This window comes from Tiliqua scincoides, chromosome 3, assembly GCF_035046505.1.
Source record: "Tiliqua scincoides isolate rTilSci1 chromosome 3, rTilSci1.hap2, whole genome shotgun sequence".
Taxonomy (NCBI): Eukaryota; Metazoa; Chordata; class Lepidosauria; order Squamata; family Scincidae; genus Tiliqua; species Tiliqua scincoides.
Window position 1 is genome coordinate 179,022,542 of NC_089823.1, and position 246,884 is coordinate 179,269,425.

At 43.7% G+C, this 246,884-nt stretch overlaps 1 protein-coding gene across 2 annotated transcripts; it reads left to right on the plus strand.

Moving 5' to 3' along the window:
* The first annotated feature begins 14,912 nt into the window (after positions 1–14,912).
* On the plus strand, positions 14,913–243,352 carry GFRA1 (GDNF family receptor alpha 1). 2 transcript variants are annotated; one of them, XM_066620276.1, is made up of 10 exons: positions 14,913–15,740; positions 16,999–17,301; positions 18,903–18,986; positions 55,965–56,051; positions 161,374–161,719; positions 192,302–192,411; positions 202,237–202,371; positions 208,272–208,447; positions 238,597–238,650; positions 242,054–243,352. In XM_066620276.1, the coding sequence occupies exons 1-10, from the start codon at positions 15,701–15,703 to the stop codon at positions 242,210–242,212; spliced, it is 1,494 nt and encodes a 497-aa protein (XP_066476373.1). In that variant the 5' UTR covers positions 14,913–15,700; the 3' UTR covers positions 242,213–243,352. The 2 variants fall into 2 exon arrangements, with proteins under 2 accessions (XP_066476373.1, XP_066476374.1); XM_066620277.1 differs by lacking the exon at positions 55,965–56,051.
* The last annotated feature ends 3,532 nt before the right edge of the window (positions 243,353–246,884 follow it).

Below are 246,884 nucleotides of genomic sequence, written 5' to 3' on the forward strand. Positions count from 1 at the left end.
TAATAAGAATATAATTGCAAACTTCTAAAACTTCGAATTGCAATTCTTTAGCAAAAGAGCAGCTGAAATGAGACTGAGGCTGAGCCAGCAAAAACAGTTGCACTGACTCCACGGTATTTTTAAGCAAAGCAGGCAAGCAGGCATTGGTCCCTGGTGATTTTGGTATATTGCCTCTGTCACTTAAAGGAGAAGAGCCTTCACTAGCATCATTTTCCAAAGACATTGACAGTTCTGACATGAACAGTTCAGCCTGGGATTTAATTTGTGCCTAGGCTGAGTCCTGGAAGACAGAAAGTGAGACAATGATGCACCTGCATCTCTATCTCCTGTGAAAGGACAACTGCCAGAGCCTTGAGAGCACCTGCTAAGGGGCAGTCCTTTCAAGTTAAGAGTGTGTAGCTTCAAGCCATGCCCCTGCCTTGTGCCTCTTTTTGCTTAATCAATACTGACTCAGCTTCAACCTCATTTCATTCACCCTTCCCCCCCTCTTGGCTTATTTATTTGCCGTTTCCAGCTTCTTTGGCCTGTATTTTCAGCACTTTCATTCCTGTTAAATCCGCGAAAAGGATCTCTGCAAGATGTGGCAATTGTGTTTCATGCTTGCTGGACATGGTCCAATTGCTCTAATAATTCAGCACTACCTGTCAGTTTAACCTTACATTGTCTTTCCGTAAGAATAGCTCCTGTCGGTGGAGGTCACCAGCAAAGCAGTCCTCTCTCTAAGGGACTACACAAGGCACTGTGCTTTTGATTCTTTCTCTTTTTATTTATGTACTTGTTTCTGTATACTTTTATATACTTTTGCTTCCAAGCTGAATCTCCAAAGGCAACAACAATGCTTTACCAAAAGCAAACTGCTCGTGCTCTTGTTGCTTGAACTGTGCTTTCCCCCATTCCTCACAAATGGCCACCGAAACACGAACTGCCCTAAAAGAAGCAAGCAAAGCATATTCCCCCCACCACCGTTCCCCCATTCAACTTTTTTTCTGTTGTAATAATTCTCCTTTGTTTGATTTTCTGTAAGCTGTTATGGGAGCCTTGTTGGCTGAAGGACAGGGTACAAGCACAAATAGATGAACAACAGCCTGATCCTGGCTGAGCATTTACGACAGTGGAACACCGTTCTGTGTTGTAAATGGCTATATGGCAGAGCACACAGTACATCATGGCACACTGCCATACTGAAGCTCCACCACAAATGGCAGTGGTACTGAAGGTTCACTTCCAGACCCAGCAACCTCTGCCACCAAAGGTAAGCTGGTGGCGGGGGGAGGGGCTGTGTAGGCAGAACACAGTGGAGATAGAGGCCTCCAGAGGGGTGGCTGCAGCGGGCAGAGGAAAGATACCAGTGGCGATGGCTCCACTGTTATCCTCGACTCCCACCTGGCCTCAACACAGCCCTTTGGTTCTACTTGGACTTGTACCAACTACAACTAGATCCATAGCGGAGCATCACATGGCTGAGTAAGGTAATTTAAACATTATTTTAATTAACTGTCCACCTCGATATGGTCCCTGCCTGGCCACAGGATGCAGCAGAGCTTATGCTAGCACTGCTGTACCATGCAGGCAGGCACTAGTTAGGACTGGGCTGTAAGTGGCCAACAATTATTTGTTAAACTAAGCGATCTGCCCCAGGAATGTGTCATTTCAACACCTGCTGTCTGAAGGCACAATGTATGCAGTTTAGCTGAACCAAGAGGGCTAATTGACTTTGAAGTCAACATTATTGTTTATCATTATGTATATCGTGTCATCAATGTTCATGGCCCTTGACAAGAGAAGGGAAGGCAAGACACTGCTCTTAGGGGCCCACAATCTAAAAGAGATAAAAGGGAGACAATAGAGGAAGAGGAGGGGAACAGTGGCAGGGATGGTGTGGAAGAATCTTGATACGATTGAGTTATCTGTGCGAGTATCACAGTGGGCCTGGGCATGCACAGATATCACAGCACCACTGTAAGTAAAAGGTGAGTAGAGAGGAGAGGAAAGCAGTGCCATGAGATCAATTAAGGCAGTAGAAGTCAAGGAGAATATAATACCTCCCCCAACCTGGCCCACTATGATATCACAGCAGACCAGTCAATGGTAGCAAAAGAGGACAAGATTTTCAGCCCAGTTCTAACCCCCTCCCCTGCTAGTGTAACTAGTGTTGCACCAGTGGCGGCTGTTTTATGGCAGTCTCAAAGCAGCCTCCAGTGGGGTACACTACAGACCCTCTGGAAGGGAGACTGGAGTGGCCCCAGATGCGCTGATGGATCCACAAAGATCCACTGGCAGATCTACAAAAACCTGCCAGCAGATCCACCAAGACCCGCCTGGGCAGGTAATTGGAGGGAGGGGATTGGAAGGGAGGGGTTGAATGGGATGGGTTTGGAGGAACGGGGCGGTGATGAGGGCGGCAGGGAACTCAGATCAGGCCAGGGATGGGGGCAGGATCGGTGGCAGCTTATGTCGAATCCTGACTCCCCTTCTGGGCCAGATCCATCTTTCTGAGTCAATGAGTACTTGTGCTAGCAATCAAGCTGGCGCAAGTCTGAGTTGGCCCAGCCAGCTCCTGGGGATTACCCTTGGGTAAGAGGAAAAATGTCCCCTTACCGCAAGGAGCCAAAAATATGACACGGGATACAGCAGTAGCCCTGCCAGCCCCTTTGCATTGCCATATAGGGATTTAGATTGGATTGAGCCATTTGTTACAGAACCAAATGAAATGTATCACCTTGAAATAATCCTTCTCTATTCACAGTAACAAATACAGTTCAGATTCTTCCCCAAGCAAAAATAGTGGAATATAATAGTATTTGTATACTCTCTCCCCCCCCCCCCCCGCATATGCAACTGAATATGACAGGATGGGTAAAGTGTGAGAAAGAATAACTAGTTAGTACTGAGTGACCCTGAGAACAAACCTTACATTTCTCAGCAGCACTCTTTTGCACATTTTAAGCATCTTTTGTCATTTTTAAAACAGTTCTTTGAGTAATGCCTGGGAGGCAATTGGTGCTATTATCACAGTATAGTACTCTTAAATTGTACACTGTTGACAAAGATGCGTTCTATTTGTGACGGGAATAATTGAAAATTATGTCCCACTTGCCTCAGAGATTGGGAAGGGCATGGGTTGACTATAAGAAGAGTGAATAGAGGGAAGAGGAAGGCACTGTGTAGGATCAGGAGCTATGCAGAGCTCCTCCAACTCTCGCCAGTGCCACAGAAGATTCCAGCTTGACCGTCTAGTGCTTCAAGTCTTTCAAGGCTAGCCCATGACACACATCCTACCACCATGGTGCCTGGCACAGCACAGTGAAGCGTCAAATTCCCCCATGCAGCACCTTGCAAATACCACCTGGAGGCACACAGCTGCTCCGCTCACCTGATGATGCGTGACTCTTCCCTTTCCTGGTGTCCCACTAGTAGCTTTACCACCATGACTTTTGCTGTTCATCCTACTCTCAAGTCTCACTTCCTGGATTTTAAAGGGGGAAGGGCACATGAAGCAGTGGAAGAGAGAGTAGAGCAGGGTGGTGGGCTACAGTGTCTCCACCCTAGCCCACCACCCTCTTCTTCTCCACACCTCTGCAAAATTTCCCTCTTTAGTAACAATGGTGTTAGTGACTGGTGAGCTACTGGTGTGCTTCCAGGTAAGGTGGGTGCCAGATTGATTGCACCAAACTTCTCCCAGAGATGACCATCTCAAATAATTTCATTGGTGGAGTAGGCCAGAAGCCTTTAGGAAAACCTGACTGTATGTTTACTTAACCAATATGAAAGCTAGAAACAAAATCTTTTAACTATGGAAGACATGCTTGTTAGGACTGTGCAGAAATATTCAGGTTCAGTGCTAAAGGCAGAGTCTGTGATCTACTCTGTGATTGTTGCTGTACTAATACACAAGCTCCTTGTTACCAATTGTCACTCATGCTGACGGCCGTAACCAAAGGTTACAGGCAATCCTATCCCTTGCCAGTTCATAGCATGCAATATCACCAGTGGTGTGCTGCATGCTATGGTGGTGGCAGAAGTGAAGCTAGGAAGGGGTGGAGTGGTAAGTACAGCATGTGCAGCAACACGCCATGTAAGTGCCCCTCCTCCTCAGTATTGGAGCTATTCAGGGTAGTGATGGTATTTTTCCATTGCTGCCCTGAATGGCTCAGATGCTGAGGGGGAAGGGTGCTCAGACAGCACATTGTGGAGCATGTCATACTTACTGAGCCACCCCCCCAGCTCTGCCTATGGGTGGTGGTGGGGGTAATCAAAATAAAGGTTACTTCCCAGCACATCACCAGTGGATCTCCTCAAACATACACCCACTATTGTGCATTTGTTAGTCCAAGGAGGGAGGGGGTGAGGGTCCAGGCCAGGAAAGGAGAATAGGTTGCTGCCAAGATCCACCCTATCCCACCCCCTGCTCATCCCACTCCCCGCCCTGACCTACTCCTGATCAGCCCATGAACTGCCCCCTTTGCCACCTTATCTGCACTAGCAGAGCATCAGGGTGACTGGCACATGCACGTGGTACAACACTTGTGCTGCCATAAGTGGCCCCTAAATTGCCAGGGGTATATGCACTTTCACTTCATTTTAATGTCCAAAGTATTGTCCAAAATATGGCTCAAGGATTCAGTTGCCTTTAGATGTGTTCATTCCATGCCAGTATACTGCACTGTCAGTAACCAGACATCTTGTGCATAGACTGTCAATTTTCCTTTGCTTATTTTAAGCTTATTCTCTATATAGTGGAAACATACATAGTCCATACATAACTTTGTATGGAGTATTATTTAAACAATACTAAAAAGAAATGACAGACACTTTATTACAGGAAGTCTGCATACCCTGAGTGCATTTTGTGGCAGGAGGCCAAAATGCAAAAGACTTTAAAAGAAATAAGCATCCCATATATATATATATATATTATTGCACCTGCATTGTATCCAAAAAATAGACAGGTAGATCCGAGGGTCCCACAGCTGCTACACTGTCAGTGTAACTTAATTGTGATGTTGTGCACACACAATTGCAAAGTCAGAACCATCACTCAAGCTACAAAAACAGGCACCAACACAGCAAAAACTGGCACATACAGTAGTTCCACAAGATTTTGGATAGCTCAATTTCCAGTCACAGTCCTGAGGTCACGTGTGTCACTACCACGTTAGTCATGCAGGGAAAGTACCAATCAATTCACACTGATCGTCAAATGATCCCATGATATCACCCAACCTTGTAAATTTGCACAGCATACCATCAGGGAGACAGAAAGAGGCTTGCATCATCTTCACCAAGGCAGATCACTATGGTTGCTGAGGACAGGAGGACAAAAACTGACAACCAAAGCCACAAGCTTCAAGACTTCAAACTGGCAGGGGCATAGCCCTCTGCCGGCACAACAGGGGGCTACAAGTATCCCAGCCAGGTGGTAGGGAAGCTTTTCCGGGCAGGGGAAGGGAGAAAGTGGGGAGACGGCAAAATACATATCCCATGAGAGTCCTCAGACTTATACCAGTTAAATAGCCGGCATAGGACTGAAGAGACCCATTGGCAGCCTGGTGGCTTATGGGAAGGTAAGTAAAAATGATTTTTACTTATATCTCCTGGGGCCATCTGGTCACACCTCCCCCCCCCCCCCACCATTGCATGCAGTGTGTGCTCCATAGGCTCAGGATGGAGGGGGATAGGATTGGGTTGTTCTAGAATGAATTGATTCAATTACAAAGGCAATGTGGTCCCACCTTGTGATTCTCAGAGGCAGGCTGCCTCTGATTGCCAGATGCAGGGGAGGGCACTGGGACGCAGATTGTGTCAGTTATCTTGTGTGCTCCCTGGGGCATTTGGTGGGCCACTGTGAGATACAGGAAGCTGGACTAGATGGGCCTTTGGCCCCAGCAGGGCTCTTCTTATGTTCTTAACTAAGGAACTCTGGAATGTCTCTCTTCACAAATTTAGTTTCAAGTTTTTATTTATGGCAATGAACTGCAGTCCAGGCTGGGGGGTGGCCCTGAGCCTTGGTAATGTGTATCCATTTTCTACCCATCATTCATGCTTGAACCCCAGTGGAAGGGTTTCACCATCCTCCTGCTAGTGCAAAGGTATCACTACACTGGCATAATTTTTTTCCTGCCATTTAAGTGTTGTACTCATGGTATAATGGGCTTTAAGAGCAGTTCCGCATATCTTGAGGATACGATTGATGGAAAAGTTGGAAGAAAAAAATATAGACATAGTGTTTGAGAAGTACATCAACAAGAAGGGGAAAAAATCTAGATACACCTGTCACCAAAGTCACTTCCTACCCAGCAGGATAAGAATAACATAGAATTTCTTGTTGTTTGCAGAGAGCTTTTTTAGCTTTAATGTGCCATGAAGCTGCATAGCAAAGGGATTAGCTATGTATGTCATGAGGTTTGCATGTAATTCTTGACCTGTGGCTTGACTGGATTTTTTTTCTTTTTCAATAAAACACACAATTGGCTTCTAAGGTCTGTTTGTAAGAATTGTGTATAAATCATTTAGTCTGCCTCTGCTGAGCATCAGCTTTCAACTGCTCTATATCATATTTCATAGTAACGTGCTTCTCTGTAACATTCTTTTATATTTTACAAATAGTGATTCTTCATACATGGCTAGCATACCCTGGTGGAGTTATTACTGATCTATAGTGAAGAGAGAAAAAGATATTTATCCTGTGTCTTTCAAACCTGTTATATATATGGAGGTAGATATATTTTCATCTGTTAAAAAAAAAAAAAAGTGTGACTGGCCATTCCACGCAGCCAGGCCGTTGCTGCAAACAGCAAGTGGCCACGGCTGTGAGCCAGTGTTTCCAGAGAAGCCTTGGAACCAGTAAGTCTGCATGAAGGGTAGGCAGTAGGCAGGGGATGGGTGGGAAGAACAGGGAGGAGAGTGAGAGAAATGGCGTGGGTAACAGCGTGGGGAGCAGAAGCAGAGCTAGGGGGCGATGTGGTAAATATGACACGCTCTGCAATGAGCCATGTAAGTGGCCCTTCCCCCTCGATGTTGGAGCCATTTGGGGCAGTGACAAGCAATGTACTATCACTGCTCTGAATGGCTCAGATGCCACGGGGGAAGGACCGCTTACACGGTGCAGTGTGGAGCATGCAGTACTTATCGTGCTGCCCCCCCCAGCTCCTCTTCTAGTGGGGAGGCGGATGTCTCATGGCAAGGCAGGGAGGTATTGTGGCAGTAGCATCACACCTCAATCCACCTACCTAGGTCCACTCAGACTCAGGTCAGCAAATTAGCTGGTGCAGATCTGAGTAGACCCATTGGGGCAATGGAAGCTTGCCCTAGGGCAAGGAAACAAATGTTCTCTTATCTTGATGAGGCATCCAGGATCTGGGATGAAGCATGCACCGCATTGGCAGGGCCGACATCCATAAGGCACAGTGGCTAAGGCCCGTGATACTTTTAGAGGCCCACAAAAATGCTTTTATTTCTTTCAGCATCAGAAGAAAAAACAAAAGAACTTCTAGGGTTGAAGAAAATGTTTTTTTTCCTCACATCTGAAAAAAATGAAACTTTTAGGGCTCATTAAAATCTCTTAAATTTTGCCTAAAACAGAAGAAAATGTTTTTAATATTGATATTATTATGGTGGGAGGAGCTCACAAAGGCAAAAGGGCATAGGGCCCAAGGAAGTCATAATGTGGCCCTGCCCACCGGTGTGGCTTCATCAGCGGAATTGGGGGGAAGACTTAGGTTTTATCAGACTGGCAGCCCAATCCTATCTACACTTTCCTGGGAGTAAGCCCCTTTGACTCTAATGGGACTTACTTCTGAGCAGAAATGCATAGGATTGGGCTGTGGATGGTTTGAGGTTACATTTAATTAATAGTTCAGAAGACTTGAATTCATTTATCTGCTAAGACTGCTTAAGTAACTGCAGTCCTGCAGCCTGTTACATCTCTGTACTGACGATATTGTCACAGTGTGATCGCGGATTCTCCCGCCAAACCATATACCACATTGTGTCTGGCTGCAAACCGAGTGCATATACTGGCCCATGGTCTGACTTTTCAATGAAGATAACTCTGTCCTTGAATGGCTGGACGAACTGGACATTGACATTTGATCTAGTCTAATTGATATATAAGTCCATGTATTATCTGCCATACGCTAAATAAATAAATAAACTGACGATGGCACAGAAAAGTAAGTTCCATGGATTATACTTGGATTTTTAAATAGTATGTTAGTGTAGAAGTCCCTTTAAGGATAGTGGGCTTAAGTAATTTCTGCTCAGTGTTGCATATATGCAACAGGCACCAAATGTGTATACCTGTGGGCCAGGCAAAAATGAGTTAAGCAGTTATAACTACTTAATATATGTAGTTGGATGGACACAATTGAATGGACACAATCCAATGAGCAATATCCTTTAATCCTGTTGAAATAAATGGGATTTAAGCTTTAGTATTGTACTCCAAGCCAGTGTGATTTACTGGAGAGAGTGTTGGGCTTTGACTACTCTTCCTTCATTCCCAGCTCAGTCATGAATCTCAAAGCGTGGACTTGATTGTCACTAACTCATAGCCTCACTCATACCCTACATTACAGGTTTATGGTGAGGATAATATAGGATAACCCCATGTATGTAGTACATGACACTCATGCAACTGTCTCCAACTTTGCTGAGATTGGTGAAGCAATAAAAAAACAGTTCCAAGCTATTAGCTGCCATGTTGCAACAACTCTGTGTGACTGTACCTGTTGTATCCATTTTCTGTTTGCATTCAGTTATATATGCTGCACTGTAAAATGGTTGCCTGCAGAAAAAACATATTCTTCTAACTTTCAGTTCAGCTCTAGGCAGAATAATAGGTCAGCCTAGGAAACAGAAATCAAAAGAAACTGTTGGAAAAGTTAAAAAAAAAAAGGTTTTGGGGAAATGGTAAACTAAATCCACTACTTTGGGAGAGTGAAACTTAGAACTACGTGACCGGATAAAATTTGAGAGGAAAAGTCAGTGTTTTCCTCTATAAGTGGAGTTGAGCTACAGCTTGAGAGACCTGGGGGCAGAGGTGGGGAGCCAGAGAGATCTACCACTCTTACAAAGGAAGAACCAAGACAAGGAACTGGACTGAAAAGCTAAATATTGTATGAATATTGTTTTAATTGGGAAATTTAATTTGGAAGAAGTCTAGTTACACTTAGCTAGATGCATCCATACAGTCAGTTATCTTTATATGCAAATTCGCTATGTGAGAATTTGCTTATCTTCGAGGGGCAGAATTGTCACCTGCTCTTTATCAGTGACTCTGTTCTTATTATCCACTAATACTATCTGGATTGGGTCAATTTTCTGCATCAGATAGGCATTGGTATTGGCCATGGAGAATGGTCAGAAACATTTGTGTCAGCCTCAAGACTTGCCCCACCATCTTGGGGACCCCAGCTGAACCTCACTGCCCTGATGATGATAAGAGGTCTCTTGAAGCATGCTGAGGGCAACCTGAGGGCTGCTCTGAGGCTGGGGCAAGCCCAGGGAAGGAGTCAAGAGACAGGTGGTGGAGGAAGATGATGGGTGAAGCAACCCCCTTCCTACGGCTGTACTCTGAGGCCTTTTTGTTGGGCCAGCAACTTTTAATGAGTCAAGGGATAGCCAGCATAGAAAAATCACCACCACCACAACCATCAAGGGATATCCAGCACAGAGGAGAAGAATCAGATGTTGGAGATGTTGATGAGCCCTTGCTATCTCTCAGCCCCATAAAGTTAAGATACTGGTTCATAAAGTTCAAACTTCTTTAAGACTGCATTTCCTGTTATATATGTTTACTGAAACCATTTTCAAAATCTAAAAAATCAATTCTTATTGTCTTTCTAATGGCCCAATCCTATCCAACTTTCCAGAGCCGATGCAGCTGCAGTGCAGCCCCAAGGTAAGGGAGCAAACACTCCCTTACCTTGAGGAGGCCTCCATGACTGTCCCCCACACTGCAGGATGCAGTGCACGTCTCAATGGCATGGCTGCATTGGTGATGGAAAGTTTGGTTTGCATTGTTACTTAGTGATGGAAAGTTAGGTTTGCATTGGTGATGGAAAGTTGGATAGGATTGGGCCCTTACTTTCTGAGGGCTTTTGTTTTCCTCACACTATTCCTAATGGACAACTCAACTCCACCTAGTACAAGTACCTAGTACAAGTACAAGGTAAAGAGGGTCCAATCTCTCCAGAGTGCATGGAAGTTGTTTAAAACAACAGTAATAGAAGCCCAGCAGAAGTGTATACCACAAAGAAAGAAGGGCTTGACTAAGTCCTGGAGGGTGCCCGCATGGCTAACCAGCCAAGTTCAGAGGCTGTAAAGAGCAAGGAAGCTTCCTGCCGTAAATTGAAGTCTTGCCCTATTGAGGAGAATAAAAAGGAACATGGCAAAAGAAATGTAAGAAGGTGATATGGGAGGCCAAGAGAGACTATGAGGAACACATGGCTAGCAACATTAAGGGCAGGGCCTATGAGAGGAATTTTATCAGGGGGTTCAAAGTTTCTTTTGGGCCCCTTTGCAAATAGGGAGGGGTGAAACAGAGCAGGGTAGGGTGGTGACGGGCAAGCAGAATAGGGGCAGGGAGGGGCAAAACAGGGTAGGGGGAGGGTAGAGACAGCTGGAAAAGTCTTTGGAGCCCAGGTCTACTAACCCATTGGGCATCAGTAGTGTCCCCAGCATCCCATGCAGGCAACATGTCTGAGCAGATAGGAAAACATAACATCCCAGGAAATTTCTGGGCCCCCTTCATTGGGTCCTGGGTCCCCCTTTGGACCCTGGGCCCAGTTACAAATTACCCCCTTTACCCCCCTCTCCTAGGCCCTGATTAAGGGGAATAATAAAAACTTCTTCAAATATGTTAGAAGCATGAAACCTGGCAGAGAAGGGGTTGGCCCTCTGGATGGAGGGAAAGGGGAGATAAAAGGAGACTTAGAGATGGGAGAGAAATTAAATGAGTTCTTTGCATCTGTCTTCATGGCAGAAGACCTCAGGCAGATACCGCTGCCCGAACGGCCCCTCCTGACTAAGAAATTAAGTCAGATAGAGGTTAAAAGAGAAGATGTTTCAGACCTAACTGACAAATTAAAGATGAATAAGTCACCCGACCCTGATGGCATCTACCCAAGAGTTATTAAGGAACTGAAGAATGAAGTTGACTAAAATATGCAACTTGTTCCTTGAAATGGCCATGGAGCCTGAAGATTGGAGGATAGCAAATGTCACACCAATCTTTAAAAAGGGAGGGAGAGGGGACCTAGGTAATTATAGGCCGGTCAGCCTAACATCTATACTGGGTAAGATGGTGGAATGCCTCATCAAAGATAAAATCTTAAAACACATAGACGAACAAGCCTTTCTGAGGGAAAATCAGAATGCCTTCTGTAAGGGTAAGTCTTGCCTCACAAACCTTTTAGAATTCTTTGAAAAGGTCAACAGGCATGTGGATGCGGGAGAACCCGTAGACATTATATATCTGGACTTTCAGAAGGCATTCGACATGGTCCCTCACCAAAGGCTACTGAAAAAACTCCACAGTCAGGGAATTAGAGGGCAGGTCCTTTCCTGGATTAGGAACTGGTTGCGATCCAGGAAGCAGAAAGTGGATGTCAATGGGCAATTTTCAGTGGAGAGAGATGGAAAGTGGAGTGCCCCAAGGATCTGTCCTGGGACCGGTGCTTTTCAACCTGTTCATAAATAACCTGGAGCCAGGGCTAAGCAGCATGTTACTAAAAAAGCCTGGTTTAGTTGTTTAGGGGAATTCTTACACCTGGTCTATTGGAACACCGGGATCTTAAGACTGGATGCAAACCAGTGTCCTGCAGAAATTCCTTGTACTTAAAGAAGAGACTGAGAAAAATATTCCAATAAATGATTACAGTTTTATTAAAAGGGACACAAAATAGATATCTAAGGGTGCAATCCTAACCCCTTATGTCAGTACTTTCCACTGAAGAGATTGTGAAGAGCTCCAGAAGGATCTCTCCAAGGTTGTATCTGTTGCCTGTGTACTCCCTGGGGCATTTGGTGGGCCACTGTGAGATACAGGAAGCTGGACTAGATGGGCCTTTGGCCTAATCCAGCGGGGTTCTTCTTATGTTCTTAAGTGAAGTGGCTGGCACTAGGAGTAAGGACTTCCCCAGATTGTCTTTGGTGAAGGCAGCTTTAAAATAAACTTCCATTTGGGGGCAGCATGGAAGACTACAGGAAGGAAGGTATCAGAAAGAACTTACACAACTTGTGTTTGCTTGTCCTCCCTCACAGCACAAGTGACTACTGCCCCTGGACTGTGATATGGGTTTGTTTGCACTTAGCTGCCTGTATTGGCACTGGAGGGAGTTGCATCAGTGTGAATGTTTGGTTCCAGTCGTGACCTAAGCATTTTTTCTGCTCTGAAGTTAGGCTCCACGTTGAAGTCACCAATAAGACGTCACGTGACAAAAAGTCAATGTTTTGTTGCTTGATGCACTCTTGCTTCACTTCAAAATCTCATTGCTTGAATCTGTGGTTCTGAAGAGTGTCAAAGGTCCTTCCCCCTTTGCCATTTCGACAACATTGACTTCTCTTTTTCCATTCATCTCCTTGGCCTTCTGCATTCATTATGAATTAAACCAGCACTAATCCTCTTGAAGACAAAGAGGTACCACCTGCAAATGAGAAATTTTGGTTCCTTTGCCTGTAATATTTGTGAAAATCTGACACTTTCCTCTCCTGCTTCTTTGCAAATGTCAAAACATCTGTAAATATTGAGAAATAGAGTCAGGTTCTGCCGTATGTGTACAAGGGATAAACTCTGGAGTTTTAGCCCAATTTGCATTTTTTGGTTAGACTCTTTGAGCTCTCCATAAGTAGTGACTGTGTGAAAACTCACAATTCTTTGCTTGAACCATCTGTCAAGAAGTTGTGACATATGCTTGCTTTGTTTATTCAGGAGGCAAGTGTAAATTGATACACCGATCTAGTACTTTGTTCAAATGAAGGCATATCTGAATGTATGTCACAACCACATGCCCGTGCACATATATATCTCTAAGCCTCATGAAATTTGCAAGAGTTCTGCTGTTAACAGAAGGGCACATTTTTACATAGATTTCTGCCTCCAAGTGAAACACACAATAAGACTGATTTTTGCTGTATCCTTCACAGGGTGTTTTTTTTTCCCCACTTAAAAAAAGTGTCTTTCAATAAAGAAGCTGCAAATGGTACCTAACCTCAGAGCTTGTTAACTAGCTAGTTTTATTAAAAGACAAACAATCGATCCAACATCAGTCTTTTTCTCCACAGCATGAATTGGTGCCCTCTGATCTCTTGTTCTGACTCTTTTGCAGAGAACCAAAATGGGGCTATAAAAACAGTGCTTTTAATACAACAGAATTTGGAAAAAAGAAGAGTGCCTTCATGCTTCTCTTGATTCACGATCAGGGTGACCAGATGTCATAACTACAAAAGAGGACAAGGCACTCCAAAATGTAGGACATCAAAGAAAAATGTAGGATATGACAAAAGCTAAAAACATTTGTATATTGATTTAATGTGGTTAATTTAGACACTATATTACTTATTATTAAATTTAAAACTATACAGTTTTACATATAATTTATTAATTACAAGAAGGCTAAGTGCTGCTGCTGGCAGGAGCCTACTCACAGGGAAAAGGAGGACATTTCTGCACTTTCCCAAGACATGAGGGTAATAAAGAGGACATGTCCTGGAAAAAGAGGACAACTGGTCATTATCATCATCAGTATTTATATACCGCTTTTCAACAAAAAGTTCACAAACCAGTTTACAGACAAAGGGCACAATCCTAACCAGGTCCACTCAGAAGTAAATTCTATTTTGTTCGATGGGGCTTTCTCTCAGGAAAGTGTGGTTAGGATTGCAGCCAAAGTCAAATAACTAAATGGCTCCCTGACCCAAAAGGGCTCACAATCTAAAAAGATGCAGGCCACTAGAAGAGACACTGTGCTGGGGAAGGACAGTTACTCTCCGCTGCTAAATATAAGAGGAACACCACTTGAAAAAGCGTCCCTTGCCCCGCTGGCAGGGATGACAGAGAAAAGTGTCTCTTGCCCCATCAGAGGATCACCCTGTCCAGGATGAGCTCCACGGATGGGCTGAAACCGCTTAGTCCGGAGAAGAGTAGCCGAAGCTGGACATGGGAGCTGGTGTGAACAGCTTCTCCTTGAAAGGCGCCCAAGGTACGAGCTTGCAAGCAAAGCATTCATTGGAGCATGTCTGCCTGGGGGCTCAGTGCGGGTCATTTCCTGCCAGCCCAGGGCTGCCACCCAGCTCCCCTTTCGATGGCTTCTTCCGATCTGGAAATGAGCAGAGCTCATTCTTCCGATGCCAGCTGTTTGGAGCCCCCACCCCCACCCCCACCCCCAGCAGCGCCTACAGGGACGAGGAACAGAGCGGGGCGGGGTTGATGGTGCATGCGGGGGGGTCACCAAAACTTTCTCGAACGGGTTTCTCCCCTGGATTTGTTGCTGTCCCCAAACCCCTCAGATCCCCCGCAGGCTGTGATCGGAAGCAGATCCAATGGGTTGGAAATAGATCCCAAGGACTGGGTCAGTCCTACCCTCCCTCCCCCCGTGAAAGGTCGCATCCCCCCGCCTCAATTTGGATGCCAAGAGTGCTGCTTGCAGTTTGCAATCAGGTTTTTTTTTTTTGGGGGGGGGGAGAGAAAGATCCAGCTTTTTTGGTCCTTGTGGGAAGGGGGCCAGTTGTAGCCAGGGGGGCTGGCCTTGCTTTAGCTGGGAGAAAGGTGGCAGCTGCTGGCCACGCGCTGCACCTGCCGGAGCCTTCCCGGTCCGCGCGCGGGATCAATAGCAGCGTCTGCTCGCTGCGTGCGCCCGGCTCTCCAACAGAGGGGGCACCACCAGAGAGAGAGACACACGCACAGAGGGAGAGATCCCGGCAGCCGCCGCCGCACAAAAGGCATCTCGGAGGGTTCACCAGGCTCAGCCTCTTCTCCTCCTCTTCCTCCTCCTCCCCCCTTCCCGTTAGCCACTGCGCCCCCCCTTTTCCATTGAGCGAGGATGGACAAAGCGAACTAGAAACAAATCAGGAAAGCCTGCGGACTTGGGGAGGCGCAAACTCCGCTTGGGGGGGGCGCGATCGGGCTTGCCCAGCCAGAGCTGTGCGTAGGCAGCGCGATGCTGACTTGAAGGCGGCTGGCGAGGAGGAGGACAGCGGGCGTTGCTTTCCTGGAGCAGCCTTGGGTGGCTGCGGGACTGGGGACAAGCGCCTCTGGATCCGGGTTGCTGCGCTTCTTCTTTGGAGTCCCTCTTTCTTGGAGTCCCTCCCCGGGAAGAAGAAGGAGAAAGTGCTCCTCACCCAGAGAGGCAGGAGAAGCTCCTGCTGGGGGTCACACTCACTCCCATTGAGAAATCCGCGCGCCTGTTTTCCAGAATGATGCTGGGATGTGAGATCTAAGTGAGAAACCTTCCACTGCCTGTCTGTGTCTCTCTCTGTTTTGTTTTGTTTTTTTTTCTCCTTCCAGAGCAGCTGCTCTTGCTGGTACTCTCAGTGGACGGAAGAGAGAAGGCGGGTGGGCTGGGGATTTTTCTGGGGAATTCCATGGATATGAACTTGGGGGCTTCGGAACCTCTCCCAGTTGGAATATCTCAGTGCTGATCGCCTTTTGGAGTGGCACGAAGGAGCTCACTTTGGGGGGAACGACCTGCGGCACAGCAAGATGTCCCTGGCCAGCTTATACTTCGTTTTGCCCTTATTGGGTAAGTGTCTAGCTCTAGATGCGGTTCAGTATTGGGTTGGGACACACACACACACAGCCCAGTACACGCTGGTTGCCATTAAGCTGGTCTGCTCTCTGAAAACCCGGAAGTTTTCTGTAGTTCGCAACCAGCACTTTGATTTGCCTGTTCCCTTTAATTTGGCACTTCTGTGCAGGTGAAGCTCACTGGAGATGAAAAAAAGATACTGACTCCTTAGTTAAAGACCCAACAAGCAGCAAGTTGGTAGGGAAACTTTCCCACCATCTCCTCTCGTCTTCAGCATCTTAACGAGAGGCAAAGTCGAGATTGGCATCTTTAAGATAAACAATCGCACCCTTTCTTTCCTACATTGTGAGTCTCCAAGATGATTTATGTCTGAAATCTGGACTGCTTTCACAATAGGCATGCAACATTTCTCTCTGTGTGTGTATACACGTGTGTGTGTGAGTTGCATGTTCCCATAAGCAAGAAAAGGAATTCAGCCTCGTAACCAGGATGAGTTTAATTTGCCTTCCCTGCTGCAGTTTTCTTGGTCGAGGAACAAAAACGGTCCATTTTTCCCTTTCCGCTGGAAAGGTAAAAGGCTATTCTAAGTGCAGCCTTTGAAAAGAGTCTGAAGATGCTAAGTGTCCCTGTCAATCAGTGGGAAGACCTCTCTCATCTGGCTGTTTCTGAATGCAATTGAAATCACAGCACAGCCCTTGTAAAAACTGAGAGCAAGTGTTTTAACCCCCCATTGTTGCTCTAGGTGCATGAAGTGTCTATAACCCAAGCAAGAGGGTCTTAATCTGCAAGTTCACCCATGGGGTATTTTTGAGTCTTAAGTCATCTGGGACTGAAGAATATACACTTTTCTGGGAATTCCTAAGGAAACCAGGATTATGTGAAGAAAAGCTCAGTTGAACTCTTTGACTGGGGGAAGTGGCTGTGCTATGGGGCTGGCAAACCGTGTGGTGGAGGGGTGGTGGTGGAGAGGTTTGGCTTTATAATTTACTAATGGGGCATTCATTTGGTAAGAAGATCACTTGAAGCCCTTTATTTATCAGGGGAAGAGGCTGGCTACCTCCTTGTTGACTTAAGGCAGTTCCTTTTTCAGGAACTCCTTATCCTTGATAAAAGGAGTGATAACAGAGCCTTGCCTTGTACTATAATTTCCTTGCACTCAGGCTTTCTGGGTCAGCACCTTTGTCCTCGCAGCCTCAAAGGGACTTACAGGGCATTTCCTTGTGCTCTTTCTGTGTGTTTTTTTTTAATGTAGAAGTGCTCTTGTCTGCAGAAGTGAGCGGGCTGCTTGGAGGGGACCGTCTGGATTGCGTGAAAGCCAGTGACCAGTGTATCAAGGAGCAGAGCTGCAGCACTAAATTCAGGACGCTGAGGCAGTGTGTGGCTGGCAAAGAGAGCAACTTCAGTCGGCCGACAGGCCTGGAGGCAAAGGATGAGTGCAAAAGTGCCATGGAGGCTCTCAAGCAGAAATCGCTGTACAACTGCCGCTGCAAGAGGGGCATGAAGAAGGAAAAGAACTGCCTGCGCATTTACTGGAGCATGTACCAAAGCTTGCAGGGTACGTTGTAACATGCAGAAGCCCTTTTGACTTTCCCTTGATGAACATGGGATTTCCCAGTGCCTCTGATTTGTCTTGAGTTGACTTCCTAATCCTCATTGTGTTCTTCCACTGCAAACTGGGGACCTTTCATACCACCCAGCCAGAGCAGCTGTTGCTGGCTGCTGCAGCAGTCCCCTGGTGTTGGGAAATGCAGAATAAAGATTTCCTCCAGGGGGACTAAGCTGACCTTTGTAAACCGAAGTCAAAAGATTAGGGTATTAGCAAGCACACAATCTACAAGAGAATTGGTTAGGTTCTTTGCTTCCTTACCCACTTCCTCCCCCAAAGGATCTTAAACACTTGTTAATGAGATCTAACCTCACAAGATCACAGGGGTCACTCCTCACCCCTGTGTCAAAGGGGAATTAATTGTTTCCTCCCTGACCTGCAGAGTTGCTCATGTTCTGTGTTTAAAAGCAGCCTTCTTTGAACTGGTGTCTATATCAGCTTAGCAGGAGGTGGATACATCAGGAAAGGGGGATTCTGTATTTTGTGTAACATTAAGGGATCAAGTGAGGATAGAATACTGATAGTTCAGTGTTAGAGTGATGAACTTGACAAAACAACCATTGATTCCTGATTTGACAGGACTTTTAATGTAGTTGTATTGGCATCTGACCCTTGCTTGATTGGGAAGTTGAGGCCCAGTTCTGTTGTCCTTGTGATCTTGCTGTGTCTTATAATGTCTACTCTGATGCTTTCACACCTGTAGTGCTTAATTGAAATCAATACTTTAGTCAGCGACAACACTGAAATATTTAATGACTTTGGATTTATTTGCTCTTGCTTTCGCATTAAATTATAGTTATTACTGGATAGTCTTCACCATATGCTAACACTCCCTCACTTTTAAAATAGAGTGGTTACTGTCAGATGATTCTGTTTTCACTGGATGTCCTTTGTCCAAGAAAGGATTATTATAGCTAAATGCAAAAATAAGTCAGAACTATAGAGCTATATGGGGAATTCTTCTTTAGTCTCCCCAACCCCCCATTGTTCTTGAAGTCAAATTTATTAGAGGTAGCCATTTCACATGTTGGAGTCTGAGGAAGAGTTGTTGACAAGGTGCTTCTCCCTATAAAAAGCTTCCAAGTGCTCTCAAAGTCTGAATTTTGAGGATAGCAACAATTACAATGAGTGAATCATAACATAGAAGGAAACTTATTTAATCATCTCCTTTACTCTAAAGGAGTGCCAATATGTAAATGGAAAAGGGTAATAAGTCTGAGTAATAATTCTGGAGTGGCCAAGCTTGAGAGTTGTTGTGCATTTGAAGTTTTCCCTTTCTCCTCTTACCTCACTTTTGAGAGTGGAAAGGCTTCTGCTGAAACTATTTGTAATATCCCCAGCCTAAAGGTAAAGGGTTTGAGGTGATGAAAGATGGTTTGAATTTTGGAGAGAAAATGCTGGCAGGAAGACTATGGCCACATTGGGGAAGAAGTGGTCCTTGTTTGGATGGGTATATTCGTGGAGGGTGATGGGTTGGAGCTCTGTGTCATATTCAGATTTCTAAAAGTAGTAAAGTATGAAAGAAAAACCAAGACTTTTATTGTCTATAGGAAACGACTTGCTGGAAGAGTCACCTTATGAACCAGTTAACAGCAGGTTATCGGACATATTCAGGCTAGCACCAATTGTATCAGGTAAATGAATTTACAATTCTTCTACTAAATGGGAACATTCACCGAAGGCTTTCTTAAAGATGTGGAATAATGCTTTTCCTGCTGCTTAAAAAAATCAGCGCAAGTCATCAGAAAATGGAAATAGGGTTCCAGAGGAAATACTGTACGGGTCTCCTGCACCATAGATTCTATGTATGCTAAATGTGTTGTACTGAATGTTGTTTTGTATAAATGCTTAGCTCCATAACCTTCAAGCTAGGTTGAGGTTGGACATGTCTGATGTTCACTGGATGACTGCAGCATCTCAAGTGGTGACTTGCACATGTGAAAGAGTCATTGCAGGCCAAGCATCTCATAGATGGAGCATTCTTGTGAGCTGACACCACAATAGATAGAATGCTCTTCTTTTGATTTGTTTCACACATTCAGCTCTGAGTCATCAGATTCTGAGACATCCAGTGGTTTGCACATTTGTGTGAATAAAGCCTATGTCGTTGGTATTTATGGGACATGATACATTTTTTTTAGTCCATAAAAGCAGTTGGTGTCAGAGAGCATGTAGAGCATAAGTGGAGTATATTGTACTATTAAGCCAGAAAGATACTTCCTATAATGTTCCAGTTTTCATCTTTGTGCATCCAGTTCCTGGGAAAAAAAGGGATAAATGCACCTGTAGGTGGCAATCTGATTCTCTGCCTTTAGAATTTACAATTTAACACCAGGCTGTTGATGCGGCCTGTGTAGATTGCCCAACTTTTTGACACAAAGGCATATGAGATGAGTCTGTTTACGCTCTTGGAGAGAAGGATATGAATGTGTGCCTCCTCTTGAATTAAGCATTTTCCTGTTTGCTTGAATTCTTCGTGTATTTGTGGCAGTTTTGCTTTTGAAAGCCTCTCTTTTTGTATGATTTTCTTGAGCTAGTCTTGCAGTACTGTTGCAGAATGGAACTGGTGCTATACTGTTTGTGCTATAATAACTTAAAAATTACATTTCTTTTGGATCAGAAATAGGTTCTGACACTATAGATGTTAGCCTTCATTAGCATTTTACTGTCTAAGGTTAATATTTAACTCCAGAATTCATGGCCAGATTATATTTCTAAAGTAAATCAGTGATATAAGCCACTGTAGGTGCCTATACTTGCACTTAACTGCTTAATTTCTTGTTGAGGACAGCAGCTTTTTTTGGCTAAACTATGCAAGAAAAAAAGAACCCCCAAACACCAGAACAACAAAGTGCCAGGATAAATGGTGTAGAGCGGAAATGGTTTCTTGAAGGCTGTCCAAATAAGTAATATATGTCAATTTTGTTTGAACAAACCACTGCAAACCTCGCAAACTGAACTCTTAATGTCCCTTTAAATCTATTTAAGATCCATTTTTTAATCCACTTTTTAAAATTAACTTGATCTGAATGTAAGCACTTATTCTCTATCTATTCTGATTTCTTCCTTTTTCACATGCTTTTCTTTTGTTTGTGACAGGATTTGTTTGTGTAAAGTGCCAAATCCATAAGTATCTGCAGCAGTGATTGTAACTGATACATGTGATTCACTTATGCTGACTGGGTCTGTCCTTCCACCTGATATCCACAAGCATCAATGGAAAGTACATATGTGCAGGTTTTGTTTCAGGGATGGGTATATGATGTAGATCAGCCATTTTCAACCACTGTGCCGTGGCACACTGGTGTGCTGTGGATGATCTACAGGTTTGCCATGGGAGTTTGGGAGAGGATCATTTGTTAGTAGGGCTGCTGGGGGAATGTGAGCCCCTGCTGTCATTGTGGTGTGCCTTGTCAATTGTCAAAAAACGGATGGTGTGCGTTAACAATTTTAGTGCCTTGTCAGTGTGTCATGAGATGAAAAAGGTTGAGAATCACTAATGTAGATACTTCATTAGGGCTACAAACTTATCCATATTTACCTGGGAGTCAACCCCATTGACTATAATGGGATTTACCTCTGAGTAGACATGCCTAGGCTTGGGCTGTACGTGAGATTGTACTGCATATAGTAAGGAGGATTCCAGTGTTTGGAAAGTGTTGGTGCCATCAGCAACAGATACCTCTTTACTGTCTCTTTACGGTGTAGCAGTGTCAATTTATTGAAACTGCCTGTTTCACTCTTCTGCCTGTATAACCAAAGCACCAGAGTTTATACTGTATTCTTGGATTTTGCTTATTGCTGATTTGATTAGCAAAAGTTGCTTAAGGCAAGGTTTCTATCTGCTGTACTGCCAAACCTGGTCAGTGTTTCGTTTATATATTAAGCTACCAAAGACAACATTTTCCCTTACCAGGGTTATGCGAGCATAATAGAGGTCAGTTGTTGGTCTGTGTAAGACCGCCGTTTTGTGTGATGTTCTGTGTCGCTTTTCCTTGCTTCGATCTGAGCAGGCTCCTTAATATTTTATTAGATGCAATTTGGGAAATCTCCATAACTGTCTTTAAGAATGACTGTGGAATGAAGAGTGGGTTGTTTAAAATGAATTGTTCACTCTCCTTATTTGGCACGTGTTTCTTCACTAAATGTAGACTATGATTTCCCGGTGTCACATAACAGATGAACTCAGCAGTTCCTGCACTTGCATTTATGCATTTTTTTAAAATGAACATATTAACAGAATAAGTCTGTGTTGTTGTCTTAGCTGCAGACATACAAGCTTCTACTGGTGAAATACGGACAAAGTCATGCAACTTAACTACTGCATGATATGTGAGGGCAAGTGAGATAAAACCATCCTTTTGTCCCTTAAAGCGCAATCCAGATGCATTCTGTGCCGGTGCAAATCCCTTGTGCTGGCCTGGAGGTGTCACAAAAGTGCCATGAGGCACTTTTGCGCCGCCTCAGGAGTTGGGAGGCCAGCACACAGATGTGTGCTGGACTCTGGAGGCTGAATCAGGCACCACTGTCCCAGCAGAATGGTGAGTTTGCACTGGCTGAGTCAGGTCTGTGTAGGGGTCTGAAGAGGGCGGGGGAGGGCGTTCTGGGGGGCAGGAGAGGGCAGGCAGAGGGTGGGCCAGTGGGAGGACCAGGCCTGGGAGGGGGTGGAGCCAGGATCCGGCACTTATGCTGGATCCTAACCCCCCTCCTGGATGGCCTGACCTTATACGAGGCTGCTTGGATCTGTGCTACCTCATTACGTGATATAACCCTATAGGGGCAGCTGCCATGCAACATGAGGTAAGGGGAACGCATTCCCCTTACTCCCAGTTGTGCTGCAACCTGGCCCAGCCCTGTTCTGGATGCAGTGCAGGCCAGCCAGCCTACCTGCTCCAGGGCAGATTAGGATTGGACTACTAGATCGTTGTGTGCATCAGCATCTCATATGGGTAGAGGCTTTTAACGAGGAATGCTTGTCCAGCACAGCACTGCAAATAATAGTGGTTGCACTAGCCTGAAGGATATGGAACATGTCCCATGCAGGCTGTCTCTCTCCACTAGTTCTGAGATTCACACCTTTTCAAATACATTGTGCTGCATTTTTGCATTTAAATCCATTACATTGCAGAAGGTGGAGAAGTATATCTAACAAAACTGTTGATTTGGAGATACGGTATCATTTAGTTCACTTTGTTCTCTATGTCTAGTCTTAGTTCCTTTCCCCATCTACTTGAAATCTAACATCTGCAGTTAGTTCTAGTTTTGAAACGAGACTTGTACTCCATCCTGCAAGAGTCCCACCTTCTTGTGTCTAGCTCACATATCTTCAGCATTAAGTACTTCTAAGCCACTGAATTCTTAATATTGGCTTGAAGCAAAGGATATTTTGTGCCAGAAGCTGAAGAGGCTTTTACCTAGGTACGACTTGATTCAAAATAATACCTATGGTTCATATTTACCAGGAGGACCATATATGAAATTTTCTATTTGGTCATATTTGTGCACCTCTGTTGGCATGGGAGCCACTGGACATGGTATAATCCTGTTCTACTGGGTATTTTATATGTGCAAATGAAGCAATCATGTGGGCCTCCCTGCTCATGTGTCTTGTTCATAGCACCAAGGTGAAGGGGGCTGTGCCCTTCTGCCCAGATGAATGAGGGGAGGCTTTAAATCTACTTCTTTTCCCACCCTGTTCCATCCTGATGCACTAGTTTCACTGCTCAGGATCCAGTAATGTTGCTCACAAGATTCCCATAAATTAAAAAAAGCAAGTGGATTCATGTAGGCAATGTCAGCCAGAAATATGTATTAAGTGTGAGCATGCTAGGTGTTTTAAAAGCTCAAACTGTTCTTGTATATAATGTCTGCTGCTGGTGATTATCTTGGCCTGTTTTGCTGGATCCCACATGAGGGTAGCAGAAGCAGAAGTACACATTACAGACTCCTACATACTCCTGTTGCACATAATTGAACCACCAGTCTGGCTCTTTTAAGATTTAATTGCTTGCTCCAGCAGTCCAAGGTCATTTAGCCCTTGTCATGAGAATAATACCAGTTAGGCTCTTTAGAGGAACAGAAGAGTGGACTGTGGTTTCGCTACAGTTTTTTTTATCTCATGGATGTTGAATAACAGTGAAAAGGCTCTTTCCTCTGCCAAAGGAGTTTCTGTGTGTGTAATTCTCAAGATCAGAACCAGCGTCTGCTGCAGCATGAAAGTTAAAAAGCCACAGCATGAAGGAGCATCTCTTTCTGCACACATTTCTGGTTAGAACTGATGTCCAATGGATCAATGCGCATTGCCTGCTATGATGGTGAAAGAAATCGTCCATCAGAGATATAGAACTGGGTTCTAGGTCAATCTGTGAATTAAAATTAACTACAGTATATGCATGTCTGCTGTTGTATTGCTTTTGTACCTAGGCTAGAGCATTGTTGCTATTGAACGAGAGTGTTGTGCAATGGCGCTTTGGAATGTGCAAGTCTGAGTTGGAGGGGAGATGTGCATATGTTTTTCTTTGTCAAAAAATTATTCCAGAGTTGGAAATTGCTCTTTATAATGCTGCTAAATTGGCACACAGACAAAATGCAGCTTTTAACAGTAGCTTGCTTGTGACTTTATAGGCACTTCTAAAAATAAAAACAATTCAGGAAATATAGAATACCAAAACCATTATTGAAACATTAAAAACACCAGGGTCTTTTCAGTAGCAAAGAGTATAAAGGTTACATCTTTGATTTGCATTTTGAGTGAGTGATGAGTAAAAAACTAAAATCCTATTGGTAGCAGCATATCCTGGTGTCAAATAACATTTTAGAAAGCAACGGATTGTGAAAGGGTGCTAGAATTTGACAATCAATTACCGTATTTTTCGCTCTATAAGACGCACTTTTTCCCCCCCAAAAAGTGGGGGAAAAAGTGTGTGCGTCTTATGGAGCGAATACTGAAAAAAAAAAAAAACTCCGCCCCTGGCCCCGCCCCCTCTGCTCGGCTCCGCTTCCCAGGAAAGCGTGGGTGGGGTGGCAGTCTTGCTGAGCAAGCCTGCGTGTCTACTCAGAAGTAAGTCTTAGAGTCACTGGGGCTCACTCCCAGGAAAGCGTGGGTGGGATGGCAGGCAGGGGTGCTCATTATGTCGATCCTCGAGCTACCAGTCCATCTCCAGGCGAAATGAGTCAATCACGGGCTTCTCTCCTGTCCACGCATCCCTAGGAGTGAGCCCCTGGCAGGCTTGTGAGCCCAGGGAGCGAGCCTAGGGAGTGAGTCCAGGGAGCCCAGGGACTGAGACGGGCTCCTCCCTGGGAGAGGAGGCGCTGGCAGGCTTTTCTCCCGTCCACTCATCCCTGGGAGTGAGCCCCATTGGCTCTACTGGGGCTGACTTACCTTTCCCCTGCTTTTGCACTGGTATGTATGGAGATCTGCTGGCCCCCCTCCACTTCCATCTGTTGGTTCTGTGTGCAAGGGGTTTTGCAATGGTCTTGCTGTGATGTCTATACAGAGATCTTACCTGCCCCACGCTTTTCCCCTGCTTTTGCACTGGTATGTATGGAGATCTGCACACCCCCCCCCCTTCCATCTGTTGGTTCTGTGTGCAAGGGGTTTTGCAATGGTCTTGCTGTGATGTCTATACAGAGATCTTGCCTGCCCCACACTTTCCCCCTGCTTTTGCACTGCTATGTATGGAGATCTGCTGGCCCCCCCCCCACTTCCATCTGTTGGTTCTGTGTGCAAGGGGTTTTGCAATGGTCTTGCTGTGATGTCTATACAGAGATCTTACCTGCCCCACGCTTTTCCCCTGCTTTTGCACTGGTATGTATGGAGATCTGCACACCCCCCCCCTTCCATCTGTTGGTTCTGTGTGCAAGGGGTTCTGCACTGGTCTTGCTGTGATGCTTATACAGAGATCTTACCTGCCCCACGCTTTTCCCCTGCTTTTGCACTGCTGTGTATGGAGATCTGCACACCCCCCCCCACTTCCTTCTGTTGGTTCTGTGTGCAAGGGGTTCTGCACTGGTCTTGCTGTGATGCCTATACAGAGATCTTACCTGCCCCACACTTTTCCCCTGCTTTTGCACTGGCGTGTATGGAGATCTGCACCCCCCCCCTTCCATCTGTTGGTTCTGTGTGCAAGGGGTTTTGCACTGGTCTTGCTGTGATGCCTATACAAAGATCTTACCTCCCCCACACCTTTCCCCTGTTTTTGCACTGGTCTGTATAGAGATCTGCTCCCCCCCCCTTATATTGGAATCCAGGAAGATCTGGTGAGGAGGTAGATGTGGTGTCAGCAGTGGCCCCTTTAAGGGTAAGGCCTGGGCATCCAGCAGAGAGTGCTGCACAGCTGCAGCCACTGGAAGGCAATAGGGCCCTCAGGGATATAAGGAGTACCAGAGGCAGAAAGAGTTTGTGGGTTTTGAAGGAGTGCAGGTTGGAGGTAGGGGAGGAGACTGACTGGGTTTATTGAATTTGGAATCTGACTGTGGATTGTGACTGGACTTGGATACCCTGATGGATTTAACTGACCTACCTGGAACCTGACCTTGGACTGTAATTTGGCTTATTGGCTCTGGACTCTGATTTGGTAACTCTGAATGATGGGACTGATTTACTTGGCATCTGTGGACTGGAACTGGACTCATTTTTGCTTGCTGCACTGGTGAATTGCACAAGGGGGACTGATCAGCCTTAAGCGGGCACGAGGCCCAGTGGATTGGAATTTGGCAGAACATCATTGTAGCAGAAAGATAATGTGATCCCCTATTTGTGTGCACCTACTTTTGTGAGCTTCATAAATTCTGACTCTAGCGATGATGAGTTCTTGGGGTTTCCAGAAAACTAGAGTGCTCAAACCTTTAAGTCTCTCCATTTGTTAATGACAGTGATAATGGTTCTTAATGCCACTGTTGACTGCTGTTCACTTTACATGGTTCAAATGTTATTCTGTTATAGTTTATTAAATATTTTATTACACTATTTGGTTCAGAATATTTTTTTCCTTGTTTTTCTCCTCTAAAAACTAGGTGCGTCTTATGGTCAGGTGCGTCTTATGGAGCGAAAAATACGGTAGATATGCATATCAGTGAGTAAATTGGTATTATGTACATTTACCGTTTGTTCATTATCCTTTTAAGAACCCAGTCCTAAAAGCATCACTTTAGTTCACTGGGACAGCACCATATGCTTGGTGATTCAGGCAGAGCCCTAAGTCCCCCCTAAATTATTGTACCATTAGTACTATAAAATTTGGTGTTACATTGTTGTGGTGCCTAGGATCCAGAGATGCTGTGATGGTCTTCAGAATCTCATGCAAATGACTGTTGGCAACCTTTCCTGATTTACTACCTTTGCCTCATGTCAAAGTTGTCTGCAAGGACTGGAAGATAAGTGTAGCTTCCCAAGGGAATCTCTCTTTCCAAAAGAGTAATCAGGCCCATACCTTTGTCTGTAAATCCCTGCTAGGATTTGCCTGCGAATCCCTTTCTCGGATTTTGCCATAGCCTGTCCACATAATTTGTAAAACCGACTTCCAAATATACCTGTAGGTTTTGGTACTGACTCACAAGTTACCTGCTGAGATGCTTATAAAGCTTCACTGATGTTCTCCTGCCACTTTTCTGAGACTTCTCAGCAAGCATCTTGTGAGTCAGTATATGGAATTTACAGAATATTTTGGAGTCATTCTTGCAAACCTCTGTGCTCAGGTTTACAGTATTGTGAATTATTTCAGTGCTGTGTAATATTCACGAGCATTTACAAATTACATTACATTCTCCCTGCTACAGAAATTTGAGGTCATAGAATATCCACAGCAATTCAGCTTAGTGAGCTAAACTGAAAAGGGATTGTGGCTGAGAAAAATATTAGTTTTAGGGACAGTAAAAGCTGCTTGGATAAGGTAGTGGAAAGTGTTTCCTGGAGAGAAAGGAGGTCTGAGAGCCGGAAAGGCTAAATGAGAAAGTAGTGAGAAGCAAAATAAACTGAAAACACAGAAACGGTTGATAGTGGAGACACGGACATGAACAAAGAAGTGTCCAGGAAGACATGAGGGACTGGACCAAAACCTTACATAAAGCTCAAGGACAGGTAAAGCTTTGAACTGATGCCAGGAAGGAAGCAGAAATGGCAGTAGAAGATGGAGAAATTGGAATGGCGGGTGAGAGTAGTGAAACCAAGTTTTGTTTTGCTTGCTTCCTCCCATGGTAGCAGCAGCCTGGCATTTGGAGAAGCTCACCTGCTATCACTACTGAACATGGCTGCTGAAGTGAAGAGTAGCCTAGGCATCACCACCTTCCTTGAAGCTATAACCTCAAGCTAGGCTGCATGCTGATAATAATTACCTTACCTCAGATTTGGCTTTTGTGCCCGTATGGATCACACAGTACCTCCTTCGCCTCAGTTCTGCATCTCCTGTGACTTGATAAGCGCTGAGGCTGCAATGAACTGTATGCTATGGTGCTTTTCTGTGGCTGTTGAAAAAGGGGGGGGGATTCACAGGAGAGTGGTATATAAGAAGAGAATTCCAGGGTGACTACATGATTGTAACCTTTCGTGCCTGATGAGTTCTCACAGTCTCTTGAACCCCACTTGAAGCACACTTTAAACATAATAACAGCAGAGTGCGTGACTGCGAGAAGAGCTTCTGAGAGGAGTATTTTGCTTGCAGTGCTTCATTGGAAGACTTCCTAGAGAGGCTACCATAACAAGAGGCCAGGATTAGAAGCTGTCTATGGTGAACAGATACTATGGTGCAACTATTTAAAAATATTAAGGAAGAAAGAGAGACATCTTTAGGAATGACAGAAGAGTGGTGTACATTGTTCCGGAAGAGGGACAGCTTCCAGACCAGAACAGGAAAGAATTTGTACTTCTTTTATAAAGTACAAACTTTTAGGTACAAGACCTAAAAGCAATGTTTCTCAGACTGTGGATCAGGACCCACTAGGTGGACCACAAACCAATTTCAGGTGGGTCGACATTCATGTCAATATTTTATTTTAATATATTAGACTTGATGCTACCGTGGTATGTGACTGCATTTGGGGAAATGTTAAAAACTCTGTACTTTAACAACCTACTATGCATATGCTTTTAACAATGACAGTCAATGGGGCTTACTCCTGGGTATGTGTGGGTAGGATTGCAGCCTAGTATTGTGAAAAATTTTCCTGCTTGATGATGTCACTTTCGGTCATGACATCACTTCTGGTGAGTCCTGGCAGATTGTCATTCTAAAAAGTGGGTCCCGGTGCTAAAAGTTTGAGAACCACTGTCTAAGAGATAATAGTTGTACTGGATCATGCGTTCGTAATTACCAAAAGAGCTACAATATGCATTGACCTCAGTAGGACATTTTGCCATGTGAACCGTTCCATCATTTTCCAGATAGTTTTACATAAGACTCTGATATGAATATATAGAACTGTTTGTGCCCATTGACATTTCTGACTGCAGATTCTTGTTGCAGAGGCAGCCAAATTTGCTTCCAGGCAGACAGCAATTAGCATCAGTGTGCATGGATACTAGTAGCTGATTCCTACTTCTGCTTTTTTTTTTCCAAATCAGATTGGACCCTGCACAGAAGGAAATCACTTTGCTAACAGCTTTAGCAGCTTCCTGTTTGCATTCTTGGGAACATAATTCATTTCATGAAATATTGTGAGATGTTGGACCTCTGACCTTTCTTGAAAGGCTTTATGAGAAGTGGGGTCCTCAATCCTGTGATTTCTCATGCAGCTTTTAGCATGTCCTCTATTGCCATTTGTTGCCACAGTTCCTCTTTCCATCTCGTAGCTTCCTCTTTTGATGAAAGGGATGCTGTCCTGTCAGTGACATGTTGAGTTTCAATACCCTACTTAAATGAATTCCAGATTATGAGTTGTGGGAACCTTCTGGGTGGATTGCCTGGCTGCTTGGAATTGTATGCAAATTATAGTGCCGCATAGAAGAATAATGGAGGAAGGTGGTGCATGAATCGGATCAGCAGCTGAATCCTGAACAAACACTACACCTCTCTAGTGAAAAGTTTGAGAATCACAGCTTGTAGATTGCTGTATATTTCCAGTTAATAAATTTTTGCATGGATCACGTACTCTAATATTTAAGTGTTTCTGTCTTGTATGTTATTTATTTATTCATCTCTGAAAAGTATTGACATAATTTGGTGTGATCATAGAATTCATTCACTGTTGGCACTATGTTTAAAAAAACTATTACTGTACCAGACACAAAGATTTCATGTTTTAATATGAAAAAATAAGATTTCTTGTATTCTAGGAGACAGAGTAAGCAAGGAGAAGATAGACTGTGCTAGGATTAATCTCATTTAAGCTTTGAGAAAGAATGTGCTTTGCAACTGCATCTACATTTTAAAAGCATGATCTGATGGACAGTTTTTGGTTTGCTACCGAGCAATTTTCCAGTGTAAACTTGGCAATTTTGTTTTTTTACATTAGCATTTTGCTAACATTTTAAAATAAGCAATGTGGCAGTTTTCTGTAGCTAAAGCTCATGCAATTACTTGGAATCATTGCTATTGAAATAAGTCATTAACACAATTTCTGTTATTTACTTGCTCAGAAGCACTTTAATGTCAGAGTCGAGTGAATGAAAGGCAATTTTTGCAAATGTCAAGTTATTGTCCTGTGTAGACTGCTCTCCTGTTACAAATGTAACATGAGAGATAACCAGCACAAAATAAGTGTAATGGCAGAAAAATAGCCCATTTGGGCTTTAGAAATGTGTAGAATAACTGACAGGTTTTTGAGAGAGCTGATGATATCAGACAATTTGAGCAGTGGAGATGAATCTTTCCCCTCACAGTCTATGTGAATCTTATTACACTGCTTGGTGTCAAAAAATTACATTTTTCCATTAAAGTTTTGACATGCAATGGATGAAGTGCAGAAGATGTTCTTGTATTTTTTTTTAAAGTCTGTACGTAATCCTAGAGTTAAAACGTAAGTAACAAACAGCATTTACCATGTTCTCCCAATCAAGTGCTCTATTCACTTATCTCCATAAGAGATAATTCCACCCCATTCCTTCTAGTTTATTCAGCACTCTTTTTAATCCAGATTTAGCAAAATCCTATCTGTTCTTTTGCAATACCCCAATCTAATTACTTCTGATCAATTGTTATTTGTGCTTCTGGTAATGTGTCTTTCTGGTGACCAGGCACACAGTAGTCCAGTTTGGATTATACTGTCTTAGCTGTACCCTCTCCTCTATCCATTGGTTAAAGAGGAGCAGATCTTATACTCCTGCCCCTCCAGATGTGTTGTTCCCTTTCTTATAATTGCATTGGGAGGTGGTTTATCTGAATCACACCTTACAAACTCTGTAAATACTACTTTAAGTATTAGATTACATACAAATGGGCAATGTGGATAAACTTTTTTTTGATGCAATTAAGAGGGACAGTCCTGGGGAGTGGGGATAGTGGGGAGTGTGCCCATAATCACATGGGGAAGAGTAATCTTATGTAAACTAGCTCTAAATAATAGTGGAATTTCTGATAACTGTATCTATTCTATATACTGACCAATTGTACCTATTTTACAGCTATAGATTTGTCTTTTATGATATAATACTATTTGTCCCCTCTTTTCTGGGAGTCAGCATTGACCCTTTGGTACTGCTGCTCCTTGGTGGCGAAAAACCCATATTACATAGTACAGGAGAACTGTACAAGAAGTCATTGTGGGCAAGGAGATGGGATGTCCTCTTATAAAATCTAAATGCTATATACAGTGTTCCACATATGTGGTACTAGTGTAAACTTGCACCAGCAAAATGTTCAAGACAATAGCAACAGAGGGCAGTTTAGGGGCAAATAGGGTAACTGATAATCTTGACCAATGGTTCCCAAACTATGAGCTGTGGCTCCCCAGGTAGCTGCAGAAACCAACCAGGGGAGCCATGGAATCCTTGTAAAAAACCTGCCTCCCTAAACAATATATAGGATTGTAGCCTAATGGAGAGCTGCACCAATGGCCTGGTAGGTCAAGGGAGTCGCCAGGCAAAAAGTTTGGGAACCACTGGTCTTGACTATTGACTTGTTATAGGATGGTTTCCAGTTGTTCTCACTCCTGCATATGTTATGTGTCACATTCGCTGTATTCCTCAGCCACAACCTTGATTACAATCATGGGTGCTCCAGTTCCCTTGAATTTATGAGATCCAGCAAACATATCTGTGCAGAATTTCTGTTCTAGTACTGTGTCCAAATGGACTGTGTTGGCTGGTAGAACACCATCTCGTATGCTTAGTTAATTTGTCATGAATGGCATCATGTTTGATTACAGGTAGTAACATAGCTGTCATGTGATTAAAAAAATGAGCCAATTCATTATAAACATTTTAATTACTAGATCAGTTTGCATACATTTGTATACTGAAAAACAATACTACTGAAGAAAGAGCAGTTTCTTTTGTTTTCAGATGACGCGTGCGTGTTTCACAGCATATTAGCTACCGTATGAGACAGAGCAAGAGATGACTCCTCTAAGATGGTGCCTTCGAATTGTGGTTTTTGGAAGCAGTTCTAAAAATAATGTTTTTGTTTTATTCCTGCTGCATTAATTGGGAACCCTAATGGATTAAAAAGGGTTTTAAACAATCTAACTGATTAACCAACTCAGCTTTGCATCCGTAGTAGTAAGTGGTGACAAGGACTTCTTTTCATGGCATATATATGTGCAGTAACAAAAAATAATGGCCAGCCCCATAGTGTTCACAAGAACGGAGCAGTTGTGGGCTCCATTGCAGCACTCTTATTATCTAATTATGTCAAGGGAGAGCTCCATAGTTAGATAAGGTCTGTGAGTGTGCTGATTATACCCATCTTTGAGATCCTTGTAGTTCTACCCCCACTCTACTTGTGGAAAGATGGCACGGAGCAGTAAGCACATCAGTGGTGCAGACATGGCTTGTTTTCTTCCTCCTGGTTCAATAATGTCTGAAGAGGGCTACTGATTAATGAAAAAATTAATAAATAATGGGAGATTACTGAAAAATTAAATAGAATCATAGGTGGTATCTTGTTCAGAGCAAGATAGGTGGCAGAGATTCATGGTTTTTTTTCTTAGATTGTAAGGAACATGCACATATTTGTAGTGACGTTTCCATTTGTATTCCTTAACACGTTAAAACTTTTTGCATATTGCTAACTTTACAATAATGATAATTTTTAACCTGCAAACATATCAATCCTTTCTTTAGTTTGGTATGAACCTCAGCATGTTTTTGGGAGAACCAGTCATTTGACGTATTTCTGTGTGATGTTTATATTTTTCAAGGACAAAGTCACTAAAGGTTTTACCTGCCCTTTGGCATTTAAGTCCAAGGTATTCTTGTCTAAAAATGTAGAATTCAACGAACTGAATGTGCTTTATGGTAGCAGCTTTGCATTAGTAAGGTTTTAGAATTCCTGTCAAAATGACTTTAGAATTCCTGTCAAAAATGATAATTTTCTGTAGAAATAATATTGTTTATTAATAATTATAGATACTATTTTTGAGCAGATGAAATGCTATGCCATTCGTTTTTTGAACTGTCATGTGTATAGCTGTAGTTGGACATGTCATGTGTATAGCATGTAGTTGGACATGTAGTTGGACGCTGGTTAGCAACCTTCAGTCTTGAAAGACTATGGTAGAAGCCTACAGCACCCGGTATTCCCAGGCGGTCTCCCATCCAAGTACTAACCAGGCCTGACCCTGCTTAGCTTCCTAGATCAGACGAGATCGGGCATGTGCAGTTGGACCCTAGATACTTGCCTATGGGGCGATAAATTTGTCCCAACAGATAGCTCCTGAATCTACCCTTGGCCTTATCTGCGGGGCCACTCGGGGTCAGGGCTATTTCAGGCACACTGTGGAGCAGCTGGGGTGCTGCTGGGGAGGGTGATGTGCCACCCACTCCCCAACGCGCGGGAAGCCTGACGGAGCTGCTTGCCTCACCTGCTGCTCCCTCCTTCCCACCTCACGTGGGGAGCCCGATGGAGCTGCTCCGCTCGCCTGCCTCGCCTGCCTCCCTCCTTGTTGCTGCTCCTGGGCATTGCAGTCCTGCCTGCTCAGGCTGCCTGGTTTCCTTGGCTCTGACTTCCTCCTTCTCTGCCCCTGCTCGTCATGGCAAGGACAGGAAAGAGGAGCAGGAGCCTGGAGCGCCTCCCATGCTTGTCATCAGTGGGGCTTACTCCCAGGAAAGTGCGCATAGGATGGCAGCCTTTGAGCCCAAGCCTGTGCATGCCTACTCAGAAGTAAATTCCATTATTGTCAATGGGGCTTACTCCCAGGAAAGTGCACATAGGATGGCAGCCTTTGAGCCCAAGCCAGTGCATGCCTACTCAGAAGTTCCATTATTGTCAATGGGGCTTACTCCCAGGAAAAGATTGTAGCTTGAAGATGCTGCTTCTTCATGCAGAGTCTACAGCTCTGCATCTGCTTCTTCCGAGCAAGAGGGAGGAGGGGAGCCCTCCCACACAGCCTCCCTCCCGCCTGCCCACCCATCCCCACTCCTGCAGTGCCTGCTTCTTTCTGCCCTTCAGCCCCAGCTTCTCTCTTCCTTCCACCAGCCTTCATTCTGTTGTACTGTTTTCTCCCCCTTCTCGTCTCCTTTCCCCACTGTCCCTCTTTCTCTGCCCCCTATTTACAAGCCATGCAATCAGGGAAACTGACCAGGAAACCCCCTGACAGCCTTGATCCTGCTGTAAATCAAGAGGAGGAAACAGCCCTCAGACCAGGTGAGTGTGGGCTTGTTGCAGCTGCAGGATGCACCTTCCCTGAAATTGGAAACACTCCCAACAAATGTCTCACAAACTACAATTCAGAGCACCATTACTTAGGAATAACACCCAGGGAAATCAATGGGTCTGCTTCTGAGTAAATAGGGTTTCAGCTATGTGCAGCTGCACTTGGTCACAGCCATTTGCTGTTGCTTGTCTCTGCTGTGAATTGAATTGCACACTCCCAGTTGTGCTCTAAGTTGTATGTTATATGTAGAGCTTCTGGCTTAAGAGCAGAAGACTCTGCCTTTGCACTGTTTTGCATCAGAAGTGTCCTGAGAAATTCTGATAGATCACTTTTTTATGTTTTTTTCCTGTGCTGGTCTTCAATCACTGGTTCATACATGAATTGATCACCAAAAATTAGCTATTGGTGGGGCTTTCACAGTCAGCTAGCTACCTCCCTTCCTGCCTTGCTGGCCCTGCAAGGCATTCTGGAGCACTGCCATTATTTCATTCTTTTTCAAGTACCCCTAAAGGTCCTGTTGAGTGTCCCTGGGGGTACATGAACCCTAGGTTGGGAACCACTGTTCTATTAGTATGTTGTTTACAGTGCAGTTACTCTTTGATAGTGTTTACAAAAAGATGGTGAAGACCAGAATTTAAAAGTTTATGAATAAAAATGAATCTTATGATCTTTTACTATATTTTTAATAAATTAGAGACTGTCAGTTCTTAGGTAACAATTACTGGTAGGTTATTTTTCAGGATCTGGCCTAGGGTAAAATCAGACAAAACTATAATCAAACACTCCCCAAGTTTATGACCCCGACTTATCCGAGGGTCATAGAAAATTCTATGATTCCTTCAAAACCTGCCCTCAACTTATCTGTGAGATCAACTTATAGGCGAGTATCTGCAGTACTTCATTGTCATTGACAGCTCAATAATGCTTTGCTGAAACGGGTGGAATTTTGTAAACACTTTCGCCTCCTGCAAAATTTGACATCTTTTCAGTCATTTTTTGCTCAGATATGGTGGAGAAGGAGGATGATGGTTCCACTGTCCAGACAAGGAAGCTGATGCCCCCTTTTGAATTGTGTGCAGTTGTCTAGTTGAGGCAGAATATGGATGGAGAGGCAGACTGAAATGTATTTTCACAGAATATTAGACTTGGAAGAGACTTGGGGGTCATTATTCGATCCCCTGGCTCAGTGGCAGGCAACTTCAGCATCCCTGACAGGTGACCACCCAACCTCTGCTTGAAAACCTTCAGAGAGGGAGACTCCACAACTGCATGAGGCAGTCAGTTCCATTGCCAGACAACTGTTACCCTCAAGAACTCTTCCACCTGTTCAGCCTACATCTATTTCCCTGTAGTTTCAATCATGAAGAGCTACAAAGACAAAAATCTCCCCTTCTTTTGCATGATGGTCCTTTGCATACTTGAAGATAGTGAATGTATCTCCCCTTAAGGCCCAGTGCTGGGTGTTGCAAACATGCCATAAGGTATGTCTACAGCATCGAGAGAGGAGGGGCCACTGGCGCTGGGCCAGAGCCAGTCATCATTGAGCCTCAGCACCACTTGGAGGACCAGCTGTTATCAGGATGGGGAGTGGGTGGAATGGGGTGGGGGAGGGTGGGGCAGGCAGAGGAACCAGGATGGAGGAAGGGATGGGACCAGCAGAGCTCTGCTCCACCAGATCCTGAACTCAGTGTTGGGCCAAAACACCCAACACGGAGTCTCTCAACTCTGTGCTGGTAAAGTAGCCAGCACAGACTTGAGAAGCCCCATTGCAGGTCTTGGGGCTTTCCCCAGGGAAAGGTGATGAAAGTTCCCTTCCCCGACGAGACCTCTGGCAGCTGCTGTGGTACTGCAGGATGCAGCAGTAGCCACTTTGGCGCTGCTGCACCCAGCGACACGGCCGCCTTTAGGACTGGGCTGTTAGTCTTCCCTTTTTCAGGCAAAATGTACCCAGCTCTTTAACCATTCCTCTAAGGCAGGGGCGTCCAAAGTTTTTGGCAGGAGGTCCACATCATCTCTCTGACACTGTGTCAGGGGCGGGGGAAAAAGAATTAATTTGCATTTCAAATTTGAATAAATTTACATATGTTTACATAAATGAATATATTAAAGATGAACTTATATGAATGAAATGAAGGTCTTGCAATAGTTCAAGGCCTAAAAAGACCTTGCACAAAGCAAGGCTGGCCTTTCCTTTGCTGCTACTACTGCATCACAGACGTGATACAGCAAGTAGTGGAGGAAGCCTCATCCCACAGCTCACACGAGAGGTCAAACAGTCGCCCTCATGCTGAGAGCAGCTGTGTCAGGCCAGTGCGGGCTCCAACAAATTTCCAGAGGGCCAGAGGCTCATTGGAGACTGGGGGCTCCCTGAGGGCAGCATGTGGCCCCAGGGCCAGGGTTTGGGCACCCCTGCTCTAAGGGCTTGGTTTCCAGAACTCTCAGCATCTGAGTTGCTCCCCCCCGAACCTGTTCTAGCCTCTCAAAGTTTTTCTTAAAAAGTAGTGCCCAGAACTGGATATAGTATTCCAAGTGAGGTTCAAGTAGTGAAGAGTAGAGTGGATATATTACTTCTGGTGATCTGGGGTTAATGAAGTCCAGCATTACATTAGCTGTTAATTGCAACTATATCACACTTCTGGTTCATGGTCAGCTTGATCAGACTGCATTTTTCTCACGTGTATTGTTGCCAAGACAGGTCTCCACCATCCCATACTTGTGCCTCTGTTTTTTTGTACCTACATGCAGCATACATTTCTTGTGATTGAACCTCATCTTGTTGGGCCTAGTGTTCAAGCCTGTCAAGTTCATTTTGAATCTTGATTTGGTTTTTGAAATGGCAGCTATTCCTTGAGCTCTGTGTCATCTTTAGATTTGATAAGTATTCCTTCTATCCCCTCATCCAGGTAATTTATGAAGTGTTGAAGAGCACAGGGCTAAAACCAGAATCTTTTAACGCTCCAGTTGATGCTTGTGTCCAGGTTGATGTGGAGCCATTTTACACTGTAAAACATTCACTGGGAAATGTTGTTCAATCAGCTTTGAATTCACCTAATGGCAATGGTGTCTAGCCAACATTTTACCATTACCTTTTATTCACAAAGTTATCATAGGAGACTTTGTCAAAATGCTTTGCAGAACTTTAGGAATGCATGTTCACGGTGTTCCAGTGGCCTGCGAGAAGGATAGTCTCGCAGACTATGCAAATGCATAGTGCTTATGAATGACATTCATATCTGGGAGAGCATCCAGATGCATTTTTCTGTCTATGGGAATGTTCTATGTTCCTTTAGAGTGAATGTTGTATGAGAGTTGATCATGTAGCTGAGACATTGCTGATCATGTGGCAGCGGCAGACTCGAGGTGAAGGGCAACCCAAATCTGCTGCCATCTCACCCCCTTGCAATCTGCCACTGATGCAGTCCTAATGGATGGGCTATCCCTTACCTAATAGATGGGCTATCCCTGCCAAAAGCTGTTCATTTTGTCGATACAGTTAAGATTGAAGTGAGGGCTCAACATTTTCATTATAAATTCAGAAATTATTTTAAGGAACAGAGTAGATATTTCTCATTATTTCTTTAAAAAATCATGAACATTAGGTGTACTGGAACATTAATTCATGTAGAGAAAATGTGGCTTTTGGGGGGAAGCAGAGAGCAGTCATTTCATTTTGAGCTCACTCCTATGGTTTTCCATGCCATTGCATGCAGATGTGCTAAAATGGGCTGTACTGCATGCTGTGGTGGTAGTGGTGGGGAGAGATTTTCCCTTACTTCTCTGTAAGCCTTCCATTTGCCAGTGGCTTTCCTGAAACCTCCGCCAGCTTTTTTAAATGGTGCAAGTTCAAGGAGACAAAGGGGGTGTGCTGGCTGCTACTGTAGTGGATAGCATCTGGCACGTCACCCGTGACTGGTGCCACCCCCTCCCACCTCTGTCATGCCCTCAGCCCATCTCCTGTTTCGTGCCGTTCTACCCTCCCCCCCCATCTTGTTCTGCCCCTCTGCCAACTCATGTTTATCAGCGTTCTTTCCTCGCTAAGTGCGAGGCCACTCTGGCTTCTATGGTGGCATTCTGGATCGTTGATGAGCACCATTTGCGACAACCATAAAGCAGCGATAAAGGCATTGGGTTGTTAATTTTAGTTTTCTTACAAGTACAGGAGAGATTGGAGTACATGAAATGTTCAGATAGTTGATGAAATAAACTACTTTGATGCCTTGAGAGGTCAAATTGTATGTGTTTCTAAGCAAGCATTCCCCAAGGCGGGTGATGTGTGAGATGTCTCTTCCTGTTGTTAATGTTCCATCTTCACAGAAGTAAATTAAAGAGGATACTGTGAAGATGACGAGGACTATGGATTTAATCTTCTCTGTAATTTTGATCATGAAATTGTTGGCAGTTTGGGTGTAGTTGGAGAAGTAGGGTGGATTTACAGCTTTGTAGAAACCCCTCTCAAAGTCAAGGCTTCATTTGATCAACAAGGTTTATGGAAGGAGGAGGAGAAGGAGCAAAAAGCAATTATTTTAGAAAATTTTCTGTGACTAAGCAGACATTTTTGTAGTTTTTTATTTGAAATGGCATATGATGTTTGTTCCCCTTTTAAGTAAAAAAAAAAAATAGAATGAAAATGAAATATTTCCATTTCAGCCGTGAGAAGAGGACACCTGAGCAGTGTGTATTTTAGAACTTGCAAGCAGTCTTGTTCATTACTGTGCTCCTTATTAAGGAAGCCTCTTCAAGATAGCTCTGACAACAGTGTAAATGGGAATGCAAAAATTGAGGTATCCAGTTTCCCTTTGCATTAAAAAAAATTGGTTCTGATGTCTGTGGCTAAAGAGGGCAGGAAACAAGTTTCTCCTCCCCCTACATGTATTTCTCTGTGTTAGATGCCACTGTCTGTGCTTTTAGTCTTTCTTAGTCCTGCAAGCAGCCACAAGAGAAAGGGTTTTCAGTTCAGATTTACAGGTAGACTTCAGCCCTGTATCAGGAAGTGAAGGAAGGAACTGACTGTAGAAAGGAGTGGTGGTGGTAGGAAGACCCAAATACGCTAATATGAGCAGGAACTTTCCTACGCCTGGTGGGGATGTTTCTCTCTCTTTCTTTCCAAACTGGCTCCTAGAAAATCACTGCATGCTATGGCTGTGTGTGTGTGTGTGAACAGACTTTCCTTGCTTATGTAAGGAAAATTCCTTCCTTCCTTCCATATGCAAGATTTTCTTTACTTATGTCCCTGGAGGTTACCTGGCCTCCATTGGGTCTCCTTGGACTGATACCAGCTATTTAGCTGGTGTAAGTCCAAGAGGATCTAGCGAATGGGTATTCAAGGGGGAACAGAAACTTGGCATGTCTGGCCGTGCCAGGATTCTCCCCCTCCCACCCATGGTGCAGACCACTCCCTGCCCTGTTCCTCCCTGATTCTTTTCCAGATTTACCTGCTCCAGCAGAGGACTGGGGAGCTTCTGCGGGCTAGTGGCTTCTGCATACAGTCTCTAGCCATTTGTATTGGCATGTCAAGCCCACAGAATGATGAAGTGATGTTTATGTCATCATTGTGAGATTTATGATGGTGGATTGCAAGATCTGCCACTGTAAGGTCTTGATAGAATTGGGCTGCAAATTTAAAAAAAAAAAAAAACACCTTAAAATATGGTTATGGCTTTGTCCAGAGGTTCCCAAACTGGGGTGTTGCAATGCTTCAGCCAGGGCAGCCCACTTCTTACCCCCAGAAGGGGCAGGGTGATGGTAGCGACACAATCACCATGTCGCGCCGCTGCTGGGGATAATAATAATAATAATAACAACTTTATTTTTACCCCGCCTTTCTCCCCGAAGGGACTCAAGGCGGCTTACAACATATTAAAAACAATTTAAACAACAAATAAAAACATATTAACACATCATAAAAAACAGCAGTCAGAGTAAAAAAATAGGTAAAAAGAGCATAGAGCAGCAGCAAGTCATAAAAGAATCAGGCCTGTAAAAAATATTAAAAGTTGTTAAAAAGATGTTAAAAGGCCGAGAACTCAGAAGGCCTGTTTAAACAGAAGGGTCTTCAGGCCTTGCCGAAAGGTCTCAAGAGAGGGAGCCATTCTTAAGTCAAGGGGAAGGGAGTTCCATAGCGTTGGTGCCACTACTGAGAAGGCCCTGTTTCTTGCAGCTGCCCCACGTACCTCCCTAGGTGGCGGCACTTGTAAAAAGGCCTTCTCTGATGACCTGAGAGGGCGAGCCGGATTGTACGGGAGCAGGCGATCTCTAAGATACCCTGGTCCAGAGCAGTATAGGGCTTTAAAGGTCAATACCAGCACCTTGAATTGGGCCCGGAAACGAATGGGCAGCCAGTGCAGCCGCTGGAGAAGCGGACTGACAGAGTCAAACCGTCTACCTCCAGTAACCACGCGGGCCGCCACATTCTGCACTAGTTGCAGTTTCCGAACCGTCTTCAAGGGCAGCCCCACACAGAGCGCGTTACAGTAATCTAATCTCGATGTCACCAAGGCATGGATCACCGTGGCCAGGTCTGCACGATCCAAGTACGGCCGCAGCTGGCGCACCAGCTGAAGCTGAGCGAAGGCCCCCCTAGCCACAGCCGCCACCTGGGAATCCAGGAGCAGCTGCGAGTCCAGGTGGACCCCCAAGCTGCGGACCTGCTCCTTCAGAGGGAGTGCAACCCCATTCAGCACAAGCCGATAGTCCAGCACCTGCATCGAGGATTTCCGAACCAGGAGAGCCTCTGTCTTATCCAGATTTAACTTCAGCTTGTTAGCCCCCATCCAGATCCTCACTGCCTCCAGACAGCGCTCCAGGCCCTCAACCGCCACCCTGGAGTCTGGAGGAAAGGAGAGATAGAGCTGGGTGTCATCAGCATATTGATGGCACCCCACTCCAAACCCCCGGATGACCTCTCCCAGCGGTTTCATGTAGATGTTAAATAGCATGGGGGACAGAATTGAGCCCTGTGGCACCCCGCATCTCAAGGGCCAGGGTGTCGAACAGGCATCCCCCAGCACCACCATCTGGGACTGACCCTCCAAGTAGGAGCGGAACCACCGCAAAACAGTGCCTCCAGCTCCCAACTTGGCCAATCGGCCCAGAAGGATACCATGGTCGATGGTATCGAAAGCCGCTGAGAGATCCAGCAGGACCAACAGGGACGCACTCCCCCTGTCCAGTCCCCGGCGTAGGTCATCCACCAAGGCGACCAAGGCGGTTTCCATCCCAAAGCCCGGCCTGAAGCCAGATTGAAAAGGATCCAGATAATCCGCTTCATCCAAGACCCTCTGGAGTTGGGACACCACCACCCGCTCAATTACCTTGCCCAGAAACGGGATGTTGGAGACTGGCCGGTAGTTATCCAACACAGTGGAATCCAGGGAGGGCTTCTTCAGGAGGGGGCGAACCACCGCCCGTTTCAAAGCGAGTGGTAACGTCCCCTCCATCAAGGAAGAGTTGACCACCCTCCCTGTCCACTCAGCCAGCCCACCCCGGGCAGCTCTTATCAACCAAGCTGGGCAAGGGTCGAGCAGGCAGATGGCCTCACACTCCAAAGGAGTCTGTCCACATCCTCAGGCTGTACAAGCTGAAAAGAATCCCACAACACAGGACAAGCAGTTGCCAAGGGGACATCGTCAGACACTGTCAATGTGGCATCCAAGTTGTGACGATGAGATGAGGTTTTTTTAACCATTTTTGCCCAACCCACAGGTGTACACATTTGGTCCCTGTGTATATGCAACATTGGGCAGAAATGGCTTAAACTTGCCCCTGGCAGTGCTGGCCCTCTGGATGCGGGGAGCCTGTGAACCTCTCTGTAGGGCTTTCCAAGCCTCAGAACAGCTAAAAAAAAGCTATCATAATCCACTTCCCGTTTTGCAATAGCAAACCAGGAGTGCGTTGCTGTCACTTTTTTAAAGCTGTTTTGAGACTTGTGGAGCCCTTCAGAGGGGTCTGTGGGCTCCCTGCACCCTTCAGAGGGCTGGTACTGTGAGGGACAAGTAAAAAAAAATCCCTTTGTCTACAGCAGAAGTGCAATCATGGCAATTGCGTCACCACCATAGTCCCTTCCTCATGAGCTCTTACAGCGGCCCTAATTCTCCCAGAGAGTTTGGAAACCAGTGGCTTAGTCTGTCCAAATGCTCATTGAAAATCTTGTCCCGTAAGCAAGGACACTTGTTTACACTTCCTCCTGATCTGCGTATTTTCGTGCCACATTACAGGCCAGTTTTGATTCATGCTTATATGCTGAGATGATGCATTTGAGGCTTCCAACTTAACTGTCATTAATATTATCAAATGGCCCTGAAGTTAAACGTTGCCCATACTGAGACATATCCCTCGATAATGTGGAGGCGCATCCTTATGAAACATAGTCCTAGGATAACATATTCTATTTAGAATGACCCTTTGAGAGTGGCAGCCCAATCCAATCTAAATCCCCATGCATGGTGACAGCGCAGGCTACACTGCATCCCAAGGGGAATTTTTGGCTGCCAAATGTCCCTTGGTGTAAGGAGATATTGTCCCCTTGCCCCGGGGTAAGCCCCAGCAGCTGCAGTGGGTCAGCATGGATCTGCGCCATCAATATCGCTGGCTCAAGTCCGCATTGATACATGCAAACGGATCAGGCCCAGGCAGAACCTTGGAATTTGGCATGTGTTGGTGCTGCTGATCCCTAACCCCTCCTAGGCCAGATCCACCCAGCTCTGCCCCATCTCCCTGTTCTGCCCTCCCCTGCCCTGTTCAGCCCTCACCCCACTTTCCCCCTGCCTCTGTGCTAGACTTACCTGTTCTTCTGCCTCCTTCCAAGTTCCCTCTTCTCATCTTATATTGGTACAGAATACCTGTGATGCTGCGTAACATATTTATTCCAAATGATCCTGACAGCAGACCTCCAAGCTCTCCTGGAAGGTGATAGTTCACTTTACAAGTTTGCACAGACCGTGTACTTGGTTCATTTCAAAGCTGTCCTGTTGTCTCATGAATTGTTAATGATGCAGAAACATTTCACATAATGACACCTCAATTTCCTTGGGTTTTCTTGCTCATGTGTATGTATGAAATCTTCTGGGAAAAGGAAATATGTCCTATATTCTGGGGCTGGCAACAACGATCATCATAATATATGCTTCTGTGGTCAGGTAATATTTCTGCTAGGAATGGGGCACCCAGGTGCAATTTACTGTCCCTAAATTGCTTATCATTTGCAGGACACATCATTCCAGTCACTGCGACCTGACCACTTGGAGACCATTTTTCAACATACATAACAGATTTTCAACTCAAACTTCTGGGGTGACAGACCTGCCTGTGCTACCTTTGCAGAGGTGATTGGGAAAGTTTAGTGGAAGGGGCTTACTGATAGGAGACAAGGACCTCATACAGCTGATTGCTACTAACTTGATTCTGCTCTTGAAAGCTGGCTTGAGGATCTGGTGTCCTTGGTGTTCTGTTAGCCTCTGCAACCATTTGCTCTGGAGCATCCACAAAATTAGAGAATGCTGTATTACCTTATGGCAAGGGTGTCCAAACATTTTGGCAGGAGGGCCACATCATCTCTCTGACACTGTGTTGGGGGCCAGGAAAAAAAGAATTAATTCACATTTCAAATTTGAATAAATTTACATAAATGAATATATTAGAGATGGAACTTATATGAATGAATGAAGGTCTTGCAATAGTTTAAGGCCTATAAAAGACCTTGTGCAAAGCAAGGCCGGCCTTTCCTTTGCTGCTCCAGCTGCTTCACAGATGTGAAACAGCAAACAGCAGAGGGAGTCCTTGGCCCGCAGCTCGCGCAAGAGTTCAAACAGTTGGCCCTCATGCTGAGAGTAGTCATGTCGGCTCAACACAGGCTCTAGCAAGTCTCTGGAGGGCCAGAGGGTCATTGGAGACTGGGGGCTCCAAGCAGGCCAGATTGGGGGTCCCTGAGGGCTGCAAATGGCTCCCAGGCCAGGGTTTGTGCACACCTGCCTTATGGGAAGGAAGTACCGGCTCTTGTACCACACAAAACCCAATGCACAAATGCAGTCATTTTTGTGGAATCTCTAACTGAAAAAAAGAAAATCTATCTCACATATGATTTTATCAGAATGAACTGATGCCCCGTTGTAATATCCTTACATTTTTGCAAAAATTGGTCTTTTATGGTACCTGTTTAAGTCAACTGCAATTGTGGTGGTCTCTTAAAAGAGTTTTAATTAGGCATTTCATAGTTAATTTATAACAGACCAAAATTGGTCACAGCTGGCTGGATAACTTTGGTTTATATCCTCCAGTGACTCTGTCACAGCTTCACAGTATGTAGGTAACTTTCATTAATGCTAATAGAGCTTAGGCTTGTAAATTCTTCATGGTATCAATAGGCAAGTAGATTGCTTTTTATTTCATTTATAGAAAACCCTAAAAGTAATGGGCTGTGGAACTACTTTTATAAATCAATGCTTCTTTGAGGCCAACAAAATAGTAATAAACTATTGTTCCTTTTCGGCTTGTTTCAAAATTAAGCTGCAGTCCCCAGCATATTTACTTGGAAGGGAGTCCCAGTGGAGTTGATGGGCCTTCCAAGTATACATGTTTCAGATGAGAGTAAATCTGCAGTGCTCCAGCATGAGCTATAATTTACTATTCAGTGCTTTAAATGAACAGGAGATTTAAATGTATGCATGTAGCCCCAGACAGAAGAAAACAAAACAAAAGGCATATCAAAAAGCTAATCAATAAGTAACTATACCCAGGACAGTGACTTGAGGCAAAAGAAATTGATTTGGTAAATAGCAATCTTTTTCCTAAACTAAACTCAGTGGGATTTTTTTTAAAGAAAACAATTGGAAAGACTGTAATGCAGGCAGTAATCAGTGTCTTGGCCAAAGTACTGTAAACAGAAGAAAATTAAGATGCTGTCATTTAAAAGAAGGCTCTGATTTACAAGTTGCTGAAATTATTTTCCACACACCAAACAGGACAAATGGTTTTCTCTCCTTTAAACAATAAAGTGCACTAATTTAATAGCTTGGGATTTCATTGTGGGAATTGATATGAGGTAGAGTGCTTTGCTTCTAGGCACACGACTGAAATCACAATGACACCACAATTCAGGAGTTTGCAGCGTAACTGCAGCACCACTCAGGCTAGGGCAGTGATGGCAAACCTTTTAGAGACCGAGTGCCCAAACTGCAACCCAAAACCCACTTTTTTATTGCAAACAGTTCAAACAGCAATTTAACCTGAATACTGAGGTTTTAGATTAGAAAAAACAACTCATACATTAACATCTTTTACCTACTATTTCTTGTAACCCATAATGAACTTTTCCTCTAGAAATTTGTCCAATCCCTTCTTAAAGGTATCTAGGCAAGTTGTTATCACTGCTTCCTGTGGCAAAGAGTTCCACAGACTAATTACATGCTGGGTAAATAAATATTGGCAGGGAAGGGGTGGCTGCAAGACCTTGCCACTGCTCATTTTCTCAAACAATAATATATATATATTTTTAAAACCCCACCCACAGAAGTGGGCTCTAAGGCTGCAATCCCAGCCACTCTTTCCTGGGAATAAGCCTCATTTACTCTAATGGGGCTTACTTCTGAGTAGACACGCACAGGAGCAGGCTCCAAGGCTGCAATCCCAGCCACTCTTTCCCGGGGGTAAGCCTCATCCACTGTAATGTGGCTTACTTCTGAGTAGACATGGACAGCAGCAGGCTCTAATCCCAGTCACTCTTTCCTGGGAGTAAGCCTCATCCACTGTAATGGGGCTCACTTCTGAGTAGACATGCAGGATTTGTCTCTGGCTGCGCTGCTCACCCCCAGCTGCGCCTGTGCTGTGGAGGAAAAGCCTCTCCTGGTGCTGAGTGGGGAGCTGCTCATGGAAAGGCGGGCTGCAAAGGCTCGCAATGGCTGAGGAGGAGGGCGGCTCAGGATTGGCTGGGGGGCAGCCAGTGAAGGGCCCTGAGCCATTCCAACAGAAAAAGCCAGGAGCCTGCTGGATCGGATTGTAGCCTGAGAAGTGGAAGTGTGGATCGGATTGTAGCCTGAGAGCCCAGTCCTATGCCTGCCTACTCAGAAGTAAGTCCCATTCTAGTCAATGGGGCTTACTCCCAGGAAAGTGTTGTAGTCTAAATCTCATGCTTTGGCTTGTTGGGAAGACTTGCTTGCTGGGCTGTTTTGTCTGTGTAGATTGAAGCACAGAGAGCCTGCACCTTCTCAGTTTGAGGGGGGGAATTGGGAAACACTCCCTGGGTTTTTTAAAGCAATACCCTCTGTTGCTACCACACCTGCCGGTGAGTGAGTGAGTGAGAGCACACTCTACCTTGCTGCACATGTTCTGGCTACAGAGGTTCCCCCCTTTCCCTCTTCAGCCTCTTTGCTGCCTCAGGGTCTCCAGGAGTCTTACTGTTCCTTCGAAAGGGGAACCTCTTCCATGGCTCCAGTGCTATTTCCCTGGAGCAAACCAGCGAAGGGCAAAGGAGTGTGCAACTTTGAATTCCCCCACCTGAGCTGAGACACTCCTATGATATGAGCTGTTGGCAATTGTGACCAGTGCTTATATCTGCCAAGATCACCACACGAAGCCATTTACCATGGCAGCCCTGGACATATGGCATATAGAAAGAACTATGCAAATGGTTGGGGAAAAAATCTGCTGCTTTTGTAGCTGTCTTTATTCTTAATAGCTGAGTACAGCAATTCAGACCAATCCTCTAACTATGTGCTGTTTGTTTGACAATGGTCCAAGCCTCAATTTTACACTTTGAGAACTGAACCTGAATAAGACTTGCCATGTTCAAACCAATACAATTAATGGCAAGGAAAGGATACACATGAGGCTATTGCAAACCTGCAGAAAACTAAGAGAGCCTCCTGCTTCAAGAATACTTAAGACAGAAAAGTCAGAGGCCTGTTTTCAGAATGTAGATTTTATAAACATATGGCAGGGTGGGGATCAGGTGCTAAGCAAATGGGTTGTTGTACTCAAACCTGCTTCTTGTTCAAACCTGATTAGCATCTTGTTTATTTTAAATGAGCATATGACAAAATTGGTTCTTGCTCCAAGTTTGAGTTTAAAAACAATTGCAGGGCATGTTATACTGGATTAAGTTGTTTTAGGAATTTTTTTTAAATTAAAAAATACGTAGATGGATAAATAGATCAAGCAAGCAAGCAAGCAAGCAAGCAAGCTCTCTAGTTTTGCATTAATTGAGCATTGCTGGACCACAGGTAGGTATCCAAGACTTGACTGTAACATGGGATGCAACCATTCTTACACATAGCAGCACAATCTCATTCAGTTTAACATGTTGAAAGACTTAACCATGTGACCACAACAGAAATATTTGAATTTATGGGATAACTAAAAAATAAAACAAAGCAGTTGTTTAATTCTAGAAAAAATTATTTCTTTGGCCCACCGTACACTACTCCTGCTTGAATGAGCCAGTGTTTGTATTTGTTCCAATGAAAGAGACAGTTTCAGCATAGCAAAATCTGAAGTTACAGAAAGAGTCAATTGCATCTGTGGTTTTTGTCCAGGGCCATGCAGCCCTTCCCCTTCTTAATTTGTGTGCAACGTCTGCTTCCTAGCAAAGGCTTGCTTGTCAAGTACCAAGTGGCTGCAAATTCAGCTGGAACAAGCTTCTAGACAAGCTGTCAGGTAGCAATTGTTGCGTGCAGAAGTTCAAATAAAAAGAGGTAGCTTCTGGTTCACGAGTATGCAGTGAAATCTGCCATGGAAAGCTTTGTCAGTGGTATTTTTGACTTCCACATTTTGTTCCTTTTTGGAACAGTGCACTGCAGGATGTCGATTTTTAGATGTAGCACTGCTAGCTGATGGTCAAAGCAAGAAGATTTTTTCCCCCTTTTTGGAGGGAGGGGAATTGTTCACTTGTAGATCATCAGTTGTATCCTGACCCAGGTTTTATGTAAAAAAAATGCTCAGAATGTGGCATTGTTCCAGGAAACGCTTCTTTCTCAAATCAATAGTGGTGCTAGAAATTGCAGTGGGGATAGAAAAGACCCTCATTCTGACATTGTTGAGTTCTTCAGCATCTTTATCTCTTATGCTGGAACTCACTTAGGTGAGATGTTTTATCTGTCCTCGTTTCCATAGTTCTTGTTGAAGGGGTAGTAGAAAACCTTCACCTCTACTCTTCTCCATAGCTAGAGCTCCAGCCTATCAATATTTCATGGAGAGGGTTGACGGCAACACAATCCAGTGTAACTCTTCCCTGGCAAGGCACCAATGAGGTGTGTGCTGCACCCCAGAGGAGGGTTTTAAGCCCCGGCGACCTCCTTGAGTTAAGACAACGTTTGTTCCCTTGCCATGTGGCAAGTCTCCACTGCCCGGATGGGTCTCCTTTGATCTACGTCAGCTATTTTCCTGGTGCAAGTCCAAGTGGACCCAGGTAGGTGGATCAAGGCTGGGGAAGGGGGATAGTATATTGTTGGAACCGATGCCACTAGTACTGCCTCCATCCCACCCTTGGCACCCCTGATCCCCACCCTGGTCCCTTCCCTGTTCCACCTGCCCCCTGCACCAACTTAGCAGCGTTGGGATACCTGCAGAGGCTGCTGTTGCCTGGCTGCTGCCACTCACTTTGCAGCGGTGGCCAGGCTGCTCTCTACGGCATGAAGCATTTTGCTATGGCCATAGAACATGCTGTGCCAACAGAACACAAGTTCCTGCGAAGCGGCAGGCCCATGGGATTGTGCCATTTAAAATCTTTGATTTGAATGAGATGCAGGTAAGGGCTTTGCCCTCAGAATAGATTCTATTAACTTGGATGTTTGCAAATACCTTGGCTCTACAAGAGGAAAAATAAGGGAAGCTGGCAACACTTCAGGAACGTAGTTAAGCTTTCAGTGGGCTGTTTTCAGATATGACACCAAGTTGTGTACTTCTAAATAAGGAGACAGGCAAGAGCTGTCATTTTGTTGTGCTTTTCTTTACTTCTCAAGCTGTTCTAGTTCATGCTTAGCATAGCACGTTGTGTATTACGTTACCAGCAGTTTCGCACTGGAGGAATTTACCAGCACTTTTATTTGCACTTTGAAGTACAGGTAGTCTGAAATCATTCTCTAAACAGAAATGATATTCCCTGACAGACTCCATTGCTGATCCTGCTCCTGCACTGTGAACACCCTGCTCCCTGCCCTGATACCACAATGTAATGCAGGTTTATAATGCTCTTTCTTCTAGTTGCCCAGGGCAGCATGCATGTTTGCTCCCTGAATTTTGTGACTGCAGTGCAAAGAGAAGCAAGCTGGATTGGGGGCATGGCACACAGGCCACACAGCAAGGCTGAATGAATTCACCTTGAAGATGATCTGATGTGAATCTCAGTATCTGATTCTGGGCAAATATTGTATTTTCTAAAAAGCATACTCAAATAAGTCATCTTCTCCAGGTATAGAAATAGAAGATTCCATGCCATGAACTGAGGCTACAATCCTATGTACACTTACCTGGGAGTAAGTCCTATTTAATTCAGTAGGGCTTACTTCTGAGTAGACATGCCTAGGATTGAGCTGTTATGTCAGTGCTTTATCCCAGTATTCCTTGATAATTACTTGGAGGTTTCCAAAAAGTTCAAAACTTCAGAATTTCTTTTGAATTTGAACTTTGGCATGTTTTCAGAAATCTGCACTTTTATTATAATAAAGTAAAAAAAAAATCAGCCCTTGGCTGCCTAAGGTTGAGAATAGTCACCTGTGTAATGGAATGGTTGCAATATACAGGAGTGTGTCGTTTAACAATCGTTAGCTTAACAACGGATCACATATATGATGGTGGTCAAAGCACAATAAAGATGCTCTTAATGAGGCAATTGCGTTTCCCATAGCCTGCAGCAGTGTCTGTTTTCACAAGGGAGAGACTCTTAATCCAAAGAAGAAGCAATCTATCTCCAGTAGCCTCTGCTGCCAGCTAGTGTCTGGCAGGGAGTGTCTGTTTACACAACAAAGGCAATAGATTGGACTGAATGTTCACTTAATTAACCAATTGCATAAGAAGTTGGGATAGGATAATGTATCCCCATTGTTAAGTGGCACACACCTGTAGTTTTGAGATGTGAGAACATGCTTTGTCTGGTTTTGGGGATGTCAGCTGTATGCCTGAGTTTTGAAATACTGTACTTAAGAAACACAGATAGGATTTGTAGGCTGGGAGTGCTGCCCTTGGGTTGCTTAGATGCCTGTTGATCAAGAAAATCAGCCTTTCTAGAGAGTGTCACAAAGTCAGTTCAAGGCATCACTGAAATACTGGCATCATCTAGTCCACAATAAACCATTCCTAATTGTCAATTGATCCAAACAGCAGGGCTCAGCAGAATCCCAGCATTCAATGAACCAAAGTTATCTCCGTCAGCAACCTTTACTTAAATCTTCAAGAGACATTTTATTCAAACTGTACTGTCTCTCATTGCAGTTCTGAAATGTATCCTAGGATGTCTGTCATGCTTCATTACGTTTTATACTATAGTTAAAATTTAAACAAGCATTTTTTTCAGGATTTTTTCCTCTGCTGGAGATTAGAAAATGTAGAGATCAATTCAAGTAAATATGAAAGATGTCATTTTTATGTTTTGGATGGGTGGGCAATAGAATAAAAGAAGGTGACATTTGATAGTGTACATAAATGAAAAAAAAATGACAAACCTGGGAGAGAAAGCACCCTGTATGTCATTCTATCTATTACACTTTTAAAAAATCACAGCATTTAATGTTGCAGTGTACAGTTGATGAGAATTTGATTCCTTTAGAAGCATGTATAGAGTTTGAATTAGATCCTAAAGAATGAATGGAAGTTAGCTTTTCAGGCATACTAATCAGTGAAAAATACTTACAAAAAACAGCTTGGCATATATCCTTCAAATAACCTTGCTTGGTTGTTAGCTATGCTTTTCCAACTGTAAAATATTCACAAAGTTGATTCTGACAGAGCTAAGAAAATTATAACTGATCATCTTAAATCTTTTGCTACACTGAAAGGATAGAAGTTGTTTAGGAAGTGAAGGAAATTGAATTCATGCATTTCATGTATATAGGCTAGGATGCAATAAGCAGAGAGAGAAAATGTCTCTGTTCTATTCTGTTGCACAAGCACCAGTGCCAGCACCAGAACAAATATTGGGGGCACAAAAGAGGCAGAGCTCATTGTAGGAAGTGCTGTTATGGACTGTTAGATTTTTGAAAGAGAAATCATAGAATGGGGTACAGCCATTGTTTCATTGGTAGAGCTTTGCATGCAGTTGGTCCCACGTGCAATCCTTGGCATCTCCAACTGGAACTGGGAAAGACCCCTACCTGAAACCCTGGAGAGTCACTGCTAGTTAGAGTAGAGACACTGACCTAGATAGACCAAGGTTCTGATTCATTGTTAGACAGCTTCCTACGGCAATTATAATTGCAATGTATGACAATTTTTAGGACCCAGGGCTGTAGCTTGGTGAAAGACCACACTTTTGGCTTGTAGAAGATTCCTGGTTCAATCTCAGTTATCCCCAGACAAAGCAGTTTAAGACCCTGCTCAGAAGCCTTGGGGGGTTACTTCCATTCACTGTCAACAACATGGACTAACAGTGTAACTCATGATGAGGCAGATTCTGAGGATATGTTTCATATCAACACTTTCATCCTGAACGTATTTCCTCTGAAGCCACAGTCTATCAGGGCTTGCATTACAGTATAAGAAGTATAGTACATAAGGAAAATACAAGTGAAAATATAGTACATAAGGAAAATCACTCGTACAAGTGATCAGCTATAGACTCTAAATGGGCCATTAAACATTTTTGAAAAGAGCTTGTACAAAGCCTCGCACAAAAGCCTGCGCAAGCTCTGGATATGGGAACATTTTTCTGCCTAAGTTGGAGACAAGAGTAAAAGAGGCTGCTCACTACTGAAAGGGCATCCTTGGATCCAAACCATTATGTATGTACAGTGTTGCAAGAAGATAGGCCTTTGGTAAACATACATTCTCCTTGTCTGTGGAACCACAATTCTACAAGCATATGTCCTGCAAAAATTAAAACTGCAAATAGGACTGCAGCATGTGGGGACAAAAGTATCTAACACCTCTTCTCCCACACAAGAGTGCCTATGAAGCTGATGGTTGCCTGGGGATCAATGTTCCCAAGAGTTCAGAGGGGAGGATTTTCACTGTAACTATCATGAAGTCAAACGGTTTAATACCCCTCCCCATGTACTGGTTGAGTTTCCTATTTCTTTTTTTTTTTAAAGACTGAAGAGCTAACAATTAATTTAGCTCCATGCATAGTTTGGTGCTCAGTCAGTAAATCCCAGCTTTTTCATTTAGGCTTGCAACAACTTCACAACAATACTTAATTTCCATTCAATTCATTGGACCAACTCTTGGGTAGGGAGTCTTGTTCAAAAAAGAACTTGGAATAAGAATTATAAGGGTGGAAAGGTATGTTTTAAAGTGAAATGGTTTGAGTACACATTGACTACATTCTGGTGCATTTGGTTTCAGGGGAAAAGATGTGTATTGAAACCACCTTCATTCACATTGAGAATGTCTGTCATTACCTTGAGATATTTCACCCTGAGAACTGCCTTTAGTATGCTTGTTGAAAAATGAACATACTCATTAAGTAAAATTACTTTCAATAATAGGCATCTCTCTGAATGTTAAGCTATACCCTAAACTATTATTAAAGGTTCAAAATAAATACTTTGCTTTTCTTGATTTCAAATTCTGAAACTTGATTCTAAAGCTGAACTTGTAATCGTTGTTTTAAAATAGTCGTCATAAAGTTTTCATCATTTTCAAATATTTATCCTAAATTATGTAGTTCGGTTGCCTTTCTAAGCCAAGCTGGTATGGAAAAAAGTGTCCTTTCACAAGATGCCATGCACCAATATTTAAAGGCCATGTGTTATCTGGGAGAACTCCTACCGAGAATCAGCATCTCTAACCATAGGAATTAATAAGCATCGTACTGCAAACAAGGGACCTTTTGAACCTCTTCATGCAAAACAGCATGAGTTTTATAGCTGCTGAGTGTACTTCGGAGTTAATTAACATTTAAAGTCTAAATAAAATAATTCTCCAGGGGAAAAGGGGGGGAATGAACCAAATTCAAGTGGCTGATGCCATTGTTTTGTGCTTTATCAACACCGAACTGAAATAATGCTTAGTAGCCATGTTTGAGTTGCTTGCTATGGAATGTTTAATCTATATAGTGAAATGAGATAAAAGTCATGTTGAGGGAGGATGCAACTTACCTGCCTGACACCCTAAAAGCATTTTAGAGAGCAGCTGTTGGTGCAATCTTCTGCATCTAATACTCAGTTATTTCTGAAGGGGACAATACTACCAGGAAGCATAGATTTTTCCTACTTGTTAGTCATAGAATTATTGCTGATAGGGACTTCGTTGCTGATAGGTTATCTAGTCTAGTCTGCTCAGTGCAGGCCACTGCTACAAAATCCCTAAAGGGGCTAACCAGCCTCTGATTGAACACCTCCAATGAGGGAGAGCCCGGTACTGCACAAGACAGACATTATATAGCCCTTACGCAGCAGCAGACCTGGCACTTTGCAAACAGGCAGATGCCCCGGGCTCTGAGTCTGCACACTTCTAGGACCACGCAGGAAGTCTTTCTGAGGCTCCTGCCGCGTTCAGAAACTGTACTTCTAATAATAATAATAATAACTAGGTATTTATATACCACATTTCTGGTCATCGGATTATTCCTCTGACTTTATTCAAGGCGGTTTACATAGGCAGGCATTTCTAAATCCCTCAAGGGGATTTTTACAATCATAGAGGTTCTCTCTTTCAAGAACCAACAACATTTCAGAATGGATCTTCCTGGTTTGGTCTCACTTCTGGCCTCCAGTTCTCCCGTGCAGGCTGACAAGCAGCTCCATCTCTCACATTGAGGGCAGCCAAGACGCTTCTTGCTCACACCAAGAGCAGGTGGAATCACTCAGCTGGGCTTGTCAGCTGCTTCAAGGTCTCGCCATTCTCAGCCATTCAGGGAGCTGCCGGTGTCCTTGAACTGGCAACCTTCTGATGTTATCTTTGGGCTAATGGAGGCTCTTCCCTCTAGACCAGACCTCCTGCCCAGTTCTAGTTTTCTGGAAGTATAGTTTAAGACGGCGGGGAAGCCTCAGAACGCTTCCCTGGTTGATCCTGGAGTTGTGCGAGGCTTCATTTCACTGCAGTGAGTGGGGGGGGGGTGGCTTTGCGCTGGGGAGGTGGCATCTTGTGGGGGTGGCATCACTAACCTTTACCCCAGGCGCAGGGCTGGGTAAGTTCGCCACTGCCCTTACGGTTAGAAAGTCCTTCCTCATGTCTAACCTAAATCGTCCTCCGTGTAGCTTCAGCTCATTGAACATAAGAACATAATAATAGCCCCACTGGATCAGGCCATAGGCCCATCTAGTCCAGCTTCCTGTATCTCACAGCAGCCCACCAAATGCCCCAGGGAGTACACAGATAACAAGAGACCTGTATTCTGGTGCCCTCCCTTGCATCTGGCATTCTGACATAGCCCATTTCTAAAATCAGGAGATTCCACGTACACATCATGGCTTGTAACCCATAATGGATTTTTCCTCCAGAAACTTGTCCAATCCCCTTTTAAAGGCATCCAGGCCAGATGCCGTCACCACATCCTGTGGCAAGGAGTTCCACAGACCAATCACACGCTGAGTAAATAAATATTTTCTTTTGTCTGTCCTAACCCTCCCAACACTTAATTTTAGTGGATGTCCTCTGGTACTGGTGTTATGTGAGAGTGTAAAGAGCATCTCTCTCTCCACTTTATCCTTCCCATGCATAGTTTTGTATGTCTCAATCATGTCCCTCCTGAGGCGCCTTTTTTCCATACTGAAGAGGCCCAAATGCCGTAGCCTCTCCTCATAAGGAAGGTGCCCCAGCCCAGTAATCATTATAGTTGCTGTCTTTTGCACTTTTTCCATTTCCACTATGTCCTTTTTGAGATTGGTTTGTGCTCTACCCTCAGGAGCCACTGAGAGTGAGCTCTCCCTTTTCCCTGGGAGATAGCCCTTCAGATACTTGAGGATGCCCATCGTATCTTCCCCCTTAGGCTTTTTTTCTCCAAGCTAAACAAAGAAACCCCTTGGGCTTCTTTTCTCCAAGCTCCTTCAGCTGTTTCTTGTAGGACTTGGTTTCCAGGCCCCTCACCATCCCCCTTTCCCCCTTTTTCAAATATAGGAACAGCATTTGCTTGTTTCCAGTGCACCTCACTGCTTCTCCAGGAGTTTTCAAAGATTACAGACAGTGGCTCCAAGACCACACTACTTTTCTGTACACTGGTGTGTAATTAATTCAGTCCAGAAGACTCATATTCATTTGAAGTAACTAGATGTTCCCTTGCCATCTCTTTACCTATCTTGAGCCATGATCCCTCCCATTAGTGTAGCTGTTCTTAGCTGTAACACCTTTTCCTAATTGGACCATCTTTCCCTTATGCAAAATAAGAATTGAGTGGGTCTGCCTTCTTTCTGTTGTCTGTTACCACGTCACCATCTTCTCAATGCCACAGGCCTACTGCTTCCTTGATCTTCCTCTTTTGACCCCCCCCCCCCCCACAATTTTTTTGTATCCCTTGCAAGCCTCAGCTTATTCTGTGCTTTAGCCTTCCTAATACCATTCTGCAGGTGCAAACAGTATTTGTGCACTTTTCCTTTGTCCCTCTTTCCACATTGTTGTACATGATCTTCTCGTATCTTGGCTTCTCAGAAAGCTCTTTGATGCTGCCACCCTGGTTTCCTGAGATGTCTCCCAATTTTTCTTCTCATGGAAAGAAATTGCCATTGTGCCTTCGGTAGCCAGCTTTTCAGAATATCTCGTTCCTCATGGGATTCTTTTTTTTCCTTTAGAAGCTCTAGCCATGGAATATGACTTACGGCCCAATCCTGTTGGGCCTCGCCGCCAGCGGAATGCTGAGGCACGATATGCTGAAGCAGGTAAGATGGTGGACAAGGTGGGCAGGGGATGGCAGAACGGGGATAGGGAGGGGTGAAACTTGACCAAGGGGAAGGAATGAGGGCAGGGACGGGTGGATCTGGCAGTGATAGTGCTTGCCAGATCCTACTCCCTTGAGCAGCGGCCTTCCTGCCCCTTTTCTCAGACTTGTGCCAACAAAAACAGTAGCACAGGTCCAGGGAGACCTATTGTGGGGCAGGAGCCTTATGGAGGGGAATGGGGATTTAACCCTTTCCCTTCCAGAGTCTCCTGCTCCACCTCCACTTCCGCTGGATACCAGATGATCACAAGGTTTTTTCTGACCTCTGGAGGGGAAGCCCTCAAAGGGAAACCCGTATCCCTTTTGGTGTGCAAGTGCTGCTGGGATACTTGCAGAGACAAGAAGTCTTGATTGGCAGCACAGGAGGGGGGACTAGCATGACTATTGTCACAAAGAAATTCCTCGATGGCATTGAATGTGTGGTCACAAATCCTCTGTGAGGTGACTCTCACAGAGGTCACTCATGGATCCTTTTTGCCACAGAATCACTGCATGTTTGTTTTGGGTTTTATATTGTGTTAATGCCTGCTGGTCTGCCTCAGATTTTCAGTTTTCTCATTCTGCCTTCTCTTTTATGTTCCAAAATATGTTAAAGAAATGAAAATAGTGACCCAGTTAAGAAAAGATGTGCTGTTTTCTCTTTCTGCTTTTTGTATCTGAACTTCAGAAGTCAGTTGGGGGCGTTCTGTGGCTCTAAATTTGGTATTACCATACTTCTTCCTGCAAGTGTTTGGCTTAATTTTTAGGTCAGCCAGTGGTATATTCCTCACCATTTGAAGTCATGAAATTAAAAGTGCTAGTGTCAAAAAGCACATTTTTAGAACTAAGCTCTTGAGAGGGGAGGCCTTAGAAAATATTTACTGGTCTCAGCAACAAAGAGTATTCTGTCATGCAATGGTTTCAGCATGAACATATTTTTCCCCACTTTCCTTTGAGGAAAATAGCAGGTGCCTATTAGTGATTGATGTTTGTGTGTTTGGGGCTGAAGCATCGTTTGAGAGAAGAAACTGGATGATTATTTTTGTTGCTGTATTCTTCGCTTTTTAGAACTTTATTTTCATTTTGGATCATCCACAAGCTTTTGCGGTATGGCAGAATATGCATATAAATACAGATTTCCCCCCTTTACTGAGACTGTGGACATGCAGTGAGCTCACAGGATAAACAACAGTGGGGGACCATCTGTGTGATGCCCTGCTTGTGGATTTCTGGAAGTATCTATCCAACTGCTGTTAGAAACAGCTGGACTAATTGGACCTCTGCCATCAAGGCACTTCTTCTTCTCTAGTGTTCTTAAATGTAATTTTTTTTGGATGGTAGCCATGATCGTAGCAACAAATGTGTTGTTTCTTAGCACAGAATTAACATGCTTACAGGAGTAATGAGGTAGTGGTGCTTATGCATTAGGACAGATTATCCAATGTTGATTATTTAATTTGGTACGTAAAAGACTCTTTTTAATTTCATTGGGTGTTGAGTATTTATTTCTACAAAACTTGTGATATGGAATGCTGTATGCCAGTCTATCAATCCCACTTGAGCTGGTGGGGTTTATATCAAAAGGACTGATATTTGTATAATTGCTAGGTATAAATATGGATGTAGTTAGAGATGAAAAATAATAGACTGATCGTATTTTAGAGTATGGTTGGGTGGAGGTACAGAGTTTGGGGGACAGTCATCTTATAAAAGTTTAGGGTGACCATCTGTATAGATGTAATCATAGGTCGTTCATTTTTTATACTAGCTTTAGAAGCCGTTGAGAACTAAAGAACGTCCCATAGAATTTCTTAGGAATCAGTCTGGTCAGCAATAAGGATCTGTCTCAGGGCAGAAGTTTTTTTAATTATTGCAGGCATACAGAGGCTCTCTGGCTAGACACTGCTTTTGAACCAAGCTCTCGGTGTAATGGCTATTGACATTTTTATATATTATTTTTAAATTGCAAGTTGAAATAAAAGCCTAACCAGAGAGTTATACGTTATGCAGTCAGGTTCAGCAGATGTTTGCATTTGGGTTTACTAGCTGTTAGCATTCAATAAGATCTGTAATATACCCTATGAGCGCTCCGTGGGGAATATATAAGTTTATGATTAAATTAGCCAGTGGACTCATAAATACAACTCAAAGAGCATTTATCTGGGGAAGTCTGAAAATATTGATTTGCAAAGTAGGAGACATGACTTTAAAAGCAGTTTGAGACACATTTGCTGATGCAGAGGGAGGGGAATACTTTCATAAACTTCTGATAACAGTTTTAGTATGGAGATTGGTGTTTCTCTTTAATTATAATGGGAACTGAAAAGGAAATGAATTCTACTAAGTTTTGTCATGCTTATGGTGTGATAAATTGTTGATAGTGTGGTGTGGTTAAAGGATGCTTAATGAGTCTTGGTAGAAAGACAGCAGCTCATTACTAGGACCTGGTAGATCTGTACAATCTGGGACTTGTAGATCTGTTGCATTGGGGAGGAGGGTTTGGAATAGGAAAGGGTTAGGGAAAGATTGGTGAGTGCATAAGGTGTGAAGCTGTGCTAACAATAACTTGGTCTCAGTCCAAATGTTAACTTCTGTGATGTGGCTGTTAGTCCTCCTCTTTTTGGCTCCCACTTCACTGGAGGGAGTCACTTGAGTCGCCGTCATGTCTCCTCCATCAGGTATGAAATGTGCATCTCCCGCATGGAAGATGTAATATGCAGTGACTACAGCAGTGTGGTCTAATAGGACTGCCTTTGAAGATTGTCCAGAAACTACATCTGCTGCAAAATGCAGGAGCTAGATTGCTAACTGGCTCAAGCATTAGAGAACATGTTTTGCCAATTCTTAAAGAAGTACCTTGCCAGTTTTCTCCTAAGCACAATTATTGCACAGTCACATGGCACCAAGCACATGTCATTGACAGCCATTTTACAACAGTGGAAGTTGCTTCGACTGTTCTATTATAACCTTTTAAAGTGGTGGCTCACATGCACGATCTCGTCTGATCTCAGAAGCTAAGCAGAGTCAGGCCTGGTTAGTACTTGGATGGGAGACTACCTGGCAATACCGGGTGCTGTAGTCTTTTGAGACTGAAGGTTGCCAACCATTTTAATATGATCTGCTCAGCAGCCCAATCCTCCATCAGATAGCCCAGTGGTTCTCAAACTGGGGTGTTGCAATGCCCCAGCCAGAGAACCCTGGCCTCTGTCCCCTTAAGGAGCGGGAAGGGGGGAAGGCAGCGATGCAATCACCAGAATCACATCACTGTTGAGGGGCACAGGGGCTTGCTTTGATTTACCAGAGCCAACAGCAGGCTCCTGGGTGTGTGGGGACCCCTGTGCGAGCCTCCGCAGGGCTCCCCAACATGTGGAGACACTCAAAATAACAATCACTTCTGGTTTTGCGATCGTGTCCCCAGGAGCTTGCTGCAAGCTCTGGCAAGTCAAAGCAAGTCCCTGTGCCCCTTGAAAGCGACATGATTCTGGTAATCGCGTTGCTGCCTTCCCCCTCCCCCACAAGAACCTACAGTGGAGCTCAAACTCCCTGAGAGTTTGAGAACCACTGGGATAGACTGCCCGTAGCCTAGAAGTATGTGTTTCATCTTTTTTTTAATCATAGCTTTATTGACATAATAGACATACAATAGACATATAAAATCCAATGAACAGTTTAAAAAACGAAAAACAAAACATTATCCTTCCTTTGCAATTGCAGTTTGCCGCCTCCTTCTCTTAATAATTAGATTTAATAGAGATGCTATTTTCAGGGATAGATATTCATTATCCCTGAAAGGATAAGCTGATTTTTTTCTGAGTCAACCCAACCCATTCTTCTATAAATAAGACCTTCAAGAAAAACTGAACGGAGGTCCTCATAAAGGGGAAAATATAGAATCATATGTTGTAAGGATTCAACCACACCTAAAGAGCAAGCACCTAGTCTCATGTCCAGAGGGATTCCTCTGAATCTGCCATATAGCATCTCAGAGGGCATAGTGTTACTTCTTGCAAGCTCTATACTTGTTAGGGCATTTTAAAAAGTAAAAATATTTAGCCATATAACAAGGACCTGCAGATGTAAGGGCGAACAAATCTTTTGTGTTTGTTCCCAGTGAGTAAGATAAACTGCAATCCTGGGTTTTACTGACACAGTGGGCTTACTTCTGAGTAAAATAAGTAGCACTGTTTTCAAACACCTCTATATAGCTTGTAGCACAACCCAGGGCTCCCCAATGTTCCCCACACCGTGACACATCTTGTGATGCTGGGGGAGGCCCCAGGGTGGCAACACTCTGTGGACCTCGGTAGGCATCAGAATGACCTGCAGAAGCCTCTGAAAGCCACTTCTAGTTTTTGGAAGCAAAGGAGAAATAGCTTTCCGGAAGTGGCTTTCACAGGCTTCTGCAGGCCATTCTAAGGACTTGCAGAGGCCTGTAGAGTGGGTTGCCAGCCCAGCACGACCCGGAGGCGGCCTTACCGGCCTCCAAGTAAGTCATTTTTGTTTCTGGAATGGCTTCTATTTGGAGCCATTTGGACGCAAGGGTGCAGGGGGAGGGCACCCTGTGACCCACCTCACATGGGTTTGCGACCCACACTTTGGGAACCACTGCCATAGCCCATAGGATTGGACTGTCATAGTCATTCCATATGTGTTCTAAGACACTGGCTAACCATACACCTACTGGTCTTTGTCCAGTTAGCCTTGTTGTGATACTCTTACCACACCTATGAACTTTGGCTTGGGCACAGTCCCCAGTTGCACGCTAATCCAGATGCACCTTGTCCACCATCCTATGTCTGTTTGTGCAGAGCTGTTGGTTACAATCTTTCTATTGTTAATGTTTAATGGTTTTTCCCCTACAAAATTCTCTTCTGACACAGCATTTCCGGCCTTGGTTATCTCTGCCACTGAACTCTTTACCTCTTGCTTCAGCCTTTCTGTCAAGCTAAGCAAATAAGCAAAAAGTCATTCATGCACAATCATCCCCCAAATGCATTCTGCTGATCTATGTTATTTTTACCATAGATTTATACTCAGTACTGACACCATGTACTGTTGTCACAGTAATCTGCCTGAATATTCAGACTGTGTTCAGTGGCAAAATTCAAACTGTCTCAACCTTCTGAAGTTGATGGATAGTAACAGGAACATGGTCACCTTGGTTGTGGCAACGTGCCTCTGAAATGTTTTTCCTCTTTTCATTGATAGTCTTCATCTCTACTGTACATGCTTCCCCCATCAGGTTTGATTAAAAAGCGGACGATATAAATATTTATAAGTAAATCCAGGAACAGAGATAGGAACCAGGCTGCCAAGGTGGTGCTTGAACTGAGCCTTAGAGTACAGCAGTTGGAGAGGTGGAGTATTTGGAAGTTTCCAGGAAAGCAGAGCCACAGCCAGATATGAAATGCTGCTGTCATTGCATCAGTGCAGATGATGTTGCAGCTGCTCACAGGAGCAGTGATGTGGGTTTTCTGGGGGGAAAAAATTGAATGAAAAAATACAGTGTCCAAAATGAGTTGGGATTCTGTCTCATTTGTACAGTTTGTGCTTAATATGGTAGGTAACATTAACATCTCAACAGTTTTTCAATAGCCAAAAGTTTTTGAATTGAAGACATTGATTAGGAAAAAAAAAATTCAATAAAGGGGTGGTTTAACTGTTATTTTCGAACAAATTCAAAGCCTTCCTTGAAATTATTTTTGCGTGAGTACTTGTAAATATTTTGAGACATGACAGCCTAATTGCATACACTTCCCTACAGTGTTTAAATATTAAGAAAAAAAAATGAAGATACTGAAAACTCTTATCATAAGGATTTCAGTGCATTCATTTATTTTTGTTGCCTGTGCATGTGGGATTCCTAGGGATAGTCATCTGAAGAAGATTGGTGATGACTTTGAAATTGCATCCATTCATTTTGCTCCTAATTTATTTCATAAAACAATGAACTTTGGAGAAATGGAACGTGTTCTGCAGAATATGTTCCACCCTGTATCACTGGACAAGAGTAGACTGGCATGTTATAATCTAAATGATCTGTTATTTCATTGTGCAGTCCACCATGTGATCATGGCATTGTTTAAGGAAGACCATTAACATATGGTACTAGTGGAGTGCACTGCCTGCCTGATCACCATACCATATGTCACTGTTGTGCCCTCCCCCCACCTCATCCCAAGGGGGAAGATCCATATCAAGGGGGCATTGGTATGACATAAGGGGCAGACAGTGGAACAGATACTTGATCTCTTGCGGAAGTTGATTGCGGAGATAGCAGAGAGTTTAAGAGGGAAAGACCTTAACTCAACAGGGTTATTCCACTGAAATCCCACAGTCTCTGATGGGCAGCCCAGTCCTGAGCTATGGAGCGCCCAGGCTTAGCAGCACCTAAAAGGGCTGCTGCCGAATCCTGCGCCTCCCGCGCTACTGTGAGAGACTCCTTGGGAGAAAGGGATGTTTGTCCCCTTCCCCCAAGTAAGGTAAGCAGCCCCGCAATGGGGCTACTCACACTCACAAGTAAAGGCGCTTGTGTAGGGTGCGCAGCCCTGCACAAGCGCCCTGGATCCTCCTCCCAACCGCCCCTTGGCACGCCTCCCACCCGCCCCCACTGGCCTTCCCCTTCCCTGGAACACCTCCCCCCGTCCATGCCCCCGCCTCCTGTTCCGCAGCCCGGCGGTCTCAGAGACCGCAGAGCCGTGGAACTTGGGCCACCACCCGGCACTAGCCCAGCACGGCTGACGCTGGGCTAGCACTGGCGGGCCCCCAGCGGTGAGCCACGCAAACGTGCCTTACGGCACGTTTGCAACTGTGGCCGCAGCACGGAGCCGTGCCACTGACCACAGGATTGGGCTCTCAATCTGTAGTTGCACCACACTAGGCTTCTCCCCCTTTGCTGCTCTATGTGGGTGCTCTGCACCTCTAAGTCCATGGGAGTAAATGAGGACACAAGAGGGTCCAGATGATGTGGCAACTCAGTCGAGTTCCCAAGTGTGTCTTTGCTGAGTCTGTAGAGCCTCTGGGAGTCTATGTCCCTGAGGAAGGAATGATGAAGGAATGTCCCCAGGTACTTAGGGCCATATATCTCTGTTTGGAAGTATTTGAAGGGATCACCACTTTTTGAGGTTCTATAAGAGTACCAGAGGTCAGGCATCCACTGGGTCACTCCCCCATGCCCTGTTCTTCCCCTTACCAGTAACAAATATAGTAGAACAGGGTTTCTCAAACTGTGGGTTGCGACCCACTTGCTAGGTCACAACCTGATGTCTGATGGGTCTGAGTTGGGCCCTCCTACCAAATTGGTGCCCTTCAGATGCAATTGGGGGCAGCACTGGGCCTCTGCAGGTCTCTAGAAGCAGCCAGAAAGTCACTTCCAGTTTACTTCTGGGTTTGTGAAAGTGATTTCCAGTTGCTTCAGAGGCCTGCGGAGGCTTTTGTTGTTGGAAAAGAAGGTGGGTCGCAGCACCCTCCAGCACAACCCCTGTAGTAGAAGATGGCAAGTAAGGACTTGCCCCTTCATAGAAAGTGTAAGGAAGCCAGTGGCTGAAGGAATAGTAAAACAGCTCCAAACATGTTTCTCAACAAAAAATCAGTGTAGCTAAAGTAGAACAGTACTGTCACACTTGCTTTCTATTAGACTGGCAAAGAGTAGATCGGAAAATCTAAAAAAATTGTTCTTTTCTGCCGAAAGCCTTCAGTGTCACCAAAGTTACAGAAGGCTGTCTTCAGGAAAACTTTTTTTTTTTTTTTTGAAAACATGGAACATTGCAGATACTCACTTTGAGAAAAATCATATAGAACAAGCTATGGCTGGTTCACACATTTAAAAGTCGGTTCCCATTCCTCCCATTGTCCTTGTTTTTTTGTTCCCTAGTATATACACCTGTATTATTGCTTTTTTCCCCAACTCTTAACTGAAAGTTTCATTTCTGCATTTAAAAGTCATTTCATTTTGCAAGAAGTAAAGGTTGCAAGCAATCAAATACATTTAGAATAGTATAGTTTATCCTAGACATAGTTTTAGGTGAACTCTCGGAGGATTCTAACCATTTCTTTTCCCAGATGTGAATCATTTGAGCTTGCCTAAATGACAGTTATCCATTGTTTTTATTCAAAGTGCTTTCCTGAATTAGTTTTAGGGACTTCTACTTAATCAATCTCACTCACGGTAATGTTTGTCACAGAAATGAGTTTTCTTTATCTTGTATGCCTACAACATAATAGGAGGTTTTTACATATTCATTTATTATTTCAAAAGGTGTATACCAGTTTTCAACGTATCCTCAAAGCTGCAGTCCTCCATAGTCTTAACATGTTTCCTTCAAAAGTGGGTACTACTGTTCTAGAAGTACTCAGCTCTGTATAACCTTTTTGTGATCTGAGAGATTATATTCCACCATTATGCAATGTTGGAATTTAGAGCAGCATACATAGAGCTCTCTTGTACAGTGGGCCGTCCTTATCCCTGAGTTCAGCACCTATGGATTTGATTCAGCGCAGCACATAACCTCCTGGATGCGACTGGAAGCTTCCTGGAGGCATCCAGAATATATATTATTTGGCAGAGATATTAGTTGGTAAGATAAAATCTATGTGATTTCATCTTCTCTGTTTCGGATGATAATCCTGGAGAGTGAATATGAAGGCTACTATCATCATCATCATCATCAAAGACTACAATAATAATAGCAGTCTTCGTATTCACCTCCAGGATGAAAATGGTTTGATTTTTTCACAGATTTAGTGATTTGAAAAAAATGAAAAGACAGAAAGCAATGTTACATATTTTTATTCCAAGTTCTCATTTTTATTAATTTTAAACCTTTAAAAGTGTACTAAGTAGGTGATATAGTATCAGTAGATGCAGCCACAGTATTGTTTCCAACTGGAAAAGTAATCTCTTTTCATTTCTGGATAATATCTTAAACACAAAAATGCGGTCTTTTGTATTTTTATTCAAATACTTTAAACACAATGTGCAGTATTTTGTGTTTTTAACAAAACACCTCTACATAAAGTTTCCTTATATTGAGTTGGATCATTGATCCAGCTAGCTGACTATTGGCTACACTCAACAACAGCAGTTCTCCAGAGTTTCAGATAGTCTTTCCAAGCTCTTTTTAGAGATACCAGGTAGTGATCCTGACAAGTTCTGCAGAGACCATTAGAACATCACATCATAATACTGGGAGATAATAGAATACATAATATTCAACATCTCTTGGACACTCGGGCTATAAAATTGGTCCCACTGGCTCCGTGGAGAGACCAGGGTTATCCTCCATTCCATTCTTGGTCTCCGGAAAAAAGGGGACAGGAGTGTGGTGCTAGTCTAAATGGCTCAGCAAATTTCTACACAAGAAAAGCTTTTGAATGGAGACTCTGTGGTCAGGATGGGGATAACCAAGGACACCACTTGGTTCAGCTGGGGAGCCCATTCCAGGAACCAGCTAGCTCAAGTTATCTGGCTCCTGCAGAAGGCATAGAGGCATATCAATTAGCTTGAGAAATAAGGTAACAAACTGGTACTGCTGGCCTTCAAATAGATTACCAGAATGCATGTTCTCATCTGGACAGACAATATGCTAGCAAAGCATACATCAACAGACAAGAGGGACTCATTCCTTCTTGTTGCAAAAAGAGGCATGTGCACTGCTCTGGAGGGCAGTCTTACCTTCTGTGAGTGACAGATCTGGGAGAGTGGGGTAGCCTTGCTCCCTAGAGAAGATAATATAAGTCTTGGACCTTGCCTACTGTTCCATGAGAATGAACTAGCTCTAAGGTTCTGGAATGCCCTCTGGAAGATGATGAGAATGAAAATTCACTCCAAGAAAAGTTGCTCTCTTTAGCTTTAAATAATCCAGTGATTTAATGTGAAGTCAAGCAACATTTTCTATAAACAAACATCTTCATTCTATACAGAGGAAACCAAAATTCCCTGATCAGCAAAGATGAGCAAATCTAGCACCGCTTGACTCAAGTCGAGTCTCTGCCCACCGTGACTCAACTCAAAAACAAGTCCTAACGTGCGAACTTTCTGAGTCACCCAGAGCGTTTTGGTGACCTGGAAAGACTCAAGTCATGAGTCTTTCCCTTTAAAAAGCCAGATGTGACTGCTAAGAAAAAATTGACACTGCTGCCTGGGGGTGTGTGTGTGGGAGTTCTCTTTAAACATTCCCGTGAGGGGAGGGGGTGACACAGACTGCATGAGAGTGGGACAGAAGTGGCAAGAGGGAGGAGGGTCACATGCAGCAGCTGGGAGGCTTACCAGTATGAAACAGTCCTTTGCAGCTCTATGCAGCAGACCCATTTGCGCCTGTTCAATGAAGCTTCCTCCTTCCAAGTAACAACAGAGCCCAAAGGAGCCATGCAGTTGGAAAGTGTGATCGCTACAAACTGCCTCCCTCAGCTTCCCTGCCCACTTTCTCCCCCTCTCCTCAGTTCTCCAGCCAATTCTAAGGCAAGAACCCCTTGAGCACCTTCTTCTATCCTACTTCATCCAAAGAAAAAAAAGACAGATTCGCCCATCCTTTGTCCAATGATCATCAGTTCCTCCAGAAACAGAAAAGAGAGCCCGCTCCCACTTCCCTCCCCCCGCCTCCTGCTTGATGCAAATGAAAAACATTAATCCTTCCCTGCCTCCTGGCTTAAACTTCCCTGCTGCTTGCCCAGTCAGAATGATGGCCCCATAAGGTCATTCACACTGCAAAAAAAGTAAGCAAGCACACCCAGACACAGACAGACTCGAATCTGCGTGCATGAAGACTGAGTGTCAAGTCAGTAGCCTCAGGCAAGAGTCAGTGCCAGAGTTATTGATGCAGGTGACTAGAGTGTACGTACGTGTCAGCAAAATGTGTTTTTGTGACTCGGACTCACCTGACTGGAGTTCCCATTCCTGCTGATCAGAATTGTGCAAATTTGCAGAAAGGTATACCGTTTCTGGTGTATTACTTTGGAGAAATTTTCCCCTCAAAGTTGGAATGAAATGTTTTATGTACAAATGGTCAGGCAAGGAATGAAGGAAGGTGAGGGACAGATAGAATTATACAAGTGTTGGAAGTGACAGTAAGCTAAGTGACACTTGAGAAAAACTTGACACTTGAGTAGTGATTAGTGTTTGGGCAACTGCTAATGGTTGGCTTTTATGATAATTGACAGAAAAGAAAAGAACTGTTCTAGCCCATTTCTAAGAAGTAATGTACATTTCTCTTATTTCTGATACTTCCTTCGCCAAGAGTTTCTACGCATTTAGGAGGAAGATATTAGCTTTATTAGTAAGTAAAGAACAAAGGGATTGTGGGTAATTGTATAAAATATAACGGCTCTTTACACATTAAACTGTCCCTTGTTACATTGATGTACCTGGCTACAATATTTGTTACAGCCCAATCCTGAACTGCCCGGAGCTGCGGGACCCAGCGGCTCCACAAAGGGCTCCCGCCGAATCCAGAGCCTCCCGTGCTACCGCAATGGGACTACTCACTTTAGCGGTGACTGTTTGGTCACCACTAAAGTGAAGGCGCTCGTGTAGGGCGAGCAGCCCTGTCCGAGTGCCCTGGATCTTGCGGACCTTGGCTCTGCGGACCCGCCTCCCCCTGCCCCCGGGAACGCCCCCGACCACGCCTCCCCCCTTCCCAGAACACCTCCCCCACGCCCCCGAGAACACCCCCATTCCTCAGCCTGGCGGTCGCAGGCACCGCTGAGCTGCGGAATGCGGGCACCTGCCAAGTGGTGGCGCCAGCCGGAGCTGAGCCACCTCCAGCGGGGGGCCTGGTGGTAAGCCCCGCAAACGTGCCTTACGGCACATTTGTGACTGTGGTCTGCGCTGTGGAGGCGCAGTGCAGACCATAGGATTGGGCCCCTAGTCTGTACCGGAGTGCAGTTACTTGCACATTTTGTTCAATACAAGTTGAAGTAAATGGGTGCATAAACACTGGGCCTTATGACTTAGCAAGCGTGGCAATTGCAAGCACACTTGCTCCTCTGCCCAGAGCATACTCTGAGCAGGCCTTGATCACGGGCTGAGGCATGAGACCCAGTAAACAAGTGTGAGATGGCATATTAGAAAAAAGAAGCGTTAAGACCTTAGGAATGTTGTTATCTAGGAATGTTATTATCAACAACCTGTATTGTGCAGGGGAGAGAAGGGAGTAAAAGCAAGGCTGCTAGCTCATAAAGGAAACTTCGCTCCCTGCCTAAACCCTGAAACCTGACTCCATCTCTTGATTGCCTCTCTGACTCCTCATTGCTTCACAGGTAGAATTTGTGTACAGTCTGCATAGTTTGTTGATCTGTAGAAATGAACCCAAATTTAGGCAAGTTAGGTAGGATTGGGCTACTTAATGCATACATGATGCTATTTGTGAGTAGCAGACAGAAAAAAAAAGTTCACTGTCTTGGTATGAGACACAGAGAGTTTATTTCAGTTTTAAGCCTTGTTCATTGCTATGCATGTGTAATGAAAATGCGCAAGATCCCTTGAGGAGAAAGTGTGTGGTGTCAACAGTGGCCCTTTGCTCTGGCAGGCAAGCACAGTCTCTAACTAGCAGTGGGTATTTTGCACAGCTGCAGCCACTAGAGGCAACCAGGTCATTAAGGGATAAAAGAGCACCTGAAGACGGGAGAGTTTGGTTGGTGTGGAAGAAGGGAGCTTGGAGACATTGAGAGAGTAGAAGGAAGGAGCTTGGAGGAGAGAGAACTGATGGATTAATGGACTGAGGAACTAACGAACTGGCTGATGAAATACTGGACCTGCTGAGTGTCCGATAGACTAACTGTCTAATGGACAGATGGGTGAATGAACTTCTGAGGATTGCTGAAATAGAGACTGCTGAAGACACTGGAGATTGGTGTGTGGCTGCCAGTTCGAAGACCTGCTGAGGACCAAGTTGTTGCTGTGGTGACTGGAAAAGCTGTTGGCAGGAGAGGGGAGGAAGGAGGACCTCTGCAGGTTGAACAGGCAAGCTACCCTTGTGATGGGGCCCAGCAGTGCTGCAGTGCAAAACTAGTGCCATTGTTGAGGAACACAGGGGAGCTAATTAGCTTAAAGCGGACATACGTTCTCTAGGCAAAGCTTGGACTGGGAATTTGTCAAAACAGCATAAGGTTAAGGCCTTTCATGGCGAATGCTGACCCTGAGACAAAATTCTCAGACTCTTATACACGATCTGTTTGTGATTTTTAAATTGTTTTTATCATTGTTTTAAAATGATTACAAGATTTCTTAAGTGCCATATTGGGAGAAAGGTGGGGTAAACATACATTAAATAAAATAAATACGTTGTACCTACAATGGGTGCTGCACTTTTAAGCTTCTTTTCAAAAAAGCATGATAGCTAGAACCTACAAACTTGCAATAAAAAATGTGACTGGAAAATTCTAAACTAATTTGTGGGAAAACAAAATGAACCAAGGGAACTGTGGTGCCTGTCAGGGGTGGTATAAAAGGGTGACAAAGTTGGACACCAGACAAAGACCCATGCCACTTCAGCTGAATTCTTTGACTTCCCAATACTGGTTAGTCACCATAGAGTCCTCCATTCACCAAAGGGAAAAGTGGGTGGAGCTACTGCCCTCTGGGGTCACCCATTGCAAACAAACTGGGGGTGGAGGGGATGACCGACTTTGCTGCTGGGTCTCAAGTAACCTAACTCTGGCACTTGATACCTGTTAATAATTCACATCTTAAAAAATAAGAGTGGTGACTACTTTAGAAAACTGCTGATCTTCGTATGCTCTGCGATACTTGAAGGGGCTGCTGTTGCCACTTATTGGCTGCATAAAGGAAATGAGATCTGTATAAAAAAAAATGGTAGCAACTGCTCTAGGTTATATTATCAGTGCAAAGAAACTGTATTGAAGAACACAGAACAGCGTGTAATAAATGGGAAAGCACCCCTTTCTGCAGTGTTTAGATGATATCTGGGTTCCTTTTCACAGGGATAACTTTCTTTTCTGAGTCTCTCCCAACTGATGCTGCACAAAAGACAAAAGTGATTTTGAGCTGTCATCAAACCTCAGTGCCACTTTCTCTAATGGTGCTGAATCTCTGCAAGTTATTTCCAAGAAGAGTTGAGGGAGCCTAAGGGGTGCCTCGGTGATTGACAGCTATTGTCAGCAAAATGTCATTTGCCTGTGTCAATAGGGCTGGGTGGCTGTTCTTTCTCATGAAACACCAATTTGAAATATGTCCCCCAGACGATGCTTGCTGAAATTATATAAAACAGATCTTGCATTAGACAAGAATTCTGATTAATTTCTACTTTCTGTTTAGTAAAAAAAAACCTAGAAAGTCATTGTGATCTCAAAGCAAAATTGCTTTCATTGTCATGATCCTTGCTGTGATGCATTAAGTACTTTTTAACTTTATTGTTAACTATGTCCTGAAAGGCTTTTTTTGCTGTTCAACAACCAGTTCATTTTGCAACCATGACTTCATCGCAATGATGTAAAGTTTTCTTGTTTCTTAGCTACACAGCTGGGAAAATGTGTTTTTCTGTATCCATAAAACATTTCTGGCAGACTATGGGTGAAAATGAAATCTAATCATATGCTTTTGTGAAACTGTCAGTAGGTTTGTGCAGCAAATGAAAACCTCTATTTTAGGTGTGCAAATTCTGTTTTTTATACCTTGCTGTCTGTGTTCCCTTCTGAACATGTGGTGGCATTTTAAGAAGTTGCTTGTCACCCCACAGAAGCCAGTAGGAATGCAAGAAATGTCAGCCTAATTTATTCTCATTGACCTATAATATTGTTTAAATTAAAAACAGAGGGCACGGTCTCAATCTCTCTTTCAAAGAGAGCATGTTAGCTAATCAGTGGGACTTCCAGGGACTTCACTTTGACCTGGATCATGCTTCCTTTACAAAGTCAAGCTATGTAACAATTGGTCTCATTTGATGGTTATAATTCTATTTTTTTTCCTCCTTCCCCTTTCCCTCCTCCTTTTGGAAGAGGGAATAATGTTGATGCTTCAGTATCAGGAATGTGGCATTGGCCATGTTTAATAATCCTATGAGACTGTTCTTGATAGAGAGATCTAAACACAGGTTTTGTGTCCTGTTTATGAGAGATCCATCCAAGAGAAGATCTTGTGACCAGCCACCAGAATTAGTTACAGCTAGAGGAAACATTAACTGCAGGCAAGGAAAACCAAGTTTAACTTTACAAGCCTTCTCATCATACTTCTGCACGTAGTACAATATCTGCCTGCTCAATCTATCCCTGCAGCACCCATGTTGGTTTTGGCATGGCATTTAGTCCAAAAATATGTCTCAGACATCATTACAGCACAAGGAAGAACAGCCCCTTAGTACATCCCCCAGTAATTGACATGGACGTGCTTGTTGCTCAGATTGGCTTTTGACACGGCAGCGACGTTATCTCAACTCCTTGACAGAATATTCCTTTCTCTCTCTACTGACTATTCCTCTGACTGATACTCCGCTGCACTGGAGTGATGAAAAACAGTTAAGGCTTCAACCTGATCCAGTGATAGACCAGTGGTTTTCAAACTTTTAGCACAGGGAGCCACATTTTAGAATGAGAATCTGTCAGGACCCACTGGAAGTAATGTCATGACTGGAAATGACATCATCAAGCAGGAAATTTTTAACAATTCTAGGCTGCAATCCTCACCCACACTTAACCAGGAGTAAGTCCCATTGACCATCATTGTTAAAAGCATATAGACAGTGTCCTGTTCAAAGTACAGATCTGTAATACGAGGGTCGCCCAGAAAGTAATGCACCACATTTTTTTTCTCAGCCTAAAGTAATGGTACGAATGCGAAACTTTAGATATACATTATTTGAATTTTCAGGAGTGCGCACACAAATTTTTGGTTTCTTCAGACAGATAGCGTAGCTGCAGCATTGTTTCGAAATGGCGTCTGTAAGTGATGTACGTTACAAGCAGCGTGTTGTCATTGAATTTCTCACTGCGGAGAAAGAAACTGTTGGGAACATTCACAAACGTTTGTGTACAGTTTATGGAGAATCTGCAGTCGACAGAAGTATGGTTAGTCGCTGGACACAGAGGGTTGAGGCCATTAGAAGGCGGTTCGGCAGAGCTCCAAGATTTGCAGCGTTCGGGGCGGCCATCCACGGCTGTCACACCTGTCACACGTAGCTTGCTGATGTGCTCATTCGTGAGGACCGACGCAAAACGACTAGGCAGTTGGCGCTGAAGCTGTCAATCAGCAAAGGAAGTGTGGATGCAATCATCTGTGCTCTTGATTACTCAAAAGTGTGTGCATGATGGGTTCCGCGCTGTCTTACGGTGGACCACAAATCTCTCAGAAAAAACATTTCTTCTGAGTTGCTGAAACGTTTTGAAGATGAGGGGGAAGCGTTCTTGTCCAGGATTGTGACAGGTGATGAAACCTGGGTTCACCATTTTGAGCCCGAAAAAAACGACAGTCGATGGAATGGCGTCATCCTCAATCTCCGCAGAAGAAAAAATTCAAAGCAACTGCTTCCGCCGGTAAGGTCATGATCACTGTGTTTTGGGACTGTGAGGGCGTCATACTCATTGATGTGATGCCAAGAGGCAGCACCATTAATTCTGAAGCTTATGTGAAGACATTAACCAAACTCAAGAAGCGCTACCAGCGACTTCGGTGCCATAACAACCCAGGTGAATGTTTGAGTCAACATGATAACGCTTGGCCTCACACAAGTTTGAGGACTTCGGAACACATCACTAAACAGGGTTGGACTGTGTTACCCCATCCACCCTACAGCCCTGACCTAGCTCCCTCAGACTTCCACTTGTTTGGGCCATTAAAGGATGCCATTTGTGGAAGACATTTTGAGGATGACGAAGAGGTGATTCGCACAGTGCAGAAATGGCTTCGTGACCAGAACAAGGAGTGGTACCGACAGGGCATACATGCCCTTGTGTCTCGCTGGAGGAAGGCCATAGAACTGGACGGAGATTACGTGGAAAAATAGGGAGTGTAGAAGAAACATCATTCTTTCTTGTTTGTAAGTTTCATTGTGTTCAATAAATAGTTGTTGAAGAAAAAAAATGTGGTGCATTACTTTCTGGGCGACCCTCGTATTTCCCCAAATGCAGTCACATACCACAGTAGCATCAAGTCAACTATATTAAAAATAAAATATTGAAATGAATGGGCACCCACCTGAAACTGGCTTGCGACCCACCTAATGCATCCCAAACCACAGTTTGAGAAACACTGCTCTAGATAAGTCTTCTGTTGAGGACTGTTTCTTCACAGGAGTAAGCTCTGTGATGGTATCTAGGATTGTATTTTTGTATTTACCATATCAGGAAAGATGCCGAGTGAGGGGGTGAGCAGCCCAATCCTATCACTGGTGGCTCCATTGGGTGCAGTAGCACCAAAATGGCTACCGCTGCATCCAGCAGCACTGCTGGGGCTGCCAGAGGCCTCCTTGGGGGAAGGGGACTTTCCTCTCCTTCCACCAAGTAAGGGTGCAGGAGGCGCAATGGGTCTCCTCCATTCTGCACTGGCTATTTTGCTGGCGCAGACTGGAGGAGCTCTGTTTTGGGCTTTACAGCCTGACATGGAGCATAGGACCTGGCAGAGCAGGGCTCTGATGATCCCATCCCATCCTGTACCACCCTGGTTCCTCCCCCTGCCCCACCCTTCCCTGCCCTCCAGGCCCTCACCACTGCATGGAGGTCCTACTATGCTCCAGCACTGACCTCTGTGCTGACTGATGCTGGGCTGCACAGGCACTGACTCCTCTCAGGGTGTCACGGACATGCCTTATGGCATGTTTGCAACACCAAGCACCAGCACTGGAACTCAGCACCATCGGTGAGGTATGTTAGGATTGGACCCTTAATCATCACAAGTAGCTCTCAAAGAAATGGGGCTTCCCAGGAACAAGAAAGGAGTACCATGCCAGAATAAAGACGACTTGTTCAGAGCTTGTATTGGAATCATGAGTTGTGGTTGGTCAACAGAAATCAGGATACAGAAGGCACGTTAAGCAGAAATAGGATTTTAAGGGCAGAGGAATTTGAGAAGACACCAAAACCCTGGAAGCTCGGCAGACACAGAAAGCAAATGCCTTTACACAGTGTATACGCGCTCTTTGGCAATGATGATATTTTGATAGAGATCCAACCAGCGACGCCCCAGCCTGAGGGCCCTGGTCTCTGCCCCCTTAAGGGGTGGGGGCAGCCTAGAGGCAGGGGGAAGGCAGTGGCGTGACCCCCAGGATTGTGCTGCTCAGGGGGCTGCAGGGGCTTGGGTGCACTTACCCAAGGCTCCTGCAGCCTCCCTGGGGTGCGGGGAGCCCAGCGCGACTTCTGGCAGGGCTCCCTGCAGCAGGGAAAGTGGATGCGGAGCGATCGCGCTCCACTTCTGCTTTAGCGAGGGCTGGGCACAATCGCTCCGCATCCACTTTCCCTGCTGCGGGGAGCCCTGCCAGAAGTTGCGCTGGGCTCCCCGCACCCCAGGGAGGCTGCAGGAGGCTTGGGTAAGTGCACCGAAGCCCCTGCAGCCCCCTGAATGGCACGATCCTGGGGATTGCACCACTGCCTTCCCCCCCGCCCCCGCTGCCTCCTCCCCCTGCAAAGACTTACTGGCTCTCAGACTCTCCCAGAGAGTTTGAGAACCACTGAGTTAGGTGGATAGAGGATGGATGATGCCTTGACCAGCACCTCCAATATGCCGAACTGGAGAGGGATTAAGCAAAACAAATTTTAGGAGTTGTTGTTTAAGCAGTGTGCTTCATGATTGTTGGGGTTCTGTCTGCAGGAACGTGTGAAGGGAGAATTCCACTGGATGAAGAATGGGCAGGTTCAAAAGGTATCCCCAAGGCCACTAATATTTCAAAATGGAAAAGAAGTTACTGTTTTATGACTACCATCCCAACTTAGGCCCAAATCCCATTGGGCCTTGAGTCAGAACTAGTGTTCCAGCAACACAAGCGCTTTATGGTAGTACAAATACTGGTCCACCATTGTGCATATCTGGGCCACTGCTGCGAACAGGCAGTGGCAGGTGCAACAGTGGCTCCAGAAGCCTCCGTTTGCACAGTTAAGTTGGTGGTGGAGGTGTGTTGTGGGTGCTGGGGGAGGGCAGGGGGTGTTCTGTGGTGGATCGGGGAGGGCAGGGGCAGAGAGTGGGAGGGGCAGATCTCGGTGACACTAGCATGTGCCAGATCCTATCCCCTCTTTCCCTGGCTGCCCCAGCCCTTTTCTCTCCTTGAATCTATGCCAGCAAAATAGATGGCATATGTCCAAGGAAACTGCAGGCAATAGAGCAGCCTCCTGGGGGATAAGTAAGAAATAGTTTTACTTGCCACCTGCTGGCTGTCCTAGCACCCCTGACCACCATTGGATGCAGTGCATGCTCTTCCAATGCAGCTGCATCAGTACCAGTGGGAAGTGATGGGACTGGGCAGCTAATTTGCCTTGTCTCTGCAGCTTCCAAGAACCAATTTTTGAGTTTTCCACTGCTACTGAAGTCCGTTTTCCACAATAGCTTTGCTCGCTGTAATGAGGTTGGTGGCTTCCAGGAGAACAGTCAATACTCTATGAACCAATGAAAGCTGTTTTTGACAGATTATTCTGCAGTGATTATTCTGGATGTTCTGTATGTGTGTGAGCATTTATCTGTTTTGGCTGGTGAAAATCCTCCTATGTGCTTTTGTTTCCTATACACCACCAACCCCTTTCCAGCTGCTTTTGCCAACACAGTTTTCACCCCCTGGCCAGTGTGCGTAATGTGCAGCTTCTGTAGCTGCAAGTAATATCTGTCAGTTACTCAGCCAAGAGATAGGGCACATGCACAGAGATGTTGGCATCATCATTTCTGTTCCCTGGTTAGCCGGCATACGCCACCTGCTACCCATTGGCTTAAGTTCTTCTCTCTGATCTTCGGTGTAGCAATGGGTTCAAGAAGTTCTGCTTGGGTCACATTTAATGGTGGCATGCCAGTACTAGTTTGGCACTGTCATCTCTCTCTCTCTCTCTTTCTCTCACCCCCCCTTGAAAAGCACAACACTGAATTACTATGTTATGTGGTTTCATGAGCATTTTATGTGATGTAGATTTTTGTGCTAGCATGAAAAATCTGCAGTTCCATGAATTTTAAGCCCTTTCTCTTTCCGATGGCATCCATGTGTGGAAGGTGGTTCACATATTTCTCTGTCCTCTCTTCTGTGCTGCTCCAGAATGAATAGGTTATACTGCCAGCCCAGGATATGAGACAGATATGTAAAAAAGGCCCACATCTAGGAGTGCTCTGCCCTTTCTTCACAGCTCAATCCTATCTGGATGCCATGCTGGCATTGCATGGATACCAGTGTAACATTCATCATACCTTAAGCCCATACTGGCAATGCCAAACCAGCAGTGCCCTGGTGCTGACATAACAAGGGCCAGTGCCAGGCTTATTCTGGCAAAGCAACATTGGCACAGACCTTACCAGTAATACTCCCTGGCATCCATGGAAACTCTGACACAGGCTGTTATTCATAGAGAGGCATCCCAATGTTAGCACATCATCACCATGACACTGACACATCACATATGTGACTTCTTTGTGCCATTGCCATGATGTCCAAGGAGCCACTCACTGCATCCAATCAACCTCAACACTGACAACGAGAGCAGTGCTGCCAGGGGGAACTGAGCTGGGGGTGGGGGTTGTGAGGTGGGCTTCAGTGAAACTCTGCAGAAGACTAACCACCTGCAGTAAGGGTGCAGTCAGGTGATTGTTTAACCACCAGTAGCAATGGCTGGAGTCCCTGGCATTTCCCACGAGAGAGCAGACACTACCTGTTTTTAGCTGTTGCAAAAGGAAGGGATGCTTAGGCAACGCAGTTGGTAGCACAGAAACTTGATAATCCTGAAAGGCCAGGAAGTATACATGAGACTCTGTCATGAGAAAGAGCATGAATGTGTGGCATCATGGAATTCCCTCCCCCGCTTTACTTACCTGTGTATGATGCATTGTGCTCAGCTCCCCTGTTGGAATGGTGGTTCCAGTTAGTTGTTTGTACATGGAGTCCTCCTGGGACAGAATATCTACAATAAGAGTTCTGAGAAAACGAGTGTTAACACAATATCTTGCCATACAAGTTGTGACAAGAAAATGTTTATGCAAAGTGTTCCTCTTGTGCGCCAAGTGCCCTTTTACCGTGGTTCCTATCGCCAGAGTTCTCCTTTGAGCAACCAGAGAAGTACAGCCTCATGCTATGCACCTGATAATTTGAGCTGTAATCTCCTTGGTAGGGGCTTTAGTAGTGGGGCTGGAGTGCTGTGATTGGCTGCCAAATGTCTGTATCTTTCATTGTAGGAAAGTGGGTGGGGCACAATGGTGCTAGGAGATGCAGTTTATCATCATCTTTGGAGTCATGTGTCCTGCAGTCCCACAAGCTGCTCAGGGCTGCCCTCCTATGGTTTGATCTAGGATTAGGGTTCCTAGTAGCATCGATGGAGCCCTTCGTAAATACTACTGTATGTGCTAGGGTAAGGTGTTTGGATGAAGGTTTTTGGAAGGTGTTTAAGTATTTGGATGAAAGTGCATAGCTTGGGGTGGGGAGAAGGGGAAGTGGAGTTTCCTCTGCCGATCTACACATGTTCAGTATTCATATGATCTGAACAGTACTAAGCTATGGTTTGGTGTTACATGTGAACCAAGCCAAGGTCTATGAAAATCAGAAGGGGTCGTGAAACATAGTAGGATTTCTAATTTATAAGCACTTTTTAACATTGACCTTTTTAAAGTCAGTGTTTACTGGAATCTGCATTTGAAAGAGGAGGAGGTTGCATGGAAAATTCTGACCAAAGAATTGTTTCAGGTCATTTGGTACAGTATATATTCCTCCACAAATTTTTGCATCAGGTGCAGTTAATTAGTAATGGGAATCTCATATGTATTATTATTTTGTTTTTTCTAGACTAGGGTCACAGAGTTGGAAGGGAGCCCATTAGTCATGGGCTCCCAGAACTAGATGGCCTGCTATAAAAAAAAAAAGGGACCATAAATCTTGATGCACCATGACAGCTTTTCCTGCAAACTTTCCTTGACAGCTTCCAAGGAAAGGGATTGTCCAACTTCCATAGGCAGTTTGTTCCATTATTAATAGTGAGTTTTTTCTAAGTTTTAATTTAGTAGTCTTTTCAGTGCGCCACAGGGGGAACAATTACAAATTATTTTTCTCTCTTTATTCTGAATTCTATAATCATGTAAGAATGGGAGCTCACCATCAGCATTTTCAGAAGTGCAGACCTCAGGCTACATTATTAAAGAACATACGCTTGCTGTTTGTCTGTTGTAGGTAAGCTTATGTTCTTTAATCAAACCGAAACAATCAAGACCATATTAAATGTATATCACTCAAGATTGAGTCCTCTGAGTCTATTATGGATGTTGTCCCCAAACTAATGAAAAGGGGAAGCATCTAGAGTTTTTATTTACTGGTAGGTTTACTTAGTTTGACAGGAAATGTAGGGGCTCTTACAGATTTTTACCATCATTGCTGCTTTTCTTCCATGAGATGGTATGGAACTCGCATGTGCCCATCCTTAAAGGTACACATGCCCATTAGAACTATTGCTTGGTCCATAATTAACTACTATGTACTATTGTCACCCTGTTGTCTTGAAAAAGTGCCATATTTATTAAGATCCTTCCATGGCACGTACTAGGATATACATGTATGGTTGACCTATACAGTAGCCCAGTACATACAGGCATATTCCATTACTGGGAAGGAAAGTGATGGCTACAGTGCCTATATGATCCAGTTCAGGAACAGCCATATGTGGTGAAAATTCTTGATGTTTCCCTATTATTTTTTGCCTGCTTTGGACATTCAGATGTCCCCAAAAGTTCTTGTATGGGAATCACCTTCCAGAAGGAGCTGCTGAATCATTTGAATGCAGTAGCCCTGTTTCTATTGCTCTTGTCTTTTTGCCTTTCTTCCCCCAACTGACCAGTAAACCAAGAACCTGACTTTGAAGCAGATCATTGATCTGTGAAGCCCACCTGATTCCCCAGTGTGGGAAATTTAAGGAACTCATGTGGCCTCAATTGATCCATATCACAACTGGGTTAATGTCTACAGGTTATAAAAAGAGAAGTCATTCACCTTCCATTCTGATCTCTCATCAAGTGCGTTGAATGCAGTGTGTTAGATCACCGACCTGCCAATCCTTTGTCTTAGTCTACCCTTCACCTTTCTGTGATTCTTCAAGTTATAATCTCTCTCTTTTTTCCTTTAACCTTTTGCTGTTTTGGTGTTTTTATCCTTTTACTGTAACTATTTTAACCTGCCAACTCTCAGTTCATTCAGGAATTGGTTGCCCTGCCATCCCAGACCTTCAGGCTTTGCTACAGTTTGGCTATTAAGAGGATCCCCAGGGATTTGGAGATGTTTGTCAACCTTGGAGGGGGGCCTTCTTCAAGATGACCTTCTTTTGTCTGAATTTCCCTGGACTTGGGTGATGGAAAAAATCTAGCATCCCAGTTAAACTCAGTTTTGGAATGAGATGGACTTTAAGTGGATGCCAGCTGCACTGACCACCTACCACACTAGGCGTAAAGGCCAATTAATACATTATCAGATCTGTGTGACAGCAAAGGAAACTACCTTCCACTGGGTCAAATCACTGGTTCATCTCGTTCAGCATTGCTTTTACCAGTTGATAGTAGCTCTCCAAGATTTCAAGTAGAAGGCTTTTCCTGCTGTACCTGGAGAGCCCAGGGATTGAACCTGAGACCTTTTGTGTACACAAAGCAAGTGCTGTACCACAGAGGTGTGACCCTTACTTAATTGCTTCTACTTCTGCTACTACTGTAATTGCTTTGAATTACAGTGCTTGCTTCTGCTTCTCTTGCAAATACAACCAGCTCTGGGCTGATTCATAAATTACAAAAGCATTGTGAGAGCCAATGTGGATGCCACATTGCTTTTCTTAGGGAGCAATCACTTGAGTTGGGCAATGCATGTGGTTACTTCCTACACCCACAAGGGAAGGGCAACAGCAACGCTATCAGAGTTGTAGCAGGACCCTGTGAGATTTGATTCTCAATGAAAATTGGTCTTTTTTTCCTATCTTTTCTCTTTATTGAGACTTTTGAGTCTTCATATACTAATATTTGGAGTAACACGTACCACATTTTCCTTCTCTTGTGTCTGGCATTATGTATGAATGTTGATAAGGGGCAACATATTACAAACTCTTAGAGTACATATCAACTAGCTACATTATAGGCAGTGTTTGCAAAAGCCATAGAGTATCATAAGGGGTACAGGGGAGATAAAGGTGTGAACAAACCCTGAGATGTGTGTGTGAGAACCAAGTGTATAGACGCAGCTAGAGAACAATGTACCTTTTGTTTGACGTTCTCATTGTCCTGCCTGCACCTGTGTCCTGTTGTGGCAAAGAAAAACAAAATTGCGAAAATTATGCCTTTATTATTACAACCACAGAACCATTTTTAGAGCCATGCAGTCATCCATGAATATGGTGTACCAAGTAAGACTCTCAAAATGAGAGACATCCTGTGGAGAGCTGACTGTCTGAAGTGCTAGAAAGGTTAATTTTGCTAGAATTAAAGCAAACCCAGTTTCCAGAATATATATATATATATAGTTGAATATATATAACCACGGTTGAATATATATATATAGTTGAATATATATATTCAACCATATATAGTTGAATATATTAAATTGACCTGTATTAAATATATTAAATTGACCTGTATTAAATTGACCTGGGTATTTTGAATTTTTCAGATTTTTAAGAGCAGATGCAAACTGGAAGCAGTATCACGTTGTGAGCAAAAAGTAGACTTATAAGGCCATGTAATAGAGTAACCTTTACAATTGTAGATCCCTCAGCATGAGTTCTCTTGCTGCTCAAAGATCTAGCAAAATAAATTCTTCAGCTGCTAACTGATAAAATTGTGTATCCATATTGCAAACATCATCACCGATCATGATTAAATGGTGCACTGGTTGAAAAATATAAAGTCAGAATGTTTGGAATAGTTAGAAATTAATGTCATCTGTTGATAGTATTATATAAAAATCAATCAATGTCCTGTTGGTTTCCAAAGAATTGTGTAAGTGACCTTCAGCAAATTTAAATGAGTGGCATAAGAAGCCATCTGTACAATTGGAAATTGACTGGTGAGTCCTTTTGTTCTTTTTTATTTCTTTCCGATTACTTTAAAATGTTTCCATGTATTAGGGGACAGATGTATATAATGCAGTTAAAACATTACAATTTAGCTGCTGTAATGCACGTTGCCATTTCCTACAGAGTAAAAGGGCATAGTTAGAAATATGTTAGTTTAGTTGATTTTGCTGAATATAAGGCTCCTGGCTCATTCACATTATGATGCCTGAAAACTTTATTACCTGTTGTCAACAAATGTCATTTTAATTTAATTTCTGAAACTGGAATTTAAATCTTAGGCACGTACTTCCTTTATAATTATATGTACTCATTTGAGCAGCATATGGTGAAAATGTATAAAGCTTATCAGAGTTAAAGAATAGGAACAAGAAAATGAGGCTTTTATGGTGATTGCACCTGTATGGGGGCTTTAGAAGCTTATGATCTGAATCATTTATAGATGCACACTCAACATGGCTCGAACATAACTAGTACTGTGTGCTTTTATGCTGACTAAATGATAGGCAAAGCAGTTTGCAACCTATGTCTCCCAGTAGGCTGTCATCACAGAAGCCTTGTAATATTGCTTTTTAACCTTCGCACTGGCAGCTATCCAGAAATTATTACGTTGATACCAAAGCGCTTTGCACCAGCCTTCTGTGCTTTGGGCCATATGGGAACAAATGAATTTTTAAGTTTATCTCTCCCTGCACCTCTTATGTTTTATATGCTGAAAACATCTTTCAGCCTATTTGTTTTGCTCCATCCTTGGTAGCATGAAAGGAAAAAACTTACCTATTCTAGGCAATCTTTTTCTTTCTTTTCTTTTTTTTTAAGGGTGGGGGCTCATATGAGTTTTGCTATCAGAGGATAAACTTTGCTTGATAATATTCAACCTGAATGTTGTTCATTGTCATTGATTTAATTGGTTTAAAAACCCTGACTTAAATTGTAGTATGGGTAATTCAAATAGCGCTGCAGTGATATTTCTGTACTTAAAAACTCTTTTATTCTGTTTCTATATGTTTATGAATATATTCACTTAATATTCATTAAAGCATTATATTACTGGAGGGTATGAAACTTCTGAAGCTATTAAACTGATATGATACAAGGAGACAAGTTTTGGATTCAGTTTATGTATTTAAGCTATGTTTTAGGGTCTGGCTCTCAGGAGCTGTCTACAGTCTAGTTCTGAAGAAGCAGCAGTGTCTAGCGGACAGGCTTCTAAATTAGGATCCAGGAAGTTTAGGTTCTATTCCAACTCTGACACTCTCCTACTTCATGACCTTGGGAAAAACACCACGGACTTTCAAAGACCATTTGGGGCCCCCTCCAGCTCTCTTTGCATTTAATGGACAATTGACCTTTAAGCAGAATCTTCATTTTGAGTTTGAAAATCCAGTCTTTAAGCCTTTTGTGGTGGTTTTGTGGCATTTTTACTGTGTAAGATGATGCTATATGTGAAGTTGCTAGTCTCAGAGATGCCTCTAAGGGTTCCCAGAAATAATTTTCCCCAGGGATAACATTCCAAAAGGTAATTTTTATTTATCCTCATACAAAGGTGGAGAAGGTTGCATTGCTCAACTTTTTTTGTGCCTGGGCTAAGCATCCTCAATTGGAGGCCTTATCAGTTTCAGCTTTCAATCTACGCTCTTTATCTTCTGCACTAACACACACCCCAAGCCCCTAGTGGTCCCCAGTCCTTTTTTTCCCTCTAGTATCTGGGGTGTGCAGACTTGGATTTGCATTGATATTGGCTTTTCAGATATTGCCAGTTGACTGCCTTATGTGACTGCAGTCAAATATTCCATGAAGCCAAGAATGGCACTTTGTAGATGGCAACATATTTTTTTAAAATTTAATTGTGTCATTTGTTATCAAGGACATATTGAGGACTGCTTGTTCCCTCAGCCTTCTCTGATTAAGGATGTCAAACCTAGCAGCATAGCAAAGCTTCTCCTGTTGGCCACCTGCTACACTTCAGGCATCTCCAAACACGAATGGAAGCACAAACAGTCAGCAGTGGCAAAAGTTTAAGTCTGGAACTGCCCATCACTCCATCTCATTTGTTGTAAGAATCAGGGAGAACCCTCTTCATGTTTTTAAAAGTCATTTTTTAAAAAAATTTTGAAAACAGGTCCAGCCTATTTATACACGGATTTTTTATACACGGATTTGACTCAACACGAATGGCCCCCTGCAAATGAGAAGGAATGTGCTGATCCCTGGAGAAGGGCAAAAATGCATCCCTTTAGAATCAGTTTAAAAAACTGAACAGTCCTTTAGCAATAGCCTCATTAATGAGAGAGACAGAGGGCAGCTGGCTGACAATCCATCAATCCTCCTCTCTCCAGGTGACCCCTCCCTTCCCATGTGCATTGGTGAAGGGAGGGACTGAGTAAAGCGCTTGGGGGATGACTGATTGATGGATTGTCTTCTTAATGACTCTTAACTTACATACAAAGGTCAGCAAGGCTGTTTTTAAATCATAGGAGCAAAGAAACTTTGTTTTTTTAATTGATTTGCTATAGTGTGTTTTTTGCCAGCCAGGTGAGCGCTTGGAACAGAACCCACGCAAATAATGAGGTTCAACCTGTAATTTGTTTGTGTGAGCATAAGTATCACAGTTCTTGATGATTAAAGAATCTGTTTTATTGTTCAAATAAAGTTAATGCTTTGAAAATACTGGACCATTATGTGGATATTTGGTCAATATTTGATGAATCAACTGACCAAATCATTTTTGACAGGTCATATGACAATCTCTAGTTTGGATGTTCTTCATTCTCTGCCAACCTGTGTTTTTGGAAATTTATTCTCCTTTTTTCAGTGCTCAGCATGTAGCCTGCTAATCTCTTCATTGCTTCCTATCAGTATGACTTGCCCATATTTCCAGATGGTTTCTCTCCTGAACTCTCTGGAAATCCACAGAGCACCTAGTAAGCTTCCTCACATGATAGCATTTGAAGAACTTTTATGTGAGCAGATGAATAACACATCAGCCCAATCCTATGGTTGGGCTGCTCTGCTGTAACTTGTATTATGGCAGTGAAGTCTTACTTATGGTGTCACAAAATGTGACACTCCACATTGCACTTCCAAAGTGCTTTCAGAAACTGTAAATTGTGCTGCCCACACAGTAGCAGCCTTTCTGAAGCCTATGGTACTGGTAAGTCAGTGGTGGGGCAGATCTTGGGTGGGCAGTGGGAGGGGGAGGTTCAGAGCATTTTGTGGAAGGAACCAGGAGGTGGGGAGGAGACAAGAGGGGGTGGATCAGTTGTAATGGCACACACAGGATCCTATTCCCTATTTTTTAAACCTCTCTCCCCTTTTCCCTCCTTGGACATACATCACCAAAAGAGGTGGTGTATGTCTGAGGAGACCCATAGGCAGTCACAGGGCTTACACGGAGGTAAGTAAAACTAACTTTTTTTTCCTGTTTGCCCTCTGGTTGTTCTCTGTCATTGGATGCAACATGTGCTATATTGGTGCTGGTGGCGGGGGATAGGATTGGGACATGTATGTATGTATAGTATTTTTATCCTATCTTTCTCCCACATCAAGACTGCTCAAGATTCAAGACTGCTAACAATAAATTAATTATTAGTAACTAATAGTTACTAGTAGTAACTACTAGTAATTAGTTGTTAGTAATAACTACTAAGAGTGTAGTAGTTATTCACTGCTATATCAGTCCTGTTGAACATCACTAGATATATAGGCTGGTGATAATGGTATTTTCACTCCTTATGAGCATGAGGTATATTTCCCCCCCCCCCCACCCTCTTTTCTTTCATGCTCTGGGATTCTTGTCCACCAGCCAGACATAATCCACTGTATAAAGATGTCAGCCAGATTCCATTAATATATTTATTGGAGTCTCACAAAGCCAAACTCTCCCAACCCTCTTTGCACTTGCAGGAAGAACAGTTTAGCTCATGAATAAGTAGGCTGTCAGATCTGAAGGTTTTATTGCTTATCTCCTTTTTTTTTCTTTTACACCTACTTGAGCTGTTGCTGAGCTGTTGCTGAGCACATGAATACCTGTGCCATTTTAGTCACCTAGGAATGGACAAAGAACCACTCTTTAATATAACAGGGTTCGGTCTTCCTGTTGGGTGCTGTGTCTGTGGGCCTTGGCAGAAAGGACAGAGGCAAGCTATTGTGAAGACTTGGTCAAGTGAAATATCAAAATTATACTGTCTCAGCCCAATTTGGCACAACTCCCCCAGCATCGATGCAGCTGCACCAATTTGTTCCCTTGTACTGGGGTAAGCCTTCAGAGCCCTGCTTGGTCTACTCAGGTCTGCGCCAGCTATTTTGTTGGCACAAGTCCAAGTGGAACCAGGTAGGTAGATGAAGGCCGAGAAGGAGGACAGAATATTGGTGAACTTTCTACTGACAATACCATTCCCTTCCTGGCATCAACACGCCCATCCTCCTCGCCCTGGTCTCTGCTCTATTCTTCCCCTCCTCATTCCTCTCATCCCTGCCCAGCCCTTGTGATAACTTACCAGCTTTGGAGCTTCTCCAGAGGCCACTGGTGTACAGCTGAGCCTGCTTGTTGTCGGCAGAGGCGGTCTGGCTGTGCAGAATGGTGGGTCATGTTTTGTAATGGCCGTAAAGCACACTGCTCCACTGGAACGCAGGTTCTGGAGTCCAGTGGCTCAATAGAATTGGGGTCTTAGTCTGTGGGTAAGAGGGCAAGGCATTGTTTGGCAAGGCAGACTAAATCAGGCAGGTCAACAGGCACCAGAGCCAGAATATGAAGATGATCGGTCGCAACAATTGCACAGGAGCAGTGAAGTGCTTTCCTAGGGATGTTTGAAGCATGTCTTTTTATTTCCATGAAGGCTTACCCCAAGGCAAGGGAACAAATGTTGCTACCTAAATAGCAATTGCTGGCACAACTCTGAGAGGACCCAGGAGGGCAGTATGAGGCGGGGAAGGGGGATAGGATATTGGTGCCGCTGATCCAGCCCTTTCCCAGCCTCAACACACCCCCTCCCCGCCCCATTCTCAGCCCTAGTCATCCTCCTCCCTGTCCTCCCACCCGCACTTGCCCCCCACGCTGACTTGCCAGAAATGGGACTTTTCTTGGGGCTGCTGGTGCATAGCCCTTACAAATGGTGTTTGAGACTGCTCTAAAGGTGGTTGAGCTACTGGAATGTAAATTCCAACAGTGCAGCGTGCCCATAGGATTGAATAATGAGGCTGCAATGCTATACATGCTTACCTGAGAGTCAGTCCCATTTAACTCCATGGGACTTACTTCTAAGTAGGCATGCCTATGATTGTGCTATTTTAGTAGAAGACTGAGTAGTAGTAGAAGAGTACTTCTGAGTACTAAGTAATTAGAAGACTGATTCCCAGTTTGTATCCTGCGGTGTGTGGACTGAACTACACATTATGCGGGACAATCATAATTGAGCACCTGACTTTAAAAAACAAAACATAAATGTTTCCAGGGGGTGAGATGTTCCATTTTTTACTGGACAGTGATTCGGGTGATAATGTATTAAATATTTACTTCTTTTTTTTTTTCCCATTTGAGGCCATGTGAGGCTTTGAAGGCCCCATTGCTCTTTCCCTTCAGGTGAGCCTACAAGGGGCCTCTAAGACCCAGCTGACTCAGTTTACTGAGTCAGGCTGCCAACTGAGGGGTGTGGGGCAGAGCCTGCACCTTGGGACCACCTGTGCTGGAAAGCAGCAGCAGCTCTGAGGGCCCCATTGCTCTTTCCCTTCAGGTGAGCCTACAAGGGGCCTCTAGCTTGCCAGAGGCGCGAGCCGAAGGGCAAGAGCCCAAGGGCTCTTTGCCCCTGGCTCTTTGCCTAGTGGATCGAGACCTAGGAGCCTGGAAGATTCATTGCTGTGGACTGCGACCTCAGACCGCTTAATGCTCCAGATCAGCAGTGACAGCCCGACATCCTTTCCCCTTGTGTAGTGTCTAGCTGCACAAGTGTGAGGCATCGCTGAGGGGATGTTAGAAGACATCGGGTTAGCATTAAGTTTGAGAGTGGAACTGCAAGCTGCCCAGTGCTGAATAGAGCAGCAGTAATATCTCCCCTCCTCCTATGTGACCGTCTGCTGGGGATGATAGAATAACATCGTAGGCGACAGTAAGAGACACTATAGCAGCCTGATTGAAGAACCACGGTGGGTGCAGCTCGCATTCTATTACTTGCGTCCAGTGTTGCCCTGTTCTTGGCCTGGTCTGCACCTTTCGGGGAAAGTTATGGGTTGGTGCCCCCTCCTCCCTTGTCTTATATTCAAGTCCTGATGCAGGAGTAAGAGATGAGTAGGGCTGTCCCTGTGAGAGAGGGAAGGTGGGTGAGATTGCACCTCTGTGAGAGAGGGGCGGGGAATGATTTGGTGCACTGATATCAGGACTGGATTAGACAAGGGAGGTGGTTTGGGAGTGGATTGTTGGACCTTGCAGACCTCCCTGCCTTTCCTCACACCCCTTCCCCCAAATCTCTGGCTTTTAACTGTGGGTGTGGACTTTTCTAGTGTCAAATTTTTAATCTGAGCAGGTGCATTGTTATAGTGGCATTTAGGGCGGGCCTCGCTGGTAAGTTATGTGTTTATCTTCTGAGGGGAGCTGTGGGGAGGGGAATAGTGCCACCATCAACAGAGTGATGGGCCATGGAAAATATGGTGGTGGGGTGAGGGCTGGCCGTTCTAGGGTAGGGAGGGTCCATCGTAGACAGATCGTCCCTCTTTCCAGCCTTCCCTCCAGCTCTCTGATGACCGGGGGGCTTTGGCAGTAGTGCCCTGGGTCTGAAACTGCTGCTCTTAAATGCCAGATCAGTCAACAATAAAACCTGTCTCATCCAGGATTTAATCCTAGGTGAGGGTGCTGATCTGGCTTGTATTACAGAGACCTGGTAGGATGAAGTGGGAGGAGTGAATCTTTCCCTGCTTTGTCCTCCAGGTTTCTGCATAGCGCAGCAGCCACAACTGCGGGGACAGGGAGGGTGGGTTGCGATAGTCTATCGGGATTCCATCTCCCTTGCCAGGAGCCTTGTCCAGCAATTCACTGGGTTTGAGTGTCTGTATGTCTCGCTGGAAGGGCGGGACAGGATTGGGATTCTGTTGGTGTACCGCCCGCCTTGCTGCCCAACAGTCTTCCTGCCTGAGCTGACTGGGTTGATCTCGGACGTTGCATTGGAGGCCCCCCGCCTATTGGTGATGGGGGACTTCAGTGTGCATGCCGAGGCCCCAGAGGTAGGCGCAGCTCAGGATTTCATGGCCGCCATGGCAACCATGGGCCTGTCACAAAAGATCTCTACCCCAACCCATGAGTCTGGACACATGCTAGACCTGGTGTTTTTGTCTGGGCAAAGGGATGGTGATCTGGATGTGGAGGAGATCAACATCACTCCATTGTCATGGACAGATCACTTCCTGGTAAGGCTTAGACTTGTTGCGGCCTCCTGTCTCCGCACAGGCGGAGGACCTTATTGAATGTTTCGCCCCAGTAGACTGATGGATCCGAATGGTTTCCTGAGGGCTCTGGGGGATTTTCCTGCTGCTAAGGCCGTGACTCATCTGAGGCTCTGGTTGATCTCTGGAACACGGAGATGGCCAGAGCTGTGGATGAGATTGCTCCTGAGCGGCGCCTCCCAACCAGCAGAGTCAAAGTGGCTCCTTGGTTTACCGAGGAGCTTCAAATGATGAAGTGCCAGGGTAGGCGTCTTGAGCGATGGTGGAGGAAGACTCATGACAGATCTGACCGGACACAGGCTAAGGCCCACTACAGGGCCTACTCTGTGGCAGTAGTAGCAGTGAAGCGCTCCTTCTCTGCCACTATCGCATCTGCACATGGCCAGCCAGTTCCATGTGGTGCAGGTTCTCCTCCATCAGACTCCATCAGTGGATCAGGAGGACCACATGGAGGTCCGCTGTAACACTTTGCCAGGCACTTTGCGGATAAAATCGCTCGGATTCGCCATGACTTGGACTCCATGTTGACAATGTCTAGTGATGTCCCCATGGCACCTGTCAATCCTGTTTTGTGGGATTTTTCAGCTTGTAGAACCTGAGGATGTGGACAGGATCCTTTGGAGTGTGAGGCCATCCGCCTGCCTGCTGGATCCATGCCCAGCATAGCTGGTTAGATCTGCCGGGGAGGACTGGCCGGGTGGACAGAGAGGGTAGTAAATTCATCTTTGAGGGAGGGGGTGATGCCTCTGGCATTAAAGCAAGCAGTGGTTCGCCCCTTCCTGAAAAATCCCTCTCTGGACCCCTCTATGTTGGATAATTTTCGGCCAGTCTCAAACCTCCCATTTCTGGGCAAAGTGATCGAGCGGGTGGTGGTGTCTCAGCTCCAGAAGATCCTGGATGAAGCAGATTATCTGGATCCCTTTCAATCTGGCTTCAGACCTGACTTTGGGACGGAGACGGCCTTGGTGGATGACCTATGCCGAGGGCTGGACAGAGGGACCTTTTGCTAGTCCTTTTGGACCTCTCAGCAGCTTTTGACATCATTGACTATGGTGTCCTTCTGGGATGGTTGGCCGAGGTGGGGATCGGGGGCACTGTTTTGCAGTGGTTCTGGTCCTTCTTGGCCGACAGGTCCCAAATGGTGGTATTGGGGGACTCCTGTTTGGCACCCTGGCCCTTGAGGTATGGGGTGCCACAGGATTCTATATTGTCCCCCATGTTGTTTAACATCTACATGAAACCACTGGGAGAGGTCATCCGGGGATTTGGAGTTGGGTGCCATCAGTATGCTGATGACACTCAGCTCTATCTCTCCTTTCCACCTGACTCCAGGGTGGCTGTCTCTATATTGGAGCATTGCCTGGAGGCAGTTGGGATCTGGATGAGGGCGAACAAGCTGAGAGTAAATCTGGACAAGGCATAGGTCCTCCTGGTGCAGAAATCCACGATGCGGATGCTAGACTATTGCCCTGCTCTGAAAGGGGTTGCACTCCCCTTGAAAGAGCAGGTTCACAGCTTGGGGGTTCTCCTGGACTCGCAGCTCGTCCTGGATGTCCAGGTGTCGACTGTGGCCAGGGGTGCCTTTGCCCAGCTTCGGCTGGTGCACCAGCTGTGGCCATACCTGTCTCAGGCGGATCTGGCCACGGTGGTCCATGCCATAGTGACATCAAGATTAGATTATTGTAACGCGCTCTGAAGATGGTCCGGAAGCTACAACTAGTGCAGAATGCGGCGGCTCGTGTAGTTGCTGGGATCGGCGGTTTGACTCTGTCACCCTGCTACTCCGGCGACTGCAGTGGCTGCCCATTCGTTTCCAGGCTGAATTCAAGGTTATGACCTTTAAAGCCCTAAACGGCTTGGGACCAGCGTATTTGAGAGACCGCCTTCTTCCGTATAATCCAGTCCGTTCTCTAAGGTCATCAGACGGGGCCCTGTTGGTTGTGCCGTCATTGAGAGTGGTGAAGGGAATGGCGGCCAGAAACAGGGCCTTTTCAGTGGTGGCACCTGCACTATGGAATTCCCTCCCCTTTGAACTGAGAGCAGCTTCCTCATTATTAACGTTCCTGTGGGGCCTGAAGAGTTTTTTATTCAGGAGAGCCTTCGAGGCACTATAAGGCTGTTTTTATCAATTTATAAATTATGTCTTTTACTGCGTGCTTTTAATCTGCTGCTATGTATTTTGTCTTGTTTTAATTGTTTTTAAGTGTTTTGTATTTTTAATGTTTATCTGTTTCCTTGTTTCCTTGTATTTTAACTTGACTGTTAGCCAGCTTGGGTGCCCTTCGGAGAGAAAGGCGGAATACAAATCTAATAAATAAATAAATAAATAAATTGTTGCAGGGGAAGTGGTTTTGATCAGGGTAACAGTAGGGGAGGAATGGATTACATGCTCTCTCCCAGAGTGCTGCTGCTGTGAGCAAATTTGCAGTCTACCATGACTGCACTCCAGTAAACAAAGGAATGGATGATAAATCATGTATTCCCTGTGTAGTGTGCAGTTTGATCCCGACTCTTTCTTGCTTCATCTGATAGAAACTCAACCAAACTTGAGCCATAAGGTCTGCATTTGTCAACATCAGATTAACCCATAAGTTAAACTACAGAGAGTCTGGTTACGACGAAGGGGAAAGCGAAAACAATGTGGTCCCATATAGTACATAATGCTGAATTTGCTCCCCTAGAGGGAGCTCCTATCTTCTCCAGGTTGGCCTTTAAAAACATTCTTTTCTTTGTACCAAAAGCTCTGTTGGATCCTAAACATTTTTATTTTTCTACTGTAAGGAGCACTGTTGTGATGGTAAAAGGAATAGCAAGTCTTTAAAAAATGGAATTTGTAAATATGTTTACATAGCAATGTATGTGAATTATTCAGTGGATTCCCAAAGCTCCAGAAACATGAATGCTGGGGCTGCTGTTTCCTGTTTGCTACATCCCAGAGCAGTAATACAAACTTCCACGTGGAGGAATATAAACAGACCCAGGTTGCCTGGTACTATGCAGCTGGTGACCCAAGTGCTTCTGCAACCATTTTCTTCCGTTTTGTTTGCAAAGAGCCTGCTTCTTATAAGGCTATCCATTTGCTAAAAATGTGTTGTTGTTTTTTCCTTCATGCTTTGTATGCCTCTGAAGTGCTAGTGGAAGTTTGCTTACAATTAATTATGATGATGATAGATGGCACCTTAATATGAGCATTCAGCATCTTTTTCATTTGCAGGGAGAATTCCGAGGATAATTGGATGGGAAACAATATGGCTTTGTAATGCCACTGTTTTTTGTGGCGCATGCCCCCTCCCACAGATAAAGAGACATCAGTCTCCTAGAATTACAGAATATCATAACGTACAAGTAAAACTAATCAGATATGCCACATGCCCTCATTTTGTAAGTGCAATAACTCATTTGGCTGTTAGCAAAGCTTTGCTTAGTGATGCATCAATAATTGGAAACTGTCACAGTCTATATATGAAATAACACTTTTTTCTTCCGTTTGCTGTTTTGTTCTGCGAAGAACAGGTTGAAATCACTGGCTTAGGTCTGACTCCATCTTGTAAGCCTGCAGCCATTTTGCAGCAGCTGTGGGAGAAGAGCTAGTTGGAGGGCTGAGAAGAAGTGCCTTATCTGGGCAGCCCAATCCTAACCAAATTCTTTGCGCTGATGCAGCGGCACTGGTGCAGGCAATGCTGCATCCATAAGGGAATGTTGGCTGCTGGAGGCCTTCTCGGGATAAGGAGACATTTGTCTCCTTGCCCTGGGGTAAGCCCCAAGAGCCTCAACTTGTCAACTTAGACCTGTGTCAGCAATGTCGCTGGTGCAAGTCCTTGTTGATCTGTGCCGGCAGATAAGACCCAGGAAGGGGAAGGGGATACGGCGCAAACTGGTGCCTCTAATCCCACTCCCCTCCCAGGCCCCATATGCCCACCCCTGCTTCCATTGCGCCAGCGCGCCTCTTAGTTAGGATTCGGGATTGAAGCTCACTTTGGCTGAGATGAGAAATAGGGAGCACCATGCCTGCGTGAATCAGCTCTAATTCTGAGAATTGCAAGGACTCACCAGTGGCTCTTTAATCATTGAGATGACCGAATAAGACATAATGAACAGTTGCAATCTCCAATAGTTGGACAAAACGTGTGCTTCTTTTTCTAATTTTATGGGTTTATATTCCATTTTTCCTATTAAAAAGAACCCAAAGTGGCTAACAGTAAAGCAAGTACAAACCATAAGAAGGAAGGGGCATAAATAGGAGGTGGCTGTGGTGTGACTCGGAGTAAGGGGTATTTGTCTCCTTACCCTGAGTAACGCCCCATCCACCGCATGGGGCTATGTAGATCTGTGCAGTCAAAATTGCTGGTACAAATCTGAGCAGACCAGTATAACACTGGGTGGGTGAGCTGGGAGGGGGTTTATGAACTGGCCTAAGTCACCGAGGCCGGGCCCACTCCCATCCCAGACCCGGTCTGCCCCACTGGTCCTTGTGGTCCTTGCATGTCCTTGTGCAAGATGTGTGTCCTTGCAGCGGTCTTCCTGACTCCGGAGTAATTGGGACCTACGCTGGTCCATCTTGCCCTTAGGATTGTGCTCTAAAAAGTATGTTTGACAGTTGCTTGTATATGACTGCCGTTGCTTGCGGGAAAAGTTCCTATCTCTGGTTCCTGTCTCTGCCAAATGGAAAGAAACCCGCCCCCTTTTTTTCCTTACTGCTCTGTGTTATGCAGAAATCTGTTTTCTACTGTGTCACCGTTCAAGAAGTGATTTTACCTTATCAGTACTGTATACAATAATTGATATGCACTTTGGAGTCCTGCAATGGCTTGAAAAATCCAGGTGATTCAGGAACAAAACTCCCTCAAGCTATGTGCTAGTGGATAATCAATCATGGCAGTACTAAAATAGTTCACACGGATGACTTTATTAATCATATTTTAACGCTTCTCTTTTAAAAACATTCTCCAAACTCAATGTGAAGTTCTCGCAATAGTAACTTTTAAAAAATTGTACCTTTTTTTTTTTTTTTGCTGTCGGCAGGTTCTGTTCCTGAAATAGTCTGTTTTGTCTGTGCAAAAGTGAGCAGTTCTCAAGTGATACCATCAACTGGAAAAATCACACTTCTGTCTGAAAATGTGTTACTAATGCTACTTGTAACACCTGAAATAACTATAATTGAAAGTGATCTGAGGCAAAACAATTTCTCTGCTTTATTCAGTTTGTTTGCCTTGTATGTTTTGATGGTTCTTTAGTACATAGATATTTTCACCATTTCCCAAGCCATTCAACCTTTCACCAGCAGCAATGGGTAGAAAATAAGTATCTTCGAGGAAAAGAAGTATGATCGTAAAACAAGAACCAGATATTATCTGGGGACAAGAATGATATCTGAAAGCACTGGCAGGCATTTAAAATGGCATTTTACAAGACTCTGGCTCTTAACCAACTTTTAACCAAATATGATTTTGATAGGCTCATCTCCTGCATAACCATCTTTATCTTCTTGTGGTCAATGTGTGAGAAAAAAGGATGAAAGGATTTTAGCATGAACTTTGCTGGCTAAATACAGTCTGGAATGGATGCCATGTTTCCAGATCTCTTAACCTTGGTTAACAGTTTGAAACTGTTTTCACATACTGCAATTAATGCTGGAAAGGAAAGATGGGGAACATTTCCATCAGAAGCAGGGAGAAGGTAAGGGATCAGGAAACAGTGCATTTACACTGGACTGTTCTGTACTGAAACACGAAATGATAAAATTAATCTGGGCTCCAAATTCCAGGTCTACTCGCCCAGCAAACCTTGGACACAGAGGCCAAAGTTCAACCAGGAGCCCAGGTCTACCTGCCTGATTGACCTGGACTCTGGAGTTGTGCTCATGTCCCCTGGAAACACAAACACTGGGTCCATCCTTGACTCAGTGACATACTGCCTCTACATCTGGAGGTTCAATGTAAACATCACAGTTAATAACCAGTGATAGACCATAGTCCACCATGAATGTTTAGAATCCACTTTAAAAGCGTCTAAACCAGTAACCAACAACACTCAACCTTTCAGTGGCATCACTAGAATTGGTGTCACTGAGTCTGGTAACTCATGGTGTCACCCCCATTTATTTATTTTACTATATAAAAACATATGTTACCCAAAAAATCAGTTACCAACAAATAACCAGTGGCCAACTTAATGACAGTCATACAACTGAATAGAAGTTTGAGTATTAGCTCTGATACATGGAAAAGGGAACTGACTCATAATAACATCTTATTGGTTCTATGCTGTATCATAATAACACCTTGTTAGCTCTCATAACGCTCAGGCTCATTGATCAGTTCCCTGCTGGAGGCAGGGGCATTCCAGTTTTAAGGAAAACTACCTTTTTGTGACATAAGGCAATTGTTTCCTTTTCAGGTTATTTGGTTATAGCTTTTGATATACTCCCCCCCCCCGGGTGTCACCTTACTAACACCTTATTGGTTCCATGCTGTGTCGTAATTACACCTCATTGGCTCTTAGTATAATCAGTCTCGTTGGTCCGTTTTGAGTTAGGAAAATCTATTTTTTGTTACATAAGACAGTTGCATTTTTGTTTTCTGGTTTTTGGGACCATACCTTCTGAAAGAATCTGGTTTTGAAAGAATCTGGAGTGAAATAATTTTCACTGTGGTTTGTTTCATTGCATTCTACTGTAAATGATGCATCAAATGGTATATAGCATGATGGTATTATTCCTAATAACCACGATTTTAGTGATTTTGGTCACTAGTGGAGTCGCCTACCCCCTGCCCCCCTAGCTATGCCACTGCTTCTCGGTAAGCCATTTGGTATCTACTATTGTTATTCTAGTGACATAATGCCCTAGTATAAATCAGCTGAATTGGCTGGTACGTCCTCTTTGCTCGTCTGGACAACATCAAAGCATGAATGCTAAATACATTATTGATATAAAAAGTAGAGGTGATTGCTGCTGTCTGAGAGATATTACAAAGTGTATTGAATTGGATCAGAATTCTTCACAGTAGGCATGCAGACAATTGAAAGAAGCTTTTAAGAATTGTGATTGTGTCTGGAGTCTTAAAGGGCAACTGTTGCCAAAAGCTTGTATTTATTTCATTTTCTGAGATAATGTGGTTGGAACAATTTTCTTTTGTTGTTGATTGTTCTTGCCAATGTGACTTTATTATTGTAGTCCATGTCACATGTGGTAGTCCTTAAATGGCACTTTTTAAGCTAGAGGTTGTAGGCAGAGCTGGCCCAAGATGGCCTGATGCAGCATGCCATATTCCCCCCCCTCCCCATTTCCCAGTGATGTGCTAGAATCTAGCTATGCTGCCCGGGAGCAGGGCTATATAACATTGCCGCCCACCACAGAGGAGAAGACTGCCACCCTGTCTCATCTGAAAGGCCTTCAAACGGTTTGTCAGAAAACCAGAAGTGAGGTAAATGCCCTCCAGAGACCTTAGAAGGCCTTCAGAGGATCAGGGAGGTTGCAGGCGTCCTCCTGGCCCTCCGAAAGCCTCTAGAAAGGGGTGAGGAAGGTGGCGGTGGAGCGAGGAAGGTGGTGGTGTGTGAGGAAGGTGCCGCTGCCCCCACAGGTATGGCACCCCAGGGCTTTTGACCTCCCCTTATGTACACCAGTCTCCAATGTTCTAGCTCAGCACTCTTGTTCCTTCTTAACGTCTGTCCTCTTCTTCCCTTTCCAATCCAAGGAGTGGGAGGAAGAGCAGGAGGACTGCAGTCAAGTGCGTGGACCGAGATGGGCACTTCCACCTGTCCACTGCCTTTGGCAACCACTTCAGTTGGCCTCATGGATGGGCCAACATTGGTAGGACAACAGAATGCAGCTGCCAGCCTGTTTCATGGAACTAGCTTGGGGGTCTATATTATACCAATTCTCTGAGGAGTCCATGGTCTGCCTTATTCATTTTTGTACCATTGTACCACTGTGGAAGTTTAGTTTCCACCTGGAGCAGTACTGCTTGTCATACATAGAATGAAATGTCTGGAGACTATACAATTTACAGCCGGCTAGAAACGAACACTAAAATATTTATTATATGATTTTATTATGTAAATTAGCTGGCATGCTAACTACTAACAATGGAAAAAAGCATGCTGCTTTCCTGAAGAAGTAATATGGCATTGGAAAGCAAATCCAGCACAGTGGGTAGCACTGAAGTGTTTAACGTGGTGGTTCTCAAACTTTTAGCACTGGGACCCACTTTCTAGAATGAAAATCTGTCGGGACCCACTGGAAGTGATGTCATGGCCGGAAATGACATCATCAAAGAGGGAAATTTTTAACAATCCTAGGCTGCAATCCTACCCACACTTACAAAGAGTAAGTTCCACTTACTATCATTGTTAAAAGCCTATAAAGAGGAGACTGTTAAAAGTACAGATCTGTAACATTTCCCCAAACGCAGTCACATACCTTGGTAGTATCAAGTCTAAAAGGTTAAAGATAAAATATTGAAATGAATGGGAACCCACCTGAAATTGGCTCTCGACCCACCTAGTGGGTCCTGAACCACAGTTTGAGAAACACTGGTTTAACACAAAGAGCTTAGAAATATGTGGCTACTACAAAAGGTTTAGAGGTAGGTAACCTGAAGAGTTGCAGCTTCAAGGATTTGTGTTGGATCCCATTCCATTCAATATTTTGTGAATTAACAATTTGTAGAAAACACTACTGGATGTATAATCTTATTGCTTAGAGATACCGGAGATCTGAAAGAGCAGATCTGCTTGGGCATAACAGTGAAAGGTTTTCTGTTGCTCGATCCTCATCATATGGTATGAATTGAGTTTGGGGAAGCTAAATATATAATATATCCTTTCTGTTCATACGAAAGTCCCAGGCTCTCCCTTTTAACTTAAGTGAGGACCTTTACTTGCCAGTTTATAGAGTCACTATTCCATGGGAAGCTGCCTTATGCCATTGGTCAGGCCATTGGTCTACAGTGCTTCCCAAACTCCTGCAAGGGATTTGGGAGTACTGTAAGTGTGTGTGGGGGAGGGGGGAAGGCAATAATGTGATGCTACTGCTGGGAATGGGAGGGGATTTTTTTACTTACCTGCAGCCAACTCTGCAGTCCTAAGGGGGTTCTGGGCAGCCCTCCATAGGGCTCCCTTGGCATGCAAAAGTCTTTAAAGAGGGGGCACTTCTGGTTTTATTGTGAAAATTTTTTCACAATAAAACCAGAAGTGCCTGTTTTTTCCCCCTCTTTTTTTTAGATTTTTGCAGGCAGGGGGAGCTCTGTGGAGGATTGGAGCCCTGGCTGCAGGTAAGTAAAAAACAAAAACAACCCTCCCATCCCCAGCAGCAACAAAATCTTGGGAATTGCTTGCTGCCTTCCCCCTTCCCACCCCTTAAAGGGGCAGGGACAAGTGCTTCCCTGGCTGGTGGATCACAGCTTAGCATTGTCAACACTGATTGTTAGTGGTTCTTGAGGACTACAGACAGAAATCTTTCCTCTGCTCTAACTGGAGGTGCTGGAAATTAAAATCTGGGACCAGCTACAGTGGAAAGCATGTGCCCTACCACTTGAAACCCTACCACCCTGTGAAATCAGACCTCCAAAGAGTCAGACTTTGGCATCTGCGTAGGCTTATTCATTGTCTGTTTAAGGGGCCACAAGTGAGTATGACAGTTCAGGATAGATACTGATCAAGTTACAGAAGTAGCTGTTGAATAGCAAAGAGGGCAAAGGCAGGTAATGAATCCAGGATAGGCAAGATATCGAGTTGTTGAGGTGGCAACCAATTGTCTGATTGACCAGAGACAGGTGATGCCATCCCGAATGGGCAAGAGGTCAGGCAGAGAGGTAAGCAGGTTTTCAAACACAGCAGTACATGCAATGGAAGCAGCAGTGGAACAAGCTGAAATCTGAGTGGTTTGCATCGACTGAAGAGCAGATTCTGAGGCTGGGTATGTATGGGCCTTGGCAGACTGGCCCTTGGAATCGTCTTAATGCATATTCAGTAATGGGATATGTTTGTACTGCAGCTTAGGTAGTGCTGTTGAATTGCAGAACTCAGTCTGTGAGCCTTGAGGTTGACACACAGTGGCACAGTAGGTGAGGAGCCAGGGCCTGGTTGCTAGAAGCCCTTTGTGGCTCCTCCTGGACCTTACAGACTGCCACTCAGAGTTGACAGTACTGTGCTAGATGGACAAATGGTAGTTGAGCTGTTCACACATTAGGCTGCTTCCAGAATGTTTGTACCTGGGTGTACATTTCCATGTGAGAGACCGTACCTGCGTTCATCTTTACCTATAAACAATCGATGTACAGTGTAAAGATTGAATCTTCATTGAATGGAATGTGTGAATAATTGTACCCAGGCACTGAACATAAGAACAGCCCCGCCGGATCAGGCCATAGGCCCATCTAGTCCAGCTTCCTGCATCTCACAGTGGCCCACCAAATGCCCCTGGGAGCGCACAAGACAACAAGAGACCTGCATCATGGTACCCTCCCTTGCATTTGGCATTCCGACATAGTCCATTTCTAAAACCAGGAGGTTGCACATACACATCATGGCTTGTAACCTGTGATGGACTTTTCCTCCAGGGTGTATACTGTGATTGTACTGGGCACGCAGACATTCCTAGGTACAGTTTGACATGTGAACAGCCCTAGCATAAAGTTCAACTTTTTAAGTCTTTTGCAGGCATTCTGTCCCTTGTAAGGTGTAGCTTCACACATAGCTTCTGATCTTGTTACTTGTCAACAGCTGAAGCTACAGCATGCAGTACCACAAACCTTTTACATTACTGCAAGCTGTTTGTAGGAAGTTCAAGGCTCTGATAGATTTGGGCCACTGCTTGATGTGGCCTAGAAATTCTTGTCCCAAATCTGTGTTTAAACACGCTAGCCCTATGGAAATGACTGATTAAAACGTTCAGAGAGCACAATTAACACAAATTTTTTATTGTACTTCCCTTAAAAAAATATTATTCTACTTTAGTGCTTTAAGGGTTGTTGGCTTCTAACAAAGATCTTTGGACTAAAACATTTGTAATGCTGGAACTTCTAAGGATTTACCATGAAAGCAGAGAAAGGGGGGAAATCTTGACTGCCTTCTAGAAGGGCAATAGAAATGTTCCATTGTTATCTATTTCCTTTCCTTTTTTTTAGCAAATAGGATTACCGTCATTCACATCAAATTTATGGTGAAATGTCTTTGAATGATTACAAAAGAATAAATTGAGCTGTGATATTTTTCTTTAGGAAATGCAGTGGCTTTTCCTGAATGCTCACACCCCTCCTGTACCTGTAAAGGCTTTGGGTCAAGATGTTATTGCCTGAATACTGTAGATTAGATCTTTGATCAGAAAGAATTACTGAATAGATAAAATTGATTATAATAACTGAGCATGCATTGCCTCCTGTCCAACAAAAAGACAGCTCTGTATTCTACCTTTTAGCATCTAAAAGTTTGTAAGAAACTGTGATTGTATCACAAATGATTGACACTGCATGAAGAGATCCATAGTTGTCATATATCTTCAATTCCCGTTTTCCTTCAAGTGTTTGATGTCATCATTTCTGGGTGTATGACAGAGGGAGACCAACTAACTGGTGGTGACCTAAGGATAAATTTGTGAGAAAACAATTGGAGAAAACAGTTCAAGAATCCAGCATTCACAGTGGTGTTGTACCAGTCCAAAATGTCAAGTGGCAAGTCCATTATCATTGGTCTGTAATAGTTTAGCAGTTTAGCTAAATAGTTTAGCTAAACTAAATACTAAACTAAACTTGCTAAATAGTTTAGCAAGAACATGAAAGGCACTGTTGTCTTCGATGGCTCCACGTCAGACCCCTTTGACACCCGTAGCGGAGTGAAGCAGGGCTGTGTTCTTGCGCCAACCTTGTATGGGATTTTCTTCGCTGTCCTGCTGAAGCAGGCCTTAGGAACTGCAACAGAAGGCATCTATCTCTGGACCAGATCAGACGGAAAGCTCTTCAACCTCTCCAGACTGAGAGCAAAGTCCAGCTGAAATGTCTGCGTGACTTCCTCTTTGACGACGAATCAGTTGTCACTACCCACTCTGCCAAAGATCTCCAGCAGCTCATGGATCATTTTAACAAGGCCTGCCAAGATTTTGGACTGACGATCAGCCTTAAGAAAACACAGGTCATGGTTCAGGATGTGGACTCACCTCCCTGCATTACAATCTCTGCGCATGAACTGGAGGTTGTCCATGACTTTGTGTACCTTGGCTCAACGATCTCCGACACTCTTTCTCTCGATACCGAGCTAAACAAACGCATCGGTAAAGCAGCTACCACGTTTTCCAGACTCACAAAGAGAGTCTGGTCCAACAAGAAGCTGATGGAACATACCAAGATCCAGGTCTACAGAGCTTGCGTCCTGATTATACTTCTGTACTGCAGCGAGTCATGGACTCTTCGCTCACAACAGGAGAGGAAACTGAACGGATTCAACATGCGCTGCCTCCGACGCATCCTTGGCATCACCTGGCAGGACAAAGTTCCAAACAACACAGTCCTGGAATGAGCTGGAATCCCTAGCATGTATGCACTGCTGAAACAGAGACGCCTGCATTGGCTCGGTCATGTCATGAGAATGGATGATGGCCGGATCCCAAAGGATCTCCTCTATAGAGAACTCGTGCAAGGAAAGCGCCCTACAGGTAGACCACAGCTGCGATACAAGGACATCTGCAAGAGGGATCTGAAGGCCTTAGGAGTGAACCTCAACAGGTGGGAAACCCTCGTCTCTGAGCGGCCCGCTTGGAGGCAGGCTGTGCAGCATGGCCTTTCCCAGTTTGAAGAGACACTTGGCCAACAGTCTGAGGCAAAGAGGCAAAGAAGGAAGGCCCACAGCCAGGGAGACAGACCAGGGACACACTACACTTGCTGCCAGTGTGGAAGGGATTGTCACTCCCGAATTGGCCTTTTCAGCCACACTAGATGCTGTGCCAGAACCACCATCCAGAGCGCGATACTATAGTCTTCCAGGACTGAAGACTCGCAGTGTGGTCAGGTCTAATGCATAGATAGATTAAAGTAGAAACATTACTGAGAACTGCCTGGTCATGCACACTAGGGTTAAGTGCTAGATATGAGGTCTGATACTGCAGGATAGTCAGAGATAAATGTATGAAATGCTGTCTTCTTCAAGACATTCCAGTTTGCCAGTGGACCTCCTCCTCCCACCATTGAAATCCCATCAGGGGTATTGACTGGATTCCTATCCTTGCTGCACCACTTCTTTCCCATCTACTCTAGTACATTAACAGAATATACGCTAACCCTATCCCTTCTGCCCTCTAAAAGCAGTGAATTTATGCCACTGAATTTATGCTATTCAGCCATGCATCGTAGGCACCATCTTTATTCATCACTATTTTCTTTAACAAAGGTTATGCTTTATAATCCGATTGCTTTTTGTGGCCCTTCTATTTTATGACACATTGTATCACATTTATCAGGCTGTATACATGCATAAGTGTAATTCAGCTATGAGTCCAGGAGGCAAGAAGAGTGTAAAGTTGCCCCTCGTCTTAAGTGTAGTTGATTTGCATGAATTCAACTTCATATGGTTGGCAAACAGAAAGAAAAGAAAAACAGCAGTTTAAATATTGCAGGCAATTCTGTCTCCTATTCCACTCACTAAATACATGCCCCAGAGTGAGCCTGATCTAGGAGAATGATGCTGCTGTTTTCTCTGCTTACAGACCTCTTGTAACTTTTAAAGAGACCATGTGCATTTTCCAGATGTCAAGGCTTTTCAAGGTAATTTTGATTGTACACCATTATAGCTTTATGCGCTGACTGTGGAATATAACCCTTGCCTAAGATAAGGGGTGACTTTAGATGCAGATGGAAAATGAACCCTCCTTCCTGTTTCCTCTTCATTTTCCCCTAAATTGTCTTGTTTATGTTTGAACTGTCAGCCTATGGTCAGGTCCTGTTTTGATTTTGATTTTTGTATAACACCTAGTCATTTGGAACATTTTTAATACTATAATAAATAATAATGAATTGAAGGTTGGTCTAGGCACCCTAAAATTCGGGAAGAGTAGATTTACTAGCAAAGTGTGTTGTGATCTGCATTGAAGCAACTGAGCTCCATCACACAGTCTTCAGAACTGGAAAAAAATGTATAGGATCCCCAGTACATTATGATTGAATATGCAGGAATGATGACTGATATTGAATCCATAATCTTGATGTAAAAACATTCATAAATGCATTGTTTTCACTTGATTGACAGAATAATTAAATGTTGAGTGAATGTGTCAATAGTTAGGTTTTTCCGAAATTCTAAAATTAATCTACCACAAGACTTTAAAGATGTATGATCATAAGTTTTTCTAATTTTAATAATATTATTTTTAGTTTTAAGTATTTGCAGATAAATCATTTTTAAAAGCTTATTAAAATGTTACATGAATATTTTTCAAGTATAATTTATGTTATCACTGGTGCATAACCTTTCAAATGAATAATTTACAGCTCTGAGTAGTCACATTTGATCATCTTTCATAGTATATTATGCTGGCGTTCTACTGAGAGATTAACACTTATTGGCCAAGTAATAGAACTAAAAAAAATTAATAATAATCCATTTGTTTGCCTATTCTCAGCCACCGACATTCCCTTAAAAACCAAAACCTATTAGCCTGATTTTAGAATGCTGAAACTAAATCTGTTTCAGCTCATTTTGGAGTCTTAAAAAGCAAGAAAATGGTGCATAATATATTGCAGACTCAAAAATAAGACACTGAAGAATATTTCTCAAAAGATTAAAATGCAGTGTTTTAGAATGATTTGAAAAGGTTGGTTGGGTGATGCAGGGCATTAATTAATTCTTGGCTTTCAATAAGTTGTATGATTCCCATTTTCAGAAAAGCTCTGAAACTTAGCAATGCCACTCTCAGTATTGCTGGTGTGGTCCTCCAACAGCCACACTAGCACACCAGCCCCACTAATCCTACTCGGGCTACCCGCACTGCAATACAGCATCTCCAAAACAGCTGCTATTGTGTCCTGCTTGGGCAGGGAGGCAGCTGCAGATCACCTAAAGGTAAGGAAAACTTTTGTTCCAGTAGCCAGTGTTTGGGCCCCAACAGCCACTACAGATCTACTTAGATTTGCGCCATCTCAATTGCTGGCGCAGAACCAAGTGGCCCCATGTAGGGCTTTCTGGATCAGGAGGAGGGTTAGGATGCAATAGCAGAGGTCTCCACCATCCCTTCCCCTCCTGGGCCTGAACCGTTCTCCTCTCCACCCTCACCCCACCCCAGAACAGCTCCACCTCGCCCGATACTGCCCTTCTCCACCTCCCCACAATTCTGGCATTCTGCTTACCCCAATCAGCTTGCTCAGGCCTTTCCACCAGCGGCACTGGCCTCCATATGGCCACAACATAATTTACAGCATATTTGCAACCACACATGTGCCCATTCCATTGGCGGGAGCCAGCATAGGATTGGACTGCTTAGTCACACTGGTACAGACTTTCCTAGCAAAGCCAGCAGAACCCATGGAAACCCTGACATAGCCACTCTTGGAGGCACCCTGGGAGCAGCATCCTGGCATTTGTTAGCTTGACGCAAGTGTGTCATCAGTGTAACGTCTGTGCATCATTGATGTTGCATCCATGTGTCATCAGCATGATGTCCAAGGAGCAGTCCAGCTGACCTAAATTCTGGTGTGGTGATGTAGTAGCTGGTCTGCCAGGGAAAGTGTTAGACCACCAGCAGAAGTGATGATCTGCCAATAGGTCAGCACTTAGTGAAAGAAGAGAGTCTGCCGGTAGAATTGCTGGTGGCCGCGTATTCTCACAGGTGTCAAGTACCCATACTTCAGAGCCTGTAAGGCAGTGGAGGGCTGTGTGTGTGTATAACAGGGTGGGGGTAAAAAGATCAGGGCAGAGATTGGGGCCTTGGAGTGTCATGACAGGGGCAGGTGGAGAGCGTGTATTGATGTAGCTGCTAATCGCTCCGTTTTGGCCCCAACATGCCTCTTTGCTTCTACTTGAACCTGTGCCAGCTAAAGAGCTGGTACAGGTCCATGTAGATCCATGGGACCCATGCGGGAGCAGAATCAGACTAGTAAAAGAAGTGGTAAGCTAGCGCTGCTGTGCCTCGTGGGCAGCCTTTAGTCAGGATTGGACCTTTAAGGTAAGCACTAGCAGATGCAATAGGTCAACTCTGACGTGCACCAGAGATATTGCTGCTGCAAAACTGTGTTAATCTGTGCAGGTGATTCAGGCCTGGAAAGGGGGTTTGAATATGGCATGCACTGGCGCCACCAGTTCTTCCCCCTCCTGTGACTGATCCACCCACCCAGCCCCCGTTTCCACCCCGTCTTGCCCTCCTCCATCTCATTCAACCTCCTGCCCTCCCCTGCTCCTGTGCTGTACTCTGTCACCCAGCCTCTGCACATGGAAAGACTCCAGCCTTCCTTTTGGCACACCTGGGCCTTACGCTGTTGCAAAGTGCTCAGTATGATAGGGCAGACAGTCCCTTCCTCTTTCTGTGATGAATAGGTATAACAAAGGCAAAATCAAATTCTTCCCTATTTCATAAGTTTAGAATGTGCCTTTAGTTGCTATAATGTGGCTGCTGAAGTGCTTTAGGATTGGGCTTTTAGTCTTACATTAGGCTGCTATGATCTAACTTTGCTATAAGCATTTTATTTTGCATAATGCAAAGCAATTTGTAATACCAAATAAAATTCAAAAGCCTTGATTAAGAATTGGAGTTTTCTGATATTTCCAAATCACTCAAAGTGAGAGCTTTGTGCCTCCCCCACCCCTTAAAGTCAACTAGATCTTTTGATTTAATCATGGTAACGTATTTAAGAGAACAATGTTTTATTGTGCAAGTTATTACTTTAATAATAAGCAACTAAAGGAAAACCAATATCTTAGATCCAACTTGGCAGCCACACACAGATACTGGAGCTATTGTTAGAGATAGTGGGAGAAAGCCTGGTTAGTTCAAGGTGTACACAAAAATAACAAAACAAAAACCTGAAATGATGGTTAAATTGCATTATAACTCAAAATTAAGTTAATTGCTGTTGCTTGTCTTGTTGCTGCCTGGTTCTTTCTTCATAGCTGTTATTTCCTAGGAAAAAAAATTGTTCAAATTCTTAAAGTGGAATCTTAACATTTTCTTTTGAAGCAATATTTTCAGAGTTGATTTGCAAAAGTAGGCTAACATGCACGAATCAGAAATAAATGTATAATTAACCCCTTTTCATGAGAAATTAACATTCATTTTCTTTGGATTAGGAGGAAAAAGCATAATACAGGGCAGGTTTGGCATTCTCTGTCACTGTCTCTGGGGACCTTTAACACTCTTACAGGATTAGTTCCGGCAGTGATTCATCTGGTTACCATGCATACAGAAGTAGTGCACAGCTTCTGACCATCAAAGAGGCTTTCCTAATTATCAGCTTTTACAAGTGAACACAGAAAGATTAGAATATAAATATTGTCGAAATATGGCTTTAGGGCTCTTGAGGGAACAAGATAAAATGTGCTCTCTCCTCCAGGGAATAGTAAGATGTTTTTGAATGAAACTTTGCTGTATTGTTTATGACATGCCAGTATTTGGAAGATACTGAAGGGGTCTGAGGATGCTTCCTGAGTGTGGATGGTGTGTCCCTTTTTACAAGGACATTGCATCCATCTCTCCTCTCACTTCAAGGATGTATCTCCTCAAACAGACGCCAGATTTTTCAGTAATATAAAAGAAATGCACTGGTGATGAATTTAAAGAGAACTACAGCCCAATCCTATTGAGTACTTATGGTGGTGGATTTCCCAATCCACCACCATAAGTGTGGTACGGCATGGCAAAAGGTGCACTGCTTTGTGCATCGGGAGACCATAGGTGGTGCCAGACTGTGCCAAAACAGGTAAGATGGTAGCAGGGGCAGGTCCTAGGCAGATTGAGGGGGGGGGGAATGCAGGCCTGGCAGGGGGTGGTTCAGGGGTTTTTTGGGGGTGGATCTCAGCGGCAGCAGTGCATGCTGGGATCCTATCCCTCTTTCCTGCCCCAGACCCATCTCCTGAGGCTCCTTGGACTTACCAGCTAAATGTAGGTCTGAGGAGACCCATTGGCGGCCAGACAGTCTACCAGGAGGTAAGTTTAAAATAATTTTATTTACCTCTTCCAAGCCATCTGGTCACCTCCTCACCGTAGGATGCAGTTTGTTGCCGTCGCTGCATCGCGTAAACTGGTGGGGGATAGGATTGTGGCCCAAAAGTCTTTCAGGAGCAGGACATGGATCTGTGAAAAATAACTACAATTTATACCTCCTCTGGTGTTGGACAGGTCCCAGTATCATTTCCCCACTGGCAATGATAGGGAAAGCCAATATAGGTGCTACTTATATTGATCAATATCCAGGTTACTTACAGTCCAATCCTAGGCATATCTACTCAGACATAAGTCCCATTGAATGCAGTAGACTTTACTCCCAGGTAAGTTTAGGGGACGCTGTGGCTCTAGGGTTGCTGTGGCTCAGTGGGTTAAACTACTTGGCAGTTTGAATCCACGCAGTGGGGTGAACTCCCGTTGCTTGTCCAGCTCCTGCCAAACTAGCAAGTTCGAAAGCATGTCACACTGCGAGTAGATAAATAGGTACCACCTTGGTGGGAAGGTAACGGTATTCCATGTGCTTAGGAGTTTAATCATGCCGGCCACATGACCACAGAAACTGTCTATGAACAACACTGGTTCTTAGGCTTAGAAACAGAGATGAGCAGCACCCCTGGAGTTGGAAACAACTAGGCTTAATGCCAGGGGGAACCTTTACTGAAGTTTATTTAGGATTGCAGCCTAAGTTAAGCATGTAATTGGGCTGGCCGGCCAGGGAAGCCTTATCCCAAAGGGAACTGAACATAAATGGTCATAGTCTATTCACAAAAGTTGGACACAATAACAGTATGAAAAGATGAAAAGATAGACTCCTATTGTACTTCTCCTGTTCCTGTCTAACAGGACATGACGTATCATCCAGATGGCAAGAAGTCAGCATGAGAGGCATTGCTAGCTGTGGTTGGGACAGTCAAACTCTAATTTGAGTTAGGATTCACTGAGAATCTCTAGAACCTATCTCTGATTTCCAAGCTCAGCCTTGGAACTTGTGGAAAACATGATAGTATCACTACTTCTCCCCTGCCACTGAGTAACCTCCTGGCTGTCATCAGCAGAACTATGAACCCACAGTCAGTGAGTATAGATGCTAATTCCAGGTTATGTTTGAGCTCCAGCTCTTCTCATTTTAGATATTAAACACGGAGAGTGGCTGACCTGGATTTTAACTGAGCAGGCATTTACATACTGAAAACTGGGCCACTCATTATCAAATTTCTTCAAACACTACAGTGTCAGTTGCAACACATTTGATCATTACGAGGCATTTGAGAGAATATGAGTACGACATGAACATGGTGATAAATTGGTTAATGGCTTAAATTGCCCCCCCTCCTGCCTCTTACTGAAATCATTTAATGCAACACTCTGGCCTGCTGTTTTTCATTCCTCTGCTCATGTTTCATCAATTAACTTCAGTTAGTATATTTTGGTACAGTCACTCTAAAAGCTGTTTCACATGTTACATTTCCCTGCTCACATTTTAAAGATAGATGCAGGGAATTGGTTGGCAAATAGCTCAAACCTTCATGTCTTGTCATATGTGACTAATGAAATGTTATATGTCCCTAATATGCTTGTAGGAGATCTCAATTTTGCTCCATCCAGATAGACTCCATCCACTGCATTGCTGCTTATTTCAGTATATTTTAAGAATGGAAGTAGGAAAAGGGGGAGGGGGGAAAAAAAAAAAACATTGCCTGTAATCTACATTTTACTTATTCTGCCTGGAATGATTTTGGTGTTCCGAGTCTAAGAAGTGTTTTGAGAATTTTGTTTTCTTTGTTACTTAACAAAAGTAAATTTAGCAGTTGAAGCTTTTCCCTATCAATACATCTACAGGCAGAAGGGTTCTGAGTAGCACCCTGGTGACTGTGTATGTCTCTAACGGTTCTTATTCATGGATCCTGTGCTGTCCCTCATATGGGGTCCTGGTTAAGGTAGATAAAATCAAGAGGATGAGGTTCCTCCTCACTAAGAACAGAGTGGCTTTGGTATCAACGTATCCTTTTCTTCCATAGATCCAGTATGGAGCTGTTGTGCAAGATGTTTGGCCTACGAGGACTTGGAGCAGTGATTTTGAACGTTTTTCTCCTAACAGCACTCTGAACTCTAGCTTTCTCTGTGATCTTCAGTTCTTGTGATGTCACTTTTGGCTTCTGGGAGACTGTATGATTACTGTCATACATTAATGATTACTGTATGAATAAGAGTACTGTCAGATTACTACAGATTACTGTCTGTAGTAATGAATTGTCTTTCCCTCTCCCTCTGCTGTCAGAGGAAGATGGGCATGGAAAACCTTTACTACAGTCAGTTGCCCTAGAAGCAGAGCTGCAGGACCCTGCAGAGTTCTTTAGCAATTTTCAGCTGCTGTGCTCCAAACTCCAGGGCATTCCTGCAGACCTTTTATAGCATATCAGTGTGGTGCAGCACTCTGGTTGAAATTAAAAAAAAAAAAATCATTTCTAAATGTTTAAAATTCCATTAAAATATTAATTTTGTCCACTTTTATAATGGTGTTCATGCACTGCCTGCAAATTAGTTTGATGTCCTAAAAAAATGCTGACTTACCTTTCTGTTTTTGGCTGCCTTTGGGTAATGGGTCAGAGAGCATTTGTGGCAATATGAGGAAATCAGTGGTGTGTGAAAAAATTGCCAGTATCAGAAGGGCTCTTTTGAATCCTGTTTCTGGCAAGGATGGCATCATTGGTTAGGAGACAACATATTTTATTTTACTTTCCCATTCTTTTACTTTCTTCCTTATCCTCCTCTTTCTCTTTACTCCTGAGCAGTCTGGAAAATTAAATACTTAAAATCAAGCTGCAAAATGGAAATAAATCTCCACAGTAGAAAAATAAATAGAAAATCTGACAAAAAAAAAATAGGAATACACATTTCAAAGCAACTTTGTGTTGTGTGTGTGTGTGTGTGTGTGTGTGTGTGTGTGTGTGTGTGTGTGTGTGTGTGTGTGTCAGATATTTGAGAGGTTTATTAGTGTGTGGCCATAGCAGCAGTGATCTTCCAGGCAGTGCTAACTGGTAGCCACATTTTGTTTTGCTGCCTTTTCAGCAATGATGGAACTCCCATGGCAGTCACTGACCAGCCACCACCATTTTTTTCTGCTAGTTGCCTCCAGAATTATGCGACAACATTGCATAATGCTTAGTTGGGTTCTGGGAATGGGAAATGGCATCCACCAGGAGGAATACAACCTCCTGATTTTAGAAATGGGCTATGTCAGAAGGCCAGATGCAAGGGAGGGCACCAGGATGAGGTCTCTTGTTATCAGGTGTGCTCCCTGGGGCATTTGGTGGCCCGCTGTGAGATACAGGAAGCTGGACTAGATGGGCCTATGGCCTGATCCCGTGGGGCTGTTCTTATGCTCTTAATACCATTACTCAAAAAAGGGTACAAAAAGTTATACAGTGAAAGAAGGGCAACGATGAACTAGTGATTGCTTAAAAGATTGGCACTGCCATTAATCCCCTGACCTATAGGGTAGTCATCAACATTCTCCCCAGTTTCACCCCTTCATTGGGCCCCATCTTCCATACTTTTGACTCATGTCTAGTTAAAATACTATTCACCTTTGAAAGCAAATGACTCAAGATGTGATAGTACTATTGATGGTTTTAAAATTTGTGAACCTTGTGTTTCTAAAGTTTAGCCTGTCCTATCGGGAGTGAAGAGAACCAAAAAAAAAAATCCAAAAAAACCCCTCCACCATTTCCATTTTGCTGCACTAAATATCTCTTTCATACTTTGCCTAACAAACCTACCTATATCCATTTAAAGGTTAATTTTCAGAGCCACAACATCAATTGAGTGTTAAAAATGATTCGGCTGAGTTCTGAAGCTTGTTGAAATTCAATTTATTTTGAAAGTATAATTATTAGTCTGAATGTGATTGTTTCCTAAAGGTCTGTTGCCCAAACACATGAGTGCTTTAAGAAGTGTGTGTGCGCATGAGAGAAAGACAGTGCAAGTACATTCAGATTATTGTATGTATTGGAAAAGCTATTGAAAATATGCTGCTTTTAAATATTGTTATAGGCTACAATTGTAAAATAAATGGGCTGTCGGCACCACCTGAACTTCACACAAGTGCTTTACTGATAGTGATTTTGCAGTCTTAACTTAGGGGCCTAGAGTACCAGCTTCATGTATTTTCTGAATTTGTCCTCTCTCAGTTACTTCACATGACAGCACATGTGTTTGTTGCCATGTACAGTATACATGCAGCAGGGAGTCATTGTCCATCCCAGTTTTCTGTCACATTCACCCTTTTAATGTATATTGCCAGTAACTGCTTCTTGCATGCATGCATAGGCCCGTATCCAATCTCACTAAGGATACTCCTTGGCGGGAGAAGGGTCGGGGGTTTCTTGTAGTGGGTGATTTGATTGTCAGGAATATAGAGGGGTGTGTGTGTCTGTGACAGATGTGAGGACTGCATGGCAACTTGCCTGCCTGGTGTGAATATTTCGGATGTCACATCTTGTCTAGATAGGCTGGTAGAGAGTGCTAGGGAGGAGGTAGTTGTTATGGTGCATGTCGGCACCAATGACGTGGGGAAATGTAGCAGGGAGGTCCTGGAAGCCAAATTTAGCCAGCTAGGTAGGAGGCTTAAAGCCAGGACCCCAAAGGTAGTATTCTCAGAAGTGCTACCTGTTCCATGCGCAGGCCAACTAGGTGGGCAAAGCTCAGGAATCTCAATGCATGGATGAGACATCCGAATTGGCCGTGGATTTCACCTACCCCAGATTGGGGAGGGAGGGAAGGTTTGTTCAGTAGATTTCGTGTGTTAATAATAATAATAATAATAATAATAATAATAATTAATAACAGGTATTTATATACCGCCTTTCTTGGTCCTTATTCAAGACTTTATTCAAGGCGGTTTACATAGGCAGGCTTTATTAAATCCCTATTAAATAGGGATTTTTACAATTTCAAAGAAGGTTCTTTCTTCCAAGAACGACTACATTCAAGGTGTTTCATTCTGATCTGGCTTCACATTCTGGCCTCCATCCTCCCACGCTCAGAGCAGATGGAATTGCTCGGCTTCAGCTTGTCAGCTGCTCCAAGGTCGCACGGTGCCGGTGGCCTCGAACTGGCGACCTTGTGGATGTTATCTTCAGGCAGACGGAGGCTCTACCCTCTAGACCAGACCTCCTGCCCACTTGTGTTTTAATAAAGTGGCCCAAGTTAAACCCAAATGCAGTCTGGTGCCTTTGTTGGAGGGTGCGAGGGTAAATAGAATGCCAGATACAGGCGAGTGGCAGTGAAATGCAAGTATCTTGTGGTCTTATGTGCTCCCTGAAGCTTCTGGTGGGCCACTGTGAGATACAGGAAGCTGGACTAGATGGGCCCTGGGCCTGATCCAGCAGGGCTCTTCTTATGTTCTTGTTTTATGGATGCATATAAAATATTTTGCCTCTTTCCCTGATGTCTCAACAGTTCTGCATATGAAGTAAGCTAGGAAACATATGCCTATGTACAAATCAGATAATAATTTTTGAATGTAGGCCTTGCGTTTCTGGGATAAACATTTTGCAATATTTGTTCATTTCAGAATGCTGTATTGTCGCTGTACAACTCGTATAAACCATGAAAAGCCAGTAGTATTGTACAGAACTTAGGAGAAATGGATGCGTATGTGCATGAAAATTCACAGTGCCTTTAGATCATCTTTTCCTTTGCAGAGAAATGGCTCACAACAACTTTACCCTTAGATGGATTGTTAATGCCATGCTAGATTGGCATCTCACTTTGGACATGATGTACCTGATCTAACAAACTGCAACAACAAGTATTAATGACTGCAATTATCAGATTGTCACTGTTTCTGCAACTTGTAAAGATACATAATTCAAGCTGACAAGTACAAAGATTTTATTGGAGTGACCTATGATACCCTAACTCCTCATTAATACATAGACGAATGCACAATATCAATTAAGTGTAAGATATAGCCTCAGGGCTCCTTACCATTAGTAACAGTTAAAGATTAATCGTTGTTTGATTGTTCCCCCTCAATACTGAAATTTAAAAGCTTTTATTTTATAAAACCGCTTTTTAAAATAGTGGCCTGTGTCTATGTTCATGTTTTAAATTATTATCTCCATTTGTGTGTGTTTTTAATATTATACATTGGTATGGAGGCAAAGTGAATAGCCTTTAAAATGAAGCTATTGTTTATTCACAAATCAAATAAGCTACCGACAGCTGCCCTAGTGGCTTCCTCATTCAGTTTAATTAATGCCTAAGGCCTCAGGGTGAATAGTCTTCTGGGGTGAATGTGGGCATTTATTTTTGATTCCCATTCAGTGTTGGGTCTTTTAATGCCAAATCCTATTTATTGTGCTCATGTTGTGTTGAACTGTGTGCAAATTTATACTATGGGCCATTTGACAGAATTCATACTGTTAAAGTCACATACAATTTGCACTTGAAAAATAAGGTCTTCTCTTCGAAGCAAGCAGTGCACACTTTTGTTTTTACTTTCGCTCAAGCTCTGGAAAAATTCAGAGAAAAATGTCTCTGACAGAATACAGTGTACTTATAAACTAATTTATAAAAACTGCCCAGTTGTTCAAGACTTCCTGAGCATTTAAATGCACAGATGCAGCATCCCATAATGGTGGCAGAGTAGGGCCAACAGGAATTATCATCAGGATGAGCTGGAAGAGATTGGAGAAACTTTTTCCCTGTTAACATACTACAAGCTGCTTTCTTTTTGAGATGCCCCCTGCCCCTATCAGGTATATGATGTCAGGTTTGAACTGGGAGCTCCCTGTTAACACCTGATCATTTGGAGCAGGGGTGCTCAATAGGTGGATTGCGATCTACCAGTAGATCGCGAGGCAAAATGAGTAGATCGCGGAGCCCTGTCTCTCCAAACTGTTAATATGTCAGTTTCGTCTAGTGACTAGACGAAACTGACATATTTAGCTAAACTGACACTGAAACTGACACTTTAGCTGCTCTTCAGGCATGCAGCAACAAAACTGATGAAACTGACTAGACTCCAGCAGGGGCTCCATACATTAAAGGGGGTGTCTGTCAGACGCTTCCTTCCCCCCTGGTAGATCTCCGGGCCTTGCTGGGTTTCAAAGTAGCTCTCGAGCCAAAAAAGTGTGAGCACCCCTGATTTGGAGGCTTCTGTCATGTGATTCCCCCCCCCCGTTTGTTTTTGTTTTGCTTTTGAAGGAACAGAAATTTTGCCCATATATATTAGGTTTCTGCCTTTTTTTGGTTTCAAAGAATGTGATGTTAATTCCTTCAGAGTAGTGTCTTCTTTGCAGAAGTTCACACCTGAACATCTGAAACCATCTTATATTGAGAAAGACCACTGGTCTGTCTATCTTGGTAGTATCTACACCAGGCTGGCAGTGGCTCACGTCTCAGAAAACAGCCTTTCTAGTTCTCCCTGGAGATGACGGAGATTGGATCTGGGATTCTTATGCATGCAAGCTGTGTGTCCTAATGTTGAACAGTGGCCACTTTGCTTCCCCTTTCTCCATGAAAAACTAATCATGCCTCTTTCTTCTGCAAAATGAAACTAATCCCAGCCCCTCTTGCACCCTGTGTCATGACTCACTACAAACCCCTGCTTGACTGTGTCATGCAGAGGTCTTGCTTCAGGGGCAGAATCTAGTTTCACCTCCTACTTGACTTTGGAGAAGACAAGAAGAGGTGCAGGTCCCTATTGCCCCCAGTGTGTCCACAGTTTTAGTAGCAGAGACAAGAAGGAATTGCTCCAGTACTTGCCTTTTTAAAAGCTCTACCCCAGAAGAAACAAAGCCCTGCTCTTCTCCCAAGTGCTCTGTATATGCCAGAGAATTCTGGGGTTGTGTTGTTGTCTTGTTTTATTTTGCTTATGGCTTTCGCAGAAGGCAGAGACATTGTGAGTATCTCGTGCTGCTTCTGCCTTCTGCAAATGCGAGATCCATCCCATCCTCACTAGTTTCCTGGCATCTGCAGGTGACTCCGGGGGAGGGAGGGGTTTGTAGTGATCACAAATAATGGCTGTCTAGTAATTGAAGCCCTAATTCATGAACCCTTTATTGTGTGTAAGAACTTTATCATGTGTGCCTTTATCATGTGTTACAAGGAATCAAGTACCACCTTGGAAAAACTTGCTGTAGCTTTTGCATCCCTGTTTGAATGGACAGAATCATATGATTTTGCTGCCTTTCCTTTTTGGCAAGGATATTTACCTTCCTATTGTTTTGCCTGTCTTTGTTGTTCACCTGTTCAAACATTTCACTGAACTGCTTCCTTAGCACAGAAATTCTTGTCATATGTTTAATTAAACCCCTCTGGCAGACTGAGACACAGTTCTTGCATACATTTCCCCTAACCAGTTGGGTTTTGGCTTTTTTGTTTTTCTCCTTCTCCAAGATCTAAGCAATGCTTTACTTGGGCATAAATTCAATTAGCATTTCAATCTTGGCCTCACATGAATAGTTCAGTCATACATTTAAAGGAGGACAAGTCATACGTTTAAACAAGGACAATTCAAATAGAGAATTTTAAAAGTCTAACATGCCCTAACCATATCAAGTGAAATTGAAATGGGGAGAGATTAGCCATAGCTATCGCCAGGGCTAATGCCAGGCTGTTTTGCACCTTAGGCATGGCTAACTACTTGCACTGACCTATTTTTTGAATAAGCCTTTGTAATTAATTATATTCCATAGCACTGTTGTGGTATTTATCTTAAAATAAAAAAAAATATATAAATTGTCAGTTGTATTTTTTAGATGGATTAAAAAAAAACTAATCTGTATAAGACTGTGTCCCTCAAGGGTCAATACTGCGCTCCTCTGAGGTCTGTGCCCTAGGCAGCTGCCTAGTTGGCAACCTTCAGTCTCAAAAGACTATGGTATCACGCTCTGAATTGTGGTTCTAGAATAGTGTGGCTGAAAAGGCTGATTTGGGAGTGACAATCCTTTCCACACTGGGAGCAAGTGCAGTCTGTCTCTGGTTTTTCTCCCTGGCTATGGGCCTTCCTTCTTTGCCTCTTTGCCTCAGTCTGTTGGCCAAGTGTCTCTTCAAACTGGGAAAGGGTCGCTCAGAGGCCAGGGTTTTCCACCTGTTGAGGTCCATTCCTAAGGCCTTCAGATCCCTCTTGCAGATGTCCTTGTATCGCAGCTGTGGTCTACCTGTAGGGCGCTTTCCTTGCACAAGTTCTCTATAGAGGAGATCCTTTGGGATCCGGCCATCATCCATTCTCACGACATGGCCAAGCCAACACAGGCGTCTCTGTTTCAGTAGTGCATACATGCTAGGGATTCCAGCTCGTTCCAGGACTGTGTTGTTTGGAACTTTGTTCTGCCAGGTGATGCCAAGGATGCATCGGAGGCAGCGCATGTGGAAAGAGTTCAGTTTCCTCTCCTGTTGTGAGTGAAGAGTCCATGACTTGCTGCAGTACAGAAGTGTACTCAGGACACAAGCTCTGTAGACCTGGATCTTGGTATGTTCCATCAGCTTCTTGTTGGACCAGACTCTCTTTATGAGTCTGGAAAATGTGGTAGCTGCTTTACCGATGCGCTTGTTTAGCTCGGTATCAAGAGAAAGAGTGTCGGAGATCGTTGAGCCAAGGTACACAAAGTCATGGAGAACCTCCAGTTCATGCGCAGAGATTGTAATGCAGGGAGGTGAGTTCACATCCTGAACCATGACCTGTGTTTTCTTCAGGCTGATCGTCAGTCCAAAATCTTGGCAGGCCTTGCTAAAACGATCCATGAGCTGCTGGAGATCTTTGGCAGAGTGTGTAGTGACAGCTGCATCGTCGGCAAAGAGGAAGTCACGCAGACATTTCAGCTGGACTTTGGACTTTGCTCTCAGTCTGGAGAGGTTGAAGAGCTTTTCGTCTGATCTGGTCCGGAGATAGATGCCTTCTGTTGCTGTTCCAAAGGCCTGCTTCAGCAGGACAGCGAAGAAAATCCCAAACAAGGTTGGTGCAAGAAAACAGCCCTGCTTCACGCCGCTTCGGATGTCAAAGGGGTCTGATGTGGAGCCATCGAAGACATCAGTGCCCTTCATGTCCTTGTGGAAAGATCTGATGATGCTGAGGAGCCTGGGTGGACATCCGATCTTGGGGAGAATCTTGAAGAGGCCATCCCTGCTGACCAGGTCGAAAGCCTTTGTGACATCTATGAAGGCTATAAAGAGTGGCTGTCGTTGTTCCCTGCATTTCTCCTGCAGTTGTCTAAGGGAGAATACCATATCAGTGGTGGACCTGTTGGCTCGGAATCCGCACTGTGATTCTGGATAGACGCTCTCTGCAAGTACCTGGAGCCTCTTTAGTGCAACTCTGGCAAACAACTTTCCTACAACGCTAAGGAGAGAGATGCTGTGGTAGTTTTTGCAGTCACCCCTGTCGCCTTTGTTCTTGTATAGCATGATGATGTTTGCATCCCTCATGTCTTGAGGTACTCCACCTTCTCTCCAGCAGAGACGGAGGATTTCATGCAGCTCAGTGACAATAGCACCAGCCCTGGTTATCCCATTTACATTAATTTTTCCAGCAAGCCTTTTAAGTCAGTGGTTCTCAAACCTTTTAGCACCAGGACCCACTTTTTAGAATGACTTTTTATGATGTCGGGTTCCCCCCCCCCCAAGTGGTATCATGGCCAGAGGTGACAACATCAAGCAGGAAAATTGTTAACACCCCCATACGACAAAATCAAATCAAGTACGTAAATTAAAAGTTTACAATAAGTATCAATTTAAACATTTATTTAAAATAAAGAAGAATTCTCCTAATCCTTCCAAGCGGTTGCTGATTTGTTTTTGAAAAGTTCCCCAAACATCCCAAAGGCTGCAATCCTATTCACACTTACCCAGGAGTAAGCCCCATTGAGTGTCATGATTAAAACCATATACGTAGTAGCCTGTTAAAAGTACAGATCTGTAACATTTCCCCAAATACAGTCACATACCATAGTAGCATCAAGTTTAATATATCAGAAATAAAATACACCTTGAAATGAATGGGAACCCATCTGAAATTGTTCCAACCCACAGTTTGAGAAACACTTCTTTAAGTAATTTATCTGCTTCTTGCAGATCAGAAACTAGTAGCTTTTATAGCAAGGGTGGCCAAATTTGCTTAATGTAAGAGTCACATACAATAAACTTTAGGTGTTTGAGAATTGCAAGAGAGATGTTTGAGAGCCACAGTATTTAAGAAGCTTTAAAATTCTTAACTATATTTACTGTCCATGAACATTAAACTTATGTTTTCATCCAGTGGACTCTCAGTTTATATCTGGTAAATAATTATAAAGCTAGAAACGTTCTTATTTACTTTTTATGTTAATTGTGAGGCAAACAGGAGCTCAGCCAACATATTTCCGCAAGCCGCACATTAGCTGTGAAAGAGCCGCATGTAGCTCTCTTGCTGCGGTTTGGCCACCCAAATATTCTAGAAATGATGTGCTGTGCAAGAAAGAACCAAATCCCTCTTGCATGTATTGTACAACAAACCATACCATTCTGTGTGTATGCCACATGCACGCTTTTTTGTAGCCAGTTCCAGCAACTCTCCCAAATGCCTGAGTGGTTTCACTCTGTAAAATAAGAGTGTCAGAGTTCTGTGGTACAGTAAATAATTTACTCATAAAGGGGGCCTTTTGCTGGCTAAATGGTTTTCACTCATCATATTATTTTGTCCTAGTCACTCCCTTTGGTGATGCATTCCAGGGGCAGGATTCACAATTCAGCACTACAGTAGGGCATGGTTAGTGATAGAAGGAGCCCTGTGAAAGGAATACTTTGAAATGTTAACAAGCAACTCTTTGGCAATTGTTTTACTGACAGCTCTGGAGTTGGGCACTGAATCTTTCATGCGCTTTGCCTCATGTAAGGCGGCTTTGTTCTTGTGAACATCCCTTCTGTCTGAGGCAAGGGATCCTCGAAGCCATCCAATATGCAGTTTATCTGCATACCAGATTTTCTTTCAAAGATTTTTTTTAAACCCCTCTCCTACCTCTTAGCTCTGTAAACAGTCTTCTTGTGATTTCAGAGCACTTCAGTTTATATCCTCTCTTTGAAAACAAACCCCCTGAATGATATTTGAACATGAGTTCCAGATGTGACAGCTATGAAGACTTCCCATGGGACTTCACCAGTAGTTACATTTGCCCAGGACTCTTTATTACAGCAGTCTTTGCATTCCCCATTAATTTATTCCCCCCCCCCCACACACACGCACACATATGCTGTTTATTCCTAGCAACCATTATGGGATCATGTTCACCATCTAACAAAGTAATGCAAACAACAGCATTAGTCAGAGGCGGCAATGTACATGTACATTAAGTACAATGTCCTTAAATCTCCGTGGCAATGTACAGGTGTCACAGTTCTACTTTATCTAAAAAAAAAAAATAGTACCCAAGGATATTCATTGGCCTGGCCCTAGATTTAAAAACACTTCTCCCCCTCCCCCCAAAAAAGGGGGGGAGAAAAATTTATTTAGATACGTTTTTTAAGTTTAGAAAATAAATAACAGCAGTAAGTGAATTTCCTCCCAAACTGGATATGCACTGGGTACAAACAGATAGAATAGTTGCAGTTATGGAGTATTTTATATATTCAAAGTATGTGCTATACTTAATAATAATGCTTAGCATTGGTATGATAGTATTTGAGCCTGCGAAACATTTCCTATGTGTTGTTTGGATGTCATCCTTGCAACAAGGATGCAAGAATGTAAGGCAAGGGTTCCCAAACTTACCTGGGTCAAAATACCCCTCAGTTTCTTCTTCCCAGCTCAGTTTGGTGCCGCTATCTTAGATCTCGCAAAATCTTGCTGGACCCAAGATGGCAGTGCCCATATCTCGCAAGATTTCATGAGATCCAAGATTATGGCGCCCAAATCAAACAGAGGTTTGGCCGTCACCATCTTGGATCTCGTGAGATTTCATGAGGTCCAAGATGGCAGTGCCTGGGGAGTAGGTAGGAAAGGGCACTGGGGTCGACTTTTAGTGCTGTTGTGACTAGCTTTGTGTCGTCACAATTCAGGCTTTGTGAACCCCTGCTGTAGGGTAAGTAGATATTATGATCCCCATACTGTAACTGGGGAGCTGAGACTGGGAAGGTATGATAACCACAGAACTAGGGTCAATTCAGCCGTTCTGCCCCCATGCGACTGTGCAGGAGTGGGGCTCAGAAGACCTTCCTGCTTGTCTTTGCACAAGGTCCAAGTATATGATTGGAAATGAAACCTCCTCTTTCCCAGCATGACCCACTTTATGAGTCAAAGACTGCAATTCTAACCACACTTTCCTGAGAGTAAGCCCCTTTGAACAAAATAGGACTTACTTCTGAGTAGACCGGGTTAGGATTGTGCCCAAAGTGTGTGATGCTTTCTATGTAGTAGGGTTAGGTCTTCTCCATCAGCTTCTGCTTGCTTATCATGATTCAAGGTTGCATTTGGGACTTTCCAGAACTCATGTTCTGACTCAGTGGTTAAAGTAGTGTAGACAGGTGTGACACTAGCTACACTAGTGAAACGACATAGTCCAGGAAGTCAGATTCACATTTTAATGCAATTTTAATTTTGTCTTAAACACTTGTATTCTACACTTCCTGCTCAGAATCTTGCTATAAGCTTCCTACATGCCCTTAAGTAAGCCAGTTTTTCCCTCACCCCCCCCCCCATCAGTGATGGCTGTCATATGAGTACAATGACATCGCTTACAGGAATGTTGTAGTGAGCTAATTTATGCAAAATGTTTAAAATACTCTGAAATGCTTCTTAGTGATGATATTATGGAGAAGTTACCAGGAAGTGGCTGCAAATATCTGTGGTTTAAGGTACAAAGGTCATATGTAAATTATATGACGGTGCCCTCACAGAATGACTTTGTTTCAGATCATGATTGTGGATAATAGACAGGACAACACAGTCACTTTAAACTGACCCAAAATTCATTACAATCTGCCTGTTAGATATGATGTATCTGAAGGATGTGTGTTGTCTTGTCCTTCTGGACAGACATGGCTTTAAAGATACCCAGTATTTGCCACTTGTCACCATTCTTGTTATAGAGATCTTAATGTCTTGATTCTTCTCTTCCGGGTGTTCCCTATGTAAGGATAGTGGGTAGTATTTCTACAGCGACCAAGTTGATGTTTGAATGTACAGATTCATGTACATCTTTTAGCAGCTTCAGTGAGAGTGGCCTGTAACATGTCTCTAACAGAGCTCCAAGAGGCTTCCTTGCCATTCATACCAATCAAATGTGCACTTGACCATTAATACTTTACAACAGTGTTTCTCAATGTTTGTCTAACACCATACTACGTACTTCACATGACCCACCTATTCGAAGTACCACGAAAAGTTACTGACAATGACATAATTGCCAGTTACTTCTGGTAGGGAGGCCAGATGTGATGCAACAAACACCAGTAGGAAGCTCAAGGTGAACGGGAGGGCTTTTTCGAGTGCAGAAAAGCATGCTTTGGAGCCTCCTACAGCCATTTGTTGTATCACATTCCTGGTCTCACTGCTGGGTGGCAGGTGTCTAGGGGTCCCGTGAGTACCACCAGACACCACTGGTGACCACTCAAGTAACACTGGTTGAGAAACACTGCTTTACAAGGGTGTCCATTCCCCCATGTGTTTTCAGAAAGTGAGTGGGGGAAAGAACGCATTGGCACCAATCCTCATTCATGTTCATTCTACAGCACCTTGTAAAAACGTGCCTAAGGGCGCAATCTTATCCTGTACTGGAACAGGCAAGCCAAGAGGATATGCGTAACCACACAGTATAGGGGCCAAAATTGGCTCAACCAGAGGCAAGGGGAAACTTTTTCCTTTACCCCTGGGCAAGGCACCCTGGCCCCTGTTGGTCTCCTTGTACCCACGTCGCCTCCAGAGGTGACACAAGTCCAAGGAGAGCTGAGCGCCGTTAAGCCCCCTGGGAGCAGAGGTTGGGATCTGGCATAACTGCAGGATCCCAGCCCTGCCTCCTGCTTCCCCCTGCCCACCCCCAGGGCTACCCACCACCCGCCCAGGAACTCCTCCCTCCCGCCTCCTCCCTGCCCACCGCAGAGCCTTGCATCAGCTCTTGCTGTGCAAGCCGCCACGGAGGCTGCATTCAGCCTCCATGTGCTGGCTCACCTCCGTGCACCGGTGCAGCTTGCTTATGAGGAGGTGCAAATGTGCTTTACGGCACGTTTGCTACCCTCCTGGACTGTGCAAGGGACTTGCGGCAGCCCAAGTGCAGTTTAGGATTGCTCTGTAACTTTTCTGTCAGTGTCATTTGCCCACTTTCTTTGTTCTCTTTAACCATTTTATTGTCACTAATTTTGTCTCATTCTGCTGTTCTTCCTGTGTGCCTTTTCGTGTGTGTGCAGCCAGAATAGCTGCCTTCTCTTCATCTACCAGATGCCCTCTGCTCTCTTTCCGGCTTTTCCTTTAATCCCAGTTTCTTGTTTTTTGTTTTCCTCAGCAAATGCTCTTTCCTTTGTCTTTGAGCAATACATTTGGCTTCTCTGGTTGAAACTGCAGTGACGTGCCATGTATTTGTTTTTGTGTAACAATTTATTTGAAGGTTGAAACCTGTGTTCCAAATGTTGAACAAACTCAAAGAGCTACACAATTGCCTCTGAATAATAATATTGATCTTAAAATGATGAAAGCAATAGTAATTATGGTTGCTTATATACAGGTTCACATTTTCTTTCTTATCAGATGTTTAAAGACTGACAGAACATGCCTCATTTATGTCAGCCAAAACGTTATTCAACTCTGAGGCAAGAAGAATGCTTTGAATTGTAAAATGAATCATTAGAATATATGTGAAACAAAATAACCAATTCTTTAGAGAAGGAAGAAAATCATTCATACTACTAATACAATTTGAATTTACTCTTAATGACCTGTAATTTCCTTTTTTTCTGAAATGTGCTCCTATTACATTAATCAAATTGACATTGGCGTGATGGATGACTCTCATTTAGCATTTCCATATCTAAACAATCCTGACCAGTGGCAATGCCATGTCCGTATAACACATTCTAGTTACAGTGAGCCACAAGAATACTCTTAATAGAATTTTGTACTGCTAGGTTTAGCCATGTCGCATCAGTGACCAAACTCATGAAAAAGACAAACTATAACCTCATAGATTTTGTTTTAGTAAATGGGGAATAAATGAAAGATACATTTCCTTGATTTTCTGAGGATGGTTTTCACTCCTGAAATGCGGGAAGATAATCTGGAAAAAGTAGTTTCCTTCTTTCTGTTGGCCAAATTCATAAACCAAAGCCAATCTTTATTACTGTTTGTTTTCAGCAGGTCAATAAAGCGCAATAGAGCTGACCCAGAGTACAGCTGGAGTATGTTTCCAGCATGATTATGTCATTGCATGTTAGAAGTGGCATTTTATCATGGCGTCAAGCTTTATATATTCACTAGGCATTAGAAGCTGCTGAATCCAGAGCATTTAAATCATGCATTATATTTGGTGCTTAGGATTTTTGTCTAGAATTGTCCCTTTATTTATCATGTAATACTAAAACAAGAAACCCTAGAAATACTAGAAACCCTAAGGCCACAATCCTGCATTCACTTACCTGAGCATAAACCTCATTGAACTCAGACCCCAGCCCTACTGGGGCCTTGTGCTGCTGGAATTAGTGTTACAGCCGTTTGTGGTCCTTTACTGCTGCATAAAAACCAGGGCATTGCCGTAAATGGCAAGAGACATCACATACACAGGAGTGGCCCCGGGAGTTTCCATGGGCACCAGGAAGTTGGAGGTGGGCTGTGGCCTGGGAGGGGAAGTAAAAGGGCATTTCAGGGAAGGAGGGAGGTGGATCTGGCAGCAATTGTGCATGCCTGTTCATATCTTCCATTTTTTTGCCTGCTCGGTCCCCTGGCTCTCCTGAGACTTTCCCCAGCTAAATAGCTGGTGTGGGTCCAAGGAGGCCCACGGGGATCAGGCTGCCTACCACGGGTAAGAAAAGAATACCTTCTGCAGGCTGTCCAGTTCTCCCTGGCCCATAGCATGCAGTACAACCTCCATTGCTGTGACTGCCTGCTGTAACATGGCAGAGGATGAGATTAGACAATTAGTGGGGCTTTCTTCTGAGCAGATGCGCATATTATTAAGCTGTTAGCGTACTATGACAAACAACACAAAGTTAGGACAAAGTTCCAAACAACACAGTCCTGGAACGAGCTGGAATCCCTAGCGTGTATGCACTGCTGAAACAGAGACACCTGTGTTGGCTCGGTCATGTCGTGAGAATGGATGATGGCCGGATCCCAAAGGATCTCCTCTATGGAGAACTTGTGCAAGGAAAGCGCCCTACAGGTAGACCACAGCTGCGATACAAGGACATCTGCAAGAGGGCTCTGAAGGCCTTAGGAGTGGACCTCAACAAGTGGGAAACCCTGGCCTCTGAGCGACCCGCTTGGAGGCAGGCTGTGCAGCATGGCCTTTCCCAGTTTGAAGAGACACTTGACCAACAGTCTGAGGCTAAGAGACAAAGAAGGAAGGCCCATAGCCAGGGAGACAGACCAGGGACAGACTGCACTTGCTCCCGGTGTGGAAGGGTTTGTCACTCCCAAATCGGCCTTTTCAACCACACTAGACGCTGTTCCAGAACTACCATTCAGAGCGCGATACCACAGTCTTTCAAGACTGAAGGTTGCCAACAACAAAGTGTACTATGTGTGGAAGACTAACCAAAGATTAGTCGATCCTCCTGTGTTATCAAGACTGATACTTTTTCAAGTCCATTTATGAGAAGTATATAATCCATTGTGTAAAGCAGGGGTCTCCAAACTTTTTGGCCAGAGGGCCGCATCAAATATCTGGCATGGTGTGGATGGCCGGGAAAAAAAATTTAAATATAAAATTTAAATAAATAAATTAGAGATGGAACTTAGATGAGTGAATAAATGAATGAATGGGCTCATTCATTCAACCTCTCTGGCCCTCAGAACACCCTCCAGACACAATCAGAACACAGTTCTGGTCATGTTTAGCTGAGTAGGCCAGAGGCTTTCAGGGGACAAGAGGCTGGCCATGGGCCAAAAAGAGGCTTGCTGCGGGCTGCATCTGGCCCCTGGGGTTTGGAGACCCCTGGTGTAAAGGAAAACTCAGAATAATTGAACTACTATTTGTCATACCTGTTTTTTAGGCTATGATGATGCTTCCCTGTTCTGCCATAATGATGGGCTGGTAGTCATTGAGTTGGGGCAGTGTACTAATTTAGTACATATCTTCTCATTTAAGTTCCATTGAATTCAATGACAGTGAATTAAGGACATGCTTAGCTCTTTCATTGAGATAAATGGGTTTTTAAAAAAAAATGCTTAACTTAAACTGGATCATGTTCTATCTTTGTAGTGCTCCACACTGTTACTTCTGCATGAGAAACAGGCATGGTTTTGTCGTGGTGGTGGTGTATATCTGTGTCTCTGGAACACAGTGTGTTCCAGAGTGCCTATGGAACAATATGATCAGATCACCTTTTGTGTTTCCAGCCTTAATGAATTGATACACGTTTGAAGGGACCATTCAGTGTATGATTTTGGGAAAGTTCAAACTGGCAACCTCCAGGGCTATATAATTATGTTTATATGATCAGGTTGCTTGGTGCAATCATGTTGCTGGAGTGAGATGTGGCAGTCAGGTAAAGGGGGTTAGAAACCCACCATTTATCTACTCAGGATAGTCTTTTCCAGAACCTCGAAGCTTTTGTGAGACATGCAGACATGTGACCTGAAGCTCTACCTTAGGGAAAGTGTTCAGTAGCACATGCTTGCTAGGTTCTAGGCCCAACCTTTTGCATCTCCTGGGAAAGAATCTTGAGTATATGCTTCTAAAGGCCTATTCTTATAATTCCTACAAAGCAATCACAAGCACCTGTTATCCTGTCTTGATATCACTGTGCACACTGGTGCTCCTTTTTAAAAACAAAACCATTCTCTTCTATTGCACAGAAAGATATTAAAATGGTTCTTCTGTTAATGGAAAACTGGGTTTTCTATTTAACATCCACAGTAAATATGTTTAATCAAGAAAAATACATGGGGGATGCGAAGACAAGCGTGGTTGATGTTGATAGATATCTTATTTGGGAAAATCATTCATGAGCAGCTCATCCGTGTGAAAGTAAGATTCTTGTAAGACTGCCAAGGTCAGTGAGGCCTGCAGTGATCTGATGAGTAAGTGCTGGTTATGCCTGGAGGTAGCATTAGCTTCTGAACCTAATTCCTCACAATATTTTTAAAATATTTGTACAGAAAGAATACTTGTCATTTAACCCACCCAGCCGCTGCCTCCTCCTTCAGTTTTCAGGCTGTGAAGTGCCTTGACTACATAGAATAGTTATTTATGTTGCTTTAATAGTTAATAAGTAAATAAAAGAGAGGTGTTGTAGTTCGGTGGTAGAGCACATGTTGCACATGCAGAAAGGCCAGTTACTGGTATCACCAGATGATTCTGGGAAGCATTCCCAAATCTGAAACCCTAGAGAGATACTGTTAATCTATTGTTGGCATCCTTCAGTCTCGGAAGACTATGGTGTCATGCTCTGAATGGTGGTTCTGGAACAGAGTGTCCTCTCCAGTGCGCAAAGCCTGGGTAAAATAGGTATGGAGGATAGGCTGTTACCCATGCAGCAAATCCCCCCTCTCCACGTCGCTGAAATGGTCCAATGGAAAGGCAGAGGCCAATACAGTAGCATAGCTACAAGGGGGGTGGTAAGTATTGCAGGTGCTGCAACATGCTGTTAAGCAGCCCCTCCCACTAGCTGTCGGAGCCATATTTACTGCATCGCTACCCCTGTAACTTCACTACCACATTTAGGGTAGGCAACACTAAGCTAGATGAACCAATATATTTAAGACAGCTATATATGTTCAACATGTATAGAGTGCAAACTGTTTGGCAGTGGATACATAGAATGCAGAAGTGTTGTGGTTCCTGCCCAAGGAGTTTACAGGCCTACCAAGATATGAGGGGAAAAGATATAGGGCCTGCAGATATAGGGCTAGAATAACAGATCACAGAGAGTGTAGTAGACTTATAAAAGAGAAGGGGGATAGGGAGCAAAACAAAACCGTGCAAGACTTTGCAAGTTATGTCAATAAGCGATGATAAGCAATCATCCATGTTCACCTTCTGTGACTTCCCTGCCAAGAACAAGCAGAAGCACTTAAGACACCTGCCAGGTCCCAGTGCCAAGCCAGTAACACCTCATGGGCAGCAGTACCAAAATCTAGGGTACAATAGCCTTGTCAGTCAATCCGCATGGCTCCAACTGATGTCTTAATAACATCTCTAGATGAGACTTCTCTCATGACTTTCACCTCTAGATCAGCATTTCTAAGTGTTTGTCCTCCGCTGTACCACTTCATATGGTCCACCTATTCAAAGTACCACCAGAAGCAACAATCCTGTCAAGGGCCCAATCCTATCAAGGGCCTATGGCAGCAGATCTCGTAATCTGCTGCTGTAGGCCCCATTGCAGCAGTGCAGAAGTCATGCTGCTTCGGCGCTGCTGGTGCAGACAGCTGGAGGCTCCACAGGTGTGCCAGAAATGCCTGGATGCTGTGCAGGTGCAGGTTAAGTGTTGGAGGGGGCAGTTCATGGGAGGATCGGGGTGGGGATTGGGCTGGTCTGGGTGTATGTTGAGGGCAGATCTTGGCAGCAGCATCAATATCCTTTGCCCCTGGTCCAGGCCACACACACCCTGTTGAACTACTTGGATTTACACTAGTACAAGAGCTGGTGTAGATCTGAGTAGCCCGATTGGGGACCAGGGAGTGGTGGCATCGGTAAGTATGTAAGTATAACAGTTTCTTACCTCTCCACCACTGCCTAGTCCCTAGCCGACCTGTAGCATGTGATGGAAGTTGTGTCAGCACCACTGCACACTCTGGGCAGCCCCAGGATAGGACCGGGCTATTAATACATATCATCCTCTTGTTGTTGGTCCTTCTCTACTGTCAGCCTTAATCACAGTAAAGATGAGTGAAATCTAGAACAATTCAGCATGTTATTGCCCTGCTTGTCTGAGCAAATCAGAGATGCAGTCTAAAGGGGAGTCAGGTCAATGCTTCTGTTGCTACTGCTACTTAACATTTGTTTAATGTCAGCAGTATATATTGGACACTGTACTGAATATGAAAGCGGTACAGAGCGTGTCCAAAGAATTTAACAGAAGATGTACAAGGCAGGGATGGTGGGAGAGGATAGGGAAAGGCAGTACTTATCAGAATGCAAGTGTGCTTTTCCTTGTTAAACAAACCTTTTCTTGTGAAAATGTGCATATTTAACACAGGTAATCATCCAAAAGAATTCTGCTTTTTTAAAAAATTCAAATGAATGCAGACTCTAGCCAACAGAACCTGATTTAATAGAACATTTGACAGGCCTTTTGGTGTCTGTGTGGTCAGGAGAGCTAAAACTACATGTGACTGCAATAGATCCATGTGTATAAACCCAAATTCATGTAGGGCACTGGAATATATGGAGCAGTGGACTACTGCACTGTAACCTGTTCTCCTGTGCTGTTTTTCTCCCCTTAGCTGGTCTCTGACAGTAAACTTGAACGTGACTGAGAGAGAAAGTGCTAGGAGCCAATAGTGGACCAACAAGGTGGCCAGGGAAGCCGTAGGCCCTAGGTGAAAGGCTGTCAGGGGTGCTAGTGCATAGGCTGGCAGGTCCAGTGCTCGCTGGTTGCAAACCTGCCATCCGCTGAAAGGGGAAAATGCCCTGGGTGTGGAGCCTTGTGCGCCTCTAAGATTGTGTGGAAGCCTCATTGAGTTTCCCGACACTGTTGGAAACTGTGCTTCTGGTTTGCTGGAAACACAGTTTAAGAGCATGGGGAAACTCAGATGGCTTCCCTGTTTTGTTCTGGGGTCGCACAAGACTCCGTGCATGCTCCAGGTGAATAAGGGGGCGGATTTACACGTGGAGGGGTGATGGCATCTTGCAGGGTGGCCATTGCTGACCTTTGCCCCGGGCGCGAGGCTGGGGAAGTCCGCCACTGGTGCTCATTGCTCAGGGTGATAAGTGCTTCAAGTTGGGCCACCTTTCCTCTTTTTTCTATCATGGCTCAGAAACCTGAACCATTCTGGAAGCAGGGAGGGTGTCATGGCAGGCGCGGGGTTACGCAAGGGGCTGGCATCACCCAGCCTGGGTGCCAGGAGGCCCGAGTTCACCACTGCTGGGAGCATTTTATTCCCTTATTATACCACTTTAACTAGCTATCTGCTCATTTCCAAATGCAATTCGACATGCATATCGTTGAAAAGCCTAAACGGTTTTGGAACAGCTTACCTAAAAGGTCATTTTTCCCCATATAAGGCTGCTTGCTCATTATGATAGATTGGAGAGAGTCTTCAGAATTCCACTGCGATGACCCAGTAGGGATGTGGTGACCCCTCAGAGGGGCGATGACCACACAGAGGGCCTTGTCCATGGCAGAATGCCCTGCCCCAGGAGAGTGTTTCTGCTCCCAGTCTGTCATCCTTTTGATGTTTAGTAAAGATCTGGCCATCAAGTCTTTCTTGTTGTTTTTTTTTTGGCACGCTCTTGGTGGCTGCTTCTTGTATTTTGTTTTACTGCTCTTCATATTCACTTTGTTGTGGTCTAATTTGTTTTGTTGTAGCTTTCATTTTGTTTGATTGTATCTGTGCCCCCTTGAGCCTTCTTGTGATTGAAAAGGTGGAATAAAAAAACAATCCAAATAAACATATAAATAAGCATGTTGGGAAAAAGTTCCAGGAGGTAAGCAGCAGGTGGGTAAAGGGTTCCACTCTCCTCACCCACACATTGCATTACTCTTTAAATTAGACCCAGCCACGACTTGTGACGGGATTGGAGCATGCAGTTTGAGCCTCTATTACAACGTGCTCTCTAACATTGTCAGTCTTGTTTTAGTACAGTTGTTTGTCTTAATTCCCGACTACATGGTGAAGCATGCATTTGTAACACAGTGCTGCACTCCTTCAGCGTTCCAGTTCTTTGAAGCCCTTGCTTATTAAAAAATGCAAATCTAAATTGTATCTTATTAATGCATTTCTTTGTGTTTAAAGCTATGGGGGGGTTAAAGTCCCAGTTCTCCCAATGCATTTGGATTTTTAATGTGCACGGTGCAATGAGAGCTAGACTTTCTGCAGGCCGTATTTACTAATCAACTGTTATGAAAGCGTTTTGAAAAAAAAGTATTATTATTGTGTTTCTACTCCTTGTGCTCACAGAATGCATGGATATTAAAAGAGTAATGAATCTCATTGTTATACAAAAGCTACTCTAGCCGCAAGTAGAAAGCATTATTAGCTTGTTGAAATTTTGCAAATTGATAATGAAAAAAATAAATAAATCACACACAGGCACTCTATCCTTCTCCCCCACTACATGTTACTGTCAGTGTCAGAAACTGGTGATTGCTGACAATTGTATGTCCATAAACTTCAGCTGTGAGGCTCACAAGGGCTTTATAGCAGATTTGTCTTTCCCCAGTTCATATATAGCAGCTTTTAGCTGGAGTCCACTCCTTTTGGCTGTCTGGGGGAATCAGTGGGAGATGAAGCTTTTTAAATATACTGATGCAGTTAAGGCCATTAAGCCGCTCTTGACATTCTTGTATTACTCAACATGACTGCTGTAACTCTACCTACCTCTCTGGTCAGTAAAAGCTTTCTCTGCGTGCTTAATGTTTCTTCTTATCTTTACAGATTATTTTCTGGGTGTTTTTTTCCCCCTTTTGCATAGATCCACTTAAGCCATTAAGAATTTAGGTGGATCTTCCTGACTTAGTTTTTGTGACACAGAAGTACAGCACTTGTGAAGTCAGAGAAAATGTATGTCGAACCGAAAGTTTACTGACTTAGTACGAAACTGGTTATTTTTCCCTTTTCTTTTCAGAATCCACTCTGCACGCTCACAAGTTTGGTTCATTTTCTTTAAAGCAGTGGTTCCCAAACTGGTGAGTCGCGACTCACCAGGGGAACTGGAAAAGGGCAATTCTCCTTTAAGGGGAATGGCCCAGAAATCGGCAGCAACACAATTGGGATGTTTGTGCTACCACCGGGCAGAGAGAGGTTTTTTCCATTTATTTGGGGGTCACTATGGCTTTCTAGAGAGGGTCTGGGGAGACTGCAGCCCCCCCTGCAGCCCTCCCCAAGGCTTCAAAATGTAGAAAGAAGGGGGGAAATCTATTTCCGTGTTTCATCCCCAAACAGGATGAGTTTTTTTCTCTTTTTTCTATGTTTTCAAACCTTGTGGAGGGCTGCAGAGGGGGTTGCAGGCTTCCCAGACCCTTGGGAGAGCCATAGCGGTTCCAAATAAGTGGAAAATCCCCCAATGTGTCTGGCAGCAGCACAATCATCCCAGTTGCTTTGCTACCCTCCCCCCACCCCACGCAAAGACTTCCAGGGTTCCCAAAGTAGGAACCCAAGTCTGAGTAGGACTTTGGGAACCACTACTTAAAAGCTTTTGAGAGCTGGAGCTTTGACAAATACTTTGCACAAGAATTGTGCCGCTAACTAAAATTAATCTTCAGGGCCTTTTTCATAATCTTCAGGAAGGAGATCTGTACATTCAGGGAATAGTTGCTAGATTGATCCTAGAGAATGAGTGAGGCCATAGGGTAAGGGGATACCTTTTCAACAGAAGGTAATGCAATAACATCCATCCCTATATCTACTTTCTCTTTCTCCCTCTCTCTCATGGAATAAATCGAATTGGGAAAATGTAATTAAAACAAAAATCTATGCTGAAGATTGATATTGACGTTTGTGCCTGCTACAGTGGACCTAGTGCAGCTTTAGTTGCAGAATGTGTAGGCCTTTTCTGCAGTTTTGAGGCATCTTGTGTTTTGGGAACACACACATTAAATAAAACTATTAGTAAAAAGGTGGCATCCAGGTTTGAGCAGGTTGGGCACTGACCAAGGGCCCATGCTGTCACAGGGTCCATCTGGCTGTGTTGATACTTGAATGACCATAACTCAAGCAGAAGAGGCCGTGCTCTGCATGCAAAATGACCCCAGATTCAATCCTTGGCATCTTCAGAGCAGGCTAGGAAGGATCCCTTTCTGAAATTCTGGAGAGCTTCTTCCACTCAGTGAACATAGCACTGAGCTATGTGGACCGGTAGTCTGACTCAGTCCTTAGCAGCATCATGTTTGAGAACTCTCAGTAGTAGTACCACCCAGTGTACTTCAGAGAGGCTTCCCTGACACACCCCTGGGTTGTGCAAGGCTCTGTGAGCCTCAGGGTGAATTTTTGCACGGGGGGGGGGCGGTAGCCCACGGGGGGCACCATCGTCAACCTTTGTCCCAGGCTTGGGAGGTCTGTCACTGCACTGCAAGCCATAAGAATCCCATGGTGGCTAATGATGAGGCTGATGGGGTGGAGGCTAAGGCTAAAAGGTGACATGGCCCATAGAGGTAAGGCAACCAGACCTACCCACCACCACAGAAGAAGGCAGGGGTATGGCTGTAACCCCATCCCTTTGCATAATCTGAGGCCCTGCAAAAGGGGGGAGACAAAGGCCAACTTTGTGCCCAGCAACTGAAGAGGTCCACTCGGGGCGTGATGGTGGGAGTCCCTACTACCCCATGTGATACCCCCCTTGCATAATCTTGCCTGACCGCAGATTCAAGGATTTGCTGCTGATGCTTCTTCACATTCTTTGTTTGCAAGGACTCATACCAATTTAGACAATACGAATCTAAAAAATAATTTAAATCCTATCTCTGCATCTGATGCTTCCAGCTAGTGGCAACAACTGCTGGCGCTGATAACCCTGAGGATCCAAATCTAGCTTTCTGGTATATAAAATTTGGAGCTTCTTCGTGAGGCTGAGATGTGACAATGTAACTTGCTTCCCTTTGGTTAGCCTTCCAAACTGTCTACCATCACTTTTTGAAGGTGATCTTTGAACCCACAAAAGCCAGAAGCCTTTCTCTGTTTTTCTCATAAGGAAGACTGGTGTTTTCAGGGTCCTGCATACTGGAAAAATAAAAGCATGCCTCTTAGTTAATGTGTAGCCCTTGGGCTGTTTGTTGCTGATCCCAGTTCCGGAGGCAGGCAGGTGGGAGAAGTAGGACAGCTAGAGTGCAAGTAGCAAAGCAATTCCCTGAATGTTCCTGAAGCAAACAAGAAGTCTGCTTATTCTCAGGCAAATGCCCTTGTGTGACAACAATCATGTTGTTGCGGTCCAGTATGGATAAGCAATTTTGTTAAAGGTGTAGCTCTCTAAAAATGCCCATGCTTGCAAAAGGCTTTGCGGTTCCTTGATTCGAGCTTCTTCCAAAGACCTAAGGACTGAACAGGTCATCAGACATAAAGTACGACCCAGTAACGTTTGTCTTCATTAAAGTCTGAACCAGATTAACCTGCATTGCCCCAGTTGCCTTGTGCTTCAAACACTGTAGGACAAAACCCAATTTAACAGCCCAATTAATCTGGGTTTTTGTTAGCTGTATTCACTGAAACGGCACTTGTCTTTTGCAGGCAAATAGATCTTTCCGTGCCCTTCTGTAGTGTCCTTTTCTGTCAAAGGAATCAAAGGTTGTAATCAACATGCTTCTTAATCTGGAGTGAATGTTCTTTGCTGCCACCAACACTGAGAAAAGGAAGTCACCATTTCTCTGATGTACGTGCCATTGCTTCTGCCTGTAAACAGATTTTAAGTTGTCAGTTGACTAGTATTCCGTTCAGTAGACCATGGGGGATACCTGGACCACCCCATTGGCTGCCAAACTAAATGTTGGGCATTTGGCAACTTAAAGTCTAGACACTTGTAAAAGAAATTAGGAACCAAGGTTTAAAGAAATTTGCTGTATCACTAAGCTTTTACCTTTTATTTTTACTTTTACCTTAAGTCATTATGGGTGCAATCCTAGCCCCTTATGTCAGTGCTTTAAAGCACTGGCAGATTGGTGCCAAAGGGACATGTGCTGCATCCTGCAGTTGAACGGCACTCACGGAGACCTCCTCAAAGTAAAGGAATGTTTGTTCCCTTACCTCAGAGCTGCATTGCCCTTATGTCAGTGCTGGAAAGCACTGACATAAGAGGTTAGGATTGTGCCTATGTCTAAGTAAGTCACACCGGAGTGTTGCATGGATAAAATAAGATCTGAAATGACACTGTGGTCTTTCAGATTGAAATAGTCTTTCTCTGCACTTGCCCAATGTAACTCAGAATACGATAAAATTATATGTAATGTGGCAGCTTACCATGTCATACACTGGTACGCATCATGTACCCTGTAAATGTGTGTGACACAGCAGAGCAGTTGCTGTTGCAGGTATACAATGTGTATTCCCAGATTAATGAATTGAGGGAAAACACCATGTCGTTTAAGTCCTTTTGTGTCTTCATTGCAGACTAATCCGACAATCCTAAAGAGCAAATATAGCTTCATAATTCCTAGCCCCAATGAGAACCAGCTTACAGAGTGCCAGTCGCAATGTGCACATACAGATTAGATGGACACATAGTTTACATATTACAAGCAACACGTCTTTCACTGGCAGGGAAAATCAGTAATCACTGCTAGGAAAGCTGCTGTTGTAATCAGGGGAAGGGAGCGTTGTTTATATCCTGCAATCTTCCACATGAATGTGCCCCTGAAGACAGGATGCTTACACTTTTTCAATGTGTGAGCTCATCTGCAGGGCACCAAAGCACTTCAGGAACTATATGTGACTAACATGCAGTGCTTTAGAGCAGCGTTTCTCAGTGCTTGCCCCTGCCATACCACTTTACATGGTCCATCTATTGGAGGTACCACTGGAAGTAACTGTCAACAATGTCATAGCCAGTTATTTCCAGATTGGGAGGCCAAATGCAGCATAACAAGCATTCAAGTAAGAGGCTCAGGGTGGACAGGAGGGCTTTTTTGAACATACAAAAAGCGCGCACTGGAGCTCTGCCTGCCAACCCAAGCCTCCTACAACTGCTTGTTGGGTTGCATTGCTAGTCTCAATGCCAGGTGGTGAGCATCTGGACATCCCACATGTACAACCAGACATGATCTCAAGTACCACCAGTGATACAAGTACCACTAGCTGAGAAATACTGCTTTACAGCATGAGTTTGTATAGCCTATGCCAGTGGTTTTCAAACTGGGGTGTCGCGACGCCCCGGTCTGAAGGTCCTGGTTTCTTTCCCCTTAAGGAGCAGCAGCAGGGGGGAGGCAGGGAGGAGGCAGCGATGCGATCCCCAGGATCACGCTGCTCAGGAGGGCTGCAGGGACTGGGATGCACTCACCAGTTCCTGCGGCAGCTGTCCTGGAGTGTGGGGAGCCCTGCGCGAGCGTCTGCAGGACTCCCCAACTCGTTAAAGGTGAAAGTGGAGTGATCACGCTCCAGATTGCATTTCCGGTTTTGCGGAAATGGTGTGCGATTGCCCCACTTTCATTTCTAACGAGTTGGGGAGCCTGCAGACACTTGTGCAGGGCTGCCCGCACCCCAGGACAGCTACTTCAGGGACTAGTGAGTGCATCCCAGTCTCTGCAGCCCTCTTGAGAGGTGCGATTTTGGGAATCACGTTGCTGCCTTCTCCCTGCTGCCTCCCCCAGCCCCCGCAAGGACTTATAGCAGTGCAAACTCTCCTAGAGAGTTTGAAAACTCCTGGCCTATGCTATAAATGGATGTACAGCTGTATAAGCTGATGTAGACTCAGATACCTGCGTATCTACCTGGTGGGTAGTTGGGGCAAGGTGGTCCAACCACAGTATGTCTGTGAGATGTATGTTAGAGCAAGGTGGTGATTGGGCAAAGTAATGTGAAATGGAACACACCCTGCAGCTGTAAAACAGTTTACATTTGGAGCTTAGGGACCTTCCTACAGGTATCACCCGGTTCCACACATTACTCTTTCTTGTTCCATGCATGTCTACTCAGAAGTCAGTCCCATTATAATCAATGTGGCTTACTTCATGTTAAGTATGGATAGGATTACAATGCAACCTGTATTGTCTAAACTGGTCTTCCGTGTGAAAGCATTCAGGGAGATATTGCAAGCAACATGGAAGATTGAATCAGGCTAGATCTGTACATGAAAAATATCTGTAAAGCCAAGTGAAACTCAATGTTCCTGTGTTCAGCTTGGATGTGAGCTACAGGCTTCTCTCTGTGCAGGGCTTTAGATGTAATTTCTTGGGTAATGACACTGTAAATCCAACCACATAGAGTTTCATACAGGCATAAAGTGTTATTGGAATATAGTTGAGTATTGCTTCTCCATGAAAGAGCACTAGCAACACGTGTGTTTTTCAGAATGGGTTTCTGGACAGTTAGGTGGTATACACGTTCCATTTCTGCCTTGCATAAAGAATAAGGAGGAAACTTTGTAGAATTCTCCAGATTCCCTAGTAGCATCACCATTTTTGGTATCTTTGAATCTGCTTTATGGTATATTTGAATATTTTGAATATATTTGTGCAGATGAGACAGTGCAGTGACTGTACTGATGTTGCATCAGTGTGCTTGTGGAACATGCAGTTATTCCTGAAATTCGGTAACACAATTGTTTGGGAAGGAGCAGCATACAAGTGAAGTATTTATTTAGTAGTACAGGTGGGGCCTCCATATCCGTGGATACTGTAATCATGGAGCTGGATCAGCGCGGGTCCAAAGGTGACCAAAGGGCTTTCCCAGGCCTCAGAATGCCTTGAAAGGCATAAAAATGTCACTTGGGAAACAGGAAGTGACTTTCTCGTCTCTATGGGCCTTTCTGAAGCTCACAGTGGCTGTGGGTAGACGCATGTGTTCTCTGAGGGCTTCAGAAAAACCTCCAGAGGTGACCAGAGCATAGCTCCAGTCCCCTTTGGAGGACATAAGGGAGTGAAAATTGCACATCTACTTATCTGCTATTTTCTATATCTGGGGGGGGGGGGCTCTGAGAATGGATCCCCCGCAGACACCAAGGCCCCACTTATATACCATGTAAAACAGTATTCCTGCTTTAAAGTACACATATAGATCTGGTAAGGTGAAAGAAGAAATTATCAAGTTTTGTCAAAATAGGGCCGAAAATGACAAAAACCATTTTTTTTTTTAAATAAAGAGCTTGACTTAAAAAAAGCAATGCTGTGCATTAAAACAATGTGAAATTGTGCTAAACTTAGTTGGATATCCAGATGGAGGTGCACCTGCTTCGAGATAGCCCACTATTGGTCTTCCAAAACACATTTCAGAAATGGTCACCCAGAGATCTTCCGCTGTGTCTATGCAAGCTATCTGCCTCTGCACTTTTTGCTTGGGACTCTTTATGAGCAATGCATGAAAGCCTTGCCGAGTCAGACTGCTGGGATTGGCCCATTCTGTCAGATGTAGAGACTGCTTTGCCATGCAGAACTCGGTGCCAAACTTCTGGTTTCCAGTATTCATTAATGCCTGAGTACCCGACACTCCTGTCCCACATTTAAGAGCAATTTCGTTTCATTTTCATCTGCAGCCACGATAGCGCTAAAATATATGAAATGCTGTCATCAGGTAAAGCATTACAGTTATTAGCGTGTCAAAAGTATAAGCAAGCCAGCGCATACGCTTTATGTCATCTGTTCTTCGGCTCCACTAGGGCGAGAAGACATGAATTGCAGGCAGTCATTTTATGCAATTGACAAATAAGACCAAGTTTCGCTTTCATCTACTTTACTATTTGTTGTCAGGTTTCTCTTGTAAAGGAATGAATGGATGCACCCCATTTGGCTTAAAGCAGGAGATCTATATACAGTTAATTTGTGAATAAATATGGGTTTCTACTATTGATGTTTCTCAGTTCCCCACAAAGTGGTTATATTAATACGGAAACGTTATTAATCAATAAGTAGCTCTTTAAAAATACATCAGTAAGACTAGCCAATTGCCTTTAAGTACATATCAAAGGCCACAGAGCAATTTGATGTACACTCATGGTCCATTAGAGAATATCAGGCATCTTAATTATAATTCTTTTTTTTTTTTTTTTTAAGCAGCAATGAACCTAACAAAGCAATTTAAATTTCCTTCTTTTGGTATCAAGAATTTGCAAGCCTAGTTGCCTCTCAAACACAAGACCTAGTTCTGAGCAGCATTTAGCCACATGATCAACTCTGTCTCATTTTCCTGAATCGAAGACATACACATTTAGATTATAGAGATGAAGGGCCAGGCCCAAGCAATAAAGTTAGAATAGCTCCAGTGAAGCTTACAGAGATGCTTTGCTTTCATAGCCCTATAATTGACTGCCAATAGTTTCAGAAAAGGTATTCTATATTCACTCTACTATAGCACGCCAGAATAAGACCTATCTTGTACACAGAAAGGCAGCCTTAATTTTGACAGGCATTTGGCTGCAATCAACAAACCACTTACTATGAAGCAATCTTGTGTAACAATGGCTTACTCTGGAGTAAGTGCTTTTGTGGATTGAAGCATTTGAATTGCACGCGTTAGAGGGTTGTTTTCTGACAGGCCTCTATTCATGTACGGTATTGATGGAAATTGTATTGTGGTCATCCAGAAAGAGCTGGAGTTCGGAAGAAACAATGATTACTGGACACAAAAGGGGAGAATAATGATAAGTTAGCTTCTGTGTATAGAATGTTGTACAAGCAGATGTGGCAAATCTGTAATTACTGGAGAAGTAGTTTACGGCCAAATCTTGTATCTCACTTATCTGCCCCATCTTCCATCTGGTGACTCCCCAAGTCAGTAGACATGTAATGGCCACATTTCATTATTTTTATTCTTGGATTTGCAATCTTTAAATCAGTCAATAGGTTTTATGAGAAAGGCAGTGGAACAACACTCTCTAGTCATTCTTCACACTGTCTAGTGTGAAGCTAAGCACTTATCTGGCACTCTGTGATTTTCTTTCCTGGCAGGCCTTCTTGTGCAACAGACAAGGAGAAACTAGTTGAACACAGGTCCTTGCAGGGTGGTTTTTGGGGGGCTCTATCTACTCACTGGTGCAGTCTGGCCTGTTAGACTGTGACAGCCTGATCCGAACTATTTATGACTGCAGAACACAGTTCTGCTGTTGTAAATGGCCATACTGTGGCAGCATTGTTGGTGACCTGCTGCCCCTACTGGCTGCTTGTGGGAGTTCAGGTAAACCAGCAGGGTCTGAATTTTGTGTTGTTCTCATGGTGACAGTCAGCAGACAGAAGCATGCAGGTATGAGCCCATATTCAGCTGTGACTCTCCCTGACCTCACACGCGTGTCAGATGAACTCCAAAAGCAGCAATATGTCTGAGTGTCTTCAACACTCAGAGTAGCAGCAGAGAGAGCCCCTTTCCTGTTCCAGGTTCAGAAGAAGTGTGGAGAATCTGAGACTCATTGAGGTTTCATATGAAACACTGGTGTTTGCCAGTGGCCAAGGCTCTAATAAAATTAGCACTTTAGTCCCAATCTCCAAGAGGCCAAAAGCAAAACACTTTTTCTCAATTAAGGGACTGTCTGTTGCATTTACATAGATGAAAAGTATGAAGGTCAAAACTGGAGGTTTAACTGGATCTATAGGCTACATATCAGCCAGATGGGTTTACTGAGAAACTTGGCAAGAGTTTTAAAAAAGCATGATGCTTGAGCAAAACACACGTAACCATTAAAAGAATATTATAGTGCTTGAACACTGGTGGAGAATTCTTTTTAATAAATACTGGTAGAAGTGGTGCAATGTCCATACATGTAGTTGCTCGATCCAGCAAGCGAGATACAGATGCAGAGACGAAATAATATCTGTATTGTGCACAGACCCACATAGTAAAGTGGAAACAAAGACTCCACACATTGCTGGTCCATCTACAGTTGAATCTGTATAAGGACAGACCAGGAGGAACTGCAGGAGGAACTATCCTAACTAACTCCCCCAGTGCCAATGCAGCTGCACCAATGAGTTGCATGTTGCATTCTTTGAGGGGGGGAGCAGGCATGGAAGCCTTCTCAGGTTTGTTCCCTTATCTTAGGGTAAGCATCTGCTTCCCCAGTGGGTCTCTTTGGGCCTACACCAGCTGTTTTACTGGTGTAGGTCCAAGGGAAGTAAGTAAGAGGGAACAGGGATAGGATCCCAGTGCAAGTCACTGCCACCCTGATCCACCCCCTTCCTTCCCCATTCCACCTCCTGTTCTCCCCACCCAGAATTTTCCCCATTCCTCCCACTTCCTGCTTCCCTTACTGGTTTTTACCTGCACTCCCACAGAGAGCCAGTAGTGGCAGCAGACCACCAACACCGCTGCCACGAATAGTGACAATTCCCAAAAAATGGAAAACGCTCAGACCTGCTGAGGGACTCCTGAAGGATTCACCTAAGGGATTCAGGTGAGGGAAGTTTTTCCCTGTCCAGGTTGACTGTGAAGAAAAATGAGGTGGTTTCTCTTTTCCTCTGGCTAGCTGTTTGCAGAAGAGCACAGATTCCTTCCTTTCCTCTGAATATATACTCCTGATTTTTGCAGCTCGCATCTAGCAGCAGTGAAAAGAATGTTTTCACTGGCCAGGGAAGCCATTAGGTTGGTCAGATCCTGGTTTTTGTTACTGTCGGTTGTTTGTTTGTACAAACCTCAATTTTAGCTATGCACCTAGGCTTTTTCTGCAGTACCCTTAATGTGATAAGATTGCAGTTGGTCTATCCATTGTGCAAAACCTCACATGTTTTGCTCTCATTTACAGCTGAACAACAATGCTTATATTTTATTTCAAAGAATCAACAGTATATTTCAAACATGTTCTTTCTGGGCTTCCATGTTTAAATAGATTTTCCTTTCTCGGCTGTTCCATCCATAGTCCATTATTGTACACAAATAATCTGCTGAGAATAGTGTGAGGTGTAACTGATCGTCATCCAATGCAAGTAAAATCGTTAGGTGAACGTTAGTCACTGTTTTAGACATGCTAGCTTGAAGTGGAAGCAGTCAATTATAGACTAGAGGTTTTATGGCTACATTATTACTATCATACTATTAGGTTTTCAGTAGCAGCGGTCTGTTTGATCGATCTGTGCCCGGGACGTTGATGGATAGCTTTGTTCTTTAAATGTCAAATATGTGAGACTTCTACGCTTATATATTTACTGACCTACTAATCTACTCTGCATACTTTTCCTCTCCATAGTGTTTTGCTTTAGTAGGTAATCATTATTCATAATGTTTAAAGTCTCTGCCACATTTAATAGTATTCTTAATCATGCCATGTCTTTGAGGGCAGTTGTACAAACTTCAGTTTCTTTGCTGTTTTTCCTTCTTCCGACTGTGTATGCGTGTGTATGCACAGAGACTCTCCTAGGGTCAGATGTGCATTCAACCCCAGGAATCCCTACACAGTAGATCTTCAGCTTGCCATGGGTTCTCTTCATTTTCACATATTCATACTTATACTACAGGCAAGCAGTTCCCAAATTTACCATGGTCACTGCACCCTTTCTCCACAGTGTCCTGTTGCAGAGGCACCGTATTCGAGGGTCATGCGAGATCTCAACCTGGCCAAGATGGGGGCGCTTGGGACAGCTGGCAAAAAGAGACCACTGGGGACATCCTGTGGCACTGGGATGAGTAATCGTGGAACCCAGTTTGGGAACTGCTGCTATAGATAGTGGTACTGTATGGAGCCAACACTGGTAGTCCAGCATGAACAACTAAGGAAGCAATCCTAGGAGCACCATGGACTGGTGCAAGTCCCTTGCACCTCCCTTGCGCCTCCTTGTGAACCAGCCTCCGTGCCGACTTCATGGGGAAGGGCAGAGAGGAGGCAGGAAGGAGGCGTTCTGGGGTGGGGGAAGGGCAGTCCCGGAGGTGGGTGGGTGGGGAGTGGGAGGTGGGGCTGGGACCCAACAGATATGCCGGATCCTAGCTCCTATTCCCGAGCAGCATGGAGCGGCTGGAAGGAGAGCCATTGGGGCTGTGGTGGCTTACCCGGGAGTAAGGGGAAGAGTTTCCTCTTACTCTGGCTGAGCCACTTTGGGCCCCTATCTTGTGCTGGATACAGCACAGGCCTCCTGGCTTGCCTGTTCCAGCGTAAGACAGGATTGCACGGCACGAGATTTTTTATTTCGAAAACCCTCCCCATGCTTCTGGTCATGCTTCTGGTTTAACAGTACAGTGTTGTACTAGGAAAAGGGAAATGTATCTTGAAAATGTTCCCTAAGAAAGCAATATACAATAGTACGCTAATAGTACGTTAATAGTACGTTAATCCCTTGTGAGAAAGTGTTTTTCCCTACTCTTTTCTTGCCAGCTGCAAAAAAATACACAACCACAATGTGAGTCTCTGAAAACCCTGTCAACTATTACTGTTCTAGACAAACAAATACAAAGGCAGCAGATTTTCAAAGAGGAATGTACGGAGACTGTGTCATGATGTATTTGGAAAATATCATTTTAATGATGGGCTTCTGCTGTCAAAGGCAGTCTATTAATAGGAAAACATACATCTCATGTGCTACTAATCTTACAGCTAAGAATAACAAGAAGAAGGCTTAGTAAGACATGAGGAGAAAAGTGACTGCTCCCTCCCTTGTATCCTGCAGGTCAGTGATATCACTCTCCCTGCAGTGGTATTACTTATTAAAGTAATTGCAGTGGTATTACTTATTAAAATTTTCCCAAATGAAGAATGGATGGAAAGGAGGAAGGCTGTGTATGTCGCTGTTGTAGCCACGTGATGATCACTAGATATCTTTTCCAAATCTTTAATGGACACTTGGAAATACACTTGTATTTTTAACCTGCCTCTCTTCCATCATGGAGCTCAGGGCAGCATACATGTGTTTCCAAAGTCATCACCCATCCAGGCATTGAACAGAGCCAGAGATTTGCTTAGTTTCAGTGGCTGTTGTCTTAGCTATAACATGTTCTGTATAACATTGACTACTACAAATTGAACATACTGGGATATTTTAAGTGACCCCCTCCCCCCACCCCCCATCAAGGCTTGAATATTGAAGGAAAATATGGCAATTCTCCAAATTTGGCAGCGGTGTTTCTTGAGTTGGTATTGAACAAATGCCACGGCATAGAGGGAACACACTAGTATGGTTTAAGCAAGGCATGGGAATAGCATGTTTGGAAAATGTACAGAACTATTTGAGGTTCAGAAGTACTTTTTCCACCTGAATGAAATATTACTACAGGACAAATTTTAACTGGAGAAATTGCATTATGGTAATGAGAATACTTTTTCTAGAATCTCTTTATTAGTTTTGCAGTTGAACTTTCCAGTTGTTAGCCATGCTGTATTTCAAAGGAAGCTGCATTTCAGTGGTACGTGAACTGGATGGCAAAAATCATAGATCTGATTCCCTCTTTTCAATAGATTTTGAAATCTTCACACCTTTAGGGCTTTACACCTTTCTGTGCCTATACTTTGAAATAATTGTCAGTTTTGTTGCTGTGTCTTAGTTTGGTAGAATCCATTATTTTACAGGGCTCTGAGTTTGATGGGGGGAGAAGGTCTGGTTTTAACTAATCAGCATCAGTGGTATGCAGCCCTTGGTATTTTATAGATAGAACGGTGAAATGGAGGGTTTATAGAATAAAGCCTTGATCCAATATGTGTTTTCAGTGAGACTTGACAACCTCTTTAAGCCCTTTGTTGAATTAGGGCCATAGGTATTGATACTGTTTCACTGAAGTGAATCAGGATCTTTGCTTTTATTTTCGCTAACAGGATTTAGGGTCGTGTCTAAATGGACATTTATGGATCAAATGTGAAGGAAAGCGTAAAACACTCCAGCGGGTGCTGAGCAACAAAGTAAGCCTTGAGAAATTCCCTGATTTTTTCCTTTGCTTCTCATAAGCTGACCATTTTATTGATTCTTTATTGAAATGAGGACTCTGGTTCATCATTTGTTTTGGTTGAGTGTGGGATCTCTGGAACCGGTCTGCCTTCATGAGATACTAAAGGGATGAACGAAGAGACGTCAGATGGTCACCCCAATCCAAGACAGCCTCTGTATTACACATTTTTTGCAGGCCACGAGGCTTTTAATTGTCCTCTTCAAACACCAACCTTTCACCAAATGCATGTCGCAGACTGCTGATGAAACTTGCAGTGAGCATACATGGTGGCTTGGGGTGGTGCTACTGCTGCTCAGGGATAGAAATGAACAGCCCTGCTTTGTGTAAGGCCCTCCCCCTTCCATCCCATGCCCACTTCTCTGAGACGAGGCTCCATACTGGGATGGCAAACCAAGTGCCCACAGCCAACGTCTCTCTCTGTATCTTATGCTCCAGCATGGAATCTTCCATGCCATGGAATCACGAGTGCATGGTGTGCAGAGCATTGTGACTGGACAGCCTGCCCTCCCACCCCGGTTGGCTTGAAATACCCCCCCCCCGGAAGCAATTGGCAGTGATGCTGCTGCTGGATGCCTCGCCACTGCTGCTCATCCTGGTGACTATGAGATCCCTGTGGGGGTGTGGTCCTTGCAAAAATGTTTTGTGCTAGGCCCCACTGCTCCTAAGGCCAGCCCTAAGAACATAAGAACAGCCCCACTGGATCAGGCCATAGGCCCATCTAGTCCAGCTTCCTGTATCTCACAGCGGCCCACCAAATGCCCCAGGGAGCACAACAGATAACAAGAGCCCTGCATCCTGGTGCCTATCCCTTGCATCTGGCAAGGAGTTCCACAGACCAACCACACGCTGAGTAAAGAAATATTTTCTTTTGTCTGTCCTAACCCTCCCCACACTCAATTTGAGTGGATGTCCCCTGGTTCTGGTGTTATGTGAGAGTGTAAAGAGCATCTCTATCCATTTATCCTTCCCATGCATAATTTTGTATGTCTCAATCATGTCCCCCCTCAGGTGTCTTTTCTAGGCTGAAAAGGCCCAAACGCCATAGCCTTTCCTGACCTTTCCATAGCCCTGATCATGACCATGCCTGCTATAGCTTTCTCTCATGCAGTGCAGCTACAGTTTGTGGCTGTAGAGTATGAAGTTACAAACCCACCAGCAGAGGCCACTCACAAGTACAGAGGAAGTTTTTCTTGTCTCCCTGTCTGTATTTGTGTATGTTGCTTTTCCCCCTTCCCTCTAAGATGCAGTAGATTTGCATTAATTCAAATGGGTGCAAGTGTACAACAGTCAGTAGCAGCTTAGACATGTGTTTTTCAAAAAACAGAATGGATCATTTACCCATCTCCTTGACTCCACCTCTGCTTATTTCTGTTAGCAGGAGAAAGGAAGGTGATGGTGCCTTCAACAGTTGTTAACATACCTGCTGCTATTTCTGTCCTGTGCTTGTTGCACTCTCACAGTTGTAATCAGGTTAGACTTCATCCCACGTTTGTGGCTGTTGTCATTTACCCCATCTATATTAATGCTGTTTGGGACAGGACCTTTTCAGATTTCATTCTTACTTTTAGCAGTGCTCCTGCTGTAGTGCATCAATAACCTGCTTTTTACAGAGAAGTGTGGAGGCCATTATCTGCTCAGGGCTGGCCCTCCTATGCAATTTGGGATAGTTTCAACATTCATGAGTCACAAGTAGCCTGGCAACCACCCTGCTATCTACCTGCCTCCTCTCAGGAGATACTTGGGGAGCCGCTAGGCATTTTGCTAGTTCTTCTCTCTCTCCCTTTCCAGACCTGTCAGAACATCTGGCCATAGCTGAAGCATTTCAGTGTGGTGATCAGATTCCCAGGTGTTAGTGAGGGGAAAAGAGTTGCTGTGGATTCAGAATGAGAGAATTACAAGCCAAAAGGATGGGGGTAGTTTTTTCTTGCAGAGATCACCGAAAATATATCGGCAAATCTCTGTGAGTCAATGCACCAGCCTCTTAAAGAAGGGAATGATGCTGGTGAGCACCTAATTGAATGCATTACATTAACAGTCAGATTCATTTTTATTACCTGTCTATGCTTATGGCACAAATGTCAATTTCAATATTGCCAATCACCTGTAGAATCTCTCTAGATGTCTTTCCAGGTGACAGGACAGGTGTTCACAATATCATAGGAGCAGAAGAAAAACTGCATGCGGGGAGAGAATGAACCTTCCCTTCCCTGCACAACTGACCAAGACTGCTGGCCCACATAGCTGTTGTAAAGGAAAAAGGAGGCACTTCTTCATGGACGCATGCCCCAGGAGGGCACATATGCACACTTGTGTAGTTTGGCCTTGTGTCACCATCCAGGGCACATATGCACACTTGTGTAGTTTGGCCTTGTGTCACCATCCAGGGCACATAAGCACACTTGTGTAGTCTGGCCTTGCGTCACCGTCCAGGGCACATAAGCACACTTGTGTAGTCTGGCCTTGCGTCACCGTCCAGGGCACATAAGCACACTTGTGTAGTCTGGCCTTGAGTCACCGTCCAGGGCACATAAGCACACTTGTGTAGTCTGGCCTTGTGTCACTGTCCAGGGCACATAAGCACACTTGTGTAGTCTGGCCTTGTGTCACCATCCAGTCTGATCCATGCAAACATTCCATTATGACTTTTATGTGGTGATGTTTCTCCAACGCTGCGGCACCAATGCCTCAACTCCCTTTCCCCCTCCCATTTGTGCACAAAAGGGATATCTTGTAGTCTCATCCTAATTAAGGCTATGCAGCCCTTTATGACAGTGGAACACAGTTCCACTGTTGTAAATGGCAATACAGCGGTGTACTGTGTGCACTGCCAGCAGCCATGTTGGGGCCATTGCTGCAAATGATGGCAGTACCTGAGGTCCACTGCTGTAGATGGCTAACTCTGGCAGTGAAGATAAGGAAGCAGTGGGGGTGGGCAGAATAGGGTGGGGAGGGGAGAAACAAGGAGTTTCTGGGTAGGAACGGAGGTGGAACAGGGCAGGTGGGAGGTGGAAGGTGTGGGGTGGATCCAAGAGGCACCAGCAGGATCCAAGAGGCACCAGCCACGTGCCAGGATCATAAACCTATTAATTCTCCCCTTCTGTCTCCCTTACTCTCCTCAAACTTGCACCAGCAAAACATCTGGTGCAGATTCAGAGACTCATTGGGGCAGCACAGACCTGCCTCAGGGTAAGGGAACAAATGTTTTCTTATCTCAAGGATTGCCCCTCCCCAGCTTGCCCCTGCAGATTGTCTGCAGATTGCCCCTCCCCAGCTTACAGTGCATGGTCTGTTGGCCCGGCTGCATTGGTGGGGGGGGGGAGAGGTCGGATTGGGCTGCTAGTTTAACTAACTACTGTTGGATCCACTGAGACTCATCTTATAACTTAAATTATTATTATTCTCTTTGCATGACTCCTTACAAGAATTAGAGGACAGGTCTGAATCCCAAGGAATTCACAATCACAGTGAGAAATAAAAATTCCACAGTTCCACATCGTGTGTGTGTGTGTGTGTGTGTGTGTGTGTGTGTGTGTGTGTGTGTGTGTGATTAGTGAAATGTTCCAGGCCATGTTGGGTTTTTGTGGAGTCATTTCAGTTTTATGCCGTCCACATTCAAGGCATATTTGGCCCCCTGCATTTTCATATCTGGCACTACTGTGTCCATAAAGCACTTGTTAGCATCTAATGAGAGGCTTCGGAATTTCCTGTGCTTCTTCTGGGTGAATTCAAATGCTAGGTTAAATAATGCATGAACCTAAGATTTGTATAATTGATCATTGTGTGATTTATACAGTGTAATTATAATTAGGTTGAGAGAGAAATTTTGAAAAGCCAGCTTCCTGGTAGCCAGAGCCATTAACTAACAGTAAGCTGCCAAAACAAAAATTAGGTGGGAACAAAGCCACAGAGTTCAAAATCTTCAGCCTAGATCTGTTAACAGCCCTTTCTTCCGAAACGTGTACATTGCCTTCTAATTTGTAAGTAGCAAGGGTTATTTTACAAATTGGAGAGACAATTTTTCATTTGATTGTTTTAACCTAATCAAATGCAAAACAACTGCAAAACTGCAGAGAGCTAATGTATAACAAAAGGAGAAGGCGCAGAAGGTTGAAGAGGTTAATTAAAAATGTAATGATTGCATTTGCTGAGACAGCACTATTAATCACCTTACATCAGTGATCATATGACTTGCAAACCATTGATTACACTCAAGTATTTCATTTTTAATGGTGTGCAACATTCCTTCTATTCAGGGACACTTCACTTCAAGTCAGGAAGGAAAAATAACTCAAAAAGTTTTGCTAGAAGGAAGGCCAAATTCTGCCCATTCAGCATAGACAGAATAAATTATCACAATCGCACAAATCATAGCACAGATGCTACTGATGAGTGAGCCATTGATCTACAGATCACTCCCAGCCTTTTGTACCATCTGCTAGATTGTGTAGGAATGTAACAACCCTACCCTTCTGCCTCACAGGTCCTTAGCCAAAATGTACTACAGGAGCTGAATACACTACGGAGACTGCATTCCTTATTATTCTGGTCTTGGGGGTTGCAGCACAATGACAGGAAAAGAATGAGGAAGCTAAGGGTGGTTGGTCATGCCAAGTCTGACAAATTGGTGGCCAGAAGATCCAAAAGGAGTTGCCTGAATAATACATTTGAAGCAAATCAGTGTGAAGCTCTTTATTTTGGCTATAGAAAATGGGATTGTTGTTTATTAACAACAGGAATAACAAAATGAACAGAGGCATGTGATTTCTGAGAAACTGATGGTCAGGAGGGCTGTAGGAAGGAATGGGACTGGGTTCCATAGGGACATCCAAGTGTAGAACAAAAGGAACTTATTATGTTCTGGTGATTGGTCACCCATTCCTCATTTTTCACTTTTCAGTTTCAATCCATAGTGCAATCCTTTTTTGTTTGTTTGTTTTGTTTGTTTTAAAGAGAAACTAAGATTTAAATCTTCATAAAGCTGGAATTTCTTCTTTCATAAAATGCACCAAGTCCAGTTTCTTCAGCCTCACATTATCCAACTACAGTGTGCCACAGCCTCATTCTACAAGAGAAGACAAGCGTAGCCAAATGGGTCAAACAGGGTCAGTGGGCAATGGGAGATAAGGGGACAATTCCTTTCCAAGCTCAGATGAATCAGTCATTATAGTTCTATTCAGGTGTTATAATACTGGATACACTGTACACAGTAAATGGGAAACTAGAGCGCGCCAGTTAGCTACACCCCCTTCCACACCACTCAATGCTTGTTTATCTCTGCTTTCTGGAAACTTAAGTATATAGCATTCCAGATGGCAGAAAGAAAGTCTTCCCGTATTCTGTGCTGGCTTCTGCAGGCAAGTGCTGAGTGTGGGGAAAACAAGAACTTAGAGTGTGTCAGTGTGGGGGAGCATGGCTAGGTGGTGCATTCCCATGTCCTCTCTGCCTGGATAGACTGTACTCTGTCTGATACTGCCTGACTTGAAACTGTATCTGAACCAGAAGTGAAACTCATTCTGATTGTCTTCAGAATAAATGTAATGGTTTGAAATATATTTGATTGCATCTGTATATTCCCTTCCTCTGATGGACCCTTTCTCTGGAGTATCTACAAGAGGAAGTCCTTCTACAAACTGATGTTCCTGAACCACTTTGAGGCATGCTTCATGTCCCCCATTCTGAATAATGCACACATTTCAGATTTTTCTAGGACTCTGGGTATCTTGGACTACAATTCTAATTTTCAGTTTTCTGGATGATGTAGTACTTAAAGTACTTAAGGCAGCATGATCCAAAACATGGCTTGCAAGGCTTATTCTGGTGGTCCTTTGGTGGCCCCCCCATTCCCCTCCCAATTCTTGCAGCCTCCCATTCCCTTCCCATTTCTTTCCAGCATTCTTACCTGGCTCTAGCAGACTAGTGTGAATGCGCTGCAAAGCACCATGCTCATCAGCTGGGATGGGGTGGGACATACTGGGGGGAGCTCTTGTGAGGCTGACCAACCTAGCGAGAGTTCCCTCCTCCAGCATGCCCCACTCCAATCCAGCTGATGAGCATTTCGCGCTCTACCACGTCTTCACACTCATCAGCTGAAGTGCCGTGGGCATGCTGGCAGCTTTTTGGTCTCCCTGCTGCACCATTCCAGCCTCTCCCCTGGGGAAGAAGCCGGTATGGTGTGGCAGAGAGATTGGAAAACCTCACCTCCATTTTGAGCCCGCCAAATGACTTTGGCAGCTCAGAACACAGAAGTAATTGGCAATGATAGCATCATGTCACCACCAATTACTTCTGGGTCAACCTGCGTTGGCTCAGTTGGGGGTCACGCAAAGGTCATGAGCCGCCCTCCTGGCTGCCCAAAGGTGGATCGCCTTAACTTTAGGGCATGCCTCTTGTCCCACATATTTTGTGGGGAGGCGCTTTTCTATTTTCAGAATCTGAAATAATACAAATATATTGGGCTAAGGATGCATGAAATATTAAGTATATTTGATATCTTCTCATTTGAGACAGATACATATATGTCCACTTTTCAGATTCATCCTGCGAGAAGGATTTCTTGGAGTGAGTGTGGAGTTCAGCTTTTTGAATCACGTGGAAATAACCTAACTTTTTGATACCCCCATGGGTTAAGTAGTCCCAAGCTGTTTTATGTATACATCACCATAATAAACTATTGTGAATCTTTCAGAGTATGGCATTGTGGCTTACAGAAGTCCCACTGTTCCCTATGTGGTATACTTGATATTCTCATTGCTCAGAAGAAAAAAATGAATTCACAAATCCACCTTTCAAGCCTCAAAAGTAAGAGTTATTCCTAGTATCCCGACTAGTAAAACAGAGCTGATGATTTGTTTTCCCCTGCAATGTAGCCATAAGGGAGGGCTGAAGGAATGATGCTTCTGTTTGCAGGTAAAGACTAGAGTCCTTCCCTTTCATTGTTGTTAAAGGAACTACAAGGGGTTTACTGAAGAAATGCCACTGCAAAGTTACAAGAGGAAACTGCTTAACAAAGACACACACAAATGTGACCTGGGCAGCCTGACCCTTATGTAACAACAATGGTGATCTCAGTGCTAACTTAGAAGGAGATTGGGCTTTTAAAAAGTCTTCTCAATGTGTAATTCTACACTAGAGTTAGAAGTAAATTATGTATTAGAAAAAACTTTCCATGCAATAAATCTATCCAGCAAAGAGAGATCTATTGCCATTTCATATATGAAATCAATGAACTGTGTAGAATTGGAGAATGATTTGGTGATTTGGTCTGAATCAGCACAGCAAGGCTTTAACTGAACTTCATTAAATTAATTCCACTTAGAAAATGCAATATGGCAACATATTCAGACATATGTCTCCTAGTCATACCGTTTACTGAGGATACAGCCTAGTCAAATACTAAGCCTACAATCCTATTTTCCAGCACGAGGAACTATGATGAAATGCTATCAGTGGTACTTAGGGCTGATTTACATAGGACACAGGCTATGGGTAAAACCCTTATCTGCGTTCAAGGTACACCTGACCAGTTCTGGTATAGCAGAGTCCACAGACAGGATACAAGAGGATCCATGTTCAGCAAACAGTCTAAGCTGGATGGAGAGAACATAACAATATCAGGGAGGTGCCCAGGATCATATCAAGAGTCCAGAAAACAAGAGCTGCCAGAGCCGTCTTTTTCAGTACCCTGGACAGGTCAGAGGGTGCAGATAACCTACTCTGAAATTCTTGGTTTCAGCTGAGCCCTTGTATACAGGCGTGCCCAGTATCCACAGGTACTGGGCACATCCTTTACAAAGATAGGGAATGTGAAGCAGAAGGCGAAAAATAGTTCCATTTACCTTAGTGCATTGCAAATGCTGGGTTTTTCAGGGCTTGAGGCAGCCTATTGAACTGCCTGCAGCCTCTTCCTGGTTGCTCCGAGGCTTATCCTTTCCCTTAATATCACCTCAGAATGTATCGCAACCAGAAAGAGAATGCATCACATCACAACGCATTCTGGGGCTGCACTGAAGGAAAAGAGGAGCCTCAGAGCAACCAAGAAGAGACTGCAAGCAGCTTGGAAGGCTGCTTCAAACCCTGAAAACTCAATAGTTGCACTGTACTCAGGAACTATTTTCCCCCTTCTGCTTCACTTTATTTTTTAAAAGAGTGTCCCTGATATCCATGGAACAGTGGATAACTGAAACCATGAATACGAAAGCCGCAGGTATAGGGTTGCATCTGTATTTTCTGGAGCTGACTCCTTGTCCTAAGTTGTGTCCCTTACCGGAAGAGTAGTCAACTTTAAAGTGGCAGTCCTCTCTCCTAGAGCTCCATTGCCTTTCTGATTCTTTTCTGTGAGCACGTTGCCTATACTGGTGAGCATTGGGGAGGATGGCACAATGATGCCAGCTACCCAGGAGTTGACAACCTCTGGAGGTCCTTGGGAACCCCTGGTCACAGGACTCTGGTTCAGGGGGTTGCTGATGGTTGGGCTGAGCCTCAGGATCCAAGTACAGTACCTCAAGCAACTGCACCACTTGCTCTCCTGATTTGACTGGCCCTGCTCATGGCAAAGATCATGACAACTCGTTGTATTGTTCAATACACTTACCGCATGGCTTATTTGCATGTCATGTAAATATGCCCATAGAATGCCCATCCAAGACACTGATTGCTGGCATGATAATGTTACAATATATGCAAATGGTCTGTGCACATAGCATTTGTGTTTAAACATGAATGGGCAGACACAAAATAGTAATTATGTCAGTAACAGCTTTATTTCTGTCCTGTAAATATCAGACTTTATTGCCAAGCGAATCTGGCAAGGATTAGAGGTAAAGTATTAAAGTCAATAGAGTAAGACAAGAGAAGGACACACAGTAATTGGGGAGAAGGAAGTGAAAATCTGGGTTTCTATAGATTGAAATCCTGATCCAAGATTGGCAGCTGAGACTAGACATTCCCAATGGTGTGGGGCAAGACAGGTGGGAACAAGCATCCTAATCCATGTGGTACGATGAATGTACATCCACATCCACTATTTGAGAATGTATATCCACATGGGTGTTCATATATAAAACCTGTGTTTATCATCCCTAATCAAATAACGGACTCCATATGTAAAAACAGGCTTATGCATGCAGATTGCTCTTGCTGGGTTGGGGTGTCAGAAGGAGAGCTGATTTAGTGCCCACAAAATTCGAAAGACACAGTGAGGGACTGTTTACCAACCCCTTGCCAATTTACAGAGTATCATTCAGTATTCCTTTTTATTACTACAGAAGTCAATTCGCAACTTGTTTCCTCTTTCCTTCCAACTTGATTAATTACCATGTTAGCATAACTACTGTTCTCTTTCTTATAAATGATCTCTCTCTAAAGTGCTGCCCCTGCAAAATAAAGCAGAAAAAAGCTTCCAGCTCCTTACTTTAGTATTGAAGACCAGCGTAATCTTGCTATTTTTCAAATTTATGTTCCTTTCCAACAAAGCTTGTGTGAATATTATAGCAAATCAGATAATATAAAGGGGATAGTTCTGGTAACTGATCCTTTCAGGTCCTCTTTTTTTTTTTTTCTTGCTTTCCCCCACTGGCTTTGCAAATATTACATTTAAATGTACTTGTTGACATTTGAGAACTCAATTTGTTGATCATGTACACTGTTTCAAAGAGATTGCATTACTTACTGATTAATTTCTACTCCCTGGATGTTTTTCCCCCCATGTCCAAAACCACATTAAGCATTAATCTGTAAGAAAGCCTCCCCTTGGGCAACATTTTAAGGGTATAATAACCAAGTGGCAAACAGTGTGCTCTTTACTCGAAGCTGTCGTTCATTTCAGTGAGAATTTTGTTGAAGGTATAACAGTAGAAGAACCAATATGCACTGGGCTAAATTCTTCCTAATGTTTTTAAAATATGCACCTTAGCCAGATAAAATAATATTTATCAGTGTCATTCCTGTTACTGCATATTGTTTAGAAAGTGCAAACAGGAAGAGGGTAGCAAGACCTGCACTACTGTGAATGGAGAATGAATAGCGGTATATTGGTTCTGGAATAGAATCTGTTATATGTGAAGTTACACTATACAGAGCCAGATCATTGGTACATCAGGTCTTAGGATATTTAGAGCCCAATTCTGAGCTCCGTGCGCCAGCAAACTGCTGGTGCTCACTGTGGCAAACATTTGCAAGCCCTAATGCTGGGCGAGTGCTGGTGCTAGCCCAGCGCTGGATAGCACTGGGTAGGCACCCAGCCTTCACTGCTAGGCGATTGCATGAACCGCTGAGCAGCGGAGTGGAAAGCGGAGGCGGAGAGGAGGTGTTCCGGGGAGGCGGGTGGAGGGTGGGGAGGGGACAGGGAGGAGGCATGACGGGGAGAGGGCAGGGGGAGGGCAGGGGGAGGCATGCTGGGGGAGGGAGCAGGGAGAGAGGGAGGCAGGACCAGTGAAGCAATGCTCCACTGGATCCAAAGCCTCCATGTTGGGCTCACTGCCCAACACAAAGGCTTTTACCTCACCACCGACCTTTTGGGCAATGATGAATCCAGTAGCCCCATTGCGGGGCTACTCCCTTCACCCAGGGGAAGGGGACGAAAGTCCCCTTCTCCCAAGGTGCCACTGGCGGCTGCCTTGGGCACGCAGGATGCAACGGCAGCCATTTTCTGTGTCGCTGCAGTCGCACGGCCTGGGCAGCTCAGGATTGGGCAGTTACTCCAGCTGGGAGTGCTTCTCCAGAGTCTGAAGCTGAAGTTTTTCCTAACCCTGAGATACTTTAATTGTGGAGATGCCAGGACTGAACTTTGGGTTTTCTGCATGCAAAGCATATGATTTATCACTGACCTGTGGCTCCTTCCTATTGCACTGTCAAGTTGTGGGCTCTGAAGTGGTCATGAATAAATTTACAATGGAAAACAAAAGAACTGTTCTGGCTATCAGAAGTTTACAGTTCTGCAACAGTCTCCTTAGCGCAAGCATCCCCAAACATTGTGAATTGCATAAAAGGGTAGGATACATTTAGACAGAAAAGTTTACAGTTCTTATTCTTTTGCTATAGATATAGTGGTCCATTGTGAGCACGAGAAGTTTCTGTTCCACCTGACACTCTTCATCATTCCCCTCTTTATCTGGACAAGCAGCAGGAGATAAATACAGAAAGGGGAGCCCATCCAAATATTTCTTCACGAACTAGTAAGCTAACATTTAGTACACTCATACTCTAAATGACATTGATAAAGAGAAGCATACAAGTTGAACTGTAAAAACTGGACAGGAAGTTTACCTCAAAGTAGAGAAAAGCCTCCAACACAGCAAGTGGACTGTAATGTTTGGGTCTTCTCCCTTCGCCATGTAAGTCAAGATTGACTGGGGAATGCGGAACATACGTCTACACTTGCAGAATGCAAACTTTACTTGCGGTTAAGTCTAGGGAATTAGATTGGAATTGGCCCTTTTACTTCAAGTAATCTGATCCAGGACTTTGGCAAATAGTGAGTTGGGGTGGGGGAAGTTAATATTTTTCCCCTGCACTGTTTTAACACTAAAAGTCACCCTGCCCTAGAAAATAACTATTTGTTCCCTAACTATTTGTTCCTTCTGTTTAAAATAACCGCTCAATTTTCAGCACAAAAACGGTATGGGAAATGCATATTTTTAACAAAAAACCTTGCCATGCGCCATAGTTGCAGGCCTGATCATGCTTCCTAGCTGTAGATTTTTGAACAGAGAAGGATTGCTTCCAGTTCATTTCTTTGTTAAGTCCATCAATCAGTTATACGTTTAACATCATATGTAATTTGACCATAATACAGTACATATTACAAATGCCTAAAATCATTAGGCAGATTAGGATTACACTAGATGACCTTTTAGTTCCCTTCAAACTGATTCTAATTAAGGTCAGGCTTAAAAGAAACCCAAGAATATAACAGTTTGGATGTGCATAGCCTGGCTTCATCTTTCTTAACTCCACGTCTTAAAGAGAGTTAACGCAAATGGCGCTGGATTACTTAAAGTACAATCTACCCAAAAGTGAACACACCGAAATCCCATTGAACTCACACTTAACATTCCAATTGAAAGCAATGGGATTTCAAAGTGCTTGTCTATAATTTGTTTATTTTTAAAGTGTTCTTGAGTTATCAACATTAAGAAGATCACTCAGAAACAAACACATCTATTTTGCACTGGTCCTTAATGTGCTAACTCTGTAAACAATTAACAGACTTATCTGTGAATCCTCATAAGGTTACATCTTTAGTCAGGATAACAGGTGTAACTGGGAAGATTCATAGATTTCCATAAACACTGAGTATGAACATCTGCTTCAGTGAAAAATTCATCTCATTTATGGAGAAAATAGGATATAAATCACCTAATAACTGTCAGCCAGGTCCTCCAAAGTATTCTGTAGGCATGCTCCAAGAGGAAGTTAATAGGACTTGCATCTGTAAAGTGCTCTGAAAATTAAGGGGTGTGACTGCTCTGAACATTAAATACTTTCATGTTTTGTAAGATTCCAGTTGCTACTCATAATAAATTTGCATACAGCAAAACAAAACCTCCCTTAGGGGATTGCAATACAAGCAGTAATACTTCCAGCATTTGGGTACTTGGCATTAGTGTGAGAAATGATCCCAGTAGATTTTTGCAAGGTACCAAATGCAGTGTCAATTTGCTGTCTAGCAGATCTGAAAGAAAAGCTGCCATTTCCAGTAATTGTATTATATTCCTCTAGATATTTGGGACATTCTTTGCTACACTTGCTTCTTTCAGAGTAGAGTGTAGAACACTTCCCAGTGACAATACTGTCAAATAGGAAGGGAAGAAGTTCCTCTAAGAAGAAGTAACCAGTTTGGTGCTACACTGTAAAATCTTATGCATGTATGCTCAGAAATAAGTTCAACTGAGCACACACATTCTAAGCATGCTTGGAATTGCAGTGAGAGTCACTTCCTCCCTTTTTTCACACCACCTGTGTGAAATTCCTATGCTACCAGCATTACTGCTTTGGAATGGACACTCTAATTCACCATACCTCCCATTGACAAAAGCCTTTTATTCCATACCTTTGGAACGCATTGTGCCTATAAAACATTTCCATGGTGAGCACCAGTGAATTGGATACAGTGGTTACCTGCAACATGTTACCAGCAGTACTTTTTTAAAATGCACATCACATGTGCACACAAGAGGGGAAGCAATTGTGTGCAGGGATCTTGTGTCGAAGCTAACAGCACATCTTTGTTTAAAAAAAATGGCTGCAGCAAAAGTTAAGGTGAATCACAGTCTACTTATAAAGTTCATAAGCACCAAAACAGGGAGTTTGAACTGGGACTCATTATGCTAACATGCGCAGGGTCCAGTCCTAATAGGTCTTGCGTTCCACCAGCTCAGTAGTCTTTCTTGCAAAATGCAACATGGTTCTTCTACATGCCTTGATTCAGACAGAAATAAACAGGGAAAAAAAATTGACTATGTAACAAACAATGACAGTCCCATGGTGGAATCAGCGTGGGCCTCATAGTTATAGAAGCTCAGTACCCCACAGGTTTCTTGCAACCAACTTACTTTCTCTAGGCCACTGCCATACCTACAAGCCCTGTCTCCATAACAGGATATCCTATCCATTTGTATTACATTGTTGTGATTACTATATTACTGTTGTCTCCACTGATTTTAGTTTAATGCTGAACACAAAAGAACCAAAAGCACTTGCTTTAAAAATATCAAAGTTGAAGATCTAGTTGCACAAGCCAGAAGGTAAATGCTCAGGGGGCTCTAGGACAGGCTCTTTCTCAAACTTTGAGTCGCAACCCATTTGGTGGGTCATGTCCTGATTGTTGTTCAGTCGTCAAGCTTTAACTGATAAGCTGATAGTGGAGAAGGTAAATGCATGGAGCCCAATGGAAAGTGAAACTGAGCCATATCATGGGTTTACTCGCAAACTTGCCATAGTCCATTGGAAAGGACAGGCTAAGAGGAATTCAACAACATCAGAATGGTCTCGATGTGATGAAGGCAGCCCCCAAAAAACTCTCGAGAAGGAAGTTCCTGCCTCCAAGCTAACGAATGTTAGCTCTATGGAAAGTGAAACTAAGCTAAACATTTACATTTACTTGTGAGTCAGCAAACATGCATTGGCCCGAGTTCAGGTCAGGCAAAGATTAATGCAAGATCACCTGAATGGTCCCAATCTAATGAAAGTGCAGCTCAACAAATGCTCCAGAAGGCAGCCCCCCCACCCCCCCATAAAAAGAATAAAACAGAGGCTTGAGCTGATAAGGTGACTTTTTTTGGGGGGACTTGTAGAGCTTGGTGGGTCCTGATAGTAATATGATTTAATATAAGATCTTAAATTGAACTGGGCATTGGGTAGGACATACATATATACATTTGAGAATAATACATAATGAGAGTAATACATTTTAAAATAATACATTTTAATTTCATACATCATTGTAAAACAAAAAACTTGCAACACTCAAAAACCTAAGGGAGGTAACTGAAATGATGGGCAGAACCATCTCAGCACACATGTTGGTTGAGCTGCATATCCCTTAGAGCGCAATCTACAGTGCTGTTTGGGCCAGCACAAGCTCCTTTCTCCAAAGTTGTGCTTCATCGGCCTTCAGCCCAGCATTGGCTACAGCTGCCCTGTTCCAGTACAGATTAGGGATTGAGCTGTTAGTCAATTAGGGGCGCAAGCCTACCCTGCGCTGGAAAAGGCAAGCCAAGAGGCTTACACTGTATCCAGCACAGGATAGGGGCCCAAGGCAGCTCAGCCAGAGGCAAGGGGAAACTTTTCCCCTTACCTCAGGGTAAGGCACCTTTGCCCCAATGGGTCTCCTCAGACTTGCAGCACCTCTTGAGACTTCACGCTGCTCCAAACTCCCTGGGAACGAGGGTTGGGATGAAGCATAAGTGCTGGATCCCAACCCTACCTCCTGCTTCCCCCCACCTGCCCCCAGAGCTGCCCACCGCCTGCTCTCTCCCTGCCCAGGAACGCCTCTCTCCTGCCACCTCCCTGCCTCTTCCCTGCCTCCTCCCCGCCCATCCCAGAGGCTTGCGTCAGCCCAGTCGGGCTTGGTCTAAGTAATTCATCAACTGCATCAAGCAATTGCTTCTGTGTATACCATATGCAGTATATGTGTGAATAATAGTATTATAGTAGTATATGTATGAATTAAAACATAATAAATTTGACACTATAAAGTGTGTGTACATTTTCTTGAAACTCCTGTATAATTATACAAACTGAGAAGTTTTCAATTTTCAATTTTCCACTCTTTAATAGTATACCCTGGTTACAGATGTGGATTTTTGTCACAGAAATTCAGTATTCTTGAGTATTGTTGCCCTTTGGGTTGTGTGTGTATCTGTGTTTGTAAAATTCATGTGTGTTTATGGAGTTCATTATAAAATTAAATTATAGGAAATGCAAATCTAATTTAAAAGTTCAATTCCGTTACTACAGTAAATGTCATATTGGGGCTTAAATACTAGAGGGCCTATTTGATATCCCTGCTAAGCCATGGAACTCTAGGAGTAGGCATATTTTTACAGTCTATCTAGAAGGTTTTCATTATGAAAACCAGAAGTGGGTTTTTCCCCTTTTCACAGGACTTTGGAGGCACAGGGAGGGCTGCAGGGGAGCCACAGGGGAGAGTCATAGCAAACCCCAGTTAATTTTTTTTTTTTAAACCCTTTCCTACCTGGCAGTAGCATGATAGTGGCGATTGCGCTGCTGCCCCCTCTCCCGCAAATACTTACCAGTTCTCAAATGCTCCCTGAGAGTTTGAGACCTGCTGGTCTATATCATATGGTCAAAAATAGGACAGTGTCTGATTTTCAGGGTTTTGATCTTCTTATTAATAGCCACTTGATGGAGTAAACGTTCTTGTTATATTTCCCAAGTTGCCATTTTCAATAAATAAAGAAATAATACTTGGATTAAAATAGAGATGAAAGAAAACTGTGACCACAAGTGAAATTTAAAAGTTGAGTTGGAAGATGCTGGTTTGAGGAAGCTTGATTGTTATGCCCTGTTATATATGTCTCTCAGGTACCCTTGAACTTCTTAAGGTCTAATCTTCAGAACTTGTAAGAGACCGTCATAAGAGAACCAGGAAACAGTACCGAAAGAATATCCAGTTCATTGAATTTTAGCCCTTTTTTTTACTTTTGAAAACAGGAGAGAAAGGAAAAACTTGGCTCTTGAGTTATTCCGCTTTGGCTTGACTTTTCTTCAGTTCTGTCCTCTGAGAGGCTTAGATGCCACTGTTGCTCAACGAGAATAGCAAGGAGGAGAGGAACCTAGACCTGGCCTTACTTTCCTGCTTAATCTCCCTCCCTAGGCTGCAGTTTCCTGTCATGGTCCTTAGACCTCTAGTTGTTTTAGAAGCTAGATCTCTGTTTTGACATGTGATAAATCAGAATCCATCCTGAGTGTGGATTCTTGGTAACTGCTCATTGAAAGAAGCCTAGTTTAAGCCATTCTGCATAACATTTGCCTTCCAGAAACAAATAGGCATGTAATTACTCTGTAATCACATAGTAATTAGTGTCTACTATGCCTATATTGCATAATTATATGCCCTGCAAATTACATGGAAATTATACTTGGATTTAGTATGCGGTTCTGCACACTGTGTTTGAGACAAAATAAACTTGGGGTTTAATATATAATTAGAACTGCAGTAATGTTGAAATTCTCGAGAATGGCACAGCTATCTTTTGCCAATTACAGGTTTTTGCTAAGATTTGGGGGCTGCAATCGTCAAAGCACTTCTACTAGAACAGTCCCATATTGGTACTGCAAGCTATTTAAGCATGCTACTGACTACAGTAGTAAGATGGCTGGTGCACACATGGGCTAGGCATGTAAGAATATACTTGTGGAAGCCCATATACTTGTCGAGGCCCCAAGAGTGAGACTTGGGTCCCAATCCTATCCCCTGCCAGTAATGCCAATACAGCACTGTATCAGGCATGTGTTGCATCCGGAGGTGGTGGTGGGTGACCCGAGGGCAAATGGGAAGTAAGTAAAAAAAGTTATACTTACCTCCGCATAAGCCCTGAGGCCGCCTATGGATCTTCTCAGGCATATGCCAACTCTTTTGGTGTCATATGTTCGAGGACAGAAAAGGGGTGGGGAGGTTGAAATGGAGGGGATAAGATCTGGCACACACCACTGCCGCCGGATCCGTCCTCTCCCGCCTCTTCCCCTCACCCCCTTCTTCTCCTTCCCCTGTTCCTCTTCCTCTCTTCCCCAATTCCTCTCCCTCCCCTGCCCAGTTACACCCCCAGTCCTTCTACTCACTCCTCTTTCCCATCTACCACCTGCCCCCAGTGCTGTGGCAGTGCCACCTCTTACAGCAATGCTTGCAGAATGGCTGCCAACAGAGCGCTATGGCACTATTGGCAGCCATTTTATGACAGTGAAAGACTCTAGTTAGGATTGGGCTGTTTGCTTTCACCTGCTTCCTGCTTGAGTGGTGGATGGATCATGAAAGGGGGTATATCCACATGAGATTTCTGTGCATAGGACCTGGTTTGCCTTGAAGCACAGCAGGGATGGCATGTGAGCCTTCATCTCCTGCATAAACTATATGCCAGTTTTATGTACAGACTGGCTCTTCTTGGACAGAATAGAAGTTTGGCATGTAACTCTCAAATACCATCTCCTGTCTTATCATTTTGTGCTGTTACAGTAAATTTATGGTAGCAAGTGTTTCTATACCAATATGAATGTTGAAGTACAATAATAATCCTGTTTCATTCCCCCCCCCCCTTTTCCATGCAGCGGAGCCTGTGATTTCAAAGGGGAACAACTGTTTGGATGCAGCAAAAGCCTGTAACCTAAATGATACCTGCAAGAAATTCCGATCAGCTTACATAACACCCTGTACCAGCAGTGTGTCTAATGAAGTCTGCAATAAGCGGAAGTGTCATAAGGCCCTGAGGCAATTTTTCGACAAAGTTCCCCCGAAGTACAGTTATGGGATGCTCTTCTGCTCCTGCCGAGACATTGCATGTACAGAGAGGAGACGGCAAACGATTGTTCCAGCATGTTCATATGAGGACAGGGAGAAGGAGAAACCAAACTGCCTGAATTTACAAGCTACTTGCAAGACGAATTACATCTGCAGGTAAGATAGCAGTTGGCAGTGGGGTGATTAATGAGGTATCAGAGGGAACCTTTGAAGCTGGTGAAATTGCCAAGGCTGGAAGTTGCATTTTCTCCAGGGAATGGAAAGGAAACCTGACATCTTTAACAGAATAATCAGAGCATCTTGTTATACCTGCATATTATTAAAATATCTGTTTCTCTAGGAAAACCCAGGGAAATATATATATATATATATATATATATATATATATATATATATATATATATATATATATATATATAGTTGATAAGTAAGAACTTTTTTTCCCCCAGAAAGAATTTTTCAGACAAACTTTTCTTGGCAGCTAATCATAAAACAAAAACTAAAAATATTTGTCAGGGTGAAAGAACTTGTCCTGTTGATGGATACATTTGTGGATTTTATAATTGTAAAAAAGTTTCTGAACACGATATAACTGTTTATGGATTCGCACCTTAGTTTGGACCCCGTCTTGCCCCCAGCCCTGATGATGAGGGCAGTGTGAAACAGTGAATGAGCTGGTGCAGTGCATGCTAAGAGGCAGAGCTGCAAATCAGGGCTTCCCAGTTTGGATCTTGCCTCTGCTATGAATTCATTCAGTTGCCTTTGGCAAGCCATTCCTTCCCACCTGCTGTATGGAGATAATAATACTGATCGCACATGGCTGTTGTATGGACAACATCAAGATAATACATATGAAGCACTTTGCACATTTAGAAAGCACTGTGCAAATGTTAAGTGTCATTATAACAAAGGAGATTAATTCTAGCAAAGTTGTTGAATGGGCTCACTGAATATTAGGTATAGTTTAAGAGGGTAAGGAATTTTGCTGTTTCAAGAAACTGGACTTGAACTTGTGAAGATCCTTTGGGCTCCAAGATTTACATTTCTCCAGCTGTTGACTTTTTACTGCTGTCACCGAACTATGCCACATCAATTCATCTTTATCTTAAAATCCATAAGCACACAGGTGCAGTAGGACCTTACCTGAGTCTACCCTTCTGGGCCTGGCTGGCCTATGTGTCTGACTGAGAATGCTCAGTTATGTATGGAACCCCTAACTATAGACCCACTAAGGCCATAGTTCATCTATGTCCAGTAGCAAATACTTAACAATATGGTTGCCAACACTGCTTCTACAGACATGTGCACATGCACACATATCTACCACTGCATATGTAAACACTCTCTCTGGCCAAAGTTTTTCAAGCCCAGAATTAAGGCCAGGCTGTATAACTTTGCATCCTGAGGGGAAAAAAGGAAAAACAACTACCAAAATTGTGCTGTTTGGTGGGCAGGGAAGACAGTTCCTCTGGAGATGAGGGCAACTACTGCACCTTCAAGCTTTCCAATGAAGAAAACCCTTCCTGAAACAGAAATAGTCTGAAATAGTCTCTCTATTGGAGATAGACTACCAAAATGGGCAGCATGGATGCTCTTGGTGGAGAAGAAAATGAAAAAGTCAAACTTCTGCTTTCAGGATAGTTAGAGGGATCTGGATAAAGATTATAAAGACATTCTGGGACAAATAATGGAACCTTTTCTGAGTGAACAGCCAGGAATTTCCTGGGCTTGACTAACTTAAGGTATCCTTCTAGAAGGGCACAAAGACTGGATTGCACACCAACTGAGGAGGTTCTTGAAGGGTGAAAAAGGGAAGCATCCATGCTTGGGTCATTGGTTGGAGAGACATTCCAAACAGTAGGTTTGAAAAGATTACCCAGGTGCCCTGGTCAATGGATTGTTAAACTTAGGGCGCAATCCTAACTGCACTCTGGGTCGGCGCAAGTCCCTCACGCTGACCTGGGAGGGTTGCAAACATGCTGTAAAGCACGTTTGTCCCCACTCAGGAGTCAGCTGGACTGATGCAAGGACATGCACCAACTCACGGAGGCTGCATCCAGCCTCTGCTGCGCCGAAACCTGGTAAGTTCGCGCTGGCCAAGCTTGGCCAGTGCGGGGGTCTGGGGGCATAGGGAGGGCGGGAAGGAGGCGTTCCAGAGTGGGGGACAGGAGGACCCATGGGTGGGGAATGGTAGGCGGGACCAGGACTCAGCACTTACGCCAGATCCTAGCCCCATTTCCGGGTGGCGCAGAGTGGCTCCAGGCTGCTCTGTTCTGCTTGGATCTACACCACCTTTTTAGGTGGTGCAGATCCAAGTAGACCCATTGGGGCCACTGCAGCTCTCCCCAGGGTAAGGGGAACTTTTTTCCCCTTGCCTCAGGCCAAGTCTCAGCCAGCCCCAAACTGCACTGGATACAGCACAAGTTAGGATTGCACGGCCCATTTGTTTTTCAGTAAGATGTGTGCTTGCAAACAGGATTGTGCCAAAGTGAGGTGCCCAAATTTTTAAATTTGTGTTCAGCCTTAATTGTTCTGAAATCCTGCGTATTCACTCTTGCTTTGTAAATGAAGAACATGTAAGTGAGGAGCAAAGCTTTTTAAAAAAACTATAACCTCTGTGGTCCATCTGTATGTCTATTTTTGACAACAAAAGACAAGTCATTTCTGTCATGGAGCATGCTCAGTCCTAGGAGCTCTGTTGAGGCTTCTCATCAATCATGTGCAAAGAAAATATTCACAGTGACAATTTGGATGTCTTTATTCTGTGCTATTATTCTGGCATGAAGAATTATATCTGTAATTATAAGAATTATAAATATATCTATAATATATCTATAATTCTGTTGTGTGCACTGAGGCCAAAGTATCAGCAAAACGTGTTTTCCTAGTATAAGCAAGCTTGTTTAGACTTGAAGCACAGCTGTAGTGAATGGGTTAAGGCCCCTGACAACTACTGCCGGAATCCCTACTGCCCTTAATCACTCTCTATTATTTAGACTGCAGTTCTATAACATTTACCTGAAAGTAAGTCCCACTGAACTCATTGGAACTTACTGCAGAGTAGACGTGCCCAGGACTTGGGCAGGTAGTCACACAGATGCAGCAAGCTTTCCTTACTACATAAATAACTTGCAAGAGTTGCATTTGTCTAAGTACACTTCTGCTGATTTCCGCGGAATAAAAATGACTTCTTCTTGCCTTCCATTCTTGTTACTACTCGAATAGCAGCATTTTGGCTGGAATATCTGCTGGAGTTCCAATTCATGCCATGCCTGTGGGAAAGGAACCAGCTGATTAAGATTATCCTCGTGTTGAAATCTGCAGCATGAAGTATTTCCTTTAAGTGCCGTCATTACTTCTTCTGCTGTCTTCATTCATTTGAGCATGCAAGTTGCTTAATGCCATTTCATTTTCTCACTTTTCTCTCATCTTCCCTGACTTGACGCCTTTCGTTCTCCATCATTGCACAATCCAAGCTTCTTGGTCAAAAATGTTATTACTGTTTTTTGAAAGTGGTGGGAGTATGAAAATGGATTTCTTCACAGATTACCAAATGCAGTTCTCTCTCCATTCAAACTTGTTCAGCATGTCAGATTTCTACAAGCCTGGCTGTTTGAGATACTTGTCTGAAGGCTGTTCACACATGTGTGTTCATCACTTACCGCAAACACACAAGCGTATTTGCCTTACTGTTAAACGATATCTTGTGTGTGATATCTTCCTGTACATGCAAATGGATGTTCATCTTTTTTTCTTAAAGAAAATGTTTCTAGCCCTTCCGTGTTCAGTATTGTATGAGTCATCTCATGTCAAATGCCAAAGATGGAATGTTAACATTGCTGTTAAAATACTATTTATTTCAGTGGAATCTGTTCACGTATTCAGCAACTACGTGAATTAATTAAAATATTGGCTCAAGTGATGAGGAGTCAAATAAGCTCCTTAAATAAGCTCCATAAGCTCGTGTGAATCAACCTTTAGCGCCCAGTTTTGTTGGAAGCCCTGTAGTTAGGTGGGATGCTACTAGTAGCACTTTGGAAAAATTCTCTAGGACTGTAGAGAATTTTCCTTGCATTGCACTGCCCCTCTTCTTGCCCTATGCCAATCAAGTATCTGCAAATCCAGGAAGTTGTGTGGCTCCCTCAGTTACTAAAACATGTTTTTCTCACTATGTTTATGAGATTAGATTTCCATGCTAAAAAAGTGAGTTCATTGTTCATTTTCTGTTAATTTACTGCATTTGCTAGGACTAAAGTGAGACCTAGAATCTGGTAAGTGGAGCTGCATTATCAGGTTCCTGGACAATCTCATGACCTCAGAATTCTGGCATGAGACCAGATGTCTTGTCTCTGCAACTCTAGTAGGCTTGAATGGCCAATGATGTGGGGTGCAATAGGCTTGGGAGAGAAAGGTTATCTGTACCGTTCTAAGGTACAGGGGAAGCCATGCTGCAGCAGTATTAATATTTTGTCTGTACCACTGTTGAATCTTGAGCACAAGGGCTAACTTGAAGGCATGCTTTGGTTCCTCATGCCAGTGCTGAGTCCCAGCCTTATGATATATAGTACTCATGTAGCAGCATACAGCTGTTGAAAGTGAGAACTTATCACAAGGAGCGAATTCAGGTCATAGCTGTTTTCTAACAGCCTGATCGTATTTATCAACTCTAATGTTAGTAACATGTATCATGGATCCCATCACCATGTTTAAAATGGGATCCAATTCCTGAGACATGGAGTAGAGCTCTCTACCTGACTGCCAGGCAGAGCCTTCAGAGCAGGATCTTACAAGAGAGAACTGGCACAGCGCAGGATTATACCAGCATCCATGGATTCTTTAGGCCTCTTATGATGCTATGTTTAGTGACCCACAGGGGACTCTACTATTCCCAAGCCCTTTCCAAAGCTGCATAATTCTTCTCTATCTCTGCGTTGCCAAGTACTAACTAATGATGGGCACAACTTACTTATTTGAATTTGGACTTTTTTTGTTTTTCTGAGGGAGAGAGATTTTCAGAGAAATCAGCACCAAGGGAGCTCCAACTAATGGTCTTTTCAACCAAGTTTCTTCCTGCTCTCTCCTTTCCTATGCTTTCCCAATTTTGCCATTTGAAGAGGAAGGGGAGAAGAGAAAATTGCAGACTAGAAGTCTTCCAAAAGCCAAGGTGTCTCCCTAAGTTTCCAGTTCTCTTCAATGAAAGCTTCTGAGCATTCTTGGATCCTCCACAGTGATAGGAACTCAAGAAGTTGTTTATTCTTCCTTATAAATGAGCCATGTAGTATTAAAAAATATACACTTCCCCAGTCAGTGACATAGTCAACTTTGAGTATGCTCAGAAATGTTCATTCCAGAGTGAGGATTCTTAGAAATAGCCTTAGGTGGGAAACTAGTTTAAAAAAAAAAACAAAACCTTTTGCATTTTCAGAGTTCCAACTGGCAGGACCTGCTTAAGAGCATCTTTTCATGACAGCCTAGCTAGCTGCTCTTACCCCTCCTGTCTCGTCCCCCCTCACAACATGGTTAGTTTGTCAAAGTTTGGGCAAGGGAAGGAGAGATGTTGACAGATAAAAGGACTGGCACTGAAGCAAAGGCAAAATGTTTTAAGGGTGTGGAGCCAATGATACAATACGCAGCAGTAGCAACTCCTGCCCAATTTGTCCTGCTGTCTTTTTGCACCCTTTTCTCTAATGCCTTCTATAACAAGCTGCATCAGACAGCAGGTGGGCCAACGTACTTTCGGAGCAGCTTTGCTGTACGCTGCCTTATTTCCACTGAACAAGCAGGGAGAGTCCCCATTTTTACAGCTGTCATGCAGCAAGAAGAAAGGATAGCAACACTGGAGGGTATTGCTGTACTACTATCACACAAAGCTTAATCCTCAAGTGCACAAAGGCACCATTTCTACCCTTTGGGCGATATTGAGACTGGTAAAAAAATGAAATTAGGCCTCACAACCAGAAAACTTGACACTGTCATGGGTGCTCTTCATTTCAGCAGATTAGCCCCAGAGAAAATACCTGTCCCTGAGGTGGAACGCCATGCTTTGATAGACATTTAACCACTGTGCTCACCTTCTCATATTTAGATATGCTTACCTGCCCCTCTGAGCACCAGCCACTGCTTTGAAATGGGGTATTCTTCATCTGTAATATATATTCTTTATGAGCTTCTCTTGTTAACCTCGAAGCATCCTGAGACTTGACCCCTTGACTCTCCCTTTCAAGGCCCTTTTAATGAATTCCCAAAGTTTTGGAATGTGGGTGAGAAAACATATAATGTGACAACATCACATGACATCAGTAGGTTTGCCTAAATGCTACAGGGAAAAAGGCAAAAACTGGACATGAGGCTGACATTTTAGAACATCTAGTTTCTCCCTTAGTTGCTCCATCAGTAGGGATTGATGTTTGTATGCTAAACTTCCCTTCTTACCATTTTTTTTTCCATTGTCAGTTCTAGCCAGTCCTTGTCACTGCATCAACCTTTATCAAATCCCTTTGTTAGAGGGGTGTGTGTGTGTGTGTGTGTGTGTGTGTGTGTGTGTGTGTGTCTATCTATCTGCAGGAAGGCTGAAAGGAAGTTTCCAGTGTCCCAGTGCTGTGATCTAAAAATGCTAAGCCTGTTTAGTAGTTGAGGAGACTAAATGAAAATAATTATATGCAGCAGCCTCTAGACACTTCTTTTGGACACTGAGAGTTTTGTTTAATTTTGTTTTCAAATTGGAAGAAATAAATCAAGAGAACAACACTTAAAAATGTGTTTGGTAACTACTGTGATCCCCGGTCTTTTGGGAAGGTCATTATCTTGTTATGTACCACACATATTAAAACAATAAATAGAGCCGTTTGCTCTCCGGATATTTAGAAGTCCATTCCTAATGCCCTGCAGCTCAGGCGCCCTGTGTACTTCCATTATCTATTAAAAGAGAATGGACTTGCTGGGATGAGAACAGTATGCTAGATTGTTCTTCTTTAAGATTGGGTGGCCAGTGGCACTAATTCCTTAGGTGTACATATCTTTAAAGCTACAATGTTATGCACTTTTGCCTGGGAAAAAGTTCCATTAAATTTAATGGGCCTTACTTCTGAGAAGCTATGCATGGGATTGTTGTGTAGGACTGTCTTTTTAAAAGACCAATTATAAAGGAACAACTCTCAGCAGGACTGGCCCAAGACATTCTGGTGCCCAAAATGGCATACCAAATACTGCTTCCGCCTTACCTAGTGGCACACCGGGCATCACTTCTGCTACTGCTGCCCCTCCTCCTACTTCCTACATTCAGAAAAGGAAACAGAGTAGGAGGAACATTATATATATGGTTCAACAACATTACATCTTTTAACACATCCTGAGCACCACTTAGCATTAAGTCCAGGGTCACCTACCCTAGTGGGTTCCATGACTTACCTGTTCTACAACAAAGCCATTTATCATATTGAGAGATTTTAGTCTCTCTGTCATGATTTGAACATAACTTTACCCAGTCAGCAAGAAGATAGCTGGATTTACCCGTTATTGCAACATTTTCTTATTTCGCTGCCTACCTGATTGCATTCTTTGTATCAAGATCACCCTCAGCATTTGGGTTAGTTTTGGGCAATAGTTTATACCTAGTACTTTTTTTTAGTTTTGGAGCCTGGCATTTCTTTCCACTGTGATTTTACAGAGGAGTTTATTTCCCTTAAGTTTTCTTAATCCCCACTGCCTAACAAATCTAAATAATTCCTCCCTTCAGAACCCTCTTATCAATACATTGAGACTCTGCTGCAGTGTTACTTATAGCGCTGCATGTGAAGCAGATGGCCACTCTGAAAATGGTACTTGGAAGCCTGGACTCTGATACCTTGCATAGAATGTTTTCTTCCAGAACCTCACATTTCTCAATATCATTGGTGCTGATGTGACATACAACTACTAATTTCTTTCCTGTGTGTTCTACCTGCCCCTCTTCAAGTACACACTGTAGGCAGAGCATGCTAGGAGCAAGCCAAGCCCTCTTCTGCTCCCAGCTTCCATGGTGTGCTGAGGGGAGGGAAGGGGAATAAATGCCCCTCCCAAATGCTGGGAGGCAGCACCGCACTGCCATCCACACCCCCACAGCACCCCCCCTCCAGAGGCATTCTGAGGGCCAGGAAAGCAGCACACTGTCTCCTTAATCCTCTGACAGCCTTAAAAGGGCCTTGGAAGGCTGAAAAACATCACTTCCACAGAGGAAACCGGAAGTGATGTTTCTAAGCCCCCCGAAGGCCTTCTGAAGGTTGGGGAGGTTTCCCCAGCCCTCAGAATGCTTCATAGGGCATTAAAACATCATTTCCGTTTTCCTCCATGAAACCAGAAGTGATGTTTTTTCCCTCTGAGACATTTACAAGGCCTTCAGAGGGTTGGAGAGGGTGTGCACTGTCTCTCTGGGCCTCTGGCTGGGAGGCAGGGGGTGGTAGCTGCCTGTGCGGGGGGGAGGGGATGGCAGTAGCCTGCAGTCTTGGCCCTATGTAGTACCGGGGTCAGGATCACCACTGCCCAGCATGCTCCATCCATCCTGTGTGTTTGAAGAGGTGGAGCAGGAACCTGTAGGCAGCAGAGCTGAAGAGAAGAAAAGCACTCCTTAGTCCTGACTTCCTATTCCACCCATCCACATGCCGTGGTAGTGGTTACAGTGGTAGTGCTGGAGAAAGAAGAAAGCCGAGAGTGAGCAAGACGGGATGAGAACCAGCAGGTAGCAGAGTTCAAGATACCAGCTTAAAATGTTAGGTGAGCAAGAAAGAAGCAGGGGTGACGATAGCAATAAGAAGTGGGCAGAAAAATTGGGTAAACCTTCAACTTGGGCTGCACCTAAGGGCAGGACTCATTGATCCCACATGGCAATCCTAGCATGATTTGATTGTAGCTTCTATTTTTATTTTTTGATGAAGACGGAGAGAGGTGATTCATAATATCATTCCCTTTACAGTTCTTGGTGCCTGAAGGCTTGGTTTCTAGTTCAGTAAGAATTTTAGTGAAAATGTTTTGTTACTTGACTGTTTAGTTTCTTTATGTTTGCCTTACCTTAGACCCCCTCATAAATTGTTAATAAGGTTAAAGAAAATTACACATGGAACACACACCTAATTATTAAGAAGCAGAAGAAGAGCTTGATATTAAACCATTTGTGCAGTGTAATAAAGATTTGAGGAGAATGGGGAACAGACTAGAACAAAATGACTCAATATCTCTTAAAATGAAATGTAATTAAAGCATATTCACATCTTGTCCTCCACAGCTGCTGTACACATAATGGCCAAAGGAAACAGCTTGGCTGGTGTTTAGTTAGAGATAGCCAAAAATATATTTTTCTTGGCTTGTTTTAGAATCCAGATGTGTTTTATACTCAGATAAATAAAACATCGTTCCTAAAGATGAGCCTCTGCAGGTACTGCGGCTCAGGACATCGTGACAACCCATTTTATGCTGCAAATGCTACCCTACCCCCATTTGCAAAGCAACAACCAAAATGTAATACATGGATTTAGAATTTCAAAAAATACGTGCAGCACGCTTCATGGAACTGCTTCAAGACTGTGTGCAGATTTTCTTTCTAGATATTGTTGGTGTGGGTCTGCCTCTAAAACAAAAAACAAGCAGGTGTGCAGTTTAGATTTGAAAATCTCCCACAAAAAGCACAGAAGAGAACTATATCCAAGTGAACAATAGACAACTTACTCCCCAGTGCAGGCACTTGTAAACTGATAAATATTGATGTTTCGCCATTTTTAAAATGCACGAGCTTTTCAGTTGGTAACTGTCTTTAAGGTACCTATCATCTTACAAATCTTTCCCTTAAAATAAATCGACTACCTATGCAAAACGCAATATCCTTCCATCAAGAATTCTGTAAAAGCTGTGATTTGAACATTGAAATGTCATGCAAAGTTTTTCGATTAACATCATTCCTGTGAGAACTCCACAAAGAGAGGTGCCGCTTTAATGCAGATAGTACATCTGTATCAAAGGGTACATCTCTGATGCAGATGTACAGTAACTCCTGGATGCATTAGGCACAACCATGACACAGTGAACCATATACACAGCCAGTTTCCATGATTGGCAGAAGGCAAAGAACCATGAGTGAGATTCTGTCTGTATTCAATAATAGACAACTCTGATGTGACATGGAATGCTGCTTCTCTTGATATTAACATATTTGCTTGTGGCCATGCTGTGATTTATGTGCTTAGGTGCAATAAATAAAGGTTTCCTGCCCCAAAAGGGCTCACAATCTAATGAAAGATGCATGAAGAAACAACACAAACAGCCACCAGATCAGCCATTTTCAACCACTGTGCCGTGGCACACTGGTGTGTTGCAAGTGATCCACAGGTGTCCCACTGGAATTTGGGGGAAGGTCATTTATTAGTAGGGCCAATGGGGATGTGAGCCCCCCACTAGCAGCATGGTGTGCCTTGTGAATTGTAAAAAACCTGATGCTGTGCCTTGACAATTTTAGTACCTTGTCAGTGTGCCATGAGATGAAAAAGGTTGAAAATCACTGCACTAGATGTTAAGCTTGGATGAGTAAGAACAGTTTTTTACCCTGCTAAATATAAGAGGGTCACTATTTTAAAAGATGCTTCTTTGCCTCATTAGCAGAGAGGATATGCATTTGCACACGGAATTGAAAACCACGTATTTAGCCAGTATAACCCAGTTTCCTGAATGCTGGTTTTGTATCTGGGTTCAAACCCTAGCTCTGATAAGTCAATCTAATCTTAAACTCACTTCCTTATAAAATTACAGTGACCTACCACATAACATGCAAGGACAAGCAGTATAAAGACTTTAGAGCACTTTGAACATTATAAGTACTATATAAATGATTAATAGGTTACATCAAAGAAGAGATTATTGAAGCATGATACGGCTTATACCGACTATAATATTCATGTATATTTTGAAACATTTTAAAAACATACATTATTTATTCAGTATAGAGCCTATTACATTTTATGCCACAATTTATGAATAAATCTACAAATGTGTACTGCAGGTTCCTTATTGAAAATGTGAGCTTTCATGTGTGAAGTCTTTCATTACCTATATTTCAGATCCTCACATTTTCAAGTTACTGGAGCATTTAGAGTGTGCAAGGAATGCAGGGTCAGGCCAAGAGGTTTTCCTGTGGAACACTGTCTTTCATGTACTTACATTTGATCTCAGTGATTTGTTAGGTTCTCTGGGCTTTTTAATGTGTGGTGCATAGGGGCAGGTATTTAGTGACTGCTTCTTATATTCAGCTCCTGAGCAAGCAGAGCACATGCTGGGGAAAAAACTGTATCTAAGATACTTTTTAATGAGAACTGGTCAAGTACAGACACTGACAAGTTAGAGGGGGGAAAAAGAGTTCTCCAGAAGATACCATGAAGCTTTTCTCTTGGGCTGTACAGCTACCTTTTTTTCCATGAGACTTCCTCTGGAGAACTTTCCAACGGTCTGTGCTCCATGGTTCTCCTTCCAGCTTTAGCCAGGGATCATTGTAACATTGATCATTGTAATACACAAAATTGCTTTAACCAGGAATCATTGTAAGATTAGTATGAGCTCTGCACATCTCCTGGCCGGCTTGCTACTGTGAATGCACAGATGTCCGGTGGGGGTGTGTGAACATCTGCTTATTTCCAAGGAAACTTCTGTTCCAAGCAGTGTGTTTTGGGATTGTACAAAGTCTGTCACACTTTTATATATGGAAGTTATGCAGGTGGTCCATCTAGCTAGCAGCCCAATCCTGATTAGTGCTGGTATAGCAGGGCAACACTGTATCCAGCACTTGCCAGGAGCAGACTGGAGGTCTCCTTGTGGTAAGGGGATATGTTTCCCCTTACGCTGAGTAACACCCCAGCTTGCCCTATGGGGCTATTTGGATTTGTGCCTGATAACTCAAGTCTTGACTTGAGTCTATTCAAGTCTTTGCATTTTTAGGCTAAAACCCTTGAGTCGCTTTTGGGTTCAAAAACAAGAGTCAGAAAGAGTCGCGAAAAATGCATGTTTTTGCAACTTGAGTCTGTGTCATCTGAGTCTTGGCCCATCCCTGCTGTTTGTTCTCTGTACCAGTGGCGTCACTAGGATTCGTGTCACCCAGTGTGGGAGGCCTGTGTGTCACCCCATGTAGTGGGCGGGGCAACGCCCCAGGTGGGCGTGGTGATGTACCATTGCCCCGGCCCCACCGTTTTTTTGGCTGTACCTTTTGTTATAACGCAGATATTTCAATGTGGTTTGTTTCATTGCATTGCAATGCATTCTGCATGAAAGTACGCATTGATTGATATATGACATGATGGTCTTATTCCTCCAAACTCTGATTTTAGTGATTTTGAAAACTTGTAGAGTCTCACACACACACACCCGTGTCAACTTACTAACACCTTATTGCAGCAGTTCTCAAACTTTTAGCACTGGGACCCACTTTTTAGAATGACAATCTGTCCAGGACCCATTGGAAGTGATGTCATGGCCAGAAGTGACATCATCAAGCAAATTAAAATAAATAATTATAAATAATTAAATTAAAATAAAATAATTAAATAAGGGTGAGCCAGTCCTGTTCCACCAAGTGAATCTAATCTGAAGTAAGTCCCATAGTGGTCAATGGGGTTTACTCTCAGGAAAGTGTGGATAGGATTGCAGCCTGTGAGCCCAATCCTATGCATGTCTACGCTGAAGTAAGTCCCATAGTGGTAAATGCGGCTTACTCTCAGGAAAGCGTGGGTAGGATTGCAGCCTGTGAGCCCAATCCTATGCATGTCTACTCTGAAGTAAGTCCCATAGTGGTCAATGGAGCTTACTCTGGAGTCTGCCTGCAATAACAACACCCCAAAAAGAATCGGTGAGCTCTTCAGCCCTCCCAGTGCCCAGTTTAAAGTTCTTCTATTTCAGGCACATCAGAATAAAGACCCACCTGGCTTCACAAGTGCAAAATAGAAAACTTTCCCCTTACCATTCAAGCCTCTTTTTGGTGGGGGGGGGGGGAGGCTGCCTTCTGGAGCAGCTCCATCAGATCAGGACCCTTCTGGTGTCCTCACATTCTCCTTTGCCAAGACCAAGGCTTGTCTGCCTACTCGCGAGTAAACGCAACTGTGAGGCTGCTTTGCTTTCAATAGGGCTCCATAGACTGGGAGGGAGGCAGCTGGGAGGGAGGAACCTCCTTCTCTGATGTTTTTGGGGACTGCACTCATTGGATGAGGACCATTCTGATGTCCTTGGAGTCTCAGCCTGCCTCAACTAAGGCAAGTCCACCTACTCGTGAGTAAACGTGACCACGTGACTTCGTTTCAGGCTCAGCCTCGGAGCTGGGAGGGGGGAGCTTCTCGGGTGTTTTTGGGGGGCTGCATTCATTGGATCGGGACCATTCTGGTGTTGTTGGATTCCTCTCAGCCTGTTCTTTTCAATCGACTATGGCAAGTATGCCTACTCACGAGTAAACGCGCAATAGGCTCACTTTCACTTTCCATAGGGCTCCATGCATTTTTTCTTCCTGTTTTCTGGCCATAACTTTTGAATGAAAGGAGCTATTTCAATTCCGTTTTTTTCACTGCACTCCACTGGCCATTCCGCATCCAACAGTGTATGGCATGGTGCAGTAGCCCCTAACCCTGCGATGTTAGCACGTCCTCCCCCAGGGCACGTCACCCCCCCAGAGCGTCACCTGGTGCGGCCGGCACCCCTCACATCCCCCTAGCGATGCCAGTGCTCTGTACCCATGCTTTACTCACATCCAGTTAGCCTGCGGCATTCTCCCTTTCCACATTCATTGCCATGTTATCACAGTATTGCTGTGAAAATAACTTTATCATAGGTACGTATGTAAACAAAAAGCAACATATATACAGTTTGTTACTATCTGCTTTTTGAGGCATCCATAGTTGGTCTTTGAAATATCATCCATGGATATGAAGGAACAACTAACAGTCCAAACCTATCCTCACGGAGACTGCCAAAACTCTCCCCGGGGGAAGGGGACTTTTGTTCCTTTCACCCCAGTAAGGGCTCAGGTCCCACAATGGGGCTACTTGAGTCTGCCGGTGCTTCTGTTTACTCAAGTTTACTGTTTTGCGCTTGAGTCTACTGCTTTGCTGGCATAGACTGTCATGCTTTGCAGCCCAACACAGAGGATAGGCTCTGGCGGGGCAGGGCTCTGCCGGTCCCATCCCCTCCCTGGCCAGTTCCTCCCCCATCCTCTCTCTGCCCTGGAATGCCTCCCTTCCACCCCGAAAACCTGCACCGCCACTTGGTGGTGCAATGTACCATTGGGTGCTCCTGCAGCATCCTCCATCCGGCGCTGACCTGGTGCTGGCACTCAGAGGTTGCCATAAATGTGCTTTATGGCACATTTACAACACCTGCGCAGGAGCTCAGTGCTGGTGCTACACCTAGCTTGGATTGGGTCCTAAATGCTCTTAATTATGATGATATAACTTTTCAGGGAGGTGAAAATATTTGTGAAAATAATTGTGGGTGATTCACACATCCCTGGTCAGGACCCCCAGTTGAACACTTCTGAATGCTAAAATGAATGCAAGTTGTGTCGTCGAATCAATCTCCAGTGTAATCCCTCAGTGCCTTTGCTGGCTTCCACAAATTGACACCAAGGTAGATTTGGCTCCTTGTTTACTGCAGTGCCCATCTGCGGGCAGTGTTAAGGAAAGAATGTCAGCTAATTCCTCCATTACACTGTGCTGGGTTTTCCAAAGGTTATTTATATCAGTCTGCATTAGAACGCAGTATGAGAATATTTCTTTTGGCAGTTTATATATCATAACAGCTCACTGAAAATCCAAGCAGTGAAACTAAAAATAGAGTATGATGTTATGCTTCTCAGCAGAGGAATGAGATTCATGTTTGCATAAATGGGAAAGTTAAAATACCTTAATATTCATTTTGCATTTCATTTTAAATATATTACCATATTTCTGTGCGCACTAAAAGAGGCAAGTTTGCTCCTTCACATTTTGTAATGGAAGGTCACTGTGTTTAAAGAATCTGTATTGCAAAACTACCCTCTGATTCCCCCGGGCTTTAAAGCAAGTGACATAAAAAAGTTTCATGGTGCATGCTTAGTGTAGATATCCTAAATTGGCTGTCGCTGGCCATTAAGAGATGATCTTATGTTCATATATATATGCTTGGGCTACATTTGTTAAAGTGCAGGTTGTAAACCTTTCAGACATGCACATTCTTCTCAAATACAGATGAATTGCGTGCCTTCTTAACAACATCAGTTGGCTATTGCCCGACAGGTCTTCTTTTCTTCATGTTCAGGAGCTCTCTGAAATTAAACCTGTCCCGTTCCTCACCCTGCCATTTTTAATCAGTCATAAGGAAATGTCACCCTCCATTTTCAGTACAGGCCACCAGGAACATGTTTATAACATTGCATTTCTATGGGTCTCAGACCTGCTCATTGTCTTGCCAAGAAGACCGTACCGATTTTTTCAGAGGGTTGGGTCATCTGAAAATGTGGGCATTTGAGAAGCAATTATTTTTAGTGTAAATTAACGTAGGCTGGAAAACAGATGGTTTTTGACCCTGAGAATATGTCTCAAATCTCTCAGAGTGTTGTATCAATGCTCTCTCTTAACCTATTCTTCTGTATTTTGGAACTGTCCCCGCATTACTTGAGGGGTTGCTGGCACGTAGGCCAGCATTAATTGTGATACATTAATGTAGTAATGCCACCTGCACACTCAAGACTGAAATCCTGTTCTAATTAAAATCAATGATAACTTTTCATTCACTTTACATTTCATCCTGAGTTTAAATCCCAGTCGATTGGCACACAGCCTGATCATATTGGGTATTAAACCCCTGCTAATTGGGTAAGAGGCACTTTTTCAAGTGGGTGCTCCTTTTTTTAGCAGGGGAAGAGTAACTGGCCCACCTCACCCCAGCAGTGTCTGTTCTAGTGGCTGACTGCTGGTATTCATTTGCATCTTTTTAGATTGTGAGCCCTTTTGGGACAGGGAGCCATTTAGTTATTTGATTTTTCTCTGTAAACCGCTTTGTGAACTTTTAGTTGGAAAGCGGTATATAAATACTGTTAATGTTAATGTTAATGTATTTATGACAGAGAATCTAGCAGTGGAGGGGGGGTGTTGCACTGGAGATTGATTCTCTTGCATTCACACACACTTGCATTCACACTCTACATGGGGCTGCCCTTGAATATGTGCCAGAAACTGCAACGGAAATACAGCAGCCCATGTAGTTGCGGGAGCTCAACAGTATGACTCTGTTGGATCATTGCTCTGGCACCTACATTGGTTTCTGGTTTGTTTCTGGGCCCAGTTCAAGGTGTTGCCTTTAATCTTTATAGGAGCCAGGGTATCTAAAGGACTGCTTTGCCCCATATAGACCGACTCATCCCCTGAGATCCTCAGAGGAGAAACTTCTTTGTTTGCCTTCCTTCACTGAAGCAAGGGGACAGCATGATAGGAAGAGCCTTCTCGATGGTGGCTCCCCAAATGTGGGATTCTGTCCCAGGTCCCTCCCTGGACACTTTCAGATGGGGCTTAAAGACCTTTTTCTTTCAAATAACTCTTGGGGGATGTTTCTGACTGTTGAGGATTTTGGGGGACCAGCTGAACTTTTTAACTGCCTTTTTTCTGACGTGTTCTCTACTGTTTGTTTGATATTTTAATCTGCTGTTTTTGGTCACTCTGATTTTTAAATCAGAGTTTTTATTGATGTTTTTAAGCTTCTTGTAAACTGCCTTGAATGCCAGGCTTTAAGTCTGGGGAAAAGTGATATATAAATCTTATAAACAAACAAACAAATGCCTCTGTGGTGCTGAAAATGATGTGTTGCTGTTGTGCGCAATGGTGCTGCCAGCACTACAGATAAACCCAGCCTGTGCCAGAATAGGTAAGGTGAAGTCAGGGGTGGCTAATAGAATAGCCTGTGCCAGAATAGGTAAGGTGAAGTCAGGGGTGAAGTCAGGTGGATCCCAGTGGCAGCAGTGCATGCTGGGATGTTATCCCCGTTTTCCTGCCCTGTCATGCCTCCTACCTGCCCTTGGACTTACATCAGCAAAAGAGCTGGTATAGGTTCTACAAGACACATTAATGACCAGGCACCCTATGGAGAGGTAAGTAAAAAATATATTTACCTCCCCCAGGCTATCTGATTGCTCCCCACCACCACAGGCAGCCTGTGCTCTGTCAGCATGGCTGCATGGTGAAAGATGATGGGGAGGGGGTAGGATTGGGGGCAAAAGGTTGATAGCAACTTCAGATATCAAAGCACCTGCAGCCACCTGATTGCACACTTGCCTCATATGTCTGTTCATAGCACTGCTGCACATTCAGCCTGCAATAATGTCCTGCGCAAGTTTGTCTTTGGACAGGAATAGCAGAGTCATAGTTGCATGGATTATTTGTATCCAAGTGGCACTAAATTCTATGAAGCCTTTCTGAGAACAGGAGAAGAATGAGTGTGATCAGCAACCCAAAAGAATCCCATTGATGGATCCTCTGAGGAGAAACTACTATTTAAGTATTGTTAGAACAGACAGTCCATTACTATAGTAGTCAGTTACTAACAGGATGACTGGTAGGAACATATGTGTAATAATAATCTTGTATTAAAATTTAAGGAAACTATACTGAGCCTATTAGGCACTTGGGTTAATTTCAGCAGGCAGGGATCACCAGAACATAGCCCCAGAAATCCATTTTTTAAAACCAATGCTTAACACAGAAATATCTGTAATACAGATTTTAAAATCTGTAATGCAGAAAAAAAAAACTTGTGAAAAGTGCCTTTTCCTCTTCAAAGCAATTACAGTTACAGACATCTAGATTTAGATGTTGGCTTTCTGCTAACAAATCATGACTTGTAGACAGTCTTAAGTTATAGATCTGTTTAGTTTTTTGAAGAAGCATTTTCTAATCTCTAAGTGGTTAAGAGAAGGGCGAAAAAAATCCTTTTAACTGACAGCAACCATTCAGACCCCTGTTTCGTTCAGTTTTTGTTGTTGTGTTTATTATGTTACATTTCTAGTCTGTTCTATAAACAACACTTTCAGAGCAGTTCAACATTACAAGATTAAAACAAGGCAACAATAAAAACAGAAGCTTCTCAGACCAGTGTTTTCATCTGGAAAGGCAGAATCGCATTATAAATGTTTAAAGTCAATGCAAGGAAGCAGAACCCCACAAAACATATTTAATATAGGGTTATTTCCTGTGGAATGCTTTCCAGATGTTCTCTCACAGCACTTTCTAGAAAATATGGTCTGAGATAATTTTTTTTGAAAGAAGAAAGAGAAAATGCTGGTTTGTGTCACAGCTTCAGAAAATCGCTGTTCTCCTGCTTTATTAAATTATCCCATGTTCATGAATTGCCCCATATTTTTTCAAAATTGTTTTCATTCTTGTAAAGGTTAATGTGATGAAGACGCATTTGACAATGTTCATTCTAGATTATGTTGATTTAGATCTGCTTCTGAGGTAGCCTGTTCTCTGTGGTTTCATTGTAGACAGTAGACTAATACCTGAATCTGTGGATTTTAATGCCTGACATTGTTTGGCGTGTTCTTCAGCCTCACAGTGCCAGACTTATATCCATATGTGGTGAAGAGTGGATATATCTCAGCTAAACAGTGCTTAAAAAAAATCCAGGATAAAAATAATGATGGAGAAAGGGGGAGTTGTTTGTTCGGCATTTTTAACCACCTTTCACAACTCTCAAGAGGAATTGCAAAGTGGTGCAAATGACATAGAATACAATACAAATTCATTATCAAATGTAAAACCTCTGTCAGGGGTTGAACCTTTGGCCGACCCCCTCCTTACCTGACTGTGGGCCAGGGACAGAACTGCCTGGCCACAGAACCATCGCCACCTTGCCAGCTGACCAGGCGAGATGCAGGGTAGCTGGGTGGGAGAGACAGTCCCCCCAGAGATCACCTGACCGGAACAGTAGAGGAGGGAAGCAGGCTAGGGTCAGGGCCCCTTTAAGCCTAGAGAGGGTGGAAGCCGAGGGTGTGGCTGGGGAGATTAAAAGCAGGGAAGCCTGTGATGACAGGCAGTTCTGAAGAGGGAAGGCAGGAGCTGGAACCCCTGCCTGAAGATCAAGGGCCTCAGATCCTGCCTCCAGGGAAGAGGATATGAACCCCCTCCCCCTGACTTGGGTCTGAGGCTCCCCCTGCAGGGAACCCCGGGGAGGTGGACACACCCACCCAGGGGTCCCAAGAGACTACCCAGCCGACCCTCGGCACCCTGCTGGGTGACCCCCAGAGACACCCTTCACAGGGTACCCCTCGCAACCTCAATAAAATACAAAAAGGTAGATTAACAGCCCAGTCCAATGGTGAATTTGGCTGCCAGATGGAGCATTGTCTCCCTTGCCAGCCATTCTGTGAGTATTTTTTATTTATTTCACATTTTTATACCGCCCTTCCTCCGAAGAGCTCAGTGCAGTGTACACAGTTGCTCTCCTGCTTTTGTCCTCACAACAACCCTGTGAGGTAGGTGAGGCTAAGAGAAAGTGACTGACCCAAGGTCACCCAGGAAGTTTTATCTTCCCAAGTTTTCACCCAGGAAAGGAGGGGGGGTTTGAACCTGGATCTTCCAGGTCTAAGCCCACCTCCCAGACTGGTAGACCAGGTAAAGCAGTGGTGGGAAAGGGAGCAAACTGGGGGCTTGTGGCAATGGCATGCATCGGATCCTAACCCCTCTGTAGAGGAGCTCATCACCCCTTTTCTCTCTGGACATATGCCATCAAAAGTGGTAACATATGTCCAAGGAGAGCCATAGGCAGCTCCAGGGCTCACACAGAGGTATGTATAATTATTTTACACTTCCCCCCCCCATTTGCCCACAGGTTGCCCCCTGTTTACTCAGAAGTAAACCCCATTAGGTTCAGTGGGTCTTACTCCAACATAAGTGAGTGTAGGACTGCAGGTTAAGTCAGCATGACACACATAAAACGACACATAAAAGCCACATTAACAATCTTAAGTACCAGTCAAAAGCTGGTGTGAAGAGGATGTACTTTACTCTGCAAGAAGGCAATGGTGGAGACAGGCAGTGTTGCTAGGTGAGTTCCATAGTTAGAGTGCCACCACAGGGGAGCCTAACATCTGAAAGCCAAGCACTGGGGGGGGGGGGGTCCACAGATGGTAACCTCAGAAGTATCATCTGCAGCTGTGCCCCTTTTCAGACATCAACACCACAATCCCATGCAAGTCTCCTCAGAAGTAAGTCCCATTGTGTTACACCTCTCAGGAAGGTGTGGATAGGATTGCAGCCAAAAGCACCAATCTTATGGGTGCCTTGCCCTGCTAGAGAAAGCATTCCAGCAGCACACAGTCCTTCACAGTGGCACAAAAATCAGGCCACTGACGCATGCTGCTGGGCTGCTACTGCAAACCGTAAGAGGCATGTGCAGTGGTGGCACAAGGGGACTCTGCAGACACTTTGTGGTTGGTGGCAGGGTTGGGGATGGAGAGGTTCAGGGGCATTTCATGTCAGGGCAGGGAGTGGGGAACAGGCTGGAAGTGAAGAATATCAGCTACATTCTGGGTCTTAACCCACATTTTTCATGTTGCCCACTCCGTTTCTGGCCTTGGACTTATGCCAGCTATGTAGGCTCTGATCCAGCTGTTTTGCTGGTGCAGGTCCAAGGAGAGGGGAGAAGAGGGAATGGGGTTAGGATTCAGCATGCACGAGTGCCGCACTACTGCCTCCTATCTGCCCCCCTCCCCACCTAGAAACTGCCCCATTCCCTCCCTGCCCCTGTTCTGCCCACTCCCCACTACTGGTTTACCTTTGCTGCTGGAGGTAGCAGACAGCGACAATGCACCCACCATCATATGGCCACATACAACAGCAGATTTGTGTTCGACTCTCGTAGGCAACAGCACAGCCCTGGGTTGGACTGGACTGTTAGGAGAATCCTCCCTCAGTTCTGTTGGAAATACCAGATAGTCTTTTTCTGCACAGTACTGTGATTCTGCATGTGATTGTATTCTGTTGTGGCTTTTCAAAATGTTTCGAATGACCTTACGTGTTGGCTCATGTACTTAAATCTGAAATTGTTCTTCCTCAAACTTCTTTTCCCCCCAGTTTTGATGCGGCATTCTCTTTATGTAAATGTACTCTGCTTGCCAAATGGTGTCTAGACGCTAAAGCAGATTTGACTAATTATTGCAGTCACCCCAGTGGCTTGACTTCACACCCTTCGGTACTTGTCACTGAATCAGAAATGGGAAATGTGGAGATAAGAGCAAGTAGTCGCATAAGTCCAAAAGGATCACGTTAGGATGTACAAATATAGCTTTGCTGTTCTTACCTAGGGACTATTTTCTATCATTTTAGTAACAAATACCGCATGATCCCTAGTCACCAGTCTTTTTTTTTACTCTATAAATTAACTATGTACTGTCTTAAAGGATGCCTACTTTGTATAAGGTTTGTTGTGTTTGGATATGCTCCTTGATGCCTCGAAAGGTTTTGAGCAGTCATACATCCTGTTCCTGACTAACGGCACGCCAATAGAACATCTGTTCTGCCAGTGTGCCAGGCCTTCATGCTGTTGCAAAAGCACCAGGAAGTGCTTTGTGACTGCGTAGGCCCCAGCAGTGGATGCAGGAAGGTTGGAGCCTCTTTGCTGATTTCAGGATGCCCGCAGAGCACGTGAGTCCAGCATAGGGGCAGGGGGATGACAGGAACAGGGTGGAATGGGGCAGGGGAGGGAAACGATGGGGCAGATTGGGTGGATTGGGCCCAGGAGGGGGTGGGATCGGTAGCACCAGCACATGCCGTATCCTATCTCCCTCCCCAGGCCTGATCCACTTACACGGATTAATGTGGACTTGTACCAGCTATAGAGCTGGTGCAGGTCCAAGCTGACCCGTTGCTGTGGCTGGAGCTTTCCCCAGGTAAAGGGGACAAATGTCCCCTTACACCAGTGGTTCTCAAATTCTCTGGGAGAGTTTGAGCCGGTAAGTCTTTGCAGGGGTGGAGGGAGGAGGTAGCCGGGGCGGGGGGGGGAAAGCAATGGCGCGATCCCCAGGATTGCGCCGCTCAGGGGGCTGCAGGGGCTTGGGTGCACTTACCCAAGCCTCCTGCAGCCTCCCTGGGGTGCGGGGAGCCCGGTGCGACTTCTGGCAGGGCTCCCCGCAGCAGGGAAAGTGGATACGGAGCGATTGCGCCCTGCCCCCACTAAAGCGGAAGTGGAGCGCGATCGCTCCGCATCCACTTTCCCTGCTGCAGGGAGCCCTGCCAGAAGTCGCGCCAGGCTCCCCACACCCTGGGGAGGCTGCAGGAGGCTTGGGTAAGTGCACCCAAGCCCCTGCAGCTGCCTGAGCCTTCCCCCTGCCTCTAGGCTGCTCTCGCCCCTTAAGGGGGCAGAGACCAGGGCCCTCAGGCTGGAGCGTCGAATAGCACTGCCTTACACTGAAGAGACCTCCAGCAGCCAAGAATCCCCCATGGGATATGACAAAGCCTGTGCCAGAGCCGCTGCATCACCACGCAGGTAGGATTGGGCGGATAATGTCTCTCAGATAACATACAGCTTTGGCTGTAGGAGAAAACTAGTCCCCTCATGGATTTGAATATCACAGTGAACATGGAAGCAATTGTGATATATACATTTCAGTTTGATCATCTTCTGCCTTTCTTTTCACTCTATGTCCCTCTCCTTCTGAACTCCTAGCTGTTAATTTTATCTTCTTGGCTGCATTACACAAAAACTGGGATGACTGCAAGTTAACCAGTTTATACCTTATATGTGGCAGTCCAAGACCTTTGTAGCAGTCTAAGAAAAGCCTCTTATTGCTTCAGTGTTTTTGAATGGGACAGGATGAGGAACAAGGGTGGTGTCAGAGGTTAGTCAAGTCAGGGAGTGGCCAGAGGCCCATGCCCATCTGAGGTCCCACCTGGTCAGCCCAACCCCACTTTAGTACTGGTAGCAGTATGTATAGAATCCTTTACTGGCATATAAAACAAATTAATCTACAACTATATACATTTGGTCAGCCAGATAGCAAATCAACTTCTCGATTGCGCAGGTCAATGAGCTGATATAGGAAAGTTGCCACAGTATCTGTTATTTCCGCATATAGCAGGGGTAGCAGTGGTAGTGCCCTATGCACGTGGAGATGGTCGACCACAGGAGACCTAGTGTAGCCAGGGCATCTCGCAACACGGCATTGTCTTGGCAGTGACAAGGGGAGAAGCTTCTGTGAGTTATTCAACAAGGATCCTACAATATCTTCTTCTCCTTGACTGTCCTTTGTCTAAAACCAAGAACCAGTTTGGCTCAGTGGATTCTCGCCATCCCAGAAAAGTTGTTCATATCCCAAAAGCATAGGCTGGGATCTAATCTTCTGTTAGTAGGTTCTGTCAGCTGATGTATAGTCAACTCCCTGTATTTGTGGGGGTTCCATTCCTTTCCCCCTGGATATGGGGGGACCCTTTATAAATAGCAACCCCCCTCGTGCGCCCAATACAATACCTTTGTTTTACTATAGTAGCATTTGCAGTACAGGTGTTTCTTGGTTAACATTCTTACTTAACTGAAGAACTGAACATGCAGGCCCCTATCCTGCACACTACAGAAAGGAGACTTACTGAATGTTAAAAGAAAGCGGTTTCTGTCAACATTCAGTTAGTCATGCAGGCTGGTTGCCTGCACATTTGGTCCAGTTAAGCAAGAATGTTAAACAAGAAGCACCCGCATGGCAAACACTACTACGGTGAAACAAAGGTACTTCAGTGGGCATATGGGGGCATCGGACCTCAACAAGTGGGAGACCCTGGCCTCTGAGCGGCCCGCTTGGAGGCAGGCTGTGCAGCATGGCCTTTCCCAGTTTGAAGAGACACTTTGCCAACAGTCTGAAGCTAAGAGGCAAAGAAGGAAGGCCCATAGCCAGGGAGACAGACCAGGGACAGACTGCACTTGCTCCCGGTGTGGAAGGGATTGTCACTCCCGGATTGGCCTTTTCAGCCACACTAGACGCTGTGCCAGAACCACCTTTCAGAGCGCGATACCATAGTCTTTCGAGACTGAAGGTTGCCAATAATGTAAATGGTGAGTCCCCCAGATCCACTGATAAGTGAAACCAGGATACTGGGGGACACCTGTATATGCTCTCTACTACCATGTCTGCAGCTAGGAAGAGTATCTGATCCTGTTTGGCTTTCAAGAGCTTTTTTTGCTTGCACCTTCAGTGAACCTTGCAGATAGATCTATCCACTGACCTAGTCTTCAATTTTTTTCATGGGGTTCTACTTGTCATAAGTATAGCTGTAGCCATGTACTATGATGCAACTGAGTTCAAAAAGTCTTCTATTATTGCTGAAACCATCAGTGGGTCAAACTAGGTATGGGCCAGTATCAAGAAGAGATCATGTTCATCAGAATTTTACACAATTCACTGAACAGAGACCTTGCTCTTTTTCCAGTGTATAATGTGTGCATTACCAATAGCACACACCATGTTTGCCACAGTTCAGTTAAGCAGCCATTAAAAAGGGCACCGTGATAATTGCTTCAGATAATTTCCAAACAGCAGACAGCTTTTCAACAATTGTGTATAAAAGAAAGGTTTAAAGGTCTCCACTTTTTGCTTACAGCAGCACCATATTGCAGTACATTTTCATGTGTGTCCAGAAATATAAGGATTGTTTTCTTTTAAAATGTGCAGTTCAAAGCCTCTTAATGGTTCCTATGGAATATTAAGATAATAGAGTGGATCTCTATTTCCATCCTTAGTTGCTTTCTGCTAAAACATATAAATATCTATTGTAAATGTATCCTTTATTCTTGATATTTGCAAGTGTGAATGAAGAATAGAGAGCAGATTTCCCCCCTTTCAAAAGACAGATGTCTCTTTGAAATGTAGTTATCAGATTTTCAAAGGAGATGTTCATGTATTAATGATTATTTCACCCATTCTTCTTATGAATGGTGGAAGCAGACTCTCCCCCCCCCTTCTACTGGATAGTATGAGTAGCTGTGGATAGAAGACAATGTCCAGCAATTCATATTCAGAGATCACATTTTATTTTTCACTTTTGTTGTAAGTTCTAGACTGGCTTTTTGCCAACCACCTATCATGATTAGTTCTGTTTTATCTCTGAGTCATGCCTTTTGGTCATCTGCTTCTTTGCCCCATCATCATCATCATCATCATCATCATCATCATCATCATTCACCTTTATTGGCATATGAGACATGCAAACAGACAAAAAGTAGGAATAAATAGTACAAAAGATTACATGAGCATTACGCCCATTTTAACATTGATTGGAGGTCAGAAGGTCAAAGAATAAAATTTTTATGATGGTCAGAGACATCATCATGAGTTAGTATTATCTATGTTAATAGCTCTTACTGGACTTACATTAGTTTATACCAACTGATTAAATGGAGGGAGAGCTCTGCGGAGCTGTATTACCAATTTTATAAAGGTTGCTAATTGGGTAATAAGAGATTCTTTGCCCCATCACTGACATTCCTGGGGGGGCACATGAACTCCAGGGTAAAGCGGCCCCTCCCCTTCACCTGCAGAGCCAGTTGGCTGAGAAAGCTTGCAACCTTGGCTGGCTCTGCAGACAAGGGGGAGGGGCCACTTTACACCAGAGTTTACTCACCTGTAAAAGTTAGTGTTTCCATTCCCCCCTTCCCAAATGTCAGTGTGCTCCATTTCTTTTATTTTGCCTCATTTTTTCAAGCCTTTTGATAAACTGCTTTTTACTGTATGTGCCTAGTCTCTGCCCATATGTCATGCTACCCAAATGACTCAGTTCTTGCAACTGTTTGTTTTGGCTTTTGAAACAGTGAGAATTCCCTGGATTTGGGGAACCCCTGTTCAGATCAGAGAGAGGCATTTTCCAAGGCAGTCTCTCTCCGTCTGGTTTTTAGCCTTGGTGGCAGCAGCAGAGATCTACCAATTCCCCATATATCCCCTGACCAACCAGTGGAGAGGGAAGGGGGAGAACAAGGGCAGGAAGCTGGCTGTTCACCATTAGGTGTTGTGCCTGTTTTACCCTTTACTGTATCTGCGATTCCTATGATTTCACACTGCTCCTACAAGAATAATAGAGCTATATATGCATTACAATAAGCTAAGCCTTTGAACTTTTGCAAGCTTGCCCATCCATCTCTACTTCCAATCCACTCAATAAAGCACATTAGTTCTCTTTACAAGGATAGATCAAATGATAATAGCAAACAAAATTAATTAGTCTCCAGAGGCCTTCCCTTTCTAAAAATGTTGCAAGAAACCTACATAATTCCTTTCTTGTTTTTCCCCCCTTATTAAATTGAATGCGCAAGAAAACTACATAACATGACAGCTGATTGAGGCGAGAAAGTATTCAAGTTTGCAGATTCTTTGCTTCACAACACTTGGCCAGAATAACATCAGGATCCAGCAAAGGGTTCTCAAGTCCCATAAAAAGAATAGCAGGTTGCATGGAAACGTGGTATTCCATACTGAATGGGACCCCTAAACTTCAAATAACACTTTGGAGATGCAAGATAGGAGTTCTATTCCAGTATCATGGCAAAGAAAGTTGAGGCTAAGAGATTAAACTGTTTTTCATATAATACCATAGGTGGCCACAAAGTAAAACCACAGTCCTGAGCTAAGGGAATCTAAATAATTAAAATAACGATAGGTCAAGGTTAACAATAGAGCAACACGTTCATTGTTTACCCACATCTTTGGAGTGGGTTGATGATATAGAGATCATATTTTATTTACAGCTATGAAATTATTGCTCTCACCCTTGGGAAGAGGGCATAGCTCTGTGATATAATGCATGGTTTGTCGACCTAACATTCCTGGCACTACCAGTTAAAAGGATCTCAAGCATTCTGACCAAGATCAGAGAGTGGCTGCCAATCTGAGCTGACGCTATTGGACAGGACGGGCCAGTGGTCTGCCTCAGTCTCTGCTCTGCGTTCCTCTGCCTTCCAAAGTATGATGGGGTCTAAAAACATAAGAACATAAGAAGAGCCCCGCTGGATCAGGCCATAGGCTCATGTAGTCCAGCTTCCTGTGTCTCACAGTGGCGCACCATGGATAACATGGATAGAGTCTCCTCTACAGGGGCACTGAAGCTAACTCCCTCCCATGGGTAGTATGTTCTACCCCTTCACTGTTGGCTTTCCAGCAGATGATCCATCTCCACAGATGAAGTCTGTGTTGTTTGAGAGGGCACTGGATGCTCCTGAGTGCACTCTCTCCCTTACATGTTAGGCTGAACCTCTCCTGGTTTTTCCTTTGATGTTCATTTGATTATTTTAGTTTGCTGTTCTAAATTGTTTTAATTGCTGTCGTTTATTACAATTTTGTTAGTCGCCGTTGGGTGCAGAAAGCAGAATATAAATGTATTAATAAAGATAAAGTAGCTTCAGGTGATTAAGCAAGCAGGGCTTGTAACTTGAATGAGAAAAAGGAAGCTAGAGTCACATGTGGTTCATGCATTTGCTGCTAAATGAAATGTTTCTCTTCTCAATACTTAGTCTAAACGTATGTTCAGAAATTAGGTTTGGGTTCTTGTGTTTGGATTTTTGTTTTAACGTACGCATTTAAGAATATTATGCAAGTCTGTCAAATGTTTGCCTTTTATTTCATATTCTAACAACAGAGCAGAAATGATGATCTTGTGCCATTCAGTGAGAAATCTGCTAGCAGAGCTATGGTTTTTATGGATTCTTGTCAGTGGTATTGCTGGGGGATGTGGGGGGTGTGGGCTGCATTGGGTGATGCATATGGGGGGATGATTATTTTTGAATAATAGCACCATATTATATAGCATCTGAGATGTACTTCCATGAAGAATGCAATGAAACAAACCACATTGAAATATCTCTATTCTATTAAAAATTATAGACAAAAAACCAGTGGTAGAAGGGCAATGGTACATCACCATGCCCACCACCTGGGGCATTGCCCTGCCCACTGCGTGGGAGGAGGCCCTTCATGGGGGTTACATGCTGGCCTCCTGCACCAGGTGATGCAAATCCTAGTGACGCCAGTTATTCTCATCTTTGTACACCTCTGAACTGCACCTTTGGTGACAGGGAAAGACTGTTGTTTGCCTGCCAAGAAAAACATATCATTTTGTCCATTGCAGCACTCTCTCACGGTATGGTTGGCAACCTTCGGTCTCGAAAGACTGTGATATAAGCCTGCAGTACCTGGTATTCCCAAGCGGTCTCCTATCCAAGTACTAACCAGGCCTGAACCTGCTTAGCTTCTAAGATCAGACAAGATCAGGCATGTGCAGGGTAACAGTTGCTGTATATATACTTTTGGAATGTAATCCAGAGTGTTCGTTCAGGTAGCACAGGTCCCCTGGGCCCGCCCAGGACTATCACGAATGTGCCATAAAGCACATTCCTGACTACTATCAAACTAGCTAGGGTGGTGTGAGGACATGCGTTGGCCTACCAGTGCCAAATCCCCTCCTTGACAGAGTAAATTTGCACCAGCCCAGGCATGTTGGCACGGGGGGCAGGAGAAGGTGGCGGAAGAGCAGAATAAAAGGGGGGTATTTGGGGACAGGGGAAGGCAAATTGGGCTCAGGAGAGGGGTGGGATCGACCGCGACAGTACAAGCCAAATCTTAGCCCCCACATTCTGGCCTACAGCCTTATATGGGCTGCTCGGATTTGCATCAGTGAATTCACTTGCACAGATCCCACTAGCCCTGTGGGGTGACTGAAGCACAGAATGTGATAAAAGGAAAAATATTCCTTTATCCGGAGTTGCCCTACGGTTAGCACCTGCCTTGCCATGGATACAGCGCAGGCCACTCGGCCTGCCTCTTCCAGCACAAGTAAGGACTGGGCTATCCGCTATTCATTTCACTAATACTATGAGCCCAGCAAGTCACAGGTTTGGGTGTAAGCATGGTGTATAATTCTGATAATAAAACTAAATTCTGTGCCAAGGAAAACTGAATTATCTACTGAAGAAGTTATTTGCCATGCATATATTAAGCAAATGTGTGCAGGGCCAGTTGTGGACCTGACCCCTGTGCTGCCCCAGGGCATAGGACTGCAACATCCCCCCTCCCCAGAGAGGAAACTCACTGTAGTTCCAGAGCCTTGTGCGGCATTCCTAGACACTCTGAAAGCCTTCTGGGTCCCTTTCAGGGAGAAGGGCGGGATACAAATAAAGTTTATTATTATATTAGTTTATTATTCTGAGAACTCTGGAGTGCCTTTAAACAGTATTTCCAGTTTTTTGAAGGTTTTAGGAGCACCTGGGAATGCAGAGCAGGGCCTCCCTAGCCCACGAAATGGCTCCAGAGGGTGGACAGAGATGGCAGCAGTGGGCACAGTGGTGCCACCCCCACTCGTCTGGCACCTGGGACATTTGCCTCTCGATCCCCCCAGGGCCACCACTCTGCAGGGCCAACCCAAGACTTCTTAGCATTGGAAGTGGTGCACAAAATATTGCTCCTCCTTTCTTAGCATAATACCATTGCTTGGATTTAAAAAGGAAGAAAGGAATAGAGCAGAAGAGGAAGTGTGGAGGAGAAGCAAGTGGTGGGCTGGAGTATCTCCAACACCCTACTCCAACACTCTCTTCAATCCTCTCTCCATTTTTTCAGAATTCCTACAATGGCAGCACTAGGATGCCATATACTTTTTGCACCCTTCTGGATTACATGGTGCCCCTACAGTATTTGCCGCATTTTTATCCCATTCTGCCACCAGGCAGTTGAGGGTAGTGCACACAGTTCTTCTAACCCTACTCCCACTTTGCCATCCCAGCAGGCCTCTGAGCCGATTAGAGACTGAAAGAGTGACTAACCTAAGGTTACCCAGTGTGACTGTGGGTCCCTTTCAGGGAGAAGGGCGGGATACAAATGAAGTTTATTATTATTATTATTATTATTATTATTATTATTATTATTATTATTATTATTATTATTAATTTTGAGCCCAAGTCGATTCAGTTATAGCCAAACAATATAATCACTACACCTCACTTAAGGCTTCCTTCCTTGGCTCCAAACATTGCCATAGTGGCTATTGTCCATGCTGCTGTTCCCATACAATTGGGAACGGATGACGTAACCTAGGTCTGGGGCAGACCAGGGGTTGAACAGTTGCTTTTATGTGTATAGGATGAGCACTCTTTTAAAGCATCAACACCGGTGCAACTGTATCTTTCTTGTTCTGTTAGAATACCTGTTCCATGTGTTTAAATAACGCGAGGCAGCAGTACGTGGCCATTCGCAGGATGTTGCTTTAGCTACTAACCGTGGAAACCACTTAAGGAGGAGGCTGCCAAACGTTCGCTCCGTGATCAATTAACCCACTTGCTTGGACAGAAATGGTTTCCTTCGTAATAGATTTTGAGCACTAATGAAAAAAATATCTTACTCAGAGAACACTTTCGTGGATGGTTTTACCCGTTGTCTTTCCTTAGTGGGAGCATTCCGAGTACTCTGTCATGTATAAAATTTGTATTTTCCAGAACAATGCTTGCTTCCCCCCTCTTAATATGCCAGTTTATACCTGAACACTTCTTTGCTATGCACCATTGAGATAAATGCTTTGTTAAAAAAAAGAAAGAAAAAAAACCCACAAAAGGCACTCTTAACAGTTTGAATGTGTACAATATATGTGCGTAAAAGAGAATTAAATATTGACAAAAAGAGAGAAGAGTGCAAAAGGTAAGACTGCCTGGAGGTTTGATTTTTAAAGATATGTGTTTTTTTTTTTCCTTACCACATTGCAGATCTCGCCTTGCAGATTTTTTCACAAACTGCCAACCTGAGTCACGGTCTATTAGTAGCTGTCTGAAGGAAAACTATGCTGACTGCCTCCTCGCTTACTCGGGGCTTATTGGTAAGAAGCTTTTTTTTTTCTCCCTTCTTTTTTGGGTGAAAAGTGAAGCTCTCTTTGGAGTGTTGTCTGAAAAGGAAAAGAAAATAGGCGTATTGAAGATTTAATTGAAAATCAGAAATAAATATATCTGAGCCAAACTTCATTGGCTATTTAAAAGCACAATGCCACAAAATCACGGTGTAATTCAGCTCCCAAAGTTATTTTCTTTTCCTTTTCAGTTAACGTTAATTGAATTCCTAAAGCTGTAATCCTAAGCGTAAGGTAAAGATGGCGGGAGGTGGTCTGTTAAAATGAAAGGCCACAGAAAAGGGATGGGGCATGCTTAAAAGGAATGATAAGGGAAAGGATGTTTTGAAAACAAGTGAAAACTTGCGTTTCATGAAACACTCTCAAAGAGATGGCTCCAATACAGTTCTAGTGGAGGGCAAGGAGACTTCGTTAACAAGTGGTGGCTTTGAAGCACTGAAGGAGGGCACATAATGCACATGCAGCTAATTCAAGCACATCATCAGTGTGCAGGGAAGCCCTTCTCTTTTATTGAAGATGCACTGGGTATGTACAAGAGACTGTCAGCCCAATCCTATCCAATTTTCCAATGCCGGTGCAACTGTGCCAATGGGGTGTGTACTTTATCCTGTGATGGTGGGACAGTCACAGAGGCCTCCTTAAGGTATGGAAACATTTGTTCCCTTACCTGGGGCTACACTGTGGCTGCACTGGTGCTGGAAAGTTGGATAGAATCGGGCCCTGTATATTTTCAGTTGTGCATCCTAAAAGGTTGTGGTTATTGTGGAATAGTCTCCTGGGAGAAGTGCACTTGGCCAGTCACTACCCTCTTTTATGCCCAAATCCAGTTGGGGCCGGCTGATAGTGGAACATGTTCTGCTGCTAGGGGTTGCCATAAAGCAGTTGTAAAAGGCATTCCAGGAGCACACTGCAGAAGCACCTGTGTAAGGGGATCCAAGGGAACCCTCCAAGGCAGGTAAAATGACGAGAGAAGTGGAAAAAGGGCAGGGTAGAGCAGAATGGGGTGACAGTGTGGGTCGGAGGAAGGGCAAATTGGATCCAGGAAGGGAAGTTGGCAGCAGTGGTGGCGACCAAATCCTAGCCCCCTTCCCAGATCCAATCCCATGGTGCAGGTCTATTTGCTATCTTAGGTCCAAGTATACCCCACTGCAACTGCCCCCCCTCCCACAGGATGAAGTGGTAGCCATTTTGGCACTACTGCTTTGGCCAAGGGGAAGCATAGGATTGGGCCATTAGTCTGTGTTACTCAGGCTGGCTTTTTAGTAATTTGACTTGATATGATCATTTCTATTCACTTCAGTTTATGGTATAATATTTTGTTTGTGATGCATAGTGTTTTACATAGTTTCACTGTAAGCTACCTTGAGTTTTATGGTCTACAAAAAGATGGAGTAACAATCAAAGCAACAAAGGAAGTCTACTTCACACAAAAATCTTCCTTGCTTAATTGGAGCACTTTTCTGATGGATATAGGAATGTTATTATGAAATACAACCCCTATGAGGGTTATAATTATAATTATGAAATATAACTCTCACATCCTACTATAACTTGTCTTTTACATACAATAGAACCTCTCTTACCTTCATCAGCATATTTTATGGCTGTCATAGGATGCCTTTCAACATGAACTCTCCACAGCAAACTTCAGGCTGGTGTTCTAGGTGGCTGCTGGTGGGTGTGGAAACTCATAACACAAGGGACAGTAATTAAGATGGTGAATATTTGCAAGTGTTACCAGTGGGACATGGAGTGGTCACCCCAGGGAGGCAATTTTGTTAGCATCCCTATGGCAGCTGTAAACATGCTTCATATTCAGTTGTACGGATTCACTTTGTGTTCACTCCATGAAGATAAAATGCATTATGAATGAATGTAAATAACTTTCATGTTTGTCAGAGCTATTCAGCATTTGGGATGTTTGTTTATTAAAACATTTATATCCTGCCTTTCTGTCCCTCAAGGCACCAGTAACATATATTTAAAATAACAACGGAATAAAACAAATATACCACAGGTAACTTGGGTGAAGTTGTCTTGTGGTATGAAAATGACTTCTAATTTCTAGGGAAAGATTTAGTTACCTAGTTAAGTAAATAAAACCAAGTGGGTACGCCATTCATCTCCTAATTTGCTTCAAGTCGTTCTGTTTCTCACATGACCTTATTAAATCATTTCTCATTATTACCAGTAAAGGCGAAACTATCTTTTCAGATCCTCTACTTAATTAACATTTGGATTTGTTTACCATTACCTCTGCTTTGATAGCTGTCAAGTACGCTGACTTTACTTACCTGAGAGCATGATACTGGGGTATTGCACTAGTTTCTGAGTGGGAGAGCTCATTTTAGGGAAGTGCATCTCCTGAATATTATAGATAACAGAGTAGAATTTGTGTGTGAAACAAAGAGAGAGAGAGAGAGAGAGAGAGAGAGAGAGAGAGAGAGAGAGAGAGAGAGAGAGGTTACAATATTAGATTTGTTTCAGGTTCAGAATCTACACCTGTCAGGAAATATTCCTGGATGATTCTGGTAGGTGTGAAAACCACAGCTCTTCTATAACTGTTAAATCTTTTCTGATAAATCACCACCGGGAGGAAACATGTACAGAAGAGAATGCTCTTGCACAGAAAGAAGATTTGTTAAGTTGGTGTGTGTGTGTGTGCTGTTAACACACATTTATAAAAACTGGAGCAGCTTTATTACTGGAACAGCTTTTTAAAATGAATTTTATGAGCTTTATTACTGGAACAGCTTCTTTTTAAATTGTTCTAGCTTTCAAATCTGATGTTTCCAGAGGGACCATTGCTCGCAGGTCAGGTACTGATTCAGTACTCACAAGCCATGACATTTCAAGGGCCCCACTGTGCGAATGTCTCTGCGTACAAGTTAGCACCTTTTTGTTTTTCGGCCAAATAGCTGTGTAACTCACATTCATTTTCCAACATATGGCGATCAGATAAATGATATTACCCCATTTACATGCTTATCCTTCATTCTGGTGGGTGGGAATAACAGCGCTTCCCCCTATTTTTAGCCAAGTCTCCTATCATGAAAATAGTAAGAAGGGATGATGACTGAAAATGATGAGAATGGCTTTTAAGAAGAAGAAGAAAAATGCAGAAGGATGACTTAACTAGCTGCAGATAAAAGAAGTTGACTCTTGGACAAAAAACTAAGTTTCCTAGACATCAGATCCAATCAAGTGATGTATGGATGCTAGCTCCTGGCAAGAAATAACTTTGGTACTAATGGATAACTCAGAATAACAGCTGCTGGCAAATAGTTCCCAGACACAGTGACTTTTGCTGAGGATTTTATTGGAGCCATTATGCAATTTAACCCTAAGGATAACCCAGTTCCTGCACAGAGGTACTTCTATGTTTCCACAGGCAAAATACTGCACAAATGCTAAAAGAAAGACTGCAAAAACACTCTCTGGCATCAAGATCAAGGGAATGGGTCTCTAAGGAAGCAAAATCAAGTGGAGATCTGACTTTGGAAAGAAAATACACATTCTTCTTCTTTTCTGGCAGCCCCAAGACACAGAGAAGGGGATGAAAACTGACTAGAGTTCATGCCTTGCTCCAATACATTCAGTCTTCAAAAAGCAAGATTAAAAAAAATAAAAAAGGTCTCAGTCAAACCATATAAGTTTAGACGAAGTTTAGTCATCATCCACAAGGGATGCACACGCACACATTCTGGTACATTATGTATCACCTCAGGGTGCCTCTCTTGCCTCTTTTGCCATGGATCTCCTAACTTTTCCCAAGGGATAATTCTGAGCCTAATCCTGCGCTCGGTGCACCGGCTCACCGCCAGTGTTACTGCACATTTGCAGACCCTACTGCTGGGTGAGTGAGGTGCTGCCTCCTGAGGTGCTGCCAGCGGCTGCCTTGGGCACACAGGATGCCATGGCAGCCATCAAGTTTGGGCTGCCCATCTCCTATGTGAAAGTTGCAAAAAAAAAACAACAAAAAAACCCACGTTATCTACACGGTGGAGCTCCAAACAGTTTCTGGTTCAGGCGTAGCCAAACCATGGTTTGTGCTAACCATAGTTTACATTACAAACCATGATGCATTTTCCAGCCATACAAGCAAACTGTGATTTGATTTTCTTCCTTTCCTGCCTTCCTGGATAATACAGTTTTGGTCACCCCATCTCAAAAAGGGAATTATAGGATTGGAAGGGTACAGTACTGAGTGATCAAAATTATCAAGGGCTGTAGCATCTGGTGCTTTTTAGTTCAGAAACAAGATGGTTGGGGGGGGAGAGCAGCTTGAAGTTTTAAAATTATGCATAGTGTGCAGAAAGTGAATAGGGAGAAGGCTTTTTTTTCCCTTGTGGAGTACATCTATCCGTGGCTTCTAGTCATGATTACTGTGTGCTGCCTCCAGGATCAGAGGTAAACAAGTAGCAGTGGAAGAGGACTACTGATTTTCATCTCCTGTTTCTGAGCTTCCTAGAGGCATCTGGCTGGGCACCCAAGGAATCATGATGCTGGACTTGATGGATCTTTGGCATCCAGCAGAGACTTTTTTTTGTTTTTCCTTCCCAAAGCACAACAACATCCCAAGCCATGGTTTGTCAGTTCAGTTGTAATGTCAAAGCACACTTTGCCCAAGTTGTGGTTTACAAACCATCTTCAAATAATGCTTGCAGTTTGGCAGCTGCTTGAAATATCATAATTAGTTGGACGGATGGATCCATTCACACTTCATGACAGTTTATCATTTAACTTTTCAACCATAACTTAGTACTGGGTTTGAACCATTTCAAAACCATGTATCACTGTGTTCTCTGACTCAGTCACATGAAAAGTCTGTATATCAAGCATCATCCATCACCAGAAATGATCTGTGCCGGGTGAAGACTCATGGACCAATGAACTGGGCGAGTAGCTTTCAGATATTATGCCCAACGCATGGAATGCATCCATGAAGAAGCTCTTTTCGTTAACTCCCATGTGTGCATCTGCACATTGAAATACCTTTGGAGAATATAGAATTCAAATACTTAGTCTGATGATGTGATTAGTAATTCTTATGATTAGTGATTCTTATGATTACTTTTCATTTAGTAAAATCACTGTAAGGCCTATCATTTTTGTTCACAATAAGATATATATCTGAGTGGCTAATTTTCTCAGAATAGTGAAGTCGTAGTAACTAAAGATCTTATCAGATGTGAGACTCCCACAAGAACAACTTATGATATGAAAACAATTTATTAAAGTCCCCTCAAGACATGTTTGCTACATTAAGAGCATTCATGAAAATTGGATATGATGTTCCTAGATGCACGTGAAACAAATGCTATGTTCAAATTGCACATATTAATGAAGTCCAGGTGGCTGAATTTTTATGTACATATTTTAAACCAGTAAGAAAAAAAAGACTGTGGTTTGATTTTTTTTTTTGTGCTCGTTACTGATTTGCTTTGATAACCAATGCAAATATGTTACTCTGTCAGCACAAGCCTGTTCATCTCTAAAGCCCACTGGATTCAATGTGGCTTACTCCTAGAAAAGTGCATATTGTATTGTAGCCTGTGTGGTACAAAATCCAAGAAAACATGAAAGTGGACCCTGTTTGTCTGCCAATCTGGAAACTTCGTAACTTCCCTGATATGTGTGTGCCATGTGACCCAAATCCAAGGTGCCAGCTGAAAGAGCTAAACAAAGACAAGGGGAAATAGTCTGATTGTCTGGGTCTCACATCTGCCCCCAGGTTTAGATATGAGACGTACTTTTTGCTAACTGTTCTTTTTGCAGTTCTGTGCCTGTTGTTACACACGCACTCATGCACACCCCTCGCAGGGGTGCCCAAACTCCAGCCCTGGGGCCACTTGCAGCCCTCAAGGCCTCTCAGTGTGGCCCTCAGGGAGCCCCTAGTCTAAAATGAGTCTCTGGCCCTCCGGAGATTTGTTGGAGCCTACACTGGCCCAATGCAACTGCTCTCAGTGTGAGGGCAACTGTTTGACCTCTCGCATGAGCTGTGGGATGAGGGCTTCCTCCACTGCTTGCTGTTTCACATGTGTGATGCAGTAGCGGCAGCAAAGGAAAGGCCAGCCTTGCTTTGTGCAAGGCCTTTTATAGACCTTGAGCTATTGCAAGACCTTCATTCATTCATATAAGTTCATCTTTAATATATTCATTTATGTAAACTTATGTAAATTTATTCAAATTTTAAATGTAAATGAATTCTTCCCCCCCCCCCCGACCCCCAACATAGTGTCAGAGAGACAATGTAGCCCTCCTGCCAAAAACTTTGGACACCCCTGCTCTAGGGCACTAAATAAGCTGATTTCTGCCATAGCTTGGCAGCATTTTTCCATTTCCTCTTTTACCATTGAAATCTTTGTTTGGTGGCATGCATTTCCTGTTTTGTTTTGGCAAACTTTGATGCTGTACAGAAATGATATGATGTTTTTGACATGATGTTAGCCATTGCTAACCTTATTGGTGTGGGTTGAACAGCAGTATGCCAGAGTGCATTTTGTGCTTGCAGTGAATGATTCAACACACCTTGATCACCATACAATCTAGATTGAAAATCTGTGTGGTCAGCTACAGTGTGTTTATGTCAACTGGCTTTGATATTCCTCTCATCTCCTCCGGACATATGAAATACTGAGGTACAGGCACAAACCTTAGTTTATTGGATTTCACTTTCTTCAGTGCCTTTTTATTCTGTTATTCCAGTGCAGAAAAAAAATGCTTTAAGAACAATTTCCGGTGCTAACTCACCAATTTTGTTTTCATATACAGGCCCCAGTATCTGTAGGGGTTCTGTTCCGGAACTCCCCACAGTTGACTGAAACTGCGGATATCAGCAAATGCCCCCCACCCTCCGGAGGTTAGGGGGCTCATCCATCCACAGCCTCTGCCGGATTCAGACTGAGCCCGAGGATGAAAGAAACATCCCTTCCATTTTTTTTTTTGTAAAACCAGAAGTTGCATTTTTAATGCCTTATAAGGCATTAGGAAGTCCAGGGAAGCATTATAAGGCATTAAAAACGTCACCTGCAGTTTTATGAACAACTGGAAGTGACTTTTTTCATTCTAGGGCTTAGTCTGACCGACGTCTGCTGGACTCAGAGGACCCTGGAGACGAGGGGAGCATAAGTGAATCCGCGGATACGGAATCAATGGATATGGAGCCCCCCCCATACCTAATGTTTCATTTTCTCCCTAAATTTCTGAATTTCTGATACAGATAATACATGGTTAAAGTATTGCACTGACATCTTAAAGCTATCTAGGTAGTTTTGCAAGTGATAAATTTGTTTGAGTTTAATTGCTTTTCGGAACTCTTTGTTCCTTATCCCTCACTGCATTGCACATATGGCAAATGGGCCATCTGAATTACAAGCACATCACAATGCATCCTTCACTGCATCCCTCCTTTTTCTCTTTTGTCAAGTTTTGATTAACAGTGCTAGTGATAGTTGCCCATTTGACTACATTCCCCCACCTGCATTTCATTAATTGAAAACAGTATTGAGGATTTGCCAATTTTCTGCAAACATTAGCCAATTATTGCTGGAGTTGTTAGTCAGAATCTGAAAGTAGGGTTAGAGTGTGCTTGCAATCTAATTCAACAGATTCTGACAGCAAAAGAAAAACACCATTGTGATTTTGTGATTGTGCCCATTTGCAATATAACCTTATTTATTTTCCATTTTTTTCCCCATGGCAGCTATTAATGTCCATGCTTCGTTGTCTCTCATGTCATGTGCAAAGTGGTGTTGGTTGATCTGTTCAATTCCCATCAGAGTCTCAGTGACAGAAATGATGTATATTGCTGACTTGGGACTCCACTTTTGTTGCTGCTCACTGACTTTGTTTTTGGTGACCTTCAGAGCCTATAGTAGAATCCATTGTAATAAACACATTCACTTTTTTTGTTTCACACCATAATAATGATTATGCCGAAACCACACAATACCAGAAAGTACTACTTACTATGGAGCTTTTTTCATTATGTATTCAAAAGAGAAAGATAAACTTGATTCTAGCTAGCTGCATTTCCGAGAAAAGTGGAACCCCTTTTGTCTATTGATCAAAAGGAAGAGGGTCATAGCTCAGTGATACAGTACATCTTTGCATACAAAAGGGCTCTGGATGATTTCCCGGCTTCTCCATGTAGAACTGTGAAAGACCCCTATCTGGATCCTAGAGAGCAACTGTCCTGGAGAGCAACTGCAATCCTGGGGTTTCCTCCAGAAAAGGGAGCATTTGTTCCCTTGCCGGGGAATAAGCCTCTGCTGCTCAAAAGGGTCTGCTTGGACCTATGCCAACAATTTAGTGGATTTAGGGCCCAATCCTATCCAACTTTCCAGCACCGGTGCAACCACAATGCACCTCCAAGATAACAGAACATTCCCTTACCTTGAGAAGGCCTCTGTGACTGTCTCCCCAGTGAAGTAGATCCAGGAAGGTGAATCAAGGCCAGGAAAGGGGATAGGATATAGCCGGCACCACTGCTATCAGTATCACTCCCTTCCCGGCCTTGACACACTCCTTGCCCCAGTCTCCACCCTGTCCCCATGCCATTCTACACACTTCCCCTCACAGGAGGGGAGCAGGGAAGGGTGGAGAGGCTGCAGGAGGGGGTGCATCTGTGGCAATGGTGTGTGCCAGATCCTGCTCTGTACTTTTGCTGCCTCCCCACCCTCTTTATCTCGTCGGACCTATACTAGCAAGATCACTAGTGCAGATCTGAGGAGACCCATTGTGGGTCAGGAGGCTTAGGCAGGCATGAGGGGATTTATATCCCCTTTCCCTGCTGAAGCCTCCTGTTTCTGCCTAAGCATTGGTGTTTGGGCCAGATAGGATTGGGCTGTAAATGAAGTTGTAATGCTTTCCCATTACTGTATATAAGTGCTTCAGAAAGTTTCTTGTTTCTTTTAATTTATCTTACTGTGAGTAAAACCTGATTTGACCTTTGCACAATATTTGAATAGTCTTTCTGAAGTTTCGGGCAGCCATGTCCATATTTACGCTACTCAGTTGTCATGTATTCATAGCCCTCTTCATTCCTCTTCCTCACCATTGTTTTTTAACCAAAAAAAAAAAAAATGTTTAAAGAAACAAAAAAACCTTCTGACCTTAAGACATGACCAGAAACAATATCCTAAAACCAGACTTACAACTCAATCCCATTGGGCTCTACTGCTGCAGGAACTAGCATTTCAGCAGCAACAGACACTTTATGGTTGTCGTAAATGGTACTCAGGAAGCCCGCAGAACTGCATGCCTCCAGACCGCTACTGGGGAGTCTGGTATGGCCCTGCGTACAACAGCGGGGAAAAGATTGCCTGCTGACAAAGGTGAGTCGACAGGGAGGGTAGTATGGGAGGAGGGTGGGATTGTGGCAGGGTGGGATGGAGTGGCACCTGGTATAGGCAATTTGTGCTGCATGCTAGCCCTCTGGTAGCAGCCAATACACCCCCTTTGTTGTCTTGGACTTGCACCAAGGCTAAAGAACTGGCTCAGGTCCAAGAAGACACATTGTCAATCAGGTGGCTTATGGAGAGAGAAGGAAAATATTTTCCCTTTCCCCTCTCATTCCTGATTATCCCCCCTTCCACTATAGCATGCAGCACAGCCCATTTTGGCACAACTCCATACTATGGCAGAGAAAACCATAAGATTTGACTTTTGGCTCACATCTTAATTCAGCTCTGCTTCCCTCAACTACATGACAGTGTTCCATTCTAAGTTGGGTTTCCTGGAGAATGTTGGTTAGTGAACAGAAATTATCATTGATAATTTTTTTTTTGTCAATAGGCACAGTTATGACACCAAATTATATAAACTCTAACAGCCTCAGCGTTGCCCCATGGTGTGACTGCAGTAACAGCGGCAATGACAACGAAGAATGCATGAAATTTCTGAATTTCTTCCAGGATAATGGATGCCTTAGTAAGTATGATATTTATACTCTATAAAATATGTTCATGAGTTGGTTGATACAATAATACATGCTGCAGTTCCAAGGTGGATCTTTTTTCTCATAATGAAACATCAAAGATAGTTTTCCTAGGGTGGTTATCTGGAGACAGCACATCTTGTCTAAATCAACAAAAATTATAGCATTTCTTCCACAATATGCCCTCACAGGCTGGGGGGCTCCCTATTTAAGGCCCACCTTAAATATTATCTAACCATTTTAATAGTCATTCAGATGCTACATCTGTGTGGTTGGACTGCATATTTTATCAGTAACACATGCAAGAGCTGTTCAGATGAATTACTTCATATATCATTGATCACGTGCACTTGATTGGCACTTGATTGACCCATGGGTTGGTTACATGCATTCACACATGTTGCTTTGGTAACAGATGCATAGGATTTTGTTCTGGTTTGAGATTCATGTCCCCTGAATTTATAAGGGTTTAGGTCACTGAATAAGTCCTTGAGCCGTGTGTTTGAATTGAGAATAACACATACAGAATTGAGAGAACACATACAGTCAACCAAATTACCCTAGTGTGATCTCTTTCGTTCCAGTGTTGCTTGGTTGTGACACATATATAGTAAGAATAATTTTACCACCATGGTAGCATCTACGGTTTTCCTTCCTCCAGGGCAGCAATTTTCAACCAGTGTGAATGCTCTGCAGGTGTGCCATGGGAGTTTGCAGGAGGGTAATTTATTAGTAGGGCAAATGGGGATATGACCCCCCCCCCCAGCAGCCTGGTGTGCCTTGTCAATTTAAAAAAAACTGATGGTGTACCTTGCCAAATTTAGCATCTTGTCAGTGTGCCATGAGATGAAAACGGTTGAAAATTGCTGCTCCAGGACAAGGGCTCTTCCTCTGGAGCAGGGGTGCCCAAACTCCGGCCCTGGGGCCACTTCCGGCCCTCAAGGCCTCTCAGTGCAGCCCTCAGGGAGCCCCTAGTCTCCAATGAGCCTCTGGCCCTCTGGAGATTTGCTGGAGCCCACACTGGCCTGACGCAACTGCTCTCAGCGTCAGGGCAACTGTTTGGCCTCTCGAGTGAGTTGTGGGATGAGGGCTTCTTCCACTGCTTGTTGTTTCACGTCTGTGATGCAGTAGCAGCAGCAAAGGAAAGGCCAGCCTTGCTTTGTGCAAGGCCTTCTATAGGCCTTGAGCTATTGCAAGACCTTCATTCGTTCATATAAGTTCATCTTTAATATATTCATTTATGTAAATTTATTCAAATTTGAAATGTAAATTAATTCGGCCCCTGACATGATGTCAGAGAGATGATGTGGCCCTCCTGCCAAAAACTTTGAACACCCCTGCTCTGGAGCAAGAACCTCTCAATGGTATCAATTGTTGTGAAGTATAGTGAAATGATCATCTGTATCAATGGCATCACTGAGGGTGTGTGGGCCACACCAGGTGACACACTTGGGGAAGTGACACCATTACTAGCCAAAACTGTGAAATCTTTGAATAATAACATCATGCTATATACCATTCAATGCACAATTTCAAGCAGAATGTAACGAAACAAACCTCATTTAAATATATATATTCTATCAAAAGTTATGGTCAAATAACCAGAAAAGGAAAACACAATTGCCTTATTGTGGCAATGGCAGAAAAGGAAAACACGAAGGTCACAATTCTAACCAACTTTCCAGCACTGACATAAGGGCAATGCAACTTTGAGGTAAGGGAACAAACATTGCTCTACCTTGAGGAGGCCTCCATGACTGCCCCCCAACTGCAAGATGCAGCACATACCCCACTGGCACAACTATGCCAGTGTTGGAAAGTGGGTTAGGATTGCACCCAAAGTGGATTTTTTTAAAAGCTCAAGACTGACCAATGAGATTGATTGTTCTGGGAGCCAATGAGGTATTATTATGACACAGCAGGGAACCAATGAGGTGTTAGTTTAAGTCAGCTCTCATTTCCATGTGTCAGAGCTAATACTCTTATTTAGTTTTGTGAGTGCCATCAAGTTGGCTACTGGTTTTTTGTTGGTTATTGATTTGTTGGGTGACCTGTACTCTTATATATTAAAATAGATAAAGTTAATTTGGTTTACAGCAGCCCCAGTGATGCCACTGCATTTAGGTTTTGCGTATAATATTGTAATTTATTCTGTATGATCTGGTACAGAAGGAGGTCCATCATGGGGGTGACACAATCAGCTCTCACACTGGGTGACACAGACCCTAGTGACGCCTCTGATCTATATGGTCTAAAAGACATATAGTGTTCTATGTTTTTCAGCATTTGACTCTGCAAAACTCATTCATTACCCCCGAGCAGGGACACAAATGTTACATGGAAACTGGCAAGCAGGTGTGAGTAGTGTGATTTGGATTAGGACCAAACTAAAAATGGAGCAAACTAAGAATGACTTAAAGAACATCTTTGCAAGCATGCCAAGACTAGTTTCTTTTATAAACAGAACACTAACAGGGTTAGTGGAATAGGGGAATTGTACAGAACGTTAACAGGGGCTAAAAAGTAGGGAAACTGTAAAACTTTGTCCTTACTGTGGTCCCTATCCAAATCCCTACCCAATTAGATGCTATTTTGCAAGAAAAATAAGATCTTCCTTTGGTACCAAGTTATATGTGAAGATCTAACTGGATGGTTTGACCTGGTTTTCAGGTGTCAGAAATATACATTAACATTTTAAAAAATCATTTTTGAACTCTGATTCTTAAAAATAAATAAAAGTTTTGGCTTTTGGAGGCCTAGCAGTGCTCACTTTGACCTTTTGATACCTATACATACTTTAATTGTTTTAATAATTTGCTAATATTCTAATTTGGAAATGTGATCATTACTGCATCATTACATGCTCTATTTTAAAAGAAACACCCCAGTTCCATTGTCCTCTCGTTTGCTGTCGGAATAAAAATGTTAATGAAGATAAAGCAATGACATTAGAGGACACTGTGAGGAAAAATTATACTCACCCTGGCAGAGAGACCTTTTCTTCATGAAGAAATTAAAGGTGTCCCTCTTTTAATAGCATTTCACTGAAGGGGGATAAATGTTCCATTATCCTTTTTGTTAATGGATTGACTTTTGTAAACCTTTATTTTAAATAAAAAATACCACTGCTTTGTAATTCACACCATGCATTTCTCGTTTGGGAAAGTTTGCGCTGTTCATGTGAACTTATTGAAAAGGGAAATGGATTTTTATTGATGAATCAATACATTTACACAATATACTTCAGTATTCTATTAGTGCCCTAGTCCTTCACCCTACTCAACTTACACAGTGACTCCTTGGATTGATCCAAGTGCTCTTTTAACCCAGTTATGTAAAGGTGTGTCAGCCTGTTTAAATAGTAGTAAGAGCAAAATTACGCATTCAGATGAATCTCATGGTACAATCTCCCTTAGAAGGTACCACTTCAGGATGGGGATGAGGTTATCACATAAGACTAAACCCTAAGACCAAAAACTCTATATTCACTGAAAGTGAATGTCAAGAAGAAGGGCAGGGCTTTATGTGCTCCTTTACATGCTTGTTTTCTATGTGTAGAGTCCTGTTTTTCACAGGATCTCATTCAAACTTGCATTTCCCCCAACTTTATTTTGAAGAGATAAGAGTTCCAAGAGGATTAGGCCACCTGATCTTTAAATATGCTCTGAGTGGTTTGTTCATAATAGTCTTCGGCTGCAAGAATTTCTGCAATAGGATTTTGAACAATGAGGTGTCAGTATATTTCGTTCAGGGTAAATATCTGTCAACTCTGAGGTCACTTTTTAGTTTTTTGTAATGTGCTCCAAGGCATGAAAATCTATACAGATTTTCTGCACTTCTCCTCACATCAGCCTACCCATTTCTGGTCTATAAATTGTCTCCTACCTTTATTAGAATTTTTTTTAAATGTTAAAGTGCCTCTTTCTAAGATAAGAACTAAAAGTGGCATAATTTATAACAAGTGGGGGATACTGTAGAAGGAATGTATTAATAACTTCCATGCTTCAGTCCTTGGTGAAATGGTTTGATTTCTTATACAATGACTTTGAAATAAAAGAAATTCCTAAATCCATGCTGAGTCCCCAATGACTTGATTAAAACTGTTTTTTCTATTCATTTGTTTTTTTTTAAAACCCAACCAATTTACGCTTGCCATAAGCACAGTATTTAATCCCATGAAAAACTGTGATAAGCCTTTCAAGTTCAGCATTTGAAACTTCAAGTGTAAGCATGCTTCTCCTACCTAATTATGCAGATTTGTTTGAAGACTGGAAGGGAAATAGAAAAGCACAAACAATCATATTTTAATATGACCTCATATTTATTTTTTGAAAACTCCTAAATCTTCTAAATGCGTGGAGACATTACTTACCATTACATGTTATCACACTATAGTGCTAAAATATTAGTCTCTGAATGGTGATCTCATTTATTTATGGAATACTTAAAGAGGTGTTCTTATGATGCTGTGACCCACCATGCAGTAAGTCTGTCCTCAAGATTATCTTGGTAGTCCTCTTTGTCCATGGTTAGACTTTTGAGACTGAACTTAAACCAAAGGGCACAATCCTATCTTGGTCTGGAACAGGCAAGCCAGGAGGCTTGCGCAGTATCCAGTGTGAGATCGGGCTGCAAAGTGGCTCAGCTGAAGGTAAGGGGAAACTCTTCCCCTTACCCCCTGGTAAATCACTGCAGCCCCTATGAGTCTCCTCGGACTTGCACCACCTCAGGACCTGCTCCCCAACCGCTCCTGGACCCACCCTCTGCCTGCCCTCCCCTATCCCCGGACTACCTCCCTCCCGCTTCCTCCCCACCCACCCCAGAGTCTTGCTTTGGCCGAGCTTGGCCAACACAAGACTCACCCCACAAGCCACCATGGAGGCTGGATTCAGCCTCCATGTACCAGCACACCTTCATGCGCTGGCGCGGCTTACTCCCAAGGAGGCGAAAACATGCTTTACGGCATGTTTGCGATCCTCCTAGTATGGTGCAAGGGACTTGGGCCAGCCTAACTCATTGTTAGGATTGCGCTGTTAGAGGGGCTGTAGGTCAGTACTAGAAAACTTTGTCTGCAGAAGATGCAGTGTTCAATCCCTGGTATTTCTAGATGGGCCTGGAACAGACCTCTGTGTGAAACTCTTGGAAGTCAGTGTCAACAATACTAAGGGTCCAATTCTAAGCTTCCCTGGCACCCAGGAAGACAGCAGCACCAAAATGGCAGCTGCTGTATCCTGTAGGGCCATGGAAGCTGCCAGAGGTCTCTTCAGGGTAACAGATCAGCGATTCACTTACCACAGAGCCGAGGTGTTCCATGATGGTGTCCGTGGCTTGAGAGGGGGTATAGATACGGCAGCAGCCTCTGCCGCCATCCCTGCCGCCTCCCAGGCCTGATCCACCCCATTCTGCCCCCTATACCTTCCTCCCACCTTCCCCAGTCCCGAAAAGCCTCCCCATTGCCTGGTGAATAAACTTATTGATCTGCGCTCCTCCTGAGCACCTGGATGGCCCAGTGGTGACTGACATCATTTTCATGATGGCTGTTGTCTGGGCAGTACAGGAGTGAGCAGCACTGACTGGACTCAGGATTGAGCTGTTAGTTAGTCTAATCTAGGCAGCTTCCTGTGTTCTTTCCTACAAATAAGCTTAAAAAAATCCATGCTTTATGCCTTGTATGAGTGATCACTGTTTTTGTGCCTACAAGGTAGCATGGTATCAATGAAATCTAAAAATCTGAATTTAAATCTTTCAGTGTTTCACAAGAAGCGTCTCTGGGTTTATGTAGTTGAACAAAATCTGCAGCCCTAGAACATTTAAGTAGTCGGCCTTTCTTTTCCCTTTTCATTAGTTGGTTACTTTTTCATATGCAGATTTTGTTCTGTAATTTTTCCTTTAGAAAATGCAATTCAGGCCTTTGGCAATGGTACAGATGTGAACGTATGGCAGCCATTCCTACCCATCCAGACAACCACAGCTATAACACCGTCAGTTTACAAAGCTAAGACACTGGGATCTGAGAACACCAACAATGAAATACCCACCAATGACTTACCAGCATGTGCCAATTTGAAGGTAAGAAACCACTGGAATTACCGTGATCTGAAAGCTGTAGTGCAAAGGGGAAGGGAATGGGTATTGTCTGTCAAATAAAGGAAATGCCCCTGCAAATTAACCAGACAGGCTTATATTTAGCTATCCTCTGATATCTTCAATATATTGTTGTGATTCATTCACCCATTGCAGTAAGCCAGTCACTCATAATTTTAAAATACCGGAATCAATAATAGGTTACACTGTTACAATGGAAGAGCAGAATATGTTACTCGTCATTCAACCACAACAGATTTAGGATAAGGACTTGACACCCCAGAGACCTGGCCAGACACCATCTCTTTGGTCTTCTTTCTGTCAATATTCTTTCTATTCTGATAAGCTGTAGACTGAGAGCCCAGTCCTTAGCTCTGCATGCCGGCTGACCAGCCAGCATGCATGCCGGCTGACCAGCCAGCGCGGACTGTCACAAACATATCGTAAGGCACGTGTGCAAGGCTTAGCACCAACCCAGCACCGGAGCTAGCCCAGCACAAGCTCATGCTTGGCTAGCGCTAGTGGAAAGCCGGTACTCTGCTGCTCCACGGTCACTGGAATCACGGAGCAGCAGACAGGTAGGTGGGGAAGGCAGGGTCGGGCTGTTCTGGAATGGGGAGAGGGCGGGGAGGAGGCGTGATGGGGGAAGGATTGGGATGGGAGGAGGGCAGGACCGGTGGAGCTCAGATCCATTGGATCCTGAGGTCCATGTTGGGCCACATGGCCCGACATGGAACTCTTTAATTATTCAGTGGCTCCAGAGCTGCTGCAGAGTCGAATAGCCCCATTGCAGAGCTACTTTCCTTACCCAGGGGAACGGAACGAATGTCCCCTTCCCCCATGGAGCCACTAGCGGCTGCCCAGTTGTGCTCAGGATGCCATGCAGCCATTTTCGGCTCCGCAGCAGCCGTTTTTGGTGCCACGGCAACCCTGTGTTCCAGGCAGCTCAGGAGTGGGCAGAAAGTAGATTGCGGTCCACTGATGAATGATTAGCAGATTTTTAATGTGGACAACCTAGCAACCTGTTCTTGGAATTGTTGTAAGAATAGTTAACCTTGACGTGATCCACAAAGGCATTTCCCATGTTCTTAAGCAAAAGTACATGCAGTTTTGTAAATTTTGCTTTTGGAATTCTTAAGGGGGCTTTACCTATCTAATTTTGGAGTCGATATTATGAGCCAACATACCAACATAGTGGTCCATATTCTAACCAAAAATGTGTGCTGCTTGTTGTTTAAATCATAATATGAAATGTTCAAAAAAGTTTGTCATTTTAGCACCATGATGATTTAGTTCTACAGTTTCTCATTCTTGATGAGGCTGTGGGTGTGTATTTTTACTACTGTTGTACTGAGTTAAACTGGTAGTCTTGGTTGGTCTGTGGTTGGTCTGTGGAACTCCAGTTGGTCTGTGGAACTCTTTGCCACAGGATGTGGTGATGGCGTCTGGCCTAGACGCCTTCAAAAGGGGATTGGACAAGTTTCTGGAGGAAAAATCCATTATGGGTTATAAGCCATGATGTACATGTGCAACCTCCTGATTTTAGAAATGGGCTATGTCAGAATGCCAGATGCAAGGCAGGGCACCAGAATGAGGTCTCTTGTTATCTGGTGTGCTCCCTGGGGCATTTGGTGGGCCACTGTGAGATATAGGAAGCTGGACTAGATGGGCCTATGGCCTGATCCAGTGGGGCTGTTCTTATGTTCTTATGTAGTCTGCTTGGACCAGATATAGACAAGGGACTCTACAACACAGAGCTGTGACTAATCATGTTACAGTACTTAGAAGCTTCAGGTATCTTTAAATTTAGGGACTTTCAGAATATAACCTGAAAGATTTGTATCTCTAATGATAACTAGTTCAAATCATGGCTGAAAGAATAAGAATATGTGGAGATGGGGAGACTGTCGATGACCCTTCATCTTCCAGTCCAGTGTTTCTCAACCACTAGTATCTGTACCTGCCAAACTGCCGTGAATTAATTGGTCATCATAAGAAAGACAAAGCTATTGTTGATGCGTTCATTTTTCGGCCTTCCTGAAAGTGGTCTTATGGAAAGCAAAGCAATATAAAGGATTTCACTAAATGGAAAAGCTGAAGATAGTTGAGGCACCCATCTCAAAACCATTTTGTTGGGTGGGGGGCAGATTTGCTCCAGCCTTCGGAAGTCATGATGCTATATAGTCGTGATGCTATAAGCTATGCTTGGAGGAGCTACAGGTCCAACCTATTTATACACGAATTTTTTATACATGGATTTGACTCAACACAAATGGCCCCTGCAAATGAGAAGGAATGTGCTGATCTCTGGAAAAGGGGAAAAATGCATCCCTTTAAAATCAGTTTAAAAAACTGAACAGTTCTTTAACAATAGCCTCCTTAATGAGAGAGAGAGGCGGCAACCGGCTGACAATCCATCAATCCTTCTCTCTCCAGCGGACCCCTCCCTTCCCCCTGAGCATGTGAAAGAAAGGGCATCCCTTTGCATTGGTGAAGGGAGGGGCTGAGTGTAAGCTCTCAGCTCTTTGTAAGCTCTTGGAGGAGGACTGATTGATGGATTGCCTTGTTAATTACTCTTATCTTACATCACAAAGGTCAGCAAGGCTGTTTTTAAATCACAGGAGCAAAGAAACTTTGTTCTTTAAATTGATTTGCTATAGTGTGTTTTTTTTGCCATCCATGTGAGTGCTTGGAACAGAACCCACGTGGATAATTAGTCTCAGCCTGCATTTGGATCATTAGGTGGGCCCTCTCACTGGGTACCACAGTTTGGTGTGAGGTATGGCAACCCTTAACCCACCTATCAACATAGTATAGAATTAGCCAGTCAAATAATGGTGGAGTGTGATTTTTCCTCTACTACAGGTGTACCTCTGTATCTTCAGGGGTCTGTTCTGGACTACCCCCACCCCCACATGCATGGATACCGCAATTCCATTGATAACAGGGATGCACTTTAAAAAGTCAAGAAAGTAAAAAAAAAAAAAAAGAAAAAAAAGCTGAAAATAGCTTTACCTACCCTTGCAAAGCAAAACTGCTGCATTTTGGGTACTCCAGGCAGTCTTCTGAGCTGCCTGCAGCTTCTTCCTGGCCACGATGCATTCTGGGGTAACCTTAGATAAAGGGAAGAGCCTTTGTGCAACCAGGAGGAGCCTGCAGGCAGTTCAGAAGACTTCCTGGACCCCTCAAAATGCATTGGTTTCTCTTCAAATAGGCAAAACTATTTTCTGCTTCTTTCTTTACTTTCCCAACATTTTTAAAGTGGCCTCCTGCAATCTGTGGAACCGTGGTAAACTGAAACCACACATGCTGGAACCACCGCTGTGGTGGTATGCCTAAACTTGATTGGCTTGTGATTTAGGGGGTAGACTACTTACTCCATCCTGTCTGATCAGGTCTGAGATTTTGGTAGCTGTAGTTGATCACAAGTGGCAAACACAGTGCAGGTGGGGAAGCAAGTCCAATAAATTGCTAGCCACTGAAGCCCTCAGAGTATGATGACAGATTTCTCAGTGCAAAAATAGTGCACTGACACAGTGAAGATGAATTGGGCTAGAGTAGTCCTGCTACTTCAAAGGCTATATAGATTGTGGTGGATGACACTGCAGTGGGCCTCATTGTCCTTAGAAGGCTTGGACCAGAGACTGAACAGAGTCTGTTCCCTGACCCGAGAGAGGATGTAATTGTCCAAAAGGGTTCAGAGAGCCATCTAGGCTCCCATAAGCCCTTCTGCCCACAGTGCTGAGGGATGAAGTTAAGCTAGATTTAGGTAATATATAGATCATTATACAAATTATTATGTAGTTGATAAAGTTGTGGCCTTTTGACCCAGAATGCCTCATATCTTTCTTGGGTATGGAGGCAATACAGCCCATAATACTTAACCATGTTTAAACCCATTTTTGCCTAACCCACACAGGTGTACACATTTGGTCCCTGTTGCGTATATGCAATGTTGGGCAGAAATGGCTTAACCGACATTTAATCTACTTTAAGTGTACATAACATTAGTTACATCAGGGAGAAAGGGCTACAGCATGGTGCCAAGGGCTTCATAGAAATAGGTGGGTTTTAAGAAGGTTTTTGAAGGAAGTGAATGAGGAAACTTCCTACAGGCATTCTAGGAGACAGTTTCATGAGTGCAGATGCAGCAAGGGAGAAAGAACATGTCTATGTCTTTATGGACTTTCCCATATGGACTTGCATATACAAGACAGTATTTGAAACTTCAAAAGCTGTAGATCTAGACTTTTCTCTGAACCCACATTTCTGTATGCAGGACACACAAAATGTTTGGTTAGGATGTGTCCTAACACAGCTCATCAAATATTGCTGCTCCATCCTTAATTGGCCTAATGTCCTTTTCCGATTCCATTCTTGGGTTCATCAGGCAGCACTTTATGATTTAGGCATGCTGAATTATTGTGCTTCAATGGAAACAGTGACAGATGTGTCTGGATAACAGTAAAAACCTAGCCACTCAAGCTCCTCAGGAAGTAAAATAACCAAATGTCCACATGAGCAGGTGCCCCTTCAGGCAGAGGGCAATGACAGGAGGCTCTGAGAGAGCAGAATGAAGTCTTCTTTGCAAGCAGAGAAAACTACAAAGCCAGGATCTTTACAGACTTCAAATCTTACTGCCCCTTCTGCCTGTGGGAAGCCCTGAGCATAGCTACTGTAGCTGATGAGCTGGAAGAGAGCAAGAGTCCGGCTCAGCATCCTTGCCTGCCTGGAGAGAGTCTGGCGGTTGCGATGTCCATTTAATACGAAAGACAGCTGCACTGAGCCTGTTGTGGGTGGGTGTTTTTGCAAACCTCAGCCAGCACGAAACCCAGTGGTCAAATCCGCTCCATGGAGCTCTTTGTCCCACTGAAGGAGACAGCACCCCTTTGAAACAATCCTATTTTTGCATAAGCAGGAAGTCACTGCACTACATTTCTGTGCTAACCGTACTATGACAAAGTGGTGGAAAACATGTCTTTTCAGGCACCAATACAGTCATTCAGTGCCGCATGCAAATAAGCATGGATCATCTTTGCTTCCTTAGAAGAGCTTGTGCTAAAGGGGAAGGGCAGAGGAAGGATTAGTCCTGAAGAAAGGGGCTTAAGCGCCATTCCCAGCATGCAGTGAAGCACTTAGCTCTGGGTTCCCTTCATGAGCCTTAGCAAAAATTGCAGGTGTTCAGCACTCTGCCTGGAGTTTGGAGATCACAAGCAGCTATATAAAAGCTGAGTGTTTATTAGTATTGTTATTAGCAAGTGATGTGTAGGATATTGCCAGAAGTTTGGCTTAAAAGCTTCAGCGCAGAGGTTCAAGCCACAGCAGGTGCAAAGCTCTGTGGATTTGTAATTGGTTAGTGGGTGAGCATAAATAGGAAATGCAGCAAAGGATGTAGGTGTTTTGTTGAAGAGAAAACAAGAGGACAAATATGGTGCGGTTTGAAAGAGAGGACAGAGTGATCCATAGTTATCTATGCTGTTGTATTTGCTACAATCAAGGCAGAACCAGTTACTCGTGAGTGTTCCAGGATGTCACCTGAGACTGGCCCTGTCTGTGAGAGTTGGTGGACTTCAGTGGCGGTGGTACCAGGGTTGAGCACATCTGCTTTACAGTCATATTTAAATCACGTGTGAAGGAATGGTTCAGTTGAACTACCCCTCCACATGGTTGGAGAAAGGGAAAGGCATGCTGGGAAGTGGATGTGAGCAATTCCAAGGAGGTTGACTTTGTTGGAATCATCTGAACTGTCCCTAAATGACCCAGCCATTTGAGTGGAGATGATTTCAGGGGAAAGACCCATCAGCTCTCACTAAAACCATTGATCATTTAAACTTTACTCCAGCACTATGGGTGAGGATACTGCTGAAACGGGCCCATTGGTGACTCATTTTCTGTTCACCCTCTCACCTTAATGTGGATAAAAGTATCCATTCACCAGGAGTAATCCGTTGTCTGCCTGACTTTATTCTTGACATTTCTACCATTCAGATGCTGTCTTCAGCAAACGATGTCTCAGGAATGCAAAGTAGTTTTTTTCACTCTTTTTTAGAATAAATTATATTAAAAATGCTTAGAAAATTGGCTAAATGCTCACACAAGAGAAGATTTACATTTATCCCCTAAATTTCCAGCATTATCTGACATAATGCGGCCAGCCGCGTGCAGGCACTAGCGCATTCTTGAATTCTTATTGCTGCTTTCCCTTTAAAATGCAAGTAATTTTTCACTTGGCTTAGTAGCAGGCCGCTTCTGTCCAAGAAGTCTTTTTTTTTTTTTTTTTTTGCTTTATGTAGTCAGAGTGAAACCTCACAATACCTTTTACAGTGTAATTCTTTCTTTTTTTTGGGGGGGGGGGGTCTAGAGTAGATGTAGGCACACACGTCTCTAATGAGAACCTGACCAACCACTGTGTCTCATTCCCAGTCTTTATTACTGTTGCATCATTTCTGGGTGGGCGTCAATAGAGGCTACATCTAGATATTGGCACTTATCAACCGTATGCCTAGTATGAACATGGCTTATGTTCATTTGCTGTGCCAAGAGGGTGCATGCTGCATTTTGTGTGGCAGTTGCGGAGGCCTCCTCAAGGCTGGGGAACATTTCATAAGTGTACTGGGGTATGTGTGTGTGTGAATGGATTGCAAAACAGTAGAATTATTTCATCAATAATAAAGATTGTACCATTCTTATTTTTTTTAAGAGATTCTAATAGCACAAGCATCTTTCTTATATTATAATAATATACCACTTTATAGTTAACTGTAAAACCTAAGATTACGCCTTTAAGAATCATGCCGTTTTGTTTTATAGTTTAATAATTGTTCATTTGAAAACAAATGTGAGCTTCCTAGAAACCAATGTAATGACTTATAAAAATAGCATTTTGCCAAAAGCTACTGTGCACTTCTAAAGAGCACTGATATTTTACTGTTATAGTTGCTATTCTCAGGGAGTACTTTGCACATTATTCCTACTAAAAAGAGAAGTAGCATTTGCCGTTAAACCACAGTTTGGCTTCACTGTTTTACTATGAAGTATTCTCCTCCGGGAATAATGACAAAATAGCTAAGCACAAGTATAGCCTTATATGGGAGCATTAAACTATATCAGTTCATGTCTGGTTTTTCTGCACAAAGAAGTGCCACAATTTCATAAGGTTCTTCCTCAAATTTAGTGTGCTCTTCGTGATACGCTTCTTTATTTTTGCTTTACGCAAAACAGCAACCCATGTGGAAACCCCTCTACTGAGACAGACTTCACGTGGAGCATCTCACCACAACCTACTGACAGGAATGTGTGTGTGGGGGGGGGTGGTTTGGAGGCAAGAGCAATCCTTTGGTGGTGGTGAGATACTACACAAAAATGGCATAAAGAAGATTTCACTAAGATGCAAGTTCGACTGTTTTGTTGGAGGCAGACTTCAACATCAAAAGAAAATTCCCTCTGTATTATTATTATATATTTTACCCTGCCACCTTCCTACTAAATTGAGGCGCTCAAGATGCTTTATAGTAAATAAAAACGGCACCCATCTTACTAAAATATGTACAAACTCAGCCATAAAGAGGGAAAGCAATGCCATATATTAATTTCAGAGTAAAACTTACAAGAATAAAACATTTTTATGCATAATATATATGTATGACATATATATTCTATCCTTTCAAGGTACTGAGAACAATGTATATGGTTGACTCTCCCCACCCCCATCATTTTATCCTCACATCAACCTTGTGAAATAAGTTAACCTAGTGACCACTGTGCCTTCTAAAAGAGCCCGTGCCAGTGCTCAGACCTCTTTGGCAGCTGGGTAGTGTTGCGACGTCACTCCGGACTTTTTGCGATGATGTCATCACATCATCACCAAACTTTTGGGTTGCCGAGTTCCACGCTGCACGGAGTTTGGTTAAGAAGGGAATGGCCACTGGGACATGCACCGTAGAGAGAACACTGCTAGCGACTAGCTTAAGTTTAGCAAGTGTGAACCTTGTAGGTGAGGAGGAGATTTGAAGTCAAGTAAGTGATGATTACTGTTTATACTTTCAGTCCAATCCTATCTCACTCCCTGCATGGTGTCCACTGCATCCCTCAGGGGATTTTTGGCATCTGGATGCCTTCTCAAGGAAAAGGAACATTTGTTCCCTTCTCCCAGGGTAAGCCCATGCTGCCCCCATGGGTCAACTTGGATCTGTGCCAGTTATATTGCTGGCACAAGTTCTCATGCCCAGGAAGGAGGTTAGGATTCAGCAAGCACTGTCAGACCCCGCCCCCTTCCCAGACCTGAGTCACTTTCCTCCCCACCCCTGTTGCCTCCCCATTCTGCCCACCCCTCCCCATTCCTCCCTGTCACCCTCCCACCCTCTGTGCGGCCTTACCTGAGGCAGTGGGTGTCCCCAGCCTGCGGCCACACAAACCTAGCCGCTCGGCATTTCTGGCAGCAACCAGACTTCGCTCTCAGGTGTAGACACATTTGTGACGGACAGAAAGCACATAACACTGCTAGAACACTCATTCTGCCAGCATAACAGCCAGATAGGATTGTCCTTTGAGATTTACTGTGATAACACACTTTGGGTGCAATCCTAGCCCTCACTTGAGCTGACGCAAGTCCCTTGTGCAGGCCTAAAAGTGTTGCAAAAGTGCCATAAGGCACTTTTGCACCACTCTCCAGGGAGATAGGCTGGCGCATGGACATGCACTGGCCTCCCCGTGCCGACACGGGACCCGGAGGAAGAGTGAGTTGCTTCGGCTAAGCTTGGCCAATGCAAGGGTCTGGGAGGGCATGGAGAGGGTGGAAAGGAGGTGACTGGGAGGCGTTTCAGGGCATGGGGAGGTTGGGCAGGGAGCGGGAGAAGGGGGCAGGAGCCAGCAGTTATGCTGGATCCTAGCCCCTGTTCCCGAGCAGCACTGAGTGGCCTCTGGCTGCTCCGTTCTGCTCAGATCTGCGCCACCTCTTCAGGAGTAGTCACATTGGGGCTGCTGCAGTGTGGCATGGGATAAGGGGAAAGGTTTCCCCTTGCCTTGGGCTGTGCTGCTTTTGGCCCCAAACTTGCCCCAAACCTGCTGGCCTGCCTGCTTCCAGCGCAAGTTAGAATTGAGCTGTTTATTGTGTAAAAACTCTGTTTTTCCTACATTAGCTTACATCAGTAGCTGTTTTGTGGGACTATGGAAATCTGACACATTAATTCAGATGAGAGCATGCATATCTTTTCTTCTAATGGGAACCATTTTTTCTTTATAATTGCAAACCCTCTAGCATACTTTGAGCAATGTAAATAATGAGAATAATTTGCTACAGGAAATGGAGTTCATAAGAGTTCTTTGCAAACCTATGGGTTTTGTTTTTTTAAAAAAAAAAAAAAATAATAATAATAATATGAAACAATCCAAGCAAATGGCTCAAGGGAAATAAGTGCAAAAAATGTTAATATTTATAGTGGTCTTGTTAAGACTAAATTTAATTTTACCAGGATGGTTTGAATTTTTGCAAATGAGATATCTGCAAAATTTTTATAACCATTTTCATGAAAAATACACAATGGCTTTTTTTTACCTGTTCCGATACCTCTCTATCCAGATTATGTAACCCTATTCAGTCCAAACTAAGTTGGTGCCAAGTGAAGTTTCCATAGTGTACTAATACAAACTTTGGAGGTATGATCTGGATTGTAGCACGAAGGGAAAGTGCTGTCCCGTCCCCCCCCCCCCCCGCATGCTTGATTGTAATATTACCACGACCCTAATTGCTGTTTGCATCTGGGAAAAAAATCATAGAAGGACAAACTACAGGTTTCCTGTAATGAACAGTTTTGCCCTTACTAAAAAATTAAATTAAATTTAAAAAATCATCAAGGTAATCTCCAGAGTTGAAATCCAGGCACTTGGCACATAAATTAAGATTGTAAGCCCTTCGTGGCAGAGACCTGTCTTTTTGTTGTAAAGCACCATGCAGAAGAAGAAATACAGGGTGACCCAAAAAAAACAGAACCCATAAAAATTTTATTAAATCCTACAAAGGTCTAGTAATGTCCAAAATGTCTTTTCCTTGGTTGACCAAGACATATTGGGGAAGATCATTGTTCCAGTATGTCATGCACAAAGTCGACTTGTATACCCTGAAAGAAAAAAGAAGAAAAATTAAAATTAACAGTTTTATTCAAAGATTTGTGGGTTCTGGTTTTTTTGGGTCACCCTGTAATAACCGTTTTCACTCTTGTATTTGCTTACAAAGCCAGTTACATCCTAGTATTGCATCCCAGTAGAACAAAGCAAAGACCTAAATGTCAGTTTAACATCATGTTTGTGACATTGAGCTGATGTGGTTGTGATCCTTACCCCGCCCCCAGTCTAGGCATTTATAATTTGTTGTCATATCAAGTCATATAGTTGTGCAGCTGAACTTGCTGACACTGAAAGGCTGAACTGGTGAAGCAAAAGAGCAATGACGCTATTGTTCAAGTTGCCTAAAGAGCTTTGATGTGCCTACTTCTTACATAGACCTAACAGAGCAGCATGAATGAAATCCACAGTGCTCATTCCTACAAGAAAAGTAAGTTCATTTAAGGATAATGAAAGTTGTGAGTAGCTAGAATTTGTGAACATGAGTCTTTTCAACAAATTCACCAATCCTGAATACATTATGGGAAGTATGTCTGCTTAATTTCAGTGAAATTTCTCCTTGGATTTTGGAATTCTAATCTACCTGGCCATGTTTCCAAAGGCAAACTGATGCGTTAGGAGCCTTTATTCTTTTTTCTTTTTTTTCCAGAGCAAGTACATGCTTAGGTCACCACTGCTTTCAGATCCTTCAGTTCATTTACAGTCTCCCTCCTGTGCATTGTCAATGCATATTTGAGCATTAATAAAATACTTCCCCCCCCCCCATCTTGATGTAGTTGTGTGGTGGTTTCCCAATGCACATGCTCAACTGTGCATTGATAAACATTGCAAAAAATAATCTTGATTCCGATTATATGTGATCCTTCTGCATGATGCAATCATACATACAACTACAGTGTTTTATCACTGCACGTGAGTATATATTATGTAGCAAACAACACACACTTCAATTCCAGAATTAATTCAGTACTTTTCCAAATTAAATTGCAATTCAGGAGGAATGGAATGTTGAGCAGAGCAAACCCAGAGAACAGTAAAGGAACAGAATTGGGTAAATCTGTTTATCCCTAATTTCAGTGGTGCTGACCTATGTGTATCAGGTTCAGGATTGACTGGCGAGACATTTAGATCATTATTTTGTTCTCTTGTTGGAACAAGACCCAAATATTCTTTAGAATTGACATTAGGAATATTATCAAGTTGAAATGTCAGTCTTTTAGATCAGGGGTGCCCAAACCCCGGCCCTGGGGCCACTTGCGGCCCTCGAGGCCTCTCAATGCGGCCCTCGGGGAGCCCCCAGTCTCCAATGAGCCTCTGGACCTCCAGAGATTTGTTGGAGCCCACACTGGCCCAAAGCAACTGCTGTCAGCGTGAGGGCGACTGTTTAATGTCTCGCATGAGCTGTGGATGAGGGCTCCCTCCACTGCTTGTTGTTTCATGTCTGTGATGTAATAGCAGCAGAAAAGGAAAGGCCAGCTTTGCTTTATGCAAGGCCTTTTATAAGCCTTGAGCTATTGAAAGACCTTCATTCATTCATATAAGTTCATCTTTAATATATTCATTCATGTAAACTTATGTAAATTTATTCAAATTTTAAATGTAAATTAATTCTTTCCCCCCCCCCAGCTCCCGACACAGAGTCAGAGAGATGATGTGGCCCTCCTGCCAAAAACTTTGGACACCCCTGTTTTAGATGTATGGTGATAATTATTCCAGCACAGAAGTGGTTTTCATAGAAAAATAGGAAATTTTTCTTGTCTTGGGAATGATATAGTATTTTAATATAAGGAATAGAGCATTCATCCTCTTAATTTTTCCCTATCATTCTGTTTCAGTTAAGCCTTACGGGTCCAGTTCTCAGATTATATTGGCATTGTGCTGCACAGATCATGACTCATTTAAGTCAGCTTCCAGGGGTGTGAAGCCATGCAGCTTGCATGGATGTTGCATAGGATGACTTATATCTGCAAGACAGGGCAGCCTTCCTCAAAAATTAGCACACTGTTCAGCTCTGAGAGACTGCTCCACTAGCAGACACCTGGTTTTCTACCACTTAACTTTTCCTATGTTATTGGAAAGCGCCTCCCTCTGAAAATTTCTTCTGCTTTCATTTCCTTCAATGCTTGTCATGGAGAAAATTATGCTCTCAGGAAACAATAACTGGTATGAATTTTGCTCTCCTCTCTACAAGAGATTATTTCTTAGCCCATTAATCTCTCCTTCTAGGGATACCTAAATCATGCCTCACTCAGACAGCCCACACTTCTGCTTAACCACCAGTCTCTATGCTAATCTCTTGTCTCCATTTCCCCTTTACTTTGCTTTCTTCTCCCCCTCTCCCCCATGGCCATTTTTAACCCTTTTTGAGATTTTGGCATTATTGAAATCTAACAGCACAATCCTATACATATTGACTTGGAAGTAAGGCTCATTTTATTCAGTGGGGCTCACTTCCAGGTAGGTGTGTTTAGAATTGCAGCCTATATTGGTGATCTGTTCCCTCCTAGAATAATGAAGAAAGCAGATCTTTCTCAGAGAAACTGTGTACATATGTGTGTGTGTTCTAAATGTGATGCAGAAGACAGGTTTGTTAAATGTGTTTGTGTGTTAAGCTTTGTTAAATGTGGCAATCCTAGGATAGGCTTTGGCACACTTACTTGGGAGTAAGCTTCTTAAGCCCATTGGGGCTTTCTTCTTAGTAAACATGAATAGGTACATAGCAGATCAGATAAGAGACCCTTAGGGTACAATTCTATCCAAATGTCCAGCACCATTGCAGCCACAATGCTGCACCGGTCCCGAGGTAAGGGAACAAATGTTCCCATACCTTGAGCAGGCCTCTGTGACTGTCTCTTCACTGCCTCTCCAAGATGTAGTGCATGCCCAATTGGTGTGGCTGCACCAACACAGGAAAATTGGATAGGATTTGGCCCTTATTCATTTATCTATTGTTTTTGTTTTGACAATGATAATAAGAACAGCATTTGTATGATGCTTTTTGTGTAAGCAAAGCCCTTCAAACATGTTATCTGGATATAAGCCTTGTATCAACTCTGTAAGGCAATGGTTCTCAAAATGTGAACTGTGGTGCCCTGGGAAGCCACGGAATCCAGCCAGGCGAGCTGTGGAATCCTTGCAAAATAGCCACCACCCTATACAATGTTTAGGATTGTAGCCATAATCGGGAGCTGCAGCCAATGGCCCAGTAGGTCAAAGCAGCCACCAATCGAAAAACTTTGGGAACCACTGCTATAAGATATTATCTCTATTACGTAGCTGATCTTAAGAGGGATGGGCTTGCCAAAGGCTCTAATGAATTCATAGCAGGAGCAGTATCTGGACCAGGGAAATCCTCAGTCATTGCTCAGTTTCTTAGGCAGTATAATACATGAGCTGTCAACACAGACAACTGGTAGGTGTGTGATCCAGGTCTATGCTACTGGCATAGGTAAAAGTGCTGCACCATGCTACTTTTGCAGCCCTGGAGGAGATGAGAAAGGACAGGGTCCACTCTAGCAGTCTTCTGCATTACCCCTGAACCTATTTTGTGCTGTAGCACAATGACAATAAAGTTACTACTACTACTACTACTACTACTATTAAGGTCTGAGCTGATCTCATTTGGAAGTAAGAGCAACAGCAGAGGGCAGCCTACCTTGTAAGGTACAATTAGATATTGGCCCAATCCTATCCCGCCACTAGCATTGGCAAAGCACGTAGCTCCGACAGAGCACACTAGCACTAAAATGCTGTAAGGCACTTTGCAACACCACAGCTTCTGGCAGCACTGGCAAGAAGGCTAAAGCCTTTCCACTGACCCCAGTGCACAGAGGAGCACTCACTGGAGCAGATAAGTCCAGTGTAGTGGTGGGAAAGGATGAAAGTGTAACAGGGCAGAGGAGGACAGGGGTGGGCAGATCAGGCCCAGGAGGAGGGTGGAATCACCAGTCCCTTCACACAGTATATCCCTTTCCTCTTCCTGAGTCTGATCCCCCAACACGGATCAATGCAGATTTGCATCAGCGACATAGCTGGCACAGGTCTGAGTTGACTCCTTTCCTCGAGAAGACCTCCAGCAGCTGGAATTCCCCGCAGGATGCAGCAGAGTCTACACCAGCACCACTCCATGGGTATTTAGTTAGGCTTGGACTGTATGTCCTATTGGGCTGGCCTAGAATGCTTTTGCTATACGCAGAACTATTGTGCAGGCTTCTTGAATCGTTTCAGTCGATAGGTAGTAATCGTGAGTACAGATTGTTTGGCTAGAGAGCAGTGGTGGGAGCATCCAAACTCTCCAGGCTGCCCCAGTAATATCTCTAATTTTAATATTTTGTAGCATCTGAGAAAAGAAACTTCTCCCCCCCCCCCAGAAACATGCATGTGCATCTTCCAGCAGATGATGTGAGCAGAAAGTCATTCATCTTTTAGATTGCAAAGAAGAGCCAAAACAGGAAACAAAAGGCATCTGTCTGCATTCTTTATTCTCCCAGCAAGTATGAAAGTCTAAAGCCACTTTGTTCTGACTCAGTCAGTAGAAAATTGTATTTGCAAAACTCCATCACCTTGGGTGAAAGGCACCTTGCAAGTTTACCAGGGCATATTAGAGTAGCTGCCCACTATTGTGAAGCTCAATAGCTTGCAAACGTCTCTCGAAAGGAGATCTCCTTGGCATGGGGGGAAAAAACCACTTACTGAATTTTTTTCTCTTTCATTCTGTACACTCCAAACAGCTCCCTTAAAATACATGGTTTTTTCTTGCCTAGTTATCACATGCTCCAGGCTATATGCTTAAAAGTGAATTTTTCACTATAATAATATCCTTGGTATTTTTTTTTATGTAAAAAAAATTGAAAGCTCTAAGTACCAGGTATAAAATGAAATACCTTTTATTAGAAAAGAATAGTAACTCGGGCATAGTTTTCGTTCCACAGAATTAAATAATAAAGATGTAGAGGGAACTCGAGAGTGTTTAAAACATAATAATGAAAGACTCATAAGCATTCATTTCAAGCCACATATTGGAGTCACTTCATCACAACCTGTGAAGACAGTGTATGTCAAAGAGCTGCATCGTTTCACCTCCTCCATAGGATGCCTAAACCTTTTCAGCAGTCTAATCTCATTCATAAGAAAGTCAGACACAGCCACTTAACTGAAATGTTTAACGTATGCTCTTAATAAAAAGCATTAGTACTACTGAAGTTCTGAACATAAATATGTTTTTATTCTGCTTTTAACCTGTCTTCTTTACTTTACCTGTAATATTTGGTGTTCATTTACAATCAAGGACGGGAAATAAATCACATTTTTAAAATCCCCCACTGACCTTTTATTTCTATGTGTTCTCATCAGGTTCCTCACCTCAAAATAGATCTCTACATTTACTTTTAAATTATACTCTACACATTTCTCCCTTCTCCCCGTATCACTTTGGTTTCTGGAACACAAAGAACTGTCACCCTGTTTAGTCCCTTGACTTCAAAATCAATGGGAGCTTGAAGTGTTGTTTATTTTACTTCTCTTTTACACAATTAGATCCTGTATATTTCATCGAGTAGTAATCAGTGAATTGGCTCACACCATCCCATCTCTCCTGGGCCCTTTGTTAGGACTGCAGATAGTTTGGCTTTTATTTTCATCTCCATGAAAGCCATTTTATACCACTTTGTAATGGGCCTTTAAAATTAGACTATAAATTGCACCAATGCATTGTAAAGCCATTTTCTTAGAGTGGTCAAATGTGATCTGAAGATGGTCAAATTGGATGGAAAGGGTCGGTGGTAGAATGCATGCTTAACTTTTCCTCAGAGAAGCTGCTCCAGGTTCCCCAAACACTTTCTACTGTGATACCAAAAGTTTATAACCTTTCCTGGAGAAAATGGATTCCATCCACTCACTATTGGTCTTCTGATGTCAGACAAAGGTTGTATTTGTCAAGCAGGTATTTGGGGCCTCTGAACCGAAAGGTTTCCCTGCCCCCCTTCCCCAACAGCTTTATTGACTTCGTCTTTTGCTTATTTTGTTGTTGCTACTCCTCTTGAATTGATTGGGGTTATTTGGGGGTTTTATGTTTTAACTCAGGGGTGTCAAACTCATTTAATGCAGTGGACCAAATCACATTCATGTTGCCTGCTGAGGGCCGGAAGTGACATCATTAAGCAGGAATGACTTCATTAAGCAGATGATGGCCAGTAATAAGCACTTTGTTTTCCCATAGAAGCTAATTAGCTGTAAATGACAGAAGAGAAAATGTGCAAATCTTGATCATAATTTCAAGATATGAGACAGCCCAATTATCAAGTTGGGAGAGCCCAAATATAATGGGGACCAGAGAAATTGCTTCTGGAAGCCTCATCCAGCCCACAGGCCTTATGTTTGACACCCCTGTTTTAATGGTTTTGTTATATATCTGGTTTTAACATTGGTAGCTGCCTCGTGGAGTTTTTAGCTCACAGGGCAGGATACAAATGAATAAACAAGATCCCAGATTCAATCCCTGGCATCTTGACTTGGAAAGGGATGATAGGAAGGTCAAGGAAGATCCTTCCTTGAAGACTTTGAGAACTTGTCATTAATCAGGGCAGACAGTAGCAGGCCTGGTAGACTAACAGGCAGGCTAAGAAAAAAAATTCTTACACACAAAGGGCTACAGTTGCATGCATGTGTGTCTTCTTTACACATAGAAATACAGTCAGTTCTCATTATCTGCTAGGGTTAGGTTCCTTGAAAACCTAGTGGTTACTGAATTAGCGGATACTGAATCATTGAGCCTATGGGGAAAATGGGGTTAGGATTCCAGGTGGCCCTCTTCACCATACACTCTATGAAGTTTATGAAGCGGAATCGACTTTAAGTCTATGGGGCTTGGTGATAATGGGGGCTCATCAACATCTCCAAACATCCGATGCTTCCTCCGCCATGCTTGCATCTCTGGATACATTAAAGGTTTGGCAATTATGATTTCTCCATGCTGGCTATACCTTGAAGGTTGCTGACCCAACAAGGCCTCAGAGACCAGCAGTGGGGAAGGAGGATCACCCATCTTCCACCTGTCTCTTGGGTCCTTCTCTGGGCTTGCCCCAGCCCCAGAGGAGACCTCAGGTTGCCTTCCAGAGATCTTTCATCATTAGCTTCTCATCATCGCCAGAGTTGTGAAGGTTCAGCTGGAGTTCCCGATATGGTGCCCAAGATGGTGGGGCAAGTCTGGAAGCAAACACAAATGTGTTCGGCAATTCTCTACAGGCGAATACCAATGCCTGTTCAATGTAGAAAATTGACCCAATCCAGACAACTTTCTAAAAGACAAGGAATACAACTGACTGGATTCGCAGATAACTAGAATGGAGTCACAGACAATGAGAGGTACACGGCAATGTTGCCCCTCACAGATAAGCGAATTTGCAGATAGTGAATTCACGTACAAAGAGAACTCTTTCTCTTAAGACATATGTTAATCTTTAAGGAACATGGCATTGGCCTTTCTCTTGGTTTTCACACCAAGAGTAGAACAAATCACTAAACTTTAGGGATAAATCCCCCACACACACACCAATCAGTTGTTTCATCTGTTTTGATGTCTTAAGGTGTTCATGTTGACAGTTCACAGGATCATTTCTGAGGCAGAAGAGTAATTTTTCCTCTTAATGTTTATGTGGTTAAATGCAGTTGTGAAAGACCCCCATTGTGTAAAATTACTAATTTGTGCTGGGTTGAATTGAAAAAACATTGGGTCATTCTCCACAGATTGTTTATTTTGTAGCTTGCTTTTATTGCAGACACTGATGAGAACCCCAATTTGTACAATTATGCAGTTGTAAACGGAATTAAACCTTTCCAATCTTCATTTTAACTGTTGAGACACTCATGCATCTGCACTATTCAAAAAATGCAGAAGTCTTCTAAGTAGTGGTGCTGCTGACATTCATAGGTTCATAATTACCTTGCCCGGAATACAAATTAGACCAGCTCATAATCCTCGGCTAATCCACAAATCATAAGCATTTTCCCCAAAACTTTCTTTCTAGATAAAAATGTAAAACGAGATTCTGGGCATGTCTGGCCAGTGTTTAGCAGACCAAACGCTCACAGTGCCAGTAGCTTTGTAAGTATAGACACAGAATGTTCTTTAATGCTAAGCACTTACTCTTGCTAAAACTCTCATTGCTCGGTTATTTGGTTTGCAGCAATCAGCCTTTTATTTGGTGAATATCTTTTCTACGTGGGTCAATTATCTTAATGGATTCTTGAAAACGTGTTATGTGGCTTTTCTTCCAATCCAGATCCAAAACCCTTATTTGTTCCTGGGTGTGCTTGTTTTGGGAGAGAAGGCTGAATCTCCAAGCAGTTCTTCACCATGGCCACTCCAGGGAACTACAATTCCCAAGGGGCAATGCCTTTCCCCTCCTCCTTTGAACATTTGTATCAGCATCAGCACACATGTGCCACCATTAGAAAGTCAATTCTTTGGAAATTGAACTAGTATTTTCCCAGTCCTATTGCTAACAGAAGTGAGCCCTGAAGAGCTTCTTTCTTGATACACATCCATGCAGGAGTTCCGCCCAGAATCAGGGCAAAAGTATTTTAGGTGTGAAATAGCTCCAAACTTATAAACATGCAGGGGTCAACAAAATAGCCCAATAAATGGTGTACTATATCAGTTTTTAAGATAGGTGTTTTCAAGTCTTAGGGTGAGGGTGGGGAGGTTTCAGTCTTCCCCCCTTTTTCTTTTTTAGACTAGAGATGACACCAGCAACTCTTCCACTAAGGGGCCCATGTCACTGCGCAGACCCCTTCACTTGCTGAATGTCAGGTCCTTAGCATTTCAGAAGACAGGCAATGATGTTTGATTTAAGTGCTAGACCAGGGGTGCCCAAACCCTGGCCCGGGGGCCACTTGCGGCCCTCAGGGGCTCCCAATCCAGCCCGCAGGGAGCCCCCAGTTTTCAATGAGCCTCTGGCCCTCCAGAGACTTGCTGGAGCCCATGCTGACCCAACGCAACTGCTCTCAGTGTGAGGACAACTGTTCGACCTCTCACTTGAGCTGTAGGACAAGGGCTCCCTCCACTACTTGGTGTTTCACGTCTGTGATGCAGCAGTGGCAGTGAAGAAAAGGCTGGCCTTGCTTTGTGCAAGACCTTTTATAGGCCTTGAGCTACTGCAAGACCTTCATTCATTCATATAAGTTCCATCTCTAATATATTCATTTATGTAAATTTATTCAAATTTTAAATGTAAATTAATTCTTCCCCCCCCCCCGTCCCCCAACACAGTATCAGAGAGATGATGTGGCCCTCCTGCCAAAATGTTTGGACACCCCTGTGCTAGACTATGGGAACACCGAACTTCAAGCTACATGGATCTCAGCTTTCATTGAGTTTGAGCTGTGCAGCTGCATGGCTATGCAGCTTAAAGGGAACAATAGTCACTGGTACAAAAATGTAGAAAAACAGAGATCTGAAACTTGCGTGTCCCTGGCAGAATGTGTGTGTGTGGGGGGGGGGGTCTCTGTAGGTCTTCTGGCTGATTGCAGTGTCTCAATCAAGAACAGGCAAAACTAGTATCACAGTCAGCTGGCCAAGAAAGATCCTTTCTTGAAGACTTTGGTCTTAGAGAAGATTGAAGGCTAAATGGAGGGGAGGGTGTAACATAAGCTAAAACCCCCTCCATGCCTTGGAGCAGCTTCCCTGGGTCTATGGCTTAGCTGATAGGAACCTCAGCCTTGATATACAGGGCTGCTCCCTGTTTTATCTTTGGCCAGGGCTTTTAAAGCCCTCAGTATATTCTGAACATGCTCCATTCACTTTTTCTAGATTGAGCAGCCAAGAGTGCAACTTCCTAGTTTCTTTGGTAACCAGGGTAAGTCTAACCTAATAGAAGCTATACTGAGTCAGATGTCTTGATGTGGCTCCCATTGCTATTTTCTCTTGCCCCTGAAAAGCTGGTACCAGATTGTTTGGAGTAGGGCGACAAAGGGAAAATACTCTGGGCTTGCCAGCAGTTCGTGACAGAGTTAGAATGCAACCCAGATGTGCAGATAGCCAGTGCAGGTCTCCTGCACCTGCTCCCGAGTATTGCAGATGTGTCGTAAAGCATGTTCGCATCTATTCAGGATTTGGCTGGGCCGCTGCAGAGGCCCATGCCAGCTCCCAGAGGCCAGATCCAGCCTCCGCAACAACAGAAAGGGGTAGTTTCACACCAGCCCAGACAGGCAGGAAGGTACAGGGTGTGGGAGAGGGTAGCGGGAGGGCATAACCAAGGCAGGGAGGGGGCATTTTTGGACAGTGGAGGGCAATCCAAGAAGCGGATCATGCCTGGGAGGGGCGGGGACCAGCCATAGCAGCCTGTGGCAAATCCTAAGCCCAGCCCCTGGAATAAGCAACCTTACATTGGCTGCTCGGATTTGCACTACTGAATTCATTGGTGTAGATCTGAGTAGCCCCATTGGGGTAGCTGGGGCTTGACATTGGGTAAAGGGAAAAATATCCCCTTATCCCAAGTTGCCCTCCAGCCACCTCCTAACCTGTGCTGGATAGAGTGCAGCCCCATTGGCCTGCCTGTTCCAGCACAGATTCGGATTGGGCTGCCCATCTTCTGGAACTGTCTGGCAATTAATAGATGTACCCGTGTGCAGAGATTTGAACACTATGATCACCGGGTTTCTCTGTCTGCACCAGTTCATTGATATTTAGTGCTTTTCGACAAACGTGTAGCAAAAAAGTCACAAAATAGGCATAGCATGTTTCCATACTTTTTTATAAATTAAGGGCACAGTCCTAACCAGTTTTCAGCCAGTGACGGGCCTCCCCAGCCTCGCACCCCAGGGAAAGGTCTGAGATGGCGCCCCCCGTGAGATGCTGTGGTCCCCCCGCGTGCAAATCCACCCCCCCACTCCCCTCGCACGACCACAGGCTGCATCAGAGAAGCTCCCTGAGGCTTCCCCGAGGCTTTAAACTATGCTTCCTGAAAAGTGGAAGCACAGTTTCTGACTCTATCGGGGGCTTCAGAGAGGCTTCTGCGGGGTCCTAAACGCTTGCGCCTGGGGCATTTGCCCCATCGCACATAATGGGAAGTCCGTCACTGTTTCCAGCACTGACCTAGCCGCAATGCAGCCCCAAGGTAAGGTAACAAATGTTACCTTGAGAAGACCCCCTTGACTGCCTCCCCACTGCAGGGTGCAGTGCATGCCACATTGGCACAGCGATGTCAGTGCTGGAAAGTTGGTTAGGATTGTGCCCTAAATCGTGTATCATAAGAATTATAACTATTAGAATGTATAACAGTTATAGGAGTTTATCTCTTATCCCAGATAACATATACAGCTATGATAAACGTCTTTTCCTTAACAGTTCCCTATAACGTCACCCATTTATTTAGCTGAAACATTTAGCTGAAACGTTTGTTTCCTGTGAACATTCGTTTGCATAATCTGATAATTAGACACGTAATCTGATAACTGTGGTTTCATACTTTTGTAAAATGTACTGCATAATTACTGGAGAGATGTTATAATTGCTTTTTTGTTAAGTGAGATTTCAAATGGCAGAAAAAAAATTAAGCTGCATTATGCTTTTTATTCACTGAAAGATATTAGAAAGTTGTGCCAGGAAGAAGGCCATATGCAGGGGCTTAGTAATCAGATCTCTATTCTCCTCATATTACTGAGGCTAATTGTCCAAGTAATTGTGATGTTTTGCAAATAGAACTGCATTTTGACCCTTCTTTGTATATGGCAGTACACCCTCTTCTACTTCCATTTTCATCAATCATCGTAACTTCAGAGGGTGAATTAGTAGGAATATGTACAATGTTATCCTGTATACCTGCATGCCCACGTACTAGCCTTGCTCAATTCAGATGTGCTCAGTCTGTTCCAACTGTCCTGCACAATAATGGACAATGAAATAGATCCCCAAGGAGTGTTCCTGCAGGACATTTACTTTGTAGTCTCTACTGCACATCCCAGCTCTGTTGGGGAGACTGCTCCTTCCTGTCTCTCTCTGCTCACTTCAGCTTAGGCAGCTGTCAGAGTTCCCCTTGTCTGCTGCCTTGCATTGCCACCCTTCCTCATGCCCAGCATTTCTGAGGATGAATGACACTGGATTGCATCACTGTTCCTGACTCTCTAGCCTGTAAACAGCTTGACGCCTATCCAGCTCTGACTTCTATCTGTTCCTTTCCACTGGCCCACAGATCCCTCAAGGTATTTGTCCATCAGTTAACAACAGCACAAATGGATGAAACTACAATCTCAGAATCAACCCCAAGTTATATGGATAATGGATAGCCCAATCCAAACTGTGCATTGTGCTGGTGAAGGCCCAATCCAATCCCAATGGATAGCCCAATCCAAACTGTGCATTGTGCTGGTGAAGGCCAGAGCCCCACTCAACCTGGCTGTTCCAGGGCGTTGAACCTTTAATTGGACGCTTTATAGGTTTGCGTTTTGTTGTTGTTGTTGGTTGTGATAACCCACATTTTAGTTAGCTAAGAAAACTATGATTGATGTAATAAGCCACACTGAATAAGAGATCTGGCTAACAAAGACACAAGATACATTGCAAATCTAATCCTGCAAAGCACTTGCAGATTTCCTGAGATACTATTACAGGTGCATAAAGGACTGCACCATGTGACTGCAGCCCTGGGTATCTGATGGTGGTAAAGGACTTATACAGTACTGCTTCTTTTTTACATTCATTCGTCAGTCTGTAAACTTAATGATAAATTTCTGCAGGAATGCTCTAAAACAGTGGTTTCCAAACTATGGGTCGGGACTCACCAGTAGGTCACGAAACTGGCAAGCTGAAAGCTGACAAGGAAAATGTATTGAGCCCTATGGAAACTGAAATAGCATTTACTTGCAAGTGGGCAACCATGCCTCAGTCAACTTCAAAGGGTAGACTGGGGGAAACACAATGCCAACAGAATGGTTCCAGTCCAATGAACGTGGAGCTAATCCTCCAGAAGGCACCCCCTCCCACCATAGTAAAAAAGAATTAAAACAGAAGCTTGAGTGGCTGGTATAGTGAAACTTTATTTTAAAATCTCGTAAAACTAGGTGGATAGAGCAGGGATCTCCAAATCCTGGCCCAGGGGCCAGATACGGCCTGCAGCAAGCCTCTTTCTGGCCCGCGACCAACCTCTTGTCCCCTGAAGCTTCTGGCCCACTCAACTGAACATGACCAGAACTGTGCTCTGGTTGTATCTGGAGGGTGTTCTGAGGGCCAGAGAGGTTGAATGAATGAGTCCATTCATTCATTTATTCACTCATCTAAGTTCCATCTCTAATTTATTTATTTATATTTTATCTTTAAATTTTTTTCCGGCACTCCACACCATGCTAGATATTTGATGCGGCCCTCTGGCCAAAGAGTTTGGTGACCCCTGCGATAGAGTGTCGTTTTAAAAAAATGGGCCCAGTGTTAAAAAGTTTGGGAACTGGTCTAAAACCATACTGAGAAACAAAGCCAGTCTCTAATCATTCTCACTCCTTGAGGAAATGGGGCTACAGTAATAAAATCCCAAACAACTGGATTATGGCTAAGTGGCTGTTTAGTTTTATATTTGAAATAAAACATCCAGTCAGCCTAAGCTATTGAGATATTAAGCAAGAATTAAGCAAGTAAAAGGAATTCCACAAATGCTGTACTGTTTGCTTAGCTGGTCACTGTAGAGTTTTCCCTCATCACTCATGCAGCTTTCCACACAAACTTCAAAAGTGCCAGGTGGTGCAACCCTGTCCATATTTACTCAGGAGTAAGCCCTATTGTCCTCAGTAGAGCTTGTTCCCAGAAATGTGTGCATAGAATTGCAGTCAAACTTAGCTCTGCTTTATGCCCTTCAGAGGTGCAGGTGGCAATCTGTATTGCATATTCTGCTGAAACCAATGGGACTCACTCTTGAATGCAGGATTGCAACAGTTGCTCTTATGAGAGGCTGCACAAGTCTTTTGTGTAAGACAGGGTTGTGATGGACATGCAGATAATTATCATGTTCTCTTGGAAGTGAAGCCACTGAATTCTGTGAGACATTTCCAATCAAAAGTGTAAATGATGAACAGTCATACCTACTTGAAAGTAAATCCCACTGAAATACTTACTTCTGAGTAAACATGGGCAGTAAATGTTACGAGGATTGGCATCTAAGTGTGCCACAGTCTTGCAGCCCAATCCTGTGAATGTTCAGTTAGAAATAAGTTCCGTCAGGTTCAATGGGATTTACTCCCAGGTAAGCCTGCAGATGTTTATAGTTTTAGGCAAATTGACCACAGATCATTTTCATGCACCAGCTGTGAATGTTCCTTGCAGCTGATTCAGCACAGGAGGAAAGGTCAGGCTTCTTTGTAGTTGAAAGACTGCAAAGCTGATTGCTTTTACAGCTTAAATAGCATTGCACCGAGGCTCAGTGGTCCAGAATTCAAGATTGTTTTATGCTGAATTGAATCTTTATTTGAATGGGCTCTGCTTCTTATATGCACTTTGCTTGTTTTCCTTGTTGAAAGGAATTTATCTTGCAGTGTATTGTTGGATTGCTAGGCTAATAAGAAAATGCTATTGACAAGTGTGATAGATGCAGCTGGTGTTTAGTAAGAGCAGAAGAGTTAAACTGATTGCATTTTTACAGTCAAATGCATTCTACTGTTCATTGTTTGTGTCCTGCTGTTAAGGAAACAAGTTGGTTGCATAGTAAATCTCTGTAATCAAGACTGAAAATGAACAAGAGAAATGTGCAATGTTGTTGGTTATGAATATTTCAGAGATGTGACTGACCAGCAGATAGTTGTGAGAAAGAAGATGCCTGTTTCTATGGTATTTCTTTCAAGACTCCCTAGTTGGGTTGCCAACTCTTTGGCAATCCACTGTAGTTCTGCTTTCAACAGTAGACTGATGTACAGCTGTTAGCTGGTGACAGCGTGTATTCCCAAGCTGTGAAAAGCTTCACCTACTGATTTATGAGAATCAGTCTGTTGTTAAAAGCAGGGCTGACTGACTTGCTTTCTGGTCATTTGGGAGTTTTACTTTTAGGATAATAATAATGAACAAAAAAATTGGAAAAAGACTTTTGACAAAAGCAAAGAACTTTTGTGGCCACGTCTTCCAAGTAGCTAGCCTCGAAGACAAGTGTATCATGGGAACTTCCTTGAGGTTGTTAACCTTTTGCCAGCTGTTCCAGCCCCAGGAGCAATGAATAGGTCCAGCTGGGTTCATTTAAGGCAGGGATCTATCTGCTGAAATGGATCTCATGCAATCTGGAGAGCAAGGAACTTTCAGTTAGGGATCTTGGTAAGTCACAAGACTTCATAAGGATTATGCAGTAGATGTTGGCGATCGTACAGTGTTTTGCAGTATTAAAGGGCCACTTCCTTAAAAATGTAGGTCATGTTAGAGTTGCTATATTTATTTATGGACACAGGCCCCGTCCCCTATCAGGCAGAAGTTAAAGGTGAAGATCATCCACCATGAAACATCAGGCTAGAGAAGGCTTCACCTATGTAGTTACTGCTTGTATGGCACAGCAAGAAATTCAATGTTTCCAGGGGAAATTGAATAGCTTGGTGTGCTGCTAGACCCTCCTTCCTTCTCCTCCATCCCAGAAAGAATTTCTGCCCTAGTGAGGTGGCCTTGCAACTTGAATCTCTGTTGGCCAAATTCAGGCTGCAAACAGATAGACAAACTGACCTGTAGAACTGAGAGAAGTAAGGGTTCCATGCTGACCACAAATGGGAAACATCTCATTTTACTTTCCCTGTTATTTGGCCGTGATAGTTTCCTCAGTCTGGTATGCAGCTGTTGCCACTAAATATAGCAGTACCTCAAAACAGATGCAGAGTAACTGCAGCATAAATAGGCCTTAGGAATTGTATAAAGTAAACTTGTTTCCATTGTAATAACTACGTAAATGATGATAAAGTAGGGATTTAACAGGATTGAATTTTATGGTTTGAGTTTTGTTTCATCATACTCAATTGTCCATTCACCAGAGTAGCTGCATGTAAATCATAACTATTTTCAATTCAGAAGCCAATTCTTTTAGTCGCTTAAAGTAAAAGCTGTTTTGAGCAAGTAGCTCATAGGACATTAACTATTTACCCTTTTGGTATCTAAGCTTCAAATTTACTTGTTAGGTTTGTTTCAATGCCTCGAAAGCATGTTTAATGCACTTAGGAAAACTTGGTCTTATTACCAAAGTTATGTTGGAGACTGCAATGAGTGTAAGTTCCACTGACCTTGATAGGACCTACTTCTGAGTAGATATGCCTAGGTTTTGTGATGTTAGGAAACAGGTTTTTGTTTTTTGTAATGCATGTTTTTACTTAGGGCAGATTTTGCAGTATCCTGGTACAAAATATGCTTGTTCATCAAAAAAAAGTTGTGGAAGAAATTACCAAACCATGAACTTGAATGAAAGATTGATCAGGGGTTTATTGGTACAAGCAGGGAGACCAATCCATACAGGTGAGGTCTGAAGTCGGTGGTTACACCAAGATACATATAGTTCTCCTCTGCAGTAGAGCCAAGCTCTGGAAGTTTCAGACACAAGTGGAAGTACAATGATAGGGGGAGGGGATATATTTAATTCCTAAGTGCGAGTTTGCAGTTTCCATATGTGATAACTAAGACACAGATGTTACTTGGATTGGTTCACTGAAAGCCCTCTTACCCATACCTCTTGCAACTAAGCAAGCCTTTCAGCATAAGTGGAATCAGTAATATCAATCTAGTCAACGCAGGATCATGGCCTGCTAATAGCCAAACTGACCCAAACCATAGAATTGAAGCCTTTTTCCATATTTTGCAGACTTTATTTATGAACCAGATTTGTACAGCATTCAAAATCCAAATTTATGAAATCAGATACCTAGCTATTCAGGTTTAGTGTTACCAACTCTGAAGTCACCCACTTCAGTTTGCAAGATGAAAGCCATATATTTGGGATCACCTTTTAAATACTTCCTCAAAAAGCTCTTTTGCTTGCAAGGAAAGCCTGTTTGCTACCATTGTAGCTGCTGCTTCATTCCTGTTTCCTCCTTCCCGTCCCTGTGGACTGGTTTTTAAAAAACATTAGAAGAGCTTGCTAGATCAAATCAATATTTAGTCCAGCATCCTTCTTTCGACCATGGCCAACCAGCTGCCTCCAGGAAACCAGGACAATCAATAGTCCTCCTATATGGTTTTGTTTTCTTCCTAGGGTATTCCTCACAATTCAGGAAGAGCTATTTAGATTTTGTTTTGTAATACAAGTCAAAAGAACTTGAAAACCCCTCCTGGATCTGGCCAAAGACCCCTCTAGTTCAGCATTCTGTTTCCTACACTGGCCCACAAGCTGCCTCTGTGAAGTCCACAACCAGGATCAAAGGCATATTTCTTTTTGATCTCTGTTCCCTGCACCTAGTCACTGATTGACAGATCCTCCATTGTTTCGTCCAATCCCTCTTTAAAGGCCATCCAAGTTATTGAGTATCACCACACCTTCTGGCAACAATTTCTACAGATTAATTATATGCTGTGTACCTGTGTAAGAGGTACATACTTTTGTTGTCCAAAACCTTCTGTCAGAGAGTTTCATTGGATGACTTCTGGTTCCAGGATTGTGATAGAGGAAGGAAAAACCCTTTCTCACTATCTGCTCTTTCCCCACCATGCATCAGTTTTAGAAACCTGTCATGTCCTTCCCTGCTTTTGTTTCAAGCGAAAAAGTTCCAAACATTGGTGTCTGTCTTGGGTTGTTGCTGTTTTATTTTTGTTTAATTTTTTTAAATTCTGCTTGTATACCATTTTAATAATTGTTAGCCCCCTTGAATGCCTCAGTTAGAGGCGAAAGGCAGGATATAAATATTTTAAATAGATATGTGCAGATATCCTCATCTTTGACATTCTGCACTGAATGGCTACAAGCACATTCTCTTTTGAACTGCACAATCTGATCTTCTGATCTGAGTGCATTTGTTTTGCACACAAGCCTTTCTCTGAGACATTGCTTTTCCGTGCACTGGAATGACACCAGTTTCTTCCTGTCCAGGACCCTGTGTGACTAGGGCAAAAACGGATTTGTACCTTAAGACATAATTACTAGATATCATGCTTGCTGCACAGGGTTTTAGATATTTTTCCATTACCTGTGATTTAGTGATCTACTGCTACACTATAGTACTAAAGCCTATGCCAGCTTTTCCATTATAAGCCCTTTTTGCAGGTTTATAACTCAGCAGTAAAATGTACTCTTCCAATTTGAAACTTGGCATGTAACATCTTAGTTTGGAAGCTCATTTTTTTGCCTCTGAAATTTTTGCTTCACAGAAGTAAAGAAGTGAAGATCTATCTTTGTTTTTATAGGCTAAAAAGAATTTACTGTTTGTGGTGAGGTTATTAATGTGATTGGCTTTATGTCTCAAGCCAAAAAGGAACTCAAAAAACTTTCCACCAAGAGCTGTTTCTTTCTTTGGAAACAGTCTTCTGTCCACAGAAGTTGTGTTGTCTTATAAAGAACCGTAATTAAACACAGGGGCAGCTGTTTAACTAACAGCACAATCCTATGCATATCTACTCAGAAGCAAGTCCCACTGTGTTCTATAGGGTTTACTTCCCGGAAAGTGTGCATAGGATTGTGGACAGCCAATCCTGAGCTGCCCATTGCTCCCGGACTGCTGCAGCGCCTAAACAACTGCCACAGCATCCTGTGTGCAACGTGACAGCTGCCAGTGGCTCCCTGGGTAAGGGAAATAACCCTGCAATGGGGTTACTTGATTCTGTGGCAGCCCTTGGGCTGGCACAGAATCAGAAGCCTCTGTGTTGGGCCCATGGCCCAACATGGAGGCTCTGGATGCGGCGGAGCAGAACTCCGTCGGTCCTGCCTCACTCCCTCCCGGGCACGCCTCCTCTCTGCTCTCTCTCCACCCTCCCCCCGCCCCAGAACACCATCTCCCCAACCCCCCCCCCACTGACCTCTCCACTGCCCCACAGTCCTCACAACCACTGAGCAGCAGAGCACTGGCGATCCACCACTAGCTGGCACTGAGCTGTGTCAGGCACTGGGCTGGCGTTGAGGGCCACAAACGTGCTTTACGGCATGTTTTTTAACACTCACCACTGGCTGAGTGCCAGCAGTACGAGCTCAGGATTGGTCTCTAAGTTAGTGAAGAGATACCAAGCTGCCGTAGTTAAACTATGGTTTGACTGATAACTGTATTCTTCCTTGTCCTCCTCCTGCAAACCTGGAAAGGGCAGCAGGAGGCAGAGAAGAAGATCCAGTTTATCAGGGTTTCAGTGTACTTGACAGAAGGCCAGATGGTGATTTAGTGGTGTCGTCAGTAGCACAGTGTTCTTTGGAGCAAGCCACTATGCATCATGATGTGAAAAATAGTCTTCTGTTCATAGAAGACAAGATTTTTAAGCCTGCACATCCTGATCTTATTAGCAGCATGTGGTAGGATGCTGTTCCCAAAGGAGCTATGATATGGTACAGATGTGGTAAGTTCATAATGGATCATGGCTGTAAAGCAGACTTGGACAAGATAACCTTCTGCTTCGAGGACTGGACTGGACGCGGCTGGCCAGCACAAAGGTTGAGTTCAATCAGAGGTGTGGAGAAGAGGCTCCCTGGCAGAACATTCACACTGGGAAGGCTTTTTCAGCACACAACGGTCTTGTTTGGAGACTGCTGTGAAAGAAGAATGGCTTGCTAACAACTTAATGTAGATGTCCAAAAAATGAGTGAGTGTCTAACATACTAAAGTTGCAGCACCATACAATTGAGACAATGGACAGAACTGTCTGAGTGGATCAAGTTTACCCAAAGAAGGCTCAGACTACAATCCTATAGACACTTGCCTTGAAGTAGGCCTATTAAAGTCAGTGGGGCTTACGTCTGATTAGATATGCATATCTGCATAGGATCATGCTGTTAGTCTGCACTAAGGTAGTACTACTTATGAGCCTTTCTTTAAGACCACCACACCAGCTGTTTAAAGTATTATGGGCCAAATATAGCTGTATAGTAACTTTTTAAATCTTTCTACAGGTACAAAAGCAGAACTTCAATGAATCTGTAGCGACAGAACTTTGCATGCCTGGGGTAAGAGTTTTGCACCTAATTGTAGTACCCATTTACAGCACAAATACTGCTTTGAATGTTTTTTTTCCCCCCAAAAGCATTTCTCTTGAAGTCAAATAACTTCTGAATGATAAACAGAACTATAATTATATCTCATCCTGATTGGTTAGAACTTCTACCCAATTTGGCATGGGGACTTAGATAGGGGATTGATTGAGTACACTTGGCATTCTCAGTCCTCCATTGCTGTAGGGTCAAGTCCTAAAGCCACGGGAGGTTGCTCTGTCCTCTTAAATCATTAATCCGCCAACTCTGTCCAAATGACCAATATTTGCCTTTGTTCTAGCTCTTGTAGAGAAGCAGAGACAGAGGTTGTACAGTATATAGACTCAAATGTGCCCAAGATTGCAGTGGCTTCTTCTGATAGTGTAATAGGTCAGTGTCTGAAAGGGAGCAACTGGAGTACAGATTTTGTAGTGGTATCTATAGTACAACCAGCATTCCTTGACTCCCCAAATCACAAAGAGCCATCATCCTCTCTGCATGGGATGTGTGCGTTGACATGTGGTAATTTACACTGTAATTACACAGTACATGAATAGAGAACTAGTGTTCTATAATGGCTACAAGACTCACAGTGCAGTTCTATGTGTGTCTTCTCAGTAGTAAATCCCAGTAAGTTCAGTGAGATTTATTCCTTGGTAAATGTGTATGGCAGCAGTGGTCAAACTAGTAGGGAGTTTGGGGACTGCAGTAAGTCCTTGTGGGGGAGCAGGGAAGGCAGTGGGGGTGGGGGGAAGGCAGCGACATGATCCCCAGGATTGTGTCGCTCCGCAGGGCTCCCCAATCTTCAGAAAGTGACAGCAGAGCGATTGCACTCTGCCTGCGGTTTGCAATCACAAACCGGAAGTGGAGCACAATCGCTTCACTTTCTGCAGCATGGGGAGCCCTGCAGTAGGTCGCACAGAGCTCCCTGCACCCCTGAGAGACTACTGCAGGGACTGGTAGGTGCATGCCAGTCCCTGCACCCCCCTTAGTGAAGCGATCCTGGGGGTCATGTCACTGCCTTCCCCCTGCCCCTGTTCCTTAAGGGGGCCACAGGCTGGGGCATCACGGTGCCCTGGCTTGAGAAGCCCTGGCGTATAGGATTGCAGCTTAAATTGCAAATCGGGTCTTCCCTGGTTCAAAGCTCACATTTGCCAAGAAATCTCCAGATGGCCTTAGACAAGCCACTCCTTCCCAGCCTCAACTCCCTAGCTGCAACATGGGACAATACTTAACCTGAGGGGGTTGTGATAAGCATTGCATCAAGACAATACATGTGAAACACTTAGCACGCTAAACAAATGTTATGTATTGAGGGTAGCCAAGAGTAGAATGTCTAAGTTTTGGGCATGCAAATTGGTCTGCAAGGATAAGAGACTGTATCTCTGGGTTCTCATTACACATGTGGGCATCAGGGACACACTGTCTGTATTGCATTGGGGGCCTTTGTGATTATTAAGGAAACCCTCCAAACTGTAGTTTATTAGCCCACTGTGTACTTTCAGCTCTAATGACATTGCTGTCCACAGTTGTCTGTAATGTAGACCTATTCAGTTCATTCTGCAGAGTTTTCATTCACTTTACATCATGTATATTAATATGTACACTGGTCTAAGAGGTGCAAAAAATGCCCAGGATAGTCATTCACATTTAACCATGTAGCAGAAAAGTAATGACACTTTAATTCTTATGTAGCACATGATTTTGCAGGTCACATGTTAATTACCCTTCCCCTATGCAGTGTAATTAGGTAGTAATCTGCAAGCACATGTAATCATATGGCTCTTAGTAAGACCCTTAAACATAGCCGATCAGATTTTATGGCTGACAGAATACTGATCTATGCTAAATGAAGTGACAGTTGCTTGAACCATGCCAGGAGTAAGTTTGACCTCGGCTTTTACTTCGAACACTTCCTCTAGGAACGTGCAGTTTTTCCTCTTGGCTATTTCATCACCTGCCACACTTGTGGATAGCCAAGTATCTTCACCCATAGTACCTTACATGCAGATGTTCTCCATTTTGAAAGAAGTAGTTCTCAAAGACCTGGATCAATCCACTTCTTCTGTGGAAACCACAGTATTGATATGGCCAAATGAAAGCATTGTTATTTTTACAGTATCAAAATACCTAAGCAGAACTGTAAATGATGAAAGAGGGACAATCACAGGGTAGAAGGAGGAAGAGCAATCCTACTAAGTCCAAATCTACATATACTCCTGCTTAGCGTAGTGGCTGAGTGCCACTGAGGGGCAAATCAGAACTTCCCCAGTTCAGATCTCACCTATGCCAAGAACTCTCCATATATCTCTAAACAGACAGCTCAGCCTCCCAGCTGCAGTATGGGGATCAGTGATGTAGCTAGAGGGGGTGCAATGCACTAAGTTTTGCAGGGAGCCTCACCACGGCATGCAAGCGGCCCCTCCCTCTGCCCTTTGGAGCCATTCCAGGCCACAAGAGCTCCCCTGCCTCCATTTTGCTCCCCTGCCCAGAAGGGGGAGGGACTGCTTTCATGCCACAGTGAGGCTCCCTGCAAAACTTAGTGCTTTGCACTCCCTCTAGCTACACCACTGATAATACTATACAGAGTTGTTGCAACAACAACATCCAGATATGTATGAAGTGTGTTTCACACTGGGAGAGCACTATTCAGATGCTAGTAAGATGTTGTACTTGCTGCCCTTTTCTGGAAGCAAGTCAGATTGTTTTCATACACATGCACTCATGGAAACCTTTTGGGCGTACATCTGTTGGACATAGCATTTTCTGAACTAAAGGGAAGCATGGCTAGGAACCTGAAAGCTCTGCATTATGGACGTTGCTAATGGTAATGGCACAAGTGCAAATTCCAGTCTGTGGATCTCATACCCATATGGAGCTTGCCATTATTCAGCAGGTTGAGATTTTACTGGGACTTCTGCCATTGGTCTTTTGACATGATCTTACTGATCGGGCTTGCATCAGCCCCTTTTTGTGGGGTGTACAATGTCTACTTTGAAATTAGTCTTGCCATTAATGTTTTAAAACGAATTTCCACAAACATTTGTCTGAAACCTGATTACAGCAGGGTAATGAGGCTATTTTCAAATAACAATGGTTTTTAAATGTGTTTTTATGTATAAGTTTGGTTGCTATCTTGATGATGTCCCTTGAAAGTAATTACCAACAACAATGACAAAAAGTAGCTACCAAAAGTAGTTACCATCAACAATGACAATTTTGTGTTAATACAAAGGGCTTCTTGACCAGTTCACTCCCAGGCGAAGTCAGGAAAGTAGCTAGTATAAAGTATGACAATTTATTAAAAGCATCTAAAATACACTAGGATGAGCTAATGGAAATGCAAATAGTGACCAAAGAAAGTGATTGTGTCTTGCAGAATGCAATTGGGAAAGAAAGTGCGGCAAAAGGTTCCACCAGTCACATGTCTTCTGATAATTCATCTCTTCGTATAAGCATCAGGCCAAGCGCACACCTCCTGCTGATGGCAATTGCACTCTCATTCTGCTTGTCCCCACGTTCAGCAGAAACCTTGTAGCTGCTTTAACAAAAGGACCTGTACAAAGCAAAAAGAAAACAAAATTGATCTGTTTTCGCCTATCCTCCTCAGTTGTCAATCTAAAATTCCAGTTCTAGGAGCTCAGGTGCTCTCTTAAAAAATAGTACTGGATCATCATCATCATCATCATGATTATTATATTTTATTTTATTATTTTTAAGGGAAGCTTCTTGTGATATTTAGGGGCTTTGTGAATACTTGATGCAGTGCTACATTCCAAACCCAGAAGGCTTTTGGACATGCAATGTGTTATAGAGATGGAATGTCAAATGACTTGTAAACCAGCCAAGTCTAATTCCATTTTTGCTTCTTGTTTTCCTATTTGTTTTACTTCTACCCAAGAAGAAAGAAGCCATGTTTCTTAAGATGTGTATTTATCTTATTTGGGACACAATCCATCATAAAGTTGCCTTGCACAAGAAATGGCTGGAATCTGCATTGGGAGTATGATGGAGCTTTTTTGCAGTTTCCGGTCATTTCAGTGTAGGATGAGATGAGAGCTCCCAAATCAGAATCTGGGCTAGAAGCATGATTCTCAATTGGGGCAGAAGCATTTTCGGAGAGATTACTTTCTGGTGGGTTAGGGACCCATTCTGGAAATACATTAGAGGTGGTCATGGTAGAACCTAGAACATCCCCGGGCTGTGTTCCAACTGCTTCTTGTGTCTACAGGCCTCAGAGCAGACAAGGAACGCCTTCCATGGATAATTTTCTGGTGGATTTTGCCCTTTATTATTATATTATTTTCAAATCAAACGTATTTTGAAGTGACATGGAAGCAGGCTGTTGTCATATGATGAATGTCTTCCTGAAGAGTGATTTTAATGAAACTTCTTCATGTTTCATAGATGGATACCAATGTTTTAACGTGTTAGCATTCTCTTCCATGTTCATATATGTAAGTGGTTTTGCAGACCTTGCTGAGAAACCATTCTATGCCAGTGTAATACACATTTGTCTTTCAAATTTTTTGCAGAAGTAGAGAGTGATAGTAAACTTTCTAACACTGCATTTATTTTTTCTGATTACAGGCATTCAGCCTTAACAAAAGGTTTAAAAAATCCTATATTAACACAAAAACAACTGTTGTGAACTTTCAGTAATCTAAAATTCTTCTATCTTTCTGAGGATATATTTAAAAATAATAGAAATTCATTTTTGCTAAAGGATTTAAACTATACAATTGTTGGTCGTCTTTATTGTAATTATACAGTTTAGTTATTTTACTGTTGGTTGAATAAAAATGACCTGAATATTAATTACACTGAAGAAACACCATTATCTGCTTATATTTACTTTTGGGAAAGCTTCATTCTCGTTTAACTCCCTGCCCCAGTACAGGAAATCACGAGCAGAGTAGATGTCTACAACATACGGCTTGGGTTTGAAAAGCTATTAGCTATCATCTCAGGCTCCCTACTGGAGATGTGTGCATCTCGTTCTGCTCAGGAAAAGTGGGGAAGGTGCAAGGGTAGCATCAGAAGTTGGCCAGGTTGGAAACTGACTGAGGGTTCATGCCCATCAAGGGGCTCACCTCTGAAGTGAGTGATTGCAGCAGCATATGGTGACTGAGAGACTCCTGCTTCTGCACCCAACCCCTTGCAAATTTGAATGTCCCCCAGTGGGCTGTGTCATCTTTGGGCTTCTAAGGAATGCTCCTAATTGGCTGGTGGGAAGGGCAGGAGAAGGAGGAGCTGGCATGTGACTCCCTTGGCTTTGGGATCATGGGTGGGGGGGCGGGTCCAGTACAGGGTTTTCATATCAACCTGGAACTAGCACCAAAAAGGCTACAGCAGAGAGAGGAAAATGTTGAAGATACACAAGATGTCAGTTTATTCTGCCCAATGTGTTTCAACATCTTCATCAGGGCAGTACAGATATAAGATTCAGTGTTCACTAAAGCTTTGTGGCAAAGCAGAGAAATTCCATCAGTTCTGCAGCAGAACTTGTGGTAATCACAGTGTCAACTCTACAATACTCCCAATGAAGATCTGTAATTGAAACACATCCGGGATAGTAAATTAACATCTTGTGCCTTTCCTCTTTGTTCTCATGCCATTCCAAATGCCATACTAGACAGCTGGGGAGGGGGGTTCCTAATCAGCTGGTATTTGCAGATGCTCAGTACATTTAATACAGTTATGGAAACCTGTAGGTCCTCTGAACTGGGACACTTGTAAATGAATTGTAAAGAGTGACACTAGAGTGAAAGGACAGAGTGAAGTAGATTTTTTAAAAAAAGTTTGTATCATTAAAAATCATTTCATGCTGGAATGCACCGCTAGAGACCACTGCAGCTATTTTAAACAACAAAGAATCTTGTGGCACCTTTGAAGACTGAATGTTGCCATTACCCATGTCAGGTTTGTGACCATTTATTTTTTTTCCTAATATCTAATATGGCATTAGAACTGGCAATTTTCAGAAACCAGTGCAAGAGCATCTTCATCTTCCAGGATTCTCTGCAGCAAACCTGAAAGTGGCAATTCTTCAACAGAAGGATTTCAGCAAAACAGCTGAATTAGAATTTATAAAGATGCTTGAGTCTGTTGCTCCTGTTATTTTAAGGACCACTTATTTCTTTTTTTATTGTGAGTTTTAAGTTACAGTGATAAAGGTACATCAAAACACACACACATGCACTTACATCAAACTAAAGTGCAAAATTAAATTTGTTAGAAGATCAAAACCAAATTGTCACATCCAGCCAAGTAAAAGATCCGAGTTCCATCACAAGAAACAAACTAGATAATTCTCAATAAAAGACAAGATCTAAATTGTTTAAGAAACAGTTCTGTTTTCATGGCACATGCAAGCAGAACATACAGATAATCTGCAGCACTTGGAAAGATCAATCGTTTCTCATACTTCACAGTGTTGTTTACGGGAGCCCTGCTAGGAGGATGTTATTGGCTATTACTACCATTGTTAATGATCACCATGCATATCTTATTTGCACAAGCTCAACACAAGACTAGATCACAATTACAGTGCCTACGAGCTGACATTCCTATTTCCATTTTTTCCTTGCTATACCTGGGTGCATGCGCATGTACAGACACACAGACAGACACATATGCCTTCTGAGGATTTCACTTTAAACAATGTATGAAAAGCTTATGCCACAATAAATGTGATTTTTAAGGTACTGCTAGTCTTTCTTCCTTTTGCTGCATCTGGCTACCAGCCCAGATGAAGCTAGTATACTTGCTCTTAAGCCACTTAGATTTACTTATGCTAAAAACTGAAAACTACATCATTGTCTCAGTACCACTCAAAGTGTTATACTGGATCATGATCCAGGCTACCCTGATCTCAAAACTTCCCTGTGGAGCTTACCCATGCGTTCAGCCATATGGCATTCAGCCATAATTGCTGATGGCATGACCATGCTGCCAAGCAGCACTACTTCCTAATGGCACTCTGAGCATGGTACTTCATTCCCCCCCCCCACACTTTCCACTGCTGGGGCCATCTGGCTCATGGGAGCCCCAGCCAGTTGTTTCAGTGCTTATTGGGGAAGGCTGCAGGGTAGGTGGCAGGTGCATTTCCTTGCCCCACCAGTCTGTGCTCAATGCACAGAGGAACCCCTTGAGGAAGGCCTTCACCTTGAGGTCAATGCCCTTCCCCTTCAAGCCCATCATGCAACAAGGGGCATGCTGGAAAATGTAGTCCGCTGCACCCCATGGCAGAAAGCACCAGCTGCGGCATGGCCAGAGCAAGTCATTTTGGTGTCTTTCCCCCCCTGATGGTGTCACTCAGTGCAGTCTGCATCTCCCTAGTGATATCACTGAACTGAGCTGAAAATCAAGACCTTCCCAGATCATATCTTACCTCTGCCATAAGCTCACTAGGCATCTGTTTTAAGCAAGCCATTTCTTTTTAGCCATAGCTCTCCAGTTGTAATAGGGGTAAAAGCACTTACTTTACAGATTTGTTGTAAAAACGTCAACATGCACTCTACATACTCCACAAGTACCAAGTATTAAAATAATATTTCCATTGAAATACTTTTCATTCTTTCCTTGTCTCCTCTTGCCAGCACACTCCATCTGTTGGTCCCAGCACAAATCTTAAAGCTCTATATACGACTGCCTAGTATTGGTATTAATCTGTGCCACTGTCACAACACTACAGTTAGGATTAGGCTGTGCACCTAATTGACCTCAGACCCAGGAGCGCATATCACTGAAGGACATCATCATTCTAACTGTACAGTTCCAACAGTTGCAGGGCAAGCTAGTTTCATTAAAAAAAAAAAAAGACATTGCATTAATACTTGACTTGCAGCTTTTGGGACTACTGCCATGCAAAGAGGTTTGTGAGATCAGAGCCGTTCATGGTTTAAAGGGGTTTGCTTGCTCTATTGCCCTTGTAGATGATTCAAATCATTCTGATTTTCATTCATTGACGCTGACTGTCTATGAGGGATCATGACGATTTTGTTCAGTGTCTAAAAGGGATTCTTTAAAGCTTCATGTGTCATCAGAGAGGCAGCACTTGTCCTAAGGACTGTCTTTCTACTGAACTCCTGTGGCTTGTTGGCAGTTAAAGTAAGGCGGGAGTGGTTACATGGTCAACAGTAATCTGCTTCTCATTTTATTGAAAGTAGGAGACAGCTGCACAAGACAAGTTCATTATTTTAAGTGCA

Excerpts from the sequence above, each read along its gene's own strand:
- GFRA1 (XM_066620276.1), top strand. The coding sequence starts at position 15,701 with ATGTCCCTGGCCAGCTTATACTTCGTTTTGCCCTTATTGG. Across the intron at positions 15,741-16,998 it reads CTTCGTTTTGCCCTTATTGG|AAGTGCTCTTGTCTGCAGAA; the intron begins GTAAGTGTCTAG and ends TTTTTAATGTAG. Across the intron at positions 56,052-161,373 it reads GGCACGATATGCTGAAGCAG|CGGAGCCTGTGATTTCAAAG; the intron begins GTAAGATGGTGG and ends TTTTCCATGCAG.